The 261,945-nt window shown below is 46.5% G+C and overlaps 1 protein-coding gene across 1 annotated transcript; it reads right to left on the minus strand.

Moving 5' to 3' along the window:
• Positions 1-10,052: 10,052 nt before the first annotated feature.
• On the minus strand, positions 10,053-241,629 carry ABCB6 (ATP binding cassette subfamily B member 6 (LAN blood group)). The gene is made up of 20 exons (XM_069616874.1): positions 241,488-241,629; positions 219,314-219,845; positions 159,522-159,659; positions 150,414-150,603; positions 112,489-112,581; positions 105,767-105,959; positions 105,141-105,262; positions 102,396-102,505; positions 99,844-99,909; positions 85,833-85,958; positions 84,748-84,824; positions 76,494-76,557; positions 69,525-69,610; positions 60,074-60,131; positions 55,196-55,300; positions 53,701-53,875; positions 53,217-53,329; positions 50,165-50,259; positions 39,570-39,638; positions 10,053-12,315 (listed from the first exon to the last, which is right to left on the minus strand). The coding sequence occupies exons 2-20, from the start codon at positions 219,824-219,826 to the stop codon at positions 12,156-12,158; spliced, it is 2,553 nt and encodes an 850-aa protein (XP_069472975.1). The 5' UTR covers positions 219,827-219,845; positions 241,488-241,629; the 3' UTR covers positions 10,053-12,155.
• Positions 241,630-261,945: the final 20,316 nt, after the last annotated feature.

The raw sequence follows: 261,945 nt of genomic DNA on the forward strand, positions 1-261,945 counted from the left end.
GTACCAACATTCAAAGCCAAAGGGTAGAACGTTTTTTAGTCCATCTCACTTTCCCAAATTGGGGCAATGTTTTAAATTGAAAACGCAAAAGTTCTGGATTACAAAGTTTAAAACTGGCCATAACCAGGAAAATGAGCCAACTGGTGGCATTACACGTCACTCCCATAACGTTTCCCTTTAATTTAAAGGCAAAAGTATTGCCAGGAGGTTTAAAGCAATATAGGCAGAATGGTGCGATGTCCCCCGCCAACTAGTTTGCGGCTGTGAGGTTATGTCGTCAAACTTCCCCTTTCTGCCATCAGCAGAGAGGAGGTAACCCCCGACCACCTTACTGTCAGCTTTAGAGCGTCCTCCAGCGTTTAATCCCCGTCTACTCATTTTAGATGCATCTAAAGTTCTGAGCTAAATTGAGATGATGCAGTTGCAGTACAGGCTAAAGGACCCAGGCCTCTTCCCCCCCCTTAAGCGGGGACCGGGAATCATGCCTTCTGATCTAAGTGCCAAGCATGCACCTTAACTGTATCTTTCCAGGTCCATACAATTGCATGATTTATGTTTGTAGTCAATATTTGTACAGTCATCATTATCACTGCACACTGCTTAGATCGCATATGTTTACATGGCTGTTTGGCGCCTGAAGATATTTAGTAAAAAGGGATTCTGCAGGTAGGTTTCTAGGCTGCGCTTTGCTCTCTCTGCGCTGCCTTGCTCTCTGTCTCTCTCTCTCTCTCTGCGCTGCCTCTCCCTCTCTTTGCTGCCAATCTCTTTGTCTCTGCACTGTCGCTGTCTCTCTCTGCTGTCTCTCTCTCTGTGCTGTCTCTCTGCTGGTTTCTTACACTCTCACCCTTTCTTGCTCATATTTCCGCTTGCTCATCACCAAGGCACCCTCTATTAATGACCTCCTCCCTTCCTCTATTCACTTTGTTATTCTCTTGCACGCCTGCACCCCTCCCATCACATCCTCCTTTGAAACTTTCAACTCTCCTCCTTGCACCCTGCTGTCTATAAATACAAAATTAAACGCCAAAACTTTTGGCATTGCCAATGCTTATTTTTCAAGCATCCTCCTCTTGTTTCCCCAATTGCAGTGAGTTTAAAAAGCCCAACCAGCAAGATAAAGTTTCCACAAACCACCCCGATCCCCCAAACCCAAAAGCTCTTCATAACGCCTACAATATCATTCTCGTTTCCCTTGAAGAGCTGGGCATAACGTTACAAGGTGCTCAAGTGTCACCATCGTGTTTTCGGCATTGCAGAAACGACATATGGCCTGATTATTAAGTGTCGTGCCATGTCCTTCCAACACCTCCCTAGTTGGAACCAAATTCCACCTAAATCTTACAAAGTCTCAGCAGAGAGTCCGATCTGGAAACTTCAATAGGTATGGAGCAAGTGCACCTGCCCATTCGTAATCGTACCTCAGATGTATTAATGATACGTAGGAGGGAAGAGAATGAATGTGTTATAGGTTTGACTCGCCTTGAACTGCTGATTGATATTCTTAATAAGGTTGTACTTTGGTGGGTAGACCATAAGTACTGAGTTGGTTTTTATAATTGGGTTTATTTGATACGTTAGAGTAAATTTACCCAAGATTTACCTGAGCCTCCTTGTATTTAAATAAACCCTTTATTTTTACAATACATTGGGCCTCATTACGAGGTTGGCGGTAAGGGGTTAACGGCAAGGGTGCTGTTGCCGTTAACCCCTTACCGCTGCATTATGATGTCCCTTAGCGGGTCCCACTAAGGGACCAGGGCGCTAATAACGGGCCCGCTATTTGCGGGCCCATTATTAGCTCCTTCCCCATTCCCATTGAGCCCTATGGGGGCTGGAATGGGAAGGGAATGGTTTCTTACCTGTAACTCCATTTCTCCAGCATTGGTATCTTTCATGGATTCACATGCTTAGAATATTCCCCGTCGTCAGGCTGGGAATCCCCGGTACATTTTATAGACCTTTCCCGTAGGAAAACTTTTTCGACGCTTATGCGTCCTATCCACCTCATTTTGTATCATGCGTGACCGCGTCGTCAGGACGCCATGGTATAAACACAGGCCCCGCCCCCGCGCTCCCTCAGATTTCGGCCCCCAAAGTAGTGGGTGAACCGGTTTGCATGACCAGGGGAGGCAGGAGGGCGCATGTGAATCCAAGAAAGATACCAATGCTGGAGAAATGGAGTTACAGGTAAGAAACCATTCCCTTCTCCAGCATTGGATCTTTCATGGATTCACATGCTTAGAATAGATTACATAGCAGTACAATTCAGAAAAAAGGAGGCGTGTATGCAAACCCACATACTTCCTCACAACCCGTTCACCATGGTCGTGTGTACATAGTAAACATTAACCTAGAGAGTGAACAATATTCAATCATAATTGTAACCAGAACTAACCCCTCCGCAGGGGCTTACCTTATTGGAAAAGGTGTCGCAGAACCGCCTGTCCCATCCGGGTATCTTCGGCATGCTGTTGCGACAAGCAGTAATGGCGGGTAAAAGTGTGCGTAGTCGCCCAGGTAGCCGCCATGCAGATGTCCCCCAGCGGAACTCCAGACCACAGAGCCGTCGACGACGCCGCCGCTCTGGTTGAATGAGCTCTCGGGCGCCGTAGAAGAGGCTTCCCTGCCTTAGAGTGGCAGTACGAAATGGTAGATGACACCCATCTTGAAAGTCCTTGTTTCGAAATGGCTTTACCTTTAGCGCACAACCCATAGGCCACGAACAACTGCCTCGTTTCTCTGAAAGGTTGCGTGCGATGAAGGTAGAACTTGAGAGCCCTTTTTACATCCAGGGTGTGCGTGCGCTCCGCTCCCGAGCATGGCTCTGGAAAGAACGTAGGTAAAACAATAGAGGAGTGTTTATGGAAGACTGAAGGGGCTTTCGGAATGAACTGTGGGTTAGTGGCTAGAACTACCTTGTTCTTGAAAAAGCGTAGGTATGGTGGGTCTACCATTAGGGCTTGAATCTCTGAGATACGTCGGGCTGAAGTGATGGCCACCAGGAAGGCCAATTTCCACGACAGAAACTTTAGAGATGATGAAGACATTGGTTCGAACGGCGGTTTCATGAGAGACGCTAACACCAGATTGAGGCTCCACGCCGGAGGAAATTTCTTCGCTGGCGGGAAACTCCGAAAAAGGCCTTTAAGGAAATGCTTAATCAGGCGGTCGCTGAATAGTGGTGCTGAGTCTCGTTGGCGCGTAAACCTGGAAATGGCCGCCAAGTGTACCTTTATCGACGATACCGCCAGGCCCTTTTGAGCTAAGAACAGCAGGTATGGCAGGAGCTGTTCCGGCTTAATCAACTGCGGAACCAAACCTGGTTGAGCCGCACACCACCGACAGAAACTCCTCCATTTGTACACATATGACGTGTTTGTGGAAGGTGCTCTCGCTGCTTGCAGAATACGCCGGCATTCCTCCGGAATCGTTAGCTGACCAAACTCGGCGAAGTCAGGAGCCAGGCCGACAACTTGAGGTTGTCCGGGTCGTGATGCCAAACCACGCCCTCCTGTCGAGACAGAAGGTTGGGAGTCTTCTTGAACCTCATTGGTTCCGCCGCCGCTAGTTGAAGCAGGTCCGAAAACCACGCCTGCCTGGCCCAGTACGGAGTCACCAGAATCACTCGGCATGGGTACTTGCGGATCCATTGTAACGTCCTCCGGATAAGGGGAAACGGAGGAAAAGCGTACAGGAATTTGTTCGTCCATGGGAAGGAGAACGCATCCCCCAGTGAGCCCTGTTGATGCCATCTGCTTGCATACTGCGGGCACTTCCTGTTGTCCTTCGTCGCGAACAGATCGATGGGAGGATGTCCCCACTTCCTGAATACCTGTTGAAGTTGCTGGTCGTCCAGCACCCATTCGTGAACGTCGTTCATTTCTCTGCTGAGGGCATCGGCCTCCACGTTCCTCACGCCTGGCAGGTGGAACGCCAAGATTTTCATATTGTGTTGGAGCGCCCAGTGCCAGATCTTTTGAGCCTCCGTCGACAGGGACCTGGAACGTGTCCCCCCTTGCTTCCTCAAGTAAAACATTGTAGTTGTGTTGTCCGTCATGACACGGACCACTGAGTTCCTCAATCGAGGAAGGAAGGACTTTAGGGCCCATCGTACTGCTCTCAATTCCAGCAGGTTGATATGCAGGGAGGATTCTTGTAACGACCAACGGCCTTGTACCTGTAACGTATCCAGGTGAGCACCCCATCCGCTCAACGATGCATCCGTCACCACTGTCTTCTGGAACTCCGGCTCCACTAGAGGCATTCCTTTCGTAAGATGGGACGAGACTTTCCACCAGCGGAGTGCTTGCACTAGTTGCTCGTCGACGATCAGTCTGTCGGACCAGCGACCTTGGCTCTGCGCCCAACGGTCCGCTAGAAATTCCTGACAAGGTCTCCTAAATAGACGGCAGTTGTTTATCAGCGGAATGCAGGATGACATAGTCCCTAGCAGGGACATGTATTTGCGCACCGACACCCTGGTACCGCATTGCCATTCCGACGCCTTGCTTTGCAATTTTTGAATTCTCTCTTTGGATGGTCGTACGAGATTTGTGTGCGTAAGAAACTCTGCTCCTAGAAAAACCAAGGTCCTCGAAGGCTCTACCGAGGACTTGTTGAAGTTTATCGAGAAGCCCAGTTTTTGTAAGAGGGACAAAGTGGTTCGCAGACTGTTTCGTGTCTGTTCCATGGACGAACCTCTGACCAGCCAGTCGTCTAGATAAGGGTAGACATGGTGACCGTCTTTTCTTAGATGGGCCGCTATCGGGGCCAGACACTTGGTGAACGTCCTGGGGGAGGACTTGAGACCGAATGGGAGGACCTTGAACTGGAAATGCTTTTGACCGACGACGAACCTTAAATACCTCCTGTGTGTTGGACGTATTGGGATGTGAAAATAAGCGTCTTGAAGGTCCAGAGACGCCAGATAATCCTTGGGCTGCACTGACCCGATAACCTCCTGGAGCTTCAGCATTTTGAATTTCAAGCTCTTTCGCCATTTGTTGAGTACCCTTAGGTCGAGAATGGGTCTCCATTTTCCGTTTGGCTTCTTGACCACAAAGAATCGGGAATAGACCCCTTTTCCTTCCTGTGCCACCGGAACTTTTTCTACCGCTCCTTTTTTGAACAGAAGCTCCACCTCTTTTCGTAGAACTCGAAGGTGGGGTTGGGCCGACGACCTTGGTGGAAGACATGGAGGCTTGTCTTTGAATTGCAGCGCATGTCCTCTGCGAATCGTGTCCAGGACCCATCGATCTGTGGTGATGCATTTCCATTGGTCGAAATGATGAGATACTCGGCCCCCCAGGACGTTCCCGAGATCGTCATTGGTTGCTGGTTTGCTTGTCCTTCGTCGACGAAGACCCTGAGCCGCGTCTTCTGGATGCTTGATAGTCTCTGCCTCTACGTGCCGACTGGGATGCACGTCTGAAACCTTGTGAAGAGTACGAGGGCCTGTTAAATCCACGGTCCCTAGAGGCTCCAAAGCGGGAGTTTCCAGAAGCACCCCTGAAGGGGCGAAAAGAACGAAAATTTCTACCTGTCTGGAGGGCGCCGAGGGACCTGGCAGTATCCGTGTCCTCCTTCATCCCCTTCAAGGCTTCATCCACCTTTTCTCCAAACAGATGTTCTCCTTCACATGGCATGTCAAGGACCTTGTATTGGACTTCAGGGCGGAAGGTAGTACATCTGAGCCACGCTTGTCGACGAAGAACAACGTCATGATTGATCTGTTTGAAGCCAGACTCTGCTAGGTCGACTGCGATATTGATCGCGTGGTTCGAAGCCTCTTCGCCATCTCGTACAAGTAACATGGCTGCTTTTCGGTGTTCTTCTGGCAGATGTTCTAGGATCGGGGCTAGTTTGTGCCACATTTCTCTATCGTATCGTGATACGATAGCCAAGGAATTTGCTGCCCTTACCGTCGTCGCGCCGACAGAGAGCACCTTTTTTCCAAAGGCGTCCTGCCTCCTGGCCTCGCTTTCTGGTGGGGTCGAACATTTTTGCTGCACTCTGGCCTTCCTGGCCGCTGCCGCCGACACTACGGAGTCTGATAGGGGTTGTGATGTTAGACATTTTGGAGTAGACTCCGGAGCTTTAAACTTTTTCTCGATACGCCCCTTGATGGCAGGCTCCGAGAACGGATGGCGCATCGTCTTGAGGCCTTCTTGCCACACGTGGTCCAGAATTGGGATGGCAAATACCGATTTCCTCCTTTGACCCATATGATCAAAGAGAAAACAGTCTTTCTTTTGCTCCTCAGGAATCAAGCCGAACTCAGAACACGCCTTTCCCATCATTGCGTGGAAAGCTCCCACATCATCCGGAGGAGAAGGTTGTGTCTGGCTCCTCGTGGACTCTACCTCCACATCTGAATTCCATGTTGGGTCTCTCGACGGTGACAGGGAAATGTCTGACCCTGAGCCACCCTGGATAGAATCAGAATCCGATAGCTCACCCTCCTCTTGCGCTCGAGGACGATCCTTCGCCACTTGGGAGGCCGATGGGCTTTTCGTCGTCGAGCGGGCTGTTCGAGCTTGATCGTCGACAGAGGGTACCGAAACTAGTGACGATGAAGTTCCAGGTTGGGGTATCTGTGTATCTAAACGCTGTAGGAGTTTCTGCAGAGTATTAAGCACATCCAGAGATAGGACTGCCTGGGGGGTCAGCAACGTCGATGATGGGGGGGCCACGCCCCCACTCGCCGTCGTCGTCGTCGACGTGGACGGCCGTAACCCCAAATCCGACGGCTGTAAAACCATGTCACATTCCTCCTCCGCCGACAAGGCCGTGTCCGGCTGCAGTAGGACCTCAGGAGGGACCGAGTCATAGACCTCTGGTTGCCAAGCCATGGACTGAGTCACCGTCGACGAGGGAATCCCCATCGCTGCAGCCTGAGCCGTAATGGGCATCGTCAACGACACAGGTGTCGACGAGCCGGTAGTCGGCGCCGAGACTTTAGGCTTCGAAGCCGATTTCGATGTCGATTTTCCAGTTGAGCACTCTCGACTCACGGAAGACCTATGACGGTCCCCTGAGGAGGATTTTGACTTCGCTTGTCTCTCCGTCTTAGATGATGAGGAGGAGGAGGACTTTTTGTGCGATGCGGAAGACCCCGCATGCTTCCCCGCCTGCTTGTCCTCAGGGCGGGAGTCCACCGGCGAACCTTCTTTGAGGGAGGTTCCGATTTGCTCCTGGAGGCCGTTGAGCCCACTTCTGATGCCGGATAGGCCCCTGCCCCATCGTTAAGCCAGTCGACCAACCTTCTTTTCCTGTCCTTAAGGGTTTTTTGGGAGAAACCCTGGCATATCTCGCACGTATCCACGGTGTGGTGCGGGTGTAGACAGTAGATGCAGTCCATATGGGCATCGCCTTCATAGACTTTTTTTGAGCCCACATGTCGCACAGGGGCGAAATAACGCCTTTCCGGACATGATTCTCCAGTGTATACGTCGCCGAAGCGAGAGGAAAACAACCTAATTTCTACTAGAAGTAATCACGAGGATCCCACTGCTTTGAAAGCCGGTTGAAATCTGAGGGAGCGCGGGGGCGGGGCCTGTGTTTATACCATGGCGTCCTGACGACGCGGTCACGCATGATACAAAATGAGGTGGATAGGACGCATAAGCGTCGAAAAAGTTTTCCTACTGGAAAGGTCTATAAAATGTACCGGGGATTCCCAGCCTGACGACGGGGAATATTCCAAGCATGTGAATCCATGAAAGATCCAATGCTGGAGAATGGTTCTTAGAATGGGCACTTACCGGGTCCTCCAAGGTTGGAATGACCAGGTAAGTACCCATTCCGAGAACCCAGACCCGGGCTGTGGTAAGGGGTTAGCCATGGTGCTAATAGCACCATGGCTACCTTCTACCTCGTAATGAGGCCCATAGTGTTTCAGTGTTTTTTTGGACCATATCTATACTAAGATTGGGTGAGCAGAGTACGTTCCTCACGGGTGTAACAAACTCATGCAGTGTTCGATCTCCTGCGAGACTTGACTGTGCGGCACAATCTTTTATTTCTGCCCTAGCTCCTTAATCCTTAAAATCAATATGGGAAATTGCAACACTCTGGTCAAAGCTGCCGTAGTTGAGATGGTATTACCCAAATTGTTTGTTTACAATTGTTCGAATGATGCAATTGTTCGAATAACAGGGGTCCGAATTGACCTTCTGCACAATTGACCGTATGGTCATTTTTATATATATAATGGGTTGGGTTGGGGTAATAATAATATAAGGGGATTGGGCAGGGCGGCGGGGGGATTCCCCCCGCATATATATCCTAATTGACCATTTAAATTAGGTCAATTGTGCAGAAGGTCAATTGTTATTCGAACAAATGTCATTCGTAAAATTCGTATACAACCGTTGAGATGTGTTCCTCTCCCATTAACAGCAGGTTCTGCTGGTGGATGGCGATCCAGTGGCAGTTATTAATCTATGGCCTTAGCATCGAGAATGTTCTTAAGGTGCGCCCCAGGTGGAAGTCACCGATGAAAGAAATATACATAACTTCCTCCCTGGCCGTGTTGAGCATTGGTGAGAGGACAGCTCAACGCGTGCATGGATATCCAGCGGACCCATCCCAACAAAGGGGCAGTTTTTGCAGACATTTACCAGGTCATTCAGATCAAGGGTGCCTTGCTACCCTCAGCCCCAAAGATGGGCTTAAAAAGGTGTACCCCAAGCTGTGAATAAAAACATCAAATACCGGGAGGATTTTGGGCACTTCCTCTTTATTTGCTCCCACTAGAAGCTTGATAGGCAGATGCTTGTTGAACCAATTCGGTGGCCAATAAATAGTATCACTACTGTACGAGGTAATGGTCTTTATGTGGCCCAGTTCTAAACCGGAAGTCTGCTATCTAGTGGGAGGCAGGGGTCATGCTGCACTGAGATTCCACACTCTATGGAAGGGTTCCTTTAATGAAGCAGGTTTTTAATACTGCCCTTATTTGATGTCCCTATTGGGCCTAGGAATGTCTATGCACTCCTTATGGTGTTTTGCATGGAATAATCCTCAAATTGCCATTATAAAGTGTACTACACTGCACAGATTTAAGTTTAGACTTAGCCTACAATGTGCCTTAAGGTCTATGGAGCTCATTTTCCATTGTGGCGTAATGTGAATGAAAGGCGTAAAAGCCTTAAGCAAGCCTGCCATTCACAACACGCCACGCAACATTTTCAGTTAATACTATGGCGGAGAAGAGTGGTGAAATGGAACCTGCATTTCCGCTGCTTCCTTTCTCTCTGCCATAAAAATGCTCCATCATTTGCGCCAGCATGGATTTTCATGTCGGCCCAAATGCTGGAGATCCCTGTAGATTCCGCCTGCTTTATGCAACAGCATAAAGCAGGCAAACCCCATAGGGATCCATTGTACATGCAGCATGTACAACTACAATTAAAAACTGTCCGACCTGCGAGAATGTCGGGCAGCATTTAATTGTAATTTTGAACGCTGCTTACCATGCGTGCATGGCAAGCAGGGTTCAGAATTAAAAGTAAACGGCCAGGCAGCGTTTCCTCACTTTGCACAGCTGAGGTATGAAAGTGCATGGCAAAAGGTGGTGTACGCGCATGCCGTGCAAATGACGAACATTTGGTGGTGGGCATCTGGCTATGCCTGAGTGCAAATGTAGTGTACCAGATCCCCGGCATCAAATTATGTTTTGGAACAAGATGAGCTCCTATGTGATAGTTTTAATCTGGAAGCCCTGCTTTTGGACTTTCTTGCATATTTTTTATTATTGTCTTATTTTTCTCTATTGCCATGTATTAATATAGTGCGGTTTTCGTTATTTTATGTCTTGTGTGTCATGTGTTTGAATGTTTTGCTCAGTGCCTTGATGCTGGTTTTCTGGTGAGTTTGCACTTAACACATACACCTTACTACTTCTACTATCTATTAAAAGTGCATGGGATTTGGTACGAGTTTAAGTATATTTTAAAATGCAGAAAGCAATTATCCAAAATTAAGTTTTTAAAATGAGTTGTAAGACACAGACTTTGCAAAAAAATAATAAGCAGCCGCCACAGCCACCCTTCGTACAAACCAACAGTCTTTATTTACATGTCAGTTAAAACAAACAATAAAAACCAGTAACAATTTACAAAACCCATATTCCTTGTACTTCAACATAAAGATGAGCAATTAGTTTACTAAATTATCTGTATACTATTAGAAGTATTTCATCCACATTTATTCATCTGGCACAAAAAGACCTCTGGCAATTACCCTCCCCTTCCCCTGTTAAAATTGTTGAATAACTCAACGGGTTTGTGCATGTTCCCACTGATCCCTCATCCTATGCCCTCCACTCTCCAACTCCCCTGTGCCAACTTTACCTCCTGGGCAATACAGTTTGCCTGAACGTAGTCCTATTTAGGTTCTTGAGGATCTCCACTGTTACCCTTGACCGCATGCCTTGAGTATTGGGTTGCCTCAGAAGTGGACAATTGAACTTCCTTAAGCAAGCAGACCAACATTTAAAAGACACAAAAGCCTTCCATAACCCATGCCCAACCCAACCTGGGTTTGTGGTGCTAATCTCCCAGGCTACGGGTTCCTGGAAACACAGTCTCACGTTTGTAGTGTACAATAGCCAAATCGCCCCTACATCGAAAACGTTCTAAACAATGGTGTCATCATAGTCTACATAATCGATCTGTTGGCATTGTTTCCCTATCCTGCAAGCGAACTGGCCATGCGGAAGCTAGGATATTTCCCAGTATGCCAGTTCTACTTTGCTGCTAGCTTCCCTTCCTATCATCTAGCACGGAGGCGATGAGGACGAGGAGTCTGCCTCCAAGGTGCTGCTATGATCAATTTAACATTAGCAGCAATCTTGTATGAGGAGTCAAGTGCCATACGCCAGCAACCTTTTAGGTTACTCTTGAATCTAAGCAGTTCTCCAAGTGTGGCCAGTCCATACCCAACGAGAACCGGTGGCAGACAATCCCAGATGCCAAACTTGGATCAGGAGAAATTCCTGAGGGCAGCGGGCAAGTTCCCCCTTGAGCTGGGGCTGCGATCTGCAGGAAGGGCCATTATGGCATTTCCTGGAATCAGAGACCTTCCAACAAAGGCTATGCCATTTTCTTTTTTAACAAAACATACCCTGAATGGAAATTTCATGTAAAAACAAGGTACATGCGCTTAAAACAAGAACTCAAGGGAAAACAACCTCCCTGAAACCATACAGAAAGTTAACTTTGGGGGCAGAATCACTTGTGCTGACGAGAGGGGCATTTCTATTGAGTTAATAGCAGAGTACACACAAAGGGAAAACAAGCAAGGCGGGCCGAGCAACCCAGGCATGCCAAAAAGATGGTCACCAACCCGGTGGCCACTGCCTGATCCTACTGTTTCATTACAAATAATATGGCTCTATCCCAGTTTCCCAAGCATGGGATTCAAAGCAATGAATGAAAAAGACTTCCTTCAATGACTGTATTTTATTCCGGTGCTACCTATATTTTTCTTAATAAGAGACGATCCTCTTAAGAGTGCAGACAGAACAGATTGTTCTGTAAATAAAGGCACCTTCTAAATCTTCAGAATTGAGTTACAAGAAGTCATGTGGAAAAATGGCTTCTGGTTACTTTGACTGAAAGAAAGCTTGGTCTGCTGTTGGAACACCACACTTCCCAGACACCTGAGGAGTGGAGACACACAAAACTCTCATTCTGGGTTGCCCGAACAGGGCCTTGATGAACAGGACACCCTAAGGGCTTCAGTGACGCTACATGAGAACGGCACGATAGAACTCCTAATCGCCACCCTATTGTATACCTCGCCTGCTTGGTTGAGTAGGATAACACACGTCCTGACCAGTGTGTGAAAGGACCTTGCTGAACAGAGAGCATCTAAGGTACACCACACTGCCGTGTCAAATGACTGCATCTAATTGTGGTTCAATGCCCGTAAATCCTATTCATTGTGGCACAACAATTGCACATTCCATTAATTCGAACCCTGAGATTAGTATTGTGCCACCTTTCGAAACCCTCCCTCATAATCTCCTAATGGCCAACGGCCCAGTCTGGAGTTAGAGGCCAGGAAGTGCACGGCACTGGAGCTTATTTGATTTAGAGTTTTTTTTCCAACCAGTTCAGGCTTCTTCGGAGAGTCACACACACGCGCACTCAGTGTTGCTTGTGTGATGGCGTCTTTGTTGGCTGCAATTTCTCTGTGGATCGGTCTTTGCTCTCTGTGTCAGATGCAGAGTCGGCCGAGTCGCTGGATTGCTGCTGGCTTTGCCACATACCGGAGTAGACCCCACCTTTGGCCAAGAGCTCATCATGACTGAGATATACAGAGAGATTGAGAGAAAGAGAAAGAGATGCCAGTCAGAAAAGCTGTATATACTTGTCGTAAAAGCTCTGCATTTACTGTTGTCAATGCCATTTAATAGGAACATCTTGGCGTGAGTTCAAAGGATTATCCAAAACCAGTCGGCAAATGTAGAGACAAGGTTTATTTGAATAAAGCTGTGCAGAAATGTGCAAAGAGCCCACATGACCCCTCCGCCCCCCAAACCTCACTTCAAAGTGTGGCCCCTGAGCACAGAAACCTCTAGGGATTTATAGGGTTTTACACAATGAACTTTATACAAAAAACGAAATTTAGTAGGTTGCATAAGCAATGAGTTTCTCATCCTCTGACTATGGTGGGCATGGTCTTACAGCACCAATCGAAAGCCGTACAATTCTGCTGGGAATACCCACATTATAAAACTCAGTGCTTTTAGCAGAGCTTTCCAACCTAAGAATACAGCCTGATCCGGCATCGAACGCCTATGTAACTCTGTTCTCAGGCGGCGTGACCAGCCTTCAAGGATGATACTCAGGGATGTACTGGATGTACCTGTGACACGGACACACCCTTTTGTAATGTACTCACAGCTTACGGGCTTTCATGTGCGTTCCAACCAATCGGATTTCTCTCTGTGCCACATCCCTTAGCGTGGCTATGGTTACAGTTCCCTTAGCTATCATGGCTGCAGTTTTGCTCCGTCCATGGCTCATGTACGTCCACGGCTCATGCAATGATACTGCCAGCTTTGAGAGCTGACAACATCAGACTCTGGGCTTGTATTGTGCCCATAGGATTCTTGCCTCTTGACACCTAGTCAGCATCATAACACTTCTAGTCCAACAATCTTACACTCACAGGTGGCTATGATGCTATGACCATCAATGGATATTAGTCAAATGCTTTCCCTCTCCCAGCTTTCCTTCTCAATGCCCCACATTCACCTTTCACAGAAACAATTCCTGCTTCCGTCAGTTCTGAAAAATGTATCTATGTGATCACTGCAGCACCGAAAATGGCGACAAAAAAAATGCTGAATACAAAAACGGTGAGTCACGGTGATCACATAGATCACTTTTGCCCCCATACCTGCTTCCCCTTTCCCGCCCTACTTACCTTTCTGCAGCACACTTGTGTGTGTGCCACCGACTCTCCTCTATCCCTGCAGCGTCAATCCCCTTCGACTAACGTGGGTTGGAACTGGCGCTGCAGGTCCTTTCCTCCTCCCCCTTTTCTTGCTTTATTGTACCCCACTATCCATGTAATGGAAGCAGGGGACCCTCCTCAACTCACGAGCCCATTACACTGTAAAAGGGGAGCAGGGGACACTCCCGTAACCCCTGATTCGGTGTAATGGGATTCCGGATTTATTTTGCCACCAAATGCGCAGTTATCGTGCATTCAGCATTTTTTAGTCAGCATTTTGGGCCGATAGCTGAAAAATGGCCAGGCAGACTACCGATTACATATGATATCATGGCATTTGTAACGCGCCTATACACAAGTGTTTCAAAACGCGACGAGGCAGGGGGCGGGGGAACAAGGGGAGAACAGACAACGATCCTACTAGGCCAGCTGTCATTCAGATCGCGCAAGGGTAGGGGGACTGGGAAAAGTGCAAGGGTAAGGGGAGAGGGTACATGCAGTACATGGTTAGTAGAATACAAGATAAATAATAGGGCCAGCTGGTGGCAAGTGCAAAGTAAGTGCCGGGAGAAGGGGCTGTAGGATACAGAGACAGTCCCGTAGTGCAGGTAGGCAGTGCAGGGAAGAGTGGCAGGGCCAAGGACCGAGATCAGTGAGTGGCCAGTTGCAGATTCAGTGCAGGTTCAGTGATTTTAGCAGGGGAGAGAGGGAGAGAAAGCGGAGGCAAAGAGGAAGGTTTTGAGGTGCTTCCGGAACCGGAGATGGTTCTCCTCAAGTTTCAGGGAGGCAGGAAGGCTGTTCCAGAGGGAGGCCCCTTCTGCAGAGAGAGATCTACCCCCAGCTCGTTGCTTGGCGAAGCGGCTGACCCTGAGGTAGTTGGAGGTGGATGAGCGAAGAGCTCGAGAAGGAAGATATTTAGGAAGAGAGAGTTGAAGGTATTTTGGCCCAAGGCCCCAGAAGGCCTTGTGGACAATGCAGAGGGTTTTGAACTTAATCCTCGCGGCCACTGGGAGCTAGTGTAGCGATTTCAGTCCTGGAGAGATGAGGTCCTGGGCTTGAGGCCAAGGACAACTCTCGCAGTCCTGTTCTGGATGAGTTGCAAAGGGCGGAGAGTAAAGACAGGAAGATTTAGATAGAGGCTGTTACAGTAGTCCAGCTTCGAGAGAACCAGGGCTCTGGAGACAGAGAGCTTCTGGGGGAAGGAGAGGAAAGGAAGGATACCTCTGAGGAGGTGTAGCTGGTAGTGTGACTTCTTAGAGACGTCAGATATGTGAGGAGAGAAAGAGAGTGTGGAGTTGAAGATGACCCCGAGTTTTTTTGCCTTGCAGGTAGGAGCAGGAAAAGGGCCAAGGGAGGCCGGCCAGAGAGCTGCAGGGAAGGAGGGAGTGGGTGTGCCGATAAGTAGAATCTCAGTCTTACTGGCATTAAGGCAGAGGTCGTTGGCGGCACACCTTTCCTGGATAGCAGAAAGACAATCGGAGATGAGGGAAGGGGAAGAGGAGGCCGAGGGTAGCCTGAAAATGAGCTGGGTATCATCCGCATAGCACTGGAAGTTGGGACAGAGAGCGGCGATGCGGTGAGCAAGAAGTGCCAGGTACTGGTTGAACAGCCAGGGGAAGAGGTTAGATCCCTGGGGGGCACCACAGGTAGAGATATCTGGGATAACAGGAGGCGTCTGTCAACGTTACCCGACAAACGTCCAACACGCTAATAGGGAATGCCAAAGCACTTCTCGAGTCCATCAGACATCAATGCTTTACTAATTCCTGCCAAACGCTTCTCTTCTGCATCTACACGAGGAATCATTTTCCTTTACTTCATGATCAGTGACGTAAAACATTATGACATGGCCACCTCCGCCATCCTCATCATTATCATCCCCTTGTGTCTCACTAAGCTGTTCGATCACTATGCGCCCCAGTTTATCGCACAAGGTCTCAGCGCTTTAACACCACTTGAAATGTGCGGTATAAAAGACACTTAACATTAACATATCTCTTGATAGTGAGGATCCTCCATCACCGTTTGACCAAACCAGTATCTTTCTACGGACTGGGATTAATTTCAGCAATGCTGGTCTTCACAAGCTTAGCCCCTGCTGCTGTCACCTGTACGAGTTAGGGAGTGGATTGGAATGTACCAGGAAGAGAATCCTCCAAAAGACTTGTATTGGAAAGTACAAAAGAAAAGGCGAATTCAAAAATATTCAGGGCATTTAGTCAAATATTGTCTTTGATGAGACGTTTGTCTGTGGGTGTTATATTTTGCTATTAAACTGCATGTACAGTACCATCTCCGCCCTTTCATTCTGGGTGAATGGCTGTGGGTTCCGGGTCCCCAGCTACGCAATAGTGTCAAAAATCACCCCATTATTGGAACGATATGGGCAATATGATATGGAAGCCGGGCAAGAAAATGGTGGGAGTTACAACATGGCCCTCTCCGTTGGGACACCTCTGGTCGCCAGGGATCCGGGATGCAATCCCAGACCCAGGGAGTTATGACACCTGGTATGATGCGGGACTGGACAGGGCTGGTCAACTCTGGAGGAATGGCACCTTCATTACTATTCAGGAGCTTCAGGAGGCACTTGGCATAGGCTCGCTTTCAGTTTTCCTCTACCTTAGACTCAAGGGGGCGATGACAAGGGCGATATGGAAAGATCAGCTACAAAAGGGACCTCACCCCGTTTGAGAGAATTCTCGACACCTGTACGACCTCTAGAGGTTTAATTAGTGCAATGTACTCAGCGCTGATCGAGATCGATATTACACCATCCCTCACACTCAAGAACAGACGGGAATAAGATATGGGCAGGCAGATTTCACAAAACTTATGGTTACAAATTTGTAGACGAACGGCAAAATCATCTATATCCTGCCAATATAAATTGCATGCCGTCAAGTTGATGTATAGATGGCAGTATGATCCGACACGTCTGGCCAAAATGTACCAAGGGGTAAGCCCACAATGCTGGAGGGGCTGTGGGAAGCGAGCAGACTATTGGCATATGTGGTGGGGATGTGAGGTGGTCCAAGCTTATTGGTCAGAAGTTCTCAGCTGGATCAAGGAATTGGACGAAGATGTATGGGAGAAACAACACTCCTGATTCTGTTCGGCCTGGTTGAAACGGACGACACGACCTTGAAAGCACCCAAAATGATACAAGGCTTTCTCATGGCCGCGAGAGCCTGTCTCACCATGGCTTGGAAGAGACCCAAGCTCCCTAGCAAAACAGAGTGGTAGGGGGTTGCACTGAACATATACAGAATGGACAATCTGACTGCGGCCCTGCAGGGGGACCGCACCACAGTTGAGAATGCATGGTCTGAATTTCGTGCTAAGTATGTCACATAAACAGAATGTGTGCAGAGCGATACTATACCCATAGATAATCTATGCGATGGTTCATGTTGTCTGCTATGTAGATTTCACAGGACATTTTGTGCTCCTGTGTCCCACGTTGTGTAGATGAAAATGGTTCTAAGGTAACATCTGATGTCTTCTAGCCCGTCAATCGGCGTCATGAGAATTGGGGAAAGTGGGGCGGGGTGTAAGCAATTGGTTTCCCTATTGTTATTGGAAATGTATGTGTTCCGCAAAGACTTTATACGTTCTATATATGGTTGCTGTTTTTTGCAATAATCCTTTGCTGTCTTGTTGGTTTAAAGTGCTTGTATATGATTATCAAACTGGTAGCTTTTGAAAACTAATAAAACTGAAATTTGAAGAAAAAAAATGCATGTACAGACTTATGTTTTGGAGAGTATGAGACACTTATGAATCATCCTTGTTTAAATAAACTGCGTTGGACATTTTTGGAGACGTTTGCTATAAACTTGGTCTGGATGAATTCAGATCAATTTTGGGCCGATCAACCTCAGTGACTATTGCACTTATGCACTTATGGGCATTGATCACTGGTCAGCTCCTGCAAGCTATGAAGTAGATGTTTTTAGACTTTTTTGTTTCCGATGTTGGAATATACTTAATGAATTGCTGTATTACATTATTGAATTTTTGTGATTTGTACGTAGAGTGTGTACAGTTAAAGTTAACCTACCACACTGATGAAGGAAAAAAAATAAAATGCCCATCCACAAATCAAAGGGCACATGCAATTACCTCGCTGGCACCAAGGTAAAAAAGATCAGAAAGATGAGTGAGAACTAGGGGAATAGTGAGAGGTTGGGCAGCCACGGCTGATGGTCTGGAGCACCCACAAAAAAGAAAGGGAGGTTGAGTAAATGCATTGGTTACACCAATTCACCCTCAGTTACAACACAGCTGTCAGTCACCTCGCTTTGATACTTGCTTCTAGTCATGCCAATTGTTTATTATTTAAAGTTTTAATTTTTACATGCCACAAAGTTACTGAGACAGCTACAAATACACCACAAATCGTGCCGCAAGGTTTAGATCTAGTCGTTCATGCAGTATGAAGCCCACATTTGCTTATTGCATAGCAGGGTATTAGATTTCAAAGTATTGACCCTGCCCGTAAGAGTCTACTGGGCACTGTTAGGGTGTCGAAGAAGGAAGCTGACACAAAGGTGGCATGGTGGCGGTTATAGACTTATTTACAAAAGAAAGACCTTCACTATCCCTATCTAAACGGGGGTTCCCGGCCTTAAACTAATACTAAATAATCCATCAGAATGTCATTCAAAATCAAAGTCCACCGCACTGTGTCACAACCTACTTTTATCCCCTACACTACAAGTAAAGACTAATATAATCCAACAGAAAGTTCCTTCCCCAGGTGAATGACTTAATTCGCCTGGTATTCGGGTGGTACTGAAAATAATGTTCTCCTGGGAAAAAGTTACCAGGGGGAATGACTCTCTCCTCCTGGTTTGGGGGTTCTACACAGTCTTTGCACAACCTCATGTTCTGGAACAGGAGAATGACTTCCTTCTCCTGGTACGGGTCTGTACAGTTCACAATTAGACCAGGGGGAATGACTCCCTTCCCCTGGCTTCTTTGAAATATGTCCTGGTGGTTTTTGCATCTCCCCCAGGAGAATTACTCCCTTCTCCCGGTATTTGAAAAGTTATTTTTCCTGACTTTCAACTTGCTGTATGTTTCACCACTCTATCCAAGTACCAGCAAAGTCCCAAACCATTCTCTGCTGGTCAATGGTCTTATCTTTGCCACTATGCCGAGGAAGTTCTCCTCTGGTTCTCAAATCCCTTGTAGTGCGGCCCCAGACCTCTCTGGTGGTCTGTGGGCTTATGGAAGTTCTCCTTGGATGCTTTCTTCACTGTTGCCAGGGTCCCAGACCCTTCTCTGGGGGTCAGTGGATGTATTGCTGCCACTGTGACAAGGCTCCTTGGATGCTTTCTTCACTGTTGCTAGGGTTCCAGACCCTTCTCTGGTGGCCAGTGGGCTTATTGCTGGCACTGCGGCGAGGAAGTTCTCCTTGGATGCCTTCTTCATTGTTGCTAGAGTCCATGACCCTTCTCTGGAGGTCAGTGGGCTTATTGCTGCCACTGCAACAAGTAAATTCTCCTCGGATGCTTGGTTCACTGTTGCTGTGTCCAGTAGCTATTTTGTTGCTACTGGGACTAAGGAGATCCTCCCTGATGCAGTCTACACAGTTCAGTTCCCCAATAGCCCTATTGCTGCTACTGGGGGAGGCACATTATGTTGTGTCCCTCTCTCCACCTCCACTGTATCCCTACAGGTTCTCTTGTGCCTCCCTTTACCTTCTCGTGGGATGCAGCACATCGCCGGTCCTTCCTGGGATGGAGTTTCTTGTTAGTGGCTTCTGCTGCTCTTCTTATTTGCTTCGGCAGTCCCGGTGCACCTTCACGGTCCTCGGCTCCTTACGGTTTTGGCTCCCCACTGGGAGCCAACCGTCCACGTTCTTGCGATCACACCACCACTTCTTACCTTTGGCCTCGCAGTTGGGTCTGCTTCTCGCAGATCCACAATGGACTCTCGCAACCTGCTGCAGGCATCTCCTGCACAGCATTGCTTGCAGCCCTCACTCGGAGGTCGAAACTCCTGGGCTCCAGCGGGCTCCAGACTTCCCCACTATGTGACCTTTCTTAGTCGTTTTTCTCTTTCCTTTTTATCTCATAGAATCCACCTTGGTGCAGCGTCAACACCTGCAGATGTCTCTTTTGCATTGCTCATGCCTCCAGTAAACAGTACTTAATAGTTGGTTACTCTGCATGGTTCCTGTATTCTTCCTGTTCTCAGTATGTTCTGTTCTGGCACTATTCCATGTGTTACAAAAATACATGGGCTTTCTCTCGATGAAATGGCTCAGTATGGAGGGGGGGCACTAGGGAATGTTGGGGAGTGACGTGGTTCAACGGGATGCACCCAAGGTGATCTTCCTTGTCCACAAAGGGGGAGTCTCTCCCCATGAGGTCCTGTCACCTTAACCCACACCTAGGGGTACTATTGGGTAGCTGCAACAGCTCCCTAGCCAATTGGGAAAGGGCTCCCACTTTGCGAATTGTCACAGCACCTGGCTCAATGTACCTGCAAAGTCGGATCAAGAAATATCAACAAAAGAGAACATTCCATTACCAATTAATACTGGCATGCTTTTTAGCCAAAGGATTGGTGGCCACAGAGTTTTCTCCCAGGGCACCCTGCCCTGACTCCCAATAGCAGGCTAACTACTCTTTGCCAAACTAGGTGGTCTGATAGGCTGGAGTGAGGTTGACAAGGCAAAAGTAAGGGAATTAGTACATCTCTTTCATAGCCATATTGTGAGGCTGCCACCACCACTATTTCTTTACAATGAAAATCAATGTGGCCCAAGAACAGCACTAAGGAGAGTGGCAGGGTTTAAGGTCAATTCAACTGACGGACAGAAAAACAAACTATGTTCTGTGGCCAAGTCCCCTGTCTTATTCTAGTTAGCAATGGCTGTCGACTTCCCCAAGCTAGTGGATGATGTCCGTGGGGGCGTTAAGGGGAGTATCCCCTTGTCACCCTCACTTTACCCCTGCCAATGTGCAGGAGGCAGTCAGATTAGCACGCTTGCACAATACGCACAAACGTGCTGCTGCAGTGGTATGCCGTACACTAAAGATAAAGATATAAATATGTATATAAAACACACTTTGAGAAAAATTGGCTAAAAGGCCAGAGCGTTTGCAATTGTTTTGTAGGGGTACACCAATCCAAAAATCCCATACATGCAAGTCACCAACAGTGCACAGCAACATTAACGCTTTAATTAATATAATGCTTTGCTATTAAAAATGCCATGCCACACTGAAAACATGTCCAACTGGCTGCACAACGGAGACCAGTCTAGACACATAATAACATATTACAGTAAAGCTTGCCAGGCCACATTTAGACATACCTAGACTGGTTGCACCAAAATGCCAGTCGAAGCAATAACACTTATCATGGTTATTTTATCACAGAGGTCCAGAACAATAGACAATGCCGAAGTATAAAATGGCTAGACTGACAGCACCCAAATGCCAGTCTAGCCATTTCTTAGTTTGGCTTGACTTTTCTTTAGCTGGGCATCTCTGGACTGCTTTATCAGAGATGCCCAGTTAAAAAAAGGCAAGCCAAACTAAGAAATGACTAGACTGGCTGCACCAAAATGCCTCTGTAGCCACTAATACCACATATCATGCCTGCTTAGCCCAGACATGGTTGACCATTAGGATTAATCGTACAATCCCCCGCCCCCAACACACATGCCCTCTCCCTCCCACCCCCTGCCCCAACTCCCAAAATCAGCTATTCGGCCCGAATTACCTCCACATCCCTTTTCCTTGTCCCAGTGCTTACGTATGAGGCTCCCTGCCGCATAGGTAAGTACTGGGATGAGGAAGAGTGGGACTAGGAGTAATGAAGATTACAGGTAACTAAGCCAGCCATTACCTCCATGTCCCTCTACCTCATCTCAGTACTTGTGTAGTTGCCAAAAGTGCCTCCTACACAAGTACTGTGACGAGAAAAAATGGGGCTACAAGTAATGAAGATTACCAATAAGTAATCAAGAGATTAAACACAAGTAGTGGCGCAACACCATTGAGCTGACTGGGCTTCAGCCATTCCCCCCCAGCCCCCCCAGCTTTCCTGAAATTCTAGGCTATGTTGACTCGACCTGGCTGACCTACAGAGCTGTTTCCAGACAGAACAGGACACAGATATTAAACGGCACCTGGGTTTCGCTGTTAAAAAAGGCCCGGGAATTTGTAACGTAAAGCATTTCACTGTTAGTACCTGCATTCAAATGCATAATTCTTTAGGCAATTGAAATGTTGATGTGGGTTTAATACTTGCATGCCAGGGAAGTGATTGGAAGTGTAGAGATGGGACAGGAGACTGCTTATTCTCACAGCAGTCCATGCGTGGGTTCTTTCAGACTTAAAAGAGAGATTTAACTGCTTGTAACATTGAAGCTTCAGTAGAATAGTCGCATTAGAACACACAAATAAGTTTGCCCCTCCACCACCGCCCATGAATTTAGCACCTCTCCCAACATTTGAAGGGTTAGCCCCCCACCCAAATTTAGGCTTTGTTGCGGCCCTGAACACAAGCACACACCATTCACCATACACGTGCACGCAAACGCAGCCATCCTCACATTTAAGTGTGTACCCTTTCACCGACAGGCACACTCAGGCAGCCACCCATTTTTAAACTTCTTTTTTATTATTATTAGCAGTGGTCACAAAGATACACAGCACTTATCCCCTCGCGTTCACAATTTCAGCAGTTATATTATACACATTGCATTGGAACATTTGCAGCTTAATCAGCCCCATCATCATCAGAAATCATGTCACACAAATACATTCTGAAGGGGCCCCATATGTCCTTGGGTCTACGTGCAGCTGGCCGGGTAAGGACGAACTGCTCCTCTGATTTGTTTACATATGTTAGTTCCCGAAGGAAGTGTTTCATGGTAGGTGGTCCAGTACTTTTCCAGTTTTGTAAAAATGCATTTTTTGGCCACAACACATGAGATGTTAAACAATCTCCTGATCTTTTCGGAGCACTTGCCTATATCGCCGAATAGGTATTTCTGTGGGGTTAGTACAGGCGGAACCTGTGTAAGTTCCTCTAGCATCTCTGCCACCTCCCTCCAGAAGTGCCTCACCACCGGACACTCCCAGTACATGTGTAATGCTCCAGCCTGGGGCGCTCTGCATTTAGGGCATTCACCCAACTCATTCCTCGTGAACTTGGCTATTTTAGCCGGAGTGTAATGCAACCTATTCAAGATTCTGAACTGAATTAACCGCAGACCAGCATTTAAGGACACCCTTTTGGTGAGCAAGCAATATCTTTCCCATTTTTTATCATCAATAGGGGTTTGTAGGTCACTTTCCCATTTGTCTTTGACCAAGTTTTTCGTAGGGGTATGTGTTTGGACAGCCGTGTATAGTTTGGAAATCCCAAGGTTGTCTCTGGAAGTTACCAGCTGTACACAATGATGGTAGGGGGCTCATCCGGGAAGGGAGGCCAACGTTTCTGGAAAGCTGCCCTCATGCGATGATATTGGAGTGTCCTGAGTGGCCCTACTGAACGCCCCCATACTGTCACGCACGGCAGTCGCTGGCAGCTGTGGAGACGCTGGCGTTGGAGCGGCCATTGACATTAGCCGTCACGCCGCTCGCGCTTTCCTCTGCAGCGGTCCAGCCTTCCGCATCCTGACCAGCGGCTTCCTTTTTACGAGCCCCAACCCGGAAGCCCGCGCGTTGCAACCTATTCGCGTTAGGCTTCCGGGTTGCTACGCTTCAGTTCTTTCCTCCGCGGCTGTTGCCGCTCTCTTCCATCCACTCCCGTTTGCCTCCTGGCATTCTTTCTGCTCTCTGCCCGCCACGCTCTGCGGGAGCTCTTCTCTCCGCTCCTCTTTGGCTCTCTCTCTCCCCGGTTCTCCTGTTTCATTCCCTCTCTGCTCATTCATTTATCGCCCCATCTCAGTAGTGTTGTATTCCCTTGGAGCTGCCACTTAACACAACTTTCAGTGGATTCCCCATACAACTGGATCCTTTAATTCACACCGTCCTGCCTTGTATCCTATCGCCATCTCAACAAGGAAGGTTTTTTTTGCACCTTTCTGCCTTTTCCCCTTAACCGGTCTGCCCCGGTATGGGGGCCCCCTTGGCCCCGGGTTTGAGGGGCAAGGTGGCTTCCTCTCGAGGCAGACCTCATCTACACTCCAGAGAAGAGGCATTGAGGATAAAGAGATTTGGGATCAAATCGGACGAGGAGACCACAGGTGAGCAGGAGGGCGTAAGGGGCACTCGGGAGAGTGGGGTGAAGTTGGTTGAATCAAGGAGCGAGTTTGACACATGATGTCTTTTAGAGACACACATTTCCCGTCAATGAACATGTCCCCAATTTTAATTTCCCCATTGGGATCCCAGGCTTCCTGTAGGCTATTATCGTGCGTTGGCTGTATATAGTATTCCATGCGCCTACCGTGCAGCTCACTGGATTATAGTTGCAAGTATCTCTATAGCGTTTATCAAAAATTACAGACTGTACATTCGTGGGATGTGTGGTGTATTCTTCTATCCATGTATGGGGTGAATAAGTGGTGTCATCATACCAATACTTTACAAATTGAGCCTGAGAAACATAACAATACAGCTCAAAATCAGGTGCCGCTATGCCACCGGAGGAGTATGGTTCAACCATTTGTTCTCACCCTATTCTCGCAGTTTTACCGTTCCAAAGGAAGGTTACCGCTGTTGATTGGAGCCTATCAAAAAAGGGGCGTCCCGGCCATATAGGAATGTTCACAAAAAGGTATAGTAATTTGGGTAAAACTATAATTTTAAGGACTGTGACTCTTCCATGTAATGAGATCGGGAGGCGTCCCGACATCTGTAATTTGGTGTTCAACGTGTGTAATGCGTTTTCATGATTATCTGTGTACAATGTATGCCTGTCCTTGGAAACAAGGACCCCCAGGTATCTGATAGTCTGGTCGGACCACTTAAATCCACACCAAGAAACTGGACATTTAGTTGCCAGCGTGAGTGGGAATATCTCTGATTTACTATTATTTATAGTGTACCCAGAGTAAACTGAAAATTCCTGGACCTCAGTCATTATGGGTAAGATATTCTTTTTCCGGTTCCCGAACTTATAAAAGCGTATCATCCGCATATAGGGAGATTAGTTGGGTTGCGCCCTTCAGGTTTATTCCTTCATCTGAATGTCTGAGTCTGATCGTGATTGCCATTGGTTCTATCGTGAGCACGAACAGTAGAGGCGAGACTGGGCACCCCTGCCTCGTGTCCCTGCCCCTAGCAGGAATAATTCTGACATGGATCTATTTGTCAACACCCTAGCACCAGGATCTGTGTATAGCAGCCTCACATATCTAATAAACAAGGGGCCCACCCCAAATGCCTCCAGAACCCCCAGCAAATAAGCCCATGACGCAGAGTCGAAGGCCTTTTTGGCATGCAGGGATATGGCTACGGCATTTCTAGCAGGATCTATCTGTGCCATAATGCCGAAGAGCCTACGGAGATTGAGGGCGGTAGATCTTGTGGGAATAAATCCATTTTGGTCTGGATGGACAAGTGTCGGGACCGCAGGGAGAAGCCGATTGGCCAGTATTTTTGCAAATTTCTTGGCATCAGTATTTATAAGGGAAAGGGGTCTATAGGAAGATATGTCTTGAGGTGGCTGCCTAGGTTTGGGGAGAACAGTTTTAACAGCCTCTCTCATCGTCGGTGGTAATATATTACTTTGGAGGGCTTCCTCCCAGACCTGGAGCAGCACTGGTACCAGTTCCTCGTGGAATTCTTTATAAAATCCAGCCCCCAATCCGTCCGACCCTGGGGCCTTACCAGACGCCAATGTTCTAATAGCTTCATCAATCTCCTCAGCGGTCACCGGCAGTTCCATTGCCAGTTGGGCCTCCTCAGATAGTTTAGGCATGGAGAGTGCCTCCAGATAGGATTTAATTTCAGTTTCTGTCTTAGTATCTTTATTCCTATATAATTCATGATAGAATTTAGCAAATTCGTTGTTGATCCCCTTCTCGTCCAGAAGAACCTCCCCCTGTGACGTTTGTATGCTTGTAATCTGATTAGGTTGCCTATCTTGTTTAAGTAGGTTTGAAAGTATTCTTCCCGCCTTATTCCCTTCCCCATACCTATAGGCGCGGACCGGAGCCGCCATGTAGCTCACCTCCCTGGTGGCCAACAAATTGAACTCGTGTAGCTGGGTCTGGATGTCAGCTAGTATTGCCTCATCTTGTGAGTGGGTGTAGGCCTTTTCCAGTTACCCCAGTCTACTTTCAGTTTTGTTCAACTCATCTCGAACCCCCTTAAGGAGACCAACGGTCTTAGATATCAAGGTGCCCCTGGTCCAAATCTTAAAGGATTCCCAGACAGTGGAGTATCTGTCCACAGATCCTTTATTGTTGGCAAAAAATTCTGCGATTTCTATGTGCAATTTCTCAACCACCCCAGGGTCTCCCAGCATTCCTCCCGGCATCCTCCACCTTTTAATTGTCGCAAGGAAGTTAACAACCACCACCTCCATCGCTACAGGGGAATGATCAGAAAATGTACGGGGTAATATTTCACATGCTTTCAACGTTGCAGCCACACCAGGGGAGATGAGCCAATAGTCGATCCTGGACTCAGAGTCATGGAACGAGGAGTAGTATGTGTATCCCTTCTTATCTGGGTATAGCAAGCGCCAGGCGTCAACCCGCAGAAGCTGCGCAAGAATGTGTTTAAGGGTGACAGCAGCTTTAGCAGGAGCTCTAACAGTAACGCTGAACCTGTCCAGCTCAGGGTGCATAGCCAGATTAAAATCCCCCCCCCCCCAAAATAGTATTGTGGTCACATTGATTGAAACAATTAACTGATACATATCCATGTAAAAAGCTGGATCATCAACATTCGGACCATATGTGTCCACCAGTAACATCTCCTGGCCACCAATCTCCCCCCAAACCAGTACATATCTGGCGAGCTGGTCAATTTTCTGGCCCGCCAGTTTGAACCCTATGCCAGGATGAATAAGAGTAGCAACCCCCCTAGATTGGGATGAGTAATTGGTGTGGAACCTCAGCTTGCCCCATTTGGGCAATATGTACACATTATTCGCATCCACCGTGTGCGTTTCCTGCAACATTACAATCTGGGGGCCATGTCTAGAGATATAGTCACACATTTCTTAGTTTTCAATCAATTGTTCAGACCCCTTACATTCCACGATAACAGTTTAATCCTCAGCCCGTCACCAGTGTCTCATAAGGCAATGTTCCGCCTGTATCCCGTACCAGGATGCCATAGCATATGCATAGTATTGGTGATGCTAGCATCCGCCCAACCACTGATTTAACCAATAACAAACAATCTGTTCCCTTCATACCCTCTTCAGGACGGGGCTCCATACCATGGGGTCCAGTCAACTTTTCAGAGCATAAGTCTACGTGCCAACAACAAAACAACATCCAACCTTCATGAGTCAAAGTGACTTCAAAAAGAAACAATCAGCCTCATTACAAGTTTGGCTGTAGCCTTGCCGGTAAAACCGCCAGGCTGCCGCCAAACTTGCTCTTTTTTCCAGCATCCGCGAATGGGCAATTACTGGGTCATTACGGCCCGCCGGACCTGGTAATTGCCCATTTGCGGGCGGCGGAAAAAAATGCTCCCCATTCCCATTTGATCCCCATAGGGTTCAATGGGAATGAGGAGATCGGATGCACCAGCACCATTCAGAATGGTGCCGGTGCACCCGACATGCTCTGCTCACGGGTGCCGGTACGCCTGCCAGGTCAGACCTGCCGGGTGGGAAGGCACCCTCGAGCAAAACTCAGTTTGCCGGTCTGGTAACAACAGTACCGGCAAGCTTACCGGTACCGTTGTTACTGGACCGGCAAACTTATACTGAGGCCCAATTTCTTTTTGAAGTGATAGGGCTCCCCTCAACCCCATGACGTGTATGTGTATGGTGAAAGGGTGCACACAAATGTATGGGTGACTGGGTGTGCGTGTACGGTGAAAGGGTGCACACTTAAATGTAAGGATGGCTGGTGTGCATGCCTGTATATGGTGAATGGTGTTTGTGCTTGTGCTCAGCGGCGCAACAAAACTGAAATTTCAGGGGGCTGATGCTTCAAATGTTGGGGGAGGCGCTAACTTCACGGGTGGTGGGGGAGGCAAACTTTTTTGTGTGGGGGCATCTAACTTCTTTACGCATTTTAATGAGACTATTCTAGTGCAGCTTCAATGTTACAAGCAGTTAACTCTCTCCTTTAAGTGTGAAAGCACCCACTTATGAACTGTTGTGAGAATGAACGGTCTCCTGTTCCCTTTCTACACTTCCAATCACTTCCCTGCCATGAAAGTGCTAGACACACATCACAATTTCAATTGCCTAAAAGATTTGGCATTTGATTGCAGGTACTAACAGTGAAATGCTTTACGTTAGTAACTGCTTGGCCCTTGTTAACCCAGGTGCCGTTTAACATCGGTGCCCTGTTCTGTCCGGCAACTGCTCTGAAGGTCAGCCAGGTTGAGTCACCATAGCCCAAAATTACTGGGGGCGAGTGCTGCAGCCCAGTCAACTGAATATTGTGAAGACCCTACTTGTGTTTAATGCCTTAATTACTTATTGGTAATCGTCATTACTCCTAGCCCTATTCTTCCTTGTCCCTGTAATTGTGTATGAGGCAGTACTTGCCTCATACACAAGCACTGGGATGAGGTAGAGGTACATGGAGGTAATGCCTGACTTAGCTACCTGTATCTTCATTACTCCTAATCCCACTCTTTCTCATGCCAGTACTTACCTATGAGGCCAGGAGCCTCAAACGTAAGCTCTAGGACAAGGAGGAGGGACGTGAAGGTAATTCTGGGCCAAGGAGCTGATTTTGGAGGTTGGGGTAGGGCATGGGAGGGAGAGGGCATGTGTGGGAGGTGGGATTGTGCGATAAATCATAAGGGTTGTCCATGTACAGGCTAAGCAGGCATGATATGTGGTATTAGTGGCTAGAGGGGCATTTTGGTGCAGCCAGTCTAGTTATTCCTCAATTTGGTATGACGTTTCTTTAACTGCACATTTCTGATAAAGCAGTCCTGCTAAGTGTAATTACCTGGCTAGATTGGCATTTGGGTGCTGCCAATCTAGCCATTTCTTATGCAGCATTGTATATTTTTTGAGCATCTGTGATAAAATGATATGATAGAAGTCTATTATAATATGCCTGTACACAAGTGATTCTTGGCGCGACAAGCAATGGAGTGAAGATAGAGGGAATGACAAGACAAATGATCTTACTAGGCCTTGTGTCATTCAAATCGTGCAAGTGCGAGAATGAGAAATGCAAGGGGAAAGGGAGGGGGGAGTGAAAGGAAGAAGGGCGGGGAAAACAGGGCTGTAATGCTCTGAGTAAGTGCAGCCAGGACAGTGCAGCTCTGGGTAGTGCAAGGAGAACAAGGGACTGTAGGGTTACAGTTACAGTCCCTAAGTGCGTGGTAGGCCATCAGCAGTGCAAGGGTGACTGATCAAAAAAGAGCCTTGACTCAGTGAGACTCTGAGGGTAGCCAAGCAACCAGTCGGTACAGCAGACAGGTAGGTCAGCAGGGGAGGGAGAGAGCAAAAGCAGAGGAAAAGAGGAAAGTTTTGAGCTGCTTCCGAACATCAGGAAGTCCGCTAAAGTTTGAGAGGGGCAGGGAGGCCATTCCAGAGGGAGGCATCTGCAGAGGAGAGAGATCTACCACCCCCACTCTCTGCCCGAAGAAGCATCTAGCCCTTAGAGAGCTGGAGGTAGCCGGTGGAAGGGCTAGAGAAAAAAGGTATTTTGGAAGAGAGCGTTGGTTGTAGTGTGGGCCCGACCCAAGAAAGCCTTGTGGATAATGCAAAGGGCATTGGACTTTATTCTTGCAACCACCGAGAGCTAGTGGAGAGATTTCAGGACTGTAGAGATATGATCCCTGGGCTTGTGGCCAAGGACAAGTCTCACTGTCCTGTTCTGGAAAAGTTGCAGAGGGCGGAGAGTAGAGGAAGGTAGCTTGAGAAAGAAGCTGTTGCAGTAGTCCAGCCTAGAGAGAAACAGGGCTCTGGGGACAGTGAGCCTCTGGGGGAAGGTGAGAAAGGGAAGAGTCCCTTTGAGGAGGAGCAGCTGGTAGGTAGAGGGAAAGCAGGGGCAGGGGTCCTAATGAGAAGGATCTCCATCTTAATGGCATTAACGTCGATATCGTTGGAGGTCCACCAATCCTGAATCACGGATAGACAGTCAGGAATGAGCAAGAGATGAGAGGAGCCTGAAGGAAAGCTGAGTGCCATTCGCATAACACTGAAAGTTAGAGGAGAAGGTAGAGATCAGGGGGGCCAAAGGGGCCAAGTAGAGGTTGAAAAACCAGGGTGAGAGGATAGAGCCCTGGGGAATGCCACAGGAAGAGAGAGAGGTGATGGAAAAAAAAGGGACCAAGTTGGACCTGGGAGGGGCAGTCCAAGAGGAAGGCGGTCAGCCACTCCAGACCCTAATCCGTGATGCCCAGGTTCTCACATAGTCGATTGATCAGGATGGCGTGGTTGACTGTGTCGAAAGTCGAGGAAAGATCACGGAGGATTAGGACAGAAGGAATGCTGGAATCAAGGTTAGAGAGCAAATCATCATAGGTATGCAGGAGAGATGTTTCCGTGGCTCTGGCAGCTCTGGAGCTAGACTTATGGTCATGGAGATAACCAACAGATTCAACGTGGAGAGTAAGCTGGGAGATTGCCAGCTTTTTTCCAAGAGCTTTCCCAGGAAAGGTGTGATGGAGATTGGGAGATTGCCGGACAGGTAGGATCGGCAGACTGCTTCTTGAGGAGTGGGTGCTCAAGGGAGTGCTTAAGGGGAGAGGGGAACGTTACAGTGGTGAAAGAGTGATTACAGAAATTGGCCAAGGTGCATCGAGGGTGTCAATATGGCCCTTGATGGTTCTGGAGGAGCAGGGGAGCACCCGTTTGGACAACACTTTCATGGATCGGACTTGTCTTAGAAACCTTGTCAGGTGTTGTCAGAGAGAAAGAGGAGAAAGGAGGAGGAGAGGTAGAGATGGCCAAAGGGGGGCCGAGAGAGGAAGAGGGAGAGGAAGAGGAGATAGTGGACAGGATGTCCTGAGTTTTAGCTGATAAGGGAGAGGCCAGAGCCATACAGAGGGCCTGGGAGGGAAGCGGAGTGGTGGAGACCGCAACAGGATTGACCAGTTCCATAAAGATTTTAAAGAGTTTGGCCGTGTTGTTCGAGGCAGCAGAGACCCGGCCTTCAATGTGTGCTCTCTTCTTGATGAGTGTTATTGCTTCGACTGGCATTTTTGTGCACCCAGTCTAGGTCTGTATAAATGTGGCCTGGCATGATTTACTGTAATTTCATAACGCGTCTACACTGGTCTACATTGTGCAGCCAGTGGGACATGTTTTCAATGTGGCATGGCATTTTTAATAGCAAAGCATTCATGTTCCTGTGCACCGTTGGCGACTTGCATATATTGGATTGGTGTTACCCTATAAAACAATTGCAAACACTCTGGCTTTTTGGCCAATTATTCTCAGAAAGTGTGCTGTATATTGCATTAAAACACATTTATATATTTCTCCTAGTACAGTGTGCGGCATACCCTTCTGCAGCACGTTCATGCGTATTGTGCAAGCGTGATAATCTAGGCCAGCCCAGAGTGTGGCACGACCGTGATTTGTTGCCGAGATGGGGGGGCCCCCCCCTCAGCATGGCTCGCAGGGGGGCCCCCACATTTTGTGTTACGCCACTGCACCCCATCTGTTTATATGACATGGGGCTGCCCAACAGGCCGCCAGCCTCGCTTCGGGTCAAAGAAGGATCACTTAGCCAGACCACATGTGCAACCAGTACTCAACCTTAATCCGCTGGCCGGGGTCTATTGTTGTGCGCAGGTCTGTCCCCTCTGGGAGGAAGGGGTATAGAGGACTCTATGTAGGCGAAAGCTTCGGTCGGATTCTCAAAAAATGTGCTCGTCCTGCATGTTGAATCCTCATCTTAGCTGGAAACATGAGGGCGTATGGGATCTGCCACGCTTTCAAGAGTTTCTTCACCGGCTCATAAGATTGTCTACTTGCCTGCACTGCAGAGGAGAAGTCTGGGTATATATGTATACGGTTTCCTCAAATTGCAGCGTACCAGCCTCCCTTGCCAGTCGAAGGATTGTGTCTCTGTCCCTGTAGTTTAGAAGACGTGCAATTATCGTACGTGGTGGCGCACCAGGCTTGGGAACCAGCGCCAGCGTACGATGTGCCCTTTCAACCAGAAAATGGTCGGAGAATGCATCAGGACCAAATAGGGATCTAAACAGAGCTTCCAGTTGTTTCTCCATTTTATTTTTTCCTAAGGATTCCGCTATGCCGACCACCCGCACGTTTTCTCCTCTATCGGGATTCGAGGTCTTCGCACTTGTTTTGCAGCTTGCTCATCGTTTCTTTAATTTGGGAAATGTCTTGGCTGTGGTGAGCAATTGTATCTTCATTAGCGCTTATCCTGTTTTCAGTTTCTGTGACGCGCGCACTCTCTTCGTCTATTCTGGCCCTCATGGATCCTATGGTAGCCACTATTTTATCCAGCTTCATATTCACTGCCAAGAACCCATTCTGCATCAGCATTGATAATTTGTCTTCACGCTCCCCTACGTCATTTTCTCCCGAGACAGTGGGCTCTGAGTGTATTTCGGCCACAGTGGTTGGGCCCTGGCTGTTAGTGTAAGTGTCCATTGGGCCTTTCTTTTTGCTACCCGGGGTCTTGGAGTATTTGCCTGTTTTATGTGGTTCCCCCAAGACAGCGAAGAGCTGTGTGCTGTTCCCACCTGAACCAGTGTTAGTGGCAACGCAGAAATTTGCTATAGGTGCTCACACCACCACCACGTGGATCCTCTGGCCAAGAGATGGGTCTCTGGGAGCGTCTGTGATTTACTCTGTGTTGTATGATTCTGGAACCTATCAGCACAAATGGACTGTGCTCTTCCACGTATTTAGTATATGTTTATATTATCCTGTGGCCACAGATGCAGTATTTGATCATAGGTGTTCCATTATTTCCCAGTAGCAGAAGGCCGTGAGAGCAATTTCCGAGCGTCACCTGGTGACAGGGGGGCGGGATAACAGCTATCAAGCAGTGTTGTAGCTCACCTGTATCAGCTGATCACGATGTAGTGCCCCGGGGGGCCATCCGTATCATTAGCGACTCCCAAGGGGGGTCAGCGTGCCCCACAGTAGGAAGTTGTTGTAGGCCAACGTTGGGCGGCTCAGTTGCGTGGAGCCCGGGGTGCCTCTCCCAGCCAGCAATGTTGATGGTGCTCCCGCCTGGCGACCAGCTTTTATTTTATTTATTTACCCTTTGCAGCGGCAGCCGCGGCCCGGGCGGAAGACCCAGGCAAGACAGGGCGAGGGCTACCACGCGGCGCACCCCCTCCCCCATCACCCCTCCGGCACCGTATCAGTGGACGAGTATGGGCCAGGGAGCCGGAACGTCAGCCCAACCGCTCCGGCCTGGTCCCGCGCCTCAACCAACCCTCGTGCACGGGAGGGCACAGAGCGCCTCCACCTCCTCCTCAGCTCCTCACGACCAGGCAGCACCTAGGCGTCGGGCGAGCACGGGAGCCCCCGGCAACGCCAACAGCCACAGTCCTCTCACTCCATCCCTGACTAGGGCCAGTGAATGTTCCCAGGCGAGAGCCGCGCTGGTAGGCTCCTCCCACTCGCGGCCTGCAGCGCTCTTGTATCACCGGCGTATTGGTGGATCTGCATGGTTCCCGCAGCCGGATTGCTTCAGCGCCAGGTGTCGGCCAGTTTCCCCACGGCTATATCTCGTCGAGCTTTAGTCGCATTTGGACAGGATTTTAACTCGTTGTGCCCAAGCGCACGGGTCCTCGGCAGCCAACCATATATTTAAATGTGCACCCATTCACCATACACTCACACACACCAAGGGGTTGAGGGGAGCCGTAGAACCGTAATGGAAATACATTCTTTATGACGGCAGAGCGACTACAAAAAGAAAAATACCTTTTTTTGTTTTAAAGTCCAGGGGAGCCCCGCTCTCAGGACATGTGGAGGCAGGCCCCCCTGCATCTCAAGGGCCCCCGTTACGCCAGTGCGCCTGGGCTTGCAGGATGGCTCAGGAGCAGAAGCGTGTCTTGGAAGCAAGATTACGGCAAGCAGCACAGGTTCAAAACTTGGTCCCGCTCTTAGAGGCTCGACTCCAGCAAGAAGTGCAATACAAGAAAATAATTTTATTAATCAGAGGAGGAATGAGCATGTGGTGTAGCATCAAGGCATATCAGAGGTGGAGTAAAGAGGTGAAAAAGAGGTAGAAATCATGGCCGAGCCATCAACGGGAGAGGTGTCCAGAAGTTTCTAACCCTGGTAAGACTTTCAGGAGCACTAACCTTTTTTTTGGGACCAGAAATTTGTGACTGCCAAGAGGTACATAAGTGAGAGAGGCAGAGCAGGTCCAGTGTTTGATAATATTCCCATGGAGTAGGGAAGGAGAAACCATCTTGGTCATTCTAGGGAGGAGATATTTTTGTTGTGGACTCAATCATTTTGTGGAAGTGGTTTAAAGGACTTTTGTGGAAGGCAGAAAGGGCCAGCCGAAGGTAACCTCAGGGGTATGAATTTAGGTTGAAGCTCTGTCCAAGTCAATGACCTATTTGTTTTTCTCTACAGCTCTCATTCAGAATAAAAATAAAGTTCCTTTAAACCTTACACCAGGCTTGGTCTGGTCTGTTGATTTGTGTGCACACAATAAAATACTCTCATCCAACATATTTTGTTGTGTATCTATAACACCAAATTTTGTTTAACTTGCATACTTCCTACAGCTGTTCTGTGACTAGTCTTGAGACTTCTGAGATGAATCCCAAGGTTTTGCCACTACTTTCGATGGGGGAGCCCCTTTCCATGAGGTCTGGCAGGTGTGGCCGCTACCTGATAGTCCTCCTGGAGGTGGTACTCAGCGGAAGGATCTTGTATGGAAGGAAAGGTCTGTAAGACCCCCCCTCCCCTGCATTGCCCACCTACGTGAGGCTCAAGACTCGTCGGCAGCCCCCCATGCACCTGGGCTCGGGAGGCAGGGCGGCTGCGGATCGACACGTGAGGCTGCACGGCCAGTAGCTTGGCATAACAGACACCATTTTGTAATAAACAAGACTCCATTTTAAGTGTACTGAACCCAGGCCCATTCAGAATAGGTGGCGTACAAAACTGCAGCTCGGCCCCCACTTGACCGCACACGGAGAGGCCTGCCCTTCCCCCAGCCTCCACCCCATGGCAGATCCGCTGAAAGCCCATTCTCACGAGAAACTAAACACAAACAAGTAACAGAACAAACACTGTATCATTTACCTTCTGCAGTACATCATTGCCCTAGGAATGACCGGACTCATAGTTGGAGTCTGGAAAAGAACAAAAACCATCCCCCTCAAAACACACCCCGACCCCGCGCCTAACCCCTGCACAGGCAATATATGGTGTCCCTGACCCTCCTGCCCAGTTCCCCAGATAAAGTGTTAACCAGACATACTAAACCCTTGAGTCTCTCAGCCTTATTCCTGTTGCTAAAGAGTGGGTAGTAATTAATGGTAAATGTATAATACAAACTACTTATGTTAAAGCAAAGTGACCCCGTACACCCCCAAGATGCCTTCATGTTCCAAGAAACAGTGTAGAACTACTCGATATATTCACCCTGTGCCAACCAATGTTTGCTGCTATTGTAAAAAGGATAATTGAAAAAACAATATATAAAATGCTCTCACGGCCGACCCCACGCGGGGGCGCGGACGGCTGAGTACCCTGCGACTCAAGAATCGCCAACATTTTCTTCCCGAAGGAAGCCCATTCCTCCGGCGTCGCACGGCTGGTGGGATAACCGACGTGCCGGGCAGAGTCCTCGGAAGAGGACCTGGAAGGCGACCGGTGTCGGCGCTTCCGAGAATGCCTCGAAGAGGCCGAGGAGTGGCGAGACCGACTCCTAGAAGAAGACCGACGAGACTTCCGACGATGACGCGGAGAGTCACCCCTCGAATCATCCGTCGAAAGCCCCGCCGACTTCGACTTCCGGGGCTTGGACACCCGACCTACCGACAATTTCTTCTTACGTTCGCGTAAGGCCTTGGACGTAAGCGACTGGCAGTCGATACAGTCATCCGTGTCGTGGGCCTCCCCGAGGCACCAGAGGCAGGCGTCGTGCGAGTCAGTCACCGACATCTTGGACCCACACTCCCCGCACTTCTTGAAGCCCGGACGCGGGGTTGCAGACGAAGCGGAAGACATCTTCGAAGGATAACAAACGAACAGGTTCGAAGAACCAGAAAGAACAGAACTCCAAAGAGTCGAGGCTAGAACCGAGAAACACGAAGCAACACGTTCGCGGAAAAAACGGAACTGAGGCTACGGGCGTCGTGCGTCCTACTTATCACATCGGATGACGTCGGACGTCGGAGGAGGTCCTCGACGGCGGCGCATCGACGTCATCGACGCAGGACGCAGACGCTGGAAAAGTTTCCGAAGCAGCACAGCTGTGGTGATTACATGTCATAGATATGGAATACGTCATAGGACCCAATCCCCTCGAACTACTCGATATATTCACCCTGTGCCAACCAATGTTTGCTGCTATTGTAAAAAGGATAATTGAAAAAACAATATATAAAATGCTTGTGTATGATGTATGTATTACAGGAAAACTATATAGGGTATCGAATCAGTTTGTAGTATAATTGAAACATTACATTAATATGTTGCTTTGATGCTCCTGAGTGTATGACCTAACCTGACACTACCTCATGTTTTGTTATTCGTCCGCCTTTCTCATGAATTACAAGTATTAAGACCGACTAATATTATGTACTGCATGTGATATTGAAAAACCCACATTGTCATGAATTTAGTAATGTATACAATGTAAATGCCAGAAATGTGTAATTTCCCTAATGCTCCCAGCTTCAGCATTCGTCCCCTCCAATGGTATAGTGTGCACACCGTGGATAGAGAGTTGCTCAGAGTTACAAGGCCATGTCCCCCTCCTCCCGCCAAGGCACGCAGGCGCTCGCTGGTGTTCGAGCAGCACAGCTTCACCTCCCTGCATTCCTGCTGGACCTGCTTCAAGTATTTACCTCCCCCATGGCAGAGACCACCATGGCCAGGCCAAATGAATTATGAGCTACCTGGTCCTAAATCGCCTTTGAGGTGCCAGCTTGGTGCCCCCACTGACCCAATGGTATGCCAGTTCGCCCCAAATCCAACCGACCACAAAGGGAGTGAACCGTCCCCTGTGAAAACATCCCCCAGAGTCATCATTTACTGCATCAAACAGAGTAAAATGATGAAGATAGCCTGACCCATGCCCCCTGAAAAGACACTCTGACCCACGAGACTGGACCCCTTGCTACTGACAACTTTATGATGTATGGAATCAGCCTTGTACTGCATATTGTTTTCCTGTGTCCCCACCTGGGCATTAGGTTAACGCGTTAGAAGTTTTAAAACAACAACTTGGTATAAATGAGTGTGATGAATGGGTATGAAAGGCCACAAGGGCAAGTTTCTAGAACTATCGTGGTGAATCTCCACTGAAAGCCCGCGCCAGAGAGCCCCACCTAGATGAGCCCAGCCGACCCAAGCACGTCGTGATGCCACCACGTGGATCTCCGCCAATCATGGAGCACCAAACCTATAGTCTACATAATAGCTTGCCATCGCCATCCAATCCCCAAGACTGTGTGGCCCCTAGAGCTTACCTCATGCATGACGTGTATTTATAATATAACTGACTGTCTTTGCTACGGTCAGACAGAGCACTCTCGGATTTTGCAGAGTCCTATGCATGCCCTATTTGATTTAGATAAAAACCTTTTAACTTCACCCGCACTTGGTCGTGGTCTCATTCCCTCCTGGGGTGTGTCCTTTATTGCCTCTCACTAAGGGGGTTTTCTACCTCATTGGGGACGCTTACTTTCAATCTCATGGGGAGGGAGGACCTCTTTGAGAGTAGCGGCCACCTTGTGAGAATGCAGTATCCCTTGGACCCTCCCACCTTCCCTATAAAACCCTCTCTTACCCTCCCATCAGCTACCCCAATATACCTTTGTCACACATTACAAGTAGAAAACATTGAGAAGGAAAACACCCATAAAATAGTCATTGACAGTACTGGCACGAAGAAGAGGCCAAGAGCAATGGGGATCAATGCTGAGAACCAAAGCATGCGGTCTAGTTATAACTAACTGATTGGCCCGCTGTCATACAAATCGAGAGAGGGAACCGAAGGATGGGCTCTTCTACCTCTCGGCACGGACCGGAATCCTGGCAAGCTATGCAAGGAGAGTCAGACCACAGAGTCGGGCAGAGGAGCACATCCGCAGAAGAGGAAGTGCTCTCGCTGGGAACGGATGCTGACGGATATCAGAGATCCCACCATCGGGCTGCTGGAAAGGCTCGCAGAAGAACAGAGAAGGCTCTGGGAAGCCACAGAAGATCATTGGAGACCTGCAGACAACCGGAGGGCAACCGCCAAGACCCTACAGGAATTATGGTGGGCAATGCTGGGGTTGGGAAGACCCACAGGAAGGAACCTTAAAGGGATTAAGGACTAAGATAGCTGAATATTTTCCAGCGTACAGCAGCACAGTGAAGGCGGTCTGGGGTCCTGGCTGGGAAAACACATCCCAAATCACAATAAAAAGGGATACAAACTTTCCACTTACCAATAGTGCTCACAGACCTTGGCAGAAGAGTAAACCAAGGCTGGGGCACAAAGAGAATTGTGAACTGAACGAGAAGGGGGTCTGGGACTCACACTGGGGAGGTTCAGCCCTGATAATAAGAAAGAGAAACAGAAAGCCCAAATACACGATTAGCACTCTGAGACCTTGGCAGGAGAGTAAACCAAGGCTGTGGGTGGACATGAAGCTAAAGAGAAGAGGCAGTGATACGGAGGTCGTTACCCCACTTGGCAGGAGAGTGGACCAAGAAGGGGGCACTGAACAAGGGCCTGGGGATCCACAAAGCAGCTTGGAAGAAGTCATCCAGGTTGTTGTTGTTGTTTGTCGCAGTACCTGGAAGCCAAGTCTGTTCACAAGCGTCTAGGACCCACAACACATCTTGGAAAAAGGCATCTCATTGTTCTTCATCGCAGTACCCGGGAGCCGGGTCTGCTCACAAAGGGTCTGAGACCCTCGCAATGGCTTGGGAAAGGAGTCCAGGCCATTCTACATTATCACAGGGCCTGGGAGTCAGGCCGACCAAGAAGGTTGGAAAGACTCTGGGCAAAAGGAATCAACCCCTTGAGTCTTGTGGAACTTTTACTTACCTTTCTACTATTCTGGATAAAGTTGGAAAGACGCTAGGGGAAAGGGAACCAACTCATTGAGTTGTGTGGAACATTTTGTTTGCTTTCTGCACCTTTTGGAACTTTTGTTTGAAACTACAAAGCTGGGCTACAGGCAGATAGCCAAGAAACATTCCCTTAGCACATTAACCTTAGCTTAGCTTGTGGGGGATAGGTTAGGATTTTGACACAGGACGGCAAACTTTACTTTGGGACATTCTGACACAGACAGTTTTCATTAACTAGTTTCGTTGAGGCAGGGAAGCCCCTCCTAGAGATACGGTCGGTTAGGTTTGCCTCCAACTTCCCCCTCATTCTTTGGTTATTAATAAAACTCTTTAACAATCAACCTACCACCTTGTGTCCGAGTCTTACTCCCACTACTCATTTTATCAAGCATGAATATATTCATAAGACTCACATAGAAGATGCACCGAGCATGGGGGGGGGGGGGCAGGGGGGAGGCTACTTCAATTACACCCCCAACTCAGATAATCATGGTTTATAGAAAGGGAATGTGCAAATATGTGAACCTAACAAAGGTCTACATATTCTTGCTCTACTATAACGCACACATGTTACCTTCTCTCTTTGAGACACTGTCAACATACTTCAAAACTGTAACCTTGCCAGGAGAGTGCATAGTTGTATCTCTAAAGCATTTAGTCTACCAGTGCCACACACACACACTGTACTGTTGACATCCATCTGATGCTACTTCCTTGTGACATCATGCAAAACCATGCAGCACTTCCATAAGACCAACCGCGGATCTTACCTTCCTCGCTCAACGATGTGTCCATCTTTCAGCACAAGGATCTGATGGGCATTGATCACAGTGGATAATCTGAGGCAGAGGACGAGAGAGAGAGAGAGAAAGAGACATATAAGAGTTACAAACTCACACAGGCCAAGATGTAATCTAGCAGTTAGATAGTCAGATGTGAAAGCAGGAGACACACAACCTAATACCAGCCTCCCCATTTGGCCAACCTTGTGAATGTTATGTGTCACGTGCAGTGCAGCATAGCGGCCAACAACAAAAGGACACGACTGTAGCTGCCTGGTCCAGAATTGCCTTCTGGGATGGCATGTTCCATGTGATTTGGGAAACAGTGTGCAGGTACAGAAAGGAAAGCAGCAGTTAAGGCCCCTTTCTAGATGCATACTTTTACTTTTAACATCGTTTCCTTTGCAGACATACCCTATTGGATTATCACAAACCTGTATGACTACTTGTACCGCATTCCTACAAGGGCAGTATAAAACAGTCTTGCCAGTGATGGGCGGATAAAGCTTTGCTATACTTATTGTCCTTCACTCCTACATATGCTGCAGAGTTCTTGTTCGCTTGTCCTCTGTGATTGGGTCTCAGGAGTCTGACCCTGGATGAAAATTCCTTCTGGTTTATTTTTGTGCCTAGAAACCTTTCCCGTAACAAGTTGTTTTCCCCATGGGCTGCTTCACATGCCTCAGTGCAATGGCTTCAATGAAGTGTGAGCCATATGTTTGAGGCAAGAAGGAAAGCAAGTCTTTGGGACACCATGACGCCAAAATGAAACAAACCAGAAGAAAGGCCATTTACATGAACTGACCTGAGCTGTGACTAGTATGACTGCAGATGGGTAGACCCGAGACAACACGAATGCTTATTTGAAACAACACGAATGCTTATTTGAAGGGTGTGATGGCAGTACGGCCATCCTAGAGTACTGGGTACAATAGCAACCCCTTTTCAAGTAGTATATTTAAGGGAGAGCCCATCAGGTCAAGTATTCCTTTAATTCTAGTTCGGTTCACTTTTAAGCGTTGTTTGCTGGTTTGATACTGGATGAAGGTTGGATTTGTTATCAGAAAGTCTGTAGATCCTGCTTTTGCGTGGGAAATGTCTTGTGCAATTTCAGTTCAACCAGTCTTGGACAATTAGGCTGCCTTTGTGGTAGCTGAATGCTAAATGTTTGGGTAGCCAGGAAATAAATTATTTGTTGAAGAAGGGCCACTCGAACTGTAACAATGAGCCGGGAATATATTTTTCCCGGTTTGAAGCATTTGGCTGCTGAAACCCAATGGTTGGAAAGGACAACACAGTACTTGTTTTAAAAGACTCAAGCAGAAAACAAAGTATGAGTTGGCCAGTGTTGTCTGTCCATCTGTCCTTTTTTCAGGAACTGATTGTGTTGGTATTTCTTTTTTTTTTTGTTTACTTCTAAAGCGCTTAAATCCGTAGATATCATGCGTAGGAAAGAAAGAGGGAAAGATACAGGGGGAAAAGTGCTTGGAGCTTGAGTAAGGTCTGCCCAAGTAAGTGGAATAACTTTGTGCAAGCTCTTATATGAGCCAACATCCCTGACCCAGAAGATTATGCAAATTGTCGCAGTCCATAATTTGCTTTCTGAGGCAGAGCGAGGACGGTGAATGGGCTAGTGTCTGTACTGTGGTCTGAAAGAACATTTCATAAAGGATTGTTTTGCTCGATATTTAGGGAACACAATTACCCACCTCCTTTGGGGAGGGAGAGGTTAGGAGGATATGTTTGCCTTCCTTGGTTGGCTAGTCTGTTAAGGTTTGCCTGGTCTGTCTTGGATTATATTAAACTATATTTTATCTTTTTGTTGTACTCCTGGGAGGCACCCTCCTTGTTGGGTTTTGGCATTTCAGGGGTGCATATGTATGTGATATGGCCCAGTGAAAGGGTGATTACTGTGGTTCGTAAGACATTTGCTGATATTGTTCATTGATTGACAGACAGCACTGCATTACGTTCTGGGCCAGTTGATAAACATATTAGACAAGTAGGAGTTCAGTTTGAAAATAATGTATAGATGCTTTCTTTCTAAGTTATTGCATCTCCCAGTTATGGGAAATCTCTTGTTGCAGCGATTAACAGTTGAAGGGCTCTTTTGGTGATAATGGCTTATTACCTTTGCAAGGAAATGAGTGTGATTATTTATATAGAGTCTGTTCTACCCCACAAATCCAGATTCCGCAGTGAACACCCCTGGGTAGGCTAAATGGGACCCCAAAGAAGTGTTCCAGAGGTTGGAAGATGGACCCCTGCTCCAAAAGAAGAAGTAGAGTAGGAGGACTTCCAATAGAAGTCTATGGGGAATGCAGTAAAGACTCACCATCAAGGTATCGCACCCTGGACCAGAGGGACGCCTGACTGAGTATCGCGAATATTCTCAATATGCTCAAATTGGTAGTTTTGGCAACAAAGGCTAGAACAGGGCAAAACAACCCAGTGAAGAAACAGTTTTTTCCCCACTGGTGCAGTTTGGAGGATTTGTTTCTCAAGGACTCGAACCAATGGCCAACAAAGGCCCCAGCAACCCAGGAAAGAAAGTGAAGGCCATTCCATAATGTCTTCCTTTAAGCTTGCAAGATTGATTCCGGTGAGGAAGACCCAGGTAAGGGGACCTGTGAAAACTGCTCGTGGTGGCACAGTGGTCCAAAAAAGAATGCAGCTCAGCAGAAAGACACTCCCAGGATGGGGACAACGGCTGGTGCACCCTCAAACATCCTAAGATGGTGATCTGGTATGCGGTTGAGACTTGGAACCACCTTCTGGACTTCAGCAACGACCCACGTACAAGCAGAGGATCCATGCGGTAAACCGTGGGTGGTGGTGGTTAATGGTCCATACAATAGTCCTGGTGAAGAAGGCTACAACCAACAGATGTGGGAGACTGCAGCAGACTTCAGGGGCTGGACTTCCAGAGGCAAAGAACCCAACCCGTGATATGCCTAAACCACTGTACTTAGCCAGTGTGGCCAAGTCAGGGATTAAAATGGCAAAAACGGTGGGAATCGGGGCAAAACCCTTCAGCAGACCTGCTTCTTTCTCTTTGCAGAACAGGAACCAAGAGGTGCAATTGGGGCAGGATAAAGCATAAATACCCTTGCAAAAAAGGGGTTGGCCAAATTGGGCTGGGGGCTGATGGTCAGATGTCAGAAATAGTGGCAGTTCTAGTGACCATTCTGATTAGTCACTAGAGCTGCCACTTATCCACAGACCCAACCGTCAGGAAGTGAGAGGGATAGTCCAGGGACCTATAGTGGCCTAAACTAGTTAGGACCAATATGGAGGCTGTCATGATGGCCTCCAACGAGCCTACATGATCAGAGTGGCCAGTTTCGGCCTACCTCGTGGACACCCTGAACGAAAGGAGCCCTAGGAAACAAAATGGCAGAGAGCAGGATTTAAAAAAAAACACATTATAACCCCAATGCCCATCAACCAGGTGCATTGGGCTACCAATGCAGTAAAATAGTTTGCACCCTTGGTAAAGCCAAATCTAAAGCACAGCTGCCACCAACATACTCCCGAAAACCAGTGCAAAGTTACACAATCACACTAGGGCCAAATTAAGGTACCTGACAAGGACCCATGGGACTGGATGCCTTGGGGGCAACCCAATACCACATATAAGGTAAAAAGGTTTACAATGGCAGGCAGACTTAATGAGAGGTCCCTTTGACTACTAAAAATAAGTCAAAGATCCAAAAAGGGAAAAGGGAAAAAAACAAAGGTTTGAGGGGCTGTAGAATCCCCAAAAATAGGAATTACGGCTTTACACTGATTTTAGACGCCACATTGAATATTATGAAAATCTTATGATGCCCATCACATTTTGCAATGCTCGATCGGTACATCAGAGGTTTATATGGCTTCCATCCCTTCAATAATTGGAATTCATTTAGAATGGTCTATTTGGGTGACATTTTCATTTACTCATCCTTGTTACAGGGACCTAAAGGTCATTATTTTTATTTCATTTTATTGTTTAAATCTCAGATCTAGCTTGAGAGCAGCTGAGTGCGGTTCAGGCTCTGGTTAGCCAGTACTTGGGCTGGCATCTTTTAACAGTATTGCAGTGCTGTGAGTTGTGGTCTGTGCATCCATTGGGATTAGTCCGTGGTCAGCTGTTGTTGGAAAAAAAAAAACATGCTTTGAGAGATTTGTGAAATTGGAGATTTTTGGAAGCATTCCAAGCCGATACCGGGATCGAGTTTCCAGAGGGTGGGTGTGTCACAAGATTGGCTACAGATTATAAAAAAGGATGAAGCTGTTTTGCAGTGGGTGGCAGTGAATCTATGGGATCACTGCGCCGCCTGAAATTCCGCTGACGTAAATTTCGACCACCATTATGGCGCAGCGCAGTGTAGTTCACTGTGGCCCGCATCCCCCTGCCACACTCCCCCCCGCCCACTTACCTTAATGGCGGCATACACAGAAGTGTGCCGCCGACTTCCCTCGATCCCTGCAGCGTCAGTTCTCACCCACTTACATGGGTCAGCGCTGGCTCTGCAGTGTCCCTTATTATTTTTCTTTCATCTTTCTTGTCCCCCGCACTCAATTTAAGAGAAGCGGAGGACACCCCTGACCTCCGTTGCCACGACTAAGAGGAGCGGGGACACCCCTGCTTCCCTTAGTTGCAGTAATGGGGGTCGGCATTCTTTTACCACGCAAAGGCGCAGGAATCGTACCAGACAACATACTGTAGTCGCAGTAATGGTACGATTCCGTGGCACTGTCTTCGGTGAAAGGACCACAATGTTTTCTAGGGTTTCCAAAAGATTACGTCTAGTTCATTTAAAATATATGCAAATAGGTTTCATCTTCCGAAACAGGAAAATCTAGGGAATGGCTTTCAGTGGCAGTAAGAAAATGTCTTTGTGGCACTTAAATTGGTTGCAACTTCACCCCAAAAAAACAGGGGTTATTTTATTTGGAACCAAACACCTGCTTGAGGGAAAAAGTAGCCCTCCACCTCCCCAGTTCCTGGGGTCTAATCTTAAATACACTACTAAGGTTAAGAATCTTGGCTGTGTTTGGCAGAGTGACCTTGGCTGTAGTGGTCAGGTCGCAGCCAAAGTACAGTCAGTTTTTTACAACATTCATCTTCTACGCCAAGCACAAGTCCACATTTATCAGGTTAAACCTGTAGGTTTATGATCCGACTGTTGTTCTCAGATACAAAAGTTCTTCTCTAAGATCTTCCTCTCTTAAGAACTTGGTAATAACGAGTGTGAGGTTTTTGAGCTCCGATGTCCAGACATCTCCCTGGCAGTTGCAACAATTTGTCCATTGGAAGGGTGTGTCCTGTTGGCGATAGGCCTTGGGAACCCACTTCTTTGTCCATTCCCCATTGTTCGGCATTGGTTTTATCACTGGTGTCCTAATGAACACTGGACTATGGGGGACGAGAGAGGGAAAATTGCACATTGTCCTGCATTGCACTCACAATGGAGGCTCTCAGCCTCAGAGGTGGACCTGTGTTCGTCTACATCCAGTATGTGGTAGCAATCTAATGCATCATTTCTACCATTGCATATTGCATTGCGTTTGTGGTAAACATTAATGTTCGAAAACACCCATATGTCTGCTGTAATTTGTAGGTCTTCATGAAATTATCATCCAGCAAGGCGACTCGTACTTGCTACCCATCAAATGGTTACAGGGTTGAGCCACTTCCTATTCTTCACTCATATGTGTACCATTGGATTCCTTGTTACCTAGTCGTGAATCTGGGAATCAAATATGTTCTGGGGTTTTGTTGCCCCAAAAAGGGGCCTCACACCTCGACTGTCTAGTTTTCCAACAGTAGTGATATTGTTTATTTGGGGAAAGCTTAGCCATACCTCCGAGTCAAGAAGCTCACAGGGCTCTGGGATGACCAAAGCCTGACCCCTCTATAGTCTCTAGTGTGGCCTTTGTATGCTGTTCCCACCCCTTTCTCGCCCTGACATCTGATTACTTTATTACATCTAATGGAGATAGTGAAATATTGTTTCCTAAAGAATAAAGAGCAATGTAAGTTACTGTCACATCGCGGCAGAGATGGCGGGTATGGAATCGCTGGCGCGGGATCGCTGGCGAGACAGTCCGTCATTGATTTTCTTGCTCAGCGATCCCTGCGCCGTCCTAGACGTTGCGCGCGTACGTGGCCGGAGGTATAAATTCCACCGCTTCCGGGATACGTGCGCGTTGCAACGTTTCCGGGTTCCTTCCTGTGTTGCTGCCGCTCCCGTGGTTGTTCCCGCTAGCATTTTTTTTCGTCTATCTTGCCTTGCTAGGGTTCCTCTGCCTCCCCCTTGATTCTAGTTAGCTTTTTCCCTTCTTTCCTGCCTACCTTTCCTTTCCTTTTTCCCTCCTCTTTTTTTCTGTCCTCTGCTGCTCTAGTCCTTTTACCTTATTTTCCTCCTGGCCTGTTTTCTTCCTTTCATCCTTATTTTTCTTTCTTCCTTGGTCTGCTCACCGGACTGCCTTTGCTACTCCCTTGTTCCTTGTTGGATCTGCTGGTTACTGACCCTGCCTGCTCACCGGACTGCCTTTGCTACTCCCTTGTACCTTGTTGGATCTGCTGGTTTTCTGACCCTGCCTGCTCTCTGGACTGCCTTTGTTACTCCCTTTGCTGGATCCACTGTTTTACAGTCCCGTGTTTACCTACCGAACTGCCTTGGTGTTCCCCTGGTACCTCGCTGTGCTTCTGGTTCCAACCTGTGCCGGTTGGTTGATCGGCTCTTCCACCACCTACCATTCTCCAGCGCTTCAGTCTGCTTCGCCAATTCTACCAGAAGGAAGTCTTTAGGGGTTTGTTGTGCCTTTGGCTTTTTCCCCTGGGTGGCGCTCCCGGTGGGAACGCCCCCGTTGCCCCTATCTTATTGGCACGGTGGCATCCTATCGAGGGCGTCCTTATCTTCATTAAAAAAAAGGAGAAGCCTTCAAGACACAAGGAAGGAAAACTTAAGAAGAAAGTGGAAGGTGAGGAGTTGGAGGAAGGGGGTGAATCTGCTTTCTCATCTGAAGAAGAAGATATAACCGACGTTAGTGACAGTTACAAACTCAATGAAATTCCTACAAGGTCTACAGAAATCCATCTACTGCAAGAGTTATTTATTGCTTTTATATGGTCCCAGCTGCGAACTGAGAGGATTTGTAGTGCCACAAAAGGAAAGGAGGGAAACGTTAAGGGGACATGGAAGTAAGAGGGTCTGCACCATCAAACCCTTCAAAGATTTAGTTAAGTGCCTCGGATGAAGGGAAGGAGAGAAAGCATTATATTTGAAGTGAGCATACAAATCTGTGAGTGCAGGTCAATGCTGTCACATAGGTAACAGAATTAATAGACCAGTCAGACCAGACATCTATTTTGATCCCAGATTTTTATTTGGGATAAAGGAACATAGGATGAACACAATAACTAACTGGAGGGTCTTGTGATGAATCCTGCGGAATCATCACCGAACCCCAGTCTAAAGTCTCCTCCCATGAGGCCAGGGGAAGGCAGCCGCTAACTGATCCCGGCCCTGTGGGTGGTATTCAGAGGGTGGATCACATGAGAGGAGATGACTGTCGGGGGAAGGTGATGGCTCTGTTAAGGAAGACGCAGTATTCTTCCCTTGATTATGAAGAAGAAACCCTAATCCCAGAGTCTATAATGGCCTGCTGTCATTATTCAGAACCCTTTAAATGTGAGGCCTTAAACAACTTAAGCAGAACTGTATTCATCCTTTGCATGTGCGTAATCTCTCTACAACTCCTTTGACATCGATGTTGATGATGATTGTTGTGTAGATAGAAATGTGCAACAATAGAACTTAAAACACTATGGTAAACCTTTGGACTTCAATTCCCAGAAAGCTTTAAGTATTGAGACAAAGAGGAGGAGTAAGTAGTCAATGAGGATCAACAGTAATGGCAATAGTACTGTGCGGTACAGTTGGTGTCCATTCAATCAACTGCGTGGGAAATTTAAATCAATCAGAGAAACACCTGCCGAGGGAGGAGAAAGAGAAGGTGAAGCCAGATTGGGCTGCAGGGTACACATAGCAGGAAGCAGAGCCACGAAGAAAGGCCGGTGTGCGGGACTGATCCAGGCTGAAGGAGAGAGGTGCTTCCAACCCGCCACTTGTCAATCTGATGTACCAGAGTGGCGGGAGACCCAGCAGAGTCTGACGGGCTCTTGCGAAGTGCAGCAAGGAAACCGGCAACCGCAGAAAGGTTGTCCATGATGATGTCAAAGCAGAAAGCAGCGACCGTATCGGCGAGGAACCACGAATAACAACCAAATACAGTTACAGCGAGAATAAGAGAACAAACATGGTGCAATTCACCTGATAAGAAATATCAGTTGGGAGAAACCTGGAACCAGCATTGCCAAAAGACATTGTAAGAGAAACAAAGAGGCAGAAGTTGTACAATTCTGCTGACATGAGATGTCACTTGGGGGAAAACTGGAACAAGCATTGCCAAAAGCCAAGAGACATTGTAAGAGAAGTTGACAAAACAAGCTTGGACAGACCCTCATATAGGATATGTCAGTGTGAGGGGAAATTGGTGCGAGTGCTAACACAAGTCAACAAAGTTATGCCACTGATGAGGTGCAATTGTGTGATATTTAAGAGAAATATGAATATTGTGGCGAGACCTGATGAGTGCATCAGGTAGTGAAACCTTTTTGAAAGAGATACCTTGCTGGAGAGTACACCAGGGGGATCTGTGAGAGCCAAACGGGGGATATTTCTGGCAGGAGAGTAAACCAGGATTTCCAGAGTTTTCAGTTGAACCTTCTTTGGAAAGAGATACGTGGCAGGAGAGTACACCAGGGGATCTGTGTCAGTCAAAAAGGGGGGTATTCCTGGCAGGGGAGTATAACAGGAAATTCAAGGTTGTATGAAAAGGATTTTCTGTCCTATTAAGTTTTTGTTGAAATTGGATAGTTCAGTGAAGGAGTTCCTAGCAGGGGAGTACACCAAAATAATCCAAGGTTTTGTTGAAAAAGATCTTTAGAATATCAAACTTTTGTTAAAACTGAACATTTTGTTTTGGCCATCCTAAAGGCTATAAAAAAGACTGTCTTTCAAATATTTCAACCGGTATTGTAAAAAAAAAAAACATTTGACTTGTCATTTTAAGGAGAATACTCAGGAAAGCAAAATTTTCATTAACCTAAATGGAACTTTAGTAAAACAGAGTAATTGCCTTTTCCTGAAACCATTCAGCAGAAGGGAAACTAAATCCTGGAGACAAGGGTTGTTTTGTTGAAATTGTATATATATGATGTTTGGACAACTCGGTTGAAATTTTTTTTTCTTTTTTCTATAGATAGGGACATTCTGTTTTGGTTAGGGCAAGATAGGCCTTTTTTCAAACACATTTTTTTTCAATACAATTGCCCAATATTGAGCACATTGCAACTTTGTGTCTGCCTCTCATTGCTGACCCCTCACAGTCTGCACAAACAAAACGTGTCAGGATGATTAGTGTACAAGGTCTGGGTAATACTTTGGGACAATCTAATGAGAAAGTGTTGTGGGGTGGTGTGAACCAAATTGCTGTGTACAAAGATGGTATTGCCAGGCTCTTCTAGACCCTATTAGTAAGGTTGTTTTGTCTGAATACCTCCTGTCAGTTATTATCCGGATGTCCACCTACATGTTGTTGGTGACCTTAAGCTCTCTGTGAAATCTGAATTTCCCAGATCATGCTGACATTAAGCTCCTCTTGCAGAATAGGCATTTTGGTCCTTCGAGTGTTAAAACAGTCTTGACAGTGTGTGTGTGCTTGCAGCTTTTCTTTCTCTGCTGTAGTATAATGTATATCTGGATGGGAAGCAAGGTGTGTTTTGTTCCTGCAGATGTTTTTGTTTCTCAAACTTGTATAACAAGAGACAGGCCAGAGAGCCAGCCTTGATGGACAGGCTGGATTGTACTGGGAGAAGAGCATTTGGTAAATAATTGTGACGCGGTCAGGTCAAAGTGCCAGCTTATGGCATATTCCATGGAGATATGGACCGCAGCAAGGCCTGCACAGCTGCCTGCATCAGTGCTGTTTTTTCCAAAAATCGGGGGCTCCCAATGGATAATTTAAGCTTTGTAGAGAAGTAGAATTCCGCGCACATTTATTATCTATTATTTCTGTTCTGTTCCATTCATTATTATTATATCTCATAATAAACATTGTAACTCTTTTTTTGAATGTATGAGTGTTTATTCAGCATATTGTTACTCGGAAAGTGACAAATGAATCAGATTGCAGCAGCTCCCCATATGATGTAGGTATTGCATGGATCTAACACCATTGCTACATGTATGGTTGTCATCGCCTGAATTCCATAACCCTACCTGTGAGATTGGTACAGTGTGGCTCCCCTGCATATGACATAGGCTTTGTCCTGACCCCCCCCCCCCCAAACCTACCAAGAATGGGGTGTTACCCGGATCCCTCTGCAAGGCTGATATTGCCCAGAAATCCTCTGGCCCAATGGGGGAGTTTTGGTGTTGCTCACCAACCCAGTAAAGCCGGCATCAACCAGATGCATCAACAAGATCCTTCTTGTGATCTTGCCCAATTATCCTTCCCATACATACCTATGAGCCACTACTATGGACGTGCGGTTGGCGCAGACCTTTGCCAGCGATGACTGGATGTTCCTCTCGGTCTCCGTGTCTAGAGCGGAAGTGGCCTGGAACAGAAGAGGGAAATAAAGATGGTTATAGGTGGGTAGGTCAACCCAAGCATAGTGCTGCAGATCTGGTTCTAGTAGTGGAGCAGGAGTGATCATGTACATGTAAATAGTCTTTTATGCTGGTTATGACCACACCACCCCGAGAACTAAGGCTTGTCTGCAGGTTGGCAAGTTATGACCGTGCCTCGGGTAATCAGTCTAGAGTCTGAGGAGGAGAAGAGTGGGGAAGGGCGAAGTAGGGGGGGGGGCAAAGTGACAGAAGCTACAAACTAAATATGAATTAATGATGTGGCACGGGATAGGCTGGAAGATGAGGGAAGTGCGTGTTTAAGCCTGGATATGTGTACAACAGCATTTTCTGATTCTAGCTGAGAGGGATGAGAAGGAGTATGCCAATGCTACAGCTCAATATGCTACAGATGTCGATTGCTTGGTGGCAGAGTATTGGTACGTAAATACCAAATACTGCTACTAGGTGTGTGTTGAGAGCTCTAGATGTGCTAAAGCGTTCTCTTCAAGCATGGAGGCTTGTTTGGATATGGACAATTATATTTCCCCAAACCCAAACCAAGTATACCTAATCGCGGAACTGCCAAACATGAGGCTGTCAGAAGGAGGGTGCCATGTGGCGACAGAGTAGAAAGGGGAGTGCAGGAGGGTGAGAGTGGAAATGTATGAAGTGTTGGTGGTGGCCCAAAATCCATGTGCCAAACCCACTTGGCCAATAGAATTAAAAATATCACTGGAAAATAGAATATGATATGATATTTTATTTATATCGTGCTCGTACACAAGTGTTTCAGTGCACGATGATCTAGGGAGAGAGTAAACACTCACAGATTGGGTGGAATGTGGAGCGGGTTAAGCCAACCTACGTTATGATATGATATTTTATTTATATCGCGCCCATACACAGGTGTTTCGGAGCGCGACCAGGCAAAGGGAGGGGGAGCAGGGGAGAAAACAAATGATCTTACTAGACCCAGTGACATTGAGAACGTGCAAGTGCATGGGAAAGGGGGAAGTGCAACAGAAAAAGGGAGGGGGCAAAGTGCAGGCATAGGATAAATAATAAGTTAGTGGATACAGAAGTAAATAAATAAGGTGATAAGAGCAGTGATTTGTGCAGCCAGTGAAGGGTGCAGTGCAGGGCAAGTCAGATAGGGTAACATCTGATAAGTGCAGGAGAGGAGTGGGGGGACCTGTGAGGGTACAGATAACAGGCCCCAGTGCAGGGGTGGCCGGGAGGCAATGGCGGAGGAAGTCCAGGAGGGCAGGTAACTGAGCCAAGGGTGCCCCGTTGGCAGGTGAGGCAGTGCTGAGAAAAGAAGGCAGATCAACAGGGGAGGAGAGTGGCAAAGGCAGATGCAAAGAGGAAGGTCTCAAGGAGCTTACGGAATCGTCTTGGAAACGGTTTGGGCACTAAGGATGCAAACATCTGGTAATACAGTGATCGGACATACTGGTAGTATTGGGCAGACTTAGTAATGAAATAAATACTCTAATAAGAATGTGGCTTCAGGAATATTTATTCTTAGAGTCCACACAACAGAATAAATGTGAACAACAAAACCATCATTACAGATGGATGCACACACAATATTTGAAGCTTTACTGCATAAAGAAGAAAAATGTGTCATCGGATGGGTTCAAAACCAAAAGTGAACTTGATATGTACAGGGATAAAAACCTCTCGGGCATATCTAAGGCTGTGAATAATAGCAAGGGACCATGGGTGCGGGAGAGGATTGGGTAAGGAAGCACAATGGCAGGGGGGGCGCTACCTGTGAAAGGGTCTATGAAAGATTAGTACAGATCTGCCAAGCTCAGAGAGTACTGCAACATGTGAAATAATGCCGTAAGCGTAAGCAGAGTGATAACTGCATCGGGATGAGTGTCGCAGTTTGGGCAAGAAATTTGCGTTACGGAATAGGGTGAGGAAAGAACTAGGAGTTGACAGACCTTTAAAAGGCTGCCCATTCCTCAAGGGCTCTAATATTGGTGTGGAGAGCTAGGAATGCAAAGGAGTACACACGCAGGAACAACTTGGGTTCGGAGGTCGGAGATTAGGGCTTGAGCAACCCGGGCAGGAGAGCATTAGAGCATAAAGACTTTGACAATGGTGATGGATTTAGAGGCAGGAAAGGATAACCAGTGCTATTAGCGAGGGAGTTAGGGCTTGCGCAATGAGGCAGAAGTTTAAAATTAATATGCTAAGAGCAGCTTTTGGACTGAAAAGAAATGATTATATTTCCCACATAAAGAGAGATGCTCATTGGCTCCCCATCAAGGCCAGAATCCTATTCAGGACTCTCACTACCACCCACAAATGTATCACTAATGAGGCCCCAATTATATCTGAACAACACGGTCTCCCAAAAAAAGAGCACTAGGGCCCTCAGATCAAGCTCTAGCACCCACCTCTTCACTCCAAGGTTCAAGAACACCGGAGTGTGGGGGGTGGAGAGGGGTGAGCATCCGAGTAGCTGATTTGCCATATCTACTCTGTACTGCCTCTATTGTACAATAACCATGCAAAGCTTGGAACTGAGACATATCTGCTTTTCTCTGTTATAACCATTTATTTAACTCTGTACTTCTCCGTGTAACCGGAAAAGCCTTTCTCATGTATCTTACGCCGTGATACCTCCGGGTTTGGGCGTGTAACAAATGCTATAAATAAATGCTGGGATCTGGGTAAGTTATTTGGGTGTGAGCCCCGGGGCCGTGTGCTGGAATATGTGCATATTGGAGCTAGCCCACAGGAGCATGTGACCCACTTTAGGTTACTGAAACAAGATATTTGACACCGGGCACTAGGGTTGGAGATCAGCATTGGGGCAGACGAACAAGCTCTGCGTGGTGGTAGGAAATTAGGATGGGGGAGAAGAGCAGAACATTAAGGCCTCACTAGGAGAGCAGACATCTGAGGTGGAGAGTCAACATCCTGTTACCTCATCTAGCAGGATTATCTGCGGACCCTTCAAGATGGTGCGAGCGATGGCCACTCTCTGCTTCTCTCCTCCGCTGAGCTTTAAGCCACGCTCGCCAACCTGTGTGTCATACCCTAAAAAGAGACAGGTCAGAACCATCAAAAGTACTTCACATTACATGCCAGCAATACAGAGACACTGAAGAGGGATCTCACATTATACAGTCAGCAGGGAGTGCCGACCAAAGAAGCACCCGACAAAATAGACAGCAGGGAGAGCTACGAGACATAACTCAAATATAAGACCCTGCAGCAGAGAGATGCCAGAGACACTCCACATTACAGACATGCAGAAGAGAGGCCTCCGCGGTGTCTCATACCGCAGACATAACAGAGACAGAAGCAATACTCCACAGCATAATAAGCGTACGAGAAACCGCAGAAAACAGCAGCAGGGGAAGCACCTATTACAGATATGCTAACAATCCCTAGCCACTGGCCCTTACCATCTCGGAAGGAAATGATGCGTTCATGTATGTCAGCAGCCTGGGCTGCATCCTCTACTTCCTCGTCTGAGGCGGTGACACGGCCATAACGGATGTTGTTGCGGATGGAATCATTGAAGAGCACCGTGTCTTGGGGGACTACACCGATGTGTGAGCGCAGCGATGCTTGTTTAACCTGCAAAAAGATTATGAGACATTCCTGATGGCTGGCCACATCATATACTGCATGGGACAGTGAGGCGAGTGCCTGGTGTGGGTCCAAGAAACCGAGAAGCAGGGGGTGGTGCAGGCAAGGATTGAGTTACGATGGCAGCGTTGTGTATTGGTATCATTACTGGAATGGTAGGAGCAATACTAGGGCTCCTATTTCTTCTGAACTCTTGCCTTCCTTTCCTACCCACACCACTTTCCACTTTGTTCTCTGAAGCAATTTACTATTGAATATGGCTTAGTACTGCAGGAAGTGAAGTCCCAAACACATTTCCCCAGTGAACTCACTGCAAACGGGTAGACTCCTTGTTAAGGCAGAACACCATTTTTGAGGTACCTTTGTCTAACTGCATGAATACCCTAAACGTTTTACTGACCAACTGTTTAGCCATGCTGCCACAGCTCGCAGGATAAACACACTGAATATACATAAAGTCCCACTGTGCCTACCTCTCTACTAAAATCCTGATTTCCTACCTAGTCCTCAACCAGCATTACTAGCGCACTAGATTCCTCTTCAGCCTTCCTCTATACTTGTCTCCACGCTTCTGAACAAGGTAATTAAGTTTGCCACACACACAGTATACAGCCTTCTGCATTCCTCTCCCCGCAGACTTCAAGTGGGATGGGTTGCCATGCAACAGCGACCCAGCTTCAAATTCCTTCTCTTTGTATTCTAATCAATTTGCGGGCATGTTCCCCCCTATCAGGCCTACTTTGTTGCTCTTTACTTCATACCTTGGACCGCGTGATGCCAAGCCTTGCTTGATATGTTAATTCCTGTCACCTTTGCACTGTCTCCCGATTGCCCTCCTTTACCCTTCTTGCTCCGTACCATTGCAAATCCCTACGGCCAGAAATAATGACCACCACCGTGTACCAGCTCTTCAAAATTGCTGTCAAGGATCACCGGGGATGCATAATGTGGTCATCCCTGCCCCCTAGATGCCCATCCATGCCCCATACTTGCCAACATGATCCATTCCAATCGGTGGGTGACTGGTCACAGTTATAGTTGTTCCTTTGCATTCTGGGACCCATAGTCCTGGATTTATAATGAAAAAAGCAGAACTGCAAGTACCAGAATGAAAAGAATAAAACAGGACTGGACACCTATTGCCGGCTCACATTATGCTATAATACTACTGCTCATCCATTGAAATAGGCCCAGAAATAGGAGTGGTCCGCTGCCTGTGTATATACCCTGTTGCACGCAGTTTATGTGAGAAGCATTATTCACACTTTAAATAATACAAATGCACATACATTCAACTATTTGGCCTACCTCGGAGATGTCCTGGCCATCGATCTTGATGCTACCGCCACTAACGTTGTAGAAGCGGAAAAGTAGTCGGATGACAGTGCTCTTACCAGAGCCAGAGGGACCCACCTGAAACAAGACAAGAAAAGGTGACGGGGTAACAAGGAACGAGGACACTCCTTGGGAACCTGGGTGGCTAGAAGGCAAGTGATTGCAGAGAGATGGAAAAGGCTAGACGCAAGGATCACATGGTAGCTCTATGGCCATTGATGTCTGCTTTTATCAATTTCTTCTAGTGTGTTGTGTTGCTATGAAGAAGTTGTTCACATAAACCTATTATTGCACGTAAAGCTTTGATTTGTTTTTGAAAAAGGCAATCCCTTCTTTAATATTGTCATGATGCTGTTTTGGATCTTGAGTCTTATTAACTCTGACAATTTCCATTCATTTCTTAGATGCAATGTCTAAGCATTAGAATCTTTTTTACAAAGACTCTTGTAAAAACGATGGGACACTGACATTGGACAATTGTCATTACGAGGACAACGGTAACCCGTCGGTGCATCCGGCGGGTTGCCGCCCTCCTGGAAAGACAGAATACGCCACTTGAAGTCCCGATGGAGCGGGAAGTCAGGCGGCGGATTTGGTAAGTCCCCATTCCCGTGGAGTCATCTCCACGGGAATGGGTTCACGGAAGCACCAGCACCGTTGTTCATGGGGCCAGTGCTTTCGTGACAACTTTGCCTACCGGGCCGCCCAGCAGGGCAGACCTGCCGGGCGCAACGGCCCCGGAAGGCAGAGTTGGAGTGTGGCAGCCCGGAAAGGGCCCCGGTACGGTGCGACCGGCAAACTTATTTCCGGACAACCACACTTGTAATGAAGCCCATTGTCTCCTGGAAAAGTGTCCAGGTTTTTTTTCTTTCTTTCTTTCACAATCTTCATCGGATACTTTGGCTACTGTGACAAAGTGCTGTGATATAGCATCACGAATGCACAAACTCAAGGACTTATCTGTTGTATGCAAGCCCTGGAGGAAACAGACAAACAACAAATCACCCATGGTAAACCAGGAGAAGAAAGCACATTGTCCTCTGACCAAACACCTTGAAAGAGAAATAGCAATTAAATCCAAGGCTATGGTCTGAGTTTTTTGACTTACCTTCCCTAGATCATGGGACATATCCTTTTTATTGGTCTGTTTTATGAATAGATTATCTAATGAATAAAACTGCTAAAACCCTTAAATCCGTCTAGTAGTCTGTCCACCGCCGGGATCTGTTATAATATGCCTGCATGCTTAAAATGAGAAGTACTATTTCTTGCCCCTCACCTGCTGTACATACAGCTGGCCAGTCTGTTTCTGTTTCCCCTAGGAAACTACAATTCCCGGAAGATGCCGGCAGTGCAACAACAAGCAAGCTTGGTTGAGAGAGCAGGGATAGCCACCTGACCGCAGAGCAGAAAACCAGAGCCGGTCCGATAGCACAGCGAGCAGAGCGCTCGCTTGGACATCTGTGCAGATCCTACTGATGCAGGTTTGAATCCTGGCAGGGCCAAACTCAGCCTCTCAGCCTTCTGAGGTCGATAAATGAGAACCACACACTGTGGGTAATAATAAGCAGCGCTCAGATACCTGAGGCTTCGTAGTGCTATATAAAATGCTAAAATTAAAATGCTAAATTAAAAAAACTACTTAAGGATCAGCGTGATGATTCCAGCATCGGCAAGTATGCAGAGCGATCTCCTCAGTATAGCAGCGATCTCAGTGCGCTCAACAAAACCCACAAGGACAATGCCTTTACCTCCGACTGTGCCACAGAGCAGTCCCTGTGTCAAACTGCCATCATGCACACGCCAGAAAGCCCTCAAAGACTGGGGCACTGAAATGTATTCTCACTGCAGCGGGACGCCATTGACTAGAACCAGCGGCTGCACATAGAAGAAATGGGTGGGGCTTAAGACCCCTTTTGTGCTTTTGCTCACCTGTAACACCTCTCCTGGGGAAAAGAAAGCAAGCGGTTGGACTTGAGAACCAGGTGAGGGAGCGAGCCATTGAAGAGGGAAGGGGACTGGGGGAGATAAGAAGGACAGGAAACAGGAAGGTGTGGGTTATTTGTGTGGGATCAAGGGAGGAGAAGGAAAACAAACATACCAAGCAGAGGAAGCACGGTATGGAAGTGCATGGAGGAGGATTGCTGAAGGAGTGTGCAAGGTGTGGCATTGGTTGGTGGGAGAACGCAGTACTCCAGTTGGAGTGTGTGTGCATGGTGTGTGAGTGGGACTAATAGAGGGAGAGTAATGAGTGAATGAGAAGGTAACTGGGGTAGTGAAAGAAGAAATTGTGAGAGAATGTGGGAGTATAGTGCAAGGGAGAGAAGTAGGAGTGTGGAGAATGATGGAGTATTAGTAGTGTGGAGAGGGGAGAGTCGTAGTTGTGGGAAGCGGGGAGAGTAGTAGGGGAGCGTAATATTGGTGCTGTCAGAGAGAGAGTGTGAGAGAGTAATAGAGAGTAAGATCGCAGGGTGTCTGTAGGAAGGAGAGAGAGGAACATCGAAGTGTGAGGGAAAGACAGTGGGTGGAGTAGTAGGTAGGAGAGTAGGAAAAGGGACAGAGACAGATATGAATACAAGGTTGTGAGAGGAAAGGATCAAGTGGGGCCTGATTGTCTAGAAGGCACCTATCCCTACATTATAATACACAGGGGAACTTCGGTTAGAGGCCACCTAGATTATTTGCAGAATAAGTTACAGAGAAAAGGAGTTTGCCTTTAAGCATCAACGCTAGACAGACATCCTCTTGGGTATTAGGGGTTACACATCTCTAGATCCAATCCTGGGGTTGAGGGACACCTGCAATAGAGAGGCGATGTTTGCCACTAGGAAAGAGAGGGAGGGAGGTATGGCAAACAGCAAGCCCCTTTTATATTCGGAAAATAAAAAAAACACTTGGACTGTCTTCGAGAGTTGGTGTGTTCTTGACGCCATCTGTGACAACGCATAGAGGCGTAAGCCTGGGGAGAGCGGGCCCAGGGAGCGCTGTGACCGTAGCTGTGCTTTCGCCAGGTGGCAGTCTGTACAGGAGCACCCAATACATTGTGGGGAGGTGGATTTCTGAGAGGGAGTGGCAGGACGTCAGCAGAGAATTTAGGAGACATCATTTTCTAAGGTGTAAGTAACGCTGGAGACGTCACCAGGAAATCCGTGAAAGGGCCTGCCAGAGCTGGAGAGGCCTTCTGATATGCATAGAGGAGAGCAGTGTGCTTTAAGAAGCCGCTGACGTTTAAAGTCTGTGGGGAAATCTGAGACAGAATGAGAGCATGAATAGAAGGCCAAGTGGAATAGAGACCCTGGTGGTGCAAGTGCACGTGGTTGAGCCTGCCGTTTGGCTCAAACAGCAACTCGCACTGATTGTCTGGCATTGTTCCCAGTGTAATATGCCAATGCCTCCAGGCCTCAGAAGCCATTGAACAGCCTGGGTTTTTTTTTTATACACACTTCCACACGAGTCCTGCCCAGGTGAATTCAGAGCACATCCTGCTCAGAGCATTCTCTGGCCCCTTTTTCCTCCAGGCAACAACCACCTCTGTGACACCTCTTTCAGGTCTTCACAGCCTCTCCCTTCTTCTCCTTACCCTTCTCATACCTCTCATGATGTCAGCCCATTGGTGGAGAGTGCCATGACCTGTTGTCGCTGGTTTCATTGATCAAATGGTATTTGGCTCCTCCCCAATTCCCAGCATTCCCTGCTTTGGACATATAGTAATATGGTCTAGGGAGGGGAGATTTTAGAACCTCAGGACACCATCTTGGATGTCAGTGCAATTACTCTCTGGAGCTGTTTGTTAGTTCTACTAGTGTGCCATGTTTGACTGCCTGTGTTTCTGCTTCCACCAGGGGCTACATGCAACTGATGACAGATAAGACTACGATCACTGACACTACAGCCTTGATAAAAGGTGCCAGACTCTTCTTTTACAGTGATATTACCACTTAATTGTTATAAGTACATAATATTACGTGAAAAAGACACCAAATGTATCATCCACATCAACTGACAAGCATGGAACAATCCAAGTTCTCACAACAATATTCTACACTCACCCATTTACGTGACATCACAGGCATACCAGCAAGCAGCATTGGTGCAGGCCCGACAAACACATGTTTAACAGAGTCCCTTTTTATTTATAATTTGTGAGAGTCTAAATGGAGGCACTTCACAACAGTGGATTCCTGCTTTGGCCAGCAGTGCTAGGGCAAAGCATTTGACATGCTCTGTAGACCAGATGGAAGAAGAAGACAGAGACTTGTCGTGTAGTGATGACATCAGCTAAGGCCCTAGGAAGGAAGTGCTACTGGTATGAAAGGTGGGTAGCAGGGGGACCGATAGACCAATCAGAGTATGGAACCGGAAGATACACAGATAGGGGGAGACTGCCAGATACAGAGGTTGGCAGAAATTGGCAGCAAGTCACGCATATGCACACACAAGCACACGCACACAGGATATAAGAGCACACGTGGTGGGTGGAGTCTGAGATACAATATAAATTAGAAAATTCAGGATATTTTATGGCAACTAATAGGCTCAATAAAATAAAAATATAGCACAGTAAAGTAACATCCATTGAAAGGCAAAAGCGCAACCTGCACCAGCCGGTTGGTGCAGGCTGGACTCCCCCCTCTTCATAATGACCTGAACTGAACAAGGGCATTTGGAGCCTCTTCCCCTGCCCACCCCAGAGAAAAATGAAGGGCCTTCAAAGCCTGGTCCCTGTGCCCACAATACATTAAATATTCTTGTGGTTATGGAAATGGGCAGCCATATGAATGCCCTTGTAATTGTTATATAGTGGTTCCTCCAATCAATCACAGCAAAGACGGATCGAAATGTGTAACTCACCAATGCCAGCGTCTGCCCAGGCATCACCGAGAACGAAACATCTTTCAGAATCTCCTTCCTGCCAAGGGAAAGAGAACATAAGATATAAAAAGTGGGTATACTCACATCTGTTTGATAAATCCTCAATGCCTCACTTTCCATAACTACAACGCAAAGATGGTCAATAAAGCCAGCTATGCCACCAGTAAGGGGGGCATTAGTGGAGGAGGCAGGAGCATCATCATATATAGATGCTCAGGCATAGAAGCTTGAGGGCTCGGATGGCCTGATGAAGATCACCTTGTGGAACACTTGGGCATCAAACCACCTCTTTTGTGTGAGGGAAACACTTAGATGCCATACTGGTTTAATCCTGGGACTCTACACTAACACTGCCAAACTGTGGTGAAAATGTGTGACACTTATGGCAGTGTTGTTGTGTTAACTGGGCACCTGCCCACTGAAAACTAAAATAGGAATGGAAACTCAATTCACATAGAGCACCAAATGATTATCAGATGGTCATGGACAACAATTACTACCCACTTGACTCAGAGTCATATCAATGTCTGGGGGGGGGGGGATACTAGGTGACCCTGTGCTAAACCACTGAGCCATATTGTATTCCTGCATTTATCTTCCAATGAATGATGTTTGGTCGTCTGCAATGTTTGGTTAACCCTGTCTGCATCACTTCCTCTATTCTTATTTTTAAACATTTTATTTTATGCATTTAAATTCATGAACATCTGGCCCCAAGGGACATACAAAACGACTAAAGTACATTAAAACAGATAAAACCTTTACAAGTTTGGGGTGATGACTATAATCATCACATTTTACACAATAAAAATCCAACTAATGTACAGCTAGGACATTTGATTTATGGACCAAGTATGTTATTAATTCTTTATAGAAAATTGTCAGATTATGGGCTTGGTCTAATCTTAACTCTCTTGTTGTCACAAGGATGGGCAATTAGACTGAGAATCAGGAGTTTCACGTAAAGTAAAGTCAACAAACACAATAACTTGACTATAAACACAAATGCATTAAGTCAAAGATAGTGAAAGATAAGTAAAAGCAATATGGGATACACACCAAACTGTAGAATTCACACAGTTGAAAAAGTGTCACAAATGGAACAGGAATCACTCCAAGCCTCAGGGAGGGTTCAAGGGTTTTAATTGATTTTCAAAAGGCTCTCTATGGCTGTCTTCATCATCTTGAAAAAAGTGACTCATCCCCAGGGGGGACCTTGACCCTGGCTTAGTAGTTAATCCATTCTGTCTATTCGCTGCCTGATACTAGTTGTGTGAACCTAAATGCGAGGTGCCTTTTCTAGCTAAACTCCCTCAGTGACTTCCTAAGAAAGTCCCCAGTCCATCCAGTGATTAGTGTTCTACAGGGATGGGGAATGTGCCTTGCAGATACTGTGCTCGACTCTCTCTTAAATGTGTCACGCACACTCTCTTCCCCTCCCTTCCCCTGAAAGGAGTACTTTCTTCAAAATTCCACTCATGTACTAAACCTACATCTCTTGAGTTGGACTCTCTCAAAGCAACATGGCAGCCTTAACAATGAAAGATCTGTAGAATAGACTTCAGTTGCACTCAAGCTCTGGAATGAGAGCCTGTCTAACTTTAAGGCAGCTTCAACGGAAAAGGAACACGTGTTCGAAATAATAGGAACTGCTCAAATGGTAACAAAAGTCTGTACCTCTTACTACTCTTCTCCTCCAACTCCACACACCTCTTCTCGCTCTACTACACTGTCTCCTCTGATGTCTCTCAGTACTCACCCTCCTCCACACTACTACTTCTACACACCACTCCCCTTTCCCTCTGAACCATACACTTCACAGCCACTCCTTACACTATGTACTCTACCAAGAGGCTTCCCCCTAACACGCTCACGCGCACTGCAGTACTACTTTCACATCTGAGCCAATGTCCTCACCTTCTCCAGCAATCACCTCCATACCTCGCTGCTCCTTTCCCCCTCCTGCTGGTCGCTTGGACTTCCAGCTGCTCCACCTCTGACCACCTGTGGTCTCCTTTTATAGCCCACACCCTCTGTGGATTTTTCTTTTTCCCTAGCCAATCTGGCCCTATCTTCTCTACCTGGGATGATTTGGATGTGCTTAATGTGAGAAACCTGAGGGTATTCTCACAGACAGACCCTAGGAATCCCTTATTTCGGTGTCCAGAGAAGAACTAACCCTCTCAGATTACAACCCGAGGGGTGGACGAACAAGGCAGGATCTCCTGGGTAGGGGAACCTGGAGTTATGCTTGGGGGGAATATCCAGAGTGAGACGCTGTACTGTACCGGAGAGGAAGAAGAGGAGGTCAAAGTCCCTGAGGCTTTTGTGGGCTGTACCACATCTGCCCCCCTTCCTCCCATTAGATCTCTCCTGTCCAAACCAGACGACTCCTCCATATCTGGTAAATACCCTAGTAACCCAAACCCTGTTACACCCCAAAAACACAAGTCTTAGAATTCCTGTTTTCGTATGCCCTACCCAAATCCTCCCAATCATCCTTCTTTACGTCCCTCTGATTATTCATTTCCGAACACCCAGGCTACCTTGATAATACCGTTCCCACAATCCACACTGTTCATTGCACAATCTCGGTCATTCCCCTCTGTTTCACAAACCCCAGCCATCTCAATCTTCCGAGTTAACCAACCAACCAACCCCCTTCTTATAATACCTTTTACCCATCCTACCACGTAGGATACTTTGACACTCCAACTCCTCCTCCCCCATCCAACACGAATATTTCACCCGACATGAAAGACAACCGACTTAACCCAGAGCCCTCTACATGACGTGTCCCGACACAAGGGTCAGGCAATCAACCAGAACCACACACACCTGACGGCCCTTCCATTTTTCCACAGGGATTAAAGGTGGAGCACGAGAGCACAGGATGAGCAAGGCAAAACACACAACGAGACAGCTAACCCAGCCCCGCAGATCAAGAAGGAGGAGAAAGGCGTAACGAACCGAAGCGCCGACAAGGAGAGAATTGACCTTGCCCTTTCCCATCCAGACCCGCTGAACCTCCTTGCAAAGAACTGTAAAACCGTGGACAATAGCCAACGTGTGTAGCAGCAGATGTCAATGGTACACAGAGCCTGCCTACGCAGATGAGCAGGAAAGAGGGACACACCTGCTCCCATGGTACCGCCTTTGACTCCGGATGACAAAGAAGCCAAGCAGTCCATCACAGTCGGTGAGTCGAGGGGAGAGCGCATAAGAAACCAAACTGTGTTGAAGGAAAGTTCCAAAGTGGCTAAAAAAGGGAAGTTCAAAGAACATTTTAATGGCAAGGGGAAACCAGCTGCAAGAAGGGTCCAGCACCATGTGGGTGCTCACTCGAGAAACTCTGGTAAAACCGGCACTTGAGAAACTACCGAAACCAGAAGGCCTTAGGAGGGCTTTAACGAAAGGGGTCAAAGTGGTCATACAGGGGTTGCGTAAAATCCTCTGTACATTTGACCAGCAAAGTGGAAAGAAGGAACTCTGTGTGATTGACCGTTGTGAACACGGCAGAGGGAGGTGGAAAAGTATCCACTGAGTTTTGACAAAAAAGGAACAGTAAAACCTGTGAATGCAACAGAAGAACCATTGCTACAAAACACTGGATTGAATCTGACAGAGGGAGGCGAAGGGTCAAGAAGCTGTCTGAGCCAGGTCGAGGGGGATCCTAGGGTGAAAATGTGGCACCCAAAGACTGGTACGTGTGAAAGAGCCATAGTGAACCCGACCGAAAGAGGCTGAAAATCGACCGGGGTCAGTGCCCAGAAGAGAGGGACCCAGTGAAGGAGAGCTAATGTGTACCCGACCGAGGGAAGCTAAGAATCAAGAAGGGTCTACGCCGAAGAGGGGGACCCAGGGGTGAATCATTATCACCTCGTCTACGGTGTGAATAGAACTTTAAGTTTGTGCATTACATCAGGTCCGAGAAGGAAAGATACTTTTTGTGCCAAGAGACTCAACCATCAGAAGAGCCTGATAGCTGAAAGCAGAACTGTCAACTTGTGCTGGGGAAAGCGCGAGCGTGTGCTGTGCTTAGAAGTACCACCTTATCCCATGTTCAAAATGTGGGAATGGAGCCCCCCCCCCTGGCTAGTACATCTTGACTATCATTTGTGAACACTTCTTTTCTTTACTGTACCTCTTATCCCACACTCTTTCTATATTAGTTGTAAGGACTGGCAATAAGCTTTGTAGTAAAGGCCCTTTTATTTTGACCTGACTCTACAAGGACTGCCTTATTTTTCATTTGATGGCCGAAGCTTGCTCCCATCTTAGATTTAGGTAAGATTAGGCGTTTTTCCATCCTGCACATTGTTAAAAATAAACACCCTTCACTACATATAAGTCACTCTTTGCAGACCTGTGATATAATTAATTCTAAACTATTTGTTACATTAACGCGGTTTATATCTATTATAGTTCATATTACATTCGCAAGTGAATTTAACAGATGACTTAGCCTTACAGAAACACTATTACAAAAGATCAAAATCATTTACTATGTCATTTCTTTGTGGTTCTTGTTTTATTCAATGTCTGTAACCTGTTGATATCTGTATCAAAATCAATATTTTAACAATAAAAATCATTAAAATTAAAAAAAAAATAAACACCCTTGAAATATATCACTTGTGGCTGTTGTTACTGTTGCCACCATGAGTTCCTTACATTAACTTCACAATAAGAGGGCTAAACCCCACCGACTAATACTGCACGACTTTGCCAAGCAACAACCACATGGCGGCCCGGGAAGGGCAATGTCCCTGTTTGTTTTCCTGGTGATCGTTTTCAATGTAAAGTCCATGGGGGAGTGAAGGGAGTGTTCCAGGTGGACTAGGGGTCTGTTAGTCTCTGTGTGTGCTCTGCAGTGTTTCCTGGCGGGACTAGATAGCTCCCCTGTTGGGCCTAGAAACAATTGTGTACAGGCATGTTATAAATGACTTATCAAATCATATCATCTAGGACTACAGCCCTTTTCACCAGTGCCCTCTCTGTCTGCAAACAGGCTCACTGGGTTCTGCGGTTTTGGTCCGTCTCTTTGTTTCAGTGTTGGTTCCCTTCCGAAACCGGGGAAATAATGGGATCTGGTGTTGGTAGGGCTTTAGAAGTGCAAAGAGCTGGCTTGGTACTACCCTGATGGGGTCTCTGTTGACTTGGGGTTCTGCCACTCTTTCTACAGAAGTAAAAGAAATACTGCCATGCATCTTGCTCTGGAGGTATGGTTTGAGTTAGTTATGGACTGCCAAAAAACAGGCTTGCACAAGAGGGGGATGGGGGGAATTCGGACCATCTCAACTGCCAGCACCCCCCTCTGTGGTAGGACTGGCACTGGTTTCCTTTCTGGGAGACATCCCACTCCAGGCTAGGAGGGTGCCCATGCCCTCTGGACGAGGCCATGTTATATAGATTGACTGGGGACAGTATGACCGAAAATCAACGTTGGCTTGTTTCATTCTAGCCTGGCATTCTACGGTGAACGAAAATGGTTGTAAGGCCAAGAACCACCTCAGAATGTGGGGTTGGTATCTCTGTTGCTTGCCATCCAGACTAGAGGGGCATGATCTGTGACCAACTTGAACCTTCGGCCAGTAAGGTAATACTGTAGACTGTGTACAGCTCATTTGATGTCACGGGCTTGTATGCGATAGACTTCTCTTTCCCATTTTCAGAATCAGAATTTTACACAAGGCTTGCTTGCATTTGTCAAAAGTCTTCTGAGCTCCATCGTCCTATTTAACAAGGATGGGATGTTCCCTTTTAAGTTTGTCCATTAGTGGACCTGCAAAATCCAGACACTTCAGTATAAACCAGCGATAGACCCAACTACGCCTAAAAAGGCCTGCATGTCCTTCTGCGTGACAGGTTTTAGGACTTGCTGGATGGCCTCAACCATGGCACTTTAGAGCAGAACTTTGCTGTTTCCTACTTGAAAGCCCAAGTATTTTACGGAGGATTGGGTGAGATGACACAGTAGGATTGTCTATTAAGTGAGTTCTTCTCAGCTGATTGGAGATGGCTGTGAGATGTTACAGATGTATCCTCCCAGCATGAACTGTATGAAGCAATCTCGTCCAAATAGGCCCCTGTAAAGGTGTGGCAAGGGGCTAGTACCTGATCATCCAGCTGCTGAAAGGTATCTGGAGCCCCATGTAGTCCTAAGAATATTATGATGAACTGGTACAGGCCCTCTCTTGGCTGCTTCATTCAGTGGTGCTTGCCAGTATCACTTTATTAGATTGAGCATTGAAATTAAGACTCCCAGTCTCTTAACCAGTTTGTCGTTTCTCGGCATGGGGAAGGCAATCGAATCAGGAGCCCTTGTTCAACCATTGGTAGTCTATGCAAAACCTCCAGGGATGGTCTGGGTTTGGTACTAGAAAAACCAGAGCCGACCATTTGCTATGTGATTTTTCTATGGCTCTCAGCTCGAGCATCTTTTTGAACTCGTCTCTGATGATCTGTTTTCGGGCTTCTGGTAGCCGATATGGGTTTAGTCAGATTATTCTTCCTGGCGGGGCGTTACCTTGTGGGCTATTACTTGTACTTGTCCTGGTTTCGCAGAGAATACATCTGCATAGCCTTTAATCCACTGGGCGAGTTCTTGGTATTCTGTGATGCTGAGCCTGGCTGGAATGGACACCCTTCATACTTCCACCGGTAGAGGGTTCTGGTGGGTATTTGGACCTACTCTTCCATAGGTTCCTTCTGCTATCTCCATCTTCAGTCAGGTCCGATACATGGCTTGGCTTCTATGGGGATTGTTATCTCGTCATCCACATAAATATCCCACCCAGCAGCTCCTGGGGTGACTGGTGGGAGTCGGGCCCTGCTCGTCAGTCTGACAACCTATATAATCTTGGATGGCAATGGATGACCTCCATATTGGTGTCTAGCGAATCCTACGATGACACCACGTTTCACAGATGGCAGGAGTCACTCCAAGACTCAGATTGTTCAAGCAGCTGTCCGATCATGGACAGGCAGCACAGGTACAGCCATGACTTATGCAATGATTAGTTTTGTGTACTGGGGCGGTCTGTAACCCCTCACAAGACTAAACTAGTTAAAGACGCACAAAGGGACTGCTTCCCATGCTCTGGAGGAATAACCATATATGGACATTTCCTCCCTATGCTTGGTGAAAGACGGCCATTAGTTCAGTCAATCAGAAAGAGAGGTCTTACATGAATAGCCAGCAATTTTAGGCACTGTGTTGCACAAAAGGCTGCCATGCAGTAAAAAGTAAATGGTGCACAGAAGTCACTAAAATATGGCTAAAATGGGGTACACGCTCCAGCAGTTTCTGGGATTCAATGGGTATACAACAATGCCGGAAAGTGGAGAAAAGGTTCCCTGCACTACTATCCTTATGAGATGCTGTAGTTAATCTTACCAGCGACATAAATAGGGGGACAGTGTGCCCCCCCAGAACTGGCAGCCTTGAGAATTGACCAGTGCTTCCAAATGAGTTAAGCCAGGGCCTAAGGTTGACAAAGACCTCACACCAAAAATCAGTGCAGGATCACACAAACCATCTGCAGGAAAGCTGCAAGAAGAAATGTTGTTTCTAACATGGCTAATCAAAAAGAATCAGACAGAGAATTCCATAGCATAGGAACGGTAAAGGAAAAGGCCTGGCTATGGGATAAAGCTTTCTTAGCATATGGGATATCTGGACAGGCCAGATATGTACTCCTGTCACTATAGTGCCACCTGCTCTCTCTACTTTGGCTGCCAAGCACAGGGTTTGCTCTAGAGATAGCATTTAAAGCAATGCAGCCCATCTCAAATGGATCCACGGATTCAAAAGAGGGAGGGGGCAAAACAGAGAAGAAAGAATAGGAGAAACATTATCACATTTTCTTGATCCCACTACAAGTCAAGCAGCAACAGGTAATGCTCACTCTAGAGCGAACATTTAGGGGCGCCTATCAAAATAGCATTTCCTCCGTGAATGTATTATAAAACAAGTGCCTGTACTACCGCCCAAAAAGATCTACTGTTAAGTAGGGTTTTATCCACCTGAGAAGAGGGATTGGAAAGTGGTTGGCAAGATTTCTTTAGACCTCCGTTTCTGCATTGACAGCTTCCTATCAAGCTAAAACCCCCGAGTGGGTGGGCAAATTAAACTAAGATTGGGGAAATACCATTTTAGGCCACAATGGCCATCCAGATTGGACAACTGTCTCAGACATAATGGGGGGGGATGAGAAATGTGTTCTTGGCTGAATTACATTTAAAATGTGGACCCACCATCCAGGATTAGGTTAACTAAAGGCAACACTTAAGGAAATATAAATCCTACTGTGACCACACTTTGGGATATAATTGTGTGTTGTAGTGATACTGGTGAACACAGAAACTACAGTGGCCTACCAGAACCCATAGTGTCTACATATACAAATTAAATACGTTTGGTGAATGGATCAACCCATGAGGAACACAACATGCCACAGGCACAAGGGCAGAGGGGGTATTTTGAGGACTGCATCTGGACTGATTAAGGAAGGATTATCCTGAGGAAGGCTTTTGTGTACTTTAAAGCTGATACATGACAAGACTTTTAGCAATCGTGGTTCTTATCTTATTAGGGCCCAGGGGATTCAGGGACAACATTTCAAGTCTAGATTATTTCTCGTTTCAAACAGCATACCACATTCTGGAAATTAATCAGACGGATAAATGTCTCGTTTTACAAGAACTGCATATATGTTCTGTGTAAGACTTTTCTATGGGTGAAATAAATAGGACATATAAATGGTGAATAAATGAGGTACTTAGCAGGAATAGGGCAAAAAGTCTGACCCCCAAAAGTCTGGACCCCATTTTTTCGCAGATATATATGTGGGGGGGGGGGGGTAAAGTTAATATAAATGTATAGGGGTAAGGTGGAGGGGTTCCGGGGTTCTCCCTCCACATATATATTTGTGAACAAATGAAGAAAAAGAAAAAAACAAAAAAAAATGTCTGACATTTGGTAGTCGCCCTTTTGCATTCGGTCATTTCACGCAGATCCACTTAGCATACATAAAACAAAGAATGCTTGGAACATTTAAAGAGTAGTTATTTATAATCAGTTGTTGGCATTATTGGATTTACTGTGAGGTTGCCATTTTGTTAGCAGCAATTTACCATTTTAAATTTCTGCTTTGTGTTTACACACATTGTAAATGGTCTTCATTCTGGGAACCGCCCCTTCCAAATGTCCAGTGGCAATGTGAGAAGGGGCCAGGGGTCAAGTGCTAAAAAGAAAAGTGGGGGGCTGGGGGGCTCATTAACATACCAATTGAATGTGGTGTCAGCAGAAATTAGCATATCAAGATTCCCTCTGAAAAAAGTGGGGGTCTACGTCCACCCGCGTGTACCCTTGACTCGAGCCCTGGAAGGGGCTTGTGCTATGGGGGGCCTCCCGCAGTTCACCTACCCATCCAAGTAGCTGAAGTGGACGTTCTCGAACTCAATCCGACCTGATTTGAACCTCAGGTCACCCGCATTGACTGCATCCTTCACCTGAAAGAAAAAATGAGGTGGGTCAAGGTATTCGGGTCAGTGAGGAAGCTGTAAAATGAAATATGGGGACTGGCTTCAAATAGGATTAATGGATATGAGACGCTGATTAGGTTACCAAAAGGGGACGACAACACTGGTATTTGAAGACAAGAAGGCCTCATAATATACACAAGACTAGGACTCCCAGAACACTGTTGTGCATCCAAGGCCTCACTTGGTGAGGGCCTCATTTGTTAACATGTTTTTAATAGACAGGGACTCTCAATAAACAATGCGCTTAAGAGATTGGTCTCAATGAATTAAAGAAGCAGACACCCAATACAATAACACGTTGGTACATGGTGCTCGGTTAACATGAGTCCTCCAATACAAGAAACCTTGAAGACATGGGGGCTGAACACAATTTACCAACAGCAAACGGCCCCTAAAACACAAGGGGCTCTAAATCTATGAGGCTTGCCATAGGCATGGCTGTAAACAGACAGAAAACTGAAGTGTATAGCTCCCTTAATGTATGAGGCCCTTATTTCATAATGGCAACCTATACATGGTGCTATTAGTACACCCATCGTTGATCGCTACGTGAGACTGTGAATGGATTTCTTTGATGAGCAGATCCTGAATATTCATACTAAAATTCTCATTAATGGCTGATATGATGCAATACTTGACTTCACTGGCCCCTCTTAATTGCTCTACTGCGACCTTCAATACACTGGCTGATAACAATGCCTCCAAGATATGTTCCTAGAAAACCTTGCTCTTTCATTGTGCCCTTTGTAGTGCGTATTTCAGCAAAGAATGCGTTACTGTAATGTGAAGGACCTTGAACTCCCGAGTCCTGAAGCATCAGTTCAATAGTTCGAAATCTAACATGGGCTGCAGCGCTCCATCCTTTTTGGGGATATGGAAGTTGTGAGGAGTTTGAGAAACCAGAAGGTGTCTCTGCCGCTAGTCGCGTCGGAGGATCTGTCATCCAGGTGGCCAGGACACGGCCATTGCCTTTGGATCCAGTTCTTGGGGGTGGACCAGTTCGGGAAGATCACCTGGTTGATGGGTCTTAGGGAAGTGGGAGCGGGATACCGGATGGCGGGACGCAGTATCCCTGGATATGTCGAAAACTAGCTCCCCCCTTTCTCTTTTCCTGCACTTTCACGGACAGCCCGCTATGGTATAAAAGGGAATCGCACCCGAGCAGTGTATCTGACATGTCTTGCTACAGTGGTCAGACGAGGTCAAGCAATTACTGACGATCACTAGCACCTGACTTCCATTAAACTTCCCCACACGGATAAAATGCAGAGCACAAAAGCACACTCTGAGCGAGGCAAAGCACACAAAGGTAAAGCAGTTTCGAGTCGGCAGCTGAACGAGGGAGAAAGACGGAAAACCAAGAAGGGTTTGTAAGAAGGGAAGTACCTTTGACCTTTTCGGCAAGACTCCATTACTTTCAAGAAACCTTCAAGGCAGAAAGCGTAAGGCCAGGAAACCAGACTAAACAATCCTGCATTGTGTGTCAGAGATACTGAAGGCCCTCCTGCGTAGCTGACCAAGGCGGGGAGGAGCAGCAGCAGCCGCTATGGTATCATCCTTAGCTCCAAGAACAAAGAAGCACCAGAAAGATCAACACAGCCGGTGAGTTGGGGAGACTGATGCAGACCGGTTGTGTTGAAGTCAAGGTTGCAAGCAGCAACATTGTATAACGAGCACTGGAACGAACATTGAGAAACACGTGTGATGAAATATTAGAGTAAAGCTAAACTTCTGATGAATGTTTGAACTTGAGAAGGAAAGATGCAATACCGTTGACAGAGTGGTCCCGCACTGTGAATGTGCTCAATCGAAGGTCTCTGAGGTATCCCGCCAAGAGAAAAAAAAGTAGAACATTCATAAGAACAATTGTGTGAAGTGAATCGAAGTAGTCCAGCAACGGTTTAAGCAAAACCCATAGCACATTCGAAAGTCTTCGATTTATATATCAAGATGATCTGAGACGGAAGAAGGGGGATCCGTGGTCCGAGCAAGAACGAGGGAGACCAATTGTGAACATTGTGCAAAAGGAATCTGAGCCCAAAGGAGGGGGATCTGCGGTCCGAGCCAGAACGAGGGAGACCAGTTGCGAACTTGTGAATGTGAAAACCATGATAAATAGAAAATAACTTTTGTGTTTGTTTGTTACATCAGGCCCTCTCACATATCTGACGTCTCTAAGAAGTCACACTACCAGCTGCACCTCCTCAGAGGTATTCTTCCTTTCCTCTCCTTCCTCCAGAAGCTCACTGTCTCCCGAGCCCTGGTTCTCTCGAAGCTGGACTACTGTAACAGCCTCTATCTAAATCTGCCTGCCTCTACACTCCGCCCTCTGCAACTTATCCAGAACAGGACTGTGAAACTTGTCCTTGGCCTCAAGCCCAGGGACCGTATCTCTCCAGGACTGAAATCTCTACACTGGCTCCCAGTGGCTGCGAGGATTAAGTTTAAAACCCTCTGCATTCTCCACAAGGCCTTCTGGGGCCTGGGGCCTAAATACCTTCAACTCTCTCTTCCTAAATATCTTCCTTCTCGAGCTCTTCGCTCATTCGCCTCCAACTCCCTCAGGGTCAGCCGCTTCTCCAAGCAATGAGTTGGGGGTAGATCTCTCTCTGCGGCAGGGGCCTCCTTCTGTCCTTCTGGAACAGCCTTCCTGCCTCCCTTAAACTTGAGGAGAACCATCTCCGGTTCCGGTTCCGGAAGCACCTCAAAACCTTCCTCTTTGCTTCTACTTTCTCTCCCCCTCTCCCCTGCCAATTCTTGACTGAAACTGCACTGAATCTGCAACTGGGCCACTCTCACTGATCTCGGTCCTTGGCCCAGCCACTCTCCACTTGCACTGGCAACCCCCGCACTGAGGGACTGTTCTCTGCATCCCTACAGCCCTCTTCCCAGCACTTGTTCTGCACTTACCTTTCACTTGCCACTAGCTGGCCATTTTATTTATCATTATTCTACTTGCCCTGTACTGCACTTCCCCACTCCCTTTCCCCTTGCACTTTTCCCTTCCCTCTACCCATGCACTTGCGCGATCTGAATGACACCTGGCCTAGTAGGATCGCTGTCTGTCTTCCCTTTGTTCCCCCTCCCTGCCTCGTCGCGCCTTGAAACACTTGTGTATAGGCGCGTTACAAATGCCATATCATATCAAGAGACTGTCATTGGGAGAGAGACTTTGGCACAAGGCCCTGATGCCTATGTTTTGAAGGGTTACCTCAGGGCCAAGAAGCCAGAGTGTGTGCAAAGCTCAAGTGTGCCGCATTCTCCTGTGCAGAAAACATGGGGAAGAGGTGCCAACTGCTCTACTATTCTGACATTTTCTTTCTTGAACACTTCTCTTTTGCATACACTATTGTCCCACACCATTTGTATTTAGAAGTAAGGATTGGCAATAGGTTAATTAGTATAGGCTCTTTTATGTTGACAGAGACACCACTAGGACTGAGTTATTTTTACTTTAAATGTAATATCCTTTTCAGTCTGTTTTATCTAACAAAGTACCTGCCTGGTACACTATCCTGCCCGTGTTCTTCTTCAATGTGTATTGAATAAACTTAAAGTCTCTTACTTCTTATTTGCTTTCCCTTTTCATAAAGGGTTCAGTATTGACTTCTCTTACAAGTCTTTCATTCACAGGTTTTACATTTATTTGCTTTCGGTATGTCTGCTGGTGCTGCTTCCTGGTCACATGGGGAGAGGTCACCGCCAGGAAAGGAGTGATGACACAATTGGATTCCTCACAAAGTGTGAGTAAGACACTCCTCTGCCTGTTTATTGTGAAGGGGCCTCTTCGAAATGTGTTCCGTCTTTACTTGCCTTTTGATTGCTGGAATAGGTGTTGGCCTTGCAACAAAATGTATTGTTTCCAGGAGTAAAATCAACTTTCTTTCATAAATTGCACAAAAAAACGAATTGCAGTTTCTGTCTTTCAGTGCTTCTTCTAGGCACTCTTTGCAAGAAATGCGCGTTAGGGAGTTTCACTAAAGTCCACCTATGGTAGGACTATAGCATACTCTCCTTTTAGTGTACAGGGCTTCAACTCCTAGTTTAGGCCTGAACTACCCAAAAGGATTGGTAGCTATGACCGAGAGTTCAGGCTTAGTCTAGGAGGGAGAAGGGCTGTTGTAGAGTAGAAAGACCTTTGAGCACATGGTCAGGAAGACACTTACACACTTGTAGTTATATATAAATATTATTTATTAACCATACTAGGCAATGTTACATTCACTTTTCAATTAAGGTGAGAGAAACGTTTATTATACATATACACAGTAGGACCTCTGCAGTTGCAACTCGATTCAGTGGTAAACCTTGAAGTTGAAATGCAGGTAAGGGAAAGAGTTTCTTCAGGTTAGCAAAAGTATTCCTCAACCAACAATCATAAAATGAATATACTGGTATGATATCATAGGTTATTTATAATGAGCTTTATACCCAGAGGTTTCTAAGCGCGGACCCGGAGATCGAACCTGTGTTGCTCCGTGTCATCTTGCTTCCAAGGCGAGCATGTTGCCGCTGAGCTATCTTCCCGAGACACACGTGTAGAATAGTTGGAAGCAATTCAAGGTAAGTAAAGCACTTGGCAAGTAATACTCGGAAACAACGGTTAAAGGAAGAATTAACAAACCAAATCCAACACAGAGCAAGCAAGACTGGCATTTAAATTCTCAGAGGCCTTAGGCTGTAGCAGTCCATCATTATCTAGGTTTTGAGTGTCTCAAAGTCAGAATGGGGGGGGCAACACTAAGTAAGGCAGCAGCTGTCAAGAGTTTCAGAGGAAGACCTTTGCAAGTAAATACACAGCTTTTGTTGGGAAAAAGGGTCAGGGGCTTCAGATACGGCTCCCTGTAGGCGCACAGGTGTTAGGCCTGGGCTAACGTGCATGGGCAAAATCCCAAATGCGTGAATCAGCACTCCGGCAGCAGAGTAGCAGAAAAGTTACTCTGGGTAAGTTCTACCAAGAGTCTCACAGTATCTTAAACGTGAAGAAAAAGATGCAGCACGATGCTTCCACGAGGCAGCAGCAGCAGACCCAGTCACAGGATTATTGGTCAGGCAGACTAAAGAAGGGACACAGGAGGGATCATGCAGGAGCAGTCGAGTGGTGAGGTTCTCAGCAACTGATTCTTCTCAGTTCTGTGGTTTTGGTGCCCTTTTCAAAGCACCAGTGAGGAACGGTTAGCACCCGGTCGATTCAGCTTGCTTTCTCGGCCCAGCCTTCTGATGAAGGGACTTCAAGGAGAAGAATCTTGACGCTGGAGGTACGGAAGGAATGCAGTGCACGAAGACCACAGGTTCTCAGGGTATTGGCGGTTTGCAGCCGGTGAAGGTTACAGTTCGTCGTGGGACGGCTCGAATTGCAGGTCGTCTTCAGACTGGTTGGTCCCACAAGCCTAAGGGAGGAAGCTGTCTGGATCCGAGCTTCCCTGTGACTTGAAAAAGAGGGATGGAGCATCAGCGGTCGCTCAGAGGGCTCTGGAGGTAGCTGTAGATGCCCTTCTCCTCCTCTTCAGAATGGATCATCCAGTGGTCAACTCATACTTAAGCATCAAGACCCTCACCTTTGTACGCAGGAACCCAGCATTCAACATGCATGCTTTCATTCAAACTTGGGTTGTGGGTTGTCCCTTCAGGACAGCCAGCTTCCCAGTTAGAACTGGATCTAAGCAGGCACACTGGAGGACAAAGACCTGTGGATTTTCAGAGACCCAGCTTCCTGCCCTCCCAGACACACTGGTGCCTTCTGGGGTTCACTAAACAACCTGATGCATTCGGTTAACTACAGCATTGGTTAATTTCAGTAGAAGCACTTGGGCCCAAGTATCAAGGTACAAGGGCTTGTGAAAGGGAAAGCCAACACTGGCAATATGGCCTCCCTTCTGACATGGCGGGCCATCAGGTAACTCAAAGTAGACCGGCAATCATTTTTGCCTGCCGCAACATTTTACAAGTTGCTCTGACCCGACACGTCACATGTGTAATGTAAAATCTAAACTTTTCAATGACAGAATTGGCCAAAATGTAGACAATGCTTGCATGATTATGTGTGATCCAGCGGTAGTTTGACTTTGGATACAATCAATTTATTAAGGCACGAAGTGAGCATTGTGCATGTGTTAGCAGGTGGATATCCTCCTTCACCCCAAAGACTGCTTCATTTTAGAGGGAGAATTGCACCAAAAACATTGAACAAAAGGAAAGGGAGCAGGAATGCCAAAAGGCGATTGGTATAAAGTGGGGATCAGATAGAAGAGTGGGGGAAGGTAGGCTTACTCCATTTGAAAATAAAAGATGGGGCAGATAACAGATGCTCCACTTATCCCTCAAGACTCCAGTGAGACTTCACACGAATAAGGACATATGCAACAGAAGGAGCTATTATCTGAAATGACACTTTACAATAAAGGACGCTCAGTTGATTGATACCCTTCAGGTTGAAACAAAAATAGGTCATGAGAATGATACCTAAAATTAAGAAAAATGGCATGTCCTTGGCACAATACACAATCATAAAACAAAGAAAGGTTAATAGATGGTGCCTCGGGATGTGGGCGCAGTGTGAGGTCTACTTGAAGAAAGCATTCAGCAGAGCACAGTTCTGTAAAAGCTGCCAACTGGTCCTCATGTCATGGGTGCCAACGTTTGCCAGTCCTTTATTTTTAACCAGAGCACTTTTCTTATGTTTAGACCCACGCATGAAGAATAAAGCAGAACTATGAGTCCGAGAAAGGCAAGCCCTCTTGGCTAAAAGTTAAAGACCAGCAGAAGGCATTGCACATAAAATGGAGTCGCCCAGCAGCCATCATGTTGCTGTAATTTAGAGCACCCAGAAAGCAACCTGCAGCGGACTCACCTCTTTTTCCTCATTGAAAAGTTCAAACATGTTCTCCATGTCGATGAAGGAGCTCTGGATCATCCTGGGAAGTAGAGGAGGGAACAGATACACTAGTAAAATAGCTCAGTGGATTAAAGCTCCTGCTGCAGAGATTTAGATGCAATGGATGGTCCCAGGTTTGATTCCCGGCAGAGCGGTCTCTGCGTTGATCAAATGGGTGCCAGTGAATTGGGCAACAGTCACATTAAGAGACAATGCAGAATATTGTGTGTGCTAAATTAATGGTCCCCATTCAGGGCTTTCAGTGGGGGTCTGCGAAGTGGGGTGGTGTTCTTGGATCAGGAACAACGAGAGGTCAAAATAACAAATCCAGTGAGCAGGCCCTTTTAGGTGTGGTTGATGGGATTAACTCCCTCCCCCCATAAATCCTTTTGTGGTGGGGCCAAATCTCGCTGATCAAACGGAGGCTCGACTTTGAATCCACACTCCAGGAATATCATCAACCGATGGTCCACATAGGACCCGCTATTGGGCAGCTAATATAACCTAAGGAATTACTTTAACCAAAAGCCCCCCAACTCCTCCGATCTCATGAGATTACAAGACTGCACCTTCGGGGGCACAGGGTTGATCCCGCCCATTCAATTCAATGCAGTTTACAAACGTATACATGGATCAGCCAGCCATAGGAATCCCATAGATTTGAATGGAAATTAATTTTGCGTGCTTTATGGATTTATTCATTCATTTTTCCCTAATCCTTTTAAGTGTCCGGACAAAATGAACTGCCAGGGAGCTTTGGGGGATTTGCAGGAGTGAACAGTACCTACTCCTCTCCCCGACAAGTTTGCAAGTACGTATTTACGCTTTGTGGCAAAACAAGATTCTATTTTTTGGAACTATATGTACGTCCTATAGTCACTGAAAGGGTTAATACAATAGATGTACTGGGTTCTATGTGATCTGCTCGAAAACTTTTAATCTTTTAATCGAAGGTGATTTCCTCTCATTTTCTTTTTTTTTTTTACTGGTAGATTTTGCTGCAAATATATGCGGTCAGAGACTCCCACAGACCCTCCACAACCAATCTACATGTGGTGTGGTTCTAAAAAGGTTTTATATGATTATCTGAACACAGTTCTACATTGTTCCCAAAAAACATTATTTCAACAAATATTTACAATAATCGTATGAATTTCAACAAAGGTTAATCTATTTTAACCAAGACAGATATTTACTAAAATCATACAAGTTCCATAAAAAAAATGAATCGCTGCTAACAAAGACCCTCCTATTATCTAAATAAATCAGGAAAAAATGTTAAGATGGTACCTCAATTACAAAAACCTCACAAAAACACCAACATTAACTGATTAGCTAATGTTTCGCCTGTTTTTTTCAGGAACGCTGCTGCCATCTTGCTGCTTCTTTTTAGTATAGTCACGCTTGTGACGTGCCATGGCGTGGTGATGTCACACGTATCGTGACCGCATCATGTTCCTGCGTCACTCTGCCATTAGCTAATCAGTTAATGTTGGTGTTTTTGTGAGTTTTTTGTAATTGAGGCACAATCTTTTGATAAACAATTGTTTCTGATTTTTTTTTAGATAATATTACGGTTTTTGTAAACAGCAATACATCTTTTGATGGAATTATATGATTTTAGGAAATATCTGTCTTTTTTACATAGATTAACTTATTGAAATTCACATGATTATTGTAATTATCTGTTGAAATAATGGATTTTGGGATCAATGTAGAACTGTGTTGAGATAATCATATAAAACAGACCACTACAACGATAGAATTGATAACTCTAAATCAAGCATAAGAGAGCTTTTCACCGTAGTACGCGAACTAGAAACACCATATGCCCCTCCAACCAACTGCCTCAAACATATACTTGGTGCCCTAGCAACCAAAATGCGCTCCTGGACAAATTAGAGTCACTCCAAAAAAAATCCAATCTAAAAAAAGACAACTCATGATACCGGAACTGCCACTAGCCCCCTCACAAGTGTCTACGTACCACACTACCGTACCATTTGACTTGACCCAGGTATCTGTTCTAGAAGGGAAACAAATCATCAGCTGTCTAGAAGTCAACTTCTACGGTGCTGGGTTGAGGACAGGTGCTCCGTGGTACAGTAAGTTGTGCAATTTGTGTAACGCTGCCTGCCTCTTGTATTTCGCTGTCTGCCCCCGTTTTATGCATGTGAGGCTTGTATGCTTAAATCCTTTATCTTGCTGTCCTCCCACCCCCAAGGTAGCCCTCTCCTGCATCATCCACCCCCTCCCCCGCATCAACAATCCCTCCCTGCCCACTGTGGGAGTTTGTATTGACACATTATGGTGACACCACCACCGCGTTGTTGCTGATGCTTTGATTTGACTTTTGGACTCATGTGACTCATGTTGGTTCACTCATCTCGAATCACGTCGTTCTCCTGCTGGACTTCTTTAAGCACCACGTAATGGCTGCGAGTCATGTTGTGCACATCTACGACTTGAATCCTGGCTCGCACTTGCTGAGCTCTTACAACATGATGTGTTCTCTTAACTTTTTCACTGTTGTATTCTCTGTTCTCTCCTCTTCACCTTTCTCTCTCTCTTATTTTTTTCTTTGCAATTACTCTATTAGAAGTGTCCCTGGACCTAGTATGATAGCAACAATTATGTGTCCCCCCCCTCTCCCATACTTGTTCCCCCCCATCCAGCACTATCTGAAATGTCATCAGGCCTAGTACCATAGTCGCTTGTTTTGTTCCTCTCCCTCCTTTCTCCTCCCCTTTCCCTCACCTCTTGTATATTCCGGCTCTACCAGAAATGTCATCAGGCCTAGTACGGTAGTCGCCTGTCTGTTTCCCATTCCCTTCCTATCTGTGTCGTAGCTCTTGCACTATCTGAAATGTCGGCAGGCCGAGTACGATAGTTAATTTCACATTCTTGTTGTTCATGGCCTGTAAGAATGTCATTGTATTTTCCCTTGTTCATTCCCTTGCCTTGAAGCGCTTTGAAACACATTGTGTATAGGCGCTATATAAATAAACTATCTTATCATATCATAAAACCAACCAGATGCCAGGGGGACTTATGTCCAGCATCGGTCATCAAAGACTGCGCCACCGATCTAGCCCCATTTATCACAGCCATTGTAAACTCTTCCTTCACCTCCAGCACAGTCGCTACTAACCTCAAAGAGGCATGGGTTCTCCCCCTCCTAATAAAAAACAACTCCTGACCCTAGCATCCCAATTAACTATCGACCTATTACAACTGTCTCCAACGTGAAGATGCTAGACAGAGTAGCATACGTGCAGATCCAAAAATATCTAGAAACCAACAACCTCCTTAGCCTGTGCCAATCTGGACTCCGTCCAGGCCACGGAAAAGAATCAGCCCTACTTGATTTAAAAGGTAGAAATGGACGACTGCATTGACAATGGAAAACTTCCCTTCCCCTCCTTCTTGACGTCTCTGTCGCCTTCGATCTGGTGGACCTCAATACACTATGCCATCACGTGGCCTCAGCAGCTCACTTTTCGCACAAGGCGATTGCGTGGATTAAATGGTTTCTATCCAACAGAACCATGAGTCTTCTTACCATCAGCAGCAGCAGACCCGGCCCCAATCACCACAGGTGTCCCCCAAGGCTCTTGCGTCTCTCTTACACTTTACAATATTTTCACTAAGCCCCTTTTCGACTGCCTTGACTCCTTGGGTATCTTCTACAGTAATTATGCAGACGATACCCAAATCCTCATCCCCATTACTTGCAACTATGATACCGACTCCAGTGCCCTGAAGCGTGTTTACTAAAGCATCCAGGCTTGGATGGCCACGCACTCGTTGTGCCTTAATGATCATAAAACAGAGGTCCTGCTCATTGGCTCACACAACCGACTAAACAAACTCGACAAATCCTACGCATCCTTCGTGATAGATGGAAACACAATCCCCATCGCCAAAACAGTAAAAACCCTGTGAGTTTATCTTGATGCCTCCCTCACCCTCACTAAGCAGGTCAACGCAATAGCCGCTTCATCAGCCTACACCACAACATTAATTAATGCCAGCAGACGCTTCCTGTCCACTGATCGCTGCCTTACCCTAGCCAGAGCCCCCATCCTATCAAGACTCGACTACTCCAATGCCATCTTTGCAGGAACTTCCACCAGTAACTTAAGAAAACTCCAAGTTACCCAAAATAACGCTCTTACAGCAGCACTGAATATCCAGAAAAAAGACCACATATCTGCTGCCAGAAGGAACACCCACTGGCTCCCTATCCACGAGAGAATCCATTTCAAGCGGACAGACCAACCAGGACCTCCCTATCCAACAAGCGCCTAAAAACCCAAATTCAAACTTCAAAAATCGGGAGGACGTAGCTTTCCTCTAGTCGCACCTAAACAATGCAACGCCCTTCCTGCACATCTTAGAGCTGATGCCTCCTACTGGTCATTCCGCAAAAAACCCAAAACATGGCTGTTCTCATTAGATAACTAACTTACTTAGCACACCCCATTAAAGTCTTTTGCCAAGAAATGGTAATCGGCTTTTCTGCAAATTAACTGTGCATTGTGTACTTGAGCATGCATTGTACTACTCCCAATGCAACCTAAGAATGCCTTTAACAGCTCCCTGATAAATAAAACCTTTAGAAGCACACTGCATGGTAGTGTCTGGATCTCATTTTCTTAATTCTTAACACGAGTTCCTTTTAGTGGTACACCCACCAGACGGTCCACACAGCAGAGGTGCTGCATGAGATGCAGCTAGAGTTCAGATTGAAGCAAACTAATTACAACTGTAGGGGAGCGCTGAGTCGCCTTACCAAACACTTGCGCTAGTTTTTTCAATTACATTAATTGTTAGCCTAAACCCACACCCCACATATATGTGGAGCAAAATCTGTTAAAAAAACTTCAATTAATTCTACTTCAATTAAATCTCCTGCAGCAAAAAACCCCTACCCCAGTGGACTGGAGTGCTTATTTTTTTTTTTAGAAACATGTATCATTTACTTTGATGGAGGTGTTATGTTTCCATAATTCTTCCGTGATTCTTTTTTGTTTAATCAATAGCAAGGAATGACTAGTGTTTCAATATTTCATAGGATGATTTAAAAAAAAAGAATGTCCCAATTATAGCTCTTGGGTTTGCAAAGAAGATTAGCAACAGGATTGATTCGCCAATTTACAAAAAGGTCCAAGGAATGTCTACTAATGACATTTTTAGACATGGACAAAAAAATAAAAGCACAAAAATGGAACAGACTCTTTTACGGAAGGGAGTGAGATTTGGGAGAAATCCCCAAGGGAAATATTTGGGGAATTAGGGAAAACAGGGCTTTTAAAGCAAATAACGGGGGAACGGTGGCAAAGATTATGGATAGGGACGCTCCTGAAGTCATTTATTGGCAATTTGCAAAGGTCACATGAAAACATTTCAGCTTTGGGAATACGAGAGACAATTAGGGGTTCTACACATAGCATCAGTATAAGGTAATATTATCCCCATCAATAATGTCGCTGTGAAACGCCATAGTCTACATTATTTATGGGGTAAATAGGAGCGGGGGTTGCATAGCTGCCCGCCTCTTCCTTTAAAAAAAGATGGGAGTTGCGGGGGTGTCCCCCGCAGGTTTCATGTGGTAATATCGCTGCAAAAAAAGGCGACATTTTTGATGGCGACATTTTGCGGGGATATCATCACATGGAACCATAGCATCCGCAAAGGAGAGGATATATCGTTATCTTCTGCAGTGGCTAGTAAATTGACCATCTCCATGCCAGTTTCCAACTTGCATCCATAAAGTTAATATTGCCACTGTCTGCATTAAAGGCATGGTCTAGTAAAAAATGTTATTTAAAAAATAGATAGGCAACATAAAAAAAAAAAATACTAGCATTCTCTTTTTTAAACACTTCCTATGTAAAGTTTTGAGCTATTCAAGCTCAAAATTCACAAAAGCAAGCACATGGGCGCATCCATTTTGTGAAATGGATGCCCTCCTGTGCTGGCTTTTGCTTTTGCGGCACTAATGAAGGAAAAGCCAGCCAGCTGTAGTAAACAAAAGCTACCGCTGGGTGGCTTTCCCTTCATTAGTGCTGTACGCGGAGGACGGGGACCGGAGACCAGAGCAGGAAAGCTGCAGCTGAATCTCGGTTAAGTGCTATTTATTTTTTTAGAAAAATAAGCACTAGCTGGGGTTTTTTTTTCTAAGTTTTCCAGGCTGGAGGAGCACGGAAAACTTAGAAATAAAACCGCAGCTTTAAAAACGTTGTATTTATGTTTGCGGTCGCTTTTGATGCGACCACAAACATAAATACAACGTTATTGTGTTGGAAAACGCTGCGGTTTTTCTTTCCAAGTTTCTCAGGCTCCTCTGGCTCGGAGGAGCCTGAGAAACTCGGAAAGAAAAACCGCAGCGTTTTCCAACACAACCGCGTTGTGTTTCTGCCTGAATCTGCTTTCCCCAAATGGGAAATCAGCTGTAGGCAGAAACACTATGCGGCATGTAAACACAACCGCGTTGTGTTTCTGCCTGCTGTGGCTTTCATTTTGGGTCTCCGGTGCTCTCCTGGGGCAGCACCGGAGACCCAAAGTGATAGCCACAGCAGGCAGGCAGAAACACAACGCTGTTGTGTTGGAAAACGCTGCGGTTTTTCTTTCCGAAAGAAAGAAAAACTGCAGCGTTTTCCAACACAATAACGTTGTATTTATGTTTGCGTTCGCTTCAAAAGCGACCGCAAACATAAATACAATGTTTTTTAAGCTGCGGTTTTATTTCTAAGTTTTCCGGGCTCCTCCAGCCCAGAAACCTTAGAAAAAAAAACGCAGCTAGTGCTTATTTTTTATTTAAAATAAATAGCACTTACCGAGATTCAGCTGCAGCTTTCCTGCTCTGGTCTCCGGTCCCCGTCCTCCGTGTACAGCACTAATGAAGGGAAAGCCACCCAGCGGTAGCTTTTGTTTACTACAGCTGGCTGGCTTTTCCTTCATTAGTGCCGCAAAAGCAAAAGCCAGCACAGGAGGGCATCCATTTCACAAAATGGATACGCCCATGTGCTTGCTTTTGCGAATTTTGAGCTTGAATAGCTCAAAATTTTACATAGGATGTTTTAAAAAAGAGAATGCAAGTATTTTTTTTTTATGTTGCCTATCTATTTTTTAAATAAACATTTTTAATAGACCATGCCTTTAACTAGGAAATCCTGCATCACCATGCCAGTTTCCACATTGCATCAGTAAACTAAAATATAATGCTAAAAGATTGCTGTCTCAGCTGGATGCTCACAGGGATGCCTGCAAAGCACGGGTTTCAATCTTGGCAAGGCCATCTTAGCCTCCCAAACTTGCAAGCACCAATGAGATTGGTTATAATAACGCCATGTACTGGAGGGCCTAGAGTCAGTCCAGTTTGTGGTGTGTGCTAGGTAAAGAAATGGCCATTTTGCTCTCCAGATGCTATTGCTGCGGGTGTGGAGGCATTGATTATTTGACAGTAGCTCTGGGAAGTGGTTAACAGTGAGAGTCCTCTAGCCAAAGCGCATATGATCTACGGTAGGCTTGGGGAATACGGCTCTGTTGCCAAAAGGCAGTTTCTAAATACGTATATATTGTCTTACATTACACTGCTTCCAGATGTACAGATGTTGCTAATTACTGACAAGCTAGGCAACCTCTCGGACTGAGTTGGTTGCTAGATTAAGGCTGCCTATATGCTGGCATTTAAACAAAAACATCATTAAATAAGGAACTACTCAGGTTCTACCTGGATGTTTAGGGGAGCACACCTCTGGCTAATACGAGTGGGCCTCTTACAGTAGATCATTGAGGACATGTCAGCATTGTGGTTTCAGACCTGCCAGCTCACCCAAGGTCACACACATTCGAGATGGAAGCCACCCATGTTCCTGAAGGGCCATAGGTTGTTATATATCTTGACAGCTACTCTGCTTTCCTACACATGGCATGCGCCTCTCATGTCAGGGAGGCTTAACTGCTAGATGGAGATCACTTAAGAGAACTGTGGAGAGCATCCTCGTGCATTACCCAGAATGAGCATAGACTCTCCTTAGCCTCAATGCGAGAGCTGGTTTTCGTTCTTTGCAGGGACTGGGATATGGTCAGACCCAGCCCACTGGGTACCTTTGGCACCTTTGGCAGGCCTCTCTCACACAATTCACTATTCCCTTCTACCATTCAGCATTCTGGCATCCACGTACCCCCAGCGGAGGTGGATCCCATATGTGTCTTTTCTCACCTGTAGTAGGTGCCAAACCAGTTGAGTGGAGTGTAGAGCTGGATGATGTAAGTCCCAAACAGCACATAGTCCCCCACCTGCAAGAGAGATTGTAGGAACATTAGACAAGTTCGGAGAGCCCCACAGCATCTGGGACACATTAGAAAGCTACAAGGCATGGAGGTGGAAGGAGGAATGGTTACGAGTTAGAGTGCCTATTTTTCACCATAGCTTCCAGGACAAGAACACTGCGCGCCATTATATTTGTTTATTTTTAGGGATGTGGATTCTGTCTCTATAATGGGAAAAGGAACCAGACACAAGATTGACTGATGCAACAATGGTGCTCTAACAGATGCAGGAGTACCAGGAATAAGGGAAGAGGGTTGCAGGATAAACCAGGAAATCTGCAGACCGGGTAACAGGTGGGCTGCAAGCAAGGGATTAAAGAAAATGAGGGGTGTACTATGGCGCAGCGGGCTTTAAGCCTATACATATCAATCTGGAATAAGAGCAACAGATTGAGGGATACAGCCGGCAATTAGTAAGAACCCATGGAGAAAACAAAATGGGTTGGCAGAAGGAGAGGGACAAGAGCCAAGAACCAGTAGAAAGACGTGGAATTAGCAGTAGAAGGAGTTGGTAAGAGGTGGGTCATACAGAAAGAAAATCAGAAACACATCCAACAGAGAAGGAGACAAAGACAGGAAGGTAGGAGGAGGACCAGGCAAGGATAAAGCAGACAGAACAGGATCCCTCAAAAATAGCTGACAAACAAGCACCTCCAAGGAGAATAACTGAAAGCGTGGAGGGAAGCTAGGTATGCAATCCACGCATTATTAGGGAAACTAGAAGTAGAAACAAAAAACAAGAGGAGCAATGAAGTCAGAAAACAGGAAGGGAATGCAGAATAAGACCAACAGAGGCAGAGGAGCAAGGACTAACAGCTAGAAGGAGAATAAGCAGGTCAAGAACCAGACAGAGGATCAGAAATGGACTAAGATAGAAAGACCCGACCGCTGCCCAGGAGAACCTGAAAATAGAAAGAGCTGGAACGCAGGATGTGGAGTCTGGATAAGACATGCAGGACCACAAAAGTCACACACCTTAAACTTGCCCTCGGTCACGAAATAAGCGCAGAGCAGCGAGCCGGCCAAGAGTCCCAGGCCGATGATGAGATTTTGAGTTTGATTCAGTAGGGCCAGGCTTCCGTTCACCTTGAACTCGGACACCTGAAGAGAACACCAGAGAAGGAAAAGAGCAACTGTAGAAAACAACATTAATACGTACAGTTTTTGCAGTTAAATGCTTACGCGACATTGTCCAAGGACGAGGGCACATGCAAGCAGTTCAGAATCTGCAAACGTTATAGAGGTTGAGGACCCTACTCAGCCTCCAGTGAATGACTATTTGGGCACTGTAAGGAAGGCATGGTATCAAACAGTAAGACAGACACAAGTGATCACAGTTCAAGGGTGTTTATTGAAATTCAATCAGGTTTGAAAAACGCCTATCTAATCCTAAATCTAAGGATGGGAGCAGGCTACGACCATCAAATAATAATAACGCAGTCCTAGTGGTGTCTTGTCAAATTAAAAGGGCCTATACTCATAAACCTATTGCCAATCCTTACTTCTGAATACAAATAGTTGGGGAAACAAAGTTATGCAAAAGAAAGTGTTCAAGAAATGATATGTCAGGATATTCAAGACGTTGGCTTCCCTTCCCCGCGTTTTTAGCATGGATAAGGTGGCACACTCAAGCTTAGCACACTCTCTGGTTCTCTAGCGCGAGGATGCAGTTGATTGATTGATTGATAGATATTTTATTTCTATGGCGCTCGTACACAAGTGTTTCAGAGAGCGACAAGGCAAGGGAAGGGAACAGGGGAGAACAAAACAGCGATCTTACTAGGCCCAGTGACATTGAGAACGTGCAAGTGCATGGAAGAGGGGAGAGGGGAAAAGTGCATGGAAGGGGGGAGAGGTGGAAAGTGCGAAGCAGAGGAGAAACAGATAAATAACAATAAATAAATAATAAAGGCAACAAACAGTGGTAATGCAGCCCAGCAATTTGCAAGTGCTAGGTTTAAGGCAGCAGACAGGGTAGGTCTGATAAGTGCAGGAAGAAAAAGGGGGGGCTGTATGGGTACAGATGCAGACCCCAGTGCAAGCGGTGGCCCGGAGGCAGTGCGGGAGGGTGACGGGATGAGCAGGTACCTGGGCCCAAAAGACAGAGGGTGGCCAGGTGCACGGTGCCAAGAGAGAACAGATCAGCAGGAGAGAGGGGGAGTGAAGGCAGAAGAAAAGAGGAAGGTCTTGAGGTGCTTCCGGAACCGGAGATGGTTCTCCTCAAGTTTTAGAGTGGCAGGGAGGCTGTTCCAGAGGGAGGTCCCAGCCGAAGTTCAGAATCTTAGTATCAGGGCCTTCTCTGCCAAAGTCTGTTGTCATTCAAAGTCTGTTACTTGAGAGGGCCTGATGTGACAAACAAATGTTAAAGTTCCTTTCTTCTCAGGATTTTCACTGATGGAACTTCTCGGGTCATTTTCTGTCCATCCCGGGTCCCCCTCTGCTGGGCTCATACTCAATTCAACACAGAACCTTCAATTGATCTCGCTCTGCTGGGCTCAGACCAAATTCACATACTTTTTCAAACTTTCGCTATTACATTGAAATCGAAGACTTGACTGTGTGTGGGATTTTGCTTGACCCGTCGCATGACCACTTCGATTCACATTCATTTGTTCACTTTCAAGTGATCTCGATCCGCTGGGCTCGGATCAAATTGATCTACTTTCATCACTCCTCAGCTGGATAGCTCACAGAGACCTTCGAATAAGCGCCCACGCAGTGCAGTCCACTCTGTCAAAGGTATTGTAGTTTGTTTTAAAGTTCAATCACTCATCAGCAGTTCACTTCACTTGTGTTTCTTATAATACTTATTTCAAACAATGTTTGTGTCAGCACTCTCCATACAATGTTGGCGCTTGCAACCTTGGCTTCAACACAGACGGGTCTTATGTCGGTCTCCCCAACTCACCAGCTGTGTTGATTTCACAGACGTTGCTTTGTTCTTGGAGCCAAGGACAGTACCACGGCAGTTGGCGATTCTCCCTTCCTTGATTATGGATGCAGGAGGGCCCTGGGTACATCCAACACACAATGCAGGATTCTTCAGCCTGGTTTCCAGGTCTTACCCTTTTTTATTCTCGAGGTTTCGTGAAAGTAATGGTTCATTGTCGAAAAGGTCAAGGGAACATTCCTCCTTGCGATTCCCTTCTGTTATGCCGTCTTTCTTCTCTCGTTAAACTGCCTTCTTGGAACTGCTGTTTCCTCATGTGCTTTGTCTCGCTCAGAGTGTGCTCTCGTACTCCACCCTATATCTGTGTGGGAAAGTGTAATGGAAGTCAGGTGTGAGTGATTGTCGACAACTGCTTGACCTTGCCTGACCATAGTATTGGGACATGTCAGGTACTTGGCTTGGGTGTTAGTCTTTTTTCCCTTAGAGTGGGCTGTCAGTGAGAAGTGTCTTAAATAGCCTACCGGATAGGATGGCGGAAAGGTGTTATAGGGAAGGGGATACCGCGTCTCACCATCCAGTGTCCTACTCCCACAAGACCCCTCAGCCAGGTGATCCTCCCGCACTGGTCCACTCCCAGGAACTGGATCCAAAAGCGATGGCCGTCTCATGGCCCCCTGGATGACAGATCCCCGGGGGCTAGGGGGTGAGACACCCTCTGGTTTCTCATAGCTTGAATTCACCGGCTGGAAAATGTTATTTATTTATTTATTTTATTTACATTTATAAAGCACCCAAGCCCAGGGACATCAGGGTGCTGCAGCAATCTGGTTACACTGATATTGGCTAAAACAGAAAAGTCACATTAGGCGAAGAGGCAGGTTTTTAGGGTCTTACAATGGAGCTGTTGTCAACTGGCACGTGTGCCTGGTTCGCCAGCCCAACACAATTTTGGTCCAAATTGATGTGCGCCACACATCATGGTTCTTTCCTGATAATGTAAGCACTTTAGACGTGAAGAGGGTCTAGAACAGTATCTAACAGCCATTGCTGCACATCCCATAAAGCACAGCACATGCGCGGATGAGCCGAACTGGATTAAAGGTCAACTATTTATTCCAGTTATCCAGATGAAATCTACACAATTTCTCAGATCCAAGTATGATGGTTGTTGCAAACATTTACACATAATGGCGCAATCCCATAGGAAAACGATCTGTGAATCAGGAATTCATTGTCATTTTGTATAAGTATTAAACATGTATGCCAGGCAGAACACCAACATTTATATACATTTTTGTAAACTTTGAATAGTTTCATGTGTATTTGGTTCATGATGGTTCTTAGGACCAATGGGAGCATTTAAAGACGCCCGGCCTGCTGTCTTAATTTTAACAATTTCCAGGGTTAAAACACATTCTACAACATATTCCATTAACAGAGGCAATACATTTCTAGTGCTCCTCTCCGCCTCCACCATGCACAAGCCACGCCCTAACACACCACAGACAAGTTACAGCATCGGCCATGCTCCGATTGTACTTCTCACATGTGGGTGGTGACAAGATGTCGTCAGTTATGATTTTAAGATAGCTCGGCGAGACAGATGCTTGCTGCAGAAATGTGTGCACGTTAGCAAAAAAGGAATTGTATAAATGTAATGTGGTTTGTGAGGCAGAGATGCGCGAGAGGAGGAGAGGGGGGGGGGGGTGCATTTTGAACCATGTGTTGTCCGCTGATGGAACCATACTGAGAGCTGGCAAATGTTGACATGCTGTTTTGGGAGCCTGTCTGCAAAGAAAGAATGCAGCAAAACTGAACTTGGAGACAACCTTCAACCCTGGGTTAGTTTTGTAATGACCCCGCCATAAAGCCTGTACCCTTGACCCCCGGCTCCGCAGCAATAGCCAAGTCCTGACTGAAGCTCGACCTTTCTGGGGGAACGAACACACACCCACTGCTGTCCCAGATGGAGGGCGGGAAGCATCCTCCATGGCGCTGAGCTGGCCCTACCCTGCATGCCTTCTAGGCAGTGCTTGCAAATGGGAGTCTGTAATTCCTGGTGTTCATCGTTGGCTCCTCGTCAGAATGTAGGCTGGATTCTTCTCTGCCCCAGAGTGAATGGAGGCTGCCCACGACCAGGCAACAGGGCTACCCTCAGGTCCAGTGGTCTCGCGCCTCGTGGTAACCGTGGCGGGGCACAGGATGGCTAAAGGGACACTTAAGACTAGAAAACATTCATAAGGGAAAGCCCATGCCAAACCTTTTTCATCACACATCTTTATCTTGGCTGTGCAGTAGAAACAACAATGCACAATCGCAGATGAGTGACTTCCGAGAACGGCTATGCTATGCTATGCTATGGCATTTATAACATGCCTATACACAAGTGGTTCATGGCGCAACAAAACTAGAATTGAGATGCTGGGGATTGAACCTGGGGCCTCAAGCTGGTGGCCTATAATTAGGTGCCTTTCTAGGGATGTGTCCCTTCCAAAATAGGGTTAGATGCTGGCCTCCATCCTTTGTTCTGAACTCTTTGCATTGTTCTTTGTTCTGGTTTTGCTCATCGCCTTCCCCATGTCTGTTTTGATGTTTTGGTATTGCGCTTTGACGCCAGCGCACAATAAATAAAAGGTCACCGGATAGTTCAGGGTCCACTAGGGCCTTCACCCACCCAGATTGACCAAGTGGGGTTAGAATGTGATAAAGTCATTGTTTATTGCAAAGGAAATAAATCTTTCTCAAAGGAATTAAGGTTTCCCTCTACAGCAGGTAAACACGTGCCGGTATAGGAAAGCAGCCCCCAACTGTCCTAGTTGGGATACCGTAATAGTGAAAGTCCACCAGCAGCAGAGAAAGTCTCCAGTCTACTGGTAAGAGGTCAGATGAAGGAGCCCCCTCCCCCTCAAAAGGTTAGCAGATGGGATGCCGGACCGGAGACAGGGGTCATTTTATGATTGGGTTTGGAGGAGCTGTCTGGTAGGCAGAAACTCAGGTCCAGGTGCCAGGCAGCCCACAGGCTAGTCAGGGCAGTGCAGGCGGTGGCTCAGCAGTTTAGGTCAGGTAAGACTCAGGGCCTTCTGAGTCCCAGGGGTCTTTGTTCGATGTTCCTTAGGGTTCACTGACTTTTGAAACAGTAGGCCTCAGACTGGTACTTGTTACCAGCCCTCACTCCTTTGATGCTCCTCCATCTTCAGGTCAGGCCCAGCAAGGCTTCTGGGAGTGGTGTTGTTAAGGAAACATTATTCATAAATCTTGTCTTATTGACAAATGTTCACAAACTTTGCTACAGATGACTTACCGGATGGTATGTTTTAACGTCATCAGACTAACAAACACTCGCGTGATTGACTTCCATGCAAACGCTGGCCCCTGGCAAGCAGTTGAAATAGGCATTTCGACCTACAATCCTACACACATGACCTACAGATACTTTTTGACCTCCCTTCTACAGCCGAAGAAGGGAGTTTGTTGCAAAATGGCAGCGCAATGAAAGGAGATAGACGACTGGTGGATGAACGCGATGGGGGTGAGAGGGGGGGGGGGGGGGGTGGAGACGTGGCATGGGGAACGGCAAGGGCGTGAAAAGGAGGAATCAGGGTGTCGTTGATGGTCAAGAAGGTGTATTGGGTGGGTCTGGAGGGTGTGGTGGGGAGCTTCTGTGGAACACAGTGGGCTGTGCAGGGATGTGCCACCACAAGCCCCTGCAAAAAAGTCAGAAGCAAGAGAGTGGGGGGGAGCAAACGAGAGGCAGTCTGCAAGAAAAGTGAGCAGATTCATGATTCAGCCAGACCCCCCTCAGTATGGCTCAGATCTCTTTAGCACAATGTTCCTTCCCTTCAGATCAATCCCTTTTACACAATGTTTGCAGCATGTTCTTTTCAGGTGACTCACGGTCCACCCCGGATCCCCCCCAGCCGTGCTCAGATCCCTTTTTAACACAATTAGTCTCCCTCAGCCGGGCTCGGACCAATTTCAATCAAGTATCGAAGACTTTTCAATGAGCACATAGTTTGTGCTCGACAACCTGTAATTCTGCCCTCTATATGGTAGGTTAAAGGCACAGAACACCCTAGCAAGGCTCTCAATTTGGTAAAACGTGGTAGGCAGCCAGGCTTAAGCTTTCAGGAGGTGATGCAGGCAGGTTCTTAAGTATAGTGTTTCCCCAAACTGCCCACCAAAGGAATGTCCACACTATGGTGGGTGATAACACAGCTTCTTTATATAAAATAAGGTTTTTATTTTTTGAAGATTCTGTGAGGCCTATGCCCCTCCCTCTCTCTAATCGGCACCTTAACCCAGTTGTCCCTGACCAGGTTAGTAGATACAGAAGGTTGACACCCCCGCACCCCCTTATTGGCTAGTTCTACCTTCTGCTAGAGGTGAGGACCTAAAGGCTGAATGCTTTATCTTGCTAAACTCCCTATGGGACTTCCTACCTCACCCTACACTATCCCAGCTGTTGGTGTTCACTCTCAGCTCTCCCCTTTCTACTCCTTCTTCTCCTCACACCATCTCACTCTTCCCATAAATTCTGTGTCCCTTCGATGTTCAACACTCCTATGTCTTGCCTCCCCCCTTTGATGTTACTCCCCCTTCCACAACCCTAGCACTAATCCCTCCTGCACACTACTACTCATTCCTCCCACTGCTACTCACTCCTACACACAACTCCCTCCCCCATACCACTACTACCTCGTCCCACTACTGTTACCGCCAATCTGCTCCATCACCCGGTAACATCTGCTTCACAACTACTCCTTACACTAATCTTTGTAGACGCTCGCACACAAACATGCAAACTCTCATCGCAGTACCACTTCCACTCTCTAGCCAATACCTCACCTGTTCCACAAATCTCCTCCACAGTCTGCCGCTCCTTCTTTCGCCTTTTGGTCTCTCGGTCATCCACCACCTCATACGCATAAACCACACTTGCTGCGTCTATGCCCCTTACAATCCCAGGGTTGGGTCCCTTTCCTGGTCAATCTAGCCCTGTCTTCCCCACTTGGGGCGTGTCTGTAAAGTCGTAAGTAGTGGGCTAAACCCTGCTGACTTTTCCCACGCAGGCTCACCACATAGTGGAGATGGCAGCCCAGGAAAGCAGTGTTCACGTTTATATTTTGGGAACCTGGCCCGAGTTGTCACAAGGTAAGTCCTTCGGGGGAGGAGACGTATGGCTCCTATGTTGGTCTACGGTGGTCTAGGGGGCATCTGGGTTGTTGCGGAGGACTGCCGCTGTGGCTCTTCGGCTCCACAAGGTCCTCTGGTACACTGCATGCAGGGGTGGCTTTTCTGTGCATCTTTCTTTCTCTGTCGTACATCACCACAGCCTCGGGATGGTTTTGATGGTTTTGCTTGTCTTCTGCTTTGGACAGTAGAGCTCTGAAAGCATCAGAAGGACACAGAGATAACAGTGGTCTGCATAGAAACACACTACCACATGTTGGGGGCAGGGGGAAGGAATTTGAGGTCCTCTCGACTGCACTGCACCCACCTCAGGAATAGGACTGGCTCCGGATTTCTTCCTGGTAGGCCTCCCACCACCCAGCTGAGAGGGGTTCTCATCCCCTCTTGACAAGGCCTGGATACTGGCATTGTCAGAACAACACGCATTGGCAAAGCCAGCAGTTTTGGCTTTCGTGTAGGCATGGGATAGGCATTTGTCAGGTACTGCCATAATGATATTACCTGGCCGTAAGGTGGCAAAAACTGGTTAACTTTGTGAGTACCTGGGCATATGCTGCCAATGTCTGGCAAATGTTTATATAATACCTAGACATAAGGCCTTGGCATCAGTGTTGTTTCTCTCTTACATCGGTGACATCAAAAAAATAGAAGAATCTACCAGGGCATTTCCACCGAAATTGGGTCCAATGCAGATTGGACACCTTCTGTACGCAGATGATCTGACAATATTTGACCAAACTGAAATTGGGCTCCAACGGAAACTCACTGCCCTCCAAACTTATGCCGTAGAAAATCATCTTGAAATAAACACGAGCAAAACGAAGGTCACGATTCTTCAGAATTGTGGGACGAAACAAAAACCCAACTTTAATTGGCACCTGGGAGAAGCCAACATTGAAATTGTAACAAAGTTCAAATATTTAGGAGCGATTATGGACAGTTCAGAAAAGGAATCTGCCATGCAGGCAGAATTGTATTCAAAAATCAAAAAACTAGCTGCCCAAGCCAAAGTCATCGATGGCAAATTTGGAAAACTTTCACTAGTACCAACAATAAACTTCTACAAAATGAAAGTGGTGCCCACAATAACATACGATGTAGAAGCAATGCCCACAATTCCAAAACAGCTATGGGCCAAGTTAGAAGCTCTATTCTGGCGCAAAGTGCTACACCTCCCGACATCAACATCAGGGACAGCCATAAGACGCGAATTAAGTCTGCAATCCTTAGAATGCTCAGTGACCTGTAATTCGATGATGTTATACAGAAAATGTCGAATGGCACATAACAATGAGGTCTTTAGACTCCTAAAATGTGAGATGGACAGCAGAAACTGTAACATGTTAAAAGACTGGCAAGATGAAAATCAAGTGGTGCTAAATAACATCGCATCAAATGAGGAGGAACTCATAACGAATCCTTGTAAAATTCTAAGAAACATAAAAGACAATGACTGGGCCTCCACAATAGATGAAGCTGCAAAGCTAAAACTCACCAGACATCTACCAAGCAACATGGTTAAAAGAAATGAGCTACAAGCTTATGTAAAACAATGCCCTAGCAGACAGGTTCGAAATCGAACTCTACGAGTACGTTTGAATTTGTACAAAACCAACGAGATTTTGTACATTCGGGGCCAGGCACTAACAAACACTTGTCGATTTTGCAAACACAATCCTCATCCACCACATTAAGGCATCTGATCATGCAATGTTCAGCTACCAGTGCCATCAGGCAACGATATCTATTATGCATGGCAGGCGCTGATATCCTGGCCGAAGAGGACACAGGGTGGTGCCGATTGATAGGAGAAAAAACCACATGGCAAATTGCACTGGCCAAAATGACTGAATACATCGAGAACAATCTACTAAATGAGAAAAGCTAAGCGGTTTCATAACTCAGCATACTCAGCTGTACTGTGATACATCAACGGGTCCCAGAAAAGTTCTGTCACAGACTTGTAAGATCTACGCGAAAGTGAGGTAGAAATCTGTTTTTTTGTGTTTCGCTTCGAGCATTTGACGAAATGCTCTAGAAACAATAATGAATTGTAAAATCTTATTTTTTGATGAAAAAAAAATAAAAATAAAAAAAAATACCTAGACATAAGGCCTTTACTAATGCTTGTTTTTTACAGGACTTGGGTGCAAGGGACAGATGCCAGGACATACATATTGCTTCCAAATCAAGTAGCTGAAGCCACACTTTGTTAATACATTATTATTACATCAGGAGCTCATTTACAGTGGGAATTAAGCCATTCAATCTCAGAAGGGTCTTGGAAATAACAATGACAGGCCCTGTACAGCACAAAGGTTTATGTTACTGTGTGACAGAGCTAGCTCAGAGATCCCAGAAGGGTGTATTTTGGGAGGGGTGTGACAGGTCACCGGTGAGAATGGCCTTAGGGACTAGCTTGGCCCTGTGCAGTCAATGGGTGGGTAACCAGCCAATCAACAGCCTCAAGCTGTGGGCCCCTCGTGACATCCCCTCTCGCTCGTATCTGTACTCTACTGCAAAACGTTCAGTTTATAACCAAACCTCAAAAGGAAGGCTTTGTTATGATATGAAAGGAGTTATTTAGAACGCTCCTGTACACAAATGTTTCTAGGTGCGACGAGACAAGGTAGGGGAACATAGGGGCAGAAACAACAATCTTACTAGTCCTTGCGTCATTCAGATCGTGCAAGTGCAGTGTTTTTTTATTCTATCAACACAAACCTTAATGCCTCTCAATTTCAGTCCTTCGGGTTTAATATATGAATATGTTCGCGGATTCAAAGCCAAGGAGATTTTGGACCAGTGCTACCCCACTGAAAAAATGTCCTGAAGGAAGATAGAATAATTTAGGTGAAGAAATTTGTGCTGAGAACCCAATGCATGCTGGGGCATAGAGTCCAAATTCCCAGAGCAAACTGAAAAAATGACAGGCAGACCCACTGTATACTGAAAAACCCTGGTAGAGAAACCGATGCTACCAGAGGTAGCAAGGCCAAAACTACAGAGCAAACGGAAAGGATCCTTAGACAGGAAACGGCTGCATGCTGGGGCATGTAGTCCAGCCACATTGATGAACCATTGCTGCTTGTAGGGACATTGAATCCAGATCTCCCACACAGACACACACTGTGAAGACCAACGTGGACTATCTGTTGAAATTTTGCAGACCGAGCCCAGTTTTCCAGCACAAACTAGAAAGACCCAGACAACTATTATTGGATGTGAGATTTTGAACACAAAAGACAAACGCGCCCAACTTCCAACTCGAAAAGAAGTCTTGTTAAAACAGAGGTGCATGTGATTCTTCTCTCACGAATGTTACATAAGAAACCTGGGAAGGGGCAAATGAAGACGAAGGAGCTCACAGTGCAAAGGAGGGAAGGATGAAACCCGAAAAGCCTATAGAAGCACATGTCTGGTTCTCAATGTAGATGGGGGAAGCTTGTTGGCAAGGGGACATGTTCTTCCCACACCCCAAGCGCTTTAGAATAAGGCAAAGGCCATTATCAGTCATTTAAGAGACCAGGAGGAAGGGGGGGGGGGCTTATTGGCTTTCGCATGATAATATTATTGTGCATCTTATAGTCATCTTAGATATTAGCAGCCATATCGTGGCACACAGCTTAAACGTGGTGCGGCCATCAGCACCCCAGGCCTAGGCCGCGAACATGAGCGCAGGAATAGGTTGTATCCAAAACACTGATGAGAACGCCCACAGCTACACGGATCCATAAAACCCTTAATTGTCCTGAAATGTTGGCAACCTTCGCGCCCTGGGAAGAATGTGCCCTGGAAGGCCATGGGAGGAGGGCTGGTCCCATGAACAGCGCAATCCCATGAGAAGGAGGGCATGGGCCTCCAACCCCCACAAGCCCTAATCCTAAATTATAGCACCCAAATGTCATGGCTTTAGGACCCCCGAATTCCAGTGTATCAGATAACCCCCAGACCACTGCCCATAAACCTGCTGGACCCCAATTAACCAAAAGATCACAAAGCAGGGCCTTTCTGCCTTCACTCTTAGGTCACGTGCTGTGTGCATGGTGGAATGAAATGATAGCCCAGAACGAGGGTGGGAGACTTTGGAGGGATGCCGGACTATCTGGAAGTGAGTGAAGTGTGCATGAGTTAGTATGACATCGGCTTTCCCCTAGGCCCCCGTCTGTTCGTGCCAGGTACCCTGTTACAGATGTATTTCTTTTCGTCTGAGTTACCAATATAATTGTTACTTGACCATCGGCTGACCAAGGACTATTGAAACATCGCCCATGTGGAAGAAGATGGACGAATCAGTCGGAGACCAATGGTCTGGCATCCCCTATGGAGCAGGTGACCTATGTGTAGGCTCTTACCAACAGACAGCAGTCTACTGTATGTGATGACGTCACTTATGACGCTGTGTACTGTTATAATGTACTGCACATGCCGATGTTGCCAGAATGTTCCGCAGCAGCAGAGTTCTTTGTTGCCGCTTTTCCCTTTTCTATGGACATAAAACTTGTTATCCATGCAAGAGGTGTATTGGGCCTTTTTCCCTAGTGAGTTGTATTTCTTTTGGTGTGAGCGTCTAGGTGGCTTTTCTATAAGCTTCACAGCTCGAAAGACCCCCACTGGCCCCTTAGATGAGGGTGTCGAGAGGCAGATGTATGCATCATCCATAACATTGGCTCCTCCCCTGCCTCTATACCATAGGAATGAGAAAAGCATATCATTTGTGGTGTCTGCCCCCCCTCTCTGATGCCACACCGCAAATATGAAAGGCGGTACTCACTAAGACAACTCTACCGGCCTTACCCCCAGAACAGCTGAAGAAGAGATGAGTCTGCAAGCTCTAGCAGACATGAACATGCTGTAACTAAAAATGACTAAAGCAAGTGACATCACCAAGCCCAAGACTGACAACTTAAAGAACAAATCAGCCTTCCCAGAAGTGGGACCCACCAGCCAGGAGTGAAAACTACAGTGACGAAGACTCAAGAGGGACGCAAGAACCTGAGCAAGACAGGACAGACAGCAAAAAATTATTCCATGATGGATACCATAGTGGAGGCGACCTAGGATGGAGGCAGGGTATTGGTCTCCCACCACCCTTGTACATGACCGCAGGTTTCTATCCCAAAACCAACAGGATATTTTAGGAAGGTGGTGGAGAAACAACTCAGAAACACCCAGCACGGGATGCCCAGGCAGTGAAGGGGGGACCACAGGGTGGACTAGGACAGCCTAGAAAGGACATCCAATAGCCAAAAACTAAAACCAGTTTAAGGGTATAGGACACCAGCCCGGCCAGTATAGCCAAATGTGGACCCAAAATTGCCACAGCAGCTTCGTGGCAAAAATTCCTACAGCAAGTAAGTAAACCTACAGAGATCAGCAGAACTCTAATCCAAATTGCATTCTGCTGAATGTTTCCTAGACAACCCCAGGCACTCACAGGCTGTCCTCAGCCAGCCTCTCAATCACACTCAGGTGCATCAATCAAAGGTTTCGGTGGCCAGCCAACCAGGTTGGCCATGAAACCTGCCAAACACCCAGGTCAGCAAACACAGTATGCGCAGTGGCTCGTTTAGGGCCAGGGACCAGCCTAAGCCATGCAGGGATGCGTGCAGGGATTGGCTCAGAGCGATCCCATGTTTGCACAATAGACATTATAAGGCAAGGAATTGCCCAATAACAAAATATCCAAGAGCATGGCTTAGAATGATACTCTAGTACCTAAAGGGACACTATAAAGGCACCTTGGGATACTAATGCAGTAAATCCGCTTGCCACGCGGTGAAGCCAAAACTAAATGACGGCTGCCACCAGCCTACTCTCTAAAACTAATGTAGGGTGATAAAATCACCTAAGGGCGAATACTGGGGGCTTAGGAAGCAACCCTGTGCTAGGAACCATATGGGCTACCATAGGAACAGATGCGAAAAAGTGCTGCCGTGACAGGGGTACTTCACTAAGTCACCCTGATCACAAAATAAAACTTTAGAACAAAGAAGGGAGCCAGCAGCAAAAAGAAAACAAAAGGTTTAAGGGCTGCCAAAATGGGGAGAGAAAACCCCCAAAATAGAATACTGCCGTAACAGCCAGCCAATGGACAGATTAACAATTGCACCTCTCACAGACATGTTAGAGCATCAAGGCAGAGGGACGCAGGGGAGGGATAGTCTGTGCTTCTGCAGGGATGCTGGACACTGCAGGCTACAGGCAGGCTTGGGACAGAGGCAACTGCCACCAGAGACACCTTACTCTCCTACTGGGACACTGGGCTAACAGTGAAGCCCACACAAACTCGGTTTATGTTTATGCGGGTGATAGCGGCCACTTTTCATATCAATGCCAACAATGCTGCTTATAACGCACAGCTGCCACCGGTGTAGACTGGAAGCACCACATGCATGTATGTGTGTGTGCTGTGCTTAGTGTAAATCCTATACGTTTTGCTAGAATCCAGATGGCAGGAGGGGTTCCCTTACCCATCTACATACAGATTTGAAGCTTTGCGCCAATGTTCAGGTGGTACCGTTTTCAGCAGTGAAAGAGTTGGCCGAATAAGAAGCCGGTTTTGAGTTTTAAAAAAGGCGGTGTCAGGGCCAATGCTACAATAAGGAAAATATAGAAGCCTGACTGCAGGGTACGAAAAGGGTGCCATGCTTGCCAAAAATTCATCAAGGTTGCCCCGATTGTGAAAGCACTTAGGTATACAAGGAGAAAAATCAGGGAGTGAGCCAAGGGCGAATGCCGGAAGGGGCCAAGGTATGGGGGGGAAAAGAATATCCGAGTGAGGGGGAAATTAAGGGCCAGCTAGTAGGATACATGGATGGGGACTGATTATAATGATGAAGGTGGAGGGTAATGAATGGTGGCCGATGAGGTCATCAGGTCACGAGGTAAGCATCAGTTTCCTACCTGATAGCGAGCGATTGCCTCATCAAATCTGTTCACCTCGTAGCTCTCAGCATTGTAATATTTCACCTGAAAAGACAACGAGAAAAAGAAGTCGATGAAAGATGCAATGATCCCCCGTGCTGTCTGGGTGTGGGGGAGAAGGTGCACCCTATATGCTAAGGGAAAGACCTTTGACTATTAGGGTATCACTGCAAATCTTCAACTGATCCTAGTAACACAAAATGTGGTCTTTAATCTTTAAGAATATCTGAGAATCCATTTGTGACTTAAATGTTCACCTTAAATTGCTGGATGTGCACTCTAAACATGGCCACTTTTTGCTTAACCTGATATAGCTCATATGACAAATATGACATACCTGTAATCGTCTTTCTGATGCTTGTATCTGCTTAGATTCACATGCTTTGCATAGGCCAACATCTAGTGGTTGCTGCAGAGTATTTTATGACTTGTTTCCGAATTTTGAAAAGGGATGTTTATGTGAACGTTTTTTTAAATCAAAACAGCAAAGGATGGTGCCAGATGAGTGCAATGCACAGCCATGCAGAGCATCAGAGTACCTCTGCGCTCACACTACTACCTATTGCCAGTGTGCAAGAGCCTGACACCTACTGGTGTGGACTCAAGCACTGCTTCCCTAAAGGAGAAGGGACCCCCATCCCACTTGTATTAAGATTCAAGGTCCTTCATAGAGTGATGGCAAGAAGCTACATTAGTCTGGTGGCCTCACTTTAAAGCAAGCAATTCAAACCTATATTCAACTATCAATTGTATTTGTTCTCCCTTTATTGAATATCCATTTATCAATGTCTGTATTTGTTGTGTTTTATTTGTTATCTGGCTTAAATCCTGCTGTATTGTGTAGTACGTGACTGTCTCCCAAGTTAATAGTCACAAGCTGAAGCCAAGGACCACCAACAAGGACAAAAGTAACTGAGCACACAATTGAGCATCATGGTAAGGGTTCTAACACTATTCGAGCTCTTGCAGGTGGACAAAAGGGCAGCTGCCTCACTGGAGGCTTACACAGCCAAAGTGATGCTCAGCATGTAGTCTTTGCAGGCAGTTAGAGCTTTCCTTCCAATTTTGAGGACTACCTAAAGAGCTGGAAACAAATTGAAGAACAAAGGGGAAACATGGCATGCAGAGTTCTGATATGGTTAGAGCCTGGATGACACACTTTCTGATTGTCTGAAGAGAAACATGCTGTAATGTAGTTCATGGGAGTTTTTTTTCTCCATTTTTGTGAATTGTTATATAGGACCAGTGATGTTTAAATTGATGGCGTGTACAACATGTACCAAAGACAAGCTAAACATCGCTTTACTTTTAAAAGCCTGCAAGGTTGGTGTTTGACTTGTTAAGGGAAGCCGAGACACAAGATCTACCCTGATTTCCTATAGGACAACATCAGTTCTTTATTGTCGCTATCAGGTCAGCCCCGAACCAAGAGAGGGAAGGCAACAAAACAAAATAATACCAAGTGTAAAGTGCAATTCATTTCTATTCAGAAGGTACCCGCTCTTGTCATTAAAAGACATTGGCCCTCGTCCAAGTAGGGTGGTAATTTGACACAATTACCACTGAACTACTGCCAAACGGAATTACTGCTACCACCACTTGGTCCTGTGGGTTTACCACAGGATTACAAGTGGCCCTAGGCAGTGTAAATCCCAATTATTTTAGAGTCTGTGGGACTTCCTGGGGACTGGTGGAACTACTGCCGGCAGTAGTTCCTCCAGTGGTAATGATACCAATTTATTAGCGTTAAGGTGGAGGATTTACCTCAAGTGTTTTGCTGGAAGTACAACCCCCACTTGAAGCCTGAACTCGGGATTTGGCAGAACGGAAAAAGTGGCGGTAGATCCATTACCATCACTGTGTGTAGGAGGAAGCCTCCAGTGAGGCGGCTGCCCTTTGTCCCCCTGGAAGAGCTCTAATAGCATTCGAACCCTCACCATGCGGCTCAGTTGGGTGCCTAGTAACTTTCACCCTTGTTAGTGGTCCTTGGCTTCGGCTTGTGACCATTAAATTGGGAGACGGTCAAGAAAGAAGAGTGGGACCATTCAACCCCCTCAACACCCTCCTCCCAAGAATGTGAGTGATTAAAAAGAAAGGCTAACCACTGCGGTAATGCCCCCTGGACTGAAGACCATGAAAGGTAGAGACTTTGGCAAACCTATAGACTGTGTTGAAGCCAGAGGCTTTTTTAAAGATAGAGATTTTGTTGTTTGGACCTCAAGGTGGAGATAGTCAGTTGTAGAATTGGAATTGTCAGGAGTTTGCCCACCCAAGATTGAGAATTAAGTGGGCAGGAGGAAACCCTGTTACTTGTTATTCCTGGAGAAGCCACTCTAGGCACTGGCACCTTACTCCCAATAGATGCAGACTGGCTGTAAGATGTATATTTAATTTGCCCAAAGCTGTAAGCCTCAATAAACCTTCCTTGAGTGTGTGACTGGTGTTGATCCCGCTCAGCCTTTTGACAGTGTAGAGATTCTCGGTGCTGTAAAAACAGTGTCTCTAGGTTTCCCCCTGTTCATTTTTTTTACCGTCTCAAAGTTTAGCAGCGAGTCCACAGCCCTGGATTTTGCCTCGTTGTCCCGAGTATTCATGTCACGGCGATACTTAGTTCTCCATTCTGTGATTATTATGGTGAGAGCTTAAGAATAGAAAAAAAGGAGATATTGTGATGGTTTGTGGCGCTAGAGACGCACGTAGGGGAGTCACACACACACACACGCACCTCCCCCCCTCCCTCCAATGTTTTGAAAATATCACAATATAGGATCTAGCTTAAACTTGATAAAAAGTAAGTTACTCACGGTAATCCAGACGTGGACACCCTTTCTCACTGTCAGAGAGGCATAGCTTCACCTCGCTGATGAGGCCCAACAAGGTCGAAACACGTGTCAGGGATTGATGTTGGCACTTGTGTCCAGAGGAGAATTGCCTGACATTCTGGTTCTGGACTGCCCCAAGTGGGTGGGACCAGACTGATATGCAAAAGGATATTTCTCCTCTGTGAAATGTACCATGAGCTAAACCAGGGTTATAGACCCTCCCGAGTAGGAACCTTCCCATATAAAAGGTTATTGGCCGTGTTTGTTCTATGTATAGGGGCTCCTCAACCGCTTTGTGAATATTGAGGAACTTGGGGTTTCACTCTAAATTACCCAAGGTAACCTATACGTGGGCTATTTTCTCACTGTGTTCAGAGAGGCACAGCTTAACCTCACTGATGAGGCCCGACTAGGCCGAAACACGTGTCTGGGGTTGCTGTTGGTACTCGTGTCCAGAGGAGAATTTCCTAGGATTTCGGTGCAGGACTGCCCCAAGTGGGTGGGGCCAGACTGATATGCAAAAAGGATATTTCTCCTCTGTGAAAGCGACAGTGAACTAAAATGTGGTTGCAGACCCTCCCAAGTGGTACCTTCCAATAGAACTGGTTATTAGGCCGTGTTCGTTCTCGGTAGAGGGGCTCCCTGACCTCATGGTGCATGATTATGGTAAAGGAAAGTCCCCACAAAGATTGTGTGTGATTAAATGCTTTGAAAATTGGCACAGACGCCTTTTCAGTAATTTTAAATCATTTGGAAGACATTACCGTGTGGGGACATGCGTTCAGGTCCCAACAGTGAAATCAAGCCCCCACAGCGTGTGTGTGGCGTTATACTCTACTCCCCACAAGGATAGTAACACAAACCCACACACACATCACATAACATAACTAGTACATACCCAAATAATAGAGGAGACTTGCAAGCCACAAATAATGGACACATTACAAGACGCACACAAGTTCTTCTACTGGGGAATGTTTCCAAATAAAGAATAAACTAGATTAAATGTGTGGCTCATTTAAATCACAGATGCAGATTCAGCTGTTATTTAGATGCTAGTGCTCTACTTGTATGGACGTTGATGTTTCCATGGTAACTACTAGTTTTTTTTTTTTAATACCAAACACCTACATGCATTTTAATTCTAGTACCTTCATTCCACTTAAAATCAAATGGACATTTATGTTGATGAAACCGATTTCCTCATCAGATATATTTACTATTCATTTATTTGGGACTTTTATAGAGTACTCATGCCACCACACAGCATGACGTGAGCACCATCTCAGCGCGTTGAGACCATAGCAATGGTGAAAGGCGATCTACAAATGCCCATTAACATAATACAAGGTCTGTTTTCAATGTGCCTTTTCATCCATAAAAGCTCCCAGTCAGAAACTTATTTGAGTATAAGGGTACTTTCTCCAAATTTCACACACCTTGCCCCCCCCCCCCCCGAAACTGCCTCTGCCCCATCCTCCACTCCTAGGATCAGCGTTCTAGGTACACACTCATGCAGAGTGCTTAACCTATCCCATTTCCCAAACTCATGTGTAGGGTTGCTTGTGTTGTCATGCCTGGGGACAAATCAAAATAGTGTGGACTTAACTATCTTTTTTACAGGCTCAAAGTTATTTTGCATAAGGTTAATCCCCTTTTGTAATGGCTAAAACGAGTTATAAAAGAATGAAATGGAATGTTAGTCAGAGAAATTCCCAGAGGTTAAGAAGTGATGACTCAAGCATGGGCATCTATCACTTTTTAATTTTTTTCAAAGAGTCCTTCTCCTCCCAGAGTCATCATTGCTATGCTTTGATAATAGCCTCTCTCAATAGCATTCCCAAAACTGACCTAGCACGCAACTGGTCATGGTTTAAGCAAAACACCAAACACATGCTTCACCTTGATACTGGTGATCTTTCCAGTTCAGAAGAACATTGACGAGGGAAATTGGCAGGGACACAAGGCAAAAGAAAACACAGACCTGGTATCCGACAAACACTACAATCATCCCTTTAGCAGTTGGATGGCAACCATGATGCCTGCAAGATCACAGAGGAACTTCACGGTTTTCCACATCATTAATAATGAACTGTGACCATGGGTAGCAGCCACCCCAGGAAGTCAACATGTAGCTGAAGAAATGAAAAGACTCCACCTTCTCTAGATAACAAAACACACACACTTCACTTCCAACAGGAAAACCAGTGCCAGTGCCCAGAACACTCTGCTATGAAAGGTCACTTGTTTATCACTCATTCGATTATAGAACACATCCCTACCAAATTGCATGTGTCTGTCAGTCATTCAGGTACAGAGGACAACGTTAGAGATCACTGATATGTCCAAGCGATCACTTTCTCATGTACTGAGCGCCCCGTGCCACAGGTAGTGTGTGTAACTCGCTAAGGTTCAGAATACACCCCTGCCAGTGGTCATTCGTATGTCACTCACTCAGGTACAGGGTCATGCAGATAAAGATGATGAGCCCAAACCAGGCGTTGAAGGACGAGGTGAAGTAGATGATCCCGATAACGATGTCGGCGATCGTGGGGAAGATGCTGAAGACGATGTAGCTGTGAAGATGAGTGAAGATGAGCCTTTATAATTCTTGTAATTGTCCAGTACCCAAAGAATTGTTTGAGAGATCACAGAGGACAGCCCCGATATACCACACCAAATAATCCCTCCACCTACAGCTGACAATCAACCACCCTTACGAATTACAACCAATCATCCCTACAGATGACACCCAACATTTTACAAATGACAACCATGCATCCTTGTAGAGGACACCTAACATGCAACAACTGACAAGCAAGCATGCCTTCAGATGGCACTCAACCATCATGAGAGATCACCCACAACTATCCCTCCAATTCACATCCAGTCACCCTGCTACAACAACCAACCATCCTTGCAGAGGATCCCTCCCTGTACCCCCTCCCCCGGCCAACCACATGACACCTCATTTATGTACATTACAGTAGGTGTTGGGAAGAGACAAAGGAATGATCAGACTAGGTAGGCCTGGCTGCCAATACCAGACTATGTTCTTGATATAAGGGCTTTTATGTTACCTGAGCAAGCTATTGATGCTGCTTGTGCCCCGGTCCACACTGCGTAGCACCTCACCAGTTTTGCGCCCCAGGTGCCATCGCAAAGACAAGCCGTGCAGGTGGGCAAACAGCCGTGTCTGCACTACGCGGTTAGTGTACTGCTGGACCCGGATCCATAGGAAGGAACGTAGGTTGCTGACGAAGCCTGTGGAACCTGCAGAAAGAAAGAGGCATTGGCAAGGAAGCACTGACCCAGAGAGGCACAGTGATTTGAACTGTATAATGTGAAGAATCCTACGGATCCCTCACTGTAACCCTGGCTAAAGTCTCCTCCCAGGTGGCCATGGGAGGGCAGTCTCTTCCTGATCCTAACCCTGCGTAAGGACCGCCTGGGAGGAGACAGGCCCCGGGGTGGTGTGGAGATTCTGTGGGATGAGACAGTATTTATTCTCTGTAAGGAAGAATCTTCCAAGGTACCTAAAAAGGTAATGGCTTATTGTCATTTTAACGTCCCTAACTCATGTTAGATCTCGAATTGTGGACCTTAATGTTCTAAGATCCGAGCAAACTTTACCAAAAGAAAGGTCCTATTTGGTATCCCAAACTAAACACTTTCCTCAAACCCAAGGGTATATTATAAAGGAATGTGGAAATGTTGTTTTCAATAAACTAGCTTCCAAAGTAGAGGCTAATCTTCATAGCCCCTCTCTTAATAACTTAAGGGAATTAAACCTGCTCTTAAAAGCAATTAACTTGTGCTAAAACCTAACCTTGTTAAAAGAAAGTACAAGTCCAAGAATCCTAGAGGGACTGAGATGAGGAAGAGGGCTGATGAGGCATGCAGTTGTCAAAGTCAGGCAATTAAGCCTAGTAGTCATTGCAGTAGTCCGGCAATAGAGGCTAATAGCCCACATCTGAAAATTATCACTGAACCTGGGAGGCATAAAAGGCCCCCTCAGGGAGAGAAAGGAGGAAGAACATTGCTGGAGTGCAGGATGTGGCAGTGAAAGCAGAAGGAAGACACAAGGCTGGCAAACCAAGCAGAAGTGGGAAAACGAGAAGGATGCCGGAATGAAGAGACAGCAGATTCCACCTGCGTGTTCTGAGAGAGTGCTGCTCTCCCAAACTCTGAAGTGCAGAGACTGCACAGCATAAGACGTGCTGGAGAAACAGTTTTCCCCATGTGAGCCCGATTGCCATGGTCGCCGAGCCTTTGGCGTGTCAAACACTGAGGTAAGAAGTAATTGCCAAGTCGAGGGTCTTAGAAGTAGAGGAAACTCCCCAAGAAGTGTGGCCGGACCAGAGACACCTGTTCAAGAGAAGGGTGTGGCGCCCCAGCGAGCCAGAAGCAGTAGAAGTTGTAGTAGACAGCGGGAAATCTGTACGACCTACAGAGAAACACGACCTACAGAGAAACATCTTTAGAAGCCAGTGAGTTAAGCACAGCTTTCTAAAGCATTGAGCATGCCTTGCCGGTAACAGTAACCTGCTCCTTTGCCACTCGTGTAAGATTTTCAGCGAGTAGAAGTGGACTGCTGTATTAAAGATTCTTTAAACAATGGAAATGTAACACATGCATTTGAGGAAAAGGCTTCTTGCTCACGTAGGAAGCTAACCCATTAGCTTCCCTTAACAACAGACTATTAATTTTAAAAGAGTGGTCGCGTGACCCTAGTTAAGAAAAGGGAACGCTACGAAGACAATTCACTTAACGGTGACAATTTCAATGTTACAATCTTATTGTGGGAAAAACAAAATTAACGAATGGTCACGTGTGCCTTATTGTGATTCCCCAAGGAGGTCTGATTCTCACCTTTGCTTCTATGGGAATACAACTTCACAACCACCTCTAAAGCTTGAAAACTACATCAAAGAGTGATCACGTGTGCCTAATTGTGGTTTCTCCTGAAAGACTAAACTTTATACTTTGTATACAAGTGACATACCTTTCATTCACAAGAGTATAAAAGACTGAAGAAGAGAGCATGCGTTGCCTAAAGCCCAGAGTTCCTCCATATTAATTGTAAAGCTGAATCTTTCTCAGAGTTTAAAACATTCCAGCAATACTGTGAAGTTATTAACACTTCATGGGCATAAACCAACAAGTATAAAACTGTTACCTGAGGCTAAGAGAGTGTCACCAAGACTTCTGGGCAATTGTTGGGCTGAAGTCTGGCAGAAAGGTGCAGGCAGAGTTGGGGAAGGGGAATTGGCTGTTTGTGAAGAACATTTTGAAGTAGACTCAACATGTAATGCCCAAGACTGCGTATGCCAGAGAAAATGGAGTCTTGAAGGCAAACACAGGTTACCATCGTTGACAGTTAGACAAGAGAGGCTAAGAGACTGCCTCTTTGAAGAAAACAGTTTGAAGGAAGAGTGCCGAGCCTACCTGAAGACGTTGAAGTATTGTCAAAGCTATCTTGGCAAAAAAGTCATTGACGTTGTGGCAGTAGTCCAACTCCTGAGGTACATTTGGTTGTCAGTATATGATACATTACAGTTGTCGGAACCAAGGTAAACTACTATGGGACAAAATGTGACTGTTCTCATGGTAAAATAAGAAGAAACATAGTTGTTGAAGTAAAAGCAGCACTTTTAAGAAGTCATCCTGACAAATACACCATTAACAGTATGAATATTGCATGTACCTTTGAACTGTGGCAAATTCTCCTGTGGGATTGACAAAGCACCGTGGCCAGGATTACCATTGGGGCCATTTTGTTTGAAGTGAAAAGTAGAAAACTTCACCCAAAAGGAGATTTGTTGCTAGTGGAACTTTTGTTAAAAGGAGGAGATTTGTTGCTAAAGGAACTTTTGTTAAAAGGAGGAGATTGTGACCATTGGAACTTTTTGTTGAAGAACGTTTGCTTTACCTTTACATTTTTAAGAGCAAAGTGAAGACATTTCCGTTCAAAGGTGGAACATTGTGGTGAAGTGACTCTTAATCCTGGGGAAGGGTGATCACCCAGGACTTGAAAAGCTAATTTAGGAAATGTACATATTATTCATGTTATGTTGAATTGCCACACCTTTTATTTATGCGTTTGTTGTTTCGAGTGTGGGCCGGTTATCCTGTGCTAGAGTGTGTTCCTTTAGCGTTTAGAATATGCAGGAAATTCCTAAACAGTGTAGGGAAAAGGAGGTCTTTTGATACATTTGCTTTTAAAATAAAATGGCTTTTCAAACAGTTGTCTGTCTCGCATTACTAACTCCTCACAATATGCAGAGCCTTTTCAGGGTTTGGAGCAAACTAAACTCATCTTCTGACTGCAGTTCTGGGTGAATCGCTTAGTTTGGCGTGAAGTGGAGGTTGGGGGGATGGCACCAAAAAGGCACTTAGCTTGCAGTGCCTAATCCTTTCATGGGCCCTGCAAAGTAGCAAAGTTAAACTGCTTAGAGACCTAAGTGGAAAGGGTAAGGTTGACACCTGCGATGGCCTAGTTCAAGGGTCTGTAACCTTTGGCTCTCCAGATGTTTTGGACTCCAATTCCCATTAACCTTAGCCAGCATAGTCAATGGTGAGGGCTGATGGGGGTTGTAGTCCAAAACATCTGGAGAGCCACAGGTTGCAGACCCCTGACCTAGACAAAGGGCTCTCTCAGTTCCTAAATTCAAGGGTTCGGCAATGCCGGGTTCTGAAACTACTGAGCGGAGCAGGATCAGAACACACAAGAAAAGTAAACAACGGTTCACATTGTGTGTCCGGAGGTAAGGGTATTAGCAGACGGCATTTCAAACACTGCATATTTTTACTGACCACATGACTATGGGCTTTGAGGTATGTACCTCATGTGAGTTCCTCAGGCGTACCGCCACGTGCATTACATTCTGCATGATCAGGAGCTCCACATCGCCATAGGATTCCTGCAATTTTTATAAATCACACAGCAAGGAAAAAAGCTTCATCCTTTAATGTGCCTCTCAGAGGCTCACCTTCTCGCCACCTTTGGTGCACAACGCAAGAAAGGGGATTACTGAGCCTATTCAGTTGTATTATTTTTACATGGGCAAGCAGCGGTCTGAATCAGTAGTGCAGCACACTTATTTCCATCCGGAAAAAAGAGATGGAAAATATTATTTATGTAAAGTTATCAAAACGTGGCATGCAGATTTCCTGAAAGATGGCATGCAGTATTTCTGAACAGCTGCAAGTTGTACAATAACACCTAACTCTGCAGAGGTCGCCACCAGTAATAGTACAAACTGCATACGTGAAACTCTGCAAAACCTGTAATGAGGACGTGGGTGTTTATTTCAATGCATATTGTTAAGGAAAATAAGCAGGTGGGGGCGAAAGCAAGGAGAGGGGCAATCGTCTACACCGATATTGAAGCTCCCCCTGAAGGAGTCTCTCTTTTACACCTTATAGGTCACAGAATATGCTTCCTGCATGCAGGGTTGTCCAACTCCAGGCCTCAAGGGCCGGGATCCTGATGGGTTTTCAGGATATCCATCATTAATATGTATGAGGAAAAATGTGCATACATCTAGAATCACTGTATGCAAATGTATCCCATGAATATTAATGAGGGGTATAGCCTGAAGATCCGGCCCTCGAAGCCTGGAGTTGGACAACCCTGTGTAGGTGCTCAAGTGCAAACATGCCGATTGCTAAATTCAAATCAAATGCTAATTGCTGGCTACTTTATTGCGGTATACTGTTATTCATTGGTTGGGGCCTCGCCAGTTCACTGCTGGGAGAGAGTTCATGTTTTACTTACGCATCAAAATGTGCACTCACTCCAGAAGAAGACAACACTTCTCTTGGTCATGGTAGGGGCATGCGTGGTGGTGCTTCTTGAAAGCTGCCTACTTAGACTCTGGAAGTTGCTACAGGATGGAAAGTGTCCCCAGTGGAAGCAATTCAGCCCAAACATTGCACAGATTATCCAGAGGCGGAAAATGAAACCGATGGAATGAATTCTTTGAAGTGAGAGAAATGGGCTCAGGTGATGTGTCACTCGGTTGTACTGAGTGACAGACGCGACGAAAACAGAAGCCTGCAACATAGTTCTGCAACTTGGAAAAAATGTCTGCTGGGAAACTGGTGAAGATCCCTTGTGATAAAATAATTCTGTTACTAATGAGCGATCACCACAGTGAGTGCGACACACAATAATAAATGTGAGAACTATTACTAACCCTCCCACTGCATTGATTTGATGGCATTTACAAGGAAGGAAGGCTGAGGTGGCCCTGTTGGGACTCAAACCTGTGACCTTTAGGTGAGAAGCAGTGACCTCAAGTCCTTAAGCGCCCAGATACCCCTGGGTCAGGCGCGCTATATAAATAAAATAAACAAAACAAACAAACAAACCTCTCCAGCAGGGCGCTGAACACAGTGAGCAATCTGCTTGGTATCTTTCTTAGGGGTAAAGACAACCTAGAATTTCAATAGCTGCCTGGTGAAGCCTGTCCCTAGTATCAGAGGCAGCATGATAAAGAGCTCCCTCACCCTAAGGGATGTCCAACTCCAGGCCTCGAGGGCCGGATCCATGTCGAATTTTCAGGATTCCCCTTATGATAAATTTGCATACAATGATTCTAAATGTATTCACATTTTTCCTCATGAATATTAATGATGGGCATCATGACAAGCCATCAGGTTTCCGGCCCTCGAGGCCTGGAGTTGGACAATGGTCCCATTGCCTCAGATTGCCTCACTGGCTCGCTGCTAGATACTCAATGATAGGACAGGGTACCTGTGGGAAGCCTCTACAGACAGGACGTTCGGAGCAGTTAAAGTTACTGATAATACCTGGTTACCTTAGGAGCATATCCCTCCTCGGACACCCATGGATGTCTGACGGAGCTTTCATTCATAGTACGATCTAATGGAATGGTGTATCATGGCTTACGCGGGAAAGAATATCTGTTGAGGATATGGTATCATAGGGAGCTTGGGCAAAGGAAAGCAGGATATCATGGGCTACCTGGCAAGCAGCATCTGATGGGCTCATGAACTGTCATTGAAAGGGTGTCCGATGACGATATCATGAGCTGCCTGCAAAAGGGCACCTGATTATTTCACGAACACCCCGGGAAAGACAGTCTTATGAAAATACTTATCGGGTGGGAATATAGGGCTCTTTAAAAGAAGAGCCCAGCCCATTCTTCCTAGTTCTCCCTTGGATATCTTACGTAGTTTATAATGACACATCTTGCTATGTAGGAAAGGATATCTTGTGATATTGTAGGCTAAAAAGGCATTGAGAATTTCAGCAGAGAAAATATGTTTAAGATTTGTCAATTACCATTCATTTAACATAAACACTGTGTTGTAGAAAATACATAAAAATTAAGTCCCCCAAAAATATTTTGAGATAACACTGATGCTTAGGGCACAGTATCCGTAGACATCCCTGAAGGAGGGAGGTGTCTCCAGTCATGTCAGGGATGCAAAGGGGGCACGCTGCAGTGGCATCACTCATGGAATCACTGATGGAATAAAGGGTGCTGGTGTTAATAGTGATCTAGCAAGGGTGGCAGTAAGATCACCGATTGACAAAAGGAATTTGTTGAGATTAATGGAGGGTTAAAGGGCTTCGGCGACCTAGTCTCACTGAAATCCCTGCTGGAGGAAAGGGCACCAGTGGGATATTTGATGGAGAGGGGAAGTGCTCCGTGATGGTAATGGACTTGGGAATGTTTCATGATGTCAGTGATGGATCGACAAAGGACAACCCTCTTCTCCCGTGCCCCCCCCATTGCCCCACAGGCAACAATACCAGATGTGTCTTTACCTGCACCACCTCCTTGAAGGAACTTCAGACCGGCGTAAATGCACACAGTGCCGGCCAGGGTGGGCCAGGCCGCGCCCTCGGTCATCTCATTCACTAGAGAAAGGAGAGAAAGGTCAGCAGATGCAAAGATCCAAGAGAGGCAGGAAGGAGTGAGACAAAGAGCAAGACAAGGAGAGGACAAGCCAAGCAGATACTCCAGGAGCATACGCAGAAAACACAGGCTCTGCAGAAGAAAAGATGGGCATGGTTTGGTGTCATCTGGTACAAGCTATAGGTGAATAAAGTCGATGGTGTCGCTCACGTGGTATTATTTACACTACCAACATAGCAGCTAACTGAGTAAATAAAATTCAATATCGACATTATTCATGGATGGAATTGGTGGTAATCAAACAAACATTTACTCTGAAGTCAATGGGGTCTCAAAACGTTCCATATTTATAGTACACATATATATGCAATTACAGCACCTGAGTTTTACGTTCAGTTCTTTATTTTCTTTCAATAATTAATTTGTATTATCTGTTTCAGGTACAGGTGTTTGACTAAAGCTATGGAAGATGGAATATACACAGATCAACCCCCGTCTTCCAAACACAAAAGGAACGCATGAGTGGTATAGACTTCCAATTGTGGTTACTGTCTTAACACCAACAAAATAGGGGATTCAGTTCAAAATCCAAAAGCTACAGAAAAATGACTTGATGTTGTAAGAATTCAAATGAGTGAGAAGAACAAGTTACTTTCTTACCTGGTAACGTTCTTTCGATGGGATGGTCTGACGACGTATTCCATATCTATGACAGGTAATGTCCACAGCTGTGCTGCTTCGGAAAATCTTTGGCGTCTGCGTCCTGCATCGATGACGTCGATGCGCCATCCCCGAGGACCACCTCCGACGGCACCCGATGTGATAAGTAGGACGCACGACGCCCATAGCCTCAGTTATAGTTTTTTCCCAGAACGTGTGCCACCAGTTTTCTGCCAGTCAGACACACAAGGCCTTGCGGAACTCAAGCTGCAATCGCAAAATAAATTCTGCAGCGGGGAAGGCAGGGAGGGAGCGATATGGAATATGTCGTCGGACCATCCCATCGAAAGAACGTTACCAGGTAAGAAAGTAACTTGTTCTTCGAGGGGATTGGGTCCTCCGACGTATTCCATATCTATGACAGACTCCCAAAGCAGTACCAAGCAAGGAGGTGGGAAAGAATTTAGAATACAAATTTAGCATGCCCAATCAAATTGCGGAATAGAGAACTGCCTTGCCAAAGGCCAGATCTTGCCCCCTGATGGAATCGAGGGAATAGTGACGTACAAAAGTATGTACTGAAGCCCAGGTGGCTGCATCACAGATGTGACGAATAGGAACTCCCCTCTGCAGGGCAGTAGACGCAGCCACTCCTCTGGTACAATGGGCCCGCAAGCCAGCCAGAGGGTTCTTACCCGCCAAGCGGTAACACTCGGAGATAGCTAAAATAATCCAACGAGACAAAGTCTGTTTTGTCACAGCTTGTCCCAAACGCTTTCCAGCGTAACCAATGAAAAGTTGATCGTCCACTCTGACCCGGGACATGCGCGAGATATAAAACTCAACGCTCTCCTAGGATCAAGCCTATGGAGCCTCTCCTCTTCCTTACCAGGATGTGGAGGAGGATAGAACGCCGGAAGAACAACCTTCTGGCTCAAATGAAATTCCGAAACCACCTTCGGAAGAAAAGAAGGACGAACTCTAAGGACAACCCTGTCCTTGTGAAATACAGTGAAGGGTGGCTTAACTGAAAGTGCCGGTAACTCACTCACTCACTCTGCGAGCGGAAGTAACCGCAACTAAAAACACAGTTTTCAGAGTTAACAGCCTCCAAGGGCAAGAATATAAAGGCTCCAACGGAGCACCCATAAGAAACTTAAGAACAAGGTTCAAATCCCAACCTGGCACCAAAAAAGGTGACGGAGGGAACACATTAGTGAGCCCTTTAAAAAACTGCGAAATTAAAGGAATCTTAAAATAGGAACACTCTTCAGACGAGCGCTTAAATATGGACAGCGCCACCAGGTAACCTTTAATGGTCCCCACTTGCAAGCCCCTGTGGGCCAAAGAAAGCAAAAAAGAAAAAACCATGGGAATGTCGCATTCAAAAGGATCCACATTCTGAACTCTGCACCAGTCGCAGAACTTTCTCCAACGGCAACGGTACAGAGACTTAGTTGCCGGCCGCCTGGCCGAGAGCAACACCTCCATCACGTCTTCAGGGAGGTCCCAATCCTTATACCTCAACCTTTCAGAAGCCAAGCCTGAAGATTGAGGGATCTGACCTCTGGATGGAGAACCTGACCCCCCTCCCACGAGAGCAGATCGTCTCGGTAGGGAAGACGACGTGGAGGGTAGATGGACAAGTCTAGAAGGTCCGGGTACCACGTCCTCCGGGCCCATGCCGGAGCAATGAGGATCATCCGGGAACCGAACCTCCGTAACCTCCGCAACACTTGCGGGATGACGGGGACTGGAGGAAACGCGTACAGCAGTGGGAATGACCACTCCACCACGAACGCGTCTCCTAAGGCTCCTTTTGGAGGAAATTCCCACGGGCAGAACCTTTCGCACTTCCGGTTGACACTGGAGGCGAAGAGATCCACTTGAGGGGTCCCCCAAAGGGCGAAGATCCAGGAGAATCTCCTGAGCCAGCTCCCACTCGTGAGAGATCGTGCTCTGCCTGCTCAGAGCGTCCGCCGTCTCGTTGTCGTCTCCGGCCAGATGAACTGCCGAGATCGAAACTTCCTGCTGGATGGCCCAGAACTCGAGCTGCATCGCCTCCCTGCAAAGCGGAAGTGACCCTGCCCCCCTTTTTGTTGAGGTAGTGCATGGCCACCGTGTTGTCCGTCAGAATCTGGACACTCTTCCCGCGCACAGTCGGCAGAAAAGCCTTCAGGGCTAGCCTGACGGCCCTCAGCTCCAACAGATTGATATGGAGTCTGGACTCCGACGGAGACCAACGACCACTGACTGTCAGCTTGTTGGCATGAGCTCCCCATCCCGTCAGGGATGCGTCCGTCACGATCGTCACCTCCGGCCAGGGCAGCCAAAATGGGGCACCCTTCATCAGATTGCCCTCGACGGCCCACCACAGAAGGTCCCGGGCTACCGAGGGCGGCACCTGAACAGGGTCCGACAGCCTGCCGGAGGACTGAGACCACTGGAGCTTGAGTGCCCACTGCAAAGATCTCATCCGCAGACGAGCCTCTGGCACCAGAAGAATGCAGGATGCCATGAGGCCGAGCAGTCTAAAGAACTCGGACGCTGGGAGAGTCTGGGCAAACTGAAACTTGTGCACCATCTGCTGAATGTGAAGAGCCCTCACCTGAGGAGGAAAACACTGCCCCAGGGACGTGTCGAGCACTGCTCCGATGTACTGGAGCCGCTGCGTTGGTGTCAAATGTGACTTCTTTAAATTGAGGGAGAAGCCCAGCCTGTGAAGGGAGTGGCAGGTGACGGACAGATGATCCCGGACTTGCTCGGGAGAACTCCCCCTGATCAACCAATCGTCCAGGTAGGGGTAGACGTGAATCCCCCCTTTCCTGAGATGCGCTGCCACCACCACCATGAGCTTGGTGAAAACCCTCGGGCGGAGGTCAATCCGAACGGCAGGATCCGAAACTGAGAGTGCGAGTCGCCAACCGCGAACCTAAGGTACTTCTTGTGCTTGGGATGGATCGGCACATGGAAGTAAGCATCCTTGAGGTCGAGAGACACCAACCAGTCCTGAAGTTGAAAGGCCTGGAGGACTTGAGAAGGAGTCACCATCTTGAACTTGTCCTTCCTGAGGAGTTTGTTCAAACCGCGCAAGTCCATGATGGGTCTCAATCCCCCGTCTTTCTTTGAAATTAAAAAATAAGGGGAATACCATCCCTTGTCCCTCTCCGCTACAGGCACCAGTTCTATGGCGCCTTTCTCCAGCAGGGCTTGAATTTCCTGCGCAAGGAGCGGATCCGGACTCTTCAAAGAGAGGTTCCCTGGTGGATTGTCGTGAGGCCTCTGCCGAAAAGGAAGACAGTAGCCGTGGGTTATGATCTCCAGAACCCACACATCCGAAGTAATGGCTTGCCACTCTACAAGATGCTGCGCCAGCCTTCCCCCAACCGGTGAACCATGGGACCTGGCCTCATGACTGAGTGGTAGCGGCTGCGGCGTTGCCTGAGGGCAAAGAGGCAACTGCCCGAGCGGCCTTGGCACCTCGAGTACCTTTGTTTCCACCTCTGGCACTCCTACGATGGCCTATTTGACTGCTAGTTCCTCTCGCTTTACTGAAGGACGAGTAATAGCGAAAGGAACCTCCCCTCCATTGCTGTCCCCTAGGACGAAAAGGCGGAGGTTGGCGAACTGCAGCGCACAACGACTTTGATGCAGCTTTGGAGGTCTGCAACCTCTCAAGGCTCTCGTCAGCCTTGCTGCCAAAAAGGTGTTCACCGTCAAAGGGCATGTTGAGGAGCCGGGACTGCACATCAGGAGCGAACCCAGACTTCCTCAACCACGCAAACCTGCGCATTATGGTGCTCGCCGCCATGGACCGGCTGACACAATCCGGCAAGTCCAAACCTGACTGAACGGCCTCACACATGGCATCCTTGCCATCCTGAACCATAGCAAGGAAACCATCCTGTTCGTCCCCTTCGGGAATATGATCAGCCGCTAATGCAACACAGTTTCACAGAGTGTGTGTGAAACGAGACAAGGCACATATGGAGTTGGCCGCCTGAAGCGCCATACCCCCAGAAGAAAACACTTTCTTCGCCCAGCCGTCAAAGCGTTTGTCGTCCCTATCCAGAGGGATGGTAGGATACAACGCCTGCTTTGCCGGGGCCGTAGCTGCCTGCACCACCAAACTCTCCGGGGTGGGGTGCATAGACAAGTAGCAGGGGTCGCTACTGGCTGGACGGTATTTTCGCGACAAAGACTTGCCCACTGCTGGGAGACTCTCCAGAGCAGCCCAAGCCACCGCCACCCTTCTCTGCAAAGCCATATGAAAAGGCAAAACCGGGTCAGTGGGTGTACCGAGATCAAGGATGTCCATGAAATCATCCTGAACGAACTCCCCTGGGGGAGCCGACCAACCCAAGTACTCGGTAACCCGAGACATAAGGCGCCGATATGACGAATCGGCATGAGTGCCAGGCTCCGGCCGACAAAACTCCACCTCCGGAGAGGTGTCCAATCCACTGGCATCATGCAGTGACTGCCTCAATTCATCAAACTGACTATGGCCCGAGATAAGTTCATCCGTAACCGGAACCGGAACCAGACCACCATCAGAGCCGTCATCACCCTCTGAAATGTACTCCAGGCGGGGAGAGGAAGACCTCTGCGGACCAAAGCAGTGCCGGACCTTAGCCATAGCTTTTTAGGGGCAAACCCTGTGCCACGGGCCCCTCCGACACCACCGCCTCGAAAGGCGCCGAGCGAGTCGGCGCCGGCGTCGACAGAAAAGGCGTCGAGGGTGCCGACCGATGCAGGCCCGGCGTCGACAGAAAAGGCGTCGACGTCGAGCGAATCAAAGTCGACGTCAGCTGCAACGCCTCCAGCATCGGCGGCATCAACACAGTCCTCGAAGCCGGAGCTCCGAGCGTGTCTCTCGACAGCCTGGGCGTCGACAACCCACTCGAAGACTGAACCTCGAGAGTAATCGTCGACGACCTCGGCGCCACAGGCGTCGACGTCTTCTTCCAAGACGGCACAGGATCACGCGGTCTCGAGCGCGTCGAGGACTGGGACCTGGAACGGGCATGGCGAGAACGGCTACCCTTGTCCGAGCAGGACCTCTCCCGCGAGCCGTGCCGACCACCCGAGCCCAAAGGCGTACGGGCGGTGTCTCTCGACCGCTGCCGACCGACCCCACTCGGAGGCGCAGACGGACCGGTGGGCGGAGTCCTTGGAAGAGGATGGGGAAGGCGACCTATGCCGGCGCTTCCTGGAATGCCTAGAAGAGGCGGAGGAGTGGCGAGACCGACTCCTGGAAGGAGACCCACCGGACTTCCGACGACGACACGGAGAGTCACCCCTCGAGTCATCGGTTGAAAGCCCCGCAGACCTCGACTTCCGGGGCTTAGACACCCGACCTACCAACAGTTTCTTCTTGCGTTCTCGCAAGGCCTTCGCAGTGAGCGACTGGCAGTGGACACAGTCGTCCATATCGTGGGCCTCCCCAAGGCACCAGAGGCAGGAGTCGTGCGAGTCCGTGACCGACATCTTGAACCCACAGTCCCCGCAGTTCTTGAAGCCCGGACGCGGGGTCGAAGATGAGAAAGACATCGCCACAAACAAAACGAACAGGTTCAACGAACCGAGACAGAAAACAGTAACTCCAATGAGTCGAGGCGTACCGAGATTCACGAAGCGAACACGTTCGCGGTAAAAACGGAACTGAGGCTATGGGTGTCGTGCGTCCTACTTATCACATCGGGTGACGTCGGCCGTCGGAGGAGGTCCTCGTGGTCGGCGCATCGACGTCATCGACGCAGACGCCAAAGATTTTACGAAGCAGCACAGCTGTGGACATTACCTATCATAGATATAGAATACGTCGGAGGACCCAATCCCCTCGAATACATTGATTATAAACACCTTGCAAAACACTTCCAAAATGTAACAGCAGAAGAAAGGAACCAATGTAATATGGTTCCATGTGATAATGTCCCCGCAAAAATGTCACCATGCAAAAAATGTGCTGAAAAATTCCTGTTTTCTGCAGAGACATTATTACATAGAACATGCGAGGGATAACCCTGCAACCCCCAAAACCTTTTTTTTCGTTTTTCAAGGGTAGCGGAGGACACCCCCGGATCTCCAGCTCCCCCTGTTGCCTATATATGTGGTCACCTATATAATGTCGCCAAAAACATTTACCAGCGACATTATGTAAGGCAACCATATATATATGGACATTATTTCCGGATACCTGTACAACAAGGTTGCATCTGTCCTGTTATAAGCCGTGCAATCTTGACAGACCCTAGGTTAGAAATAAAAAGCAACTAACAGGCCATGAAAATGCTGGCGAGTGCCCTGTGAGCAAGGAGGAGCTTCCCCGCACAAGGTACACAAGTGCTGGTACACAACTGCAAACAAATGGCAGCTATTTGTTGCTATAGACCTGAAGTTAGGAGGCATCCATTGCACACTGTTGGCACTGACGATGCCAGTGAGAAGAAGTCTGATGCTGTTCAGACGAGTGAGAGTAGGCAAAGGAAATTGAAGTTAGGTGAGTGGGTGCATCAATCCACAGGATATGATATGGCATTTATAACGCGTCTATGCACAAGTGTTGCAAGGCGCGACAAGGCAAGGGGGAGAAACGGAGGACAGAGACAGTCATCTTAAAAGGCCTGGCGAAATTGAGATCGCGCAAGTGCAGGGGAAAGGGGAGGATGGGAGAGTGCCATACAAGGGATCAAAATGTCACGTCCCAGGCACGTGACATAGCATTAAAAAGAATATTATGTGAAAAATATACACAGTGCAGGAAAACCTCCTGAAACACCAGCAGATGCTCCAGAATGTGCAACTCAGGTAGAATCCATTGACTGTTTACTAGAGGACATCCCAAATGCAGATGCTGAGTGCCACTACAAGGAATCTGTCACTTAAAGGATGTTAAAAGAGGAAGAAACTGAACATGATTTTTAATACAGATGCACCATTCAGCAATCCTGAGTCCAAGAACCAATCTCTCCAGGTTGCTGTTGGCATAAAGATAGAACGCAAAACAAACAGCACATTCTTGATGCAGCTTATTCATGGCTTGTGTTGTGTGAAACGGGCATGGCATCAAGAGAGACACAGACACAAAGGATAACACTTTGAAACCCTTTAGTAAAAGTCTTTAGGGTTGGTGGAATGCCTAACTTGCCGTAATTCTAATGGGGGTCTTCCCTCAACTGATGTTCCGAAGGAGAGTCGAAGTCTGCAAGTCCCAAAACAAAAGTCTGTCTGTGTCAAACCTATGCTTGCCCTCACCCTTGAAACAAATGTTGTGCTGGGTCGTCTTAAAAGAAAGATTCTGTATAAAATAAGTCTGGATTCAAGTGGCCTTATAGTTCTGCCAGTTCATAACAGTTCAACTTTAACGGTGCCCTTAGAATCTTCAAGGCAAGGCTCTTGTTACTTCGAAACAAATCAGTTCACAAAAGTTCCCAAGTCAAAGTGATATAACTCAAAAAGGTGCCTTGTGCTCTTCCAGGCACGGTCCTCAGTTTTGACGCACTCACAAACGTTCTTACGTTCTCTTGGAGTTCCCTTCCCCACGCTTCTCAAAACCAACAATTCCATTCGGGCCTCTCAGAGTTCCTTTCCCCAAGCTTAAGCCCCCGGTTGTAGTAAAGATTTTCCAAAACTTCTCACATTTGCTTGGACTCCCTTCCCCAAGCTTCTTAAACTTCACAATTCATATGGGCCTCTCAGGGTTCCCATCCCCCAAGCGTAGGCCCCTCTGGCTCCAAAAAGATACACAGTTCCTTTCAGGACTCTTAGGGTTCCCCTTCCCCGAGCATAGGCCTCTCTTGTTTCAACAGTTCAACTCACAGTCTCTTTCGTGCCTCTCAGGGTTCCCTTCTCCAGGACGTTTCACCTCTGTTCTCAATGGTTCACCACAAATTTCCACTTTTCGGGATTCCCTTTTCAAAACACAGTTCCTTCTCTTTAGGTCAGAACAGCCTTTCTAATACTTTGGGGATTTTGCACCCCCTTTTCCACCTTCTCTTAAGTGGCGCCGTTCACCTCCTCTTATCAACGCTGGGGCAGCATCAGAGACTTTCGTGAACGCATTGCTTTACTCTTAATCTCCCCTATGCGCGACCACACTGATGCACAAACCCCTCCTCTGACTTGTTTTCTCTGTTTTGCATTAGCTGCATAATCATGGGGTTCTGCTTTCTCCCCACGTCTCTGGCAACCTCTGTATTCTTTCCTGTTTCCTTTTCTATTTTATGCCTCTTGCATCTTTCTTTCTGTCTTTTTGTGCCACTTGCACTCTTTTCTTCTTGCCTCTTATTATGCCACCTTTCTTTCGTGCCATTTGCACAGCCACTTTCCATTTAATCCGTGCTGCATGCACCTTTAAACTGTCATTCTTGCGTTTGTTTTCAGGTTGCTCACACCATCTTACTTCTAATCCTTTCTTTACATGCTTTCCATTCTTTCTCCTTTCTTGCCGCTCGCAACACTTCTTCCCTCATTTAAAGCTCTGCTCCAGCCTCACACACGCGCACCGGGTCACCTCATACCAGCCTCACTGCGCGTTGCTGTCGGGAAAGCCTCGTCAGCATCATTGTTGAGGTCAGAGTCTTACCACCTGCCCCTCAGACAACCATGGGACCTGGATACCTCCCAGGGGAGCGGGCAATTGCCTGGCCACAAGCAACAGGATTCAGAACACCCTAATCTGGCTCCCTGGAGACACGGCTCCCTCGCCACACTGCAACCCTTCTTACACACCAGGTGAGCGTCTCAGCATCCCGCTCTCCACCAGATCCTTCGAGGTCCTCTTGCTGCAGCTTCCTGGAGTTCAGTTCCCACGGCCCATTCAGCACCCACAGCTCGCTCTGTATCTCTGGCAAAAACTGGTTTAGGAATAAGAAGGGATCCCCTGCTGGACTAAGCCACGCAGCCTCTGTTCTGCTCTCCTAACTGCTGCTATCTGCACTGCTGAGCGCTCCACCTTTTCTACACCTGAGCCCCGTCAAGGGGTTTCAGGTGTGCGTCTTTGGCCTCCCTTGTCTGACTCCTACTAGGCCATTTAATGGGGCATGCCTGACCCCTAGGTTTCCTTTTCTCGTGGTCAGTATTGGAGTGGTGTTTAACAGAGTGCAGATGTGCATAATTGCTGTAGAGTGCCTGACTCTACCTGACCTCATTAAAGGGATAGCCTAGTAGTATGGGGTAGTAGGCCTCTCCATTCATCTTCCTCCTCACAGTACTATACAGACTTTTACCATTTCTTACTCCCGGATGCCTCTTCCTCGTCTCATTAGGTGTTAGAAATTAGCAGGGGGGAACGGGACAGGACTGGTAACATCTCAAAGGCTGAGAGAGATTGGTGTGATGTGTAAGAAACCGGATGGTGTCTCCCTGACTAGTCCCAGGGATCTGTCTTCCAGGTGACCCGGATACGGCCATCGCTAGTGGATCCAGGTCCTGGGGGTGGGCCAGTGAGGTGGGATCACCTGGATGGGGGTCCTCAGGGAGTGGAAGTGGGACACTGATGGTTGAAACACGGGATCCCTCTTCTTATAACACATTTTCCCCATCCTACCACGTAGGATACGCACTCTACCCCCCACCCTCCTTTTCCAACTCTAACACTGTCGCACATCATGAAAGACGATGGACAAAGACCAAAGCCATTTACCTGATGTGTCCCAACACAAGGGTCAGACAAAGTCAGGTAATTGACCTGAATCACACACACCTGACGGCCCTTTCTCTTCCCCACAGGGATGAAATTAACCGATTATTGAAATTACCAGAACCAGAAGGCCTTATGAAAGGCAAGAAGAAGGGTCAAAGTGGTCCTACAGGGGTCTTGTAAAATCCTCTGTACAGTCGAAAGTCTTTGGCTGACAAATGATTGTGAAGGTAAGGGAAGTGAATCCTGCATCGTAAGAGTTGAATGAGAAAAGGTACGATTGACAGATTGGCAAACGTGAACCAGAACGAGGGATGCCGACAAAGAGGGGACAAAGTCTAAATTCTCAAAATACAGTGCGTCAACAAGAGTGAACACGAACAAGGGATGCCGACAAAGAGGTGCGAAGTTTAAGTCCCGAAATACAGTGTGTTGACAAGAGTGGACCCGGCAGAGGGTAGTTCACGTTAAACTGTTTGAAAAGACATTAAGATTTGTGAATACCACAGATGGGGATGCAAGGGTGAAAAGCATCACCCAACGTGCAAGCAGAAATTAACTTTTGTTGTTATTTTGAACGCATCAGGCCCTCTAAGGCAAGAGACTTTTTTAGGAGCAAGAGACTTGGCCATCGAAGACCCTGATAGCTGAAAATGGAACTGTCCTCTCGTGCTGGGAAAGCTCTACCGTGTGCTGTGCTCCAGAGTCCCGCCTTGTCCCCGTGCTCAAAATGTCGGGAAGACAGACCACGACTACTGCATCCCGATATATTGTTTGTGAACACTTCTTTATTTCTTATGAGCCCTATCCCATACTGTTTTGTATTTAGACTAAGGATTGGCAATAGGTTTTTCTTAGTATAGGCCTTTTTATTTGACAAGACGCCACTAGGACTGCCTTATTTTGATTTGATGGTCTTGGCTTGCTCCCATCTTAGATTTAGGTTTAGATTAGGCGTTTTTCCGCCCTAAATATACAGTTTAATAAACACCCTTGAACTGTGATCACTTGTGTCCGTCTATTCTTGATACCATGCTCGCCTTATATATGCATAATTGGGAAAGGGGAGATACTGTGACTCACCCTCAGGCACCCTCTTCCCACTCCTCAAGGACCCCCTACTCAGGTGATCCTCCCTCGGTTGTCCGCCCCTCCAAGCTCCCCAGGGTCGGTATACAACAGCGATGAGCCTTCCTTAGCCACCTGAGCAAAGGATACGAAGGGAGAAAATGTGAGGACGCCCTCAGGTTTCTCACAGTTCCTTCATCAACTGTAATGAAGTTCTCCTGTTTGAGATAGATTTTTCAAACACATTTCTACGCCAAATGGAAGAAAATGTAGGAGTATATGTATTACTGAACCTCATGAAAGGAGGATTTATGTACTGTTGTGCAGATAATTTGGACTTCATTGAGGATGTACCCGACAGAAGGGGAACTCCACAGGCAACTGTGAGGACTTCATGCAAGAATGTAATGACAAAAAGAACCAGAGGCTATAACATTGTACGATACAAGGATACTGAAGGATTCATTACAGGAACTAATCTGCGGTATGAAGCTCTTCATCTCCTGCAATGACTCAAAGCTCCTAACAGCAAAATGTACAGTTTTTAGGAAAGTGATGTAACTGAGGAGGTAACAATTCCAAATCCTTTCGAGAAGTTGACTTGGCATAGTTCCTGTGTAAAGTTGAATGGACAACAATTTCTACTACTTTGAATGCCGAGAGCAGAGAAGCTGTATTTTTTAAAATGTGTTTTTATTAATTTTAACTTATACAATATACAGACTGACATAAACCACATAACTCTGTGCATCCATTGGGTCTGCTCTGTGTTTTCCACCCCATAGCTATCCTATGTTTCACAAGTACATACCCCAAGTCTTTCTGTTTGTTGACATGCTTTGCTTGTCTCGGCCGTGGGAAGACGCCCAACAAGCAGGCAGTGGGGGAATTGTACATTCAACCTTATGTCTGCTTGAGCTAGTAATCGTGCAATTTTCCCCCCCAATACTGTGATATTACTGGACAAGCCCAAAAGATATGTACCATATAAGCCGTTTTGTGTTTACCTTTTAGGCAACATGGTTCAGTGGCTGTGTTAAAACGTGACATTTCCCATGGAGTTAAATATGCTCTGTGGGTCACATATAGTTGCAAAAGCTGCAGTTTGGCATTTTTAGAGACCTTTTTATGGTTCGAAATCACTCGCTCCCAAAGCCCTTCAGCACATTTTTCTGGTAAATGATCTTTCCCAATTGTGTCGGGTTTGTATTGTCAGATCTTTTTGTTGGCCTCTGACCAGATCATATATCCGTGACTGTAACGCTCACCTGATTCCCGTAGAGGCGCCGGTCTTGACTGGGCGTATACCGTATCTTCTAAGGTGATGTGTAACACACGGCTGGCTCTTTGGGCTGGACCCCTGTGCACTGTATGTCTGACTTGAAGGGTAAGGTGTCTGCAGATAGAAAATATGGGATTAATGAACTGGGTTATTGAATGTCTCTCTCTTCTTCCCTTTCTCTTCTCCTGTAGGACCCCAAAGGTTAACGCGCTCACCTTAGGTAAGTGAACGCTGTGCTCTCCATCTGCTTCGGAGCAGGGTGCTGAAACCAGTTTCCTCACTGGATAAGGGAAGCAGGCCTCTTGACTTCAGAGGACTGCTGTCCGTCGTTTTCTTCACGCACGGTAAGTTTCGAGTAATTCAAATGTCTTTAAAAGTCTTTAGTAATGTTGTATCTTGTTTTGCAGGGTTCCGGCGATGGCGAAGATGGAGCCCGTGTGATGAACAGAAGCGCCTTGAAGCACGTAAGTAAGCGCTTGCTGCCTGCTTCACGGCGCGCTGTAACTGTCTTTTTCCTTTGCAGGTATAAGTTCGGAGTGGCTGCAGGGTGCCGGAATACCCACTGGGTTAGATGTGAAAGGAGTAATGGCTCGTGAGTATTTAAGTTCCCAAAAGTCTTTAAACGCACCTTGTTTTATCTTTCAGATGCGGGATGCAGCGCCGAAAGGCCTCCGGAGCGTGCGCAGAATTGGTAAGCTTTTGTCTTTCAGATGCCGGAATGCAGTGCGAGGCGTTGATGACAGCCGATGGATCAGGTAAAAGGAGCACTGTCACTGAAGACCGTAATGCTAACCTGTTCTTTCTTGTCTTTATAGGTGTTGCTGAAGACTGGATTCAGGATGGTAAGCCTTTTTCCTTAGGCCCAGGATCAGATGCAGAAGACACGATGAGCGTTCTGCTGCAGAGGATGCAGAATAACACAAAGCAAGATTCATCCATCGGGTGTGGTTTAAATAGCCTCTTGTAGTGCTTAGGTGTCTCCTTCCACAGCCACGCCTAGGAAAGAAAAGAGTCCCTGCTTTCCAGAAGAGTTCCAGGGTTCTGAACTTAGGGAGTGGCTCCTGCCCCACCCAACAGGAAAAGTAGTCCCGAACAGAAGAGGATCAGAGGCTCAACTGGCAGGTAAGTAAGCAGGTAAGTAAGCAGCATGGTCTGCCGCAGGTAAGTCCACCCAAGCATTATGAGCCCGGCGCTTCCAGCGCTGGGACTGGGCACATTTATGAGCCTGGCGCCACCGGCGCCAGGACAGAGTCCAAAAGGTCCCAATTGGGACCGGCTGGCGCTCGGAACCTGGGTTATGGGTCTGCTTCCAAGGGAGTTGGGCAAGTCCTGACCTCTTGGAAGCAGAGATCATGACAGTACCCCCCCTCAAGGCCCCTCCCAAACCGGGCTTCTCCGGGGGTTTGGGTTTGTCAGGAAATGTTCGATGAAATTTTTTGATTAGGCGAGGAGCGTGGACATATTCAGCAGGTTCCCAGGATCTCTCTTGGGGGCCGTAGCCTTTCCAGTCAATTAGGTAAAATAGTTTAGATTTGGAGATCTTGGAGTCCAGAATGACTTCAAACTCGAGTTCTCCATCAACTAGGATAGGTTTTGGAGATTTAGTTAGTCGGGTTTGAGGTTGCACGGGTTTTAATAGAGAGACGTGGAAGACCGGATGAATCTTCATGTGCGGGGGCAAGTCCAACTTGACCGCTACTGGGTTTACTATGGTAGTGATGGAATAGGGACCAAGGTATCTTGGGTTGAATGTACGTGGCCCTTTTAGAGGTAGATATTTGGTAGATAACCAGACTTGATCCCCTACTTGATATTGAGGGGCTTCCTTCCGATGTTGATCTGCTCCTTTCTTGTATTGTTCTTTAGCCCTTTGAAGGTGAGAAACAGCTTCCTTAAAGGCTTGGGTGATTGTAGCATGCAGGTATTCTACTGCTGGTGTTTCAAGATCTTGGAGGGGATCCAACTCCGAGGTTCGAGGGTGACTGCCGTATAAAAGAAAAAACAGGGTTTTCCCAGTTCCCGAATGGACAGAGTTATTGTAGGCATATTCGGCTATCCAAAGTATGTCTTTCCAAGTTTTTTCAGTTTGTTGCAGCATGCAGCGTAAATACTGTTCCAGAGTTTGATTGGTCCTCTCGGTTTGTCCGTCGGTCTGAGGGTGGTGACTGGTCGATAGTCTCACATCAATTTGAGCCGACCGACAGCAACTTCGCCAAAAATGAGAAATAAATTGACTACCACGATCCGATATTAGAACCGAAGGAAAACCGTGCAGTCGGACGATGTTTTCCAGAAATTCACGGGCCAGAGTTGCTGCTGTTGGCAAGCCTTTGAGCGGAATGAAATGCGCCATCTTGGAGAATAAGTCCACGATTACTAGAATCGTATTGTATCCGGAGCATGGAGGTAGATCGGTGATGAAGTCCATAGAAAGCGTATGCCAAGGGCGAGGTGGGATGTCAATAGGGCGTAAGAGGCCTGCTGGTCTTTCCTTTTGACTCTTGTTTTGGACGCATACTCCACAGGACATTATAAAGTCTCTGATATCTTTTTTCCAAGACGGCCACCAGAAGTAGCGCTTGATCTTTTCTGAAGTCTTGGTCATACCAGGATGTCCTTCCATTAAAGAATCGTGATAACAAGAGATTACTTTTTTCTGTAAATCTGTGCTGGGCAGGTATAATCGTTCTTGGAAATACAACAAGTTGTCCTTTACTGCAAAGTCCTTTCCCTTTAAAGGCCAATTCTGTATGTCTGCTGGAGTTACAAGTTGCCTGGCTTTATCCTTAACTTCCTCTATGGATTGTGTGGCGATTACACCCAGGATTCTTTGTTCGGGAATGATAGGTACAGGTTTAGGGTTGATCAAGTGTTCTTCCACTCCCATTCGAGAAAGGGCATCGGCTTTACCGTTTTTTGTACCGGGTCGATAGGTAATTATAAAGTCAAATTCGGCAAAGAATAATGCCCAACGAAGTTGTCTAGAGGATTGGGCTTTTGCAGTTTTCAAATATTGCAGGTTTCGGTGATCCGTAATCACAGTAACGGTGTGTCGGGCCCCCAGCAGATAATGCCGCCAAGCCTTAAAAGCAGACTTGATAGCCAGAAGTTCCTTGTCAGTAATCGTGTAATTGATTTCAGGAGGCGAGAATTTGCGGGACCAAAATGCCACAGTATGCAACTGATTGGTTACCGGGTTCTTTTGTGATAGAACTGCCCCCATGGCAAGGCTTGAAGCATCAGTTTCCACGATGTAGGGGAGTTCGGGGCGAGGGTGTTTTAAGATTGGTGCAGAGATAAATTTAGTCTTCAAATCCTGGAAAGCTTGTTCCGCCTCGGTAGACCATTCAAAACGTTTGTTTTTCTTTAACAAGGCAGTGATGGGCTGGACTATTCGAGAAAATTCGGGGATAAACCTACGGTAAAAGTTAGCGAAGCCTAACATGCTTTGCACACCTTTTACGGAGGATGGTGATGGCCATTTGAGAATTGCATCGACCTTCTTTGAATCCATACGTACTCCGCTAGGTGATAATATGAATCCCAAGAGTTCAACTTCAGTCACGTTGAAAACACATTTTTCCAACTTAGCGAAAAGTTTGTGTTGACGCAATCTTTCGAGGACCATTTTTACGTGTTTCCGATGTTCAGATTCCGATGAAGAATAAACGAGGATGTCGTCAATGTAAACAACAACACACACATCTATGAGCTCTCTGAGGACATCGTTCATAAAATATTGAAAGGCGGCCGGGGCATTGCAAAGTCCAAAGGGCATGACCTGATATTCAAATAGCCCATATTTGGTGCGGAAGGCCGTCTTCCATTCATCGCCCTCCTTTATTCGAACCAAATGGTAGGCTCCTCTAAGGTCCAACTTTGTATATATGCATGCTTTTCTGACCTGGTCCAAGAGTTCAGGGATCAAAGGTAACGGATATCTATTCTTGACGGTGATCTGGTTCAGGGAGCGATAATCTATACAAGTTCTAAGGTCTCCTTCCTTTTTTGGAATGAAGAACAAAGCTGAAGAAGCAGGGGACTTGGAAGGACGAATAAACCCATTTGCCAGGTATTGATCCAGGTATTGACGAAGGTGAAGGTTCTCAGGCTCGGTGAGGGCATAAATTCTACTACAAGGAGGAGTAGATCCAGGTATCAGGTCTATCTGGCAGTCATAAGACCTATGAGGAGGTAGAGAGTTAGCCTGATCCTTCCGGAAAACATCTTGGTATTCTTGGTATTCGGGAGGTAACTGGGGAGTCGTCTCTGAAGAAGTAGCTGCCAGTGCAACACCAGCTGGAGGATGACAAGTAGAGACACATTCTGGAAACTGGACCGTTCTTGCTCGCCAATCGATCAGAGGATTGTGTTTCTCTAACCAAGGAATTCCTAGAATAACCTGAAACTGAGGGGCCTTGATCACATCGAACACGATCTTCTCATGGTGTCCATCTTGACTTACGAGCGTCACTTCTTGAGTGGTATGCGTTACTGGTCCGGAGGCTATCTCCGTTCCATCCACCGTAGTAATGACGTCCTTTACAGCCTTGGGACAAAGAGTTAGATTCATCCTCAAAACCATTGCATGATCCACATAATTGCCGATGGCACCGCTGTCGACGTAAGCTTCAATTGCATGTAATCGATCCGGATTATCAGGGCTAATGAGGACCATAGGTATCACGAAATGCGAGGTCACGGAACTGGTTTTCACGCTCGGCAAGAGGACCTCTATTCTTGTCGGGCGAGGTCGTTTCCCTGCTCAGAGTTTGTAACTTTGGTAACTGCAGCTCCTACTGCCTTCTTGGCAGGTTTCACCGGACAGTCTCGGAGAAAGTGCCCTGAGTTTCCGTAATAGAGGCATAATTGCAACTGTTTTCTTCTTTCCCGCTCCTTTTGTGTTAGAGGACCTTTCAGGCCCCCTATTTGCATGGGTTCCCCAGAGTCTACTCCTTTGGAAGGAGTTGGCGGTTTAGAAAATACTCGAGCATCAAACTTGGAACGATTAGCCTTTCTGTTCTGCAGTCTGTGATCTATTTGAACAACTAAATCTATATAGTCCGAACAATCTTGTGGGGGATTCACTACTTGGGCTAACACATCTTTGAGCTCTCCACGTAGACCTCTATAAAACAGCGTAATCCTTTTGTCCTCAGGCCATTGAGTTTCCACTATCAGTCTGTTGAAAGATGCAATATAAGCCAAAAGGTCTTGATTACCTTGTCGCAACGAAAGAAGCTCATTGTCCAAAGCCTGCCCCTGTGAATGTCTTGCGAAAAGTTTTTCCATACTGAGCTGAAAAGCTTGAAAATCATGGAGGACCGGATCATCTTGATTTACTAGAGGGATCGACCAGTCTGCCGCATTACCACTAAGGTACGAAAGCACGAAAGCTACTTTAGCCTGATCAGTTGGAAATGCTGCTGGCCGGCATAAGAAATGCAACCGACACTGATTGATAAATACTGCAAACCTCTTTGGGTCACCAGAAAATCGTTCGGGCGGAGCCAGAGGTACATTCCCAGGTAGGTTGATCTGCACTGGACTCATAGAGGATGTAGAAGGAAGATTTCCCCCAGATGCGGGTAACGGGGTCTGTCCGGCTTGTGACTGTAGCAATTGCCTAGCGAGATCATCTGTTCGCTCCTTGGAAATAATCAGTTCCCTCTTTAGAGCGTTGGTTTCCTGACGGGCTGCATGCACTTCTGCCCTTAGTTCCCCAAGCAACTGGGCTAGCTGGTCGGTATCCGAGGTTTCCATAGCGCCTGGACGGGAGTTTTGTGGTAGGCTTTGTGTTCTGTAACGCTCACCTGATTCCCGTAGAGGCGCCGGTCTTGACTGGGCGTATACCGTATCTTCTAAGGTGATGTGTAACACACGGCTGGCTCTTTGGGCTGGACCCCTGTGCACTGTATGTCTGACTTGAAGGGTAAGGTGTCTGCAGATAGAAAATATGGGATTAATGAACTGGGTTATTGAATGTCTCTCTCTTCTTCCCTTTCTCTTCTCCTGTAGGACCCCAAAGGTTAACGCGCTCACCTTAGGTAAGTGAACGCCGTGCTCTCCATCTGCTTCGGAGCAGGGTGCTGAAACCAGTTTCCTCACTGGATAAGGGAAGCAGGCCTCTTGACTTCAGAGGACTGCTGTCCGTCGTTTTCTTCACGCACGGTAAGTTTCGAGTAATTCAAATGTCTTTAAAAGTCTTTAGTAATGTTGTATCTTGTTTTGCAGGGTTCCGGCGATGGCGAAGATGGAGCCCGTGTGATGAACAGAAGCGCCTTGAAGCACGTAAGTAAGCGCTTGCTGCCTGCTTCACGGCGCGCTCTAACTGTCTTTTTCCTTTGCAGGTATAAGTTCGGAGTAGCTGCAGGGTGCCGGAATATCCACTGGGTTAGATGTGAAAGGAGTAATGGCTCGTGAGTATTTAAGTTCCCAAAAGTCTTTAAACGCACCTTGTTTTATCTTTCAGATGCGGGATGCAGCGCCGAAGGCCTCCGGAGCGTGCGCAGAAATGTAAGCTTTTGTCTTTCAGATGCCGGAATGCAGTGCGAGGCGTTGATGACAGCCGATGGATCAGGTAAAAGGAGCGCTGTCACTGAAGACCGTAATGCTAACCTGTTCTTTCTTGTCTTTATAGGTGTTGCTGAAGACTGGATTCAGGATGGTAAGCCTTTTTCCTTAGGCCCAGGATCAGATGCAGAAGACACGATGAGCGTTCTGCTGCAGAGGATGCAGAATAACACAAAGCAAGATTCATCCATCGGGTGTGGTTTAAATAGCCTCTTGTAGTGCTTAGGTGTCTCCTTCCACAACCACGCCTAGGAAAGAAAAGAGTCCCTGCTTTCCAGAAGAGTTCCAGGGTTCTGAACTTAGGGAGTGGCTCCTGCCCCACCCAACAGGAAAAGTAGTCCCGAACAGAAGAGGATCAGAGGCTCAACTGGCAGGTAAGTAAGCAGCATGGTCTGCCGCAGGTAAGTCCACCCAAGCATTATGAGCCCGGCGCTTCCAGCGCTGGGACTGGGCACATTTATGAGCCTGGCGCCACCGGCGCCAGGACAGAGTCCAAAAGGTCCCAATTGGGACCGGCTGGCGCTCGGAACCTGGGTTATGGGTCTGCTTCCAAGGGAGTTGGGCAAGTCCTGACCTCTTGGAAGCAGAGATCATGACAGTGACACTGCGTGTCCTCCCTCGGAGGTGTTGTATAGTGTTTCCATCACCTCTTCCTCTGTAAACTCTACTCCATCCTTCGGCCACTTCTGCTTAAGCTCCCTGAGTAATGAAACATATGTTATATATTGTCCTACATGCAAGCCTGTCTCAGTGTCAAGTGAGTCCCCAAGTTTCCCTTCTTGGAGTAAGTCTCCGACCGTGGCTACCCCAGTGGACTCCCAATACTTCCTCTCTCTTATTCTACATTGCTGGTCATCAGCCTTCAGTGCCACAAGTGGGATCTGGGGAGAGTAGGGTGCATTAGTACCCAGTAGTTTGCAAGCTATATGCCATTTACTTTTCCCTAATGTTAACAAAAGGGGGGGCTCTCGCAAATGTGACTCGTGTATCCATACCGCTTCTTTCAAGAAGAATGGGGTGCAGGCCAGTTGTAATATGGGTGTGTCCTGGGTCGGCTCGTCGGCCAGCCACCCCGTGACAAACTGCAATTGGCTAGCCTCAACGTTGGGCACCCTTATCCCCCCTTGCTCATGTGGTCTTTGTAGTTTAGCCAGTGCTAGTCTACACCTCCTGTTCTGCCAAAGGAACCCCGTACATATCGTATCTAGCTTCTTAAAGAAACCTTTGGGAATATTATATGGGACATTTGTAAAGTAATGAAGGGGTCTGGTGAGGACTACCATTTTCAGCAGTGCGCCCTGCCCATCAGCGAGAGGGGCAGCCTAGTCCAGAAGTCCATGGACTTCGTTACTCCCTCGACCGCTTTCAGCATGTTGTGCACATGTTCCATTTTTGGGTTGTGGTATACATCTATCCCAAGATACCTAAATGGGTTGACAGCCCAGTTCACCTGGAGCGTAGGAAGCGAGTTTGGAGACATACAGCTATATCCCGCTAGTGGAAACAAAAATGGATTTCTGCTTGCTGACCGTAATGCCCGAGAGTTCTGCGTATCGTTCCAGTACTTCGAGGATATACTGTAAGTTGGTCTCTGGGTGTTGTATATACAGCAGCATGTCATCCGCATACAGGGACACTAAGTGCCATCTACCATGTATGTATACGCCTGCCTCTTTGTAATCACTGCAAAGGTATGCTGCAAGGGGTTCTAGGGCCAAAAGAGGACCAAGGGCATCCCTGCCTCGTGCCTTTCTGCAAAACCCACTGTTCTGATATCTGACAGCCTGACCTAACTCTGGCTACCAGCTGGCTGCTTAACAAATGTACCCATTTGATGTAATTAGGGCCCATGCCAAATTGTTTCAATGTGGCTACCAACCACGGCCAACTGACGGACTCAAACGCTTTGACCGCATCCAATGAGGCCACAGCATAATGGTTAGTACTGTCCTTGGTGCGATCTCTTATGTGGTGTAACTTACTCTCTTGCTCTTTGCTGTGGATGTTAGAGTGGGGGCTTCCCCTGTATTTTGGGTCACTTAGTGACATCCTCTATACCTTCGTAAAGTTCTGTTGGTTTTTTAGGTTGCCGCCGCTTGCAGCAGCTGTAGCTGATCCTCTTGGTGTCGGTGCGCGGCACACTTCCACGCTGACTATACCTCGCTGCTCACTCCGTGTTTCAACCTCCGCAGGTTGCACGTTCCATTCCGGTCTGGCACATAACCCGTCTGGTCTGGGTGCATCAATGTGGCTATTGTCTTAAGCCTATTTGCAAGTAGGGCAGTAAGTATTTTGCCATCTTGGTTAAGAAGCGAAAGTGCCCTGTACGAACCGCATTCTTTGTCTAGCTTGTTTGGTTAAAGTAAGGGTATTATGATGGATTCTCTTAATGACAACGGGCGAACTCCTGTATTGAATGCCTCGTTCAACATGGCCAATAATGGGGGTGTCACTTCTGCAATGTATTCTTTAAAAAATTCACTAGGCAAGCCGTCTGTGCCTGGTGTCTTGCCCATTGCAGTTGCGATGGAGTCCAGCATTGGGAGATCTATATGCGCCAAGGCTTCTTCTATAGCAGAGTTATGTACCTCCGCTTTAACCTGTTCGCTTATGGGGTATGGTGGCCCTGCCTCTCCTTTCTGTTGGTTCCATATCTCCCAGTGCCATTTCTGCCTTAGAAATCCTGTTACTGTAGCCTGTATTCCCCATGCCCTGGCTATTGCCAACCTCCTTATCACAACCTTAAAGGCCTCCCACAGCACCCCTGCTGATGTCACACTACCAATGTTGTATTTGAAGTAATCTTTAATACCCTCTGTGAGGTGCTCTCTAAACATCCCACCTTTCAAAGATTGCCCTCCGAACCTCCACGTTAGAATTCAGGCTCTTGAGGGAGCTGCCTGCCACGTAACCAGTAGCGGCACGTGGTCCGACAGTACTTTAGCCTTATAGCCTGCAGTTATGAGTCTAGTTTCTCCGTGCCAGTGAAGATGTAGTCTAGTCTCGTGTATGAGTCTTGAGGAGCTGTATAACGCGAGTATCCTCTAACTCGTGTGTGAAAGTTCCACCATATGTCTACCAAGTTAAAGTCTGTGACCAGTGTGTTGAGCGCTTTCGCCGGAGGGAGGGGGGAGAGGGGGGGGCAATGGGGCTGGGTGTGTGCATTTGTTGTCGGACCTGTCTAATCTCGGGTCTAGTGTACATGTGAAATCCCCTCCCCAAATTAAAGTGCAATGTCTATATGGTCCGACTCTGGGGTAGAGTGAGCGGAAGAAAGCTGTTGCATCATGGTACGGGGCATAAGTGTTAGCGATACATACTTCTCGCTTTTCTAGGAAGCCATGGATTAGGACCATCCTGCCTTCATTATCGGTCACTGTCTTTAGCACTCGAGGGGCACCGAGGATGCTTTCTATATGAGTACCCCTCTTGCATATGCTGAGTAAGGTGAACCTATCATATTACTGTGCCATTTCTTGTCCAAGATTCTCATGGGTCAGGTGCGTCTCCTGTAAGAGTTCTATGTACACCCTATGTCGGCATAAATATGACAATATTCTAGTTCTTTTAATATAATTGTTCAGGCCCTCAACATTCCAGGTAGCCACCTTAAGGTCCCTGGTCATTTATAAAGTTTCCTCTGAATATTGTTCATCTAACTCAAGTTTTGCTTGCTTCGTGTGGCTGTATCGGCTGGCTCCCAACTTGCCCCCCCTTCCCACAACTTTCCTTAATACCCCAACAGTTGCCCAGAAACGTTCCTCATGCTCAGGCATCGCCGCCTCTCCCTCCTGCACCACTAACCTGTCCTTTGGTGCTGGTTGTGTGGCAGGCAGATACATAACCGCTAGTATCAATCAAAAAACAGTAGTCGTGGGCGGAGGACGCTCCTCTACAATGTTTACTCCTATCCCCGCGGTCCACGTTGAGAGTGTTCCTGCAGTCTATAATATCAGTTCCAAAGTTGTTAAAAAAAAGATGCATCCATAAATCCTAAACACCATTCCATAATGCCCCCTCCTAGGTGTTCCTTGTAGTGAGTATCTCGTGTCCCTGCAGCATTGTTCATTTGTTTCTCAGCATTCGATGGCAGATGCTCTGTATCCATCCACTTATGTGCTTCTTCTGGGATTTCAAAGAAGATAGCCCGGCTTTTGTATATGACCTTCAGCTTTGCCGGCTATAACAAAATATATCTGAGATTGCACTCCCGAAGTCTCCTCTTAGTGGAGGCAAAGTGCATTATTAATTACTGTACTTGGAGAATGTAGTCCGGGTATGCCGTAATTTTTGATGATGCCCTCTGTATCGTGCCCCCCATTCTAAAATATTTCAGGATCTTTTCCCTATCTTCATAGTTCAGGATCCTCGTGATAATGGGTCATGGAGGTGCCCTAGGAGGTGGTTTCCTAGCGGGGGATCTGTTTGCACGCTCCACTGTGAGGCCCTGCATGACGTCCCGAGGCCGATCTCCTACAACAGTAGATTTTCTATAAAGTTTGGGGGGTTCCCTCCTTCTTCCCCCTCAGAGAGGCTTATAATCCAGACTTTGTTCCTCCTGGCCCTCCCTTCTTCTAGTCTCCCTTCCAGGATCCTTATCTGCTGTTGCATTATCGCAGAATCCTTCATGGAGTCTTTAAGGTTTGTCGTTTTCGTCTCTACCTGCTTCTCCAGAATCCCGGTCCTTTCGGATGATGCCTGCACATCTTGTCTCAGAAGGTTGACATCGAGGCTAATGGAATCCATCTTACTTTCCAGTGAAGCTCTGAGATTGGCTATCGCTGGCAGCACTTCTTGATCTCTGTTTCATCACGCTTGGCTATGCTGGTGTAACCAACAAGACAGGCGCTGTTTCCCCAGTTCTTGCAAATTAGTCTATTGTTGGTTGTTTTGATCTGCTTTTAGGCGTCTTGGATGACATTTGTAGGGCTCTTTTGGGTATAGGGTAACCTTAGGCTGAGTAATTACTGTTTTGCTACCTGTGTTGAGTCTTCAAGGGCTTATTGCCCTGTTGTGTCACAGGCGCCCGATAACAGCTTAGTCACCTTGGCCAGCTCCATGCGCTTCTCGTGCAGACTCCGATCCTGGTGCCTTAAATGTGTGATGGCGCGCATGCACACTATTCCTTATGGGCTGCCTGGTGCCGTAGCAATTCTGGTCCCTCACTCCAGGGTCCTGCTATAGCGGTGTCAATGTTACCCTTTATCTCCACTCCACTAGATTACAGAGTGGGGGGCCTGCCTTGTCTTCACTGTGACCCACTTTGCTGCTCTTATGGCGATCTGATGTAGTCTGTGCCGTCACCTACTCTCTTGCTCTTTGCTGTGGATGTTAGAGTGGGGGCTTCCCCTGTATTTCGGGTCACTTAGTGACATCCTCTATACCTTCGTAAAGTTCTGTTGGTTTTTTAGGTTGCCGCCGCTTGCAGCAGCTGTAGCTGATCCTCTTGGTGTCGGTGCGCGGCACACTTCCACGCTGACTATACCTCGCTGCTCACTCCGCGTTTCAACGCCAACGACTGACTTCCCTGTGAGTCACTGGGTTCACTGCACTGCCGTAGGTTTAGAGTCTGACTCCACGCACATGCAGCAATTATACTGCATAGGGTGAGTCTGCAGGCAGAACTTACAATGCGTTGCTGCTGTCCTACTATCTCACTGCTCTGTCTCCAAGTTCAGGTCCAGCGTATTACAGCACTGGAGCCCGCCGCCACCTTGGTATTATCCTGGCACGCGGACCCCCTTCAAAAATGGGCTTGTTTTGACCACCTAACCTGCATGTCTCGTTGGTATGGCTCGGGCTGCACCCCCAGGGGTCTGTCACTTTTGTACATGCACCGCTGGGCACCAGGATGCGTGTTTAAATGTCTTTTGTCAAGGATTTGTATGGATCACATAGGAGCTCAAGAGAACACGTCCTCACAACATGGCAGTCAGCCACGCCCCACCGCCCCCAGAAGCTGCAAACAAGACGAATGATTATGCAATATTTGCAGACTCCCGAAAGGAACACAGGAAAACAAGTTACTATCCTGAGTGTGCACCTACCTGGATGGTTTTCAATCCAATGTTGCAGGAAGTGCCAATGAAAAGAAAATGTGCATATGCGTTCTGCCAATCACACCATTTGACCTAGCAGATTGTTCAATTCAATTGACTTTCCTGACATACCTAGAAACTTTAATAAAACCATTTTTGGAAAAGCTTAAAAATGTTTTGTGACATAAGATTTGTGTCTCTACTGTCCTGCACAGCAACTAATAATGCCTCTTACACCGAAGTACTGTTTGCTGCGGGCTGAGGGCGTGTGCGCTATCCTCTTTCTCGCTGCTGCTCTGGATGACGCTGCTTCTTGGAGACCACGGCTTGGCCCTACACCAACGGAACTCCGGAAGCGCTCAGGACGTCTGAGGCGGCAACACCTGGTTGCCTGGACTTGCTTTGACTTCCTCTCAAGGTGAATACCTATTGCGTGGACTTTCGTAGCATATTCCTCTAAACTACAAACTTTAAGAACGAGACATTTGCATGCTGTGCCCACGTGACAGCTACAGTGCGTTAAAACACGTAGTCATCGTGTCAGTCATAGTGGGTTAAGTTACATATTCAACATTGTATTGTTCCTACGCTCTGTAGTTAATTCAAACCAGGGTCACGTTGCTTATGCATAACTAGTTTGTTTGACTTACTCGTGTATACTGCTTGTGCCGCTATAGTGGTTTTTGTTACTCATTCATTCTATTTCTCTCTGCTCCCCTTCCAAAGGTGTGTCATCTGTTTTGGATACCGCCCCTTCTGGCTGCACCACCCCCTCTGCAAGAACTAATAGCAGAGCCCTCGCGCACCGTGAAGTACACCAAAGTACTGTTTGCTGTTCGTGGTGCGGGTAGCGAGGCCCTTTACTTGTTGGCTAACGCCTTCTTTGGGCGCGGTAGAGGGAATATTCCTGTTGAAAACAGGGACTGAATTGCCTATTTTATTCTGAGCAATAGACTCGACTTAATCAAGTGAAAGCGGTGTTATTTTCCTTCCTCACTGTTGCCTAAGAGCACTGATCTTTTGCACGCTTCTAGTGTCCACTATATGGAATCGGTTCTCAGAAACGGCAAAAAGAGGAAGGTTGGGCCCGCAAAAATGCTTTCATCTACAGATTCTCCAAAAAATATAAATAAAAAAAAAAAAGATTAGTCCTTCTGCCTCGCTGAATGGGAAACCTTCATTCTTATCTATGTCAAGTCACGCTGAGGAAATAGATGAGAAGACTTCTATACCTGAAAGCAAAGCTGAGGCATCTAGCCCAAAAAAAATATGTTCCTTAAAAAAAGTTAATGAAGATCTTACGAACGATCCATTGCTGCTGATGAACACACAGACTTAATGTGCAAAAAAAGTATCTTCCTATTTCCGACATATCCTTGCATGCTCCAGTGATTATGACGGATTTGGACAAAAGAATTAGGCTATCGCTCGGGCCCTCCACTCCGGTTTCTACACATGGTATGCTCATGGAGCATGTACATTTCCATAAATCAAGTGTTAATGATGCAAATCATCCATGTATTGGGAATGTACACATAGATGCGAGCTGCAAACAAATGCCCACGACCAGCTCACCAACTATGAATTATATCTGCAAAGCAAACACACAGAATGAATCCTTCGAACAGAGAAACGTGAATACTTCTGTTCCAGTCCTTAACTTTTCCAATCTACCAGATTTGCCTTTATCACAAGAAATACCTGTAGATGAAAGGCCTGAGCAGAAGATCGATGATCTTCCCATTTTTACAAGAATTTTAAATTTACTCGGTCGAGGGCACGAATTTTCCCATCTGCTCCTGCAAGAGATCAAAAAAGATCTTGTGACAAAGACCACACAATTAGCAAGAATTGAGGGTTACATTTTGGCACAAGAAGCATGCCATATCTATCACTCTGATTGCCATGTTTGCCATGTTAGAACAGCTTCATTATTAAAAAATTATCTGTTGCATTCTAGAGGCAATATGGAAAAAAAAAAGGAGCTGGTTCGCAAACTACAAATGAGCCATTTCTGTATCATGGAATTCCAACTACATTTGCACAAATACTTAGTGGTAAAGAAAACTCAGAAGTGGACATTTCGTCCCTTGCAGATAATGTAAAAATGGGCTATCTAGACATTGCAAAGTTGCAACACAAGTTGAAAAAACACTGGCTCAAATGGAACCGAAAGATAAAATTTGAGAAATGGTCATAACCGAGGAAGTTACCGCTGTGAACACAAATGGGACTGTATCCACTCCTGATAGTCCCTCGACTCTGATAAAACTAATCAAAAAGGACAAAAGTAACGATTCTCAACAAGATGGTTCAAGTGCAAAAGAAAAATCCCCATTTCTTATCAAGGAGATCTAAGAAAAATCATTTTAAAGCCCTAAAAAGAAGGCACTAGAACAAAGCTATCTCTATGCACGGAGAGAAAAAAATGCATGAATTGGCATCTGAACTTGAGCAAGATATTGCAGTACAAACATGTCCAAGCAACGTAACAACATTTGCAGCTCCCTCAGAACAAAACTTGAATTTAATGAATTAAATGAGAGCAAAACAGCACTGCAACTTAGCTCACCAACTATACAAGTAATTGCTTCAAAAAGACGACTACAAATGAAAAACAAAACTTGAATCTGAGAGCTGTAAATAGTGAGGTCAACGAGAAAGATGGAAAACACCACACGGAATCAGATTTAAGTATGTTTATCGAAATAAAGATCCTAACTCGATTTTTCACAGACATTTCTACAAAGAAAACTGATGGGTTAAAAAATAAATAAATAAAATAAAACGGGGAAATAAGTGGCAATGAAGGTTGCCCACGTGAGTCACCAATACTATGTGCGCAAGATGAGCAATGGTTAAAGGCTGAGACAACCAAGCAAGTATTAGAAAAAGTGGCATCACTTCTGGAAGCAATTCCAAAAGAAGGCGAAGGCCGTCTAGACATTCATATTAAACAAGGATACATTGGAAACCAAAATCACCGTAGGAAGGATCAGGGGCAAAATTTGATTACACCCTTATCTTCTGCCTGCAGCGAAGTGGATGGACCCTCAAAGATCGTTCCAAAATTAAACATCACGCATGGAACTGCGACATCTACTAAAGTTCCACACCAAGGCTGCGGAAGTGCTACTGAAGCAGAAGAAGAGGAACTTGTTGGCATTAAAAAGCTATTAGAGACTACCCTTGAAGATCCACCTAAGGATACTCTTCAACAGTTTCAGAACATACCTTGTGAAATGAAGAATATAATTGGTTGGAAAAGTGATAATAAGATCAATGGCACGGCTCGTATCAATCGATCTTACTTAATGAATTCACTTTATAAGATTCCATCACTTAGAAACCTGATTAACAATGACATTGAGTGGATTAGATTACCCAATGAGAACAATAACAGAATGTTGTCCAGAATGCTATCACCCATTATCGCGTAACTGATTTGGGAGCACCAGGCCGACCTTCTAATTTTAGGTCTTGAAATGGTTGGATTCCCCCAATTAAAAACAGCAATGGACTTTTTGGAATTTCAACCTCCTACTCTGAAAGTGAACGGTGATCTCATTCCTTCCACGCAAGGCCCAAACGATCATAATAAAAATATGATGGAACAACTTTCTGCCCTTACAAACGAACTAAACGGGCTTAAATGGCTTGAACCTCTGATCAAAACAGCAGTTAATACCACCAACTCCACGACCGAATCATAAATTCATGACCTTAACATCGTGTCGTGGAACTGCTGTGGCTTCTGTAATTTGGTAAAATGGAGAGATAGTAACACTTGCCCAACATATTTCTTATACAGGAGGCATTAAAGAGTGTAGAATTGGATGTTTTTTTGTATGCTTTCATCATGCTAACAAAGGTTCAGAAGGTAGACCTACAGGGGGGTTGATGATCCTGCTTGATATAAGGTTAAAATTCACTCTTAATAATGTTTACAAATGTGATTTGTGTCTAATTTGTGATATCACATTTGATGGGAATCTGAAAGAAAATATTCTCTTAATTTCACTTTATTGGAACCACATGCAATATTGCATTGAAACTGCGGGTGAATTATTTGGTGAAATCCTAAATGAGGCTCTTAATGAAGCTCCTGATGCTGAAATCCTCATTGGAGGTGATTTTAACTCAGCATTTGGATCCAACCCCTTCTGTATGGGTTCTAATTCGTCTTACTTACATGCCTCTCTACAGAAAGGGAATGTGTGGAGAAATTTTCTTAAAGCATGGAACATTGTTCTAACATCCCCAGCAGACACTCATAAGAGGTTTACTTGGAAACGGGGCACTGCTCAGTCTTGGATCGATCATATGTTTTCCATCGTACAACTTTCTGGCAGACTGTCCAAGGTCGATACCATCATGTCTAATTTGGGGGACCAGTTAATGTTAACAACTTCCATTCCAAACTTCTTTATAAAATCACTGAGTGAACCCGAGCTAATACCCATTCAATGTAACAGACTACGCTGTTCAATCAATTGGTCTCCGTCAACCTGCAGGAAACTTACAGCGCTAGTAAATAGACATTTTTGGCCTTGTATAAGTGGAGATCCTGTTGACTTTTCTATAATTCTACAGTGGAACCTGGACATGATTGCCAAACACTTGTGTGATATCTCTAAAAAAGTGAATGGGCAAGATGTTGAGAAAGATGATTGAAGAGCATTTGACATTACGGTAGCCTTGCTAAAAAAGAAAAAAAATGGGGAGTTGCGTGTGGCAAGGAAGTCAAGGATGAATGTGCCCAATCCTGAATATATCCTTCTAAAAAAAACTATCATAGTCAACTATAAAAAGTTACTTAAGGAGACCAGGACTATATATAAAATATGGCAAAATCAAAGAATTGTCAACTTAATATGTCATTGTAAATCTAAAGAGATCTGAAAAACTATCAGCTCAATTGATAAAGTAACCTCACGCGAATTTGACTCTTGTATAGGCAGTACAACTTGGTTTTCTTTCTTTCTTTGCAAATATGCACTCCCAGAAGAATTCACTTCTTTTGAACAGCTTCCCGAATGTCATCTAATCCCGGATCGTTGCCCTTGGGACAAGTCAGATATCCTTGCTGCAATTCAGAAACTAAAAGGGTCCAAATGTGCTGGTCCTGATGGACTTACCCCGTGTTTAATTAAGGATGATCTGCTGTTCTGGGCTACCATCTTCATGAGCATGTTTCAAGAAATATTTCGGTCCAAAAAAATCCCCAGTTCTTGGCTCACATCAATTATCATTCTGCTTCATAAAAAAGGTTCAATTACAGATCCCAATAACTATAGACCGGTCGCGATCATTAATGTTGCAACCAAGATTTTTGCTTCATTGATCCTACAAGAATTAGAAAGTTTTGCACGGGCAAATAACTCTCTTTGCCGATATCAAGTCGGCTTTCGTAAAGGATGGGTACTCCCCTCAATGCGTGCATCTTGGCACATATTATTGCACACGCCACTAGTCCTGCTAACAGCCCTATATTTGTTGCATCTCTGGATTTAAAAGCAGCATTTGATTGTGTGATTAGAGGCAAACTCTGGGAGAAACTCCCCAAGTCCAATCTCCCTCAATATCTTATCACACTTATTCAAATGCTTCATTCTCAAACAAATTTTAAAGTCAGAGTGGACAGATTGGGCTCTCTAACACAGGCAATGTGGGTTCAGATACTGAATCTGAAAAAGATCTGAACCTGGGCCAGGAGGATAGCTCAGGGGCAAAGCATTTGCCTTGCAAGCAAGACAACACAGAGCAACACAGGTTCGAATCCTGGTCCCACTATAAAAAGATACATTCCTTAATCCTTCATGATTAATTAATGCCATCGCCTCCTCCGCAGCATACCACTCCAAACTCATCAATGCCATCAGGCCCTTCCTATCACGGCAAAATTGCATAGCCAGAGCCATCATCGGTTCCAAACTGGACTATTGCAATGCCCTTTTCATTGGAACCTCCCAAAAAAAACTCGCCAAACTCCAGATTGCTTGAAATAATGCCTTAAGGGCTGCTACAGGCACCTCTCTCAAGGAACACATCTCGGGGATCAGGAGGCAGGTACATTGGCTCCCCATCAAGGAAAGGGTGGTCTTCTAAACTTTGGCCCTTAAAAATAAGTGTCTTCATGATCAGGCCCCTCCCTATCTGACACAAAGGATCACCAAACAAATAGTCACCAGACCTTCGAGGGCAGCCTATGCTAACCGCATCACTGTCATGCACACGCGCAGTGTGCGTGCAGGAGGCACCAGCTTCCCCACTATGATGGCAACCTTATGGAACAACCTCCCAGCTCAGATTAGATCAATCGACTCACACACAGCCTTCCGCAAGGCCTTAAAAACCCAGCTCTTGGTCTATGGAGCACTTCCCACTAGATCTGCACTACTATTGTGTCACCATGTATATGATATTTATCTGTTTTGCCATCCGCTACCTAGACAAGAGTATGAGTAATCAACTGTAATGCTCAATGTGTAACATCTGGAACCAAGCAAATGTATCTAAGTGAATGTATTTAAGCATACCGTCTTGGGCTGCTTATTGTAACCCGCAAGCAAGCCTTCTTAAAATGTCCTTAAAGCGCCTAGTTGCCTGTGGGCTGCAGTGCGCTCTACAAATATAAAATAAATAAATGATTACAAAGCAATCCTTTATGAGCGCTGTCAGACAATCTAACTGCAGTTGATAAATTATATGATAAGTCATTTATACCGCTCCTGTACACACGTGTTTCTAGACGCGACAAGACAAGGGAGGGAAGACAGAGGGAGGACAAGACAACCGATCTTGCTAGGCTTTGTGTCATTCAGATCGTGCAATTGTGTGAACGAGAAGTGCAAGGGGAAAGGGAGTGGGGGGGGGGGAGTGCAAGGGAGAGGGGAGGGTAAAACAGGGCATAAACGCTCTGGGTAAGTGCAGCCAGGGAGCACAGCTCTGGGTAGTGGAAGGAGAACAAGGGACTGTAGGGTTACAGTTACAGCCCCTAAATTCAACTTACCAATATGTAAATTACTCCGCCTCTCTGTGTAACTTAAGTCCTGTACATTGTATTATATTGTATTATTTCATGTGTATGTCGACATTTTGTATATTGCCTGTATATTTGCAACTATGTAAGCTTTGCATAACCTTCTGTGCCCTGATACTCCTGGGTCTGGCGCGCCTTATAAGTGAAATAAACAAACAAACAAGTGCGTGGTAGGCCCGGAAGCAGTGTAATGAGTACAGCACTACCTGCAGCAGAAAGGTATGTCTGTCAATCATGGAGGTATGCTTTTTGTACTATTTTGTAAGACTGTTTGTGCAAAAATAGGCATTACATGTTACAAACGTGACATGTGTTTGGTGATGAGGGATTGCACACTTGATTGACGTGTTGTTGGTTTCACTTTACCAGCATTTAGCTGGATTCTAAATGCTTCCAACTTGATTTGCCCTTGATAATACAATTTGGTTATCTGGGAAAGTTGGGAGATAGCGATTTGACCAAAATCACACAATCTGACCAAGTGAGGTATCTAACAATGTATCCATTACATCACATCTGGGAATGCAGTTGTCAGGGGTCATGTTCCTTGCCAACCTGAGGTTAAGCTCAATGACCTGGAAGGTCTTTGCTCAGTTTTTTGATATTGCTTACTGGCAACATATGGCTGGTTTCCATGAGCTAATCAATTTTGGGAGATAAGAAAACATGGGTGTTTCGAGACTGTGATTTGTCCTACATTACACCACTGACATAAGGGAAAAAGCCGGGAGGCAATTTTTTGTAAAATAAAAAGCAATTTGGAGTTGTGGAAACAATGGAGTATCAACAGCCAGTGACGTGAAGGTTGAAAAAAGTTGTCACGCTTACAAAGATCTGGTGCAGCTGTTTTGAACCACTGCATAAGCTATAGTATTTTGAGAACAGCTACAGACACAAAAAAGTGATGGATTGAACATTTGAATTAACCACAACTGCTGGGAATTCCATGGGGCTACTAAGCATTTGTGAGACATGCATGGGATCAGGAGAGAGACAGACTCAAAGATAAGTTTTCAAAACCTTTATTTCTAAAAGTTCTTGGGTTGGCGTAATGCCTAACTGGCCCTAACACTAAAGGGATGATTCTCTCAACTGTTGTGTAAGGGCCGTCGAAGTCTGGAAGTTCAAAATAAAATCTGGGTGTCTAAACCTATGCTTGTCCTCCCGTTTTGACAAAAATGTGTTAGGAAGTCTTTCAAAAGCAAAAGTGGTGGTTCAACAAATATAGGAAAACCAGGATTGGTTTCAGGTGGTCTTTTTACCAGACGTAGGTTGGTCAACTTCAAAAGTATGAGTTCAATCAAAAGGGACTGTTCATATGACCTTCTCCATAGTTCAATCAATGCCAATGTCTTTAATGCCTTGGAGTTCCCTTCCCCCAAGCTTCAGTTTCTTTGATAACACAAAATAATCAACATTCCACTTTTAGGCCACCTGGGGTTCCTTTTCCCAAACTTAGGCCTCTTCCAAGTTCAAAAACACAAATACACTTCTTGGGCCTCTCATGGTTCCCTTCCCCAAGTGCAGGCCTCTTTTAAGTTCAAACACAAGTTCAGCTCTTATGCCTCTCAGGTTCCTTTCCCTAAGCTCATACCCCTCTTGAGCTAAAAATAAAACATGAGTTCAGTTTGTCAGGATATGCCTTTTTTCATGTACAGTTCTTTCAAAGAGTTAGCATCAGAGGCTTGGCAGATTATTTGCACCTCCTAAGCGCGACCACTCCGAGCTTTAACCCTCTCTTTTTTTTCCTGTTCTTAACTTTCCTTCAGGGGCTTTCTACACCCCTTCTTATTCCCCTCTGTTTTCTTGACCTTCTTCCTTGGGCCCACTGGCACCTTTCTTTACTTATCCTGCACACTTCCACTTTCTTTACCTTTCCGTGCCCACTGGCAACTTCCCTTCTTGCTTTCCCGTGCACACTTGCACTTTCTTTTAATTTCCGTGCCCTCTGGCACCTTTTCCACTCTGCCGGTTTGCTTGCACCCTTCTCTCTCGTTTCGGGTCGCTCACTCCCTCTTTTTTCCTTTGCGTCTCTTGGGGCTCTGCTTTCTGACTTTTTCTTGCTTTCTCTGGATCTCGCCACTCTTCTTTCAATGTTCACTAGTTTTCTCTTCTTTCCTCTTTTCCGCTCTTTGCGGCTTTATGCGTTTCCTTTCACCAGCTCCGCTTCAGTCAGTCGCATGCTCCTGAGTCTCTCTATCTCTCTTTTTCTTATTTTCACGAGACTCACACGGGCAGCAGCACAGCAACAATCGGTCCCTCCTGGTTGCGCGGGCTTGAGGTCAGGGTCTCAGCGCCTGCTCATCAGACACCCTTTGAGCCGGCACAGGTCCCAAGGGAACAAGCAAAATTCCAACTGCCACCAGCAGCCTGCAAGATGCTTTGCTCCGGCACTCTGGAGACACGGCTCCCTAGCCACGCTGCAGCCCTCAGAAACACTGGGCCAGTGTCTCGGAACGCCATTCTCCTCTGAGCCGTTGATCCTGCTGCTCTCTGTTCCTTGGCTTCTCCGGTCCAAAAACGTCCCCAGCTCGCTCTTTCAGCTGTGCAGAACCACACCCTTTATAGTTGGGAAAGCAGTAAAGTGGATTCAGGTGTGAGTGGTAATTAGTGAGTGCCTGACTCTATCAATGGGACAACAAAAATTCTTTCAACAGCCGGTTTCCCTTACATTCCCCATGGTATTCCTATGGGAAATCTTCACTACTCCTGGTTACCTCTTCCTCGTCCCAATATTTGTTGGAAATGGGGAGGGGGTGATGGCATGGGTTTGGGAATACCCCATGAAAGCTGAGGGAAAGGATTTTGAGGTGGAATGGGAAAAGGGGGCATACCATGTCTCACCGTCGGATGTTCTCCTCCCAATCCCTTGTGACCCTCCAATCAAGTGATCCTCCCGCGCTTGTCCACCCCCAGGGTTGGGATCCAAAAGCAATGGCCTTTCCCTGGCCACCTGACTAGAGGATCCCGGGGGAGTAGGTGGGAGAACACTGTCGGGTTTCTCACACATGCCATTCACGTTTGTGCCATTATAGAAGGGAGATCAACCAAAAACCCCTGCCCACCGAAGAAGTACCTGTGGAGTAACCTCCTCCTTTGCCCCTGACTGATGGCCGGTTCCGTCTGCCTTTATGGATACCCCTTTAGCAGTTCTGCTTGCAGCCGTCGCCAGGCTTCCAGAATCGGCCACTGACTTTGTCCCAAACCTGAATGGAGGAGAAATGTTGCAGATGCTGTCCTTGGCCTCCCTCGCTGGGGTCACTCTTTGAATTCGATCAATGTCCTCACTCCAATGAAAGTACAATATTGAGATGCAGTGGAGCAATCAAATGGACTTTATGCTTGGTCTGACAGCAGAATCCACATGAGACTGCTATGCATTTGGTCTGCGAGAGTGCAAGCTCCCTCTAACTAAACTTGGAAATGTGCTGCTTTGGCTCCCAGAAATGCTCAGCAGGAATAGTATGTGGTGGCAGCACTGCCACAGCAATTGTCACAGAAGCATTCCAGAGACAAAAATGTTTTTTTTCTGGCAATTAACTTCCTCCATGGGCCTTCAAGCTTCATGTGCCAGCTTTTTTCATCTAGTCAGTGGTTTAAGCATCTGTTTGAATCCATATCGCCCAAGGAAAACATACAACTCTAGTGCTGTCAAAGAAAATATGGTTCCTTTAATTGTTTTCCACCATGAATTTGATACACTTTGATCACTCTTTTTTCAATTGCGATTCATCCACTGTTCCTAGAATGCTAGTTAATAGCCCTTCATATAAAATGTAATGCAGAAGCCGGACGGGTCCAATGAAAGCCATTACAATGAGCTTGAGGTCCTCCAAGAAAGGTAATTTAGAAAGGGGTGTACCTTGACTCCTCACTTACCCTCTCCCGACAAGTCAATGCCATCACCTGAGCCTCTTCCTATACCTCCAAACTTATTACAGTCTGCAGGCCGTACCTTACTGTGGAGAACTGCCTCACGCTGGCTAGAGCACTAATCCTCTCCAGGATAGACTACCGCAATGCCATCTGTGCAGGCTCCTCTATAAAAAAACATTAAGAAGTCCAAATTGTACAAAACAACGCAATCAGAGCGGCTCTTAATATCCCCAAATCAGACCACAGAAATATTCACTGGCTACCAGTTAGAGAACGAATTCAATTCAAAGTACTGTCTCGTACCCACAAATGCCTATCCAACACCACTCCACGCTACCTTTCAAGCCTTATTTCGAAAACCCAATCAGCCAGACCAACCCACTCAGGCTACTTAGGGCAACTGACGACACAAAGATACAAAAGACAAAAAGAAGGAGGATCTAGCTTCCCTGTTATAGCAGCTAACTACTGGAAAACTATGCCCATGGAACTAAGGTCTGACCCGTCTCTCTGGTCCTTTCGCAAGAAACTAAAAACTTGGCTCTTCACCCAGGATATCAAGAACCAACCACCACACTCCCCTAAGGAGCTCTAGGTCTCCCTGCCCACTGATAGTTGACAAGACCTACACAGCCTAATGAAAGTTGGGATAGTGTACTGCACGTATGATTGTTCTAGCCTCAAAATGTAATTGACTTGTAATTTATCATCCATATATGACTACCGCACCTGTATAGGTTTGTAACAATACTACATCTGCATTTGCAACAGTACTGCGCAACCACGTCTCTGAAATGTAACCGTATTCTTAAATTCAAGCGCCCAGATGACTGAGGGTTAGGCGCGCTATATAAATGCAATAAATAAATAAATAAAACCTCCCGCAGTGGTCCACCCCCAGGAACTGGATACAAAACCAATGGCTGTGTCCTGGCCACCTGGATGACAGATCCCGGGGGACTAGCGGGTGAGACACCTTCCGGTTTGTCACATAGGCCATATATTTAGTCTTTGAATGGGAAAGGCCTGAGAAGACCTATTTTTCCTTTTTATATGTATGCTGCTCTACTATTTTACAACTCAAGTACCTATTTGATCTATATCTGTTTTATGTGTAACACTTTAATACAGAGTATATATGTTTCACTATATTTGTGTGGTGTACTCTCTTGGTGTGTCTATTGTGAGCCCAACTGCACCTATCCATCAGCCTTCTTACCTCCCTTGAGTGAAGCCGGCTGCTCTGGCACACCTATCAAAGCTAGAGGGTCTGGTGCATCTTTGGGGTGAAACCTGAAAACCCATGTGATATACGATTGTACACCCCTGACCAGAGGATCTTGTAAAAATCTCCCCAACAGTTATCCCATGTATTTCTTAGATTATTTCTTTCTGCATAATCCTTAAACTTTACCTGCCTTCATACCCTGCCTACAGAGTAGGACACCTGGTAAAAGACCTCTTGCATGAACGCCATAGTGTGTGCAGCATTTCTGCTGTATGCTTGTATTGACCCAACTGCAGCACCAAACACCAGCGAAGTGAACAATGTCAGCAGAAGAGCAGAGTAGGCAAAATGGAGGTTTCCTCTGTGGTCCTTGCAGAAAGAAAGATAATGAAACAAAGCGGGTTAACACTGCTCCACCACTCACCAATGTTCTTGTAGTATATTGGTACGAAGACGTTGATAGCCCTCTCGGCGCCCATCAGCGCCATGCATAACACCACCACACCCTGTAGCCAGGGGCTGCCGCTAGGCCACATGTACGGCAGCACGAGGCGTAGCTTCTTGCGGAAGTCCTTCCATGTCGAGCTGTTTCCAGGCTGCTGGCCTACCAGGGGCTGCAACAAAAAAAAAACAGTGTTATGAGGGGGATACAATGGGGAAGACATGGTGGGAGAGGAGAAACAGAACAAGCAAAGAAGAGCAAGAGGTCTGCGATTGCCACAGAGGGAAAGTGAGTATAGGACAACATCCTATAGAAGAAGGAAGAGGCAGGGTAGAAAGAGACAATGAATGCGAGAGGGAGAGAAAAAGACAATGAGAGAAATGGTGAGTGAGGCCTTGACTTACAGAAAAAGATGAGGAGAAGGAGAACAGTGAAACAGGTTGGAGGGGGCAGGGAAGAGAGAAACAAGACTTAGACACAGAGAGAGAGAAGTTTGTGTGAGAATAGGAAAGAGAGAGTACTTTGACAATAAATAGGACAGAATATGCGGGAAGAGCCAACACATGCAACTGGCAATGATGAAATAATAAATGTAGTGTATCTGGGTTCTGTATTACACGACTTCTGGTACTGGTGAGACATTTAAGAGTGAGAGAAAAGGCTATGAAGAGGACAATAATGGAGAGAGTAAAAATATGTTCGATCAACTTTCATAACTCTCATCAAATGGAAGAACAGAGGTCTGAATGTGCTTGAGCAACTTTTTCGATGACACAAGCAAAGGTTCAATTGTTTCCGGAGAAATCCCACTTTAGCAAGCCGCCTGTTTTGAAAAATCTTCAAGTTGGGATTTTCTAACTGAACGTTTCCAAGGAGAATTCCTGCTGACAAACAGACTGAAAAACGAATACTGTGATGTGTGACGAAGATCTAACTTCCTGAAACATATGCATGGGTTACTGACAGCCTTTCTACCCAGACTATGGGCCTCATTACAAGGAATGCAGTAAGGGGTTAACGGCGCTGGTAAAGGTGCCGGCGCCGTTAGCCCCTTACCGCCCCATTACGAGGTCTGCTCGCGGGTCCTGCTAAGGATGCCTGGCTATTAACGTGCCCATTATTAGCATCATCCCCATTCCCGTTGAGCCCTATGGGGGCTCGAATGGGGATGTACCGGGTCCGGTTTTCTTGAATGAGGAATTACTGGGCCCTCCAAGGTCGGAATGGCCCGGTAATTCCTCATTCAAGGAACCCGGACCCGGTACGCAGTATGGGGGTTGCCATGCCGCCAAAAGCGGGATGGTTACCTCCATCCTCGTAATGAGGTCTTATGCCATGATAGAACACTGTTTAGTGCCATTTGCCATTCATCTTCCAGAGTTCAGACAGGGCACCCAAACATAATCTGCCCAAGGCGTTCCTTACTTGATGCAAACTGACCACATGTTCTGCACAAGATCACTAATCCATCCTTTTGGTCTTCCCTGTTATTAATCAACTGTAATGCTTTGATCTCAAGCCAGATGTTAAACATATAGGGCCTCATTACGACCCCGGCGCTAAACCATGGTGCTATTAGCAGCATGGTCCATGCCGGGGTCCGCCATGGTGAATGGCGGAATTACCGCCCCATTCCAAGGTTGGCGGGGCGGTAATTCCCCATTCACCATCGTCCCTTCCCCATTCCCATTTTTGCCCCATAGGGCTCAATGGGAAAAAGCAGGTGTTAAGGTCGGGTCCCGCAAAGGGAACTCGTAATGAGGCGTTAAGGGTTTAACAGCGCCGACATCTTTTACGGCGCCGTTAAACCCTTAACGCCAGGGTAGTAATGAGGCCCATACACTCTGTGTTGTGCTACAATAGCTACTGCAACCATAAGTGGCATACTATGGATAGGCAGTACCTGGAAAATCTTGGACGCTTCTACAAATGACAAGAAAATGTGCATAACGATTGTTAGATTAGATCAGATTTATTTTATTTTGGATAAAAACATTTATCGATAAAACCATAAAATAAATAAAACAAGACAGACCAACCCCCCCAGAAAACAGTATTACAATATTAAAAACTACCATTCAAAGCAAAAGTCATGGAGGAACTAGCTTGCAAACAACTCCCCCCAATTCTCAGAAATACACAACCTTCTCCACAACAATCAATGAAGGACTGAAACTGTACTTCTATACATGAGAGAACACATCCGACTGGCACTTGGTAACAACACTCCAATCTGCCTGAGCCTTCTAGGTGCCTGTTCAGCGTTTGACACCCTTGGTCAACCCCCACTTCTTAAACACTGGCATTTCCACCTAGGCATACAAGACTCTGCAATTAAATGGATTCAGCCTTTCTGGTGAATCCGTACCATCGCAGTAAAAGACGGAGATTCCCTCTGAATCCCCAGGGAAGTTACTCAAGGAGTGACTCCGGGATCCACCTTATCCCCATGGCTCTTCAATGCCTATATCAAGTCCCTCAGACACATTATGAAACATTTCACACCCACATTATAAATATGCACAGACGACATGCATCTTACCTTCTCCATTTCACCAAATATTGAATCCAACAACTCCATCAGCCAATGCCATATGGGCATACAAAAATGGATGTACCAAAACAACTCTTACCTCAACCCCAGCAAGACAAAGGTCATGGTCTTTGGCACCCAACACATTCACTGCCTTCCTTTTATGTGACCCCGCTGACCTAGGAACCCCCTCCCTTTCACCTAATTCAGAAGCACGGAACCTGGGAATCCTAAAAGACACTGACCTTACTCTTAAACACGACCTCACCAGAAACAACTTGGACACATCCTCATAAAGATACTCCTGTACTTGGAACTTCACCAAAAAATCATCATCAATGCCTTAATACTCCAAAAAGGTATAATAATACTGCAATTCTCTATTTATTGGTCCGTCCTCAGAAAACCTAAAATGGTGCCAAATTATCCAAAACAAAACTGCAAGATGCATGCTAACTCTCAAGCCTAACGACCATATCACTCCAGCACTAAAAACAATCAACGGGTTACCCATTAAAACTAAAATAGAACTCAAAATCCTAAACATTTCCCAGAAGACCATTGTGAGGAACTCGTGGTGATAACAAGTAAGACAGACACAAGTGATCACAGTTCAAGGGTGTTTATTGAGCAAGGAAAGATGTATGCAGGTTGGAAAAACGCCCAATCTAAACCTAACTCTAACATGGAAGTAAATGTCAACCATCAAATGAAAAATAAGGCCGTCCTAGTTGCGCTGTGTCAAAATAAAAAGGGCCTATACTAAGAAACCTATTGCCAAGCCTCACAACTAATACAAAAAGGGATATGACAAAAATTCTCCACAAGTTCCACTATGCGCTCCAAATTGTAGTTTTTCAGAAAATGAGACTTTTTCAAAATGGTCTAATTCTTAGTGGGTATTTAATTTTATTATTCATCATCCATTGAGAACCCAATAGTCCGTTTTCTTTCACATCAATTTAACATATCATATTTTTTGCTTGCAGAAATGGTATATCCTCTTATTTCTTTATTTTCAGAAATAGTATACCCTCACATCCTCTTGATACTTTATTTACAGAATTAGTACACCCTCTACACGTGTTTCCCCATGTTTAATTCCACATGGTTCATCAGGAGGGATATGTAATTATGTACACTTTTTCACTATAAGAAAAGGGAACAAGACCAATATTATGCTTAGTATGTTGCCCCAAATATGCCCTTTTTTTCTTTTGTTAATATATACAAATATCAAAGTTACTTACACATTGGTACTTTATCCTTTGTCCTCATTGAGTGTGAATCCGCCAAGTTTGGCAGCTAAGTGGTCTGATGTGTGATCTCTAAAGGGAGACAAGGCCATTTTAAGTTCAGAATACAAGGATGTATTCATATTCTAGGTGATATATAGTTTCTAAATGGTTCGGGGCTTACCTGAGATCTTTGGTTCTTTAGAGTATATTTTCATGGCTCCATTCTGCAGAGATGCACCGATTCCAAGTGTTCGATGCATCTCCCAGAGTGGCCGCCATTTATATCGTGTCCGTTGCGTCACGACGCTACGTAATGACGTCATGACGCTCCGGAAGCGAGCCGATCACCATTTTGGATCGGGAGTGCCCTTTCTATAACAAATAGTGTTCACGATGAGTAAACAACAGGATAATTGCATTTGTTGTGACTGACTTAGTTAGACCTCACGCTGTTTGTCAGATTGGAGACCTAGTCTTTTGTCTTGTTTGTTGATTTTACGTAGGTGTCAAAAAATTGTGGCATTTCATATGTCAATATGTCACACTTTGTTATTTGCATTAACACAAATTTTTGAAAATGATGTATATACAGTCTACAAAAAGTGACCCATTTCTGTGTCTGAATTCAAACCAGTATTACAACAGTCAAATATGCAGATCCATTTTGCTTCACATTGACGAAGTTTTTGCTCTCCGTTGCCTCCTCTTTGGCCTATTTTAACTTGTTCAATTCCAAAGAATCTTATGCCATCTGTGTCTTGTGTTGGGTGTTCCATTAGGTAATGTTTTCCCAAAGGGTATCTGATATCTCTATTTTTGATTGATCTCAAGTGTTCTGAAATCCGGATTTTCAGAGGTCTCACAGTGCTTCCTATATAGGTCTTGGTACATATGCAGGTAACAGCATAAACTATGTAGTTCGTGTTGCAATTCATAAAGTGGTTTATCATATGTATTTTGCCGTTGGGTAGGGTGATTGTTTTTTTGCACTTTTCCGCAAACTTGCAGTAATTGCATTGACCACACTTGAAAAAGCCTTGTAGTTTTTCTTCCGACCAAATTTGACTTATTCCTTTTGATGGTGTTTTTTCAATGAAGTGTGATGGGCATAACATTTGCTTTAAATTTTTTTGCTTTTCTGTTGGTGATGAGTGGCTGATCCCCAATGTGATTTCTGAGATCATTATCTAATGTTAGTATATTCCAATGTTTTTGTAGAATTTTCCTTAGGTTCTTATTGTCCGTACTGTATGTTGTTATGAATCTGATTTTGTTATCTTGTTTTGCCCCAGGGTCTTGTTTCTTTTTGTCGAGCAAGAGGTCTGAACGATTCCATTGCTTTACTTTGGATATCGCTTCATCTAACTGTTTGTTGCTGTATCCTCTTTTGAGAAATTTTGCAGTTGCTGTCTCCAAATGTTTATTCTTTTCTTGATCTTGAGTACAGTTACGTGTTATCCTGATGAATTCCCCGTATGGTATGTTCTTTATTGTATGGGGTGGATGGTTACTACGGGCATGAAGAATGCTGTTTCCTGCGGTTGGTTTGGTATATAAAGTGGTCTGAATTTTGTTGTTATCAATGTATAGTTGTAAGTCCAAGAAGTGGATCTCTTTGGTACTTTCTTCCATTGTTAGTTTTAGGTTGTAGTTGTTATCATTTAGGTATCTGTGGTATTGTTGCAAAGTTTTTAGATTTCCGTTCCAAATTACCAGTATATCATCTATGTACCTGCCCCAGAAAACAATGTTATTGTCTTCTGTGAAGGATTTGTGTAGCCAAGCATGTTTGAGTTCAAAGCTGCCCATGTAAAGATTAGCATAGGAGGGTGCGAATTTGGCTCCCATGGCGGTGCCTTGGCATTGTTTGTAAATAATATTGTTGAACAAAAATATGTTGTTATTGAGAACAAAGTTCAACATTTCCAATATCATTTTGTTTTGTTCCAAAAAGGAGATAGATCTCGCTTTTAAAAAATATTCTGTTGTTTCCATACCTTTTAAGTGTAGTATGCTGGTATAGAGAGCCGTCACATCAAAGGTAACTAGTCTATAGTTGGTTTCCCATTCAATATTTTCCAACTGTTGAATGATATGTTTTGTGTCACGTACATATGATGCTAGATTAGCTGCCAGTGGTTGTAGGAACTGGTCTATATATGCTGAAATTGGTTATGTAACTGCACCTATACCATTTATTATTGGTCTGCTGGGAGGTGTGGATACATATTTTTTGTGAATTTTGGGTAAAAAGTAGATTGTGGCAAGTACTGGGTATTTGGGTTTGAGGAAATCCAATTCTTCTTCTGTAAGTAGGCCATTCTCATACCAGTCTTTGGTCATTTGATTCCATTCCACCATAATGTTGGGCAAAGGGTTGTCTTTAAGTTTTGTGTAACAGGTTGTGTCTTCAAGATGTTTGGCTGCCATTTTGATATAATCTCGAGTATTTAGAAGAACTATTTTACCACCTTCGTCGGCCTCTTTAATTGTGATATTATCATTTTTGCTTAGCTCGAAGATTGCTGTTCGTTCTTTCTTTGTCAAGTTATCATGATGCTTAGTATCCTGTTGGTTTTTGATATACATTCTTCTTAGATCTTTTTCCACTGCTAGTGTGAAGAGTTCTATTACACTCTCAGTTGTTGTAGATGGGGTGAATGTAGATTTAAGTTTAAGTTTTGATGAGACACTTTGTCCTGTGTCAATGTCTAGATCTGATATTAATGACTCCATAGTGTGACTTTCTTCCGTGTCTCCAATATTCAAGAGACTCACTGTGTGTTCTGTGTCTTGTATTGTGAGTTCCGATATTGGGGGTTTCGACAATTTTTCTTTTTTCTTCATCTGACTGGTTGCAAAGAATTTTTTTAGTTTGAGTAGTCTGCTGAATTTATAAAGATCAACATTGGTTTGAAAAAAGTCTAATCTGTTTGATGGGCTGAAAGACAACCCTTTGTTGAGCGCTGAGTTCAACTCTTGTGTAAGTTCCAAATCTGAGAGATTGAGCACTAGGTTTTCTTCTGATTCTGATATTGTGATCTTGTCCACATGCCTTTTGGATTTTCTTTTGTTTGTTCTGTTCTTGCTCCTGCTGCCCCTCTTTGTGGGCCACCATTTGTGTCTCCATACTGCATTTGTGAATTTCTGAGTTGTTGTGTACTTTGATAGAGAGGATAGAATCTGGCTTTCCTGTGTTTCTGAAATTCCTCTAAAAAAGAGTATGTGGTGTTTTCTTCAGTTGTATTTCCATTTTGCTTTGGATCTGTTGGTTTATCACCGTCACTGTCTAGTTCTGAAGATTCTGAGGTTGTTGCCTGAGGTTGTTTGGTTGGTGCTGTTGTTTTATTAAATTGTTGTTTGTTAGGGGGTCGTGTTCTGAATTTGTTTTGAAACGTATAAACCCGTTTAAATTTGTAATCTAGTTCATCCCTTTGGAATGCCTGTTGTTTTTTTAGTTTTATGTCTTTTTCGTAATGACACAAATATTCATCCATGATTTGATAGTTTTTGAAAGTCGCTTCAGGTAAGTTCAAAGTTTCTATTAGTTTTTTAGTTTCATCTATTTCCTCTATCAATTTGTTGTGAATTTTCTTGGTGTACGTGATGATTCTGTGAATCATTTCTTTTGACGTTGTTTTCAATAATTCCTCCCAGTCATTGAAATCCTCTACATCCTCCTCTTCAAATGCTGGGAAGATGCAGATCCTTAGTCCTCTCGGTATTCGTCCTACTTTGAGATAATTTTCCATGGTGGTTATTTCCCACCAACGAGAAAGTTCTTTTTTGCATAGTAGCTCCAATCTCTCAAATGCATGTTTTAAGGATTTGATTTGTGATATATTGCTATTGCTGCTTTTATGAGGTAGACCTGAAAAAAGATTTTCTGCCTCTTGTTCCCTTTGTTTAAAGCGTTGATCCATTGTGGTTGTTTGTTTTAAATCGATCAATCCTGGTGCTCTGTTTTTGTTGCTGGTTAAGTTCAAAATGATGAAAAAAAGAAATCAGTCTGAGCAACTGTAACGAGCTACCTTGGTTATTCAATTCCTGTGTTATGTTTCATATTATTTATTTGTCTGCTGCATGCGGAGCGGAGGACATTGCGACTGACCAATGTCAAAAAGGGGTGTGGGATATTTCTTATGGAAAGAAAGAAGTGTTCTTAAATAATATGTCAGGATGCAGTTGCCTGGGTCTTCCTTCCCCACGTTTGGAGCACGGGGTAGGTGGAGTTGGTGGAGCACAGTACAGTCTCTAGCACGAAACAACGGTTCCAATGGCAGTTCTCAGGACCATCATGGCCAAGCCTCGTTCCCTTAGAAAGACTCTTGCCTTCGGGGCCTGATGTGTTCAGATAACCAAAAACAAAAGTTCCTTGAACAAATGAAAGTTACACACAAGAAACGCTGCCTTTCTGACAACTTTAATGCCTACATTTCCATAAACTGCATTGTAAAGAACTACAGTTTTTCGTGGCTGGTCATCTCGCATCATTTATGGGAAGACTACATTCAGTCGGGTGGATTCCATAAACAGGACCAATCACATCATCTCTTTTTAGCTCCGGCTATTAGGTGGTGCTTGCAAGCCGAAGGTATTGGCACGTGGAGTGAAGATAGAAGAAACACGGGACGTGAGGCGGGACGCACAGCCTGTGGTTGTTATTTGGCTACTCATACCAATGCTAGTCCGTATGGCCATTCCCATCTGTTCGCTGCCCCCCCCCCCTTCTCCCAGCCCCTCGCCCTGCGCACAGGATCTCTTTGAGCTGGCTCTGTGCTCTTAAGGAGACGCCACTGTTATTTTTGCCAGGCTTCTGAAAGGTGATGACTTAAGTACTGCTGTAAACCAAAGCAGCTCATGGTGTAACACAAATATCTTAACAACGTATGTCTTCAGCCACTTGATGTAGAAGCAATGGGTGTCCTTTCTACTGAATACCTGTTAAAACAAGCATTTGCAAAGTCAACAGCTTCGACTCTTCTAAAGACAATAGATACTACATGTGCATGTTTTAGCAGTGTGTAAACCTAGTTAGGCATTTTCCAGGCACTGGCATTTTGAAACTACCGAGCCATGAAATGGCTATGTCGTGCCTACACAAATGCCACAACGGTTGGCTTGGACAATGCTTGTTATTTGCAAAGAACAAGATAAAAGAAAAGAGACACGTGGTGCAGACTGCCAGCTTGTTTGTATCACTATGACATCAGCGCACATGCACGCTCACGTGCACACAGATGCACGCGAGCACGTGCCCAGACTGAAATACACACACGCGTATGTCCACACGCAGAGTCCCAAAGTGCGGAGACTCACCTGCCGGTTCTCGACATCCCGCTCGTCCTCGTTCACCAGCAGCATGTAGGGCCTGCGCGGAAGACCCGGGGCCCGGATTCCGAGCACAAACAGGGAGCCGGTGAACACATAACGCAGGAACCAGAGGCTGAACTGCACCTGCAGGGGGCAGACGAGAGAGCACAGAAATCAACAGCAGGGCAGGTGTAGGGGGCACAGCTGGTTTTATGAGAGTGAGTGAGGGGGGGGTACATCGCAACATATTCAGCGGTCTACAACCTTTGGCTCTCCACATGTTTTGGACTAAAACTCCCATCACCCCTAACCAGCACAGTAAATAGCCAGACATCATGGGACTAGTAGTCCGGAACATCTGGAGAGCCAAAGGTTGCAGAGCCCTTATATACATCAATCAACCTGACTCCTCGCCCGTCCCGCCCTCGGAGATGCTCAGAAAACAAAAAAGCACCAATTCAAGTATACTGTCGTATGGGGGTTTCCCTTTCAAAACCACACAAAACATGATGTGAGATTTCAAAGTGAAGAACACGTTCGTTTTTACACAACTCACAGGACCACGTCAAATATTGCCCATTAATAACCTGCATGTGCAAAGTGAGTGGATTATAATGCGCTGCCTTGTTTTTTTTGTTTTTTTTTAAATTTATTTACAGGCATTTACAAGTATTTACAACAGAAACTGAAAACTATACAAATCCAGAACAATATATATACACGTGAGAAAAAAAATAAAAAAAAAATAAACCTCCAATAAAGATCATTACATTTTCACCATATTTTCTCATAAAAAGACAATTTGCAGTTCAGTTTATAAATTAATTTTTCAACCCTTGACAGCTTTTGCATTTCCTCCACCCAATCCTCAAATAAAGGAGGATTCCTGCTTTTCCAACCCCGAAGTATCAAACGTTTGGCCACAATGGCACCTCTAAAAAGACATTTTTTGTTGGAAGAGCTGAGATCACCAAGCTCAGACTCTATCACCCAACACCATAGCCTTGAAATCCAAGTTGGGAATCCCATCGGAAATTTGAATACAAGCATCACAAACTGCAGACCAGAAACCAGAAACCCTCACACAACTCCACAACATATGTTCCAAGGACCCAACCGCATGTACACAACCCCAACGGTCATCACAATCTAGCATCCCTCGTAGTTTCAGTTTTTCCGGACACCAATAAACCTGATTAAGAATTTTGAGTTGTCGCGTCCTTTCACCTAAGTTCAGAGAGCATAACGAAACGTTCCTACACATGTTTTGCCAACAGTCTGGTGTAATTATTGAACCAATCCTCGTACTCCATATATTCCGCAGGGCATCATTACTATGAAAATTTGACACGACCAACTTGTACACCCGACTCGCTAAGCCACCACCCTTGGGTTCAGATGAAGCCAGGAAAACATTCAAATCTAAGGTATCAGACCAGTCCACATCACCCATTAGCCTTTTCATACGTCTATATGATGAGTCCGTCAAACTCCTGAATTCCCATCTCTCCCTCAATTCGTTCGCAGTCATCCATCGACCATCTACACCAAGATCACCAAGTTGTCTAATGCCAGCAAGAAACTAGTCAGGCCAAAACATGGTTTTAGTATCATCCCTAATCTTAGGATTCAGCCAAATAGAAGCCCGTGAGCATCTGAAAGCATCCACCCCCAGAAGCGCCAACAACCCACACCAAGCAGCGCGTAAAGATATCGTCACTAATGATCTGCAGCCATGGACTTTAGTATTATTGGTCAACAAGGCCTCCATGCCAAGCGGACCAAAAGCATTTGACTCCGCCAAAGCCCAACGATCCGGAATTTCACTTAGAAATGGAATGAAATTATGTGAAAAAAAGGCCAAATGATAAGCCCTGAAATTCGGAACCCCCATTCGCTTGTGATAGATATTGATATTAGAAGAACAGTTTAGGTTAGCAACTTGCCTCCATTCCCAAAATGGTCGACATAGTAAGCGCGGTAAGGGGTCTGTCTGGAGATAATGTAGCCAACTGCAACACACAGTATTCAAGGATGCCACCGGCACCCTGTGGAGGCAACCGCTGTAGAAGCTGGATCTGGGGCGCTCCCACCCCCTCCCCATGAGCCAGTTCATACTCACCCTCTGGCTACTTGCTGTCAAAAATTAGAAACTAACGATGCACTGTTAAAAGAAACAAAGCTAACAACAAAAAAATCAGGATTGCACCCATTTTTCAGTCTCCCCTTCAAGGACACAACAATAGGCAAAAAAACAATTCACTGACAATGAAAATGTCAATTTGAAACACATTGCATAATGCATGTCCCCCAATCCTGCACAAGGCCCTCCAAGGGCATGCCATGGATGGACATCAGATCGAGCCGCCTATTGGGATCGGACTGGCACATAAAATCATCCCGGGCACTAATGAAAAAGTAGCCCACAACGGCACATGGCAATTTGTTACTTGTTGTGACACTGTTTGAGTACTACCTAAAGGGGAGTTTTTTGTAGAACGGGTTGCAAAAAGCACATTTTAAATCATATTTGCTCTGTGACATTGATGGAAGCTACTGGTTGCACAGTGCAGTAACGCAAACTGGCCTAGTTGAGCCAAAAAACGAGCGCACATTGAACAATAAAGTGGCCCACATAGCCATGTTGGGCCAGCCCTTCAGTCATTGCCCCTTAGGCTGGTCTGCCGCCTATCAACACTGAATAAGGCTTCGTTCTTGGTCCTAATAGCAGTCTTTGAAATTGAGGGCAGCTGGGAGCTATTTAGCTCCTGCTTGTAACCTAGAAGAGCCCGGTTAGCTTGACACCAACAGCCACGAGGAGCTACTTTTTTCTCCCATGGCCAACAGATGCCGAACAAACACCTATGTTAATTAAACTCTGTGCGTTTGCGGCAATCTATAAATAAGCCTTAGGATATACCTATACAACATCTAGAGCACATGGTTTATCTTTTGTGGAAGTTAGATTTGCTGAACGCTATGTTCTAGTTCCTCGTGCCCCACTGGTAGCTCCTGGTCACTGGTTAATGCTGGATTCCCAGGAGCTGCTTTTAACTACTGCTTATTTAATCTGAATGTTGAACCCTGTACTAGACATGACTGCATGAGTGAACCTAGGCATCCTCCGTGATGGACTTAAAATCCACAAACACATTACAGATGAACCCCGTCAGGTGATTTGCAGGTCTTTCCTATCACATTCACCCCATTAGGTGTACTCTGAAGCATTCCATTCCAACCAAATCAATATCTTATGAGGAGTATCCCAAGGTTCGGCAATATCATATGATGTAACCTAACTGCATGATGTAACCAATGTAACCAAGCCGGCGTCCTTACTCTGCATGACTGTATCCTCTTGTAAGATGTAACCATTGTAACTGAAGTATGTAACCTACGTTGCAAGCAACTTTTTTAACCAACCATCTTAAGAAAAAGTGCCCAGATGCCTCCTGGTTCGGTGCGCTATACAAATGTCTAAATAAATAAATAAATAAATATCCCCTCTCCTTTCAAAATATGCCGGTTGCCCCCTTTTTAGAAAGAACCTGGGCGTCATCTTCCCCAATTTACAACTTCAACTTGCTTGCACCACTTCCGAAGAGGGGCTCAGAACAACTTTCTGTTCCTCAACAGGTACCAGACATTACTTTTCAGCACTAGGGACCCCACATCCTTCCAGAACCACTTTTTATGACCACCCCTGTGGCTAAAGAAACGGATCTACGTGATTACATCGAATCCATTTTGCTGAATTAGATTTCATTGATTTATGTATTTGCATTTTTCACTGCAAATTAATGCGGCGGGTGGTGGGGAGAGACTCCCTGCACCCCGCCCCCCACCCCTTGGTGAAAAATGCCAAACAGAATTTGATGGAAGCGAATTCAGCAAAATAGTATGCGATGTAATGGTACGATACCAAAGAAACCACTCAGGTGACCAATGGCTGAAAGCTCAGAGATGGCTTTAATGCAGTAATCAGTGCAGTGCAAAGCTATTACACTTCCCGTTCTTCCAGCTGAGAAAGGTTCTACCGCGCCTCACGCCTCTGCAGGAGGCAAATGCAGCCAGCGCTCTAGTCCCAACGAAAGGGAACTCACTTTAGAAAACCTGTATGTATGCTACTGATGGAGGCCACTGGACTGACAACATTCAACCACACCCTCCCTCCCCCATGCTCAAGGAACTGCAATGGCTACATCTTAAAGCACCCTTCATTTTCAAGACAGCCAGCATCATCTATAAATGATAATAATGTGTTATTTATATAGCACCTTTATCCTTTATTCTAAAGCAGCGACAACCAAAACACCACTCTACCTGGCTGAGACAATCGCCAATCCCGGAAGCCAGCACACCAGCAGAAGGCCCTTTGGTCTTCCCTTGCGACAGGCGTCTGTGACTCTTTACCTCTATGTGGGACTTGGACCTTTCTATGTGGGACTTTGTTACTTCCAGCGGGAGGATAGCTCAGGGGCAACGCACTTGTGTGCTGGAAGCAAGACAACACACAGCAACACAGGTTTGAATCCTGGAACCACACTTATAGACTTGTCTCCGGTATTAAGCGTGCTATAAAAGATTAATTAATTCCATTGCATTTCTGTGCTATCGGGTGCGTCTTCCCTGCAGATATTACCAGATTCAGGCTTCCTCATCTGACCCCACCCCCTACTTTTTTTCCTGTGGCCTGTTTATTTTGTTACTGTCCCCGTGCCGTCAGGGTATGTCTCTGACACCTGGACATTGTGGTGCTTCCTGGACCACACTGGAAATTCTTAGATTCACCATCATCACAATGTGAGCCTGACAGATGTGTGAAAGAACCTGGATGAGTGCGCACCACGAATTCTAGGCAATTTAAATCTTTTTGAATGGTTACACAATCTTGTGGGCCTGTTGCCAAAATACCCTCACTTGCACTGTGAGGTGTGGACATTATTTGGGAATGGTGCCTGGGTTGGGTTAGGAAGGCACCAGGAAGCAAGACACAGACAACAGATTCAAAGTTTAAAATAAAACATTTTATTAACTTAAGTGTCAGGATGGAAAAAGGCCTAACTTGCCCTATGCTAAGGTGGAATTTCCCTACCTAAATAAAACTAAGGAAAGTCTGAGTCAAAGAGTTCAACTGAAAAGTTTGTCTGTGTCCAAACCCTGTACTTGCTCTTACAATTACATCTATACAATGTGTAGGGATGTCCTCAACCAAAAGAAAACAGTGTTCAACATAAAGTAATGAGCTTCTTCCAGCTCGCAGCTTGCGTTCAGCTCTCTTCCCCAAGTGTAAAACAGTTCTAGAAAAAGTCTCAAAACTATCTTTCTTAGTTTCAAGGTGATACAGTATTAAACAACCCTCAAGGTTCCCTTCCACAAGTTCCAAGTAACACTGTTCGACCAAGTAACACAGTTCAAACACAAAAGAATCTTGAGGTTCCGTCCTCAAGTCAACAAATGTAGTTTCTCAAGTCTCAGGTTCCCTTCCCCAAGAATTTAATTTCACCATCACAAATGTCTATCTTTTTATGACTCTGTGTCACACTTTCACCCCTTTTCCATCATTTGTTTTCAGGTGAGCCTCTTGACTGTATAGGGTTTTAACTTCAGGGTTTCAGTTTATTCTACTTCGTTTTACTTTCAATGTATATTCATGCCATTTGAAGTTTTTCCTAAATTCGGTATTCAATAAGCCTTTCTTTTGCTCAATTTTAAAGTTCCATTTAATTCAATCTTTAGTTAATTGAAATGCCCAGCATTTGTAGACTTACGAAAACGTTTTCCCTGAGACACACGACCACTCCGATGCAAAGTATTCCGTACGATTCAACAATCAACCATGGAAATTATCTTATACCAGAGACCTTCGACAACGCTCTCTGCGAGACACAAAACCACTCCAATACAAAGTATTCTTCAACAATGGAAATGTTCAAGCATTTGCACACCGGGTTTCTCCTCTGATAGAAACTCACCAATCACTTTGATAGCTTTCCCAGCAGCGCAGAGAATACAGCATTCTACTTCTGCTGTCAGGGGTCCATCTCCTGCCCCTCCCCAGCGTCTCAGCATGCTGCATACGGCAGGCCAATCTCCAGCAGTTTCCTCCAGCGACTTGCCTCTATTCAAACAAGTTTCCTGCTGCCCCCCCAGGCATCCCTGCTGCTCCTCGCTGTGTTTTTTTCTCCTTCTCATATTATACCCCTGCAACCTTGCAGGTGTGCTTTCGCAATTAAGCCTGCCTGACCACGAGAAAGAGCACATGCCTGACCTTCACAATACTTTGCAGGCAACTTCTTTGTCCAAGTTCTAAAGTGTTGAAATGGCATAGTGTTCATTGCTCTTAGCTGCCTCTTCCTCGTCTCAGTGCTGTCAAGTGTTACATGAGGGAAAATGACAGGCACCGACTTACAATAACCTATAAAAGGTCAGGGAAAGATTAGGTTGTTCGTCAATAGGAAAAGGAGATTCCATGTCTCGCCTGGGTGCACCCCGCTCCCAATCCCACTAGGACTCTCCACCTATGTGATACTCCCTCGCTTCTCCACACCCCGGGTCGGGATCCAAGAGCGATGGCCTTTCCCTGGCCACCTAAGAAGAGAATCCAGGGGTTTTAGGAGTGAGGATACCCTCCGGTTCCTCATAATGGGTTCTTTCCCATTTGAATTTTATAATTTTGCAGGTTTGGCCACATTTTCGTTCAGTTCGGTATTCAATATTTGCCTAATATTTCCTTTTCATGTGTCCATTACTTCGTGATATTCACAAATGTTGAATTTACTATTCATGAATATGTCCAATTATTTATTCAATTAGATTGTTCGGCATTCATAGTTTAAGTTTACTTATTTCAGTTCATGTGGCATTCTCTGAACACATGCCAGCATTGGCAGGGTGTTCCGGAAAGAGTGTTTTCTGCATTACACTCACCGGTTATGCACAACCGCTCTCTGCAGCTTCAGCGGTTCTTCGTGTACGGTCCTCCTGGATCCATGGGCTTTGCTTCCCTCGCTGCGGCCACCGACAGATTCCCTCGCTCTCCCGCTTGCCGCGGCGGCTGTGGGCTTCGGGCAGAGCACAACTTCTTGCTGTTGCTATCGGCAACCGGAGCTCGGATGGATATTTCGACCCTTTCACGGCCCATGCGTCTCTCTTTCTCCAGACTCCCACGGCTCCCAATCCAGGTTGGTTTTCAGAGGGTAAAAGGGGGATCCCATGTCTCCCCTGTGGGTGCTCCACTCCCAATCCCCAAGGACCGTCCACCCAGGTGATCCTCCCTTGCTTAGCCCCCCTCCAGGGTCAGGATCCAAAAGCGATGACCGTGCCCTGGCCAGCTAAGAAGAGGATCCAGAGGGAGTAGGAGTGAGGCTACCATCAGGTTTCTCCCCCCCCCCTCACCCCAACTTTCCACTCCCTTGAACAAATCTGCCTGTTTAATATTGAACCATCTGCTTGTTATAATAAGGAACAATCTACACACTGATGACGATAACAGTCGATATTCCTTACGCTGTTTTAAAAAAATAAAAATCCTTTAATCTTCCTTGTGACAATGCTAGTTATTAAGGCCATATGGGACATCCGAAAAATTAAAAGTGTGCTTATTAGAACCTAACTCACACTGAATTTGGAACACTTAATCATTTAAAACATTGTGCACGGAGTAACAAGCTAAATGAAAATACTTGTTTTATTCCAGATAGGCGTGGACAGAGATTATTGTGCTTCGTCGTTTACTGGGAGACTGCACAGTTCCATCCACACTTCAGGTTTCCACATGTCTGCTTTCATGGTGCGGAGGGTGATTGGACATGGGTAAAAGCATTGTGCAGCACGGAGATGGTGACCCCAATTTAGTAGGTGAACCTGGAGAACAGACTCCTGTTGCCCCAAGCAGGGATTTACGTGCAGTCCTATGTTCTGTGAGAAACTGGATGATGTTCTCCAATGTACTCCCTCGGGAGCTTCCATTCAGGTGGCCACGGAAGGGCCATTGCTTTTGGATCCCGACCCTGGGGGTGGACATGCGAGGGAGGATCACCTGAGAGGAGGGTCACGAGGGATTGGGAGGAGAATACCCAAGAGTGACACATGGTATTTCCCCATTCCCAATACTACCCCACTCTCCCTTAGCCTTCATGGGGCATTTGCAATCTCACCCTATCTCCTCCTTCCCATTTCCAACAAATACAGGGACAAGGAAGATGCAACTAAGATCAATGAGGATTACCCATAGGAAAAGCATTGGGAAACAATTCATGGCCTACTACTACTACAACCTACCGCTAGGCTGTCCCACTAATATAGTCAGGCACGGTCATGCACTTTAATCCAACTGTGCACACCTGACTCCACTTGACTCTTCTCTATACTATAAAAGGAGGAGTTCTGCCAGAAACAGCGAACGAGCTGGGGATGCTGTATGAAACGAAGAAGCCAAGGAGAAGAGAGCAGCAGGAGTTGAATCCTGGAGGAGAGCAGCGTGCCGAGATGCTGGCCTGGTGTTGGTGAGGGCCTGCATAATGGCTAGGGAGCCAGGCCTCCAAGAAGCCGCAGTGAGGCAGCCTGCATCCTGCTGGAGATGTTTGGCAAAGTGCTCGTTCCCTTAGGACCTGTGCTGGGCCCAGTGGTGTCTGAGGGGCAGGTGGTGAGACCCTGACCTCAACCCTGCGTATCCAGAGAGAGACTGCCTGACAACGCGATGCTGCCCGGGGAGTTTCGTGAAAGTCAGAGAGAGAAACTCGGGAGCATGTGTTTGACTGGAGCGGAGCGGGAGAAAGGCACAGTTTGCAAAGTGGCACCAAACGGAAAGAGAGAGAAAGCGTAAGAAGTACAGAAAGTGTAAGAAATAACAGACAGAGGAAAACACCGAAAGAAGGAAAAGGTGCTAGCAGTGCTGAAGGAAAGTAAAGCAGCGAAAAGGCACGTGAAGTGTGCAAGAGGTACGAGAAACAAGCAGACAAGTGCACGATAAAGAAAGGAAAGTGTGCTGGTGGCACGATACAATGAACCAAGGAAGGTGCAAGTGCGCTAGGTGAAGAGAATGGTGCAAGCGTGCACAATGAAATAAAGGAAAACAAGGAAAGAGGTGCAAGTGTGCACAGTGAAGAAAAGGGTGCACTTGTGCACGGTGAAATAAAGGAAACAAAAGAAAGCAAGGAAACAAAAGAAAGCAAGAAAAGGTGCAGGTAGCACCTGACAGCGAAAAGTTGGAAAGAAAGGAACGGATGGAGGCAAGTGTGCACAATAAAACTAAGGAAACAAAGGAGAGCAAGAAGGGGTGCACGAGGCACCTTAAGGTGAAAGATTAAAAAGAAAGAGCGGGCTTGGGAGGAGCAAAGAGCCCAGCATTCTCAAAAGTCTCAGATACTACCTCATGTAAGAACTGTATAGTGAAAGGTACATCCTGACTAGAACTTTGTTTAAAGACGAAAGGGGCCTAAGCTTGGGTAAGGGAACCCTGAGAGGCCTAAGAAGAATTGTGTGAGAAACGAAAGGTATATCCTGACCAGAAGAAGTTTGTTTGTTTGTTAAAAGACAGAAGGGGCCTGAGCTTGGGGAAGGGAACCCTGAAAGGCGTAACAAGAGTTGTGCAAGAGACATTGTTGAACTGTGTAAAGAGAGGACTAGACTTGGGGAAGGGAACCCTGAGAGGTCTGACCAGAACTGTGTATTTTTTTGTTTGGAACTCGAAGAGTCCGAGCTTGGGGAAGGGAACCCCAAGGGACCCACGGATATTGTGAACTTTGTTGATTTGCAGCAAGAGCCCTGCGTGGAAGGGTTTAAGGGCTCCCCTTTTGAATTGAACTATCTTGCACTGGCAGAACTACACCTATTGGTAAGACCATCCGAAACCAGCTGTGGTTTACATTTCCTTTTCTTTGAACCACTATTCTTTCTTTTTTTCTTTTTTAAGACTTCCTAAAACATTTTTCTAAAGAGTGGGGGCAAGTATATGTTTAGACACTGATGGATTATTATTTTGCACTTTCAGACACTGACGGCCCTTAGAAACATCAGTTAAGAGAACCATCCCGTTAGAGTTAGGGCCAGCTAGGCATTACACCAACTCAGGAACCTTAGTAAATAAAGGTTTTGAAACTAACATCTTTGAGTCTGTGTCTCTCTTGATACCATGCCTGTCTCACAGTCCTCCATTGTGCTTTGCCGTTTTTGCAACGTGTCGTTGGATGGGACAATGTCCTGCCTATTGCAAAACTAATGTGCTCCTGCTTACATGGGTGGCCTTTTGGAAAAAAAACGTGTCCATGCCTAACTTTTGACAACAGTCCCTCACACAATTTCACTTGCTTTTGATCTTCTTTCATGCTCTGCCACATATGGGGGGAGACCACCAGAATCTCCTCTGGTCCTCCCTGTAGATTCCCAGCCCTCTTGCCTGAAATTCTAAGCAGTGCCGGATTTGCCTCCTTTCTGGGGGAGCGGAAGAACTCCTGGATCTCTGACCTGTGATCTCCATCATAAAAAAGGCCAGCAAATCAAGAGCCCTGAGACCTGACAGACTTCCCAACAAAGTTCTACAGGCAGCTCTGGATGCATGGGATAAATTCTGCTGCACCCTGTTTAAATAAAATGTCCAGAATGGCCAGGATCAAATTTCATGGGAAAAAAAGAATATAATCGTCCCGATATTCAAGAAGGGGGACTGGTCAAAGCCAAGAAATGATCGACCAATCGCCCTCTTTGACGTGTTGGGCAAGATTTTTGCCTCAGTTCCACTAAAGTGACTGAATGAATGGGTGACTGAGACCAGAGATTTAGGTTGTAGGCAAACAGGCTTCATTAAAGGCATTTGGTGTAATCTTAATCTGCTACTAAGGAGCTTGATGAAAACGCAAACCATCAGAGGAGATTGTAAAATATAGCTTGCTTGCATCGATCTAGAAAGCGCATTTGATAGCATTGTTAGAGAGCGCCTATGGATTAAAATGTCTGCTGCTAAATGTCCAATTGATCTGTTAAATGCGATTAAAGATCTATACACAGGAACATCCTTACAGATCAGACTAAATCGAGATTGACAGACACCATTCCCACGTGTAATGGCTTAAAGCAAGGTTGCCCTCTAGCTGCCTTTGTGTTCAATTTCTTCATCTCTGATGTGATGCACGTCATTGACACCGCTCCATCGTGCTCAACAAAAATAAATGTCCAAATGCTGGGGTGGCTCTTTTACGCTGATGACTTGGTGTTACTGGACAGAACTGCAAGGGGACTGCAATATCCTCCAAAGATATGTAGATCAAAACGACTTACGTATCAACCCCAACAAATCAGAAATATTCATTCTCAAAAAAAAGAGGATCAAGGAAAACGAAGGCCTTGAGATGGTCCATAAATGAACATCACCTCCAAGTGGTATCATCAATCAAATACCTGGGGATAATGATTAGCTCAAGTGCGAATGAAAGTCTGTGGAAAGATCATCTGCAGCGCAAACTAAAACAAATGACATCTCAAGCCATGATAATCAGACAAAAGTATGGGAAATTCTCACTTGTCCCAATTGTGCAATTTTACAACCAGAAGGTAATTCTGGCAATCACATACGCAGCAGAAGCCTGCCTTGGACTACCGTGGAAGACATGGGAGTGGCTCGAAGGAAAATGTTGGTGAACTGTTATACACCTACCGAATGCAGTCTCTGTAACCATCATCTGACATGAGATTGTGCTCCTATCCCTCTATGCAAGAATGAAATGGAAATTGCTATTACTCTTCAGTAAAACACAATCGTCGGATCACCCGATCCAATTCGATGTCCTATCACCAAGACCAAATGCTCCTACAGATTGGCCATTGAACCTGTGGGCGAGATCTTGTCTCACCTTGTCATCTGAAGTAGGTGTCACCGTTGAGACTCTATCGTAATCCTTCGCACTTGAAACAAATCTTCTGGGCAGGCGACTGGAGAATCACAGAAATGGAAAGATCAAGCTCCAGGACCCACTCCCTCTCAGAAACTAGAACGCCCCCTTACTGTGATACCACCCTACTTGACAAAATTCCCAAATCTTTTCCAGCTGATCCTAGCACCACAAAGGACATTTTGCTCACTTTTCAGGGAGCTGCAAGCTTCTTTGTGTGTCTATAGGCCTCTACTACACTGGGCAGGGTAGACAAATGGGGATCGTACATGCAGCATTCTACAGCCCTGGATCCAGATTACAGAGCAGCCCAGGCTGCCAGCTTCTCCTTTGTTTTGCACATCCAGATTACATTTCTCAGCTAGTTTAACATGAGACGGGGGGTGGGGGGGCATGTACCATTGCTTTTCTGGTCACAGAGGGCACACATAGAAGCTGCACAGTTTAGAGGTGCGTGTGGGGTACTTTCTGATGCCTTCTCTAACAGTTCCGTAAAACATCTTACCAACCTGTGTAAAATGTGCAAATGTAAGAGCACAATTTCAGTCAATACCCCACGTACTTCAGAGAGGCAGCTGACAGCCTCTCTCCTGTAGTGTAAATAGCTATTAATGGGTAGGCAGGACGTTCCATGGGTCCAAGAGACCCCTCTGAGGGACAATTGCATATGCAAATCCATGTAAACCCCTTCCTACCCTTGGACCGACAGCCAATAAAATCTGGATGAATTGGGCATGGCTGTTTTTGCACTGATCTCATCATTTAGCTGTGGCACAAGTAAGTAAAAAAAATCCACTGAGACCCTTAGATAGCAAGGGGCCAGAAAGGCTGCAAACCCGAGATTCCAGCCTTGTTGGAAAGTCTATCATATCCCCTGTAAGGGAGCAGACGTATGACACGGACACAGGAGTGTCATACGTGTTGATATAAACATTTATTAAAAATGAAATAAGAAAAAAACCCTACCTGTCCCTATTGTGAGAAACCTGAAGGAGTCTCACCCGCTAGTCCCCGGAGATCTGTCGTCCAGGTGGCCAGGACACGGCCATCGCTATTGGATCCAGTTCCTGGGGGTGGGCCAGCCAGCGAGGGGGAGGGATCACCTGGGCGAGGGGTCTTCGGGGAGTGGAAGTGGGACACTGAGGGTTGAGACGCAATATTCCCTTACTTGTAACACCTTTTACCCATCCTACCCTGTAGGATATTTAGAAGCCTTACCCACACACCCCTTTTCACACAAAAAAACGTTCTCACACTGTAACAGACAACAGACTAACACCAGAGCCTTTCACCTGGCATGTCCCAACACACGGGTCAGGCAGAGTCAGGCAATTGAGAATAATCATGCACACCTGCTGGTCCTTTACCTTCCCCACAGGGATAAAAGGTGGAGCACGAAAGCACACTTGGAGCAAGGCCGAATGCACGAGGAGACAGGATCATCAAACTGGCAGTTCAAAAGGAGAAGAAAGGCGTTGAGACCTGGAAGGACGACTAAGGGGGAATTGACTCGCAAAGCCTCCGAAAGGGAAAGCATAAGACTGGGAGTTGCAGCTGGCGTGCGGAACAGGAGATGTCAATGGTACACAGGGGCCTCCCGCTTTGATAACGCAGACGGAGAGGCAAGCTGGCTGCCGTGGTACTATGCTTGGCTCCAGAGAACAGATACCACGGGTTCAGCACAGCCGGTGAGTCGGAGGAAGCTGATAGCAAACCGAACTGTGTTGAGTCCAAGGTTGCGAGCAGCCACATTGCGAATGCAAGGAATTGGTAAAAGAAATAACTTGTGTGTGTATTTGAACTTTAAAGAAAGCCCAATAATAATTTGTTTGAAAGGTTCAATATTTTGAACCAACCAAATAAAAAAAAAATAAAAAAAAAAGAAAGCCCAGTTTAGGTCCAGGTGCAGAGGGGTCCCACGCCACGTGGGCGCTCATTTGAAAGACTCTTACCAGGACCTGCTTTCGAAACTACAAGAACTAAAAGGCCCCAGGAAAGGGTGGCGTGAGTCATCAGAGTGGTCCTATAAGGGTTATGTCAAATCCCTTATACAATCCAAAGTCTCTGACCCGTGGCCAGAGGAAAGCTAGGGCAAGGGAACCCCGCTTATCAATGAGATTGTGAACTGTGAAATAAGTCCGTAGTGAACCCAACGGAAGGAGGCCCACTTTTGCAAAAAGGATCCGAGCCCGGCTGAGGGAGATACAAAAGAAATCTAGGAAAAGGGAACCAAGGCTTTCTCATGAAATTGAGTCAAACTTGAACTGTGTTAAAAATAAATGAACTGTGTTAAAGAAGGCTGTATTGAACCCGATGGAGGGAGGCCCATTTTCACAGAAAGGATCCGAGCCCCACAGAGGGAGATTATAGGGGCGAAAGGCAATCGCCCAAGGTGCAGGGCCACTGAGAGAACTTTTGTTTGTTTGTGTATCAAGAGTGATACACCCGTGAACCTTGTGTCGACAAGAGTGAACCCAGTTGTTGGTTGTCCGCAGGGGGAGGTTTTTAAAAAGGCATTTTGAATATTACAAGCAATAGTTGAAAGGCTGCCGTCAACCCTACAGAGGGAGGCCAAAGTTGCAAGAGGGATGTGAGCCTGGTGGAGGGAGATCCAAGGGGCGAAGAGCAATCGCCCAAGGTACAGGAGTAACAAAGGAACTTTTGTTTGTTACATTGAATTAGCAGGCCTTCTAAGGCAAGAGACTTTATGTAGGAAAGAGCCTCTCAGGGTTGTGATATCGATGAACTGGAACTATAAAACTCATGCTGACGAGGCCAAGGAGTGTGCTGTGCTCGACAGTCCCGCCTTGTCCCGTGCTTCAAACGTGGGGAAGGGAGACCCCAGCCATACCATCCGGACTTTTCATTTTGTAAACACGTCTTTCTTTTCTGGTGAATATTATCCCACACTCTTTTTGTAATTTAGCAGTAAGGTATTGGCAATTTTTTTTTATTTTTTAGCATAGGCCCTTTGTATTTGACAAGACACCACTAGAACTACCTTATTATTATTTGATGGTCGTAGCTTGCTCCCATCTTAGATCTAGGTTTAGAGTAGGCATTTATCTCACCCTTATAAGGTTCACTAAACACACTTGAACTGTGATCACTTGTGTCTGTATTTACTGTTGCCACCATGAGTTCCTTATACTATGACCAAGAGGGGTTTTACCTACCTCAACAAAAGACCAACCACTCCGTCAGAATGTGCAGTTGAAATCAAAATAGTACATAGTCCTGTGCCAAAACGCCCATTTCCAACCCTCACACTTACAAATAATAACAAAGAAATAAAGGGACTTTCTGGTCCAGAGGAATGGCCCTTCTCCAGTTATCAGTTCTCCTCAAAAAGGCCAACATAAAGTTGCAGGGTCAAAGCAAAACGTTCAAAGTTCCAACAAAAAAGATCTCTAGGCAACACCAGGGAAAATGACTCCCTTCCCCATGTCACTGTATTTGCAATGCCAAGAGGTTTCCCATCTCCTGGCTCTCCACAAATTTCACAGTACTAAAAGGACACCTCTTCTCTCTTGGCTTCTCCAGGTTCTCACAAACACCAGGTGTGAATGACCCCCTTCCCTTGGTTACAATGTTCACAGCTCCAAGAGGACACCTCTTCTCTACTGGCTTCTCAGGATTCTTACAAACAGCACCAGTCGGAATAGCTCTCTTCCCCTGGTTACAATGTTCACTGTATTCGCAATATACAGTTCATCAGCTTCTTATCACCCCCAGCCTGCCTAGTATACTCTCCTGCCAAGCGCTAGGTCAGTCTTTCTTCCTCCAACTTGATGAAGGGTATTCATTTCTCTTCCCCTTATTTGCTCTTCCTGGTACAGCCAACCTGGTTCGCCCTTCACCCAGGTACTGTGTCTTGGAAGACTTCCGCACAGTTCAGCTGGCAGTCCTGTTGTACTCTCCTGCAATGAACTACCTTGGGTCCCAGACCCCTCTACTTTGGCTTTTCACATATGGGTCCCAGACCCTTCTCTCTGGTCTGTCTTGTAGCGCAGAATCTTGTTTGCGTGTTACCTTAGACTTCAATGGGTCCTTAACCATTCTGTACTCTCGTGTGACTTTCCCAGTTTCATATGGGCTCCAGGTCCCTCTTTCAGCTTTATAATGTCTCTTAACTAGGCCTGTTTCACTATCCTGCCAGGTCTCTCTCTCAGATCCTTTGGGGTGTTCTTTCACCACTTCCCAACCACAGCCTCTGGGGTCTTCCTGTGCTTTCCCGACCCCCCCTCTGCGTACCTTTGCACTTGGTCGATGAGGGTTCCGGTCCTCAGCAACACTGGTATGTTTCTGCTGTTTCCCCTGGGCTCTTGCGGTCTTCTCTCTGCGGCTCCCCAGCTGATCTCTTCCAGTGGGGGAGTCTCCAATTTCCCTCAGTCCTTGCACACTGCTGGCGCTCAAGTGTTCCCCCCCTTTTTGGGAGGCATGCTGGTCTTCTTGGTTTCCCCAGTGAGGAAGACTCCAGCTTCCCTCAGTTCCCCATAGGCTGCTGGGTACCAAGGGTTTCCCCTCTCTCTGGGTATTGTAGTAGTCGACAGACCCTTCTATTCCAGCATAGGATTCTGGCTCCCTGCTCCTCCAGGGAAGGCTTGACAACAATTCCTGGTTTCCCTCCACTATTTCTACTCTTGATGGACCAATCGGAAATCAGCAACCACTAGACTGTTCCTTGTGGTTCTCAAGTGTGAGCCTCATGCTTCCACGCATCTCCCTCATCACAGTACTGATATTCGGACTCCCTTGTGAGTCATTGGGGAACTTCTTCATCACAGTACTGGGAAAGGGGTCTTTACTTAGGTTACTCCTATTCATCCTCGTCCAAGTACTTTCAAGGGAAATGCTAAGGTGACCACAACACACAGGCCTATTAAGGAAGGGGTTGTTCTTAGGTTTGCAAGAAGGGGGTCTAGGGCCAGCTGATGGGGGTGGATACTGAGTTCTCTCCAATTGATCATTCCTAACTTTACAGGAAGTAACCCCCTCTTTTGAGAAGTGACGTTGCTTTGCGCTGCACCACACCCCTCAACTCCAGTACACCCACCTGTCACTACCAACACAATGCTCGTCACCATTCTGCAGCAGTCTCACCTCACTGTGCCCTTTTACACCAGGTTGCTGCACATTTGTTTTTTTGTAGGAATCCACACGCCACCTTACATCTTTTATGCTCCTCTTGTCATCATGAAGAATCTCCTGCAGGGTTGCAGCGTCACTCTGATACCGAAGGCCTGGCGCTGCACCAAACTTGGTGAGTTGTGGCTGTTGGTAGCTCTGGAAGGGGTTTCATTATGGACTATGTGAAGAGTTTGGGGCTTGTGGGAGACAGCAGGGTAGACCTCTGGGCGAAAATGAGCAAGGATTCTGGCCACTTCCCTGACCAAATTCCTGACGAACGCCTGACAAACGCCTTACCCTGCCATACAAGGGTCCCAGCACGCCACTGAACACACCATATTAGAGTAACGTTTGAGGCATCTCTCAGCCTGCTAACCAACATACTAAGGAAGGTGAAATGGGTCACTGCGGTCCTCAAATGTTATGCTACCCATCAACTGAAACTTAAGTTCTTGCCTCCATAAAGGGGGGAGAGAGAAAAGAGAAGGAGAAAGCGAGAAAGAGAGAGAGAAAGCAGATTGGCACTCAGGAACCTCCACCCGACCTGTACCGATGAACACCAAAGGTTTTGTGTCTGCTTTTGCCACTGTCCCACTAATGAACCCCATACCCATTTTCTCTTACAGAGCCATGCGCAGCGAGGTCTCCAAAAGTGGCCGACAGGCGCTATATACAGGCCACTTACATTACATTACTTCTTTCAGAATGCTTCTCTGTGGGCCTCATTCAAATCCCCATGGAGTCATATGAACGCGTAAAACGGGCATTAACACCGCCTCACCACCACTTGTAAATCTGTGGTAAACATACAGGACCGTGTGGTAGTAAGAGTAACTGATTTTGGTAGCAATTCAGCTGAACTACTACTGAATTACCGCCAAACTCAGAATGAGGCCCAATGCCTTTTTCTGTGTGGCTTCAGCACGTAATCGCCTTTTTTTGTGATGAATATTTAAGACCCCTAAGCACAGCCAAAGGCTACTTTGAAATGGGATACCGTTATTAATGGATTTCATTCCTCTACTGCCATCACTCAAGGAGCTCTCAATCACGGGTCCACAAAAGGTTCAGGCCCATTGAGCTCCCTGTCACTGTCGGACCACTCAGCGTTCATACTCTGCGCACTTTTGGCGCCTTTATTGGAGTAGCCCGAGTTGATGGCTACACGGTCCCCAGAACCAAATCAAACATAGGGTAGCTCAAGAAAGCGGGTTGCATAGGAAATTACACAGACTTTCTAAAAGGCCAACACTGGTTTACGATTTGTTTAAAATTCCAAATCTAAAACACCAACAGCCCCCACAGCAGAAAGCATGGGCGGGTGTTGCAAAGGCAATCCAAGTCGAAAGTTAGGGTATTGTGGAGAACAAGATCCCAAACAATATGAAAGATCCGTTATAAGGCACCTTTACCGTAAAAAAGACCGATCTGCTGCCCCGTCCATGATGACGCACATATCCCTAATATGGACAGACACCCACAAATACTTAGGCTGGGACAAAAAGTTAACTCCAGCACAACCGCTGTGGAATAACAAACTACTCCCGGAAGTGAACAAATTACCAAAATGGCACTCCTGGACCCGACTGGGCATTACCAAAATTGGGGACGTAGTCAGAGGAAACGAAATAATACCATTTACAGAATTAATCACTGACTTTGCACTTCCAACAAATGAGCAGTATCACTACACACAACTGAAGCATGCGCTGCAGATCCATCTCCCTGAAATGATTGACATGCCTGATTACACTCCCTTAGAACGTAACCTATTCCCAGACATGATTAAAAACAAAGTTACATCCACCATGTATAGTGCCATAACATCCTTTGCCACCGGGGAGTTGTCGAGTCTGAAAGCCAAATGGGAGGGGGACGTGGGTGACATACTTCCAGAAGAATGGGTAACTGCCCTGATGTTCCCCAGAGAAACAGTGATCTCCTCCAGGCTCAGACTGATCGAATTAAAAATATTGCATAGAATATATTACCCGAGGGTAGCACTAATCAAATGGGGCAAGACCACCACTTCATCCTGTCTGAGATGCAAACGAGAAGAAGGCTCGTATTAACACATACTATGGGACTGTACCATAATCCAACAATACTGGCAGCAGTGCTGCGATGATCTCTCAAGGGTATTGGGCAAAACGATTCATAAAGTGCAAAACAGCTACGGTTGGGGATAGAAGTTGAGGTTGAACTGTCACGCTACGAAAAACTGCTCTTATCTACTACCACTGCGATAATCAAGAGGAATATAGCACAACTCTGGGGCTCTGAAACGGCACCAAGCTATGAGCAGTGGACCACGGATGTGGACATTTGTATTGCAATGGAGAAGTGAGTCTACACGGCTAGGGGATGCCCTGAGAAAGGCTCCAAAATTTGGCAAAAGTGGGAAGACGCACACTGAGAAGTAGCCTCCGCCAAGAATTGGGCTAACATCCAAAGACATGTACAGGAACCTAAAACTACGTGATACTAGCGTAGCAAATGTAATTAGATGTGTTAAGAGACTCTGTTGAAGTGGATACACGGTGTGAAGTTGTTGTTGGGTGGGAAAGGGAAATAACCGTTACCTCGCTGTGCGAGGCTGTATGTTTTCTTTATGTGCAGAAAAACAAAATGTTGTATTAAAAAAAAAAAAGAAAGTTAGGGTATTGTGGGGAAAACCGCAAGGTCTCATCCTCCAGTTAAACTAAAGCTGGATGATGAGAAAATGGCTTCCTACCAAGAATTACGCAGGCAAAGTTGGCGCCATGTCAAGGCCAGTGCTTCGCCAACACCCTTAGCAGTTCATAGTCCGATCTCACTTAAAACTTGCGGATCAAATTCATAGTTGGCAGAATATTCCAAGGTCCTAAAGGTCCCGTTTACTGCTCGACAAACCTTGAAAGCCCGGGACATGTTGCTAAAGCGTTAGCCAATCCTAGAACCACAAGATCGGGATAGGCGGCGGTGGTGGTAATCAGCACGCGATGGTTCAGCCAAAAGGGAAGTGAATGCAGTCAGTTACCCCCTTTGGGCTTTCAGATACATAGATGGGCAAACACAAAACAAAAATAACGCAGACAAAAAGGCAGGTAGATATGATCATATTGTTATACAGCACTACATGAGTGCTCTGATTGCAGTTTGTCCCACTCTGTTCATTATTCTTGGAACGATGGGGGAGCAGAGAAAGTAAACCCTGTTGGGATTGGAAGCTATGATTCAGTGCTATATGCTTAACCCAGCGAGTTTATTTAACAGCCAGGCGAGTTGGGTTACTAACCATGGTAAATATTGGTTGTGTGGCTATTATTCCATAGTAATTACTTACCATGGTAAATATTATGCAATGTTTATTGGGCATGGTACACACCACGCTATGGGTAATAATAACCTGTGATTGAATTGTATTTGATGGCATTTGTTAGAATTTGGAAGGTATGAAATATGCCAAAACAAATGTGAACATTTGAATAGGACTGCTTCTGAAAATAATTGCTTTTAGGAGCACTTTATAAAAACAGCTTTCTTTATACTGGGTGTGGCTCGACTACTCCTGAAAGTTAGTCATCTGTGTCAGACCACCCAGATCAGAAGTGGGCTCTGGGCACTACTGGGCACGTTCTACAATGGGTAAGAAACTGCGGCCCTTTTATAGGTCCCACCACCGAGGACCAAGCACCCCAGAAGTTCTCTTCACACTGCTGCTATGCCCTCCATGCAGGATGCAGAAAAGCAGATTCCTAGGACAGTAGGTCAGTAAGGCACCTCATGCAAGCTTAATTCTCGTTACATAATAAGATGTTACAGTGAACTACTGGGTCTCATCACCCAGGCTAGGCTACTCCAATGGCTCACTCCTGCTGCAACCGTCACGACAGCATTCACACCCAAACATTCTCACGGGCACCCCGACATTCTACATTCTCACGGGCACCCCAACATTCTCACGGGAACCCCAACATTCTCTCAGCATCATCATGCACCTGCATTCACTCCAAGCACAATACAACACAGGTGTAAGACGGCGCATGCTCCAACGCACTGCAGCTCCCATGGCCGTGCACTCGGATTCTTGTCATTTTAATTCTCCATTTAGAAATGCAGGACTGAGTGATCAACACAGAGATGTGAGCTTAAAAGAAAAAGCTGGGACTGTCTGAACGTCTCGCACCTGTCACAGGACCATTTGAGAAACGGTCTTTTCTTTGCGCCAGTTTCGCAGTTGACTTGCAGAGACCCGAATTTAACCAGATTTCTTGGTTTACCTCTCAGCACCAATAAGTGTGTATGGTGCATGCATTGGCCAGCACCACCACCAAGGCTCGGTAAAATAGCCGTTATTTAAATGATTTCCGTCACTCTTACACCTTCAATTTCAGTTTTCTATCCAATTTAGTTGTGTATTTGGTAACGTCCCATTGCATGTTTCATCCCAGTCGAAGACCCAGGGCCCCATTTCGAGTTTGGCGGTATTCCGGCAGATTTACCACCAGAAAACCACTAAACTGTGTTACCGTTACCAGCACTGAGCCGGGCGGAATTACCGCTGGATTACAAGTGGCGGTATTACGTGTTAGTCCCCATTTATGGAGTGCACAGGGCTCCATGGGGATTTCAAGGACTTATCAGCAGTGGTTATTACGCCGAAATGGCCACATTTTGGCAGTAAGGTGGCGGAATTACCTCTAGCATTTGCTGGATGTTTTTCCTCCAGCCCACTGCTAAATACATAGTTTGGTGGTGCAGTAATGCAGCGGTAATGCTGTGGTAACTCCATTACTGCTGATTTTAGTCTCACCGCCCAACTCGTAATGAGGCCCTTAATCTGGCCCAGTAACTTCTTAAGGCCTGATATTCTCTCTTCCGCAGAGAGGAAAGGTCTCTTGAAATCAACCACTATGTAACGAGCTACTCATCCGACAGACATGAAGGGTTTGAAACTGCTGGGGGCTACTTATCTCCTGCTTCTAGCCCTAGAGAGCCCGATTACCTTGATAGCAACAGCTACTAGGAGCTACTTTTGGCTCCCGATGCCAACTCATGCCATACAAACATACCCATGTGTCATTAACTTTCTGTATTGCTCATAGAGGCCCTGGTGGAATGGTCCATGGCATGAGGGCAATGCAGGTAAAGAGTCATGGACCCTAGACATTGGGGGCCCGAGAAACTGTCCATTAACAGGATCCTGCTGACTGCTGAATTCTTTGGTAGCCTCTGGAAGAAGAACTTTCTGTTAGAACACATTCTCTCCTCCCTGGGCTCATGAAATGAGATGAACTGACCCGCAGCTAGGCAACAGAGTCACCCGCCAGCTTTCCTGCATCACTTAAACGCAGCAACAGCTGAGCAGTCAAGGGCAACTCTTAGGAGGGTAATGGGGGGCGTTTGCGATACAGTATAACACACTCGTACATATAACATTCAGTGAGAGAATGTCCACACATATGGGTTATAAAAATAGTTCTTATATTCTGAGAGGGTCAGTGATGTTGTCCAGGTAAGTAAACTGGCAAGAGAATGAGTCTTTTAGTGTTCTGAGGTTGTGACCTCGTATAAGAATCAGACACAGATTTCCCAGTGAAGTTACACTTGTATTGTCTATGTCTCTACTATTTTGGCTTGTGCGGATGGTTCGTAAGAATGCTGCCTTGATAACCATTGTGAATGTGCCCCCCCCCCCTGTATTTTGTTGGTGGATCAATCACTTCCCCAGGTCTTTTCCAAATCCTTTTTTTCAGCTTATATTTGTGTACCCCTTCTGTGGCTTGATTCTCTTTCCCATGTGGTTCCTTTTGGCGTCATATTAGAATATCACACTGGACAAAGTGATCCCTGCCATTCTCCCTACCCTAAACTCACTGGCTGATAATTTAGACCCTGGTACATTGGTCCATGAATATAACAAAATTATGCCCACCACACTCGACAAAATTGCTCCACTTCAACTTAGACCTAGTAAACCCAAATCTCATCTAAATAAGTGGTTCACCCCCCAGTTAAAGGACCTACGTCTCCTAAAAAAGAAATGTGAAACTACCTGGAGATTAGTCCCTTCCAATGACAATAAATCTAAGCTAATTAAAATATCTTCACTATACAAAAATGAAATCTGCCTGGCAAAACGAAATTCCTATAACAAATGCATTGCCAAAGCAAACTCTAATATGAAGGAACTATTTACCATACTAAAAGAACTAGAGTCCCCAATTCCTACACCCGATATCTGCATCAAAAGCAAGACATGGTGCTCAGATATTCAACATGCACTAGCCAATAAAATAACTACTCTCCAAAATAAAATAAACCAAAAAAAAAAAAGATACCTTGAATTTACCACCTAAATCAAATAACCTCCCCTCTTCTAGCGAAACACCTACGGATGAAACTGCCAGATTGCACTTCACTAAAACTTCCATAATGGAGGTAGAGAAAGTCATCCTATCTCTCAAGCCATCCAATTACAAAGGCGACCTTTGCCCAGCTCAGATTATAAAAGATGCTGCTAGAGATCTTGCGCCTTTCATATCTAAACTGATCAAGGCCGCCTTCTCATCTGGTACTATTCCTTCTAATCTGAAACAATCATGGGTACTACCATTTCTAAAGAAACAAACCTTCGAACCACATATTCCTACCAACTACCGCCCCATCACGACGGTACCATTCTTACTCAAAATACTTGACAAGGTAGCGTACACCCAGATTAAAAAATATCTTGAAATGCATAAGCTCCTGGGAGCAAGACAATCTGGTTTTCGTCCATTACATGGGACAGAAACTGCCCTCATCGACCTAAAAACACAGGTTGATGAGTTAAGAGATAATGGCAAAACAGCCCGCCTCCTAATGTTAGATCTCTCCGCTGCATTCGACCTAGTGGATCATAAGGTCCTTTGTAATCACTTGGACTCAGCAGCTCACTTTTCTACAGAAGCCATCAGATGGATAGAATCATTCTTGAATGACAGACTATGAGGGTCTTCTCCCCATCAGCTGCTGCGGATGCTGTCCTGATCACGTGTGGTGTTCCCCAGGGTTCCTGGGTCTCCCCCACATTATACAATATATTCACCAAGCCTTTGCTGGATGATCTGGACCTTCTGGGTATCACCTACACTAACTATGCAGATGATGCTCAGCTTCTCCTCCCACTTTCAGGGGATTATGTCAAGGATTTGGCATTGGTGAATAGAGAGTATGTCATCATCCAAGCGTGGATGGCCACCCACGGTTTATGCCTGAATGATGATAAGACAGAGCTGATGATCCTGGGTACCCACCTTAACCTTAAGAAATTAGGCCATGAATATTCATCATTTGCCATCGATGGAAACATCACTACGGTAGCCAAGGGGGTGAAAACCCTTGGATTTTACCTTGACTCTACCATGTCCCTTGACAAACAGGTGAAATTGCTGGCCTCCACCGCCACTTACACTTGTAAGCTTATTAGGGCAGGCAGACCTTTCCTCTCAAATGACAGCTGTATGATCCTGGCCAGAGCACCAATACTCTCTAGGCTAGATTACTGCAACGCTCTTTAAAGTGGCGCCAACAAGGCCATCATCAAGAGGCTAAAAACACTTCAAAATAACGGCATAAGAGCTGCACTAGGCTTGAATAAAAGAGAACATATCCCTGCAACCAGACAACAATACAAGTGGCTCTCTACTCATAATAACATTCTGCTAGAAATGGCCTCCCTTACCCACAAAGCACTAAACAATGCTGCCCCTAGCTACCTTGTAGACAGACTACACAGAAGAACATCTATCAGAACCGCGAGAGCCAGCAACATAAATTGCCTCACGTACCGAGATTGAGACTTACTAAGAATGGCAGTAATAGCTTTCCCGTGAAGGCATCCAAACTTTGGAACTCCCTGCCTCACTGGCTCAGAGCAGATCAACCGTACTTACACTTTAGAAGTAATTATATCAACCTGCTCAACTCTACTGACCACTAGATTGTGCCGCTGCATTCTCTTCACCTAGGTTGCCTCAACCGATCCCCTATTAAATTGTGACATTTGCTTTTGTGTTTATGTATCCTTCCTGTGCATAACCTGCTTTAACTTGTACATTTATATATGTCTTACTGTGAGCATACCTGTAACTATATATGTTTTACTGTGACCATACTTGTAACTATGTAAGCTTTGCAGTTTCTTACTGCTGCGCCCTGTTACCCCTGGGTTTGGTGCGCATTAGAAATAAATAAACAAACAAACATATTCTGGAGATCGGTTCGCTCCGCCTTCTTTGAATTTCTATCCTTGTCAAAGGTTCACTTTACGTCCCCCTCCTTAAGCAGCGTCTTTTCTCTCCCTTTTCTGGGAGCGGTGATTGCTACCCTTTTCCTAAATTCACTTCACTCTTACCCGCCCAGCGATTGTCTTCCTTCACTCTCTCTGGGACTGGTTTCTTAACGACTCCCTTCTTCCAGTTCCCCATGACAAACCTTTCTCTGGGATGCTCTCCTTCTCCAACCACTTGTTTCTTGAAACTTTTTCTTTAAAATTCCCCTGACCCCCCCATCCCCCTAAAGAGCTTGTTTTGCCTTTTCTTTTAAAATCCTCTCTACTCTTCCTCAAGAGTTTCACTCCTTGTCCTGTCCCTCCTGCGCATTTATTCCTTGTGCCTTTTTGTTATAACATTCATTTTACTTATCCCTTCTTAGGGGTTCTCTCCTTTGTCTCTTCTTCTCGAGGACGGTTAGCTTAGACCTTTTCATTAGAGTCTGCTTTGGGTTTTTCCATTCCGACATTGCTCTGTCGTACGACTATGACGGACAAGTAGCACCGCTTTGCAGGCACCGCCTGACCCCGTCACTATCTTCCGCCTGATTCCAAGATGGCGGGCGCATCGCGGCACCAGAGCGAGGCTCTGGCCGCGTGGCTTCGTTGCTAAGCAACTGAAGCTTTTTTTCATCCCGCTACTTCCGCCGGCAGGCGGAAACGCCAGCCATCGACGAAGGCCCGCACAAAGGCCCCTGTTTGCCCCCTGTTCGCTCCATGGCGCTTCAGGCAACATATTAGGGTCAACGATCCACTTTGTTTTCCTACATGTGGACACACTAGTGAAAGGCACTGCATCTCATAAGGTAACTTGATTGGTGGTTACTCTCTAACTCTTGGCGAACATCATTGTCAATAATTATAAAGACTTTGTCTACTCATGTTATAATTAACGTACAATATCTACAGCTTATACATCACGTGCCTGACATGCATTAGATCTGACCCGTCTGTTAATCTCATCTCTTCCCCACTATTAAATCTGTCTCAGAGTTGCACTTTGCTCTCCTGCCAGATCTACACCTATTGTTGTACTGCTCATCTAGCCTCTAACACGCTCAAATCTATATGTATCTAGACATGCTGCCTGTTCTCTAGTCATACCTAGCTATACTGCTCAATTTCGAATCTAAATGCCGCTTGATCCTGATTTTAGTTGCATCTAGACATGCTGGCTGTTCGCAAATCCAGTCTTATTTAGCCATACTGTTCAAATTCGCTTCTAGATGTCTTCAGACAACTAGCGTCTACTTAGTCAAGACATTACCTTCAATACTATTCAGAATGCGTCTACCTATTACAAGTTTACACGCCTCTGTCCTCATCTTCCTGAACATTACTTTACACACTTACTGTAAAATGGCACCTCAACTGCCCAATATGCCCCTTTCTTCCATGCCCACCGACCAGATTCCACCCCATACAGACCTAGCCAACCCTCAGCTACTACCTAGTCTCCCTCGCACTACCATAGACAGGAACCTAGGACTCAGAGCTAGATTAGCCAAAATCTACGAGCCATTGGCCCGCTCGCTGCATACCCCACAAAAATCCTTAAAGCAGCTGCCTCAACTTAACCCTAACATTAAAACCTCTAACTCACATCACAACCTCACCTCTAGCCCCATACTCATCCACCCTAGCCAGAGTACACCTGGACAAACTCAAGATAAACGCCATACAAGCGCTACTGAAAACACAACTACCACCATAAAGACAGCCAGCTCTAAAATCAAGGGAGCCCTAATCAACGCTAGATCCTTAGTAGCACATGCTACAGAAATAGCAGATCTGATCCTCAAAGACGACCTAGACTTCCTCGCCATCACCGGGACCTGGTTACACCCAGCAGCAGGCCCCATGATTATGCTAGCAGTCCCAGACAAGTACACCATCCTGAGGCAAGATCGCCCCAAGTCCAGAGGAGGGGGTGTCGCCATTATACATAAACTTAGCCTACCCATGAGATTCGCTACACCCTCCAATGTCCAATCCTGCGAAAACTTATCAGTCAAAGTCCCACTCACTAATTCCCAAACCCTCACCATCCACTTGATTTACCGCCCACCAGGACCCATCGGTACCTTTGATGAAGACCTTAACGCTATCCTAACTAGCAACCTGAAAACCTCAGCTCAAGTCCGTACCTTGGGGGACTTTAACCTAGGCTATAATGACCCAGCAGACCCACTCAAAAGGTAGAATACTTGATTGGGTGGCTGATCACAACTGCGTAGCAAACATCACCAATATCTCACCTCTAATCTGGACCGACCACCACCTAGTCTCGTTCTGGTTAACCACCGACAGACCTACACCTCCGCCTATCACAACAGCCCCACCTATTCTCACCAGAAATAAGAAAAACATTACAGCAGAAAGACTCATCCTGAACCTACTCCCCAAACTTGACACACTCTCGGACAATGCGGACCCAGAGATCCTAGTTGAGGAATATAATAAAGCCATGGCCTCAGCACTGGACCTCATCGCCCCTCTCAAACTCAAACCGAGCAAACAGAAATCACACCTTAACAAATGGTACACACCATTCCTCAAAATCCTGAGGCAACAAAAGAGAAATTGCGAAGCTACTTGGAAAAAATGTCCCTCAGCTGCTAACAAATTTAATCCATCTAAAATAACTGCACTCTACAAAAAAGAAATATATGTGGCCAAACGAACGTCCTATGACTCTCGCATATCGTCAGCCAAATCCAACATGAAAGAACTCTTTTCCATTCTCAAAGAAGTTGAAACTCCCATACTACCCCTTGATACCTGCACCAAAGATAAAAACTGGTGCTCAGAAATTCAGAATGCCCTGGCCAATAAGATCAAGACCCTTCAAACCAAAATCTCCAGCAAAAAAGCGACCTTAAAAGACATGCCCCCCTCCAAAAAACCGGACAAGTGCACAACCACAGACCCCACCCGCTTCAAGTTTACTAAAGTCAATACACTCGATGTGGAAAAAATCATCTTGTCCCTGAAACCATCTAACTGCCAGAGAGACCTTTGCCCAGCACAGCTCATCAAAGACGCTGCTCGCGATCTTTCACCCTTCATCACGAAATTGATCAATGCCTCTTTCACCACCGGCTCCATCCCCAGCAATCTAAAACAATCTTGGGTACTTCCCTTACTAAAAAAAACCTACCCTTGACCCAGCTATACCCACCAATTACCGACCCATAACGACTGTTCCCTTCCTACTAAAAATCCTACATAAGGTACCTTACGTTCAAATACAGAAGCACCTGGAAGAACACCACCTCTTAGGATCTAGACAATCTGGGTTCCGCCCTCAACACGGGACTGAGACTGCTCTGATCGACCTGAAAGCTCAAATTGATACACTTAGGGGCAAAGGACAAGTTGCCTTGCTCCTCCTCCTTGACCTCTCTGCAGCTTTCGATTTGGTCGACCACTCTGTCCTATGTTCACACCTCCACACAGCAGCACACTTCTCTCCCGAGGCCATCTCATGGATCACCTCATTCCTTAACGGAAGAACTATGAGGGTATTTTCGCCTACAGCTGCAGCAGACCCCATACCTATCACCTGTGGTGTACTACAGGGCTCCTGCGTCTCCCCCACATTGTACAACATATTCACCAAACCCCTTTTCGATGATTTGGATCATCTCGGTATCACCTACACTAATTATGCAGATGATACTCGGATCCTCCTTCCGCTTTCTGGAGATTATGGAAAGGATTTGGCCTTGCTGAATAGGGTGTACATCATCATCCAGGCATGGATGGCCACTCATGGACTATGCCTGAATGATGAGAAAACGGAGCTCATCATCTTGGGAACAACGCATAGTCTAAGGAAACTCAGCCCGGCCTACAACTCTTTCATGATAGATGGGAACAACATCAAAGTTGGACAGGAGGTCAAAACACTGGGCTTCTACTTGGATTCTAACCTCTCCTTCAAAAGACAACTGAGCTCACTGGCATCCTCATCTGCATATACATGCACATTAATCCGCTCAGCTAAACCATTTCTGTCAGACACTAGCTGCCTTACACTCGCTAGAGCCCTCATTCTATCCCGCCTCGACTACTGTAACGCCCTCTACCTGGGAACCTCCAAGGCTACAACCAGCAAGCTACAAACTCTCCAGAATAACACCCTGAGAGCAGCCTTAGGCATCCCCAGAAGAGAGCACATCTCAGGATTCAGCCAACAGAACTGGCTCTCTACTAGAGATAAATATTCTCCTAAAAACGGCTTCACTTACCTACAAATCCCTTAACAACGCTGCCCCGATCTACTTGACTAACAGATTCCATAGACAAGCCTCCGCGAGACCCCTTAGAACTGCTTACAAAGATTGCCTCTCTGTCCCAAACTACAAACTTGCCACCATAGGAGGTAACAGTTTCCCGGTAAAGGCACCCAAACTATGGAACTCTTTGCCTCCCAAACTCAGAGTAGACATGCCCTACCTGAATTTCCGCTCTAAGGTAATTTCATGGCTTAAACTGAAGGACAGCCAAGATAGATAAGTGCTAAGGCCATCCTTCATGCGATCCGCACACTGTGTAACCTTGTGTGCCACCTTTTTAATTTGTATATACTGTATATATTGTGCACTCTCCTCTGTTGCTCTGTACATTCCCCTATGCTATTTGAACTTTGTACACTTTGTAACCAAGCTTTGCATATTCTTGTAAATGCTGCGCCCTGATACCCTTGGGTATAATTGCGCATTATAAATTATAAAACATAACAACATAACAACATAACATAACTATGACAAAGAAGGACTATGGCCGAGAGAACGCCCAGGACAGAGGCTGCAACCTGCAGCTTGTCAGATGTTTTGGACTATGGTCCCTTTCCATTGACTCGACTGGCTAGGGCTGATGGGAATTGTAGTCCAACAACCAGCAAACCAAAGGTTGCAGATCCCTGGCTTAAGAGGAAACAGGTAGCAAAAATGAAAGTTGCAAGCTACTAGCCAGGCATAAGACATTCAATCGCTACCTCAATTCTATACATACACAAAGCACACCATTTATTAATCGCCAAGAGTCCAAAATCACTAGCCAATGGCTAGTGGCGAGTGCAAATGTTGCACTCTGGTGATGAAGGAGTAGAGTTGTGACTAAAGTTAAGAAAAAGGAGACGGACCAGTTCAAGGAGAGATACTATGGTGAGGAACCAAGAAGAAGAAGGACTATGACAAAGCAAAGTCTATGAGAAAGGACTACAAGAAAGACTGCTGAAGAACACAAAAAAGAAAACGGGATGCAGCCAATGCATGCAGCTGGCATTGCCAGGTGGCATGCCTACCAAATATTCTGCTTCTCTGCACCATTTCTTTTCTCTCTTCTCTGTAGCATCGTTTTGACCACAAGGTGGTGGTAAAGTGCCACCATATGGGTCAAAACAAAAAAGCAGAATAGGATGAATAAACTAAGCTTGGGTGAATGTTTTCTTAAAAAGAAAAAGAAAGCTGAATTGCAATGTATTCTTACGCCAATCTGAAAGCCCACAAACACAGATGTTTTGGCAATGTTGATCTTCCTAACTTTCAGCCAAAACTAAAAATAACAGTTTAATGTGACTAAAAAAGGTGACGATCATAGATTGTCACTTACTGTCGCCATCTAAGAGTTCTCCCCGTCACTCATTTTCCATAGCATGTGGCAAAGGGGCAGTGTATAATGTCCCCGCTGTCACCAGCCCTGTAGAGTGAGCGGGTGCGGATGCTGTCCTCGATCTGGGGGGGAGGGGGTATATATATATATCGGTCCTAGTCCCAGTCTGCCTGCTCTGCTGGCAATCACGAGTGAAGGTTGCAATGTTATTGAATTGTGTGACGTTTGCCTGCCCAATACGCACCTTAAGTTTTTAAATGAACCTACTGGTTCCTTTCCTTTCTCTGCAGATCCCACAAGGGGACTCTGCACAAAAGGAGTGCAACTTTGTGCAGCACAAGGTACTAGGAGTATTTCCCATTTAATTAGGACATCCAGAGGGAATATTTTATAAGTTGCTATAAGAATAAAGCTCGAAGTTCAGTAACATACAGCAGCAGAAAGATCTATGTGATTATTGCGACGGCCGAAAATGCGGACTTTTTTTTTTAAAACCCCTTTACGCCACATATATTTGTGGGGAGAGACTCCTGCATCCCACCCCATATTAATATTATATTGTATACCCCCCACATATATATGTGGTGTAAGGGGGGGGTCCAAACAAAAATAAAAGTCGGCATTTTCGGCCGTCGTAATTGTGAAGGCGACATTTTGGTACAATTCCCAGCAATATGGGGAGTTGGGACCAATGAGCTCCTTCAGGTGGAGGAAACTAAGCCTGTTCAAAGCTGACCAGCTGCTTCCGAAACAACAGAAAGTAGATTCTAGTTGGTGAAGTTTAATGATTGTCTGCTATTCCCTGGGCCGAATCACGTGTTGAGCATTAGCCCTTAAATGCGGCGGTAACAGTATTACCACCGCTTTTAAGGGATGGCCCTATCACAAGTCTGGCATATTTATCCTCAGCTCTGAGCTGGGGGTGAATAAGCCAAAACAAATTGCCATTTTGAGTGCAATTTCCGCCAGCAGTACTGTTATTGTTATTTTGCATTTATATAGCGCCTTATATACCATTGTTATGGTCTGAAGGCGCTGGTAGGTTGAACGTCCTTGGGAACCGAAGTTCAGGTCAGTAGAGAGAGTCAAGGTGCGTTTGAGCACCGGGTATGTGTGCAGCTGGTGCGGTATTCATGTAATAGCTGCTTCTTAGCAGTAGGTGTTGTGGTTGAGAGATCAGGAGTATGTGTTCGGTCTGGAAGGATTTATCCAGACCAAGTGTTGCTGCGTTAGGCCTGAGGAGAACAGCTGGCTTGGGGTGTGGAACCAGCGGTGTTTTACTTAGAGTGATGTGTAGAATGCGGCGCATGTTGGTATGAGAACAGCTATACCGAATGGTGTCATAGTATCTCTGTGTTCTAGTTGAGTGGTGGTGTAGAGGGGAGAGTAAGCGTGGTGGTGTGATATGTTGGGTTGTATGCTCTTTCAAAACAATCTCTGCATTCTAAACCATACTATATGCGTCACGCAATATAATGTGCTCCAGTCCGTTTCATGCACTCCCATCCACTCCATGCGTCACAATCTACTCCACACACTCCGGTTCGCTCGACGCACTAATGCACTCCAATCCGTCCCGCGCGTTCTGGTCTGCCCCACGCATGCACTATGCATTCATCTGTTTTCCGCACTCGCCCCTTCAACGCACTCACCCGCACAACGCACTCAGCCCCCTCTACGCACTCAGCCCCCTCTACGTGGTCATCTCCTACTTTTTTTTTCTTTTTTTCCATATGCACTCATCCGCCCTCTGCACTCATCCACCCTCTGCCCTCAACCACACTCATCTGCATCCATCCGCCCTTATCCGCACCCATCCGCACTCCGTATCCATCCGCCCCCGCGCTCATCCGCCCCCCCGCGCTCATCCGGTCCCCACGCATTCAACAGCAATATGCACCCATCAGTCTTAAGAAGTAATTCATTAATACGCAGTAATCCTGTTCCATCTATTTGGCTGCTCTCTACACCCATCCGCTCCGTGCACCCATCCGCTCCGTACACCCGTCCGCTCCGTATACCCCGCCGCCCCGTGCACCCAGCCGCTCTATGCACTCATCCGCTCTATGCACACATCCGCTCTACACACCTAACCTCTCAACCTGATCATCCATTCTATACACTCATCCAATTTAGATATTCATTCGATTTGTACACTCATTTAAATTTCTTCCACTCGTACATTCTTTCACTCAGTGCATTCATCTGGTCCACACGCTTCATCTGTTCAGACTTTTTCGTCCACGCCATTTCTTTCATTCGCTCCTCATGCATTATGTCCATTTCAGGAGTTTAAGTCTCTTTACTGTTTCCGTACGATTTAATCTTATTAACCATTTCGTTGTTTTGATCTATTTTATTTGGATACTTCGGATTGTCCTTTTAGTTTATGTTATCTGGATTATTTAGGGTTTACTAGTGGTCAATTTCTCGCATCAGGTAGATTGTTGGGTTGGTGTCATTGAGATGCTAGTAGTCTGTTTGGATTAGTCTGGTATGGGTTGGCTTTAGGGGAAGATCCAGTTTGCAGAAAGACATTATATCCTCAGTTAGGCGGATGTGGGGTGGGAGTGAGTTCCAGAGGGTGGGTGCCAAGGCTGAGAATGATGATCCGCCTAATCTGACTGCGTTTGTCTTAGGTATGACCAGGAGGCCGGCTGAGCTAGATTTTAGGGTGCGTGGGGGGTGATAGGGTTTTCGCTTGTCTTGAAGATATTGAGGTCCGGTTTTATGCAGTGCTCGATGGGAGATGCATAAGGTTTTGAAAGTCACCCTTCATGCTACAGGAATCCAGTGCAGCGTCCTAAGGGCTGGGGAGCTGTGGTCTCTTGGGCGGAGCGCAAGTAGCATTTTGGCTGCTGCATTTTGGGCCCTTTGGAGTTTATTCAGTTGTTAAGCGTGGATTCCGAGGTATAGGGGGGTTGCGTAGTCCAGTCTTGATATAACGATTGCTTGGACCGCAGAGGGTCTGTTGGGAAAGGAGAAATATGGAAAGATGCGCCTAAGGGTTTTAAGGTGGTAGTGGCAGGACTTTGAGATGTTGTTGACTTGGCGCGAGAGAGTTAGGTCAGAGTCGAGCGTGCATCCAAGGTTTTTCACTGAGTTTGAGGGTGGTCGGTGAGTTGCCCATTGTGGGTGGCCAGGGTAGTGGGTGCGGGAGAAGATCAGTGTTGCCACAAACCATGATTTCCGTTTTGGAGGGGTTTAACAAAAGGTGGCTTTGGGTCATCCAGAGATCTATGTCAAGGAGGCAGGAGGCCAGGTCATTACCAATGGACCTAATGGGAATTTACAGTTAGCACCCAACCCGTGATCCGGCGGTAATACCACCAGACCGGTGGACGCTAACACTAATATAGTTGGGCGGTATTACAGCCCAGATACCTACAGCCCAACGCGTAATGAGGCTGAGAGTGTTGCAAAGCTTCCCAATAAATATCAGTTTCTCCAATTTAAAAAAGGGACAATTATAGCACAACCCAATTCGGTAGCAAAACTATAGCAGTCGACTCCATTTCCCCCCAAAAGTCTGTTTAAAAGCACTGCTGCTATGCGCTTCATTTTGACCTAACCATTGCGCTAACCATTGTTTTCATAATTAAATCAGGATTACTTTCCTGGTTTAAGTTTTTAGTGTTTTACCATGCTCAGTGCATAAATGCATTAAAAGTAAATTATAACTTTTAAAATGAATTACATTTCATTTGGTTCTAGTAACGCTACGAAAATCATAATTTCTTCTTTTCTGTCAGCCTTAAAAAAAAAGAAAATCCTACTTTTTCCATCCTTACATTGGGGTTTTTCGGCCATTTTTTTGGTTTTGAATGTTAAGCTGAACTTCTTGACTCTGCACCACAGCATTTTCCGGAGAGCAGCTTGGACAGAACCGCTTTTCCTACATCCAGAAAGCCATCATTTTTGGGCCCCCTCGAGTCTGCTAAAAATAAAGTCAATGAAATACCTCCCCAGCGCGCATTACAAATATCCAAGAGGCAGTCACCAAGGCTCCTAGTACTACTGCCCACTTGTCCAGTGGCATGAAGGCGCAAATCGCACAAAGGCACCGGATATTAAAATAGGATTCCTTGTAAACGGCCTGGATCTTTATCACCTGTAACATCCAAGCAATTAACATGAAATTACACCTTGACACAAATCAGGTGTGAGGGGGAATACCCTCTTAATGCTAGGAGGACCTTTATCTTGCCCCAGCTAAAATGAAGCCAACTAGAGTCCATCCAGGCTGAGAGGTTATCCAAGATTCCTGAATATATGATCAGACATTGTAGTTGCAACTGCTGTAGGGTACAATGAAGAGGTAGGATTGAAAACCACGATCAGAATGGTGAAAATGGTAGTGCAGGTGTTAACAGAAAAGAAAAAAAGAAAAAAAAAAAAAAGAAGAAGAACTCAGTTGCCAATAGTTCCCACTCCCCTCGACCTCCGTCTTAACCTTTATTGTGCTTATCAAGCACCGATGAGGCTGAGGAACCAGATCATGCTTTTCATAGAGTAGAAGCAGCCAATAGAGAAGCCAAGGGAGGTCAACAGGATGCCTATGGATCAAGCCAAATGGGACAGATCTCCATAGACTGAGACGACGAACGCCTGGTCAATCCTGGGACTTCACAGGAACCAAGTGACTGACCTGGGGTACATGTGACCACTACACAACGCTCGATACTCTCCCTCAAACAACACAGATCGCCTGACAGCAAATGCCACTGTACCCTAAAAGAGCCAGTAAGGTATGCCCTGACAAACCTTTCCCACGTTAGAAGCCAAAATCAGAACAGTAGTGTCAGCTGAATAAGGTGGAAAAAGACAGTCAGGTAGGTGGGCAAAAACAGCCTCCTCACCCCACCCAATTCCCTGGAACTGAACCTACTTGCAAGGGGCTGCAGATTGCAGAATACAGAGGAGTTCGCCAAGCCATCGCCTTTCTCTTGACAGTCTCCCACTATGTGTACTCTAAACTCTACATCCATCACTTATGACAGCACATAGATCAGCCCCCCTCAACCCAGTAAATCCACACCTCATCTTCACCCTAATCCCCATCTCCCACGTAACCCCCCCCCTGGCATAATTCCAAACCTCTCAGGCGCCTCTAGCCCTCAACCACAGCATTCCTAGCCATCGACGCCATCCAACAAGAAGCACCCATCTTTCACCCCTGGCACAAAGTGCAGGGTGGGGCCACACACAAAACCTCAACATCCCCTTTAACAGACCCTGCTTAGCCGACTCGAAACCCTTAGCAAGCCAAAACATTGTACTCCGAACATCAGCTTACTAGCCTGATATGTGTAAGGATATGAGTTGTTTGACCTAAAAAAAAAAAAACTTGACTAACTGCCCATTTTACCTACTTTTCTTCACCTAATTCTTTTTGACCTAATGCAGAGGGAGACACCCCCGCAATCCCCCTTAATGTAGTGGGAGACCCCAAGCTTCTCTCCCCAACTTACCCCCACCACTATTTTTTCAGTGAAGCATACCATTTGACCTACCGAATTAGGTCAAAAAGATGCGGTTAAATTGGAGTAGGTCAAGTTGGCATTAGGTGAACTATACCCATACTGTGTGTAACCCACCAACAAGAACCTCTGCCCTACATAAAATGTCCTCGGATACCCACACACACAGTAATAACCCACTCCTCTTCACCCCGGTCGGTGCCCTGCAGCAACTAAAATATCCATAAGCAGCCAGAACGGCAGGCTACAGAACTGCCACTTCTGATCAACTATTAGTACCAGTGCGGGGTCCAGGGGTGTCATTTCACCAAAATGCCAAGGGTAGCGGAAGTGACATCACACGACCATTGACCTCCAATGACATCACAGAAAGTGATGTCATCTGACCCCATCTGACCCCACCCCGAAGTGATATCACGGGAAGCGATGGAGCACGACTTTTCACCCCTTGACAAAACAGGAAGTGGCATCACATAGCATTGTTTTTAAGTACACTATGAAAAATATGGTTACGGTATCACTGTAAAGTGATATACATTGCATACAAGAATGGATCACCATATGTATCATTAATTAATATCAGTGCTTATAGGCCCATATTACAAAATGTATGTGAATGTAAGCAGACGTCTAAAGCCAAACTAAAATGATGTGTTAGTATATAGGACTTGCGCTTAAGCGCTTCATATAGAACAAATATACATACAATATCAACAAATCTGTGTTGGTACTCATTTTTCAACCTCAGCAGGAAGAAAGGCTGAGCTGACCTTGCCGGGAGTCGAACCTGCAACCTACAGATCACACACACATTGCAGCAGCGAGCGCTCTACCCACTGAGCAATCTTACCGGCTATAGCTACCAGAAAACCAGCCACTCCAGAAACAAAGAGCCACATTCTGCTGGCCACAGTCTAGGAGTATTTTTTTAGGGGTAGCAAGGGAGACCACAGGGGTATCAAGGGAGACTGCAACCCCTAAATGATGTCACTGGCTGGGGGCTTGAAGAACATGCACCTGTCCTCAACAAAAACACAGCACTGCACTGCACCCACTATGAAATCTGGCAAACATCCGGCAGGATAGTTCGGGGCAACGTGCTCGCCTTGGAAACAAGACGATGCAGAGCACGTAGGTTCGATCCCCGGGTCTGCGCTTAGAAACCTCTGGGTATTGAACGCGTTATAAATAACCAATCATATCAGATCATAAATCATATCCACAGCCAACCTCACCCGAGGATGTTATACACCCTTCAGGCATAACTTGATTAAAGCATCGGAAAGCATAAGGCGCCACCCGTAGTACACCAACAGAAAAGGGAGCTCTGGGGCATTCTGTCCTCAGTAAAACTCTTCAATCCACCAGCAAGTGTCATGAGGGGAGGCAGGGGGAGGGGCAGGACGCCCATACACGCGAAGACTCGAGAATAACAGACTTTATTCAGGCTTCATGCAAGGGGGTGCGGGTGGTAGGACAAGGGGTGAACAACAAACAAAACGCACCTACTTGGCAGAGGGCAGATTCTGAAGCAACAATGAAATGCTCTTCAACAAACACAGGGTGGCCTAAGCGGCAGGTCTCCATGACCAGTGTCTGCATGCGCAACCTCCAATATTACACGAGTATTTCTCTCCCTCTTCCCAGTCCTTGATATCTCTGGCTCGGGTTCCCCCAACCTAAAGTCCGTTACAAACGAATATGATGGTATGGTAATGTTTATTTGTAAAGCGCCTAAACACAAGGCAAGTGTTTCAAGGCGCTCACAGAGGGAGGGAACAGGGGAGAAAAAACAACAGTCGTTCAGAGCCCTTGAGTTTCTGAACGATAGCCAGTCTGCTCAGGCAGAGTAAGTGCATGTAATACAGTTAACAGTGAAGATAACAACAAATAGGTCTGACAACGATTCTGAAGTGTTTCCAAGAGCAATGAGGTGCCACCATGCAAGGAGGGGAGACAGGGAGGATAGACGATATTCAAAGGCATGGTACGTTCAGATCGTGCATAGCACTGGCAGCAGGGTGCGAAAAACTCCTCCAGGATCCAGGGGCGGGGTTTGCAACATGTGGCTCATATGTTTTGGACTAGGATTCCCATTATACCTCACTATTGGCTATACTGTCTAGGGCTGATGGGAGTTGTAGTCTACCAAGGCAGGAGCCATCTGTAGCCCTGATGAGGTCACCTTACACAGTGACTAGTTGCTGCCAGCCAAATAGAGCTCGGGCCACTACACTCCCCCCATCCTACCCAGACCATCTGAAATGGGAAGTTGATGTACACAGGAGATGGCTACTTTGCAGAGTCCCTCAAAAGAAACCAACAAATGAACCCGGGCGCCATATATCGTCATCAGCAAGCAAGAGTGTTGAGCCCGACCCCAGTCTCCCCAAACATACAAGTTCAAGCGTACCCCTAAAAATCAGCACCCAACACAATACATTCCTGCTTTTGTTCCTGCTGGATAAAATGCCTATTCAACTTTTCAACAATGCATAGGTATTAACAGTCAGGTCTCACTTGCTACCCTGCGGTCTGCCTTGCCATCCATAAAAAACCCTGTGATCTGGCTTGTTATCTGTAAAAAAAATAAAAAATTTAAAAAAAAAAAATGGTCTTTCTAGAATTCTATACCATAATTGCTAGACTCATTAAAGCTTTATTCAGGGGGTGAGTCACTTATTTAGTCTGTTCTTAAACACCTCAAATTCACAATGCATACACAAACGTCCAAAAAGCATTTAGAGTAGAATAAGCATCCATTTCGGACTACGTAATTTGCTTTTCGCAAGTTGCAGTTATAGCATGTGTTTTTTTTTCTGCCACTGTCTGTTACGATCGTCACAAGATAGTCCATCTCGGTGTCCTTGGTCACTTGACAAAATCCATGTGCCTAAAAGCTTGTGTACAGTGTAGAAATTTTTGACAATAGCACATAAGTGGCCCTCGATTTCATTGTGCCACAATTAATGCTTTGTTATAATGTGTCTATCTTTCCTATCTGCATGGCATGCTGTTCAGGATGTCTGTTTGCATGTTTGAGGTAAGGAGTGCCCAGAGTACGCGATGCTGTGCGAGTGTGCTGCTTGCCCTGCGCTACTCTAAATTCTTTAATACACAGTTATGAACCCTCCCAATGGTATGTATTTTGCCAACCTCTGAAGCCTGAAAAGTAGATCCACGCAGGGGTGACATGTGTTCAACTTTGCACCAGACCTGCAGGTGAACTGGCCTGCTGTTACATCTCAGTTACCAGTTTAATGATGTCCACTACAGAGTGCAATTTGTTTTCTGACTTTGAGAACATTCAGACATGTTATTGCTCATTTTACTATAGCTGGTAAGATAGCTCAGCGGGTTGAGCGCCCGCTGCTGTAATGTGTGTGTGATCTGTAGGTTGCAGGTTTGAATCCGGGCATGGCCAACTCAGCCCTTCATCCTTCTGAGGTTGATAAATGAGTACCAACACAGGTTGGGTAATATTGTATGTATATTTGTTCTATAAGAAGAGCTTAAGCGTGAATGCTATATAATAACACATCATCATTTGGCCTTGGACGTCTGCTTGCATTCACAGTAATTTGGTAATATGGGCCTATACACACTGATATTAACGATACATATGGTGATCCATTCTTGTATGAAATGTATATCACATTACAGTGATATCGTAACCATATTTTTCGTAGTGTACTTAGGAACAATGTTATGTGATGCCACTTCCTGTTTTGTCAAGGGGTGAAAGGTTGTGTTCCATCGCTTCTCGTGAATTCACTTTGGGGTGGGGTGGTTGACATCACTTCCTGTGATGTCATCAGAGGTCAAGGGTCATGTAATGTCACTTCCGCTACCCCAGGCATTTTGGTGAAATTACGTCCCTTAGAGAGAGGGGGAGCGCTACTGTCGGCGGGCAGTACTGTGACATGCACGAGGTGGGTGCGGCTCACAGCCTGCCGGAGCAGCCTCAAGAAGATGCGAGAACGAGGGAGAAGACCCTTGGCAGGTAGAAGCTAAGTACAGCTGAAATGTCACCTAAGTGACTCTGCAGCGAGAGGAGAGACGTCCAGACTCAACGCACCTCCCGTGGATCACCGCTCGGGGCTGTGGCTCAACTGGAGAGGGAGGCTGGCGAAAGAGAGTAAGGAGAAGCATACCCCGCAGAAGAGGAGTAAGGCTGGCGAAAGAGAGCAAGGAGAAGCATACCCCGCAGAAGAGGAGTAAGGCTGGCGAAAGAGAGCAAGGAGAAGCATACCCCGCAGAAGAGGAGTAAGGCTGGCGAAAGAGAGCAAGGAGAAGCATACCCCGCAGAAGAGGAGTAAGGCTGGCGAAAGAGAGCAAGGAGAAGCACACCCCGCAGAAGAGGAGTAAGGCTGGCGAAAGAGAGCAAGGAGAATCACACCCCGCAGAAGAGGAGTAAGGCTGGCGAAAGAGAGCAAGGAGAAGCACACCCCGCAGAAGAGGAATAAGGCTGGCGAAAGAGAGCAAGGAGAAGCATACCCCGCAGAAGAGGAGTAAGGCTGGCGAAAGAGAGCAAGGAGAAGCATACCCCGCAGAAGAGGAGTAAGGCTGGCTAAAGAGAGCAAGGAGAAGCATACCCCGCAGAAGAGGAATAAGGCTGGCGAAAGAGAGCAAGGAGAAGCATACCCCGCAGAAGAGGAGTAAGGCTGGCGAAAGAGAGAAAGGAGAAGCATACCCCGCAGAAGAGGAGTAAGGCTGGCGAAAGAGAGCAAGGAGAAGCATACCCCGCAGAAGAGGAGTAAGGCTGGCGAAAGAGAGCAAGGAGAAGCATACCCCGCAGAAGAGGAATAAGGCTGGCGAAAGAGAGCAAGGAGAAGCATACCCCGCAGAAGAGGAATAAGGCTGGCGAAAGAGAGCAAGGAGAAGCATACCCCGCAGAAGAGGAGTAAGGCTGGCGAAAGAGAGCAAGGAGAAGCATACCCCGCAGAAGAGGAGTAAGGCTGGCGAAAGAGAGCAAGGAGAAGCATACCCCGCAGAAGAGGAATAAGGCTGGCGAAAGAGAGCAAGGAGAAGCATACCCCGCAGAAGAGGAATAAGGCTGGCGAAAGAGAGCAAGGAGAAGCATACCCCGCAGAAGAGGAGTAAGGCTGGCGAAAGAGAGCAAGGAGAAGCATACCCCGCAGAAGAGGAGTAAGGCTGGCGAAAGAGAGCAAGGAGAAGCATACCCCGCAGAAGAGGAGTAAGGCTGGCGAAAGAGAGCAAGGAGAAGCATACCCCGCAGAAGAGGAGTAAGGCTGGCGAAAGAGAGCAAGGAGAAGCATACCCCGGAGAAGAGGAGTAAGGCTGGCGAAAGAGAGCAAGGAGAAGCATACCCCGCAGAAGAGGATTAAGGCTGGCGAAAGAGAGCAAGGAGAAGCATACCCCGCAGAAGAGGAGTAAGGCTGGCGAAAGAGAGCAAGTAGAAGCATACCCCGCAGAAGAGGAGTAAGGCTGGCGAAAGAGAGCAAGGAGAAGCATACCCCGCAGAAGAGGAGTAAGGCTGGCGAAAGAGAGCAAGGAGAAGCATACCCCGCAGAAGAGGAGTAAGGCTGGCGAAAGAGAGCAAGGAGAAGCATACCCCGCAGAAGAGGAGTAAGGCTGGCGAAAGAGAGCAAGGAGAAGCATACCCCGCAGAAGAGGAGTAAGGCTGGCGAAAGAGAGCAAGGAGAAGCATACCCCGCAGAAGAGGAGTAAGGCTGGCGAAAGAGAGCAAGGAGAAGCATACCCCGCAGAAGAGGAGTAAGGCTGGCGAAAGAGAGCAAGGAGAAGCATACCCCGGAGAAGAGGAGTAAGGCTGGCGAAAGAGAGCAAGGAGAAGCATACCCCGCAGAAGAGGAGTAAGGCTGGCGAAAGAGAGCAAGGAGAAGCATACCCCGCAGAAGAGGAGTAAGGCTGGCGAAAGAGAGCAAGTAGAAGCATACCCCGCAGAAGAGGAGTAAGGCTGGCGAAAGAGAGCAAGGAGAAGCATACCCCGCAGAAGAGGAGTAAGGCTGGCGAAAGAGAGCAAGGAGAAGCATACACCGCAGAAGAGGAATAAGGCTGGCGAAAGAGAGCAAGGAGAAGCATACCCCGCAGAAGAGGAGTAAGGCTGGCGAAAGAGAGCAAGGAGAAGCATACCCCGCAGAAGAGGAATAAGGCTGGCGAAAGAGAGCAAGGAGAAGCATACCCCGCAGAAGAGGAGTAAGGCTGGCGAAAGAGAGCAAGGAGAAGCATACCCCGCAGAAGAGGAATAAGGCTGGCGAAAGAGAGCAAGGAGAAGCATACCCCGCAGAAGAGGAATAAGGCTGGCGAAAGAGAGCAAGGAGAAGCATACCCCGCAGAAGAGGAGTAAGGCTGGCGAAAGAGAGCAAGGAGAAGCATACCCCGCAGAAGAGGAGTAAGGCTGGCGAAAGAGAGCAAGGAGAAACATACCCCGCAGAAGAGGAGTAAGGCTGGCGAAAGACAGCAAGGAGAATCATACCCCGCAGAAGAGGAATAAGGCTGGCGAAAGAGAGCAAGGAGAAGCATACCCCGCAGAAGAGGAATAAGGCTGGCGAAAGAGAGCAAGGAGAAGCATACCCTGCAGAAGAGGAGTAAGGCTGGCAAAAGAGAGCAAGGAGAAGCATACCCCGGAGAAGAGGAGTAAGGCTGGCGAAAGAGAGCAAGGAGAAGCATACCCCGCAGAAGAGGAGTAAGGCTGGCGAAAGAGAGCAAGGAGAAGCATACCCCGCAGAAGAGGAGTAAGAAGGGAAAGAACCCTAGAATATACAGAGATTGAGCAAGACCCAGAGTGGAGAGAGCGTGAGAAAACCCCAGAGTGGGGAGTGAAAAGAAGAAGAGCCCCAGATTGGCGAGAGGGTGAGACCCCCCCAGAGTGGAGGAGTGAGAAGAAGAAGAAGAACCCAAGAGGGGAGAGCGACTGAAGGATTCCTAGAGTGGTAAGAGACAAAGAGGCCTGGGTTGGGAAACCTGGATAACCTTTGAGCACACCAAAATCGGTCTTTTTTTTTTTCCTTAAACCACGGGTGACGGGCTTTACTAACGGGGAGAGGGTTGCGAGCAGAAGCCAGCAGCCATCCTTGCCAAAGTCTTGGTTGTTTTGAGATTTTCATTTGAGATATGAAAAGTGAGCCGGTTACAGTAGGATTCCGGACAGAAGACGTTTGTTATTAGTTTACTGACATCCTGACGAACACCCTTTCTTTTATGGAATAGGAATCGAGGTGGTAGACTTAGGGAAACATTATTTGGGAATTTACAAAATGAACACCTTTAAACTATGCTTCGCTGTCCGAGTCCTGAGTCTGACGTTCCACAAAACCCTCAGGACATTTCTGAACCCACTTCCATTTCCAAACCCACAAACAAGAATGCAAAACCAAAATCATCAAAACTGACCTATTCACAATCAGAAATTGACGAAAAGTATCCAAAGAAAAGGTGGAACATTGTAAACCATTAACCCACCCTTAACAAACATCTCTTATTCTAATGCACCCAATTCATTTGTCACAGAGAATTTTTCTAAATGTAGTTTGCGTCTCTGTATCGATAGATGGGAGAGCAACATTGTGTTTGAAACCCTGAACTATTTCAACCAAACCAACGCCATTCCTTAACCAGTCACAAACCATCAAAAATCAATGGAACAATGAAACCAACTACTCAATCAATGCTACTACTTCAGTGCACGACGAATCATCAATAACTCTTCAATAAGTGATGAAACCTTCACTGGCACAATTACAACATATTAGGTCAAGTGCAATCTCACCAGATCCAACAAACCCTCCTCAAACTACAGACACAACATGAACCACACTTTCCCAACTAGATCTACTGAAAAAATGTTGGTTCTTAGCTCCAAAAGCCCATGCATTAAAATAATACTAATAGGTCAATAACAGATGGCCCAATGTCCCTGGACCTGCATCTAAACCACCCCTCTTCAAGCAGTTGGTGACACTCTCGGTGCTCTGGACAATAGGGCTTCATGTTGGACGGCACGTCCATCGCGTTGGCTCTTTCTGGATCATGGCCACCCTATACCCCATTATATATGTATGTAAACCAAGGCTTCCTATGCCACATACTGGGGAGGAAACTGTGCTATAATGGAGGGGTGTACAAATCTACCCACTGATGCTGTTTGGGGTTCCAAAGACGTTAGTCACCCCCTTTATTCAGTCTTTATATGATGCTGATGGAGGGGGCTTACTGCTTGATTTCAGTGTACATCAGTACTTGGATAGAATTCATCTATCCTACAAATTGTCCAATCGAGGCACGCACCCTCTACAGTACTAGTGAACCACTGCTTAGCGAAAGATGGTGTCACACCACATCGAACTCATACATTTAAGGCACAATTAGTCATGCCATTCCCACGTAAGTATACCCTTCCTACTAAACATTAGCTCTCTGGAGCGGCCAGGCACCGAACGACAAAAATCATGATCTTGGCCAGCCTGAGGCCGAAACCAGTCTTCGCTCTTGCCTGGAGTCAGTTGACGATTGGATGTGCTTTAATTGGCTCAAACTTAACAGTGAGAAGACAGAGGTTCTGGTGGTCGGCCCTCCCGCTGCCTCTTCCCTTTGGATGGACCCCTGCCTTTTGGCCATTTGGATCCCTCCCTAGGCCCTTTTCCCCTTCCGGTGACCGCTATTAAAGAGCGTGCCGTAAGGCTCACTGCCTCGCTATCTATGGATGCCCAAGTCAGCTCGGTTTCCCAAATTGGCCATTTCAAACTTAGAAGTTCTACGTAAGGTTCTTCCTTTTCTGCCCCATCACCTCTGTGCACCTGTTATGGCCTCAGCGGTTTTCGGTCCCTTGGATTTCTGAAATTCACTCTACTTGGCTCAACCTGCTTACCTGCTGCTTCACCGGCTTCAAGTCCTCCAATCTCTGTTGAGAGAGCAGTTTCTGGTTCCTCTTAACGCGCACACATTTGCCTGACTTTACGTGTACTGCATTGGCTCCCGGTATCTGGCAGAATTAAGTTTAATACGCTTTCAATTGTCCATCATGCCTTTTACGGCAGAGGAGCTGAATTTCTGCAGTAGCCCTGTGATACTCTCCTGCCACAGTGCCATGATGCCTTCGGGCGACCGTTGTGCTCTCAAGTATATCCAACATAACCAAACCCGAAACTGATCCCTGGACCCCAATCGTTCCATTCAATGCTACATGAAAAGCCTTTGTATGTTTCCAGCGCCCCATGATCAGGGGGGATGAAACCATTTGGTAGATGGCCAAGCCTTTCTCCAGGCCATTGTGGTCTCCAAGCAAACCGGCAGCAGATGCTCATATCCGGTGCGAAAATCTCAAATCTAAAATTAGTAGTCAAATGTCAAAACACTGAGGAAGCTATTCCAGTGCAAAAAGAAACTCCCATCATTATGCCATTTAAAACCTCAAACCAGATTGCCCAGCGCCTACAAAACAAACCTCAACACTCTTTAATTAAGCAATAGGCCCATAGGTGTGAGCAAAGGAAGTGGGACATCACTTACCTCATTCCCCGGCGGGCGAAGATGGCGGCCTCCAACAACCATGAGACCGTTCGGAGTGGGGGGATTACCAATGGTAATGGCCCTGTTCCGAGCCTCCTCATTGGCTGAGAGGCTGCCCCTACCCCTGCCGGGTACTAATGCCACCATCAAACTCTTCACAAATGGAAGGTGTGGGATGGGGTAAGTGCCTTATTCCACCACCCAACAATACCATGTCCAACTGCCTCGACACATTCCAAACCTTATTTTGACTCCGCAGAACATACCTCCCCCTTAATTCTATGTTTTTGTGCCTGGATTTATTAAATGACCAGCTGCTCAGTAGCTTTATCTTATAATAATGTCTTTAGTGTAATGTGTTCATTTACCTGTGAATTTTCAACATTATCCTTTTGACTTTTTGATGATTCTATGTTTCTCATTACGTTTTTGGGTAACTACGCTTCGCCACATCGCCCCCCTTGCAATCTCATTCTCCTGGCCCCTTATAAACCACAGATTTCCTTAGGCCAGGGAGCCTGCATCACCTACCGAAACACTGCCCACCAATAGCCTGCTGACCCTGCCAACACAGTTACCATGTCTGGAGGCCAACACTACACCTGAGGCCTAGACATTTCCGGATTGCAAACCAAGGACTACAAAAAGCAAGTGGCAAGTAAGCAAGCCCTCACCTACACGCTGGGAAAATGGAACAATCCGCATACCAACGTACTGGCCCCCAACTACGCGCCGGGAACATGTAACAATCTGCATGCCAATGGACTGGCCCTCTCATGCACCGGAAATTTAGAAAATGGTTTACAGTAGGTTTTCAAAATACATCCCACAGCGCAATTATCTCCAAGACCAACCCTACTAGACTGAGCCAGTCTGCTCCTCCATAGATCTCTGTATCCCATCTCTCCATAACCCAGCGGCACTCAAAATTCCAGCCCTCAAATTGTATCTATAGTGTTACAACCTATTGCAGTCGCCCCCTCCCCCTTCTTGGACAGTGAGATGTGAGGCTTCCATCAGGAGCCAGGGAGATATGAGGCTTCCATCGACAGCAAGAGAAGTGAGGCAGCCATTCGGTGCCAGGGAGATGTAAGTTTGTCATCCTTTAGGGGCCAGGGAGATGTGAGGCTTTCGTCAGGAGCCAGGGAGATGTGAGGCTTCTGTCTGGAGCCAGGGAGATGTGAGGCTTCTGTCGGGAGCCAGGGAGATGTGAGGCTTCTGTCGGGAGCCAGGGAGATGTGAGGGTTCTATCATGAGCAAGGGAGATATGTGGCTTCCGTCAGGAGACAGGGAGATTTGAGGGTTCCGTCGGGAGCCAGGGAGATGCGAGGCTTCCATCAGGAGCCAGGGAGATGTGAGGCTTCCGTCGGGAGCCAGGGAGATGTGAGGCTTCCGTCAGGAGCCAGGGAGATGTGAGGCTTCTGTCGGGAGACAGGGAGATGTGAGGCTTCCATCGGGAGAGAGACAGGGAGATGTGAGGCTTCCATCGGGAGAGAGACAGGGAGATGTGAGGCTTCCATCGGGAGAGAGACAGGGAGATGGGAGAGAGACAGGGAGATGTGAGGCTTCCATCGGGAGAGAGACAGGGAGATGTGAGGCTTCCATCAGGAGACAGCGAGATATGAGGCTTCCATCGGGAGCAAGAAAGATTTAAGGGTTTTTAATTGCGGCATGAAAAACATGGCTTTTATGGGAGGCAGGGAGGATCATGTCCAAAGCTGGGGTGATGCAAGGCATCGATTAGGAAGCAGGCAGATTTAAAACTTCCAGCAGGAGCCAGGCAAATGTAAAGCTTCCAGCAGGAGCCAGGGAGATTTAAAGCTTCCAGCAGGAGCCAGGGAAATGTAAAGCTTCCAGCGGGAGCCAGGGAGATTTAAAGCTTCCAGCAGGACCCAGGGAGATTTAAAGCTTCCAGCAGGACCCGGGGAGATGAACGGCTTCTATTGGGAAGCTGGGATATGCAGGGCCTCTAGAAGAGGCCAGGGAAACTGCAAGGCGGTTTTCTGGAGTCGGGGAGATGTAAACATGCTATGGGAGAGGGAGATTTAAGGCTTCCAATGAGAAGTAATTGAGATGGGAGGCTTGCATCAGGAAAAGGGGAGATGTGGGGCTTCTCTGCAGGTCTGAGATGTGAAGCCTCTGCCAGGAGCCAGGTTGATGGGAGACTTCCATCAAGAGCTGCTAGGCCCTGCAGGAAGGCGAGAGTGAGATGTGACGCTTATATTTAGCAGTGGGTGAGGCATGACTCGGCAGGGAAGCGGGAACGACGAGGCAGTGCGCGGCAATGACTCAGCAGAATAGCGAGCGGCGCATTGACGAGGCATTATGCGCCAAGTAGTCACCTGCCTGGCGACGAGCCAGCGAGGGCAAGGGTGACAACAACAATGCAGGAATGGCGACGGTCCGGGGTACGCACGCACACGCACACGCGCGCGCGTAGTTGGCAAAGGTAATTTCAAAGAAAACTATAGATAGGTTTATAGAGAGCTCAAAATAGGGAGTTCAGAAATTCGTTCAAATGCACCAGTATTTTTAACTGAATCGTGTTCTACATAGCCCAAGAAAGCACTTCTGTTTGCCCAGGAGACATTCACGTGGGCAGCTTCGACAGACATATTATTATGACACAAAGAAATAAGTCACTTTAATGAATCCATCATCCGAAAAATGTTGCACCAAAATAAAACCTGTGCCAAGTGTTGCACTGCCCCTCACAATACAGTGCGAGGGATAATAATGCCCAGCCACACACAGGGTGACCAGACGTCCCGGTTTTGCCGGAAGAGTCCCGCTATTGGGTCCTCCTTCCACTTCCCAGAGTTTTTTTTTATTTAAAAAACAAATGGAGTGCGACCGTCCCGGCTTTGTGCAGAGGGAGGGTCGGCAACAATTGAATAAACAAAAATGTTGCCATAGCAGGACAGGCTCGAACCCCCAACCTCACAGGTACCAGCCTCACACTGATTGTGCCACCAGACCTGTTGGCATACGAACCGACAGCAAGGCCTGTGATATGTGTCAGAGAAAAAACATATTTTTATTGGCATGCTTGTATTCACAGTCAAAACCATGCAATTTGTATGCAGAGGCAGTGCATGAAATACCGTGGGATGGCTTGGGGTGGGGGGGGGGGGGGGAGAGTGGTGCTTTATGTTGTTGCCTTGCCCATCTTGCTTTTTCGTCTTGAAAATCTGGTCACCTTACATCCATTTGCTATCGAATTCATTTATTTTTATTTATTTATTTATTTGTTTGGCATGCTTTCCCTCTAAACTTTCCACGCCGTAATAAATACAAAACAAATAACACATTATACATTTACACAACATAAGTATACACAAAGGTGCCTTATTTCACTAGTTGTTGTCAGGATGTTGCCATTATGTACAAAACGGCGCAAGCGTTGTCTTGCCAGATAATACCAGACACTAAGCAAGTATGTGCCTGGGGGAGGCCACTGTTCTAGGCTCTTGGCATAGGCGGCATATCCTTTCTTCCCGTGCCATATGAAAACGTGCCACCATAAATGGTCTCCTTAGCCAAAGGTTAGGGGGCTTAAGCGGGCTACTAGGAAGGTATGTATGTTCCACACATTCTTGTATAGACCGGTACTATCCTTTGAGAAGCTCCACATTGTGGCGAAAATCCCTCGCTTTTGCTTTGGTAAGTAGCTGGTCATTTGACTGGTATAAGTCTACGGTTCCATCAATATTCCAAACAATGTCTTCAAGCACGGCGAGGCAGATGTCTCGATATTCCTTTAGCACTGTATTACTCTGCTCACTAACTTCCTGTATATCAGGAGAGTCAGGGGAGCCGACTTATGAATTTCCCGGGAGGGGGGGGGCAAATACAGGAAGTGACATCACTGGCAGTTATATGACCGCAAATTTGCATGTAGTCGCCCACCTGGTGCAACGGCGCGCGGGGGGGGGCGCGTGCAGCACAGAACAGTGGAAAGATTGGCTAGCATGCACTGCATATACTAAAGTCAAGTAAGAAGGAGATTTAAGCCATCGAGTTGCATTCCAGTAAGACATCACTGCCCCTACTCCACCGCTCTATAATCGTCCAGGTTGTAGTAGCCCTCTCTCAAAAGGCAGAGCAACACAACTAGGAAGGGAGAATGAAATGCTTGCTAAACAGAAGGTACAGCTGCACGGAGGAGTACCACCAACACCACCACCAAAAAAAAGTTCCCAATTCAAGGGAAACGAGAAGTAAAAAAACTACCAAGCAAGACGTGTGTGGTGCCATAGTTCAGTAAAACATCAACAATTCAAACTTAGAATAGTGCTGCTGTAGATTGGCCAGCCAAAAGTGACATTAGCTAAAAGGTTACCTCTGGGTAACCAGATAGCGTTAGGGATGTAGCTTAATCTTAAACCTTACAGTGGACACATCAGATGTGCTGCTGAAGTATAATGCAATCAAGTGTGGTTTCACACTTGAGGGGGGAAGAGAGTCAACTGCTTTTAACATTGTAGTTTACCACAAATTCTGATAAAGTAGTGTACAATGCAGTGGTCGAAGTGTACGAAAAGAAGTAGTGGAACTATGTTCCCTGCTGGCCTGCACCCACTCCCCACAAACCCAATCATCACGTCCCCTCCCACACACAATACACACCACCAAACACTTGCACCTGCTGTTTAAGGGAACGTTCAGTGCAGTGCACTGAAAGAGCAAGTTTCAACTTCTTCCTACACTTTTATTTTAAAACGAAACCATTCCGGAACGTTTCCTTTTTAAAATAAAAGTATAGGAGCTATAAAAGGTAATTTAAAAAGTAGAGGAGCACCGCTCCCGACCGCTCCCGCTCACTTCGACCACTGGTACAATGTTAAAAAGCAGTTACCCAGGCTCACCCTGCACCCAAGTGATGTTTGGGACTGATGGAAGCACTCGCGTCTAAATGTTGTAGCCATGGTTGTCTCCATGTTTTAAAAACTCCCACTTTCCTGGTTTTCAACATTCATTTGAAACACCCCTTATTCAAAATATGAAGGAGTCAGTAAAAAAAAGTACACCCCACTTATGCTTAATAACGTCTTACCTTCCAAGAAACGAGCATACACCTCATTTGTCAGGGACTGCTATTAGAGGCCCTGGGCCGCCCTGGTACTTGCACCATTTTGCACCTGCTACAATCAATGGCCAGTTAATACCACTATGGCTGTGCCTGGCAAGTGCCTTTCCCCTGCCTGCACAAAAGCCCAAACGGTTGGCATTGCCAATGCTTGTTTGAGGTTACTGTAGATGGATGAAGAGAGAATTAAAGTGTGCAAAATAAAAATGGCATTCACCGAAATATTCCAAATTGGGAACACTTGGGCAGTTCCACACCACTGCTCTCACCCAGGCCCATTTTTTGGCCCGGGCGAGACGGGTAGCTGCCCGGGGCACAATTGCCCTGGTCCCTGCCCCTGGCTGGAGGGGTTCACATGTCTGGGTTTGTGGCGGCGATTGCCGAGGGCAGAGAGTTCGGCAGCGCCGTAGCAGGTGCTGGCGCTGCCTCTTCTGACTAATGTCAAGTAGTACAGAAGTACTACGTGACATTACGGAAGTCAGAGCAGGCTCCCAGCCCACCCCCTCCCTTGACTTCCGCGCTACTTGGGGTGGGGGTGGGCATAAAAAGGCGCCTTTCCTGATGGCTGCCCACCTTTGCTGCTGGCTGTATGCTGTGCTCCAGATGGCTGCTGTCCATTCTGCGTTACTGGCTTCCCGGTGTTGGACCCTGCGATTCGAAGACTTCACTGCTTTCCTTGCAGCGTTCCTGGCAGAAACATTTCTTTGCAGCTCGGGCTTGTTTGTGTGCACGGTGCACCGCTTCTTCAGAAAGAAGGTAGGTGCCATGTTTATTTTATTGTGCTTTGTTCTTCTAAGTCCTTGACCCCTTAGTTTGTGTTTTCCCTGTCGGAGCCGTACTATGCATGATTGCTCTCGTGTGCGTGTACTAAGTGTGTGTTTGTGTCAGCATGAAAGTATGAGTGTGTGTTTTCACTGGTCCCCTTTTCCCACTGTGTGCCCCCACTGTGTCCCAATGTGTGCCCCCACTGGTCCCCGTCTCCCAGTGTGTGCCCCCACTGGTCCCCTGCCCCACTGGTCCCCTTTTCACACTGTGTGCCCCCACTGGTCCCTGTGTCTCAATGTGTGCCCTGATGTTTGCCCCCACTGGTCCCCGTGCCACAATGTGTGCCCCCACTGGTCCCTGTGCCACAATGTGTGCCCCCACTGGTCCCTGTGCCACAATGTGTGCCCCCACTGGTCCCCGTGTCCCAATGTTGTACAGTGTTATATTGCGTTTGGGAGTGGCACGCGGGGTGCGGTGGTAGTGGGGGCGGGGCGCGAGGTGGGGGGGCGCATTCCTAGTGTTTCACCCTGGGCACCAAGTGGGCTAGAAACTACTCTGCTGCCACCACCCATAGTGCGACAGAGGCCAGGCCTTTGTGGGGCCTCAGACTCCATTAGGAGCCTATTCATGAAGAAAATATAAAGCACACACCTTCTTTTGTCTTCATAAATAGGCTGTTAATAAGGCCGGAGGCCTCACAAAGGCCCGGCCCCTGTCGCACTTAGCATGTGTGGCAGGGGCCATGGATCGGGCTGCTGCTTGTTGATGAAGCAACAGCCCAATCCTTTGGTAATTTATTATTTTTCTTTTCAAACTGTGGATGCGCGCCCCCATGGGCATGAAGCTGCGGTACACCAGAGGGCCGCGCCCCACAGTTTGAATACCGCTGCCCTAAGCCCTCCCCTCCAGGACCATACACCAATATGAGTCCTAGAGGGGAGGGCTTAATCGGACATGTTCGCACTTTGACCCGGCTGGAGAGAAGTGATGCAGTATCGATGGAAAGGGCCATCCATGCTGCATCACTTCTCTCTGGCCGGGGGGGGCTCAGCCCTGACTTGATTTTGCTGGGGGTGTGGGGGGGGTGGAGGGGGCTCGGGCCCCGAAGCCCTCCATACTCGGCGCCCCTGAGGAGAGTTAATGTATACATCTTAAACCACAGAGCCACTCTTTTTATGTTCAACATATAGAATTTCAGAGGGGTAACCATGAACGGTGTGGATATATTGCACTGAGGGGCTCTGGGTGTCATTTGATGGGCAACGAGAGCATGAAATGTACACCGCTGTTCACCAAAACCCATCTACGCGTTTATGTCACATGCACACTCATACACTGCACTGTCCCCCATGGGCCAACAGCGGAGGGGATAGAGAGGAGCGACATCAAGGAAACACACCTGTTAGTTCAGAACATCTTTTTGTCTTCCTTTTGATTAGTCTTTTTACCAGGCTGCACCACAGTGTAGCCGTTTTGTTTCTAGGGTAGCATTAGACCTCTTAGCAGGAAGAAAATGGCAGCTTGGTATTTCTTTTACGTCCTGTGACCTGGCCATTGTTCTCGTGGTCCTTCACATGTTCACGGTGTGAGCGGCCATCTTTGGGCGTTTGCCTTTCTGAGGTTTAAGTCACAGATGCAGTTCTAGCTGGGTGACCGCCTGCCCGACATATTAGTCCACATGCCTTTCTGTGTGTGCTGCAACACAAGAGTGAGGCAGGCCTCCACTGATTGGAGGGGCTGCCAAATGTTTGAAAAGTGTATGCGTTGTGATTGGGGGTTTTGGGGGTTCACCCACTTTCTCTTTGAGGGCGTATCGGTGGAGACCCCCAAGCTATCGTTCATCAGTCAACTACCTGGACATTCTAAACATTCTACTCAGAATGCCCAAATCTCTTTCATTTGAGTGCACATTATTGGGAATGTAACCTGATGCACATTAGTGACATTATGGAGTATGGAGCTGCCATGTCACATGCCCAATTAGGTGCACTAGACAATACTACAAGCACTGCCGAACTAATGGAAACCTTTGTCATTGATAATAGGACAGGGTTGTGTGCTATAGTGCATATAGGATCTATTTATCATAAGTGGGCTAGGGAGAATGCACTTCTTTGGCGAGAATATTCACCTGCTCGAATTAAGCATTTCCTGAAAGACGTCATTCATGATACAATTAGCAGCCAAGGTCGACAGTGCCATGTTTATTCAACAGTGGGTGAGTTATCCATTATTTAAATGTAATCTCTCCGACACATTGGCAATAGTAGGTGCCAAATGCAGAATCTTACGCGGTAAGAGACAGGGGAGTTGCTAGGTCTGGAAAAGACCCGTGGCTACGCTGATGTCGGAACTGTTGGGACTGGGGGCTAGCTAGTCTTTTGTCTGCAGCTCCTGAGATTCTATCCGGGGCTACAACCAAATGATCAGGGGCTATAGCCTCCTTAGCACCCCCCCCCTAGCAACGCCCCTGGTAAGAGATGATGCAGACTATGTGGGACTCTAGCCATTGAAACTGCCGAGCAGATCGTGTGTCACTGTGAGAGAGAGTCTCAATACGCTAAGATTAAAATATGTAAAGGCGTATGACAACTCTTGCGATCTTGCAAACGTGAATGAAATATGGGAAAATCTTTAATGATGTTAATATTTCATATGATGAATTTTTATGAGCTGTGTTTGTGTATTCTTAAACAATTGGGTGATGGTATATTTTATTAATAGTCCTTGTTAGTTATGTGATGCATCAGATGGGCTGTTTTTATTTTTTAATTTGGATTGATAACGTTTCTTTTTTAACCTGGATGTTTTAATGTTTTTATTTATTCATTTTATTTATTACATTTATTATACGCCCAGACCCGGAGGTATCACGGCGTAGTTACAGACGCAAGCAAAATACAATCTTGGTGATGAACACAGCATTCGAACAATAGATACAAATTACATTTCTACATTATATACACTGGTGAAACATTTAAATACAGTGTATGTACAGAGTTGGCCAGGGATGTGATGTGCTTGGGAGTAACTAAAACTGGTCGAATAAGCATGTTTTAAGTAGTTTTTTTAAATGCGGGAAGGACGTTTCATTATTGATATTAGTGGGTAGGGCATTCCCGTGCCTGGGAGCAAGAACTTTGAAGCTGCTGCCTCCTGCTTTTTCTCTTTAATAACGTGGGATTTCAAGGTTTTCTCTGTTGTTAGATCTGAGGAGTCTTGTATGGGATTTCTTGGTGATTGTATTAAGGAGGTGTTTAGGGGCTTTATTGGCAATGCATTTGTGGGAGATGCTAATGGTTTTGAAGAGTAGTCTGGCTTTGATGGGGAGCCAATGATTTTGTCTCCTAATATTGGAGATATGATCGGATTTTTTTACGCCTTAAGCAGCTCGGAGGTCTTTATTCTGCATGAGTTGGAGTTTGGAGAGGTTAGTGTTGGAAGTGCCAAGGAAGAGGACATTACAATAGTCAAGTTTAGATAGTATGAGCACTCTTGCTAGTGTAATGCAGTTTTCAGGTGTCAGGAATTTGCGACTGAGCAAGATAGGTTTGGCTGTGTAGGCGGTAGAGCATGCTAGCGCGTTTACTTGCTTGGACATGGTAAGCGTCAAGGTAAACCCCAAGTGTTTTCACTTGTTTTAGCACTGGGATTGTAGTGCCATCAATGCAGAATGCTGAATAAACAGGCTGTAGGAATGCTCTCTTGGAAGATGAACCTAGTATGAGCAGCTCTGTTTTATCGTCATTGAGACATAAGCTGTTGTTGGCCATCCAGTTTTGGATTATTGAGTAAATCTTATTGATAAGTATGGAGTCTTGCTCATGGTTTCCTGTTAGATGGATAAGGGTTTGAGTATCATATGCGAAGTTGGTGTAAATGACACTCATGGCATCCAGTGCTGCGAAGAGCACCTTGGTGTAGGCTTTGTACAGGGTGGGGGGAGAGGCAAGAGCCTTGAGGGACGCCTAATGGGACTGGCATGGGATCTGCTGCTTCTTTGCCAATGGCGACTCTTGAGGTCCTGTCTGAGAGAAAGGATTTAATCCAATCTGTGGCATTGTTGGATAAGTTAAAGTTGTTGTTTAGGGTGGCACAGAGTTTGTCATGGTCAACCAGGCCAAAGGCCGCGGAAAGGTCGAGGAGCATTAGTAGGCAGAGTTTGCCTGATCCTTTGGTGGCATCCATTTGTATCTTCAGGTCGAGTAGGGCTGTTTCCGTGCTATGGTTGGGGCGGAACCCTGATTGTCGGTCTCCTAGTAGTTGATGGTGTTCTAAATGATTTTGAATTTGGGAATATGCTATTTTGTCCATTTTCAGGAGAAATGGGACGGTGGTTATGGGTCGGTAATTGGTAGGGATTGAGGGGTCCAGGGTCGTGTTGTATATGTAAAGCCTTTGTTGGCTGCATGAATACCTGGACATTCTCCAGTGTACTGAGATGAAGCCGGCAGTGCGGAGGACCGATGCGGGAGCTTCTGGTCCTCCTGAACGAGAAGCTCTTCTCCATCCATGGGCATTCCCTCCCCTTGAGGCGGTGGGCATAGTCGTATTCTCCTCCTCTGCAGGTTTTGTGTGCTTCCGGATGCTACAAGTCTTGTGATCACTGTGTCGTTGAAGGAGACCAGAGAGGGTTGTTTCTGCTGTCCAAAAGTGCTTGCCCCATCGCTGGATTCATCAGGCTTGCTCTCCTTCCGCCTTTCGTCTGAGGGAACCTCCCATGTCCAGATCGGTGCGTTCCCTGACCTTCCCCAAAGGTCCGAATTAGGATACCCTGCTGCTGCATCGTCCGCAGACGATTTAAGGGTTATCGCCTGTGGATCCTACGACCTAGTCTACATCGTTGGTCTCGCCCTTCCATCACACAGAGCTCTCTCTGCCAGAAGACCCTGCTGCCTGGAAATGAAACGGTGACCTCTGTAAGACCAGACGTCCGCACTCGCTCATGCACCTTCGTCCCCGGATTTCAACACGGGCGTATTCTTCCAGATATTTTAACCATACCCCTTCACTCGGATCTGAAGCTCCACTCAAAAAACGATGATGCTCGTCCTATAACACATGCAGCAGGAGCCAGTACAGTTAGATGAGGGTCGGGGTGACATGGTCGAATTCACATGCAGAGTCCTGCTGCAGCATGTAGGACATATCTGAGGGGTGCCAAGGTAGTCGGCAGAAGGCCTTTGAGAAGGGCATTGCCACCATACAGGAGTAGAAGGCCAAAGTTGGACAGAGGATTCAAAGTTGTTTTCTGGGTTGAAGGGCTTAATGTTCCTGAAGAGAGAGAGTTGATACCAAGTCATTTGTGTCTTCCGTGTTATCTCCTGCTTGAAGGAGGGGTGCCTGTCTATGTCCAACCAAAAGGGACTTGCCGCAGGTGGCCAGCGGGCATATGAAGCCCTCTACGTTCATAAGAGAGAGTCATGTCTGGATGTCAGGGTGTCCGGTGGTGTTGGTCAGTAGGAATTCGGTCTCAGAGAAGTTGAGCTACGGATAAGTACAGGACATCCAAGACTGGATCAATGTGAGGCAGGACTGAGCCTGTGAATCTCTTAGATGGAGGATATCTTGAGGTAGAGCAGTTGACGATCACAGGGGAAAGGATGGGTCCATGAGGGACTCCACAGGTGATGGGTAGAGTTGGTGATCTGGAGGAATCCATTTGGATGAATTGGTGGTGGGTAGCAAGGTAGGATTTGAAACGGCTGAGGACGATCTCGCTGATCCCCATGCAGTGATGTAGAATGGGATATATGTGATATTTTCGAAAAAGAAATCCTGCGGCCGAAAATACTGAATTGTTCCACCCGCACATTTTAAAGCACTTATTTGTGGGGGGGGTCCCTTGCATCCCGCATACACCCCTCATAATATTTATTACCCTACCCCACATACAAATGCATTGAAATGTGCATTTTGATATTCAGCATTTTTTTCCGGACGCAGGATTTTGGGGTGATACCGTACAATGTCGGTGAGTGTCTGGTGGTCTACTGTGTTCAATGCTAGTGAGAGGTCAAGGATGACCAGGAGGCAGGATGGCCATCATCAGGTATGTTAAGGGCATCATTGATCATCTTAATGGTAGCTGTTTCCGTGCTGTATCTGGGTCTGAAGCCAGATAGAAGGAGGTTGTTGCCTTTAATGTGCTGGATGAGTTGCATGGCTACTGCTTTCTCAATGATCTGATCTAGGAAGGGCAGATGGAGGATGGGGCAGTAGTTGCTAGGGTTGGCAGGGTCAACTGTTTTCTTAAGAAACAGGGGGATTTGTCTCGTCTTGGGGGTCGAGGGGAAGGTGCCTTGAGTGAGGGAGCTCTTGATTGTCAGGTAGGGAGGAGTACTTCTGTTGGAAGGTTGAGTACAGAGGCAGGGAGGATGTCGTGGCCTTGAGGGATGCTAGGTGGGGCAGTGCGGTCAGCGTCTTGAAAGTTGTTGTGGTAGTGGTGATATAGCAGAGTTCCTCTGTCCCCATGTTTTAGGTTCTGATGAAGTTAGCCAGAGCTAATGTCTTAGAAAAAAGACCAGGATATGTGCTCCGGTATGCTGAAACAGTCACATGATGATGGCAGAAGGGACAGCAACTTTCAATGGTTGTTCAGTGTGTATCCTTCCATGAAGAGGTCCCTGTGACAAGGTGGGAGGGCAGAAGGAGGTAGCCGATCATTCCCCTCTCTTTTAGCTGGCCACCTTCCTCCTGCCATCTCTGAGTGAGTCATTACTCGCAAGCCATCCAATCCCTCATCCTAAGCCCACCCAATAGTCCACAACCAATGCAAGTCTGCTTGGGTGGGAAACTCAGCTACAAATACAGTTGGAAAAAAAATATTTTCCAAGTATACTGATTTTCCTTCGTGCTGAGAGATCACATAGGGCAGGAGCCTGCAACTTACGGCTCCCCCAATGTCTTGGACTACAACTCCCAGGATCGCGCACCATTGACTATACTTGCAAGAGTTCATGGGGGTGGCGGAAGTCCAAACATCTTTAGAGCCAAAGGAAACAGTCCCTGGACACAAAACAATTTGCCACCATGAGGGTTATTATGGAAACTAGGTTAGCAGTTGGTTAGTTTGTGAGTGGTACATTTGCCATGTTTGGCGTATAAAGGAAAAACCACACTTCAAGGCAGAGGTTATGTTATGTTGATTTATCACGCGCACCGATACCACCCAAGGGCAGTCTCCAGGCGCTCAGAGGTAGATCATTATGTTGAATATAGAGTCAGACCATGGGGAAGAAATTTAATCTTATTAAGGGTGGTAGAAGTATATTGGTAGAGGGATTCCAAAATCAAGTTGGGGTGGAAATGTGCTGTAGGGGAAGGGTATTGACAAGATTTTGGGATCAATTGTGAAAAGGCCAAGGCCTCCTCCTCCGTAACTGAAAGATTTTGTTTGTGATGAAGCAATATGGAATCCCAGCGTTATCCCCAATATGCGCCCTGTAGCTTTGCTTCTTGCATGCCAGTGGGTTGCATGGGAGAAATTGATTTTGGGGTGGTGTTGGGAGGTTGTAGCTTAAGTGCTTTTTTGTGCAATGAGATCTTACATCTTTTGCAGAACACTAGAAGGATAGAGGGTTGCCCTGCTTACTAGCGAGATCTTGGATGTTGGGGTGCATTAGCAATTCATCTACTGTTTTGCACTTTACCAGCGTCTGCTTGTCCAGTCATTCCTATCACAGTGTCCATGGTTTTTGGGGGGACTTAAGATCAGGCTCTGAGAAAGTGGTCATTATGGGGATCATGCAAATTGCTAGCCCATCAGGAATACTCTCTAGAGTTCAGAATTTGTTTACACATCCGTATGTTTCTGAGGAAGATCTGGGGGTGCATGGAAAGTCTTGGGAAGTCGACTGATCTGTGGATATTCCAAAGGTGGTATGCACTCTACAGAAAGACTATTCAATTCCACGCGCGTCTTAGAAAATGAACTGAAGTGAATAAACACTGTATAGTAAATCTGTGCACAGTACCACTATTCACATGACGCACAGGTATACAACAGATACAGGAGATGCAATTCCTACCCTAACTCTTACCTTCTGGGGCACATCCTCAAGACCCCACCACCAGAGGGGGCTGCTCCAGGAGATGAAAGTCAGGTTCTCCCCAGCGAAGGCTAGAGTCCAGAAGACCAGCAGCACCATTCCGTGCCCACGAGTCCGGTCCTGCGGCAGTACCCGTGTGCGTTCCAAATGCAGCAAGTAAAGCGTGAAGGCCCAGCCAGCCGATGAGAGGAGGGCATAGGCCAGCATGTAGCCATACACCACACCGACACCAGCCGCTTGCCAAATAAGGCCGCCAAACGGTAAGGCCAACAGTAGCCCGGAGATCATCAGCTGCAGCCTGTAGAGTGGAGAGCGTGGCACGTACTTGGGTTCCATAAGGCGACCATAGCGAGAGTAGCAGGCGGACTGCAGCGCCCCCAGCAGCAGGCAGAAGCTGAGAAGGACAGAGGGTACCAGCGTGAAGAAGAAACAGGGGGCGAAGCCCTGCTGGGCCCAGGCAGTGGAAGCCGAGGCATTGTGTTCACAATAACTTCCAATCACCATTGTGTGTGCTGGATGAGATCTGTCAAAAAAGCACACAAAAAACATCATATTTCAGCAGGCACAAAAAACGAATAAGCAAGTGACGGACTAGCATTGTGAAGAGATCTGTTAATAGAGACCTGGGACAACATGTGATCATATAGGGCTCAGAGAAATACAAATGGAAGAAAAACACCTTGAAGACGTGCTTAATCCAATGGTAGCCTGCCTTTCACGCCCCGAAGATGTACTAGGACGGCCAGTCCTTTGCGCAAAGTAGACTTGAGGGTAGTCTGCTCATAGTGCCTAGAAGAGTGAGTCTTCGAGGATAGCGGTTTTTTTTCCACACAGACCATTTGATGGCACAGCGACATCAAATATGAAGCTCCATCGGAGCTGAAGGTACGTACCAGCGCACCACTTCAGTGGCCATCTTACGCAGGCACTGCTATCCATCCACAGCCATTTGAATGAAGCTACGACCTACGACAACATTCGGTCTAGCTGGACCCATAACGAGCCTCCTGCACTCGCACACACTTGTGACCCCCATCCCCCATCAGTACCCACCCACATGCCTGACCTCTTGGGTTGCTTACTGGAGCCCAGCCAGACCATCTAATGCCTAATCTTGGCCAAATAAATACACGCGTTTAAGCCTTTTGAGAATGTTCCCATACCTGGACTTCAGTCCCCGAGGGCGATCCTGCCACACGCGCGTTGAGTCCATAATAATGGGAAAAGGCGTTATATAAATAACTACTACTACAACAAAAAATTGGCAAAATAGCAGCATGAGGACTTCCTTTTACCAGCACAATAAAGATACGTACAAGTGCGGAGCTAGAACCCGATTACTGAGGGAGTAGTAAACAAAACTACGACATGATGAAGTCACGAGACACAAAATGCAAGTGGCACAGCCACGCCATGAAGACATATCACAGGGGGACACAATATCCCTTCTAAAAAGGTCAAAATATCACTCTGAGGACATCGTGCGCAACGGGCAAATGGAACCAAGATAGGAGGAAGGTTAAAGCGATGCATACATGAAGACATTGGAGTACAATCAACTCTGGGCAAGTCCCCATTTTAGGCACTGGGGTCTTGTCAGTATCATATTTGAGCAATACTCACTAATGAGAGTAAAGCATATGTCGGAAGCTGCTTTTACTCTATTTTTGGCTGGTATTTTCTCATCCGAAATGTGTAATACTTGTCCTAAAATGGCAAACAAAGCTAACATTTTGTCCGTCACATTTTCTTTTTTTTTGCCAACTTCACTCCCCGCCCCAATCGCCAGGTTTCATAATTTGCACTGACCACTAGCCATTGGATAGCGAGAATTGTCTCGTGGCAGGTAAGAAATGGCGTGCTGTGTGCATGTGGAAAAATTAGGGGGCGGGTGACTTTTTATACTCGATTAGTACCTTGCAGATCTTACCCTGGGCATCGCAGGAAGGCCTAAATACAAAAGGAACTGCACCTCTCCACGGTTGCCTAGATGTGCACGGTAGAGAGACTTTCTTGACCAAGGGGGTCGGGGGCGCTGACCTGGGGGAGGGCTGGCACCATGGTGGTCAGGCATGCCACTGCGCTATACGCCACCATTCATCAAGTATGTACCATGCTGGGTGCGTTCCCTTCTGGACCTTGAGTGGACAGCAGACAGAATCGTGGTCCTCAGGTTAAGAGGGAGGGATGCTTTGTTTTCTAACCCGACAAACTTTTTTAAAAAAAAGTATTCATGGTACTGCTAAAAATAGACCAAATGTTTCAAGACAATGTGGACCATTTTACCCACAGAGTGTTAGCAGCAATGCCACTCAACCCATAGTCTGGGATTGGGGCACTCGTCCTTCTCCTTTGGATCCAGGTGCTGGGAGTGAACCACATGTGCTACCAGGGGGCAACTGTGTCGGGTGAGCAAAAGGCAGAATCAGGGGTAATGGGGCTCCTATTTCCAGTGCACATGGCAGCAATGGCCTGGATGAAGCTGTCAAGAGGATAGGTGCAGTGCCCCAAATAACATTTTGAAGTGGGAGTATGTTACTCCCTATTTTTTCAAGTTGGAACTAAAATGATTTTTTTAGGGAGCCAAAATGTAAGTCCAGTTTCCAATGGGAGTATTTTATAAGCAAGTAAAAATATGTTTTAACTGGAAAATCGAAATGTTTTTGTAATAATTATTCCCTTGCACCTAGTTGGTCATAAACATTAGAATATGCAGGTTTACTTCTTCGGGTCAGGCAGTAACACTAGTTTCTTCCTGTGGTGCTACGTGCACTACTGGACCCAACATATCCATGGGGCTGTGTGGGGGAAAGCAGGGGCGCAAGGTCCCAAGTGTCAGGTTCCTATTTTTTTGTTGGGCGTATTTGTACTCCCTATTTTCTTCTTTTGGAAGTATTTACCTACTTTTAGGGTTTCCATGTAATAATACGCCCGCAAAAATGCCTCCTGACAATTAAGTTGCCCCCTTTTTTTTTTTTTACAAAGGGAGCAGGGGAAATCCCCACAACCCGTCCCCGTGCATAATGTCACCATATACATCATGTCGCCAATGGCTTTTCCCAGTGAAATTATGTATGGGGACATTATGCATGGGGACATGAGGACATTATGCATGGGGACATGATGCATGGGGAAATTGTGTATGGGACATTGTGTATGGGGACATTATGCATGGGGACATTATTACCAGATACCTTTTTAGGGAGTAAAAGTGGCCCATACACCCCTTATCTGTAGGGCTGCATAGGTATCAAGGGGGATTTATTCAGCTTTATTTCAGCTGCGGACCAAAAAAGCATTAAAACTATTCAAATCAATACCAACAAAATCACATGAAATATAACCGAATGCAGGATGTCAGCAGCATCACACATCACTGATACAGCAGAAGAAAAGGCATTTAAATCAATACAATATGAGCAGATATCAATTGCCACCTTCATGCATAAAATAACAGAAATAAATCAAATGCATAAATACCCGCTACTATTAAGACATAGTTCCCTCTGAACGTTGAAACTGCATTAAACACCACGGCGGAAGGACAGGGATTCCATAGTATCATCGTTTCTCTCCTTGTTTCAACACCATCCAGATGCAACATGGACTACAGCCTCCTGTGTCTGGCTATAGCATGCAAAGGACAAGTGCGGGCATTCTTCCCCCCCCCCAGTGTTAAGTGAACTTTGCAAGGGGAAGGAGACCCAAAGAGACTTCTTCTTCAATCTTTCTTGGTGATCCAAGTAGGGCTCCGTAGCCGGAATGGATTTGATTGTAATGTAATTCGCTGACAGACGACCCCCTATGTGCAATGTATCAAGTAATGTCGGATGGGACGGGTATCGAGGAGTCGATGGGGCCACTGGGATGACTGCTAGGGGGAGGAGTAGAAGAGAGTGCAGGGAGCATTGGCAGTGATATTTGAAGTATGGGGGGCCGGAGTGTAAATCATGGATTTGATAGGTTATTTAGAACACGCTTAATACCCAGAGATTTCGCGGACCCGGGGATCGAACCTGTGTCGCTCTATGTCGTCTTGCTTCCAAGGCGAGCACATTGCGGCTGAGCTATCCTTCACGGGACAAACAGGAGGGCTGAGATAAACAGACAGGATCATGGGCTCTTCCTCCTGTGGTTCTTTCCAGATTATAAGTAAGCAGACAATGTTCTTAGATCGCCAGGCTTATTTTTGCAGAGATTTTTGCAGAATATTTTTGGTCAAAGAAAAAAAAACAACGATTTTTTATTTGTGGTCCCCCCAAACTCCCTCTTCCCTATTATTTATTCCCTATCCCCCACAAACCCCTACCTCTCATGTCCCCTTACCCACCCCCCCATATTTTTCAATTCGTTTTGTCGGACGAACATTTTCAGCAAAAAACTCTGCGAAAAAGAGCCTGGCGATGTAACGTTGTCATTCCGACAAGAGTTCACCAGCATGTTGAAAAATGTATAAATTTCACACTGCTACACTTAACTGCATAAACTAATCGGTTTACACTTGCTCACCATTTAAACGCTTACTGTTTTACATCCCCTGCCAATGTAGGCAAATGGGAGAACAGCATCATGACCACATTAAAAACAGATGGCACCAATAAAATATACAACCGGAACAAGGGCACCATGAAGACCCGATTATGGAAGGCACAGAAAACACATCTGGAACAAGAACAACATCTTTTATTTATTTAGACATTTCTGAAGCGCCCCTACACCAGCATGGGCATCATGGCGCTACTAGCGAGAGGGGAGGGCAGGGCACAGTAACAATCATCAGTACACAAAAACTAGGTTTTTCAAAAGAGAAAAGTGTTCAATGGCCATTGGAGGTTGTAGGTCAAAGGATCGACAGCCAAAGGGTCGAATGGTCAAAGGATCGACACCAAAGGACCGAAAACCAAAGGATCGAATTTTTTTAGTTTTTTTTTAAAGTTTTTTTTGGGGGGGGGTCCAACCCCCGTTTTTGTGGTAAAAACCACTTTTTTTCACTAAACGAAAACCCCAAAAAATATATATAATTAAAAAAAAAATTGATCCTTTGGTTTTCGATCCTTTGGTGTCGATCCTTTGACCATTCGACCCTTTGTATTTGATCCTTTGACCAGACACCGCCATCGGAAAGGCAGGTGCTCCTTGGTCTTGCGGAAGGCCACCGGAATCTGCCAGCTGCCACTGAGCAGGCACGACCCCCGGATCTTGAACGATAAACAGGTAGGAGGGGGGAACGACCTGAACCGGAAGCAAAGCAGCCGAACGAAGAGAGCGAGAAGGGGCGCATGGCAGACATTTCCCCTGCAAGTACTCCGGGCCAAGCCCGTAAAAAGCCTGATGCACCAGGCAAAGCGACATGAAGTCCAGCCGCCTGACTACAGGCGGACAGTGCAAGGAGGACAAGAAGGGAGAAGTGGAGGCGCGAAAGGGGGCCCCCGTGGCCGACGTTGCAGGCGTATTTTGAAAGACCGGGATGCAACGGAGCAGGTAAAGCGGTTGAGCGAGATACAGCACATTGCAGTAATCTAGGCTGCCAGCCACCATGGCAGATATCACAACCGAGTGGAGGTGAGAAGGAAGGTAAGGAGCACTTTGTGGAGCTTAAAGTAGACTGCCTGACACACTGCACTGACCTGCGGCTCGAAGGACAGTGAGGACGAGAGTTTGATGCCCAAGCTCTTGACCACCTGGGCAGTCTTAGGGACCAAGCCCAGAGAGGGGGGGCCAGAAATCAGCAGTTCAGAGGACTGCATCTGCAGCAGAGCATATGACCAGGATCTCGGTTTTATTACCGTTCTAAAGGAGCCAATTGTTGCTCATCCAGGTGTTGACTGCCAACAGGCAGTGCTGGCAGCGAGCAGCCGATTGTTGCTGAAGTAGAGCAAGGCAAAACAGTATTTGGGTGTCACCTGCATAAGAGTAACACCTAAACCCGAACAGAAAGTCATTTGAAGCCGGTCCGATAGCACAGTGAGTACAGCGCTCGCTTTGACATCTTTGCAGAGCCTGCTGACGCAAGTTCGAATCCCGGCAGGGCCAAACTCAGCCTTTCATCCTTCCGAGGTCGATAAATGAGCACCACACTCTGTGGGTAATAAGCAGCGCTCAGATACATTAGGGTGTGTAGCGCTATATAAATGCTAAATTATTTGATTAGAGCGGGTACAATAAACAAATCTTCATCTGGAACAAGAGGTGCCAATAAAATACTGTACAATAAAAACAGATAGACATACCATTTCAGAATGAACAAGAAAGACTTGTACAAGTGGGACAACAGCACCTTGCAGAAGTCGGATTACAGTGCCCATATAAAATGGGGAAGACAAAGAAATTTCTCTTTGTACGGGAAACAATACATGCATTAACAACTGGGACAACGCCATGCACACCCAGGCAAAGACAACGATCTTTATAATTGCTGCTTTAGCGGTTTCTCCGCATCAGTATCCCGAAGTTGGGGACCTCATAAGGAGACGTCTCCCTCATGCTGCTGACGTGAGACTTTCGGTCTTGGACCCCCGCTGACACAGCCCAAGTGTCACTTCTTGTGACAGTGAGCCTGAATTCCAAAACTCAGCTGTTACCGTTTTTTAACTGGCCTCTAGGTGTCACTCCTGCGCCAACCTTGGTCTGATCCGAGAATGTCACAAAGTTTGGTTTCCATTATCCAGTAAGTGTCCTAATGCACAATGTTTCGGTTGTCTCTTTTTGAACCTCGGCCAAAGCCATGGTATGAACAGCTGCTCTGCGTCACTGCTGCACCCCTCTATCTCCATCACGGCTCCATTGAGGACCTCATTCAATGCCATACCCAGACCGTGCACTAGGTGTTACTGCTGCACACCTCTCTCCCTAACTCCCTGTCATCCTCCACTCAACCCTTCTTAGCCCCCCCCCCCTCCCCCTCCGCACCTGTTCCCGCTACCCCTGCGCTGTCCGGGTAAGCCTCTGGGGGCGTCCCCTATGTACAACAAACTGTGTGTTCCCTGTAAGCTTTGCGCTTTATAAGTCCCACACATAAATAAATAATGTCTTGAATCCTCAGCCAGTCCTATTCTTGGGCTAGCCACTATGCATGCCTGCTGCCCCCTTTGGAGACTCCGTCAATGCTGCACTCTTTACTAGTCAAGGGTCATTTTGCTGCGCCAATGTCCGACTGCTGTGTTTGGGACCCTTGCCACTGCCATACTTTGATTGGTAGCTGGGTGGCACTACTGTTCCACTGCCCGACTCCTCCTTTCAGGACCCCAGCTCACGCAGTTTTCCGATTGGTCAACAGGTGTCACTGCTGCTGCAATGTACGGATTGCCCATTGGTTTTACTCTTCCCTGGGTCTGAGTACTGTCCCAGTTCATTGAACACTGTTGGACGCCATCAGGGTCGGATTGCTCCTCGGCGTCCTTAGGGAGTGGGGGCCGGTTTCTGGCCATGCCTGGGCCGGTTTGGAAGAAAAAAAATATATATATCTTTTCAATTTTTTTTTTTCTTCCAAAAAGACTTTCATTCTTCTGAGGTCGCTAAATGAGTACCAACACAGGTTGGGTGTTATTGTATGTATATTTGCTCTATAAAAGAGATCTTAAGCGCAAGTGCTATACAATAACATTATCATTTGGGCTTGGACGTCTGCTTGGAGTCACAGTCATTTAGTGTACTTGGGGACAATGCTATTTGATGCCACTTCCTGTTTTGTCAAGGGGTGAAAGGTCGCGTTTCATCGCTCCTGCGATGTCACTTTGCGGTGGGGTCAAATGACATCACTTCTGGTGATGTCATCAGAGGTCGTGAGGAGAGGGGTGGGCCACTTTGAGGCGAGGGGTGGGCCACTTTTTTTTTGGGTGACCGGGCATATTTCTTGGCCCAGTCCGACCCTGGACGCCACGCTCGTAACCCATGTGTGCTCACACTGTATTGCGTGCACAATGAACTACCTTCCCGCGCTGGCACCCAAGCCCTGATCATTGCATAGCACCCAACTAATGTGCCGCAAACAGGTAATGCCACCATAAGTAAGCCGCGCGAGCAATTGCTCACAAAGTCGCTCGCCGTGCCTCTGGGCAACATGGGAAATCAGAACTTCCAATCAAATTCACAGTTATTTTGGGCTATTATTTGTACTAACCACCACATCTTATCTAAAATCGATCCTAACTAGGTTAGGAGGGAGGGTGCAACTTTTGTTTCCTGCGCCCGTGCACCGTACTAAGTGTGAGTATGTGTAATCCACGAGTGTTGGCAGAGTTGGTGTCTTAGGCAGTGCATGGGCACAGCTGGGCAATTTTAAGGGTGTGTTGTTTCACGTTGCAACCACAATGTCCCTTTAAGCAAACTTCTTCACTGAGGTTTGAAACTTTGTAATGCTATATATAATCTTGCATACCAATAGTGCCCACTACTTTGCCTGTAGCATGCCCCAGGCACTGACGATCCATAAAGCACCCATGGGCATGGCCTGCGGCCATGGGCAGTCATTGCTTTTCCTGAGGACAGGGCACCGCCCAAGTCCCCTGGAGAGGGCGCTGGTCATGGCTTGTGGCCAGGTCCGCAAGCCAGCGACGTCCTGCTGGCTTCAAACATGGTGTAAGTCCCAGCTTGCGCCTGCGGTCCAGACTAGTGGCCCACAGACCAAAAGTATCCCCCCCCTCAGCTGTGCCGTTGGGTTACTGGTAGCCCCCTGACCCTCTGAAATCAAACAAAATTGGCTTGCCATTTGGGGACATACTGCACGCCTCTGTGACCCACCTGACCTTTACTAGGGTGGTGGGACATCTCAGGACCCTGCAATATGACCCTTGGAAAAGTGTTTGCAGCTAAAGGGCCTGTGTCAGGAGTGGCACTCTATTAAGAGTGGCACAGGACACCCAGAAAGGGTTTTGGTGGTTGTGCCAAATAAAGTGGACAGATAAGAACACACACAGCGGAAAGGAAAGAGAACGAAGAGTAGGCAAGAGTAGCAAGGGAAAAGATACAGAATGAATACCCTCTTGGGGTGTATGCAGATATAGGAAAAGAGTATTCCACGAACCTTGGAAATACTCTAGCCTTCTGCACAGTTTGCTATAACAGAGGCCCACGCTGTTTGCTCATGACTTGGAACAGCAGCTCTGGGTGTCTGTAATGTAGAAACAGGACAAGGGAAGGGGCAGAGGTTGACTGATGGGAACCAACAGACAAGCTCTGTACAAAAGGGTCTACAAACAGTACAAGAGAAGATACTACAGACAAATCCAGTAAATGAGGGGATAGCAAACTAGCAGAAGGAAATGAAAGGAAAGTCGTGTAACAGGATAGGATAGCAGAGGACAGTAAGGAACAAGGTTGAGAGCTCAGAGGAGCAGGAAAGCAATGAGTAAGCCCACAGGGGTAGGACTGTAAGGTAGAACGCCCAGAGGAAAAGGGCTTAGGGCAGCAGAGTAAAGCAGACTGCACGGCAAGAATCCCGTAAGGGCCGGGCAGTAAGGAGTGAACCCTGAGGGACAGGGCCGATGAACGTAGAAGGTAGCAGAGGACTGTAGAGAGCTGCTAGGCCGAGAACCCAGCGGAAAAGGTAGGTAGTAGGCAGCGAAGCGGGATAAGCTGCAAAGTAGGAAGGCCCAGAGGACAAGGGCTGTAGGTAGCCAGAGAGAGGTAGGCTGCAGAGCAGGGAGCCCCAGAGGACAAGGGCTGAAGGCAGCCGGAGTGAGGCAGGCTGCAGGGCAGGGAGCCCAGAGGACAAGGGCTGAGGCAGGAAAGCAGCAGAGCGTGATCAGCTGCAATGTAGAGGGTACACAGGGCAAGGGCGGAGGCTGGAAGGCAGCAGAGCGTGATCGGCTGCAATGTGGAGAGCCCGACAGGGCAAGGGCGGAGGCTGGAAGGCAGCAGAGCGTGATCGGCTGCAATGTGGAGAGCCCGGCAGGGCAAGGGCGAAGGCTGGAAGGCAGCAGAGCGTGATCCGCTGCAATGTGGAGAGCCCGGCAGGGCAAGGGCGAAGGCTGGAAGGCAGCAGAGCGTGATCCGCTGTAATGTGGAGAGCCCGGCAGGGCAAGGGCAGAGACTGGAAGACAGCAGAGCGTGATCCGCTGTAATGTGGAGAGCCCGGCAGGGCAAGGGCGAAGGCTGGAAGGCAGCAGAGCGTGATCCGCTGCAATGTGGAGAGCCCGGCAGGGCAAGGGCGAAGGCTGGAAGGCAGCAGAGCGTGATCGGCTGCAATGTGGAGAGCCCGGCAGGGCAAGGGCGAAGGCTGGAAGGCAGCAGAGCGTGATCCGCTGCAATGTGGAGAGCCCGGCAGGGCAAGGGCGAAGGCTGGAAGGCAGCAGAGCGTGATCCGCTGCAATGTGGAGATCCCGGCAGGGCAAGGGCGGAGACTGGAAGGCAGCAGAGCGTGATCGGCTGCAATGTGGAGAGCCCGGCAGGGCAAGGGCAAAGGCTGGAAGGCAGCAGAGCGTGATCCGCTGTAATGTGGAGAGCCCGGCTGGGCAAGGGCGGAGACTGGAAGGCAGCAGAGCGTGATCAGCTGCAGTGTGGAGAGCCCAGAGGAGCAGGGCTGTGAGGCAGGGAGCCTGGAAGGCTATGGCTGGAGGCAGCAGGGTGGAGCAAGCAACAAGGCAGGGTCCAAGCAGGAGTGAAGGTAAGCAGCAAACAAGATCCGTAGAAAGAAGCAAAAGGTGGAGGAAGAACTCTCAGATGCAAGAGGCTGAGCCACTGCAGGCAGCAGCCTTTATACTGCCTAGCCCAGCACAGAGGCAGGCTAATTGGTTGCACCTGGCTAAACACACCTGCAGGCAATCAGCCACCTCCCTTTCTGTTCCTGGGCTGGTGGAAGCAGGGCAAGTCTCTAGGGCTTCTGGGGGGTGTAGTTCCATTGATAACCAATAGGAACAGCCAGGAATCAATGCTTGTAGCCAGGTGCATTATGGTATGCGTAGTTTGTTGGAAATAATAATTAAGCAGCAAAGTCTCGCAAATGGGAAATAAAGTTTCCAAAGTAAATATAGATAGATCCAAGAGTCTGTTGTAAATAAATGATAAACACATAGTCAAAATTGAGCGTAAATGGATGCGCCCATGGCGCAGGCATGACAGCCTGTAGGATCCCCCTGAAAGTCACTAGGTCTGACCACCAGACACCCAAATTGGCTGTTGCAGTGTCCTGGATCACAGGAGAAACAGGCAGCACTCGGGAAGCACACAGGACCAGGTGATTACAAAGGGAAGTGTACTTTATTGGTTACAGGCATCAGCATAGAAGGTTAGACAGGAGAGCGGGTAATGTACATCCGATCCCCAACTGTCACTCTCAGAATCGGGGGTGGAGGGGGGAGGGGCATGGGTTCCACATTCCACCAGCAGAGCCAGTGCAAGCAGCATACTACACTTTTCTCTTTCTTGAACAACAAAAAAGGAAATGTTTAGCACTCACCCAAATCAAACTCAAGAATGCAAGACTATTGCAAGACTATTTCACATCCAAGCATGTACACACTTGCAACTATCCTAATGGCGCACCAGGTGCTACCCAAACATAACTGCTTGCGCAACCAGCATAATAAGACATGACTCCTTATATTCCGGCCTGCCACACCTTCAAGAGAGCAACATCTCTAGACTCGCAAAAGAGGGGACCCAAGGTGTCTTTGCACCCACCAGTCTGGTTGCACCTTCCAGTATCTGGGGCAACAGATAAGCCAATCAGATCCCTGGACTGTTGCAAGCAAACCCTTATTTATTTATTTAGTCTTTTTAAAGCACTCCCACAGCCTGCGGGCATCGAGGCGCTGTTACAGGAATTGTTTGTTTTTTAGAGGTTTCTAAGCGCAGACCCAGGGATCGTACCGGTGTTGCTTCCTGTCGTCTTGTTTCCAAGGCGCGCACGTTGCCGCTGAGCTATCCTACCCTGATGATCTCCAAATGTTTATTGGACAGTGTTAAAGCAAACAGCTGGACGGATTTGCACCAAACTTGAGCAAGCACACTTTCAGTTCCAGAGGTCTGCTCCCTCTGAATGTCTGAAATGAATCCATACTGCGGTCCAAACTGAACACGAGAGCAAATTCGGACCTCTGAGAAATGTAATGGAAAACATACATTTTGTGAGCTCGCACAACTTGGGACGTGGGATCTATAATGTCTGGAGAATCCTTTGTGCAGCTTCTTCGAACAGCCTCAAAGTTATAAGCATCGGAATACGTTTTTTCCTATAGGGAGTCCAACTTAAACATAACTACAGGGTCTACCACCAATGCTGTACTACTTATTGTCATACATGCCAACATTATCCATTCCTGGTTTTACAACTTTGTATTCTGGTACTTGTAGTACTAGGTTTCTAATGGGGAATTCTAGGACTACACGTCTTAGAATGCAAAGTTAAACCTCTTGCTCCTCTTCCTCCCCCCCCCCCGTCTTTGACCAACTCGTGCTCTACTACCCCTTTTTCGTCTTTCTCTCCAACTACACTTGACGAGGTTTCTAGACAAGTCCAATCTATTAAAGTGTCGTCCAAGCAGGTGCTCCCCTGCTCCTCCAGAACCATCAAGGACCATATTCACCACTTGAACATTCCAGTCTCTCCTCCAACACTCCCTTGTTCACCCCTCCTCGAGAAGCCGTTTGACGATCCTACCTGTCCGGCAAACTATCGCCCGATCTCCATCACCCCTTTCCTAGGCAAACTCCCGGAAAAGCTGGCCATCTCCCAGCTTACTCTCCAAACTGAATCTGTTGGTTGTCTCCATGACCATTAGTCTGGCTTCAGAGCTGCCAGAGGCACGGAAACTGCACTCCTGAATACCCATATAGATCTGCTCTCTAACCTTGATTCCAGCATTCCTTATGTCATCATCCTGTATCTTTTCTCTGCCTTTGACACAGTCAACCACATCATCCTGATCAATCCACTCAGTAAGAACCTGTGATCAGGGATCAGGCCTTGGAGTGGCTGACCGCCTTCCTCTTGGACCGCCCCTCCCAGGCCCAACTTGGTTCCTTTCTCTCGTACACCTCTATCTCCCCCTGTGGCGTTCTCCAGGGATCCATCCTCGCACCCTGGTTTTTCAACCTCTACTTTTCTTTACCTTCTCCTCCAACTTTCAGTGTTATGCAGATGACACTCAACTCTCCTTCAGGTTCCCCTCAGCCTCCTCTCCTCCCATTCCTGACTGTCTATGTCTATCCGGGCTTCAAGAGTAGTGCGCCTTCAATGATCTCTGCCTTAATGCCCGTAAGACAGAGATCCTGCTCATTGGAACTCCTGCTCCCGCTTTCCCTTTCTCACTCTGGCCACCCTCCTTGGGCCCTCTTCCTTTGCCTTCCTGGGAGGCACTAAACCTTGGTACCATCTTCGACTCCACACTCTCCTTCTCTCCTCACATCTCTGACGTCTCTAAGAAATCACACTACCAGTTGCACCTCCTCACAGGTATTCTCCCGTTCTCACCTTCCCCAGAAGCTCACTGTTTTCAGAGTCCTGGTTCTCTCTAGGTTGGACTACTGGAACAGCCTCTTTCTCAATCTGCTTTTCGCTACTCTCTGCCCTCTGAAATTCATCCAGAACAGGACTGCAAGACTTATCCTTGGCCTCAAGCCCAGGAATCGTATCTCACCATGACTGAAATCTCTCCACTGGCTCCCAGTGGCTGCAAGCACCAAGTTCAAGACCCTTTGAATTGTCCACAAGGCTTTCTAGGGCCAGGGCCCACACTACATCCCTCTAGCTACATATCTGCCGTCTCAAGCCCTTTGCTCAGTGATGAGTCCTCTGCTTCCAGGAACAACACGGACACGGTAAATCAGCAGAGGCTGGTTTATTAGTTATAAGCACAGAGATCATCAGGCACCTCTGCCCCAGCTCTACTTCAACCATCACTAGTGTGGTCCTGTGTCCTGTAGTGTTCTAGAACCAATAGTGGCTCTAGAACACAACACATCTTTCCTGCTTAACAATGAATGAACTGAAAGAACACCCCTAAAAAACAACCAGAAAAATTGAAATGAATGAAATAAATTACAAAAGAAACAGATACAATTGCCACATTGACATATGATTCTAAGCACACAGAAAATCCTTAAACTTAACTGGGAATTTCTTAAGTCTCCCACCAATCCGTCCACCATCCAGGATCCTCATTTCACTTCCACTCTCCACTACCTCATTCTCACTCTTCCTTCCCTCTCCTTCCTTTTTACCATCCTCACCTCCCCCATCATCACTATTTCCCTCTCTGCTTAACGCTAGTCTACCTTTTGAGCATACCTCTCCATCATCAAACACCACCACGCTATTCCTCACTGCCTTGGTACCAGAAACATGCTCTCCAAGCACTCGAGACAATATCTTGTATTCCTATACCCAATCTACAACCACCCACTGACGTTCTGTTGGAGTTCTCATCAAATATACTTTTGTATTGGCAGTGTGCACCAACCTCATCACTTCCTCCTGATTGACACACACTGCAAGCCGACCCAATCCATCCTGGACACAATTTCGTACCCTTTAATAAGACAAAAAGGGACACTTCTGTGACTGAGTGGGGTGTGAAGCAATAGCTCCTCACCATTTCTCTCAACACATCACACCACATCAACCCTGATCTCATAGCTCACTGAATACCATCCTTGAGAAATCTGTTAGCCTGTTCTACCAGCCCATTTGCCCTGGGATTATATAACGCTGTATGCCTGTGTAGAATACCAAATAGAAACAAAAATATCTTCATTGTCTCTGAGCAGAACTGCACCCCATTATCAGTCACAATTTCCGCGGGAAACCCATCACAAGGAAAAACCTCTTAAAAAAATGTCACCAACTCCCCTGTGGTTGCCTCCCTTAGAGCCTTCCACTATATCCACTTCGAGTGATAATCCACAAAAACCACAATAAATTTGAAACCTTCACCCAGTCCTTGAATAGGACCCATTAAGTGCACCGCCACCTTTTGCCATGGTTCCTCAGGTACCCACACAGACCTCAGTGGCGTCTCCCGCACCACTTTGCTTTTATCACTTGCCAAACAAATATCACACTCTCTTATTTTCCCATCTACTCTGCTGTCCATTGCCGGCCACTAGTAACTCTGTCTTAGCATCCTTTTTGTACTCTTCATTCCGCAATGCCCTTGTTAGGCAATATCTATTAGCTTGTCCCTAATACCCTCAGGCGGAACCACCTTATTCTCCCTCCTGAGCCTTTCTCCGGACTTGGACAAACATAAAATCGATGAAACTTCTTGTCTACTTCACTCTTACCAAGCCAACCTTCCACCGTCCACTCCTTCACTTTGCGAAGTACCACATCATCCCTCCGTGCCACCGTCCATACCTCCTCATTCAATCCTTCTAGCTCAATTCTGGCAGCAATCATCTCTTCTTGCTCCTTCCCTACAACCTCAATATCACAATCCACTGGGAGCCAAGAGAGAGAATCTGCCACCACATTCTTTTTGCCAGGAACATTGCACATCTGAAAATCATAGTTTTGTAAACCGAACACCCATTTCGAAGTTCTAGGTGACCCTCTGGACCAGTTCCCACCAGCCAACATCTACACCAATGGACTATGGCCCGTTTTCACCATGAACCGTTGACCCCACAAAACAAATTTGAAGTACATACATTTCAAGTGCATGACAGCCCAAAACACATCTACGGCCTCCCTCGCTTACGGGTGAATAGTTTTTTTCTGCACTCCTTAATGGTCTAGAAGCAAATGCTATCACATGCTCCTCTTTCCCACAGACCAATTGTGACAAAGACCCCCCCCCGAAACCCAACAGATTGGCATCCACCGTCAAAAGTGCCCTACGTCCACTCACAAACCCAACTACAGATAGGACACTGTTGGTTTATTTTTTGTAAGGTTTTAATAGACTTCAATGCACTCATCTGACCACGGGAAAGTGACCCCTTTCTTTAGTAATGCCCTCAACAGTGCCGAAAAAACAGCAATGTTATTGACAAACCTGTGCTAGAACTCTGCCATCCCCATGAAGGACCTCAATTGATCCTTATCTTGTGGTGCTTGGGCCTTACTTATGCGTTCTACCGGGCTGTGCTTAGGTGAACCCCCCCTACAGGAAATGTGTCCTAAATACTCCACCTCGCACACTCCAATCTTGCACTTACTGCGCTGTCCCCCCCACCTTTTTGGGATCCTTGTTATCAGGGAGGTCCTCCCCACTCCAAGCGCACCTCTGTCCGTACCCCTCTCACCTTCTTGCAGGAGGGGTGTTCGGATCTTCTCTGCGGTGCCGGTTGCTGTATGGAGGGTCTGCTGCACTTTCTTTCCACCCCCTTGTGCGGACCAGGGCTCGCCTCCTCATCGCCACTGATGATTCCCCTGCTTCCAGGAACAGCACAGACACGCTAAGTCAGCAGAGGCTGGTTTATTAGTTATAAGCACAGAGAGCAGCAGGCACCTCTGCTCCAGCTCTACTTCAACCGCCACTCTGTTCTAGAACTAACAGTGGCTCTAGAACACAACACTCAGCTACCTGCAACTCTCTTAAGGGCCAGACGCTTCTCCAAGCAGAAAGTGGGGGGGTAGATCTCTCTCCTCTGCAGTGGCCTCCATCTGGAAGGGCATTCCAGCCTCTCTCAAACTTGAGCCGGACCACCTGAAGTTCCGGAAGCTGCTCAAAACTTAACTCTTCTCTGCTTTCTCACTCTCCGTCCCCTGCTGACCTCCCTGTCTGCCACACTGACTGGTTGCTTGGCTACCCTCAGAGTCTCACTGGGTACCAGGCTCTCCCTTGATCGGTCACCCCTCCACTGCCTTCGGGCCTACCACTCGCGTAGGAGCTGTAACCTGTAACCTCTACAGTCCCCTGCCTCCTTTGTACTTACCCAGAGCCGCACTGTCCTGTGCTGCACTTACAGCATTGCTTCCCTGACGTCCCTGTCCCTCTCCCTTGCACATCTCAACCCCCAGCCCCATTCCCCTTGCACTTCTCTTTCTCGCATTTGCACCATCTGAATGACACAAGGTCTAGTAAGATCGTCTGTCTTAACCTCCCTCCTTTGTCTTGCCGTGCCTAGAAACACTTCTGTACATGCGAGTTATAAATGACTTATCATATATCAAACCCAGGACTGGAGTAGCATCTCCCGAATTGAATGGATAATGTCGCCATGTTTATATCCTACCTCTGTATCTGTAGCACTCCATCTATTCCAACACTGGACCCTACACACAGCTCTGCCAATGCACCTCAATCTTGATTTGTGGCACTCCGCTTGGTCCAGAACTGGGTCCATTACAGAGCTCTGCTTAGGCACCTCAAGCCCCCCTAATATTCTAGTAACGGACTGGCACACATCTCTATCAACTCACCTCTATAAAGAGCTATAGACTCCTGTCAGTCAAATAGCAGGAACCACACACAAAACCCGTGCCAATGCACCGACTTGTAACACTCTATGCTACTACAGTACTGGCCCTACCGCCAGCGGCGCCAACACAGAGCAGTTCTGATCTGCTGCCCCTGCTATTTCATTAGAGTCCTATACAAAGCACATGCCTGTCAACCCTAATATGGACGTAACGTACCCCAATCCCTGTACGCAGCATACTGGAACCCACGCACAGCTTTGGTAATGCACCTGCATCCTGACCTGCTGTGCCTTTACCATGTTAGGACTGGGAGCCACTCTCGAGTCCCGGCTCTGCTTCTTGCACGAAACCTAACCCTTGACCCGCAACACCTCTGTCCATTTCAGGACTGGGACCAACTCCCAGCCCTGGCCATGCACACAACATTTGACCTGCGGCACCAGTGTCCTTTTCAGTACTGGGACCCACTACCAGTTCTGGCCATGCACCTAACCCAGTGGTCTTCAAACATTTTTGGCCGGGGCCCCCCAGGGCAAAATTTGGGCAGGTCGGGACCCCCGAGAAATGCCAAATGGACAGTATATATTGCGCGCTGTCACCTGCTCCCATCACAGTCGCTGGGCTCTCTCATCCCACTCCTACTCAGTCGCTGGTCTCTCCCCACCCAATCGCACACCCTGGGCTCTCCCCAGTGTGCTCCCACCATTATCCCATGGTTCCCGCCCATTGTGCTCCCACCGTAGAAACAGGTTCCCCCCATCCCATTCCCAACACAGTCTGAGGGCCAGTGCCGGCTGGTGATTTTTTTTAAGTGGAGGGGCATAACTATTTCCCCCAAAAATGCCATAGCGACCGAGCATAGTGAGGGAGCCCGAACCAATAAAAGGGGTTTCGGGGGAGGGGTGGAGAGGTTTCCCCCTGTGAATTTTTTTTAAAATAATGGGGTAAAATGTTGCATTGTAGAGCATACTTTTAACAAAAAAATGGGTAAATAGCCAAACGGTTTGCAATTGGTGCTGGGGGGCCCAGGCGGCAGGCATTGATATTGATATTTTATTTCTATTGCGCTCGTACACAAGTGGTTCAGAGCACGACAAGGCAAGGGAGGGGAACAGAGGAGAATACAACAGCGATCTTACTAGGCCCAGCGACATTGAGAACGCGCAAGTGCATGGGGGAGGGGAAAAGTGGAAAGTGCGAAGCAGAGGAGAAACAGATAAATAACAATAAATAAATAATAAAGGCAATAAACAGTGGTAGTGCAGCCAGCAATTTGCAAGTGCTACGTTTAAGGCAGCAGACAGGGTAGGTCTGATAAGTGCAGGAAGAAAAAGGGGGGGGCTGTATGGGTACAGATACAGACCCCAGTGCAAGGGGTGGCCCGGAGGCAGTGCGGGAGGGTGGCAGGGTGAGTAGGTACCTGGGCCCAGAGTACAGAGGGTGGCCAGGTGCACGGTACCAAGAGAGAACAGATCAGCAGGGGAGAGGGGGAGTGAAGGCAAAAGAAAAGAGGAAGGTCTTGAGGTGCTTCCGGACCCGGAGATGGTTCTCCTCAAGTTTTAGAGTGGCAGGGAGGCTGTTCCAGAGGGAGGCCCCAGCCGAAGACAGATCTACCCCCAGCTCGTTTCTTTGAAAAATGACTGACCCTGAGGGAGTTGGAGGTAGAGAAGCGAAGAGCGTGAGAGGGGAGATATTTGCAGAGGGATAGGTGAAGGTATTTTGGCCCCAGGCCTCAGAAAGCCTTGTGGACAATGCAGAGGGTTTTGAATGATAGATGTCCAGTAAAAAGATACCATCCCTGTCCCCTGGACCCCACTGGGCCTAACACAATCAACATGATTATGTGTGCATGCAAGGCGCTGCACATTCATACAGCAATCACTGTATCATTCACATGAGCATCCATCACCATACACTCACTCATAACATAAGCATACACGCATCCATACACATGTTCAAAAAAACAATGAACATAAACGTACCTTCTGCATTGGCCTGCGTGTGGGTGCTGAAACGGCCTGCTCCAGGCTGCTCTGTCCGTATGTCCGAGGAGGCGCAGGAGCTCCCCCTCGGACATACAGACATGCAGTGCACCAGCCAGCATTTCCAATGAGATATGCAATGCTGGCGAAGCAAAACGCCCCAGCACTTACACGGCTCAGTGAGCATGTGTGGCTGGGGAACTAAACTGAACTGTCAAAGGGAAACAGTGTTTCCCTTTGACAGTTCAGCCAGCCCAGGAGTACTCCATTAGCTGGAAAAAGCAGCTGAGGGAGTGCTCACTGTTTCACTGGGCTGGCTCCTTAGCTCCTCCATAATGGGTGAGGGGCCACTGGGATGGGTGTCCCCTCACCATTATGGATGAGTCGCCAGGCTCGGACAGGCCTATAGGGCAATGCCTGTACCAAAAATGTAAAATGCTAGTATGGGCCAGTCAAAATGGGCCACCATTTTGGCCAATGTGGACCAGTCTGATGAGTTACTTAACTATGCAGTTAGTAATTTTGACCATTGTTGCTGAATATATCACAATTTACTTCCATTTTAACACAAAGCACCCCCTTGGGTACTATTGAAACAGTGGGCCTCATTACAACTCTGGCGGTAGCTGTGCCGGTAAAACCGACACGGCTGCCGACTGAGTTGCATCCGGGTCCGGCACCCACAAATGGGCAATTACCAGGTCATGCCGAGTTAGGCGGACCTGATAATTGCCCTTTCGCGGGTGCCGGTACCGGTAGATCCCCATTCCCATTTCAGCCCCATAGGGCTCAATGGGAATGGTGAGCTCGGATGCACCTGCACCGTTAATAGCGGTGCCGGTGCATCTGACGAGCTGAGCTCGCGGGTGCTGCACGGCCTGCCAGGTCAGACCTGGCGGGCTGTCAGGCACCCGCGAGCACAACTCTTACTATGGCGGTACGGTAGCAACGTTAGCTTACCTGCACCGTTGTTACCGTACCGCCATAGTTGTAATGAGGCCCAGTCTGTGACTAAAGGAATGAATATCAATTTACAACTGTGGGCCACTTTTTCATTGTTGCCTGAGACAGTTTCATGCTTCAGCCCGATCATGTGAGCCACCCCTGCCCATTTCTTCCAATCTAAAAAAATGGACCAATTCCCAGCCCTGGCCCCTGGCCATGCAGCCAACCTTTGACAACCCCACTCCCAGCTCTGGCCATGCACTCAACCTGTGACCTGCGGCGCCTCTGTCCTTCTCAATGCTGAGACCCACTCCCAGCTGAGGCTATGCACCCAAACTGTGACATGCAGCGCCTCTGTCCTTCTCAATGCTGAGACCCACTCCCAGCTGAGGCCATGCACCCAACCTGTGACCTGCGGCGCCTCTGTCCTTCTCAATGCTGAGATCCACTCCCAGCTGAGGCCATGCACCCAACCTGTGACCTGCAGCGCCTCTGTCCTTCTCAATGCTGAGATCCACTCCCAGCTCTGGCCATGCACTTTACCTGTGACCTGCGGAGCCTCTGTCCTTCTCAATGCTGAGACCCACTCCCAGCTGAGGCCACGCACCCAACCTGTGACCTGCGGCGCCTCTGTCCTTCTCAATGCGGAGACCCACTCCCAGCTCTGGCCATGCACTCAACCTGTGACCTGCGGCGCCTCTGTCCTTCTCAATGATGAGACCCACTCCCAGCTCTGGCAATGCACCCAACCTGTGACATGCAGCGCCTCTGTCCTTCTCAATGCTGAGACCCACTCCCAGCTGAGGCCATGCACCCAACCTGTGACCTGCGGCGCCTCTGTCCTTCTCAATGCTGAGATCCACTCCCAGCTGAGGCCATGCACCCAACCTGTGACCTGCGGCGCCTCTGTCCTTCTCAATGCTGAGATCCACTCCCAGCTCTGGCCATGCACCCAACCTGTGACCTGCGGCGCCTCTGTCCTTCTCAATGCTGAGACCCACTCCCAGCTGAGGCCATGCACCCAAAATGTGACATGCAACACCTCTCTCCTTCTCAATGCTGAGACCCACTCCCAGCTCTGGCCATGCACTCAACCTGTGACCTGCGGCGCCTCTGTCCTTCTCAATGCTGAGACCCACTCCCAGCTGAGGCCATGCACCCAAACTGTGACATGCAGCGCCTCTGTCCTTCTCAATGCTGAGACCCACTCCCAGCTGAGGCCATGCACCCAACCTGTGACCTGCAGCGCCTCTGTCCTTCTCAATGCTGAGACCCACTCCCAGCTCTGGCCATGCGTTCAACCTGTGACCTGCGGCGCCTCTGTCCTTCTCAATGCTGAGACCCACTCCCAGCTGAGGCCATGCACCCAACCTGTGACCTGCGGCGCCTCTGTCCTTCTCAATGCTGAGACCCACTCCCAGCTGAGGCCATGCACTCAACCTGTGAACTGCAGCGCCTCTGTCCTTCTCAATGCTGAGACCCACTCCCAGCTGAGGCCATGCACTCAACCTGTGACCTGCGGCGCCTCTGACCTTCTCAATGCTGAGACCCACTCCCAGCTGAGGCCATGCACTCAACCTGTGACCACCTTTGTCATCCACGCAAGTCTGCCAACAAACCTACAGCCTAGTCACACATGTCCCCCTTCCATTGCAGTACAATGACTCGCAGATTTGTGAAAGTGCACCCCGATCCTGACGTACACCACACCAACATTAAAACCGTAACACTGCTCCAGCACTACTTCGCAATTCACGTCAAGTAGAACATGAACTCTGGAGGGTTGCATGAAGGTGCCTCTGCAGCCCAGTGTGTGTGTGTCGGGACCCCAGTGACACAGGCATGCGCTGACATTACTGTTCCCCGCCTGCTCCGTTGCCGTCTCCCCACCACCCGTGCTTGGGCCGCTCCCCGGGGCTCCAGACACCCTTACCAGCCGGTGACCAATGCTGCAGGCTGCCTGGACGGTGTGTGTGCAGGTGGCCCCGTGCAGCCTACCCTTCCACTCCTGCTCAGCGCCCTGCAAGGTGATGGTGACTCTGCATGTTGTGTTGTGTAAGACAGACGCCGCGCGGTCCTAGTGCCGCCTGCCCCGTCCGTCACGGTGCCCGCTGGGTCCTAGCGCGGGCAGGACCAACACACCCTGCTTTCTGAGGTCACGCTGGAGTAAAGCGTCCTGCAAAATCGCGAGCGTCCAGAATATGTTCGAAGTAAACGAACAATAGAAAAGATACACTTCTTCGCACGAAAATATAAACCCCCATCCAAAAATTGCTCTGCAGTCCTGATTTTTAAAAAAGTGATTGCATTGAAGGCAGCGTTGCCACATATTAAAAAAAGTATTATTTTTATTAATACGTTTTTAGCTGAAAGTTTGTGCATTTGGCAAATATAACTGTCGTATAATATGTGTCTTCTCAAATACATATGAGGAAATCTACCCGAAGTGCTCTCTTCTCAATGCTAAAACAGATTTTGAACACATCTATTACAGAAACTCATCATTCTATTAAAGACACTGATGCAAAGGATTATGCTTGACTCGCAACTTTATTTCTCGAGCAGCATCATTAAACATCACTAATGCGCAATCACCACAAGTTTGAAGTCTTTTATAGTCCTTAGTGTTATTGGTCCTTCCAAACATGTGACCTTTATCATCCAATTGTCTCGGTCCATCCCTATAAATCCTGTTCACCATCTGAACAACTCCTCTTTCTTTCGCTGGTCCTTTCAAACTGTAGCACCCCAACCAGTAAACGCTGACTGAACTGTTCTTCTCCAAGATAATCATGAACCTGTCGGCTTGTTATCCGTCATGCAGCCTGCAACATGAACCATATTTCTGGCCTATGCGTGTAGGTAATCATCATACAGATAAGCCCATATGCACAATCTCTTTGCATCATGCCATTACATTAAATCATCACATTATATATTCATGAAATCGATTATTTGGGTGGGATAATATTTCGCCTCTGTGTCTTTAATCGAATTATGACTTTCTGTAACGAATGTGTTGAAAATCTGAATATCTATGTCAAGACCTGGAGGCTCGGATTATGCTTGTTCAAAGCTTATTTACCACATACATTGCCACTTTTTTTACTAGCTTGAATTAAAAAGTTTTGAAGGTCGACTCGTTTGACCAGTCTGCTGCCTTCATAATGTCCTCCTGTCTGGCTCCCACATAAAAAGCCTTTGAGGCCATCGCACCTCTCACTGAATGCGCCCCATAACAATCAGTATCAACATCCGCTTGGGACATAGCTCATCTGATCCATCTTGCTAGTGTGGCGGAAGCTACTGCCCCGTAGGGTTTCCTTGAGGCAATGAGTAATTGAGTTACCCCTGTGGGTCACAGATCTCGTCATGCTCTTGTTTGCCGAAATGCATCTCACTGGACATGATTTAGGGCGAACAGGGAATTCCTCATATGATACGGATCTCAAATTCGTTTTCATTCTTCTCGTGATGTGAAACGTTATTCCGGTGGGTACAAGGCTTTCCTATTGACTTCAAACGCTTTCACATCCGATACTCTTTTACATGACGGTAAACATAAAAGCATAGCCATTTGGGCGGATAATGTCTTTCTTGTCAAATCACTGTTGCGTGACCATGACATGAACATTCTTAGGATCTTATCTACGTCCCTCACCTGCTCATATTTCTCCCTCAGAGGTCTGATTAGACTAACACTCTTCAGTAGTCTACAGATTAATGGGTGTTCTCCTACTGCCAGTCCTTCTATCTTAGGGTGACCTGCTGAAATAGGTGAGCGGGCTGTGTTAATTGTCCTGTACACTTTGCCCTGAGCTGCCAATTGTGCCAGGAAATTGGCTACGTGTACCACATCTGTTCCAGAGGGATGTTGTTCCTTTCCATGCACCAATTATGCCAGGTTGGCCAAGCAGACCTGCTTTCCTGGTCCCTGGCACCCAGGATTCCTCAATGATATGTTCAGCTTTCTCTGATAGTCCTTGCTTAGACCAGGATCCCCTGAAATTGCCCACGCAATGTAACTGAGGATACCCGCCTTCACCATTGGGTGGCCTCCCCCTGAGGAGTCCCTCACTATTAGCTCGAACCTCGGTAGAGCTATCGGATTGTAGTGAGACATCTGTAATAGATCTGGGAACCATGCTTGTCCCCTGAAGTCCTGAGTAATCACAACCATAGATACTTTATGTCTCCTCACCTGTGCCAACGTTCTCGCCATCATTGCTAAAAGAGGGAACACATTTTCTGTGGTCGGACCCAACTGTTGCAGGAACGCATCTATCGCTTCCCCCTCTGGGACTGGTCTCCATATGAACAACCAAGCAATTTGTCTGTTCAATCTCGACGCAAATAGGTCTATCCGGTATGGACCCCATCTTGCCATTCATTTTTGAAATACTCTCTCGTCCAGCTTCCAATCACTGGCATCTTTGAGGAATCTGGAATTCCAGTCAACTACTTCGTTCTGGTGATCTGGAAGAGATCCGCCGTCACTGACACCTCCCTCTGCAGGCAAAGGTGCCAAAACTCTTTCCCTAACAATGCTAGCATTTTGGACTTCGTGCCTCCCAATCTGTTTGTATAACAAACTGCGGATACATTGTCCATTTTATGGAGAATACAGCAACGTGCTCTCTCCTGTGTCCAGCATTTCACTGCGAATGAACCCACTAGGAGCTCCAGACAGAATATTTGAAGTCTCAATTCTTCCTCTGACCATCTGCGCCCTGTCGACAGATCTCTACATCGGGCTCCCCATCCCCACCTGCTGGCATCGGACTCTATCACCAGGTCCGGGGATGAGCCAAATATTGCCCTTCCATTCCATGCATCCATGTACTGCAACCATGTGAAAGGGTTAATTCCATGAAGCCATGCCAGGAGAATGCATCTGCTAACATCAGGTGTCACAGCAATGATAGACCAAGGTGATGAATGTCTGGAGATGGTTCCTGAGTTTGGTGAAGGACACTTGGTCTAACCAATAGGAGAAGGGTTTGCTTCTGAAGGTGCCTTATTCTAATATGGCTATGTTTTTCATGTGTGTGGTTACCAGGTAACAACAGAGGAGGAAGAAGAGAACCATTATGAATGGGCCCATTAAAACACTGGGCTATGAAAGAATCTAAAGTACAGGAGAAGAAAACATTAAAAGTTATAAGATGAAGAAAACGCATTGAAGAGCGAGTCTCCGCGGTTTAGAGACAGCGTAAGGTGAAGATTGGGAGCGGAGGTGAGAACAGTAAAGAAAAGGCCTCATTCCGTTATTACGAAGCTACCCGTGTTAAATTCTTCCAAGTTACTTGGCATTCGCCGCCGCCTGACATTCTTTGTCTTCGGTACGGCTGCAGCTGGGAATCCAAGCGAGGCGGCCGAACTGCGGACTCGAGGGCGGCAAGTGAACGCAGCGGCTGAGGGGGTGGAGTCTCAGACATCAGCTGGGCCCCGATCAGCTGTTGGTTCTCCGCAGCTGCAGAGAAGCAAACGAAGCGAGGACCTCTGCCGGTGAGGAGGGCAACTGTATCCCAGCCACAAGGACCTCTAGCGGCGGCTAAGAGAAAAAACAGGTATTCCTTAATTAAAGCAGCTGAAGAAGACCAAGGCAAACATTTTAAATAAGACACACATGCCGTTTGTAAGAGAAAATGAGAGACTGATTAAAGGAATAAACAAACAGATCTAGAGTTGAAAGAAGGGCCTGTGTGAGGGAAAAGAACAGTATACAAGCTAGCAATCTATTATAATTTATGAATAGAAAAGTGAACTGAGAGGCTTTGGAATTACTCAAATGATTATTGGCCCAGAGGCTAGATAAAGGTCTGGAAGAGGAGACATGATCCGATCCAGCAGTTGAAAGGAACTAAGTTCCAACAGACGGGAAACGCCAGTTACCTGCAAAGTTGTTAATTGCCTGTTGGAACAGTTAAAATCCCCTGTTCTGTTCGAATAAAAAGTTACTGTTTTTACCTAATATACAGAGTGTGTGAGCCTTCATACCTGAAAAACTTGACATTCAACCACCACTCCAGCTCCTCCCTTGCATCTGTGTGAGGGGTATTCTTTGTTCGTAAGAAACGCCCTGCCTCAGATGTTGTATCTTTAATGTTTGTAGTGCTCTGTAGTATAGCAGTCCTGGGAAAATCACCAGAATTGAAGATTGCAGGCGTTCCACTAGTCTCGCTATCTCTCTTAACAACATCATCTCTTTTGCTAGAATGTTCCTTATCTCTTTTTTGATGTTCTTTACCTTGTTCAAGGTGAGACTCAACCTCCCTTTCACTGTATCTATCCTGAAACCCAGGAATTCCATGTTCTGCTCTGGCTGTAGGATAGATTTCTCCCAATTCACCTGGAACCCCAGTTGCAGTAGGAGATCTTTACTGGTGTCCACATGTTCCTTGATCAGCCGTATGTCCTGACACATAAGACATATGTTGTCCTGATAGACGATCAGCCTGATCCCTTATTCCCTTAGGAAGGTTAGCAACGGTTTCATCACTTTTGTGAAACACCATGGAGCCGATGCTAGCCCGAAGGGTAGGCATGTAAATTCCCATATCTGACCCTTCCATCGGAATCTCAGAAAGGTTAGTTGTTCTGCAGCAATGGGTATAGTCAGGTATGCATCCTTGAGGTCTATTCTGACTAGCCAGTCCCCTTGCTGTAAAATGTCTCTCAGGAGGTGTATTCCCTCCATCCTGAAGTGTCTGTATACCACAACACTGTTTAATTCCCTTAAATGTATAATCGGTCTTAGTTTGTGATGCCCTTTTACCAAAAACATGTTGCTTATGAAGCTTCCCGTCGCATTTGACGCTTGAACTATGCTGTCTTCAGAACCAGCCCTCTTAATTCTGTATCTAGTAAAGCTTTGTCTGATACGCTCTGTACTAGCATGTTTGGCCATCTCTCTTGTATTGGTATGGCGTGCCAATCTATATGGAAACCTCAAACTGTGTCTATAACCCAAGCATCTGATGAAATGAGCTGCCATTTTTTTCTACGTATTGTGCTACTCTCCCGCCTACTGTTGGAGCTTGTATGTTCAACTCTGGCACCTGAGCATTTCTCTCAACTGTGTTGACTTGGTGTTGGTTCTCTTCATGTCTCCAACCTCTCCCCCTTCCTTCTCCTCTCAAAGGAAAGAAAAGGTAGGGCTTTCTCTCATCTTGTTTCCATTGGTATCTGTCATTATAGGACCGATTGAATGAGTAGCGGCTGGCAGAGCGGCCTCTGCCTCTTCCAGCAACGGCCAAAAACCTTTTGGCGCACAATGTATTTGTATTCGTCAGCTGTTCTTCCTGAAGAACGCATTTCACGTTCTATTAATTAAGCATTATTTAGCTTGTCGGCACTTTCTCCTTGGGTGCTTTCTCTCCTAACAGTCATGGAAGAATGATCGACGAGCGCTGGAACTATAATTAGTCCTGTCGTGCTCCGATCACTTCCATGAATGTAGTGCCCCTTCCAGGAAAATTTGGTGTTGCGGTAGCCGGAATCTTTTACGCCCCATCGTGTACCGCTTCTACTATTCTACTAAAGTTCTAAATTTCGCCTGATCCTGTGGATAAGCTCCGCCACCTCTTCCTTGCGCTGTGCTCGCGTTCCACCTATGCTCATGCTACAACCGTTAGAAAAACACTTCAAACGTATAATAAACAATAATGCACTTAACTGGATGCCCGAGCAGCAAAGAAAGAGGAGTTGTTAAGATGGTGGACAGGATTTCTATGAATGGACAAAGAAAATTGGATGATAAAGTTCACATGTTTGGAAGGATCAATAACAAGGACTACAAAAGACTCAAAATGTATGGAGATTGTAGTTTATTTGCATTTGTGATGTTTATTGTTATTGTTTAATGATGTTACTCGAGAAGTAAAGTTGAGAGTCAAGCATAATTCGAGCCTCTGGATCTTGACATAGAATTATATCGTTTTAGGAACCATTTTTCTAGGGTGCACTGTTGTGGCTCAGTCCTTACTTCACAACAAAGAGCTGAAATCGGGCACAAGTAAACATTCACTTTTACATTATTACTTCAAAAATATGCTCTGTTTCATTGGCTGTCCTGAAGCGGTGTGCTAGCAGTGTTCTCGCTCTCACACTCTGATCATAATGTCCCCTGCTCTCACGTGGGGTCAATTTGAGTGCAGCTCTTGCTTCCATGGTAGTATCACAGGGATCCATCACTGAGCATGTGGCTGGCTGCATTGACCCTTTGATAAATTGATTGGCTCTATCGACCAACCCATTGGTGTGGATGTGATACAATGCAGCTTCCACTTGTTTGATATTGAGATGCTGGAGTTATCTCTCCATCTCCACTGATGCGAGATGGACTCCCTTATCTGTCACCATCTCTTTTGTCAAGAATCCCATTATCAATAGAGCCTCGAGTGCGGTTATCACTGTTCTAGTCAGGATGTCAGGTTAAACAAAAAACTGCTGTCCAGCTCAACAAGTGATCTACCATTACCATCAATGTGGAACTCAGACACAATCTTGGGCAAGAAGGTACAATGTATACACAGTAGCACCTTGCCCTTGTGGAATGTCCTTAATGGCCTGCCAGCTGAAAAAGCCTGTAGTTCACCTACTCAGCGAGCCGACGTGACAGACCCCAGGAAGGCCATTTTCAGACCATCCATCAAGGGTCTACAGTGGCCATAAGCTCAATGGGTTTGTAAGCCATATGAGGGGTCAGATATGTGACACTTGGGCATACGTTTGTCACAAGTCGTCATTTTCTTAAATAATAAAGGGTGCAAGAAATGCCCATCTTTTCCCTGCCTGACAAACTAAGGCTAAAGGAAATGGACCTAATGTCCAAAATATCTGCCACTCACACTAATATACACAACAAAATCATACAGGAATTAGTTGGCGCTTTGCTTCACAAAATAACATTTAAGTTTAAACAAAAAAGTTACAACCAATAATTCTTGTGACCAGGGTTGGTTCCCATTCCCCAGGATCATTCAGGATGTTTCCAACTGAGGTTCAATTTCAGAAAAGTACTTTTCACAGCCAAATTCCACTCCAGGTAGAAATTAAAGTTCCTTTCATTCAATATATCCTTCACTTGGCAAAGTGACTGTCTCAGTTCAAAAGGTTTTTTTCACACTTGCAAACAATGGTTAAAGATTCCTCAAACTTCTGCTTGGCAAATCAAAAAGACTCTCTTCCCCCCTCCAGTCAGAAGTCAAGGCATATGTTCTCTGAAGATCAATCAATTGTTATTGCGTAATATTTCTTTTCTTAGAAACAACATGTTAGAAATGATGGTTATTGTCACAGCAACCCGTTGGTCGCTGTGGCACCGATGGAAGAGAGGAACTCGAGCGTTCCATCACACTATTTTACGACCAAATGCAGTGGTCTAGTTTATTTCAAGATGTCCACTCACATTGCAGCGTTTCCATTTATACCAGCAAACTCACAACGTGCATTGTGTTGCGACCCTCTTCACTCCCGCTTTTAGGGTAAGACACTGTGTTATTCTTTCATTCCTTTCCTCTTTGCTTTCCTTATATCCCTCCTGATTCTCGCTACACCTTATCCCTGCTTGCCTCTGCATTGGCGCTTGCTATTCTCTAGCGCTTCTGGATCTTGCCACTATTACTTTTGAGGCTTCCCAGTTATCGTGACCACCAGCTACCATTACTGTGCAGATTCTTTCTGTGTCTTTGGGATTTCATCAGCCCTTCTTCTTCATTGGGACTCCATTCCAGTGGCAAGACCTATAATTGCCGCCTACTACATACTGAGGGTTTTTATGCCTTTGGGCTTTTCCTTCAACAATCGAAACAAATCCTACCTGTCTGCCGCTTTGCCTTTCGTGTTTCCACCTACAGGAGGCCAGAGTGGCGGCAGGTCAGGATAGGCCCCATCTCTACCAGGATAGACTCCGTGACAAGGCAAAGAGCAAAAAGGCGACACTCAAGACTTCTCACAGAGGATCTAACTCATCAGACTCAGGTGAGAGTTATACAACCGCTCATCAAACACTGTAGTGGATTTGCCACTTCCTTCCCAACACAACAGTTCATCAAACAGAGCAATGGAATTGCCACTTCTTTTTCACCACAACCCTATTCCACATTCATAGTACTTCAAGTTATCCTCTTCCTGGTCCCCTTACCTGCCAGGACTAACCACTATTAGTCCCTTTCCTGGTTTCTGTCCTCTACGGTAAGGCTTGTTAGCATTGTTATCACAATTGGCAGACAGTTTCTTTCTCCAACATGCTACACAAAAGAACAATAGTTTTCACATTGGTCTGTTTGCCATAAGCAATGCAGGTTACGCTTCTCTCTCACTTTTTCCTTGTTACAAGGGGAGTTTTTCTCCTGCTGTATCTGACTTTCCTTCACACAACCTGTTGGCTGTGGGTAATTTGAGGTATCTTGATATGGGACTGTTGTCTTCAACCTGCCTTGTTGTCACTCTCAGCTTTCTTTGGCTTTGTCAATGTATGTTACAATGTCCTCTTTTTAGATATCCCTCTTCAGGAAAGTTGTATCTCCTTTGTTCTGTTATTACCTCTCTTTGGCTTTGGCAGTGCAGGTTATATTCCCTTATTGGATATTGCCAAGAATGACTTTGGCAATGCGGGTTACAATATTCTCCTATTGGACATCTCATAATAGGAGAGTTGCGCCCAGTGTGCTTAAATTCAGATGTTCAGTATTCAAAATTACTCAGCTTTCTCCTTTGGAGCACCCTAGGGTCACCTGCATCAGGCCAACTCACCAGTCATTCCTGCTGTCTCCATCTGACACGCTGGTTCCAACTCTTTGCTCGTTAGGACTACTGCAGTGTTTTACAGCTCCCGCCAGCCTGCCACTGCTTGTGCCTGCTGTCAACAGAGCCTGCACAACCCTGAACGCTCACCGGTGAGACTCTTACACTGGAGAGGGTTGTAGGACACAGGGAACTCCTCTCTCACTCGGGGTCGCCGGCCTCGATACCACTTCCCACTGCACATCCTCTGCTTACACCACAGATCCAACCTCCACCAGGCTCGCTGCATGACGTCCCGCTGTCAGTACAGCAGCGACTCCATTCTCTGCTTCTTCTTACTGCATCTGCTGTCTCTGCTGCTTCTCTCTGGCCCACACCTGAAAGGCCTTTATATATTTAAAGGTCCTGCTCAGGTGTGGGTAATTATAACAACTAGAACGCACATTACACTTTGGTAACTCTGGACCCCTCTTCCTGGTCTCAGAAGTGGTTTAAACATCAGAATCCTCAATTTCGCAATAGGCCATTAAAACTGCATGGTCATGGGCATTAGGGAAATTGCTCAGAAGGTTTTCTCATTCTGCTTGACCTGGGTCCCCTTCCATGTGATCCTCTCGCATTTCACCACCCCCAGGGCCAGGATCAGGTATCAGCTTCCTTTCGCTGACCCATGAAAATTCAAGGGACCCAAACAATCTATGGCAATGTTATCCCACACTGTCCTGGGACTACCTGGTACCATCATGGGAGGCGTCCTCGTTCCAAAACCTTGTCAGAATGTTTACATTGCTCACACTCCCTAATCCTCACTTCAACGAACTTGTCCATACCTGGCCACCAAATATCCATCCTAATGAGTGCCTTGGTTCTGCAGATACGCATGTGGGATCTTTGCCGCAAATCTACCACCTTCTCACACATGCTCTCCGAGACAACCAAACACAGCCCTCTACACAGGATACCTTGCGTTATACACAATTCATCTTTCATTGTTCTGTACTCCTTGATCCTTTCTCCAACACCATCAATAATCTGGCAATTCCACCTTAACTCTGTCAAACCTTTGACTTCCTGATACACCCCATCCTTACCCCAAGCTTCAAACCACTCCTCCTCCTGAAAAGCCTCCTCTACCATAAAAATATCCGTAATACACTCATCTCCTTGTACATTGACAACATCACCCAGCATCAATGGGTTCCTGGATAGGGCATCACCCACAGCATTGTCCTTACCACCGACATGTTCCATTTCAAGTTCCAACCCTTGTAGTCTCATAATCCATTTTGATATGCCCTTGGACAAACCATCCAAGCCCTTCTAGTTGATTATAGCAATCAGTGGTTTGTGATTGGTGCGAATCACAAACTTTGTACCATACTGATACAATCTAAACTTCATGATGGCCCACAATATGGCCAAAGCCTTTTGTTCGATAATCGAATAACGCTCTTCAACCTCTTTGTGTGTTTCCAAGGCATACGCTATGGTGTTGCCCAGCATCATCTTCCTGCATTAACACCCTTCCAAGCCCACATTCAGAAGCATCAGTATATACCACAGTATGCACACCCTCTCTGAAACCTTGCAAAACTGGCACTTCTGTGATGTCTTCCTTTACCAAACTTAACTCCCTTTCTTTTCTTTCTTCTCATAGTTACTTTTTTGCTTGCTAAACCCTTCACAAATTTAGCATAATACTCGATCATTCCCAAAAATGAAGATACCTCTGCCTTTTTTTATCAGGGGCGACATGTCCGTAATGGCTTGTACAGTGCTAACCTTTTGTTTTACACCTTCACCAGAAATGCTATATCCCAGGTAATCCACATGACTTTTTCTGAACTTACATTTTTCCAATGTCAGGGTTAAACCACCCTCTTCTAGCTTGCTCAACACATTCTTCAAGTTGTCATGTTCCTTAAGATCTCTCCCCTACACCAATACATCATCTTGATAAAACTGGAACCCACTCAATCCTCCCAAGATACTGTACATAACACGTGGAAACACTCTAGCAGTAGAAATTAGGCCAAATGGTATCCTGACACATCTGAACAACCCTGTATGGGTAATACATGTTAGTATGCCATAGGATGCTGGATGCATCTTTACTTGATATGCAGAGCAATGATCTAACAGGAAATGCAAGTTTAAACCATTCAAGTCAGTGATAATTTCATCTATTTTTGGAAGTGGAAATGTTTCGGTAATGACATTCTTATTACCTCCCTGAGATCGATGCATAGTCTTATTTTACCATTGGCTTTTTTCACAATCACTATTGGGCTAATCCATTCAGAAACTTCCAACTTCTCAATCACACTTTCCTCCAACATTCTCTATAACTCCAGTTCAACTTCTCTCTTACAAGCTAGGGGTTCTGGTCTGATCTTGCCAGCAAAAGGTTAAGTATTTCTCTTGAGTTTTATCTTATGCACAAAATTCTTTAAACAACCTACTCCACCTTGAAAAACCTTGGGAGCCCACCCAGCTATGGTGAGGTCACCCCGCTCTACTTCATCTCTTGCATCTTTGTTGCATCTATCTTCCACAACATTGCATTCATTGTATACTTGTGTGGTCCATGACAGCTCCAGGATACCAAATTCCCCCTAACATCTGTTACATACATTTTAGATTCTGTGGTTTTCCCTTTGAACTTTAACTGGAGACCTAATTCTCCTATTATGGTGATGGGTTTCTCGACATAGGCATTTGCCATTACTTTGGCTTACTCTAAAACATAGCTTCCTAATGTTTCTCACCAAGATTTCTTACTGATGAGGGTGTAGTCTGCACCGCTATCCACTAACACCTCAATATCAATGCCATTTACACCAACAAAAGTGTACTTTTTTTTTTTTTTACTTTGGCTTCACCCACAATATTGACCGCATCCACCACCTGTATGATGTTAATCCTTTCACATGCGTCAAAATAATCACCATCGCCCTCATTTTGAATATTTCCAAAATTACCACCCCAAAATCTGCAACATTTGGACAAATGTCCCTTACTGCCACATTTTCTACATTCTACAAATTTGGCAGTGCATTCTCTGGCAAAATGATCTATGCTTCCACATCTGTAACACCATCTGGTAACTCTGGATGCTCCACGACCACTGGTTGTTTCTCTGTAATGCGCCTGAAATACTTTCCCTCTAGACTTCCACTCAGTATCTTTGACTCTGTCTATATTGTTGATGGTCTATTTCTTCTGAAATATTGTTATATGATCTCTCACTCTTTATGAGGCTGGTCTCTGCACCCTCAAGAGTTTGATCATCTACCTTTCCTTCTTTGGCCAATTTCTTGATACATAGCAAAGTGTGTTCAACATTTTTTGCTATTTCTTTTCAGCAACTCTGTCTAGGTGTGGTTCTTCCTCCTTCCATAGCTCTTCTCTCACCTTGTCTTCAGCACATTTAATCATCAGCGGATCTCTCAGATGTTCCTCTTGACAGCATGATTTGAATTGGCACTTTACTGCTAGACCCCTCAGAACCATGAGAAATTCCTCTATAGTCTCTCCCTTCTTTTGCTGTCTTGTGGCGAACCTGTATCTTGCCAGAATCCTGTTTTCTTTGATCTCAAAGTGCTTGTCTAGTTTTCGTACACCTATATCAAACGGACTCATATTGGGTCCTTCATCCGCTGTTAGTTCAGGCAATCTTTTTAGTACCTCTTGTCCTCCATGTCCCAAGCCATGAAACAACAAAGCATCCTTTCTCTCTGTGGCCTAGTTTGGACCATACATCGCCAATACAAACTTCAAGAAATCCTCTTTCCATTCTTTCCATCTGATTAGCAACACTGGTGCTGAATGATTCTCAACATTGAACAGGATGAACTAGGTACAATATAACACATCATCTTCCCTTTTTAACACAGTTAATTCTATACAATGGTGTCAACTGTGTACCATATATTATAACACATGGTGTCGACTATATACAATATAATATAGCATATACCAATGTGCAGGGGCTGCACAAGTATCAGAAACTGCATGGCAGGAATAGCAGGGACAGTCAGTTAAAAAATGTGCAGTTATTAAAACTAAGACCTCTGCACACAGTTACTTGCCTGGGAACCTAGAGAGTCAGAGGTGTATTTGGAACTAGTATCTTATCATGACGTTAGAGGGGTGCAAAGGTGGGGATGGCCGTATGAGCAAATAAATGGGGTTTCTGGCAAGTTATTGTGGTGACCATAAAGTTAGATAACTTAGCTCGTTAATGCACCTCCTCGCGGATATTGTTCCAATACGGAGGAAACGCTAGCATCTAGTGGTGGTGATGTCATGGCATCACTCGGCTCCAGCAAGTCGGAGACAAGTGCAACATCAAAGAAATCCCAACGTACAACAAACTTTCACAATTTTGGCTCAAGAAGAAGGGATGTTTATCCCAAAACGCGTCAGCCTTTCTAACTGAACTGTATATATGGATTGCTGATACTCACCAACACAATTTACTGATATTTGATTTGGTATCTGCATTTAAAGAACAAATGAAAAACAATTTGTTATGCTCATTAAAGTACTGTGCTTTTTACTAAATGAATGTAGAGTATGTTGTTTACATTCTTATTTATTGTTAAGCAGCACTAGTCTGTACATTTAAATTTGATGAACCATCGGATGATCGAATAGTAACAGTGTGCAGGGGACGGGAGGGTTCCTACTTTTGGATCCTCTATATTGATCCTCTATATTTCCTTACATATGTGTGTTGGTGGTCCTGTGCCAGGGTCACTTTTCCTCCCACGCACCTTAAATAAGTGTTAAATAACTTTATACAATTTACAAACCCCCTTTTTCTATAAAAAAAAAAATCAGTGGAGTGCACCTACAAACATTTTCTCACAGTTACTTGCCAGCCGGTGATCCTGGGGGCACACAACCTCCACAAGACGCTCCGCGATTACATTTTCAGAGCGGTTCACGCTGGAGCTCGGGTGATGCCGGTACAGGCGTGAGGCCACAGGTTTGTCTGATATATGCGGGAACTGCCCCTGAGCAAAGCTGTTCTTCAATGTTGCCGTGGAACCACGCCTGGAACTCTGCCGCTGCCGCATCTCTTGCGATGCTGCAGAGGGGTTCACAGCAAAGTTCACCAATAGCCCCCGATCGGCTCTCAATGGAAAAAAGGGGGGCACTCCGGGCTGTACATAGCTGCCGCGCTGAACGCTTCTCCCATCAGCAGCCACCAGCGACTGCTAACAGTGGCCCAGGAGGCACAGGGCCCACCAAGGACAGGAGTCAAATGTGGCACCCACTGGGGTGGAAAAGAGTGCGCAAGAGCAACTCGCGCCAGGGACCAGCACAGTTTGAGATCTACGCTCAGATGCCGCCAGTAGCTACAGCTGCATAGATGGTGCAAATCCCTCTCCGCAATGGATCATAGGCGAATGCAGCCATCTTAGGTGTTAGGCCACACACCTCGCAGAGAGCGCCGGCAAGATGTAGGTCGCAGTAGCAGAGTGGTCATGCCAAGTTTGCAGCAGGGGGATTCCCCGGGTCTCAGATAGCCTGGGGCACCACGACGGTGCATATCTCTTGGCAGGGCTATGGAGCTCACAGGTCTAACAACTCCATTAGCATCCAGCCAGGCCAGGCCGCTCTGGATTGATATCTTTATCATTCAAATTAATTTTATGTTATTATTTAATGTATAACATCATTTACATATAGCAAATATTTGTATTTATTTAATATAGTATAGTTTAGCCACTATGGTGTTTTATACAAAGAAAGTAACAGACAAACCTTTAAAAACAAACACAAGTAAGAAATATTTAAACATGCTTCCTAGTAAAAAGTCATAATATTCAGAATCTAATGAGTGCCAAGTCATTCCCAGCAAATTGGCTCTTACCCCCCACCAAACACCCTTCATTGCAACTTTCCTCGAAGTCAGCAATTTAAATATTCACAATCCACTAGGTGTTTAGCAGTCTCACCCACATTATTGCTACACAATCTGCATAGCCTCCCCTCTAAAGCTTCCATTTCTCAAGCTTCTAACCTTCAAGGTATTAATCAATGTAATATTTAAACAAATGTATTAGCGGAGCACAAAATTATGGAGGAAATCCAATAGGAAGAGCGGAAGAGTTGATCGTTTTAGATAATGATTAATATACTTGCTGCTAAGTGATTTACATGACAAGTACTTCTTTTTTATACAATGTCATGAACCGACGCAGTGGAATACAAACAGTTTGAGTTCAAGGCTGTTGCAACAGTTGCTGACATTGTGCATAAACCTCATTAAGCTAAAGGTCCTAAACAAACTAGGGATGTTATGAGTAGCCTCAGAAATATAATGCAAGAGGGTTTCATGTGGACTGTTTACCAATTTCCAATATATTGAGGCCATGCAGATCTTGAGTTGTCTCAGAATACTTTTAAGGCCAAACTCAGCATAGAGATATTCTAGCGGAACGTGGCTAAGGCAAATGAATATTGTCGTGAGACACCACCCTTCCAGTTTCTTTAATTTGTCCACATGATCGTGTCCCCATACTTCCACAACGTACAATATGATCGAAGGAATCTTGGCTTTGAAAACCTCCAAGAGAGAGGCAATAGAGTAACCACTGTGCTCTTTGGCAAATCTCTTAATCACCCCCATATGCTAATGCAGTTTTAATTCAAGCCTTTCCAGCTGGAGCGGCCAGTTTTGTTTGTCATCTCCGCTTACTCCTAGGTAGTCGTAGAGCTTGTGTGAAAATCATCCAATAGAACTTATTCATGCGTTTTCTTCTTCCTGGTTGCTCACCTAAATAGTGAGCCTGTTTTTAATAGTGTAATCACTCAGCTTACTTAGTTGTCCTGAAGGCATTTCACGGTATAGTCCAAAATTAGAAGGTCATCGGCGTAGCTGAGCTATTGTATGCAGGTAGGACCTATTCCCAGTGCTTAGTTTGTGACCTAAATCAGCAAGGTAAAGATTGACTAATACTGGTTCCAATATACAAACCTTGTTTTAGGTCCACAGATGTTATGGTGGCACCCGAAGTTGACAATCTGACTGACGCTAGTGTCACTGTAAAGTAATATGATCATTTTTAATAATCCCCTAGGGATATCCCAGAGTGTCAACTTGTGCCAAAGAACCTCCCGCTGGATTGTGTCAAATGCTACACTGCAGTCAATGCAGGCAGCGTAGACAGTTTGATCGAATACCTGCCATGTATATTCAACCATGAAGGTTAATGCTAGCAGATTGACATGGGTTCCCATGCCCTTCCTGAAACCAATCTAATTAAAGGGAATGTTCTTGATGGAGATCCAGCTGTTTAATTCCACTAGCAAGACTCTTGCAAAATAATTTAGAAGGGATCTCTGGCATAGCTAGGATTCAATAGTTCTTTGGTTCACTTCTAACCCCCTTTTTAAAGACAGAAATAATAGTACTTGTATGGCAAGTTGCAGGTAGAATGCCACATGTACTTATTTCAAGAAATAACCTGGGTCCACCAACGGGGATTCATTTTTATCAAATCGATACAAATCCCATCTGGAACGGGGCTCAAGAATATTTTAAAGATTTCATAACGTTAATGCGCTTGGTAATGTCAACCGTGTAGAAGCACCGCACTGAGGTATGCGGAAGCTCATACTTCATGGTAGCTGGCGAGCCAATAGATTCCTCTATGTGTTTCTGCCATGCTCCTTGGGAGGCACCTGGCACCTCCATAAGGGCTGTTGTAGTGAATGCTAGTTTAACAAGCTTCCAGAACCCCTTCCAATCTTTGGTTCTGGAGAGCATGATCAAGACCCGCCATTGACTGAGTGTCTTTCCTTCCGGTGGGAGTGTAACCATTTAGTATAAGCGGCCTTCCTGATCTTAATTTCATTGCAAAGAATTACTCTGTGCTTCAGTTTATGTCAGTATCGGCAAGTCACTTAATGCTCATTTAGCATTACGTATAGCCCTATCACAGGCGTGCCTAGGTCTGTAAATACCCATACGATGCGGGCAGCGCTTTTAGAGAGTTTTCTCCGATTATCTTTAATATAATCAGAACGTGTTTGCATAGCGTCTTCAAAACATGCAATGATACAATTATCATGAGTGCTACTTGGTAACAGATACAAAGCCTCCATTGTTGCCGGATCCCTGGAACTAGTGGCACCCAGACTGTTAGATCTGCTGCCAGCTAAGGGGTCGTATTATGTGGGTGGATCATGTGGGAGGGGACAACTAGGGAGCGGGGGAATGAGGAGGAGGGACATGGCCCCTCTGGCAACAATATCTTTTTCCCACCTTCTGAAACTATAACCTCTAACATACTAATGGCATACTGCCAATCTGAGAAAGATACCATTACACAGAACACACGTTTAATATCTTCTTTTTCTAACTGTCTTCATTTTAACAAATATTTAAAACAATACAATCTTAAAGAGCCTAAAACTCCTATGGACTTCAAATCACATAAAGCCTCAAGTACTGAGACGTGGAAGATGAAGGAGCTAATGAAGAATAAAGGAAACATCGAAGCAAATGTGTAGACTAGTTTTCAAGAGAAAGCTCAGCTGTGCAGGACATTTAAACCTGTTGAGCCTCTGCAGGTGAGGAGAGGAGAAGCTGGCTGCTGAGCAAGCAGAGCAGGAAGCAGCACAGGCAGCAGAAGCAGACATGAAGAGGTGAACTGTGCTGGGCGAATCAGACTCTTAGAAGCACCTACCTGCCTGCCAGCACACCTACCCGGAGATACGCGAGACTGGGAAACTGGGAAAAGGAGCCGTCGGCACTTCAGAGTGACCAGTGGGAGTGCAACAGCAACGGGAAAGCTGCTGTAAGTTGCGTTACGGCTAAGGCCCTTCACTTTCACCGACACACGAACGGGGAGCAGATGCTGAAAGAGGGTCTGAGAAGCCAGAGAAGCGCTCCAGGAGTTTCTGCTTTGCCGCACCAGCGTGCCACGGTCCAGAGACGCCAATCAACACTGGTGAGTCTGCCAAGATATTTGGGGTCCCTGGGGTGTGGGGTCAGGCATATGTACAGATAAAGAAATCTTCTGAATAACCGGCAAGTAAATAAGAGACAGAACATATGAAAATCCTCATGTGAGAGAGAGAGAGAGAGAAATATGGGGAAAGCTGAAGTAAATTTTATCCTCGACAGATATACATTAAGATTGAAGTTGAAGGGCCAGGTTTGTACAAGTCCCCTTATATGAGAGATCAATTTGGGGGAAATTGGAACAAGCATTGCCATAAGTTAAAGAGTACTAAAGAAGGAAGCCACTCTCCATATACGAGATGTCAATAATGGGGGGAAGTTCGAACAAATAGTTCCTGAAGCCAAAGAGGTGAAAGCAGTGAAAATGAATAACTGTTATACTAAAAAGGAAGGTGAACATTGTGGAAAGTCCTGATGAAAGGAACCATCAGGCAAACAGTCCTTTTGGGAAGAGACCTAGCAGGGGATCTGCAAGACCCAGAAGGTGCAGAAAACATTGTAGGAAGTCTTGGTGAAAGGAACCATCAGGTTGTCTGTCCTTTTGAGAAAAGCTACCTGGCAGGAGAGTAGAACGGGTGATCTGCAAGATTCAGAAGAGGAATTCCTGGCAGGGGAGTATGCCAGGAACTCTAAAACGTTGAAGAAAGACTTGTTAAGAAAGAGACATTTAATCTGTTCTTAAAGGCTCATTGATTGTGAGAGACACGCTCACTATCCTACTTGAAATAACCAGGGGAAGGAAACCAGACCCTGGAAACTGAGACTATTTGTTGAATGTTCATATTTGATTCTTATACACTTTTCATTTCAATCAGAACAGAAACACTTCCCACACATCTTTAAGTGTCTGTATATAGTGTGTGGGTCATAAACATTTTGTACACAAGAACGATTAGTATAATTTTGATAAGATACAGACTGATCTTTAGTTTTAGTTTCCTGGGTAGGGAAACTCTCTTTAGGATAGGGACAGAAAAACCTTCATCCAACCCTTTCATTTTAATAAAGATGTCTGATGTTGAAAACATAACACCTTTGTGTCCGCCTCTCATTTCTGACCCCTCACAGTAGGCACAACTTTCAATGGCCCTAAACGCGCTATCAATGGAAAAAGACCACCCTCCTATCTAGATGTAACCTACATAGAAGTATCACCACTGTATAGTTTTTGGGAGACCAATATGTAATCGATGATTGATGCGCTGTTTCAAGACACCCTTGTAAAACACCCAGGATGATCCCCCTGGCAACCGCCATTTAACCTAATCAAGCCAAACAGTCCTTAAAGCTTGGACCCTAGCTAGCCTATGTGAATCGCAGCTAGTTTAAGATTTGATATTGGGATGCCTTCATGTGTAGGAGAAACGGCTGGAATTCTAGAATTGAAGTCACCCAAGATGATCATGTGATGGGTGGAATAATGTCTCCCTAGAAGATCCTCCACCAAATAAATAAGGGAAAGATTTGGCTTTACGACCTGGGGAGGGGCGGGGGATTATACGCATAAGGTGTATGGACATAGCCATTAGGTGAGGTCCAGCTTGCAGTACCCACTAGTGTCAACTCGGAGGCTACATCAATTTTAATGAGATTGAACTAAGGTTTAGCGCTAATAAGCAGCCCACTCTTGGAGCCGCCTAACGGCCCTTTGTTACCCAGGGCATGTAACGCGAGTCTACCTTCGATTGAAAGATCGCCAGTAATACAGGTTTCGTGCACAGCCACAATACCCTATTCGTTACATTGAGTGAGCAGACCTCTTGGGCTAACTGGATGTGTAAAGCCACAGGAGTTCCAGAACACTAGGGCAATATGATTGGTTATGGGCGGATAGACTGATTGATCAGGAGACAAGAAGACAACCAGCGCCAGCTACTCCCACCACATATTTGTCTGTTATTTTTTTCATCGTGTACAGTTCTTGCTCCCTTACTATTAGCAGTGATTTTAAAATGTTTTGGGTCTTCCAGGAACTGGCACCACTGCAAGCAGTGATGAATTATGTCTCTTATAAGATCACCATCTTCCTTGTTATGCATGTCGCGTGTGATGCCAGTTTCAGAGTATTTGCCACACTCTATCTTGATTTGTTCTAGTGTGAAATCATAACCTAATTGTGCTAGTTCTGCTTCACTAAATTACAAATTTTAAAACATTAGCAAAATAGAAATGTATACATGAGGTGGCAAGTCAATTTTCTTCGAGGAGTTCAACTATCTCAATGTTTTCTGTAGTAATGATATGTAGTGGTAATATTCTATGAAACAAGTGAAGGAGCGCTGAGCAGTTTAGTAAGCAAACACTGCGGCAACAAGGCTCTGTATTTGTAGCACACATTTGGTAGCCACAGACGTGTTACGCAAAAGCTCAGCACTTGTATCGTTGTATTACTCACGCCCACTGCGATCGTTTGGCTTCTTCTGGTCAGACAAAGAACACAAACGGATCGTCCGACGAGAGTCAAGCAGTTTCGAGCTCAATGGTAAGAACTTTCCGTGGGACGTATCCTTAACTAGACAATGCACCCCTTTACATCCACCAGGTTCCTCAATCTTGAATACATTTCCGAGCCATCAATGGCAGGAGGAGCACAATCAGAGGTCGATTTCTCTCTCTCCCGGTCACCCCCTTCAGTACTTGTTTCTTTTATGTTCTTACT

This window comes from Ambystoma mexicanum, chromosome 9, assembly GCF_040938575.1.
Source record: "Ambystoma mexicanum isolate Mex_15411 chromosome 9, UKY_AmexF1_1, whole genome shotgun sequence".
Taxonomy (NCBI): domain Eukaryota; kingdom Metazoa; phylum Chordata; class Amphibia; order Caudata; family Ambystomatidae; genus Ambystoma; species Ambystoma mexicanum.

What these genes read in the sequence shown, in the direction of transcription:
- ABCB6 (XM_069616874.1), bottom strand. Translation starts at nt 219,826, where the DNA reads ATGGTGATTGGAAGTTATTGTGAACACAATGCCTCGGCTTCCACTGCC. An exon ending in CGCTGCTAAACTTTGAGACG is followed by an intron (nt 99,910 to 102,395) that starts GTAAAAAAAATG and finishes TTGTCTTTTCAG; the next exon opens with GTGAAATATTACAATGCTGA. An exon ending in TGGTTTGGCACCTACTACAG is followed by an intron (nt 76,558 to 84,747) that starts GTGAGAAAAGAC and finishes TCTACTTCCCAG; the next exon opens with GATGATCCAGAGCTCCTTCA.